Source organism: Mytilus californianus, unplaced genomic scaffold (assembly GCF_021869535.1).
Source record: "Mytilus californianus isolate M0D057914Y unplaced genomic scaffold, xbMytCali1.0.p SCAF_9, whole genome shotgun sequence".
In the NCBI taxonomy this organism is placed as follows: domain Eukaryota; kingdom Metazoa; phylum Mollusca; class Bivalvia; order Mytilida; family Mytilidae; genus Mytilus; species Mytilus californianus.
Genome location: NW_026262745.1, coordinates 16018982 through 16307339, shown reverse-complemented (window position 1 = coordinate 16307339; position 288358 = coordinate 16018982). Strand labels below are relative to the sequence as shown.

The window sequence follows — 288358 nt, the reverse complement described above, 5'->3', positions numbered from 1 at the left end:
CTTTTATCATTACTACTTAGCAACAAGGAAGCATAATTTACCAGTTAAAGATTGGTTGGATCAATTTACAAGGTGATCAGACATTACAACAGAAGAGCGCGTGTCCCGTAAAAATGTTAACTTGTATTTGTAGTATTTGTATTTTTATCCATCTGATGAGTTAAGCCTCTTTCAACTGATTTTTTATAGTTCGTTCTTATGTTGTACTGTTGCACCACTGTCCCAGGTTAGGGGAGGATTGGGATCCCGCTAACATGTTTAACCCCGCCACATTCTGTATGTATGTGTCTGTCCCAAGTCAGGAGCCTGTAATTCAGTGGTTGTCGTTTGTTTATATGTGTTACATAATTGTTTTTTTTTTTGTTCATTTTTTGTACATAAATTAGGCCGTTAGTTTTCTCGTTTGAATTGTTTTAAATTGTCATTTCGGGGCCTTTTATAGCTGACTGTGCGGTATGGACTTTGTTCATTGTTGAAGGCCGTACGGTGACCTATAGTTGTTAATTTCTGTGTCACTTGGTCTCTTGTGGAGAGTTGTCTCATTGGCAATCATACCACATCTTCTTTTTTATAATAACTTTTAAATCTCTTAATATTTTCGAATCAACTTTGAACATATTTTTTTACCTTATAATAATCAATCTTAATTTATGATCTTGATGCATATTTAACCTTTCCATTCATATCCTTAGTTCAGACGACACAGTACTATTGGCAGAAAGTGCTGATGATTAACAGAAACAGCTGGATTCTTTCAGTGAATACTGTAATATTTGGAAGCTTAAAGTTAACTAAAGTGATGATTTTTTTCTATAGGCAGAATGCCGTCAAATTTACATTTTTTTATAGTACATAGACGGCACTGACATTGAAAATATTAAAAGAATTTAACTATTTTGGCAAATTATTATCTAGAACTGGTAATACTAAAATAGCATAGAAACACTTAACAGAAAAAGCCACAAAAGCTATGTTTAATGTGTTGAAATCAGGCCGCATACATAATCTTTCCATTCAATGTCACTAAGATCTTTTCTATAAAGTTGTGAAACCCGTACTTTTGTATGAATGTGAAATTTGGGGGCATGGTAATGTTGAAGTTATAGAAAGAATCCATCAGAAATTCTGTAAACTTCTTTTGAAACTGAAAAATTCCACACCTAGCTATATGGTATACGGAGACCTGAATGTGCCATTTTCATCCAAGTTGGAAGACCACTTTTTTGGCAATTAATGAGCTATATTTTGAGATTAATCATACCAAAAATAAATTTATCTATAGATTAAGAAAGAGTTATATTTCAGCTTTAAAATGAGTTAAAGATTTTAAAAATCCATTGAGTAGTTTTGGAGAAATTAATCTTTAAAGACTGTTGGTATGAGTCAGAAAATTCTGACTGTAGTGCTACCTTAATGCAAGCTACATGTAAACAGACGTATTTAAAACATGAAGAGTTTGGACAGAGTTTATATATCTTTTGCGTTTGCTATAGTTCATTTTAAAAAATTTTATCATATGAAGAACACGTTTGAGCAATATATTTCTGGACAAAAACGAATTCAATATGATAATAAATTTTTACTACATGCAACCAATATAAGAAAGAAGATGTGGTATGATTGGCGATGAGACAACTCTTCACAAGAGACAAAATGACATAGAAATTAATAACTATAAGTCACCAATTGCAATTTTTAGATTAACTCAAAAGATCGGTACGAGACACACACAAAAAACTTACATTAAGACAATAGACACAAAGCACCGAAATAAGAGTATTTGCAATTACTGGAAGTTTGTTCAAAGCTATATACAACTATAGTACTGAAATAAATTTTGTTCTCCAAGACTGAAGTCTCGATCAGTACACAACCAACGGATTTATTAGAAAAAAAAGAAGAAAAAACAGTCTGAGAAATGTCTGGTATACATTGTATACTTGCATAAAAGTCTATATACAATGAAATTTTTCCGACGGTTTTGACCATCGAAATTATGCAATAGAAATAATAGTTAGGACCAGAAGATTTTCTTCAAGGACCACCAGAGAAAAATGATTTTGAGAACTTTCCGATATCTTTGCTTTATACAAAAATAATCCAGTTTGGTTACTTTAAAAAAAATTGGGTAGACAAGATGTCCTTTTTGATCATATTCGAGACAAACATTGACGATTTTTTGTGCAGTTTAAGATTATTCTTAAAAATCAAATAGTGGGGGTTTACGCCTGATTTCTCTAGCAAAATTGAGTTAGAGGAAAGAACAAAGAAAAATGTCACGAACCGAGCACACTTTTACAGTCATGTCTACCAGACGTATCTTAATTTTCTATAAAATCATCGTAAACTTCATTTAATATGACATCCAACATAACAAAAATCTGCTATATTCGACGGCAAATTGAATTTTTGTTTTATTGATCTTCCGTAGAATATCTCCAGAAGAGGTCCAGATTCCTTTTTTTTTGGACTCTTCACCAGAAGACATTCTGGAGATGTGCAGAAGAGACAAATAAAACACGCCCCAGGTGTCTACACAAAATGTCAAGGTCTAAACGTCATGAGTTTAATATTTAAAATTCGAGAATACAATAAACAAAAACAATTATATGAAAGAATCTAAATAATATAAATACTCATTATTTTACACGTATTCGAGGGATAAAAATAATCAGTTCTACAAATTGCTGTTAAATGAAATATTTAAGCCAATTTTACAAATATTTATACCTGCCTCTGTAAAATGTCATATTGAAGGACCACATTATTTTTATTATCGTTAGACATGTTAGAGACACTGTTGCAAAGCTCATTTTCCGTTCACTTTAAAAACCTACAAAAATTGCCTAAACTTTTTATCTCAGACTAGACAGCGTGAAAGATCAATGACACTTTGGTAAGTGTACAAACGGCGTTTTGACAAACCGGTAAATAATAATGTTTTCGTCCGGGGATATGAATTTGACATTAAACGTCCTTCAGTAACTTTACAATACCCAGCCGTGTCATTTCCGTATATTGTAGATGGAACGTGTGACATATATACACCAGCAATACCAATACAGGTGAATTTTACCTTTTTGAATGACTCCAAAGAGGGGGTGCATTGCATTTGCGCCAATTTTGAAAAAATCAATCTTTCATTTGCGCCAAAAAAATAAAAACTACATTGGCGCCATTTCGGAAAAGTTTTAAATATTCATTGTTACATCGTGAGTTTTTTAAGTATTCCCCATGGATAACTTATTTTAAAAAGTTCAAACTTATTGTTTAATAAAATTCGTAAGGGTTCCGCGGAACCCAGTGTCTCGTCTACTTTTGCTGTTATTCGCAGGCTCAACAAAAATGAGGAAAAAAATTAATAAAAATATTCCTCTCTATACTATCTTTTGATTGTAAGTAGCTTCTGTCCAAGTTTGGGAAAAATCTAGGATAATTTGCGAATCTAATAAATGTTTTAAAACTTAAACTGCAGAATGTATGTAATGTTGACTGAAAGAATAAAAACTAAGTCCATTTATAAGTAAAATACGGAAAAAATGGAACCAAATTTTATCAAAATTTCCTTCTAGATACTAGCTTTTGATCATAAACAAGCTTCTGTCCAAGTGTGGTACAAATTCAGGATAGTTTAAGAAAGTTGTTAAAATTTTAAAAACTTTAACCACAGAGTGAATGTAATGTTAACTGGCAGAAAAACTAAGTCCATTTATAAGTAAAATACGGAAAAAATGGATTTTTTTTTAAATTTACTTCTGGATACTATCTTATGACCATAAACAAGCTTCTTTCCAAGTTTGGTAGAAATCCAGGAAAGTTATTAAAATTTCAAAAACTTTAACAACAGAGTGAATATTTGTGGACGCCGCCGCCGCCGACGCCGACGACGGAATGTAGGATCGCTATGTCTCGCTTTTTCGACAAAAGTCGAAGGCTCGACAATAAAACTACTAGTCAGTTAGGTTTAAAATTATATAGTGTTCGCATGTTTGAGGTGTCAAGATAGATGGATCTGAGTAAAATTCGTTAGTTTTCTCAGAGTTTGATTATTTCATATTTTTCATGTTTGGACCGTTTTTAGCCAACTTAACGGAATGGTTTTTAGAAGGCCGTGCGGTTGCCTCTGGTGGCTTTCGTCCACCTCATTTGAACTTTACGGATAGTTGTTTCATAAGCAATTCTTAATATACTGTACCACATATCCTGTGTTTACATAGAGGAAATTAGTCTGTAATTTTTATGGCCACACATATAGGTTATCAAGTATAAATAAGTACATCCGAGCCGTTGCCTACAAGTCTAGTGTCGGAACAAACTTTTGGTTTTACTCCAGTATATAGTCCTTTATTTTTAATTTTTATGAACTCGTTAAATTATAACACAACTGTGTTCTAAAGTTATTATTCAAAGTCTCGTTTAAATAAAACAATTTTTAATACTATTCAAAATTGAGAATGAAATGGGGAATGTGTCAAAGTGACATCAACCCGACCACAGAGCAGAAAACAGCCGAAGGCCACCAATGGGTCTTCCACACAGCGAGAAAATCCCGCACCCGGAGGCGTGCTTCAGCTGGCCCCTAAACAGACACCAAGTGATGGATACAATTGTGGCTTATACTGTTTAATTATTTTTTTTGGTTGCTTAAACGTCCAGTGGCAAACATTTCATGCATATTCAGGACGAGAACACTTTTCAAAAAAAAATTATGTAGTACTAGGTATTACAAACGTTAAAATTTTCTTATCATTGACCTTTCAAAACAATTTTGTTTATGATATGATCTTTCGTTGTCTTTCTATGGTTATGAAGCCATGAAGTGTGTTCTATATATTATAAGTTAGCATATATGTACAGTTTGTCATTTTGACTTTTTTTTTATTTTGCCATGGCGTTGTCAGTTTGTCTTTGAATAATAAGTTTGAATATCACTTTGGAAATTTAATTCCGCAATTTTACAAAAATCATGAGATTCAAATTTGATAAGATGAAAGATTATATTTTAGACTAATACGTATGCACATCCGTACAATTTAATGAGATTCTTGATCGGGGGTAGAGAATTCCTCTAAACCAAGAAAACCATTATGTCTGCTGTATAATTCACCTACTTCTATTATATAAAATTGAAAACTTTCCTAACAGAACAAGTATCGATTTGCATATTTGTAAAATTTAATGTCAGAGGTACACACAGTGGCGGATTTGGGGGGGGGGGGGGGATTTTGGACCCCCTTTTGTTAATAAGGACATACGGTTGGATCCCCTCCCTTTATCCTTGGTTAGGAACCCCCATTTAAAATGACTGGATCAGCCACGTGCACTGTACACAGATTTAGTCCGCATTGTTTTCCAGGCAGAATAGACCACCACTGTTACTCATTTTTATAGTTGTAAATATTTACGCTAAATTTTGTTAATAAAGATAGGAGCAGTTACAATTGTGTGGTCATAAATTTCGTAAATTTGTTTTCTGAATCCATATAGCAAGTGGCATGACATCATAATGGTGAATCGGGGAAATCACAGAAAGCTTATGGAAATGTTAGATTTTTTTTGAATTTTCGATATATGACAATAGCGCAAAAAGTATCAAATATGTTTTAATAGAGAAAAAAAAAATGACTGTAGCTGTAATAACTATATGTTTATTTGTTTTTAATTGTTTCGCTCTTTGATGACCATTTATGAAACCCGCATTTTCGTCTTTCATTCTTACGTACGTCTAGCAATTTACAGAACTCAAATTATATATGTGAATAAAAGGAGTTGTCGGTTTTATTTACGTCAATAATACAGCAAACAAACCACAAAAAAAAACAAAAAAAAAACAACAAAAAGACATCTAGAGGGCAAAGTGAAATTTTCGGCTTGCAGTACAAACTATAAGTATAAGTATAAGTATAAAGAACAGTTATATTATAACTATACCACGTCAAAAGTTCTCTCGTTTATTTCATTCCATAGTAGAGTGAAATGACTTACTTTCATTTGACCTTTAAAGAGGCAGAATTAGTTGACACAAATTCTGAAACTTATGATAAACAAGAAATCACAGCTTATTAGTGTTAGTGTACCGGAAACGAAGGTAACAACCTATCTGGTAAGTTATACCATCCAAGGACGTATATTATAGTTATACGAAATACAATACTTACATTTCTTTACGGTCCTATGTTTTATATATAACGGTCTTTCTATATTTAAATGAGATAAGGTAATACCCATTGAATTCCTTTCTGCACGGGCGATTTCGGCAGTCAGTATATAAGGAAAATTTAAGGTGTGTTAGACAATGCGACGTTCGTTACAAGATAGTAAAGACTAGGTTAGTTTGATATACTATTCCCCTCCCACCCCATTTACCCATCTTATGTATGTAACATTATCGTTTCTTTTCGACTTGTGTATGGTAAAAAAATATGCCTTTTTGTATGGCTGATTGTATATATTTATGTTGAACATGTTAAATTCGGTAAACGGACAGAAAGTCACAGGACAAAAAGTCACAGGACATAAAGTCACAAATTTGATAGGACAAAAAGTCACAGGACAAAAAGTCACAAATAATTTTTTGACAATTGTTTGAATATATAAGAGAAAGATCTTGAAATATTTTCTTTTTATTACATATATTCATTTTTAAGTTTAGGAAATTGTTCATAAGCCTTGATAAATGAATTTTTTTTTAAATTTTAATCATGCAAAGGATATATTTCTTGGCAAAATGAAACCATTTAAGTACCAAGCCACATTGACATTTTGTTTTCATAACAATTACTTGATCATTATTGATATTTATTGAATAAATTTTAATTACAAAGTTACTTCACATATAATAGTTCAAGAAAAAATAAAAAAATTATTTTCTAAATTAGTGTTTTCTTGTTTAAAGAAAAATAATCTCAAAACTGAATTGTGACTTTTTGTCCTGTGACTTTTTGTCCGTGACTTTTTGTCTGTGGCTTTTTGTCCTGTGACTTTCTGTCCTACATTTCTAAATTCAAGGCGATCTTGTAGCGAACGCACAACACTATACTGTGTTTGTTTTTTTCTACGATATCTAGTTAAGAAAAAACTTTATTATCGGAGGGATGAAACGAGGGAGAAAATAATATGTATTGACCTATAATGGTTTACTCTTCTAAATTGTAACTTGGATGGAGAGTTGTCTCACTGGCACTCATACCACATCTTCCTATATCTATTAGATACACATTAAGGGCGTTAGCCCGAATTAGTGCGTATTACTTACACCAATTGAATATTGTCAATGCAGAATGACAAATTCAATAATTTAGGACAGGGACTTTCAATACTAACTGATTCCCTGTTAAGGAGGAGATCTTTTAACAATTTGACAATATGATATTGAAATGCATGATAAATGCAAGGTATCCAATTTATTTATCGACATCTTTGTGTAAAAAAAGATACAATATTGCTAGATAAATAGGAAACAAAAACACATTTCCTTGCATAATCTTATCTAAAGTTGTTGAAAATTATCATAATTTGTGGGTATTTTTTTAACATGATACACCAAAGCCGAATTTTGTATGTTTGCATTACACCCTTGCACTGTTTGGATTAACGTATAAATTAGAAGGTAGGTTAGAAAGTCACAAAAAAAGAATTAAAGAACAAAACGCCATTATATAGTTTTCCGGACAATGTTTTTTTGGCAAATATTAAAAAAAATAATCTAAAACTTTTACATATACCGTGATAACATTTTAGGTAAACACATAGAGTTACAAATATACCAGCATACATTTTTGATAGAAAAAAAAACATGCCATCAAAGATACGTCAGAAATGCCTAGATCCATGCCTAAGAAATATACATCTTTTTATTGTTCACATTTATTTAACCTCCATCCAACAATGGGAAGGAACATTTGCCATAGCTGTGAAATGAATTGATTTAAAACGACTTTAAACATATTTTTTTTTTTTCAATATCTTAGCATAGAATATAATCAGAATATGGTCTGTGTATAAAACAAGTATACCGCTGTAATAAAATTACTAGACAATTTATACATGTAAATATATGCTACTTCCTACAGAATTTTGTTTTGTTTTTAGTTTTTAATTATTTTTTTGTCATTATCGTATATCTTTTTTAACCACTAAATTTGCGGTTTTGTGATATGTTCGTGCAGTTTTAACAATGTCGTCAATAGTGTTTAGAAAGAAACTATTATAAAATGTGTCAGAACCTTAAATTACACATACATGAACGGAGCTATGATACCATGACAGGTGTACATATGATGTAATTTTGAAATAGCCATTGTAATTGCCAAGTTTTTAATAGTTTAAGGATCATTGATTGTGTTACCTTTTGATTATTGGCACGTGCCATCGCACTCAATCTTTATTGACAGAAAATATTAAATAACGAATACATTTATTACTATTAGAGGAAGAAGAAGAATTATTTGCTGTAGTGCAACTTGAATAAACAAATACATACATAATTATTTTATATTAAATACAATTGTTATTAAAATGAAAGAAAGGATTAACGCATTTACAAGCCTTAGGATATATACTCGATGCTGAACTTAAATTAGGTTGTATTGTTTTAACGGAAAGTTCTATGAGGATCTGGAGGGGGTCCTTTATTTCTGTTTTCTTTAAAAAATTTTGCCGATTTTCTCTATTCTTTAATTTTTTTTGCCGATTTTCTCTATTCTTTAAACTTTTTGTCTATTATTATCAATACTTTATATTCAAGCACCTTATTATTCTCTATTCTTTATTTTTTATCCACTTTCTCTATTCTTTATATTTATTGCCAATCATTCTCCATTCTGTAATCCCCCCATCAACATCTTCTTCTTTCCGATGGTATGTTATTTATAGTTTTATTATCTCGTCACGGTCTTAGTGCAGTTTTCAGAATATTAACTGCACTCGGAGACATGATTCCCTGATGCGGCCTTAGTGACTACGCATCACTACGAAATAAAAGCAAAAAAAAAAAAAAAAAAGACGGTTGTCCAAATATAAAAAGAATAACACGCACGGGGAATGATTACTAAATGTCACGAAGTAATTATTAAGTTTTAGAGGAAAGTATCGAAAGATAACGAAATTAACAATATAAAGTATCTGACATAAAACATATTTGTATTTACGCTGATCGTTCCCGATGAAGTTAAATCCAGAACCGTGCTTCAGACGCAAGAAATTTATAAGGTGTTTTCACTCTTTTGTTAATGTTATGTTTAAAATTTGCAATTACTTCTTTTCAAAGAATAAGTAGATAAATACATAAATTAACATCAGAAAATAAAAAATAAAATAAAATCATAAACAGTTATATGCGAATAATTTATTTCCTCAACAAAACAAAATCACTAATCTCTTAAAAAAAGACCAACAGAAATAAAAAGTCAACCAATGATTTTATGTTAAATTATTAAAAATATACGTTTTTCATTCTAGCATTTATATTGTAATTTTTTTGTAATTAAAATGTATCATCCACATGAAGGGGCGTAACTCCTAATATCATTCTGACACACTAAACGGATCTTAACCCGATCTGAAAATTTTGAACATTACTTTTTATGTTTGGTCTGAATTCGTCTAAAACTGTCTTAACATATCTTGTTTAACAGCTAGAGCCTTCTGTCTTGTTTATCTTGACATGAATGAACGGACTGAACACGACATATCTGAACAGCGTCTGAAAGTCTTAAAAAGTCTTAACGTTTTTCCCTAGCGGTAAATTCAGTCGATTAAGACTTGATCAGACCAAAATGACCGTTTCAGACTGAAATCTTGCTACTAGTGTTTTATATAGATTAGACCGTTGGTTTTCCCGTTTGAATGGTTTTACACTAGTAATTTTTGGGGCCCTTTATAGCTTGCTGTTCGGTGTAAGCCAATGCTCCGTGTTGAAGGCCGTACCTTGACCTATAATGGTTTACTTTTATAAATTGTTACTTGGATGGAGAGTTGTCTCATTGGCACTCATACCACATCTTCCTATATCTATTTTTAGAATAGCAACCATTCGTTCAAAAAAAAGATAAGGGTTATTTTTAACTATATATAAAAGCTGTCGCTTATAACTACTGATATCGTAATATTACTCTAATTAAATTTGTGTTGTTTCAGAAACCGACATAAGCAGTCGCTTACCGCGGAAGTTGTTTCCGTCGTTGTTTTGGGTAATATAACAAGTACGTTGTTAACCTTATTAGTGGTAACAACGTAACTGAAATACTACAACCGTAATATCCCGGAAAAGGTCCGTGTTTGTACTGAGTAATATGTATATATTGTACGTTGTTAGTTCTACCACTTCTAACATCTATACTGTGCAGTATAAAAGTATACTGTTATTAGTACTACTAGCAGACTAATTTTACTAATAGATCTCCACTATTACTGGCTAACATTGCAGGATCGGGTGATCAGTTTCTGATATTAAGACGCATATTTATTTTAAAAAAAAACATAAGCAGCAAAATATAGCATTTACACTAGTTTTATGAAATTTATGCATTAGCATAGTAAAAATTATTTGTTTATCTTTTTAGGAAGACAGTATAAACGCAACATCCAGTTTTGCAAATGTGGACCAGAAGCTGTAACACTGGTGAAGTACAGACTTTGGCCGTCAACCACAAAGTTTCCTAAACTGGCATTTGACATGGAACTACTGAAGTGGTTATATGGACTTCTCATAGAGTGCCATGTGCCTTGCAAAGGTTTTTGTGAGGCTTTGAAATTTAGAAGTTCTAAATATCAGAGAAATTATGTCAACTTTCAGGTATGTTTTTAAACACATTTCTGTTTTTACTCTATGATACTGTAAATGAGATGATCTTAAAGGGACACTAGCTGTCAAATTTATGTTCACCTATTTTAATCAAATTCTCATATTTGATTAATAACAATGTAAAACATTTATCCAAACTATTAAAAGTCTAAAATAAACAATTTAACAGGGCACGGGCATGAAAATACGTAGCTTCGTTTCGTGTGTATTTTAGTCTAGACGCCATCTAATAAATTATCGAGTTGACCTCCAAAGTCATCCGATAAGCAAATTACCAGGCTTCTCACAAAATAAATCAAAGTTACTCAATTTTATTACGGCGAAATATATAAACAAGACAAACAAATATATTTCACAGCACAGGATAAAGACTCGACTATACCACTGACAGTCACAAATATTGTTAATGTTAATAAGCAAATATAGCGCCAAGCCATTAGAAATAATTAAATATAATAAGCCAAACAGATCGAATAAACATATGAGCTAGCCGCCAAGCCAACGGCCGCCAAAAAACAAACAACTGTGCTGAACAAAGATTTTTAAACAAATTAGTTTAAAATAACATTTAAACAATATACAATATAAGCTTGTAAATCTAGCATGCAAGAAATAATATCAAGCAAAAACTAAAGCAAGCAAGGAAGAAACAATATCAACCCTGAACATAAACTTTTCTCCATACAAGAAACAATATCTCATATGAAAAGAAACAGCACCCAACAGTGTGAACAATACTCACTGAAAAGAGTCCCTTACCTGCAATATAAAATTAAAAATATTAGTACATAATATAATAAACATCACAAAATCATACAAAAAATAAAAATAATACCACTACATATTAAGGACAATATAAACAAAAGAAATTTCAAACAATACCAATTTTAGTATGGAAGAAATAGTATCAACCATAGACTAAAAAAATCCAATTGTACCGCGAATCCCGAAACAAAGAAATATATAAGAGCGTCCTGTATCCGGGTAACAAATTAGCCAATCAAAATAAAGAATACTCGGAACAATTTCTTCCGAGTAAAATGTAAACAGTGATTCACGTGGTAATTATCCATTTTTTTTATTTCAATGAATCGTTGTCACATCCTATCCCAGCACCCAACTCCATAGATCACAAGGTGTTTCGAACATCTATTTAGACCAATTAGAATTAGCTAACTGACCATGGCCATGTCCATCGTCAGGAGCCCAAGCCATTGCACAGCGACACTTATTATATAAATACTGTAATTTTTATTAGGGGCTCGACAGCTCATGATCTGTTTGACTAATTCTTTTCTATACTCTTTTTCTATTTAACAAACATAGTATAGAATCTATTTTCATAATCTGCAACATGTTAATTACACAGAGTTGCTGATGTTACTGTGTCTTTCAAGTTTTTATGCCTACGGAAAGCAAAAAGAGGTCTTTTATCAAATAAAAGTTATGCCTCTTCGTCATCCTTTAATTTATCCCAGTGTTTTAAGATATTGTTCTTTATTTGTGATTTCTGTCTTGAAAACACTGGAGAATACCAGGGGAGGCGACTGTAATACTGATTTGGGTTTTACCATTAATGTGTCATTTCTTCGTTTTGCAGTCATTTCCTGCATAACAGTTTTAATTTCATTTTTTGGATATCCCCTTTTAATAAGGCGTTCAGAAAATAACGCATATTGTGTTTGCAAATCTACTGGATCGTTCGTACATCTCGTAAAGCGAAGCATTTCTCCTTTAATTATGCCTCTGAAAGTAGAGGATGGGTGGCATGAGGACCTTTCTAAGTACTGATAATTTTCAGTCTTTTTTCGGAATATCGTGAGGTCTAAGATTCCTGTTTCTCTAAATCTTGGGCCTTTGAATACCAACACATCTAAAAATTGCATTTTAGTTTGTGAACCATTATTTCTTACAATAAATTAAAATACATTGTGATATATGTCAGAGAAATGGCTTTGAAGAGATGTAGAGAAGTTTTAATAACACGTGCACCCTTTAGTTATTTATTACAGGCATGTATTTTTCTGTAATAACATAGGTGTACTATAATTGATTGGCAAATGATAAACTGTTATATCTTTCTAAAGTTTAGTATACATAAAGACAATTATAATACCAATAGAACTTGTATTTTACAATTTAACAAAGTAAAGGATGTATATTGCCTCTTTGAAACATGTAACATACATATGTTATCACAGTTTTTTGATATTTTAGCCCACAATAACGACATGTATGTTATTTTTCTCTAATAACTTATTTAAGTTAGACCCTTGACTGTATGGTCCGTGTATATTTGCGTCCATTCGTTTTTCATTTTGAAATATCAAAAACAAAAAACAAAAAACGAGAGTGATTTCATTTTTCGTTTTTGATTTTTCAAAAGCCAAAACGAAAAACAAAAGTGTTTTCGTTTTTCGTTTTTGATTTCTCTAAAACCAAAACGGAAAACGAAAGTGTTTTCATTTTTTGTTTTTGATTTCTCTAAAACCAAAATGAAAATAAAAAGTGTTTCCGTTTTTCGTTTTTGATTTCACTAAAGATGAATTTTGAATGTAATTTTAATTATTCTCGTTTTATAATGTACAATGTTTTCCTTTCTTGTTTCACAGTCATTGATAGTAAATAATGCCAATGTAAACACCCCGGTGTTCTTTCAACATAATGTAGACAAAATAGACCGCCTGACTTATGAATTGAACTACGGTGATAAATGAATCAAAGCCTTTCAAATTACCTTGTTTATATCTTTACTAAAAAAAAATATTATATTTAAATATTCAACGAATCATAAATTTAAATTGTACAATATAATATTATATAAGTATGGTACAAATAGATAGATTGATTACAACATCACATTATCAAGGGAGGTTACTACTTTTAAAACTGATAAGAAAACTAGCCCAGTCCTTAAGGTATACATGCACAGCAGTTATCAGATCTATAGTATTTAAATCGAAGTTAATGTCGATGGATGCAAAAGTCTTTATCAATCTGAACAATAAGGGAGCGTGATCTTTACTTTTAAGTTTAGAAAGGTTGATCTAAAGTGATAAGACAGGGTCGTAACTAGCCTCTATTACAAGTGAAGCAAAATATATTTTGGGCGGGGGGTCTAGGGCTCAAGGCCCCCAAAAGATCTGGAAAAAATGAAGCAAAATCGTGCATTCTGAACGTTTTTTTCGGACCCTCTCTTAATCTAAAACGCAAGTTTTGTTTTATTTATTTTTTCGACAATATATCAAAATATATAGATTCAGTGTAAGACTTTTAGTATTTAGGGACAACATCAAAAGACATATGTAGGATAAAGCAAAACATTGTAATCCACATAGTCAGGTGTGTGGCTGTTGTTTTTAGGGTATGAATGGTTCGTTGCCTCGTTGAAGACCCTCTGGCTACTTTCAAGATGAAGAACTGGAATAAAAGCCCTAGGCCTGTTCATTGATAATTTTCATTTTTTCTATGTATTGTGTGCGATGTTGTCCCATGCACATCTACTCCACATCTCTTTATTTTCTATTTTAGGGCCTAAACAATGCTCAATGCAAGTTTAGCCCTTCAACGTTAAATTTTAATGTCATATAAATTAATACACTATTGTTTAGGGTAAGGATGAATTTGGTACCTATTAAAACGTTTAAACCCACTGCATTTGTTTGCAACTGTCCTAAGTCAGGAACCTGATGTTCAGTAGTTGTCGTTTGTTGATGTGGTTCATATGTGTTCTCGTTTCTCGTTTAGTATATAGATTAAACCGTTGGTTTTCCCGTTAGAATGGTTTTGCACTGGTCATTTTGGGGCCCTTTGTAGTTTGCTGTTCGGTGTGAGCCAAAACTCCATGTTGAAGACCGTACTTTGACTTTTAATGGTTTTTCTTTTACAAATTGTGACTTGGATGGAGAGTTGTCTCGTTGGCACTCATACCACATCTTCTTATATCTATATGTGGTCTTTTTAAATGAATTGATGTCGGGAGATTGGGATTTCTAGCTTTAGTTAAACCCATGTCAGCTTTTTATTTGTATTTACAGAAAATAGAGCCAGTTTTGTATTCTTTAATATACTGTAACAGTTTAATTTTCCATGAAAAAGGGACAGTTTTTTCTATGTCCGGTAGCATCGTATCATATCTAGACATCGGTAGGCGTATAAAATTGCAAAACCACACATGACCGTTCATTAGTTTTCGTAGATCTATTCAAAGTTTTAATAAGTCTACACAAAGCAGAAAAGGAACTTTTACAACAAGGAATATTACACAACTGAAGCCATAGTCATAAAGATCGATTGACTGATTGGTGTTCCTTTAACGTCGCCGCAGAACGAAAAATATTATCTGATATTCATTCTCAACATCTTCAATCTCTATTGTTCCCAAGAAAGCAACCATTTGATTCTCTGGGGTGGGGCAGGGATTTGTACCCGAAGTTAATACTTTTTTTAACCCAGACCATAAAACATGCCTTTATCCACGGCCACTCACAAACACAACTAGATATCATTGAGATGGGAGCCATCTCTGTGGGCCCCGCTGTGAATAATGTGCATTAAAAAATTGTATCATTACCATAGGACATGGGTTGTCAACTGAAACCAAAGTTTTTGACCTTGACCTTTGACCTAGGAAGTTGTACATAAATTATGACACACCTCTGGTGTTGGTTAATATACATGTCAAGTATAAACTTTGAAATCATAACGGTTCTCTAGATATAGAGCGGACACGATCTTTACCATAGGACATGGGGTTCTCAACTGAAACCAAAGTTTTTGACTTTGACCCTTGACCTAGGAATTTGTACATACATTATGACACACCCTCTGGTGTTGGTTAATATACATATCAAGTATAAACTTTGAAATTGTAACGGTTCTCTAGATATAGAGTGGACACAATTTGTTAGGGACGGACGAACAGACGGACGGACGGACGGACGGACAGCCTGATCACTATAGGGCGCTGCCATTCGGCGGGGCCCTAATAATATTTTCAACATTTATTAAAAACATTTTTTTTTACACTTTTATATTTTTTGTTGTCTTAAAATATTAATTTGACTAGAATATATTCGAGTTTACTAAATATACATGTTTAAACCAAGCCAAGTCAGTTTATATCTTGTTTCTCCCCTGACTATACAAAAGCCCAAGAGAGCTTTGGCCATCATTTGTCGTCTTTGATAGATAAGGTTGACTTATAAGCTGTCTATACAAAGTAATGAGACAATGGCATGAAGACATCACCAAATCACCATATGCAAAACACAAAAAGACACATAGAGCTCACAATACGGTCTTCAACTACCCATCAACAGGCAGTAAGCTCTGGTTGGCTCTAAACACAAATCCAAGGGTACAGCAAAATGTGAAAATATCCAATTAAAATTGGGTGACCTGGGATGAACTTTCCTAAGAAATACAAATTTCAACCCCCTCAACATTTTTAATAAGGAGATGTGGTATGATTGCCAATGTGACAACCATCCCCAAAGTTCAAATGAAGTAGCTGTAAGCAGTTATTTATACAATGTAGGCAACCGTACCACCTTCAACAATGAGAAAAAAAAACATACAGTATAGTCAGGTATACTAGGCCTTCACACGAAATATATGAAAGAGTTCAATTGAGAAAAATAACGGCCTAATTTACAACACAATAAAACAAAAAACAAATATGACAGACATCAACAAACGACAACGACTGAACTACAGGCTCCTAACTTGGGACAGTCACATACAGTATGTGGCGGGGTTAAACATGTTTGTGAGCGCTCAACCCTCCCCTTAACCTGGGACAGTTTTGTTACAGCACAACATAAGAACAAACTATGAAAATCAGTTGAGAAGGGCTTAACATATCAGATCGATAAAAACAGGAAAAAAACATCTAACAGAGGCACAGACCGGACGTGGCAGGGTATTTATACATCCTTAATAAACAAAAAAAGGACACAAAGTACAGATCTGAGAGTAATCGCAGTTACTGTCAGCTAGTATAAAGCCAATAACAACTAATAAAAAAAATCATGCATCTAAGACTAAAATAGCAATCAGTACACATCCAACATCCAATAGACTTAGTTTAAAGACGTTATTAACAGTCAGAGAAAGACATGACCTTGTGCAATGCCAAATCATAGGTATCAACAGATTGTAGTACCTTGGTGTGTATAACAATAATATGTAGTATGGTTTTAAGTTACTGATAACAAATTTAATATTTATACCAATTAAAACAATATTCAAAGATCTATTTACAGTGTTCAATTGGTAACCTTTTAAAATAAGTTTATTTAAAGGATTGATAAGTTTACCCTGATCGTTTTTAATTTACATACATACAATTTACATTTATATTATTATTGATAAATACAATATTGCAGAAGTAGTGGAAATAGATCTCAGGTGGGGGAAGTTGTTTTTGACTTCAGGGAACTTTATTTAGATATGCCTGTTATGGTCTCATTGAGATTTACCAGACCTTCATTCAATTTCAGTACTTTTTTTATGTCCCATTTATGGACATTATGTTTTTCGGTTTGTGCGTCCGTTCGTTCTTCCGTTCATCCGTCTGTTCCGTTTCAGGTTAATGTTTTTGGTCAAGGTAGTTTTTGATGAAGTTGAAGTCCAATCAACTTGAAACTTAGTACGCATGTTCTATATAATAATATTATGATCTTTCTAATTTTAATGACCAGGCTGAAGCTAGCGAGCAATAACTAGCGAACAATAAGCCAGCGAACAATAAGGCGATATATCTAAAAACCGAAAAAATGAATAAGACAGCAACGGCCGTTAAATGAAAAATATTTAAACAGGCAGAAATTCCGTCCAAATATTGCAATTTCAACTCTATCATGAAATGGTATTTATCCCATCCATTGATAAAACAAGTAACATCTCTTTTTAGTCTAATATTCAGTACCACAGTAAATCTGCATCTGTCAACGGATTATTTGTAGGTGTAAAACCACCAATGCACCCACTTCCATTTAGTACGTATGTAAAAGAAGTCCTTCCCTGTAAAATACAGCACCTTTGATGTCATTGTTTAATTGAACTAAGATACACATTTGCAGAAATGGGGGTTGGCCTATTCCATGGCTTCTTGAGAAAAATAATGAGGGGTGTCACGGGGTATGACTATATAGGTCTTGTAGAGGAGAAACAGGCGCATCTTTTGCGCAAGGTATCGAAGGGCGCTATGTTCAAAAATCTGAAACAAGAGCTCAAAATTTGAAAATTTTTTGTTAAAAACAGGGGAAATGGCCTATTCCATGGCTTCTAGAGAAAAATAATGAGGGGTGTCACGGGGTATGACTATATAGGTCTTGTAGAGGAGAAACAGGCGCATCTTTTGCGCAAGGTATTGAAGGGCGCTATGTTCAAAAATCTGAAACTAGAGCTCAAAATTTGAAAAAAAAAATTGTTAAAAACAGGGGGTTGGCCTATTCAATTGCTTCTAGGGAAAAATAATGAGGGGTGTCACGGGGTATGATTATATAGGTCTTGTAGAAGAGAAACAGGCGCATGTTTTGCGCAAGGTATCGAAGGGCGCTTTGTTCAAAAATCTGAAACTAGAGCTCAAAATTTGAAAAAAAATGTTAAAAACAGGGGGGTTGGCCTATTCAATGGCTTCTAAAGAAAAATAATGAGGGATGTCACGGGGTATGACAATATAGGTCTTGTAGAAGAGAAACAGGCGCATCTCTTGCGCAAGGTTTCGAAGGGCGCTATGTTCAAAAATCTGAAACTAGAGCTCAAAATTTGAAAAAATTGTTAAAAACAGGGGGGTTGGCCTATTCCTTTGTTTCTAGAGAAAAATAATGAGGAATGTCACGGGGTATGTCTTTATAGGTCTTTTAGAGGTGAAACAGGCGCATCTTTTGAGCAAGGTATCGAAGGGCGCTATGTTCAAAAATCTGAAACTAGAGCTCAAAATTTAAAAATTTTTTGTTAAAAACAGGGGGGTTGGCCTATTCCTTTGTTTCTAGAGAAAAATAATGAGGAATGTCACGGGGTATGTCTATATAGGTCTTTTAGAGGAGAAACAGGCGCATCTTTTGCGCAAGGTATCGAAGGGCGCTATGTTCAAAAATCTGAAACTAGAGCTCAAAATTTGAAAAAAAAGTGTTAAAAACAGGGGGGTTGGCCTTTTCCATGGCTTCTAGAGAAAAATAATGAGGAGTGTCACGAGGTATGACTATATAGGTCTTGTAGAGGAGAAACAGGCGCATCTTTTGCGCAAGGTATCGAAGGGCGCTATGTTCAAAAATCTGAAACTAGAGCTTAAAATGTGAAAAAATTTGTTAAAAACAGGGGGTATGGCCTATTCCATGGCTTCTAGAGAAAAATAATGAGGGGTGTCACGGGGTATGACTATATAGGTCTTGTAGAAGAGAAACAGGCGCATCTCTTGCGCAAGGTTTCGAAGGGCGCTATGTTCAAAAATCTGAAACTAGAGCTCAAAATTTGAAAAAAATTGTTAAAAACAGTGGGGTTGGCCTTTTCCTTTGTTTCTAGAGAAAAATAATGAGGAATGTCACGGGGTATGTCTTTAAAGGTCTTTTAGAGGAAAAACAGGCGCATCTTTTGCGCAAGGTATCGAAGGGCGCTATGTTCAAAAATCTGAAACTAGAGCTCAAAATTTAAAAAAAAATGTTAAAAACAGGGGGGTTGGCCTATTCCTTTGTTTCTAGAGAAAAATAATGAGGAATGTCACGGGGTATGTCTATATAGGTCTTTTAGAGGAGAAACAGGCGCATCTTTTGCGCAAGGTATCGAAGGGCGCTATGTTAAAAAATCTGAAACTAGAGCTCAAAATTTGAAAAAAAAGTGTTAAAAACAGGGGGGTTGGCCTATTCCATGGCTTCTAGAGAAAAATAATGAGGAGTGTCACGGGGTATGACTATATAGGTCTTGTAGAGGAGAAACAGGCGCATCTTTTGCGCAAGGTATCGAAGGGCGCTATGTTCAAAAAAAATCTGAAACTAGAGCTCAAAATGTGAAAAAAAAAATATTAAAAACAGGGGGTTGGCCTATTCCATGGCTTCTAGAGAAAAATAATGAAGGATATCACGGGGTATGACTATATAGGTCTTGTAGAGGAAAAACAGGCGCATCTCTTGCGCAAGGTATCGAAGGGCGCTATGTTCAAAAATCTGAAACTACAGCTCAAAATTTGAAAAAAATATGAAAAACAGGGGGGTTGGCCTATTCCATGGTTTCTAGAGAAAAATAATGAGGGGTCCATGGTTTCTAGAGAAAAATAATGAGGGGTGTCACGGGGTATGTCTATATAGGTCTTGTAGAGGAGAAACAGGTGCATCTTTTGCGCAAGGTATCGAAGGGCGCTATGTTCAAAAATCTGTAACTAGAGCTCAAAATTTGAAAAAAAATGTTAAAAACAGGGGGGTTGGCCTATTCAATGCTTCTAGGGAAAAATAATGAGGGGTGTCACGGGGTATGACTATATAGGTCTTGTAGGAGAGAAACAGGCGTATCTTTTGCGCAAGGTATCGAAGTGCGCTATGTTCAAAAATCTGAAACTAGAGCTCAAAATTTGAAAAAAATTGTTAAAAACAGGGGGGTTGGCCTATTCCTTTGTTTCTAGAGAAAAATAATGAGGAATGTCACGGGGTATGTCTATATAGGTCTTGTAGAGGAGAAACAGGCGCATCTTTTGCGCAAGGTATCGAAGGGCGCTATGTTCAAAAATCTGAAACTTGAGCTCAAAATTTGAAAAAAAAATGTTAAAAACAGGGGGGTTGGCCTATTCCATGGCTTCTAGAAAAAATAATGAGGAGTGTCACGGGGTATTACTATATAGGCCTTGTAGAGGAGAAACAGGCGCATCTTTTGCGCAAGGTATCGAAGGGCGCTATGTTCAAAAATCTGAAACTAGAGCTCAAAATTTGAAAAAAAAATTGTTAAAAACAGGGGGGTTGGCCTATTCCATGGCTTCCACAGAAAAATAATGAGGGGTGTCACGGGGTATGACTATATAGGTCTTGTAGAGGAGAAACAGGCGCATCTTTTGCGCAAGATATCGAAGGGCGCTATGTTCAAAAATCTGAAACTAGAGCTCAAAATTTGAAAAAAATGTTAAAAACAGGGGGGTTGGCCTATTCCATGGTTTCTAGAAAAAAATAATGAGGAGTGTCACGGGGTATGTCTATATAGGTCTTGTAGAGGAGAAACAGGCACATCTTTTGCGCAAGGTATCGAAGGGCGCTATGTTCAAAAATCTGAAACTTGAGCTCAAAATTTGAAAAAAAAATGTTAAAAACAGGGGGGTTGGCCTATTCCATGGCTTCTAGAGAAAAATAATGAAGGATGTCACGGGGTATGACTATATAGGTCTTGTAGAGGAGAAACAGGCGCATCTCTTGCGCAAGGTATCGAAGGGCGCTATGTTCAAAAATCTGAAACTAGAGCTCAAAATTTGAAAAAAATATGAAAAACAGGGGGGTTGGCCTATTCCATGGTTTCTAGAGAAAAATAATGAGGGGTCAATGGTTTATAGAGAAAAATAATGAGGGGTGTCACGGGGTATGTCTATATAGGTCTTGTAGAGGAGAAACAGGTGCATCTTTTGCGCAAGGTATCGAAGGGCGCTATGTTCAAAAATCTGTAACTAGAGCTCACAATTTGAAAAAAAAAATTGTTAAAAACAGGGGGTTGGCCTATTTAATGCTTCTAGGGAAAAATAATGAGGGGTGTCACGGGGTATGACTATATAGGTCTTGTAGGAGAGAAACAGGCGTATCTTTTGCGCAAGGTATCGAAGTGCGCTATGTTCAAAAATCTGAAACTAGAGCTCAAATTTGAAAAAAAATGTTAAAAACAGGGGGGTTGGCCTATTCCATGGCTTCTACAGAAAAATAATGAGGGGTGTCACGGGGTATGACAATATAGGTCTTGTAGAGGAGAAACAGGCGCATCTCTTGCGCAAGGTTTCGAAAGGCGCTATGTTCAAAAATCTGAAACTAGAGCTCAAAATTTGAAAAAAATTGTTAAAAACAGGGGGGTTGGCCTATTCCATGGCTTCTAGAGAAAAATAATGAGGGGTGTCACGGGGTATGACTATGTAGGTCTTGTAGAGGAGAAACAGGCGCATCTCTTGCGCAAGGTATCGAAGGGCGCTATGTTCAAAAATCTGAAACTAGAGCTCAAAATTTGAAAAAATTGTTAAAAACAGGGGGTTGGCCTATTCCATGGTTTCTAGAGAAAAATAATGAGGAGTGTCACGGGGTATGTCTATATAGGTCTTGTAGAGGAGAAACAGGCGCATCTTTTGCGCAAGGTATCGAAGAGGGCTCTGTTCAAAGATCTGAAACTAGAGCTCAAAATTTGAAAAAAAAGTTTTCAAAACAGGAGGGTTGGCCTATTCCATGGCTTCTAGAGAAAAATAATGAGGAGTGTCACGGGGTATGACTATATAGGTCTTGTAGAGGAGAAACAGGCGCATCTTTTGCGCAAGGTATCGAAGGGCGCTATGTTCAAAAATCTGAAACTAGAGCTCAAAATTTGAAAAAAAAATGTTAAAAACAGGGGGGTTGGCCTATTCCATGGCTTCTACAGAAAAATAATGAGGGGTGTCACGGGGTATGTCTATATAGGTCTTGTAGAGGAGAAACAGGCGCATCTTTTGCCCAAAGTATCGAAGGGCGCTATGTTCAAAAATCTGAAACTAGAGCTCAAAATTTGAAAAAAAAGTGTTAAAAACAGGGGGGTTGGCCTATTCCATGGCTTCTAGAGAAAAATAATGAGAGGTGTCACGGGGTATGACTATATAGGTCTTGTAGAGGAGAAACAAGCGCATCTCTTGTGCGAGGTATCGAAAGGCGCTATGTTCAAAAATCTGAAACTAGAGCTCAAAATTTGAAAAAAAATTGTTAAAAACAAGGGGGTTGGCCTATTCCATGGTTTCTAGAGAAAAAAAAAATGAGGGGTGTCACAGGGTATGACTATATAGGTCTTGTAGATGAGAAACAGGCGCATCTCTTGCGCAGGATATCGAAGGGCGATATGTTCAAAAATCTGAAACTAAAGCTCAAAATTTGAAAAAAAATTGTTAAAAACAGGGGGGTTGGCCTATTCCATGGTTTTTAGAGAAAAATAATGAGGGGTGTCACGGGGTATGTCTATATAGGTCTTTTAGAGGAGAAACAGGCGCATCTTTTGAGCAGGGTATCGAAGGGCGCTATGTTCAAAAATCTGAAACTAGAGCTCAAAATTTGAAAAAAAAGTGTTAAAAACAGGGGGATTGGCCTATTGCATAGCTTCTAGAGAAAAATAATAAGGGTTGTCACGGGGTATGACTATATAGGTCTTGTAGAGGAGAAACAGGCGCATCTTTTGCGCAAGGTATTGAAGGGCGCTATGTTAAAAAATCTGAAACTAGAGCTCAAAATTTGAAAAAAAAAATTGTTAAAAACAGGGGGGTTGGTCTATTCCATGGCTTCTAGGGAAAAATAATGAGGGGTGTCACGGGGTATGACTATATAGGTCTTGCAGAAGAGAAGCAGGCTCATCTTTTGCGCAAGGTATCGATGGGCACTATGTTCAGAAATCTGAAACTAGAGCTCAAATTTGAAAAAAAATGTTAAAAACAGGGGGGTTGGCCTATTCCATGGCTTCTACAGAAAAATAATGAGGAGTGTCACGGGGTATGACAATATAGGTCTTGTAGAAGAGAAACAGGCGCATCTCTTGCGCAAGGTTTCGAAAGGCGCTATGTTCAAAAATCTGAAACTAGAGCTCAAAATTTGAAAAAAAAATTGTTAAAAACAGGGAGGTTGGTCTATTCCATGGCTTCTACAGAAAAATAATGAGGGGTGTCACGGGGTAATACTATATAGGTCTTGTAGAGGAGAAACAAGCGCATCTTTTGCGCAAGATATTGAAGGGCGTTATGTTCAAAAATCTGAAACTAGAGCTCAAAATTTGAAAATAAAATTGTTAAAAACATGGGGTTGGCCTATTCAATGGCTTCTAGAGAAAAATTTTGAGGGGTGTCACGGGGTATGACTATATAGGTCTTGTAGAGGAGAAACAGGCGCTTCTCTTGCGCAAGGTATTGAAGGGCGCTATGTTCAAAAATCTGAAACTAGAGCTCAAAATTTGGAAAAAAATTGTTAAAAACAGGGGGGTTGGCCTATATATTCTATGGGTTCTAGAGAAAAATAATGAGGGGTGTCACGGGATAGGACTATATAGGTCTTGTAGAGAAGAAACATGCGCATCTTTTGCGCAAGGTATCGAATGGCGCTATGTTAAAAAATCTGAAACTAGGGCTCAAAAGTTAAAAAAAATAGGAAAAAACAGAGGGGGTTGGCCTATTGGTGTAATACCTCCATTGATTTTCTTTTCTTTTTTTTTTTTAAATTTGCAGTTTTCAAAAAAAATGTGGAGAATTTATCTTTGTTTCAAATTAAAAAATTAACATAACATTTCATTGCATATAAGAAAATAACTATCACTGTCAGTTAACCAATCAAATTTGCCCCTTATTTAACCTGTGTACAAGCTTTAGTAACCATGCAACCTCAAGTTTCCAAAATATTCTATAGAAACCCCAAATAAAACAATAATGATTCTTTGAAATACCCAATATACATGTATATGTTTATGACCCAGAAATATTTTACTGCAATAAAATGATGGATTAATTACCTACAACTGTCAAATTCAAGGGAATATTTTTTTCGACCTATTTTTGTATGCAACCGGATGTGACGTGCCATGATTTGGTGGTATTACACCTGAAGAAGACATTTTTATTCAATAAACTGAAAGGCATTTTTCCTTTGTAATACTGTTTTTTTCAAGCATTCCTGTCATGTTTTGTCATAATCATTTCAATATTTGAGAAAAATCTAGTATAATGTACGACGACATCTTCAGCGATTCGTGCAAAATTTCTTCGAAAAATCCAAACCAAGCCGCATCATGATAGAATATAGTGTGGACCAATAATGATTAAATATTTATCTCATCTGTCTACAAACAGTTGAATTTGATACAAAAGATGACTTTAGGATGATAAATACCACTAATGGATCCTTTGTCATCTTGATAAGGTCTCTTTTGGTCCATTTATAGATGTCATTTCCTCAAAATTTCAACTTTTCAGGCCAATAATTAAAAATAATGAAGTAACTTTCACTCATTTATGATAGAAATGTTATAATAAATTACATTGAGTAATTGAAGTATTCAAGCAGAATGAACAATCCATATAAAAGTTTACTGGAGGTTTTAATAAGTCCTTACGTAAAACTTAAATTTACGCTGCGTTCCAGAGAGGGACATAAAAAGCTTCTCTATTAGTGAATAATTTGTTGGTACTGCTTTAAAAAATAATCACATTTACTTATAATTATATATTTATTAAAATATTTCTGAGAGAAAACTTTCTAATATAGCAGAATATAAGACAAAAAGGAGAAAAAGCTCCCCAAAACACCGTGAAGTATGGCTTGTTCTGTTAACTAATATTCATGGTAGAGTTCAATTTCAAGGAAATGTTCTCATAAAATATGTTTTGGAGACTCAATCCACTCAGAATATTTCATTATTTGTACTATTTCACTTGAATAGCAAGAAATTTTAACACATGAGAGTACTCACAAGGTCAAAGGTGCATATACAGCACCCCATATTAGGTATAATACCACCATTGATTTTCCCCTTTTAGTCTTTTTAAAATTTGCACTTTTCAAAAATTGTGCAGAATTTATCTTTGTTTCAAATTAAAAAAATACTTGGGATGAGTAAAGTTTTATCCTGTCCAGTACTATAGAAGAAAATTCACATAAAATTTCATTGCATATAAGAAAATAACCATAACTGTCAGTTAACCAATCAAATTTCCCCCCTTATATAACCTGTGTACAAGCTTTAGTAACCATGCAACCTCAAGTTTCCAAAATATTCTACAGAAACCCAAAATAAAAAAAAATGATGCTTTGAAATACCCAAGATACATATATATGTTTATGACCCAGAAATGTTTTACTGCAATAAAATGATGAATTAATTACCTACAACTGTCAAATTCCAGGGAATATTTTTTCTACCTATTTTCGTATGCAACCGGATGTGACGTACCATGCATTAATTGGTGGTATTACACCTATTCAATGGCTTCTAGAGAAAAAAATAATGTGGAGTGTCACGGGGTATAGCTATATAGGTGTTGTAGAGGAGAAACAGGCGCATGGTTTGCGCAAGGTTTCGAGTTGCGCTTTGTCCAAAAACTGAAACTAGGGCTCGGAATTTCAAAAAAAATTTGGGAAAAACAACTGGAATTTGCCTATTCCATAGCCTCTGGAAAAAACAATGAGGGATGTCGCGGGGTAAGACTATAAAGGTCTTGTAGAGTGCACACAGGCGCATAGTTTGCGCAAAGCTTCAAGAGGTGCTATGTTTAATTATGTCGAAAGGAGCTAAAATTTAGTGAGGAACAAAGCCAACTCAAATGTCAGACAAGAACGTGAAAATCGTGAAAAAGATATATCAGAGTCAGCAAAGAAGAATTTCTTGTCATATGAAGTCGAAATGAAAATCCAAATTCCCCCATCCGAATTATATGATGAAAGAGATTGTAAAATGTGTTATGTAAGTACTGATAAAAAGAAGGCTGAACACTGGCTGAATTTTTTTCAAGGGTATTTCGAAAAAGAAAACGATGAAGATGAAAGAACTTTAGTGCGAAGGCCAGCTGGTATACAACCTAAAAATCTATATACTATTACAGACTTAATAGACAGTCTACTTTGTATTATTTTCAAAAGTCTATTTATATCAGAGGTTTTGTACCAGAATAAAACAAAATCGACAAAGAGTACTGAGTTGTTAAAAAGATATGATAGTAAAACTACATACAGACCAGTTAACTTTATCATTGACAATCCAAGCGCCACATTCTTAAAGCCGGTATAAGTACCATCGTCCACGTGCGTGCATTGTCTGATATAAATAAATGTTTACTAGGCAAAAATAGAAACGTTACCCTGGTTTTTAATTAAAAGAATTTACATATATTAATTTATAATATTTTCAAGATTAAAACTAGTGACCTGAATGATTTATCTATCATTTACTAATTTGTTAAAATTCGAAGACGAAGCATTTTTTCAAACATTTACCTGTATCAAGATGGAATGGAGTTGTCCTCTTGGTCATTAAATGTGTCGAGCACTATTGTTAACAAAAGGTCGCATTAAAAAATTGAAAAAGTTACACGTAAGTCAATGCCACGTCTACGTCATAATGAGAGAGAACGAGCTATTGTGTTTTTGGCAGCAAAAATGACTCTAATACAGGTTGCAAATCATCCCAATGTCTCTAGAATGAATATTGAAAGGCTTAAGACTCGTCTTAGAGAGACTGGCACGACAAATAATCGTCCCCGAGGTTGCAGGCAACGTGAAACGAAGTTACGGCAAATCAGTCACATCCGCATTATTCATCTCCGGAATCGATTTGTAAACTTGTCACAAACAGCACGACAAACTCATGGAAGAAACAAAAACATGCTTTATTCTCTAACAGTTTGTAACCGACTGCATCAAGTTTGCCTAAGAGCTCATCGTCCGTTGAAGGGACCTATCCTTACGCAACGTCAAAGGATGTCACGACTTGAATGGACTCGGGTACGGATTCGATGGAATAGGCTAACATGGAGACAAGTCCTTTTTACCGATGAATAGAAATTCAACTTGACATTTAGCGATGGCAAAGCCAGTGTCTACCGGAGGTACAATGCATGATTTTTCTGATGCGTGCGTACAGGAAACGGATCTGTTTGAGGGTGGCGGAATTATTGTATCGGACGGAATAACCTACCAGGAACGCACCGATCTGACAATTATTGAAGGTAACCTAAATGCAAAAAGGTATAGGAACGAAATTCTGGCTCCACTCGTTCTCCCGTTTCTCCGAAGGCATCATTTTGACCACGTTTTTCAGCAGGACAACGCCCGTTGTCACGTGGCACACATTTCAATGATTTTTTGAAGAATAATCACATTCGTGTGTTGCTGTGGCCAGCAATGTCTCCAGATTATCGCCAATGGAACATTTTTGGGACGAACTTGGACGACCCATCAGAAAGAGCCAAAATCCATTGGAAACGCTCGCCAATCTCCGAACTGCATTTTTCAGGGAATGGAACAACACAAACGGCCATTGATAAAGAGGGATGATCATGGGTAGATCCTTCAAATACTGGAACATGAACGACAACCATATCACCATTCTGAAAGCTCCGAGGGCCAGTTCGGATGCTGTAATGAAATGGTGGGTTATTAAAAAAGTAAAAGACAGCACGTATGAAACCTAGTGCGACCAGATTTAAACGGATATAAAATGAATGAAGATAGAATATGATGCAGCAATCAAAGAACATGAGAAAAAATAATGGACAAGCTGGAAAAGTGTGACCACAAACTCAAACATGCAGAACCATTTGATTAGTTAACTTCACGAAAATAAAATGGCAGAGGACAAGGTGATGAATTTTGGTATGCAAAGAAATAGTAAGAACAAGAAAGAGAAATTCAATAGATTGACGGAGTGAGATGTGTTAAAATAAACTAGAGTAGATATCGAGATCTTAAAAATTGAGGGTAATACGTTGCATCATAATCATACCTCTCGTAAATACCACACACATGACGTTTACTATGTGTCGCACTTAATGTAATGTCACGTCACTTTGACATGTTACTATGACTAGTACATCTATCACATAGTCAAGAAGTCTTTTATTTCTATCTTAAGAAGGGAAAATGGATACAAAGCTGAAAGCCATTCGTTTCGGACATAAACGAGCACTTACAAGACTTTGGAAGAATTTTGGAGACATAACTGCAGAGATAGTTTCGATATAGAAATTGAGGAAGTCACAGCTATTTTAGATTCCGTGTCACAGAAAAGTGATATTCAGAAAGGTCTTAATGATAGAAGCTTGCTCGGATGAAGACGTGGTGGAAGATATTCAGCAAACAGATCAGTACATGTTCGTTTACATTAAAAAAAACCGTCAAATTAAAAACTCATTCAATCCTCACAATCAACTAGTCATAATTTACCCGTCAATACTACCGTTTTTCAAGCTAGTCACTTTACTCCCTCTGATACACCCATACATATCATGATTTCACCTACAGGCAATAATGTAACCGCAAGCGACTCCTCTCAATAGAACCCGCACGCCAATTGATTCAGGTCGACACCTCTTGTACAATAAAATGCAGCATAGTTTTATACTAGTAACCCTGCTATATCAGAGAAAACCGTTAAACCCATTGGTTACTAGTAACCTTTACATTCTCATAACCTTTACAGTCTTGGAGAATCATCAAGAATATAGACCTTCTAGAGAAACTACCAACGCCAGATGAGGGTACCATTCATAATCTATGCGGATTTTGAGTGCTTTACGGAAAAAATGGACACCTGCCAGCCAGATCCATCACGAGCCTTCACCAAGGCATATCAACTGCATCAGCCATCTGGATTCTGTTACCGCATAAAATATGTCCACGGTGACTACAAAGATTCAGTCGTTTACTGTGGAGAAGATGCAGCCAAGACATTTGTGGAGTGTATGAAAAAGGAAATCGGAGAAATTGCCAAAACCTATGAAACCAAAATTGCGATGGTAATGACGGATGAAGATAATGAGAATTTCGCGGCGAGCACACTCTGTCACATTTGTGGTAACACTTTGGGTGGGGATAAGGTTCGGGATCACAATCATCTTACTGGCAAATATCGAGGTGCAGCACACAATGAGTGTAATTTAGAGTTTCAGCTACCCAAATTTGTACCCATCGTATTTCATAATTTGAGTGCGTATGATGCCCATTTATTTGTGAGGGAATTAGAATTCGGAGAAGGAAGGATTAACTGTATCTCCAATACCGATGAAAAATATATTAGCTTCTCCAAGAAGGTTGGAGATATCGAGATGAGGTTTATTGACTCCATGCGATTCCTACTCTCCTCCATTGAAAACTTGACAAAGAATCTGACCAAGGATAAATTCAAGGCAACGCAGAATTGTTTCGGTGATCACACCGAACTGATGATTAGGAAGGGAGTATATCCATACGATTATGTAGATAGTCCCACCAAGCTGGAGGAAACACAGCTACCACCTAAGGGGGCGTTTTTCAACAAACTTCGCGGTGAACATATTAACAAAGAAGATTACGCCCACGCCCAGCTGGTGTTCAAGGAATTAAGTTGCCGGACGATGCAAGAGTATCACAATCTTTACTTGGAAAGTGATGTCGCCTTACTAGAAGATGTTTTTGAGAATTTCAGGGATAACTGTATGAAAACTAACAAGCTCGATCCCGCACACTATTTCACATCCCCAGGGCTATCTTACGAAGCGATGCTAAAATACAGCAGGATCCGACTGGAACTTCTGGCCGATCCGGATATGTTGTTGATGTTCGAAAATGCGACTAGGGGAGGTGTGGCCATGATATCTCACCGACTCGGAAAGGCCAATAATCTATATATGAGTAATTACGATCCATCGCAGCCAACCAAGTTTATGACCTACCTAGATGCAAACAATTATGGTGGGGCTATGGCACAACCCCTTCCCACAGGAGGGTTTGAATGGGTAGATCCAGAGGAGATCGACGAGATGTTAAAATATTCAGAAGATCATAAATATGGGGCGTTAGTAGAAAGTGATCTAGAATATCCTCAACACCTTCACGATAGTCATAACGACTACCCTCTCGCGCCGGAAGCCATGGAAATCGACGAAGTTCGTAAATTGGTACCTCATCATCTAGGCAAAAGCGAAAAATATAGCCTTCATCTTCAGAACCTCCAATACTATATCTCCCAGGGAATGATCTTGAAAAAGGTTCATCGGATCATCAGATTTGAACAATCCCCATGGCTTAAACCGTATATCGACCTGAATACCGAACTCAGAGCTCAAGCTACAAGCGATGCTGAGAAGGGTTTTGACAAACTCATGAATAACTCAGTGTTTGGAAAAACGATGGAGAATATTCGAAAGAGGGTCGATGTTCGACTGGTGAAAAGTGAAAAACAAGCCCTAAAACTGGTGTCTAAGCCCAATTTTGATCGCCGGGTCGTATTCAATGAAAATCTGGCAGCCGTTCACATGAAAAGAACCAAGCTGAAATTCGACAAGCCAGTCTACTTAGGAGCATGTATCCTGGACATCTCAAAGCTCCTGATGTATAAATTCCATTACCGTTTCATACAGGAGACGTATGGTGATAACGCCCGGCTACTGTTTACCGATACAGATAGCTTGGCCTATGAAATTCAGACCGAGGATTTTTACAAAAATGTTACCCCCCATGTTCAGGAAAAAATCGATACCTCGAACTATCCAGCTGACCACCCTTCAGGAATTCCATCCGGCGTCAACAAGAAGATAATTGGAATGTTTAAGGACGAAATTGGTGGTAAAAGTATGACTGGCTTCGTGGGACTTCGACCAAAATTATATGCGTACAAAATGGATGATGGAGACACTACAAAGAAAGCAAGGAGTTACAAAGGCTGTCATCAAGCAGCATATTACCTTTGACAACTATAAGAGATGTTTTGACACCCAGCAGGAAATATACCGACCGATGAATATTTTCCGAAGTTACCGCCATCAGATCTACACTCAGGAGTAGTGTGGTAGGGTTGGGAATGGTGTTAAGCGAGGCTAGCATAGCTTTGTCACAGATGGAGTTGCGTGCGGCTGTATCCTTGTGCTGGGCATAACAGAGGTCGTGGTGATATGCAGCATGGTGAACTCGATTAATGGGTTTTGACTAAGCCTTCGGTGTACCATCGGGGAGTAGCCGCTTGCTAAGTTTAGTCCCTGGTCCGGTGAAGTTGTGTCCGGGCAGATGCATTTCCATGGGTAATCGGTTGATTAGTTTGTTCATGAACCCTGCACCGGTTGTAGCAACAAACTGAGACTTCTTGGCACCGCACACCATGCAGTTGCCAAACTTCCTCCATCGTCCGTTGCTGGTAATTGTCTCGCCAGGGTTAACTGTGTCCGTCTTCCTACGACATTTCACGCAGAAGATCATCGCTATTTTATTTAAATAAATGAACGTCGAAGACATTTCCTACAGTACTAAGCCCCCAAAGTGAGCAATCACTACCTCCTACCGCAGCGGTCGATCAGAGTGTTGATCATTGGGAAGTCGGACTGTGGTAAGAGAACGCTGTTGAACAACCTACTCCTGCGCGATGGATGGCTCGACTACGATCGATTGTACGTTTTCGGAAAATCGCTTCACCAGCCCATCTACCAGCTGTTGCAGCAAGCGCTGGGAACAGGCTTCCCTAAGGAAGATATCCGAGAGCTCCTACAGTGCAAGGGAAAGTCACTCTACTCGTTGATCGATGTGGTCAACGCCTTACCACAACCACGACACCCAAATGGTATCCGCACTTTTTTCTTCGAGCAAGGGAGCGATGTACCAGACCCCCGGGAACTTGACCCCAGCTGCAAGAACCTCATAGTGTTCGACGACTTGATGCTAGGCAAACAGAACACGTGTGAAGATTACTACGTGCGCGGTCGCCACAACAACGTTGATTGTTTCTACCTGTGCCAGAACTACTTCAAACTGCCCCGACAATCGATCCGAGAAAATGCAAACTTTATCTGTTTCTTTCAGTAAGATGCTAAGAATCTCGATCATATCCGGCGTGACCACTGCAACGATCTTACCAAGTAACAATTTGACGCTCTGTGTAAGCATTGCTGGTCCCAACCCTATGGATTTGTAACCATCGATCTCACGAGCCCCAAGTCAGCAGGGAAATACCGATACAAATTAGATGAGTTCTACGAGGTATAAGATAAAGAATGGATCAGTTTGAAGATTTCTTCCTGGAAATGGAGTATGAAGACACAGAGGAACCCCAGCCCTACAAGTTTTAGTGGCCCTGCAAATGTAAGTTCGATTGGGACTGAGTCGATATGAGGAGTATGTGTTGGAAGTGTGGTCGCGCGATCCCCCGCCCGATCGATAGCGGTGTAGGTGATTTCGACGCATGAAACTCTGGCCGCCAGTATGGTAAGGTGAGCGCTTTCCTCTACCCCAATGCCCTACCAAGACGATTCGAGGCCACCAGTGTACACACCCATGCCAACCGCGTAAAGACCTATGCCTAAGACACTTGAAGCTTTCGAAGAGAATACAACCATACTCGTTACCCCCATTGTTTCAACAACTTTTTAAACGCTAAATGAAAGATATTTTTTCAAACGCTATAAGGTGTTTGGAAAAACGTCTATAAACGCTATGGGGCGTTCACACCAAGGCTATGAGGCGGTTAACAGCGTTCGCTCCTATAAATAAATGACGTTTATCAAGATTACCGACCCTAAGCAGCGTGAGGCGCTTGCCAGGGAGTTGCAAGACACCAAGCGGAAAATTCAAGCCAGTAATATGCAGCATCGCCTCGACAAGATTGGACTTAGCCGAGACCTTTCCAAGGTGTTTAAGCCTGTGGTTGAGGCTCAGCGAGAGGGAGCTTCACAGATCACCAAAACGATCGCAGACCTTCCTGCAGCAGTGCCAGCCATTCCTCCTCCACCGCCCGAGTTTGCCGACCCACTACCCATCGCACCAGCTACATACACCGTCCTTGGACCCCGAGCACGGCAGTATTTGCAGCTCAGTATGACTCCTTCCGCCGACCACACCTTTGGATTGCGATCTGAAAACGATAGTATCTTTATCGGAAGCTCACCAGTTACTTTTGACGGTGATGATATTTTCGTGGATGGTGTGAGGTACAAAGGAACCCTTGGTCTCTGGTAACTCATGGTGAAAAAGAATTCTGAATCGTTCGAGCCCGACGACCTAGAGGACTATGCACAGATTCTAAAAAGTTCCGGTGCCATGTATCAAGGCAATTCCACCCTCTCGAGAACCCCGAAGGCGACTAAGGGTTACAAGTGGAAGGAAATCGTGTCACACATTTACCAAAAGAATAAGTTTGGCAGTGGGCTGCAAACCGTGTTTTTACCTTCAAACTTCAAACAGCTTCTCGATCGCTTGATACTGTGTGCCGCAGCATACCGAGCAGGAAATAATGGTGTGCGCAACGAAATTGTGTCGATTATCGATGCTATGAGAAAGGGTAGACATATCAGCATCGAGGAATATAAGGCGCTTTATCGTAGCATCCTATAAATAAATGTTGCAAATCAAAAAAGGTTACGCTCGAAAGTACGCCTACGGTGGAAGAGGACTATTTGACACAATCGCCAGTTTGGCTTGACGCATGTTTACTTCCTCTGCCGCCAAAACCCTAGGAAGTAAGGCCGTGAGTGCTGCCACCAATGCAGCCTTGAAAGGTGTTGAAAATTGGGCCTCCAAAGCCGTCGACCATGTGGTTGATAAAGTGACCCGCAAGAAGCCAGAGCAAGTTCGGTCTTATCTCCGGCCCTGGTATCAAAACCATCCACGACTTCGTCCAACGCTATAAATAAATACATTATGACTGACATCCTTACAATCACCGAAGGGTTGACCTTCCACGAAAGTCTTCAGGAGTATCAGGTTCGAGAATACGAACCACAAGCCGGTGCCCAGCTGAACAGTGCCGGTTTTGAAATCCGAATCAACATCGAAACCCAGGATTTGTTCCTACACCCCGACGAGAGTTATCTCTTGGTAGAAGGACGGCTCCTAAAGAACGACGGCACTGCATATGCCGACACTGATCTCGTGTCCCTCGTCCATAATGGTATCATGTATCTCTTCAGAACCATCAGCTATCGACTCTCCGGCCAGCAAATCGAGCACATCAACGACCCCGGCGTCGCCACCACCATGATGGGAATGTTGACCTTTCCCGACGACTTTTCCATATCACAAGGTCTCAACCAACTGTGATTCAAGGATTCCTCCATCGACGCCCATGCAAACAACACCGGCTTTGTAGCGCGCCGTGGCTACATCATTGCCAAACAAAGGGTCGTTTTCATTCGCCATCCCCCTGAAGCACATTTTTGGGTTCGCTGATGACTACGACAAGATCGTGTACGGGATCAGGCATGAAATCACACTCGTGCTCAATTCCACGCCGTCGACGTGGGAAAAGTTGTCCTGCGTAAGATCTCATGGTTCGTCCCCCACGTAACTCCTTTAGACGAAAACAAGATGCAGCTATACAAAACCATTCAGAGTAAAGCGAAGATCAACTGTGGATTTCGAATGAGACAGTGCGATTCCATAGCCGTCCCCCAAGCCTCACAGTTCAGCTGGCGCTTATCTGCCAAGAGCGGTCGTGAGAAGCCCAGGAACATCATCGTTGCCTTCCAAACCGAGAGAAGTGGGAACCAGGAGCGCAAAGTTGCCGTGTTCGATTTCTGTCGATTGCAAAACATCCATGTCACTCTCAACGCTGAACGCTACCCGGCCGTCGACTACAATGCCGTTTTCACCGAAAATAGGGTAGCCAGAGTGTTCAAAGAGGCTGCTGACTTCAGGAAGAAATTACACAACATGGACACCCTCCTCAACAACGTTGGCATCAACCCCTCTGACTTCATCAATCTGTACCCCTTGTTTGTCATTGACGAGAGTCACCAGTCCGAGTGGCAGAAAGAATCCACGGTGGACATTCAGATCCGGGCCCAGTTCGAGCGTAACGTGGAGGCAAACACCAGAGCATTTGCACTTATCATTTCCGACAGAATCATACAGTTTGAATCCGATGGTCAGAAGATGAACGTTGTGTTCTAAAAGTAAAAAATGGATAAAATTTACTCCTCTTTGCAGCAGCCCTGTCGAAGTCTATGCGATCGTGGTGAAGGCTGGTAGACAACTCAAGGAGCAGTATGACGGTATCGAAGAGTGGAAGCAAAAATATGTGACAATGGTGTACCATAAATAAATGGATAAAACATTTTTGCGACGAATTGCAAACAACACTGACCCCAAACAGGGGTTCTCGTTCATCGTCTCTGGGAACGATAGTCAAATCCTTACCTGGTTCAACCCCCCACTGGAACTCAAGGAATCCAAGACCTATGAGATGACATTAGTGAACCTGGAAACCTATAACTCCATCCCCAACATTCATACAGGTAACAATTCCTTCCGCTACTCCCCCGACGATGGTGCCAACTGGTTTCCCATCGCACTGAGCACAGGTTTCTATGACATCGAAGACATCAACAATGAGATCCAGCGGCGGCTACGGCTCAACAAACACAAAACAAAGATCATCATCGATGTCAACCGGGCGACCCTAAGAGCAACGCTAAGCCTCGCCAGACACTATCAAGTATACTTCAACGTTGTCAATAGCATCAACACCGTCTTGAGATTCAAGCGGCAGATTTACACATTCGATATGATCACAGATGGCTATACAGAAGGGGAACACATTGTAAATATCATCAGCATCAACAGCATTCTGGTGAATAGTGATATCATCCATGGAAGTTATGTGAATGGTACACAGCAGTCTACCATCTACAGCTTCTTTCCCGCAGACGGTCCTGGTATGAAGATAATTCAAACCCCCAAGAATCTAGTATACTTGCCGGTGACCTTGCGAACCATCAATCGCATGCAAACGTATCTCACCGATCAAGATGGTAGTCCCATCGTTTTCAAGGGTGAACATCTCACCATCCGCTTTCATCCTCGTGAGGTATAAATAAATGACTTATCACGAACATGGTTTGACCTTGACAAAAGGTCAAGCTGATAAACTATAACGGGCTGTCAAGCAAGGTTGTCCGGTCTCCATTCGTTTGTCCCACGCAAACCTGCAAGGTGAACACAAGATTTGGCTCACCTCTCGGCAGGTTCAAAAGATTATTAAGCTTCTCCAGAAAGGTACTGGTGGTATGAATCTGTAGCTGAGTGCCGCCCAAATGAAGGAAAACATGCAAAAAAAGTAGGTGGATTCCTACCCATGTTGGCAGGGCTGGTAATGAGGGCACTTCCCATGGTAGCTAAGACAATTCTATCTGCTTGGGTGTTGGAGCCTTGAGCGGTCTGGGTGGTGTAGCCATCAACAAGGCCTTAGGGTCTGGATTGTACCTGAAACGTGGTGGGTGTGTTTATACCGTGAAACCTAGTGGCAACGGTCTCTACCTCAAACCCTCAAACGCATGGATCACCTATGGTGATGGACTCTACATAAAGCGTGGTCAGCAATTCCACGACGGAGCCGGTCTGATCTTAGGTGCTAACAGCCCTTCAAAAACATTCCCCTCCTCGGTATGCTCCTATAAATAAATGGATGATTTAGATTCTGGATACCGGCAGACCAGAGTCGAATGTATGGAAGACCAACTCAACGCGGATATTCTTAAGTATCAACGTACCTTGAAGATCTACAAACGACTCGATAAAGTAGTGTCTATAGCACAGGGTGTGTGTTCCGTAGCCAGTTTGATGTTGACCAGCTGCACCATGGGTTCAGCTTTGACCGGTATAGGTATTATAGCCTCCCTTCCCCTAGGATCCCTTGCTTGCTTGAGTGCCACTGGCGTGATGGTACTCACACTGATCTCAGGGCGTATCATGAAAAAGAAGAAAAAACACCGCGACACCTAGCGATTGGCACAGTCCACAAAATCCTTGGATGAACAATGTATTAGTACTGCTTTGGCTGATGATGAACAAATTGATGATGCTGAGTTTGATAAGATCGCAAGCTGCCTCAAAAATTACTATGGTGAGAAAATTCAGCTGCGACAACCTTCAACCACTTTTAGTGAGGACCATAATGCGCATGCGCCGTAAAAACGTCACACATCATTCCATTACGCTTCACTACACACATCGTTTCACGATGTGCTCCGTTCTGCTTCATTTCACGATGTGCTCCGTTTAAAGCATAAAAAAAAAAACAAAAACAAAAAAACTTTCCGATCCGGCAGAAATGTCGGATTGCCAAATTTTGTTTGTACCTCACCCACCCCATTTTTTTTTTTTTTTTTTTTGAATTATTTCTCACAAGATCGCAAGAGAAGTACTCCTGTTTGGTCTTTTTACTAACTTTTAAGCCTGTACTTCTCACGAAGGCTCCTTCCAAGGGTTCCTTCTCTCTGTTCAGACTACTGCAGGCCCATACCTTGTCGTTTCTCCTTCTTTGTTTTTCAAGTGAGGATCTTACTCCTCCCAAACTTCCCATCTACTTCTACCACTTCTAGGATTTTATATTTTACCCAGGTTGGGAGTTCCTTCCATTTTAGGGTTTCCAGGCTCTGGTCCTTTGCCTTTTCTGTACGAAAGCCATATTTTTGTATCTACCCCTAGGATTACATCCCTTTAAGGTGTCTCTACTATTGTTTACAAAAAGCCATATTCTTGTTTCCACCCTTAGACTAGTTGAAACACAATGCATTTGCATTTTATGTTTGCGGTTGGGGTCCCTATGCAGGATTTGTGTTTAAAAATGGCAAGTGCGGCAGAATCCCCCTTTTTACACTACAACCCACCATTATTTTTCTGTAGAAGTCATGGAATAGGCCAACCCCCCTGTTTTTAACATTTTTTTTCAAATTTGAGCTCTAGTTTCAGATTTTTGAACATAGCGCACTTCGATACCTTGCGCAAAAGATGCGCCTGTTTCTCTCCTACAAGACCTATATAGTCATACCCCGTGACACCCCTCATTATTTTTCCCTAGAAGCATTGAATAGGCCAACCCCCTGTTTTTAACAATTTTTTTTTCAAATTTTGAGCTCTAGTTTCAGATTTTTGAACATAGCGCCCTTCGATACCTTGCGCAAAAGATGCGCCTGTTTCTCCTCTACAAGACCTATATAGTCATACCCCGTGACACCCCTCATTATTTTTCTCAAGAAGCCATGGAATAGGCCAACCCCCATTTCTGCAAATGTGTATCTTAGTTCAATTAAACAATGACATCAATGGTGCTGTATTTTACAGGGAAGGACTTCTTTTACATACGTACTAAATGGAAGTGGGTGCATTGGTGGTTTTACACCTACAAATAATCCGTTGACAGATGCAGATTTACTGTGGTACTGAATATTAGACTAAAAAGAGATGTGACCTGTTTTATCAATGGATGGGATAAATACCATTTCATGATAGAGTTGAAATTGCAATATTAGGACGGAATATCTGCCTGTTAAAATATTTTTCATTTAACGGCCGTTGCTGTCTTATTTATTTTTTCGGTTTTTAGATATATCGCCTTATTGTTCGCTGGCTTATTGTTCGCTAGTTATTGTTCGCTAGCTTCAGCCTGGTATTTTAATGCCAAGTTAAAGTTCTGACCGCAAATTCACGGTCCACTGGACATAGAAAATGATAGTGCGAGTGGGGCATCCATGTACTATGGACACATTCTTGTTCAAATCCTCTATTAAAGAAGTTAGTAAATTTACTTCAGATAAAAATACTTAATTAGACGAACCAATCTAATTACAAGATATATCTCGGATTTCGTTATACTTATATGTATGAGCACGTTAATATATGTATGAATTTTAATAATTTCAATCATCGAATTTAATTCTTAACAGTTTTGCCGAGCGGAGCTAGGCGAAAAACATTGACGTCTTTCAAGCCAAATTTTATATGTTTGCTATACACACAAATTTATTTTCTAAACTTGATAATTAATTAATCTAAAGTACAGTCCTAAATAATCAAATAATCATGAAATATTTGGTCTAGTAATCAAATAATCACACATAAAAAAACAACCAAGTAATCACATAATCAAAAACTACACGAGGAGGCTCATTAAAGATGACATATTTTGGTATTAATATTGATTCACTTATAGAGTTTTTGCATCGGTAATAACCACATTAATTCTAAAACCAGTTGTTGGCATTATACGAGTCATTTTCTTCTCATATATTTAATGACGGTATGATACCAAACCCCTCACAGGAGGGATTGTGCTTGATTTTCATGTGATGAAGACATAATCTTTCAATCGGTTTAATTGAGGTCTGGAGCTGGCATGTCAGTTACTGCTAGTAATCCTTTGTTAAGTTATGAATCATTGTCATTTTGCTTAGTTTCTTTTGTTACCTATTCTGACATCGGACTCGGACTTCTTTTAAACTGAGTTTTACTGTGCGTATTGCTGTGTGTTTGTTTACTCTACATTGGGTAGCTATAGTGGTATAGGGGAGGGTTGAGATCTCACAAAACATGTTTAACCCCACCGCATTTTTTGCGCCTGTCCCAAGTCAGGAGACTCTGGCCTTTGTTAGTCTTGTATGTTTTTTTTTATTTTTAGTTTAGTGTGACGTCCATTTTTACTGAACTAGTATACATTTTTATTTAGGGGCCAGCTGAAGCCCGCCTCTGGTTGCGGGATTTTCCCGTTGTGTTGAAGACCCATTCATTTGGTGGCCTTCGGCTGTTTTCTGCTCTTTGGTTGGGTTGTTGTCTCTTTGACACATTCTTCATTTCCATTCTCAGTCTTAATTAATTTATTATTTCACCAATGAAACTTTACATTATTTTTTGCCTTTGTATTAAATTAATTTGTAAACTTCTTGGAACTCTACAATGACCGTCTGATTTCAATTAGACACGCACGAATGTGAAATATGAAAACTTATTTGGCCTTCAATACCTCAACCCTTTTTAATGTGGGTATCTACTTTCTTCAGTAAGATTTCGATTTTGACAATTATTTTGCAAACTACCATAGATTTCCGGTAATTGTTCTGCATAAAATCCCATGGGAAAGCACATTGGCATAATTTGCTAAACGTTTATTGGAACCCAATAATTTGGCAAGGTGTTGCAACCTGTAATTAATATGAAGACGTGAATGAAAATGCGGAGTTTGTAAGACCAGGCTCAAGCAAGCAGCCACTCGCTAGCAGCCAGTTTTCAGATATTTATATAAACCCAAATGTTGCATAAGATTCAAACGTTCTTCAGATGTTTTTATTAATATATAACCACTATCTTATCAGTTTTTAATAAATAATTAAGCAGTCAAAGACATTATTCAATGAATTTTAAAATTTCATTCCTTGTTCATTAATTATATAAATGCAATAGAAATCGCTTTCAATATATCACACAGCGTGCTGCACGCTTTACATTTTAAATAGTCAACACTTTTGAGTGTATATAGAATCGTAAATAATTATGAAATTATTTTAAATGTTGGCAAAATTGCACTATTGTGTGAAATAGCTTTCCATATTCTCGGCATCCTGTCAAATAGTTCATGAAAAGTAACTATTGTTCTGCATTAGAAGAAAAGAAAGTTTCACTTGTGCTTTAACTTTTTTTTTGCCACACAAAACTGTTTTGACAAAACATTCTACTTCTGAACCAGTGGATTTCGCTTACTTATGATTGGACGAAAGGTTTATTTTTTGTACTCAAAGTATGGTGGACAAGGAAATTATTTATTAGCTTTAAAAAAATAATCCGTGCTATACCTAAACTAGGAATTTTGATCAAGTACTAGCTTAATTAGTGTTTTAGGCCATTTATCTCTATTCTTTATTTCTTTTTACTTTTTGCCAATTATTTGTTCTATTCATATGTAAACACCTCATTATTCTATTTTTTTATGTCTTGGTTCATTGTCTCTTTTATATATATTTTTTGCCCACTATTCTCTATTCCGTAAACCCCAATCCACACCCTCCAGTTAAGGTCACCATATAACTTTCACAAATAAGCAAAACTACTACCGAATAGGCTCCAAATGGCAAAATGATTGTATGCTTATCCCGGTTTGAATTGTGAAATTGCGCAAATTTGTTTTTCAATCAAGCAAAACACACTATCGTCCTGAATGTTCGTATAATACTGGCAGATGGACCTTGGTCATCAATTCTAATCATCTTAGATCAACCTTTCTAAACTTAAAAGTAAAGATCACGCTCCCTTTTTGTTCAGATTGATAAAGACTTTTGCATCCGTCGACATTAACTTCGATTTAAATACTATAGATCTGATAACCGCTGTGCATGTATACTTTAAGGACTGGGCTAGTTTTCTTATCAGTTTTAAAAGTAGTAACCTCCATTGTTAATGGGATGTTGTATCAATCTATCTATTTGTACCATACTTATATAAAATTATATTGTACAATTTAAATTTATGATTCGTTGAATATTTAAATATAATATTTTTTTTTAGTAGAGATATAAACAAGGTAATTTGAAAGGCTACCGTAGTTCAATTCATAAGTCAGGCGGTCTATTTTGTCTACATTATGTTGAAAGAACACCGGGGTGTTTACATTGGCATTATTTACTATCAATGACTGTGAAACATGAAAGGAAAACATTGTACATTATAAAACGAGAATAATTAAAATTACATTCAAAATTCATCTTTAGTGAAATCAAAAACGAAAAACGGACACACTTTTTATTTTCATTTTGGTTTTATAGAAATCAAAAACAAAAAATGAAAACACTTTCGTTTTCCGTTTTGGTTTTAGAGAAATCAAAATCGAAAAACGAAAACAATTTTGTTTTTCGTTTTGGTATTTGAGAAATCAAAAACGAAAAATGAAAACACTCTCGTTTTTTGTTTTTTGTTTTTGATATTTCAAAATGAAAAACGAATGGACGCAAATATACACGGACCCTGTATACAATGCGTTTTGACGTCCAGTACATCACAGCTCCATATCTGAAGTACTACTGGTCATGCTGATATATTATAATAATATAATAGGTACGGAAATCCAAATCATTAACACTACTAAACAATGTACTAAAAATCAACCTCTAGTAACTAGTCACCATCTGTTTCATTATACTTGTATGCATATCATAGCAAAACAGCTGTGTAAGGTTGTATGAACATGATGAAATGCATAAAGTCCATTACAATTTGTATCAGCACGTGTCAGTCAACCATGGTCTGATAGAGACCATCCTTCAAGTTTTTTAGGCAGAAATAACCTTATTTTCTGGAGGTGTCTTTCATGTGAATGTTTAGTACAAGGATCTATGAAGTATGAAAGATATTCTTCTTCACATTTACATAATGAGCATATTGGGGATATACTCATATTATTATGTCTTGTCTCTTAATCGAACTGGGTCTTTCTTATGTATGAATAATTGATTTAAGCATCTGCTCTTTATTTCTCCTGCTTTCACAGATTTAGTTGTTCCATACGTACTGCCATATCTATAATGTATGAGGCATAGTGTATGTGTGTTCCTGTATTTGAAGGTATTTCAAAGTTTTCTTTTTGAACTGATCTTAATATTTATCAAGTTTATTCTAGTGATCTTTCTACTCGTTTCCATTTCTTAATCGATTTTGGGTGTTGCTATCTACATGTATCTATCTATCCTGTATTTGCCAACTCTGTCAGATGAACCACTAGCTGGCACTGTTGTCTTTCGTCAGTGTAGATTAAACTTGATTTTGAATCATATGAATTGTCACTATATACATATCCACGGTCACAATAACAACGGTGCACTAATAAAACCAGTTGAATAAAAATATTGAACCAATACTCTGTACACTGTACATATCCCACCAACAATATATCTACACAATTACAGTTCTCATTTCTGATGAGACTGCAACTAAAATGTAATCACATATATTTCCTTATCATAGACATAGCTGTTTCGCTTCAGTATCATAACATTGAGGCAAGCTTTTGATGCTTGCAAGCTAAAGCATAGTCCAGCACTAATTTTCTCGATGTGTACATGTTGTTGAGTTGACAAGAAATGAAATTTTGAGCAGTCAATAATTAATTGTAGCAAGTTACTCTAGTGAAATAGTTCATCAAACAGAGTTCCACTTATATATGTAATTGTCCGTACATAAAAACGCATAAATGATTTAAACGTCAAATGAAGTCAATATATGCCAAACAATCAACAACGGACTAAAATTACGTGCATAAAAAAAAGAAGAATGTAAACAGGTTTTTACCATTATACTTTATAGTAAACAAAAAAGAATGCTCTAGGTTCTAATTATTAATAGCCTAAAATCATTAAAGTAGATTCATACTAGGAACTCATTTCTTAGCGGTTCTAAACAAATATTAGGATATACTTTCGCCAGGACGGTCTGGCAGCTACAGAACGTCGCGACAAGAAACATAAAAATAGCAAGGACTGTACGTTCCTGAAAATAGCCAACAAGACTTCATATTATTTGAACTGCACTACAAGTCGCATCATTTTTTTACTTTGCGTTAAATAATTTAAAGGATTTTAAATAATGAAAATTGCAAGGACGTTTACAGGATTTTAAATAATGAAAATGGCAAGGACATTTACAGAGTTTACAAAGTGCTGTTGTTAGGGTAAATTAAAAAATAATAAAGGCACACATTTTACTATGCGTATGTTTGAAATTAATAGCAATAATGGTTTAAACCACTCGATCTTTCGTCATCTCTGACTGTGATCATTTGTCAATGATATATTGTGTTATCTAGTAACTGGTGTAAGGTCATTACCATCATATTTATTGTAGATCTGAAACTGTAACAAATGTCGAAAAATAATTATTTGTCCTTTATAAACTTGCTGATAGACGGTATTATTTAGAATGTTTGAAAATGTTGTAAGGAATGTTTTCAGTGGATGGATATTGATGCTGAATATTCTTAAACAATTCCAGAAGATGAGCGGAACTAAACATCTTATGTTAGCCGTTATTAGTGGTAACATCTGTACTGTACAGTATGAAAGTCTGCCGTTGTTAGTGCTACTAGCAGACTAACATCACTAATAGAATCCTTATAGTATGAGCTAACATAATAGGATCGGATACAGATGAAGGATATCTGTTATCCGAAATATTTATAGATAATTACATTTAATGTTTCCTTTTTTTAATATTGGTGTTGTTTGTACACATTTTAGGTGTTTATATATATATACGCCTAAAAAGTGTACAAAACAACACCAATATTAAAACATTCTTGAAATTTATACAATTAAAACCGAACACAAAAACGCTTGTACAATTCTAAAATTTCAAAAATGATCTAGGTAAGGTATTTACAACAGAGACTGCATAGATATGCTACGAACAAAAATAGTAATGTGCGATATGAACTGGTACATTTCTAAAATTTCACAGCTGACAAAAGTTAAGATATTAAAACAAAGACTGCGTAGAAATACATTCCCAATGAACAGCACTGACCGATTTGAGCTGGTCTGATACACAAATTTCAAATTCCACGACGGTAAAGTGATTACAACATAGGCTGCGTATTTACACATCCCAAATAAATAGCAGTTAGAAAATTTACCATCCTATATACAAGATACAACACACTATCTTAAGAAAATGGAATCTTTGAACCCTCTCCCACCGGAAACAATCTTGATGTTACCTCTCTCTATACGAACATCCCCCATGACGATGGTATTGAAGCCTGCAGGGAAGTCTGGTACTCTCGCAACACCTTACACCCACCAACTGAATGTCTAGTCCAGCTTCTAACTTTGGTATTGAAATGCAATAACTTCAAATTCAATGATGAACATTTTCTCCAGGTTAATGAAACAGTAATGGGAACAAAGATGGCCCCGTCTTATGCCAATATTTTAATGGGCAAATTAGAACAGCAAATTCTCAATTCTTCTCTTTATCAACCACTCTCTTGATTCCGACTCATCGACGATATTGACATGAAGTGGGATAATACTGAATTGTAAGGGTTCAAAGTTGTTGTTATAAAAAAAAAACGTGTCCACCTTACACTCTTTCGGTAAGCCTCGCCAGCTTCGTACGGCAAAGTTCTTTACCGGACATGGCTCAGATGAAAGGTAATAGCTTAGGGAACGGCCAACTGAAATGCTTTTTTGAGAGTTCAGCCCATTCGGGAAATGTAGGGGTTCAAAACTGCTGATGTAAAACAAAAACGTATCCACCGTAAACTCTTTCGGTAAGCCTCGCCAGCTTCGTACGGCAAAGTTCTTTACAGGACATGGCTCAAATGAAAGGTAATAGCTTAGGGAAGAGGCCACTGAAATGTTTTTATTTGGAGTTAGGCCCATTCGGGAATTGTATGGGTTCAAAGTTGCTGTTATAAAAAAAAACGTGTCCACCTTACACTCTTTCGGTAAGACTCGCCAGCTTTGCACGGCAAAGTTCTTTACTGGACATGGCTCAAATGAAAGGTGATAGCTTAGGAAAGGGCCCACTGAAATGTTTTTGGGAGTAAGGCCCATTCGGGAATTGTAGGGGTTCAAAGTTGCTGTTATAAAAAAAACGTGTCCACCTTACACTCTTTCGGTAAGCCTCGCCAGTTTCGTATGGCAAAGTTCTTTTTTCGGACATGGCTCAAATTAAAGCCAATTATAGCTTAGGGAAGGGCCCACTGAAATGTTTTTTGGGAGTTAGGCCCATTCGGGAATTTTAGGGATTTAAAGTAGCGGTTATTAAAAAAAACGTGTCCACATTGCAAGACTCGTCAGCTTCATACGGCAAAATTCTTTTCCGGACATGGCTCAAATGAAAGGTTATAGCTTACGGAAGGGCCCACTGAAATGTTTTTGTAGGAGATAGGCCCATTTCGGAATTGTAGGGGTTCAAAGTTGCTGTTATAAAAAAAAACGTGTCCACCTTACACTCTATCGGTAAGCCTCGCCAGCTTCGTACGGCAAAATTCTTCACTGGACATGGCTCAAATGAAAGGTAATAGCTTAGGGAAGGGCCCACTTAGATGGTTTTTTTTGGGAGTTAGGCCCATTCTAAAAATTGTAGGGGTTCGAAGTTGCTGTTATTAAAAAAAAACGTGTCCACTTTGCACTCTTTCGGTAAGACTCGCCAGCTTCGTACGATAAAATTCTTTATCGGACATGGCTCAAAGGAAAAGTAATAGCTTACGGAAGGACCCACTGAAATGTTTTTTTGGAGGTTAGGCCCATTCGGGAATTGTAGGGGTTCAAAGTTGCTGTTATAAAAAAAAACGTGTCCACCTTACACTCTTTCGGTGAGTCTCGCCAGCTTCGTACGGCAAAGTTCTTCACCGGACATGGCTCAAATGAAATGTGATAGCTTAGGGAAGGGTCCACTGAAATGTTTTTTTAGGAGTTAGGCCCATTCGGGAATTGTAGGGGTTCAAAGTTGCTGTTATAAAAAAAAACTTGTCCACCTTACACTCTTTCGCTAAGCCTCGCTAGCTTCAGACGGCAAAGTTCTTTACCCGACACGGCTCAGATGAAAAATAATAACTTAGGAAAGGGCCTAATGAAATGTTTTTGGGAGTAAGGCCCATTCAGGAATTGTACGGGTTCAAAGTTGCTGTTATAAAAAAAAAACGAAACCACCTTACACTCTTTTGATAAGCCTCCCCAGCTTCGTACGGCAAATTTCTTTACCGGACATGGCTCAGATGAAAAGTTATAGCTTAGGGAAGGGCCAACTGAAATGTTTTTTGGGAGTTAGGCCCATTCGGGAATTGTAGGGGTTCAAAATTGCTGATATAGAAAAAAACGTGTCAACCTTACACTCTTTCGTAAGCCTCGTCAGCTTCGTACGGCAAACTTCTTCACCGGACATGACTTAAATGAAAGGTAATAGCTTCGGAAACGGCCCACTGAAATGTGTATTTAAGAGTTAGCCCCATTCGGGAATTGTATGGGTTCAAAGTTGCTGTAATAAAAAAAAACGTGTCCACCTTACACTCTTTCGGTAAGACTCGCCAGCTTTGCACGGCAAAGTTCTTTACTGGACATGGCTCAAATGAAAGGTGATAGCTTAGGAAAGGGCCCACTGAAATGTTTTTTTGGGAGTAAGGCCCATTCGGGAATTGTAGGGGTTCAAAGTTGCTGTTATAAAAAAAAACGTGTCCACCTTACACTCTTTCGGTAAGCCTCGCCAGCTTCGTATGGCAAAGTTCTTTTTTCGGACATGGCTCAAATTAAAGGTAATTATAGCTTAGGGAAGGGCCCACTGAAATGTTTTTTGGGAGTTAGGCCCATTCGGGAATTGTAGGGGTTTAAAGTAGCGGTTATTAAAAAAAAACGTGTCCACATTGCACTCTTTCGTCAAGACTCGTCAGCTTCGTACGGCAAAATTCTTTTCCGGATATGCCTCAAATGAAAGGTTATAGCTTACGGAAGGGCCCACTGAAATGTTTGTTTAGGAGATAGGCCCATTTCGGAATTGTAGGGGTTCAAAGTTGCTGTAATAAAAAAAAACGTGTCCACCTTACACTCTTTCGGTAAGCCTCGCCAGCTTTGTACGGCAAAATTCTTTACTGGACATGGCTCAAATGAAAGGTAATAGCTTAGGGAAGGGCCCACTTAAATAGTTTTTTTTTTGGGAATTCGGCCCATTCTAAAAATTGTAGAGGTTCAAAGTTGCTGTTATTAAAAAAAAACGTGTCCACTTTGCACTCTTTCGGTAAGACTCGCCAGCTTCGTACGACAAAATTCTTTACCGGACATGACTCAAATGAAAGGTAATAGCTTAGAGAAGGGCCAACTAAAATGTTTTTTGGGAGTTAGGCCCATTCGGGAATTGTAGGGGTTCAAAGTTGCTGTTATAAAAAAAAAACGTGTCCACCTTACACTCTTTCGGTGAGCCTCGCCAGCTTCGTACGGCAAAGTTCTTTACTGGACATGGCACAAATGAAAGGTAATAGCTAAGGAAAGAGCCCACTGAAATGTTTTTTTTTGGAGTTAGGCTCATTCGGGAATTGTAGGGGTTCAAAATTGCTGTTATAAAAAAAAACGTGTCCACCTTACTTTATCGGTAAGCCTCGCCAGCTTCGTACGGCAAAGTTCTTCACCGGACATGGCTCAAATGAAATGTAATAGCTTAGAAAAGGGTCCACTGAAATGTTTGTTGCGAGTTAGGCCCATTAGGGAGTTGTAGGGGTTCAAAGTTGCTGTTAAAAAAAGACGTGTCCACCTTACACTCTTTCGGTAAGCCTCGCCAGCTTTGCACGGCAAAGTTCTTTACTGGACATGGCTCAAATGAAAGGTTATAGCTTAGAGAAGGGCCCACTGAAATGTTTTTTGGGATTAAGGCCCATTCGGGAATTGTAGGGGTTCAAAATTGCTGTTATTAAAAAACAAACGTGTCCACCTTACACTCTTTCGACTAGACTCGTCAGCTTCATACGGCAAAATATTTACCGGACATGGCTCAAATGAAAGGTATTAGCTTAAGGAAGAGCCCGCTGAAATGTTTTTTCAGGAGTTAGGCCCATTTTGGAATTGTAGGGGTTTAAAGTTACTGTTATAAAATAAAACGTGTCCACCTTACACTCTTTTGGTAAGCCTCGCCAGCTTCGAATAGCAAAGTTCCTTATCGGACATTGCTCAAATTAAAGGTAATAGCATAGGGAAAGGCCCACTTAAATGTTGTTTTTTTTTGGGAGTTAGGCCCATTCGGGAATTGTAGGGGTTTAAAGTATCTAATTGAAAAAAAAAAAAATTGTCCACCTCACAGTCTTTCGGTAAGCCTCAACAGCTTCGTACGGCATAATTCTTTACCAGGCATGGCTAAGATGAAAGGTAAAGGCTTAGGGAAGGGTCCACTGAAATGTTTTTTGGGAGTTAGGCCCATTCAGGAATTGTAGGGGTTTAAAGTTGCTGTTATATAAAACAGCGTGTCCACCTTACACTCTTTCGGTAAGCCTCACCAGCTTCGTATAGCAAAGTTCTTTTCCGGACATGGCTCAGATGAAAGGTAATAGCTTAGTGAAGGGTCCACTAAAACGTTATCTTGGGAGTTAGGCCCATTCGGGAATTGTACGGGTTCAAAATTGCTTTGATAAAAATAAAACGTGTCCACCTTACACTCTTTCGGTAAGCCTCGCCAGCTTCGTATGGTAAAGTTCTTTACCTAACATGGCTCAAATAAAAGGTAATAGCTTTGGGAAGGGCCCACTGAAATCTCTTTTGGGAGTTAGGCCCATTCGGAAATTGTAGGAGTTCAAAGGTTCTGTTATAAAAAGAAAAATTGCCCACCTTACATTTTTTCGGTAAGCCTCGCCAGCTTTGTACAGTAAAGTTCTTTACCGGACATGGCACAAATGAAAGGTAATAGCTAAAGAAAGAGCCCACTGAAATGTTTTTTTGGGAGTTAGGCCTATTTCGGAATTGTAGGGGTTCAAAGTTGGTGTTATAAAAAATAAACGTGTCCATCTTTCACTCTTTTGGTAAACCTCGCCAACTTCGTATGGTAAAGTTCTTTATCGAACATGGCTCAAATTAAAGGTAATAGCTAAGGGAAGGGCCCACTGAAATGTTTTTTGGGAGTTAGGCCCATTTGAAATTGTAGGGGTTCAAAGTTCCTGTTATTTAAAAAAAAACATGTCCACTTTGCAACTGTTCAGTAAGACTCGCCAGATTCGTACAGCAAAGTTCTTTACCGGACATGGCTCAAATGAAAGGTAATAGCTAACGGAAGAAACCACTGAAATGTTTTTTGGAAGTTAGGCCCATTCGGGAATTGTAGGTGTTCAAAGTTGCTGTTATTAAAAAAAAAAACGTGTCAACCTTCTACTCTTTCGTCAAGACTCGCCAGCTTCGTACGGCAAAGTTCTTTACCGGCAATGGCTCAAATGAAAGGGAATAGCTTACGGAAGGGCTCACTGAAATGTTTTTTTAGAAGTTAGGCCCATTAGGATTTGTAGGGGTTCAAAATTGCTGTGATAAAAAAACGTGTCCACCTTACACTCTTTCGGTGAGCCTCGCCATCTTCGTACGGCAAAGTTCTTTACCGGACATGGCACGAATGAAAGGTAATAGCTTAGGAAAGAGCCCACTGAAATTGTTTTTTTGGAGTTGGGCTCATTCGGGAATTGTAAGGGTTCAAAGTTGCTGTTATAAAAAAAAACGTGTCCACCTTACACTCTTTCGGTGAGCCTCACCAGCTTCGTATTGTAAAGTCTTTTCCCGGACATGGCTCAAATGTCAGGTAATAGCTTAGGAAAAGGCCCACTGAAATATTTTTTGGGAGTTAGGCCCAATTGGAAATTGTAGGGGTTCATAGTTGCGGTTATTAAAAAAAAACATGTCCACCTTGCATACTTTCGTCAAGACTCAACAGCTTCGTACGGCAAAATTCTTTACCGGACATGGCTCAAATTAAAGGTAATAGCTTACGGAATGGCCCACTGAAATGTTTTTTTAGGAGATAGGCCCATTCGGGAATTGTAGGGTATCAAAGTTGCTGTTATAAAAAAAAAACGTGTCCACCTTACACTCTTTCGATAAGCCTCCATAGCTTCGTACGGCAAAGTTCTTTATTGAACATGGCTCAAATTAAAGGTAATAGCTTAGGGAAGGGCCCACTGAAATGTTTTTTTTGGGGGGGATTTAGGCCCATTCGGGAATTGTAGGGGTTCAAAGTTGCTGTTATTTAAAAAAAAAACGTGTCTACCTTGCACTCTTTTGGTAAGACTCGCCTTCTTCGTACGGCAAAGTTCTTACCTGACAAGGCTCAAATGAAAGGTTATAGCTTAGGAAAGGGCCCACGTGAATATTTTTTTCGGGGAGTTAGGCCCATTCGGTAATTGTAGGGGTTCAAAGTTGCTGTTATAAAAAAAACGTGTCCACTTTACACTCTTTCGGTAAGCCTCGCCAGCTTCGTATGGTAAAATTTTTACCGGAAATGGCTCAAATGTAAGGTAATAGAACAAGGCTCAAATTAAAGGTAATAGCTAAGGGAAGGGCCCACTTAAATGTTCTTTTGGGAGTTAGGCCCATTCGGGAAAAAAAAACTTGTCCACCTTACACTCTTTCGGTAAGCTTCGCCAGCTTCGAACGGTAAAGTTCTTTACCAGACATGGCTCAGATCAAAGGTAGAAGCTGAGGAAAGGGCCACCTGAAATGATTTTTTTGGAGTTAGGCCCATTTGTAGGGGTTCAAAGTTGCTGTTATAAAAAAAAACGTGTCCACCTTACACTCTTTCGGTGAGCCTCGCCAGCTTGGTACAGCAAAGTTCTTTACTGGACATGGCTCAAATGAAATGTAATAGCTTAGAAAAGGGTCCACTGAAATGTTTGTTGCGAGTTAGGCCCATTAGGGAGTTGTAGGGGTTCAAAGTTGCTGTTAAAAAAAAGACGTGTCCACCTTACACTCTTTCGGTAAGCCTCGCCAGCTTGGTACCGCAAAGTTCTTTACTGGACATGGCACAAATGAAAGGTAATAGCTAAGGAAAGAGCCCACTGAAATTTTTTTTTTGGAGTTAGGCTCATTCGGGAATTGTAGGGGTTCAAAATTGCTGTTATAAAAAAAACGTGTCCACCTTACACTATCGGTAAGCCTCGCCAGCTTCGTACGGCAAAGTTCTTCACCGGACATGGCTCAAATGAAATGTAATAGCTTAGAAAAGGGTCCACTGAAATGTTTGTTGCGAGTTAGGCCCATTAGGGAGTTGTAGGGGTTCAAAGTTGCTGTTAAAAAAAAGACGTGTCCACCTTACACTCTTTCGGTAAGCCTCGCCAGCTTTGCACGGCAAAGTTCTTTACTGGACATGGCTCAAATGAAAGGTTATAGCTTGGAGAAGGGCCCACTGAAATGTTTTTTTGGGATTAAGGCCCATTCGGGAATTGTAGGGGTTCAAAATTGCTGTTATTAAAAAAAAAACGTGTACACATTACACTCTTTCGGTAAGCATCACCAGCTTCGTACGGCAAAGGTCTTTACCGGAAATGGCGCAAATGAAAGGTAATAGCTTAGGAAAAGACCCATTGAAATGTTTTTTGGGAGTTAGGCCCATTCGGGAATTGTAGGGTTCAAAGTTACTGTTATAAAAAAAAAACGTGTCCACCTTGCACTCTTTCGGTAAGCCCCGCCAGCTTCGAACGGCAAAGTTCTTTACCGGAAATGACGCAAATGAAAGGTAATAACTTAGGAAAGGACCCATTGAAATGTTTTTTGGGAGTTAGGCCCATTCGGGAATTTTAGGGTTCAAAGTTACTGTTATAAAAAAAAAACGTGTCCACCTTGCACTCTTTCGGTAAGCCTCGCCAGCTTCAAACGGGAAAGTTCTTTACCGCACCAGGCTCAAATTAAAGGTAATAGCTAAGGGAAGGGCCCACTTAAATGTTTTTTGGGAGTTAGGACCATTCGGGAACTGTAGGGGTTCAAAGTTGCTGTTATAAAAAAAAACGTGTCCACCTTACACTCTTTCGGTAAGCCTCGCCAGCTTCGTATGGTAAAGTTTTTACCGGACATGGCTCAAATGTAAGGTAATAGAACAAGGCTCAAATTAAAGGTAATAGCTAAGGGAAGGGCCCACTTAAAAGTTCTTTTGGGAGTTAGGCCCATTCGGGAATTGTAGGGGTTCAAAGTTGCTATTATAAAAAAAAATTTGTCCACCTTACACTCTTTTGGTAAGACTCGCCTGCTTCGTACGGCAAAGTTCTTTACCTGACAAGGCTCAAATGAAAAGTTATAGCTTAGGAAAGGGCCCACGTGAATGGTTTTTTTTTTCGAGGAGTTAGGCCCATTCGATAATTGTAGGGGTTGAAATTTGCTGTTATAAAAAAAAACGTGTCCACCTTACACTCTTTCGGTAAGCCTCGCCAGCTTCGTATGGTAAAGTTTTTACTGGACATGGCTCAAATGTAAGGTAATAGAACAAGGCTCAAATTAAAGGTAATAGCTAAGGGAAGGGCCCACTTAAAAGTTCTTTTGGGAGTTAGGCCCATTCGGGAATTGTAGGGATTCAAAGTTGCTATTATAAAAAAAAATTTGTCCACCTTACACTCTTTCGGTAAGCCTCGCCAGCTTCGAACGGTAAAGTTCTTTACCAGACATGGCTCAGATCAAAGATAGAAGCTGAGAAAAGGGCCACTTGAAATGATTTTTTGGAAGTTAGGCCCATTTGGGAATTGTAGGTGTTCAAAGTTACTGTTATAAAAAAAAAACGTGTCCACCTTGCACTCTTTCGGTAAGCCTCGCCAGCTTCGTACGGCAAAGTTCTTTCTTGGACATAGTTCAAATTAAAAGTATTAGCTTAGGAAAGGGTCCACTTAAATGTTTTTTTGGGAGTTAGGCTCATTCGGGAATTGTAGGGGTTCAAAGTTGCTGTTATAAAAAAAACATGTCCACCTTACACTCTTTCGGTAAGCCTCCCCAGCTTCGTATGGCAAAGTTCCTTATTGGACATGGATCAAATTAAAGGTAATAGCTTAGGGAATGGCCCACTGAAATGTTTTTTTGGGGAGTTAGTCCCATTCGGGAATTGTAGAGGTTCAAAGTTGCTGTTATTAAAAACAAAACGTGTCGACCTTGCACTCTTTTGTAAAACTCGCCAGCTTCGTACGGCAAAGTTCTTTACTGGACATGGCTCAAATCAAAGGTTATAGCTTAGAGAAGGGCCCACTTATATGTTTTTTAGGGAGTTAGGCCCATTCGGGAATTGTAGGGGTTTTAAGTTGCTGTTATAAAAAAAAACATGTCCACCTTACACTCTTTCGGCAAGGCTCGACAGCTTCGTACGGCAAAGGTTTTTACTGGACATGGCTCAAATGAAAAGTAATAGCTTAGGAAACGGCCCACTGAAATGTTTTTTTTTATAGTTAGGCCCATTTCGGAATTGTAGGGGTTCAAAGTTGCTATTATAAAAAAAAAACTTGTCCACCTTACACTCTTTCGGTAAGCCTCGCCAGCTTCGTATGACAAAGTTCTTTATTGAACATGGCATAAATTAAAGGTAATAGCTTAGGGAATGGCCAACTGAAATGTTTTTTTTGAGAGTTAGGCCCATTCGGGAATTGTAGGGGTTTAAATATGCTGTTATAAAAAGAAACGTGTCCACCTTACACTCTTTCGGTATGCCTCGCCAGCTTCGTACGGTAAAGTTCTTTACTGGACATAGCTCAGATGAAAGGTAATGGCTTAGGGAAGGTCCACTAAAATTTTATTTTTGGAGTTAGGCCCATTCGTGAATTGTAGGGGTTTAAAGTTGCTGTTATGAAAAAAACGTATCCACCTTACACCCTTTCGGTAAGCCTCGCCAGCTTCGTACGGCAAAGTTCTTCCTTGGACATAGCTCAAATGAAAAGTTATAGCTTAGGAAAAGGCCCACTTAAATGTTTTTTTGGGAGTTAGGCCCATTCGGGAATTGTAGGGGTTCACAGTTGCTGTTATAAAAAAAAACATGTCCACCTTATACTCTTTCGGCAAGGCTCGCCAGCTTCGTACGGCAAAGTTCTTTACTCTACATAGCTCAAATGAAAGGCAATGGCATAGGGAAGAGCCCACTGAAATGTTTTTTTGGGAGTTAAACCCATTCGGGAGTTGTAAGGGTTCAAAGTTGCTGTTAACAATAAAAAAAAAAGTGTCTACATTACTCTCTTTCGGTTAGCCTCGCCAGCTTAGTACGGCAAAATTCTTTACCGGACATGGCTCAAATTAAAGGTAATAGCTTAGGAAAGGGGCCACTTAAATGTTTTTTTGGGAGTTAGGCCAATTCGGGAATTGTAGGGGTTCAAAGTAACTGTTATAAAAAAAAGTATCCACCTTACACTCTTTCAGTAAGCCTCGCCAGCTTCGTACGGAAAAGTTCTTTACCGGACATGGCTCAGATCAAAGGTAATAGCTAAGTTATGGGCCCACTGAAATGTTATTTTGGGAGTTAGGCCCATTCGGGAATTGTACGGGTTGAAAGTTGCCGTTATAAAAAAAAATTTGTCCACCTGACACTCTTTCGGTAAGCATCGCAAGCTTCGTATGGTAAAGTTCTTTACCGGACATGGCTCAGATGAAAGGTCATAGCTTAGGGAAAGGCGCACTGAAATGTTATTTTAAGAATTAGGCCCATTCGGGAATTGTAGGGTTTCAAAGTTGCTGTTATAAAAAAAAACGTGTCCACCTTACACTCTTTCCGTAAGCCTCGCCAGCTTTGTACGGCAAAGTTCTTTACCGTACATGGCTCAAATGAAAAGTAATAGCTAAGGGAAGGTCCAACTGAAATGTTTTTTTAGGAGTTAGGTCCATTTCGAATTCGGAATTGTAGAGGTTCAAAATTGCTGTTTTAAAAAAAAAAACGTGTCAACCTTACACTCTTTCGGTAAGCCTCGCCAGCTTCGTACGGTAAAGTTCTTTACCGGACATGGCTCAGATGAAAGGTAATAGCTTAGGAAAGAGCCTACTGAAATGATTTTTTGGAGTTATGCCCGTTCGGGAATTGTACGGGTTCAAAGTTGCTGTTATAAAAAAAAAGTATCCACCTTACACTCTTTCGGCCAGCCTCGCTAGCTTCGTACGGCAAAATTCTTTACTCTACATAGCTCAAATGAAAGGCAATGGCTTAGGGAAGAGCCCACTGAAATGTTTTTTTTGGGAGTTAAACCCATTCGGGAGTTGTAAGGGTTCAAAGTTGCTGTTAACAATAAAAAAAGTGTCTACATTACTCTCTTTCGGTAAGCCTCGCCAGCTTCGTACGGCAAAGTTCTTTACCGGACATGGCTCAAATTAAAGGTAATAGCTTAGGAAAGGGCCCATTTAAATGTTTTTTTGGGAGTTAGGCCAAATCGGGAATTGTAGGGGTTTAAAGTTGCTGTTATAAAAAAAAAACTGTGTCCACCTTGCACTCTTTCGGTAAGCCTCACCAGCTTCGTGCGGCAAAGTTCTTTACCGGACATAGCTCAGTCGAAAGGTAATAGCTTAGGAAAGGGCTCACTGAAATGTTTTTTTGTGAGTTAGGCCCATTCGGGAATTGTAGGGGTTCAAAGTTGCTGTTATGAAAAAAAAAACGTGTCCACCTAACACTCTTTCGGTAAGCCTCGCCAGCTTCGTACGGTAAAATTCTTTGCCGGACATGGTTCAAATTAAAGGTAATAGCTTAGGAAAGGGCCCTCTGAAATGTTTTTTGTGAGTTAGGCCCATTCGGGAATTGTATGGGTTCAAAGTTGCTGTTATAAAAAAAACCCGTGTCTACCTTACACTCTTTCGGTAAGCCTCGCCAGCTTCGTACGGCGAAGTTCTTTACTGGATATGGCTCAGATAAAAGATAAAAGTTTAGGAAAGGGCCCACTGAAATTGTTTTTGGGAGTAAGGCCCATTCGGGAATTGTAGGGGTTCAAAGTTGCTGTTATAAAAAAAATATGTGTCCACCTTACACTCTTTCGGTCAGCCTCGCCAGCTTCGAACGGCAAAGTTCTTTACTGCAAGTCTCAAATTAAAGGTAATAGCTTACGAAAGGGCATACTGAAATATTATTTTGGGAGTTAGGCCCATTCGGGAATTGTAGGGTTTCAAAGTTGCTGTTATAAAAAAAACGTATCCACCTTACACCCTTTCCGTAAGCCTCGCCAGCTTCGTACGGCAAAGTTCTGTATTGGACATAGCTCAAATTAAAGGTAATAGCTTAGAGAAGGGCCCACTTAAATGATTTTTTTTTTGGGAGTTAGGCCCATTCGGGAATTGTAGGGGTTCAAAGTTGCTGTTATAAAAAAAAAAGTGTCCACCTTACACTCTTTCCGTAAGCTTTGCAAGATTCGTACGGTAAAGTTCTTTACCGGACATGACTCAGATGAAAGGTAATAGCTTAGAGAAGGGCCCACTGAAATGTTTTTTGGGAGTAAGGCCCATTGGGAAATTGTACGGGTTCAAAGTTACTGTTATAAAAAAAACGTGTCCACCTTACACATTTTCGGTAAGCCTCGCCAGCTTCGTACGGTAAAACTTTTTACCGAATATGCCTCAAATGAAAGTTCATAGCTTAAGGAAGGGCCCACTGGAATGTTATTTTGGGAATTAGGCCCATTCGGGAATTGTACGGGTTCAAAGATGCTGTTATAAAAAAAAAACGTGTCCACCTTACACATTTTCGGTAAGCCTCGCCTGCTTCGTACGGCAAAGTTCTTTACCGTACATGGCTCAAATGAAAGGTAATAGCTAAGGGAAGTTCCAACCGAAATGTTTTTTTGGGAGTTAGGCCCGTTCGGGAATTGTACGGGTTCAAAGTTGCTGTTATAAAAAAAAAGTATCCACCTTACACTCTTTCGGTAAGCCTCACCAGCTTCGTACGGTAAAGTTCTTTACCGGACATGGCTCAGATGAAAGATAATAGCTTAGGGAAGAGCCCACTGAAATGTGTTTTGGGAGTTAGGCCCGTTCGGGAATTGTACGGATTCAAAGTTACTGTTATAAAAAAAAAGTATCCACCTTACACTCTTTCGGTAAACCTCGCCAGCTTCGTACGGTAAAGTTCTTTACCGGACATGGCTCAGATGAAAGATAATAGCTTAGGGAAGGGCCCTCTGAAATGTGTTTTGGGAGTTAGGCCTATTCGGTAATTGTATGGGTTCAAAGTTGCTGTTATAAAAAAAAAACCGTGTCCACCTTACTCTCTTTCGGTAAGCCTCCCCAGCTTCGAACGGGAAGATTCTTTACCGTACAAGGTTCAAATTAAAGGTAATAGCTTACGAAAGGTCACACTGAAATATGATTTTGTGAGTTAGGCCCATTCGGGAATTGTACGGGTTCAAAGTTGCTGTTATAAAAAAAACGTATCCACTTTACACCCTTTCGGGAAACCTCGCCAGCTTCGTACGGCAAAGGTCTTTATTGGACATAGCTCAAATTAAAGGTAATAGCTTACGAAAGGGCACAGTGAAATATTATTTTGGGAGTTAGGCCCATTCGGGAATTGTAGGGTTTCAAAGTTGCTGTTATAAAAAAAAACGTATCCACCTTACACCCTTTCCGTAAGCCTCGCCAGCTTCGTACGGCAAAGTTCTGTATTGGTCATAGCTCAAATTAAAGGTAATAGCTTAGGGAAGGGCCCACTTAAATGTGTTTTTTTTGGGAGTTAAGCCCATTCGGGAATTGTAGGGGTTCAAAGTTGCTGTTATAAAAAAAAAGTGTCCACCTTACACTCTTTCCGTAAGCTTTGCAGGATTCGTACGGTAAAGTTCTTTACCGGACATGACTCAGATGAAAGGTAATAGCTTAGAGAAGGGCCCACTGAAATGTTTTTTGGGAGTAAGGCCCATTGGGGAATTGTACGGGTTCAAAGTTACTGTTATAAAAAAAAACGTGTCCACCTTACACATTTTCGGTAAGCCTCGCCAGCTTCGTGCGGCAAAGTTCTTTACCGGACATGGCTCAAATGAAAGGTAATAGCGTAGGGAAGGTCCTAATGAAATGTTTTTTGGGAGTTATGCCCATTCGGGAATTGTAGGGGTTCAAAGTTACTGTTATGCAAAAAAAAACAACGTGTCCCCCTTACACTCTTTCGGTAAGCCTCGCCAGCTTCGTACGGTTAAACTTTTTACCGGATATGGCTCAAATGAAAGGTCATAGCTTAGGGAAGGGCCCACTGGAATGTTATTATGGGAATTAGGCCCATTCGGGAATTGTACGGGATCAAAGATGCTGTTATAAAAAAAAAAACGTGTCCACCTTACACATTTTCGGTAAGCCTCGCCAGCTTCGTACGGCAAAGTTCTTTACCGTACATGGCTCAGATGAAAGATAATAGCTTAGGGAAGAGCCCACTGAAATGTTTTTTGGGAGTTAGGCCTATTCGGTAATTGTATGGGTTCAAAGTTGCTGTTATAAAAAAAAACCGTGTCCACCTTACTCTCTTTCGGTAAGCCTCGCCAGCTTCGAACGGCAAAATTCTTTACCGTACAAGGTTCAAATTAAAGGTAATAGCTTACGAAAGGTCACACTGAAATATGATTTTGGGAGTTAGGCCCATTCGGGAATTGTACGGGTTCAAAGTTGCTGTTATAAAAAAAAAGGTATCCACTTTACACCCTTTCGGTAAGCCTTGCCAGCTTCGTACGGCAAAGGTCTTTATTGGACATAGCTCAAATTAAAGGTAATAACTTAGGGAAGGGCCCACCTAAATGTTTTTTTTTTGGGAGTTAGCCCCATTCGGGAGTTGTAGGGGGTCAAGGTTGCTGTCATAAAAAAAAACGTATCCACCTTACACTCTTTCGGTAAGCCTCATAAGATTTGTACGGTACAGTTCTTTACCGGACATGGCTCAAATGAAAGGTAATAGCTTAGGGAAGGGCGCACTGAAATGTTATTTTGGGAGTTAGGCCCATTCGGGAATTGTAGGGGTTCAAAGTTGCTGTTATAAAAAAAACGTGTCCACCTAACAGTCTTTCGGTCAGCCTCGCCAGCTTCGTACGGTAAAGTTCTTTTCCGGACATGGCTCAAATTAAAGGTAATAGCTTAGGGAAGGGCCCATTTAAATGTTTTTTTGGGAGTTAGGCCAATTCGGGAATTGTAGGGGTTTAAAGTTGCTGTTATAAAAAAAAACGTGTCCACCTTGGACTCTTTCGGTAAGCCTCACCAGCTTTGTACGGTAAAGTTCTTTACCGGACATGGCTCAGATGAAAGGTAATAGCTTAGGAAAGAGCCCACTGACATGTTTTTTTCGGGAGTTAGGCCCATTCGGGAATTGTAAGGGTTCAAATTTGCTGTTATAAAAAAAAAAACGTGTCCACCTTACACTTTTTCGGTAAGCCTCGCCAGCTTCGTACGGCAAAATTCTTTACCGTACATAGATCAAAGGAAAGGTAATAGCTTAGGGAAGAGTCCACTGAAATGTTTTTTGGGAGTTAAACCCATTCGGGAGTTGTAAGGGTTCAGAGTTGCTGTTATCAATAAAAAAAAGTGTCCATTTTACTCTCTTTCGGTAAACCTCGCCAGCTTCGTACGGCAAAGTTCTTTTCCGGACATGGCTCAAATTAAAGATAATAGCTTACGGAAGGACCCACTGAAATGTTTTTTTGGAGTTATGCTAATTTGGAAATTGTAGGGGTTCAAAGTTGCTGTTATTAATAAAAAAAAACGTGTCCACCTTGCACTCTTTCGTCAAGACTCGTCAGCTTCGTACGGCAAAGTTATTTACAGTACATAGCTCAAATGAAAGGTAATAGCTTACGGAAGGGCCCATTTAAATGTTTTTTTTTTGGGAGTTAGGCAAATTCAGGAATTGTAGGGGTTTAAAGTTGCTGTTATAAAATAAAAAACGTGTCCACCTTGCACTCTTTCGGTAAGCCTCGCCAGCTTCGTACGGCAAAACTATTTACCGGACATAGCTCAGATGAAAGGTTATAGCTTAGGAAAGGGCTCACTGAAATGTTTTCATGGGAGTGAGGTCCATTCGGGAATTGTAGGGGTTCAAAGTTGCTGTTATAAAAAAACGTGTCCACCTAACACTCTTTCGGTAAGCCTCGCCAGCTTCGTACGGTAAAATTCTTTACCGAACATGGATCAGATGAAAGGTAATAGCTTAGGAAAGGGCCCTCTGAAATGTTTTTTGGGAGTTAGGCCCATTCGGGAATTGTATGGGTTCAAAGTTGCTGTTATAAAAAAAACAGTGTCCACCTAACACTCTTTCGGTAAGCCTCGCCAGCTTCGTACGGCAAAGTTCTTTTGTGGACATGGCTCAAATGAAAGGTAATATCTTAGGGAAGGGCCCACTGAAATGTGTTTTGGGAGTTAGGCCCATTCGGGAATTGTAGGGGTTCAAAGTAGCTGTTTAAAAAAAAATCAAAGCACCAAGGGTGCTATAGGCAGTTAATTAAAAAACCAAAGGCACACTTGGCAGAAGTTCAGATGAATATTGTGGAAGAATTAGTGGAAATATTTATCTCAAGCATTATTCTCAGCTATTTCTGAAGTATCAAATAATGTTTGTACAGAAATGTGTACGCTATCTAATCACTTTTACCACTTTCAAAAGTTATTTCCAATTTATATTTTTAAAGATTCAATGTCTGAGATTATGCACATACACTGTCTCATGTTAGGGGAGAGTTTTGTGCCAGCTAACATGTTTAAGCCGCCACATTCTGCATGTACCTGTCCATAATGAGGACCCACTAATTTGGTGATTGTTGCTGTATATCATATTTATTTTTCATAATTGTTTTGTACATAAATCAGGATGCTTCAGTTTTATTGTTTTACATTTGTCAATTCATGGTCGTTTATAGCTTACTATGCAGTATATGTTTTGCTAATTGTTGCAGGCTGCATGGAGGAATATTCTTATCAGAATAATAATTTCAATAATGGTGTCCAACAGTGGTGTATATATGGTTTAATTCCACTATGTACTTGAGTTTGAATATGCCATATTAGCGGTTTTAGTTGGATCAGCTGGTGCCACTAGTACTATGCACAATTATCAAATCATACCTGAAACTATCTGAAGTGGTGTAATTTTCTTGTATATTATATTACAATACATGCTTATGTTGTTAAAATGGCCTAGCAATGATGCAACATATGTTTTGGAAGGCTGTATGGTTGCCTATAATTGCTTACATCCACTTCATTTGAATTTTTGTGGATAGTTGTCTCATTGGCAATCATTCCACATCTTCTTATTTTTATAATAATTGTACATGTCTAATCTATAATAAGCTGTTCACACATGTTTTGCCTATTTTTTATTTTGATAATGCAAATGTTACAATTAAAAAAGGAATACTTTAACATGTAAAATATATTCAAAGACAATGAACCATGACTGATGGTACAGGGCTGAACAATCTCCATGGAAATGAGATGTGCCAATATTTATACAACTGCTTTCCAAATACCATTGTCTTTTCATAAGTCGTTCCCTTTAAACAAACCTTAACACAAATATAATTTCTAAGTCAATGAACCATAATGAGGAGGTGGGGTTAAATAATATCCATGGAAATGAACCTTTTAAATACCAATACGTTTACATACCAAATAGCTTTGACTTAAGATTACTGGTAATATTAAACTGACATCATCATAATAATCACAAACTAATTCATGTAAACTAAGTAAAAGTTTCAAAGTCAACAGATCATGCATATGACTGAGGGATAAGGACCAAATATCCGCTATGGAAATGAGACATACTAATGCTTCTACACTTGCACGCCAATTATCATTGACCTACCACTATTGGTTTCCCTAATACTAACCTAATCAAAAGCTAATAAATGAATTTTCAAAGTAACATAAGGTTCCAAGTAAAAAGAGCGTGATTGAGGGGGCGGGCCAAATAATCTAAATGGAAATTAGAAATGACAAAGTTTATACAACTGCACACCAAATAGCATTGACCTAATACTATTGGTTCCCCCTAAAATGACCTAATCACAAACTTATACATATGTAAACTATGCAACGTTTCAAAGTCAATAGACCATGACTAAGGGGGTGGGGCCAAATAGTCTCCATGGTAATGAAATGTGCCTATGCTTACCAAATATCATTGACCTACCATAACCTAGACCTTATCACAAAATCACAAGCTAATACATTGTTGATGCCGCCAAAACAGCATGCCTATATATATATAGATGTCTCTCTTTTCGACTCTGTCAAGGCAAGACAAAAATTGCAACAAAATCAATACAAATATTTGGCCATCTTTTTTTAAATAATTTTATATTCCTCATTTCTTAGATGTATTAATGCTGTGTTCACACATACTTCGAATTCGACTCGCATTAACTGATTTGAATTTATAGTTTAATACCCATTCGAAAGGTTTAACATGTTTGATGTCCAAATGTAAATTCTACTTCAAATTGCAATACGCGTCAAAATCGCTTTACTGTCCAAATGACGTTAACTTTTAATTCAATTAATCTATTATAGTTTAATTTGAATTACAATTTAGAAAATGTTCACACCAAAGTTTAATCGAATTAACTCAAAAAGGTATTTCTAATGAGATTTGGATAATGCAAATTAGCCAATTTGAATTAGATTCGAATTAAAAAAAGAAGAGTGTATGAACGCGATTAGCGAATTCGATTCGCATTAGATTTGAATTCAATTCAAAATGAAAAAAAGAATATTGTGTGAACTTGGTTCGCATTCAATTCAAATTAAACTTATGTTTGAACAAGGCATTAAACAAGTGACAAATATGCATTCAGTATATAATAAAATTGAAAAGAATCCACAATCAAAATACTGCTGCGCAATTATTGTAATAAGTAATTCTCCTTGGTACAATTTAACCTTACTCTTGAATTGTTAAGAATACAAACTAAAATATTTCATGTTTCTGCACAATGCATCAATATCATGAATTCCAACTATCTTTATATAACTTCATGCAAAAGTTTTGGATTACTAGGCATACTTCTTAGTGCACAATAATAAAAATTGCTAGACCGATAGGCGCACTTAATAATAACTAATATTCATGTGTTGTTACTGCTGGCAAGTTTATAATTATTCCTGTCAGAAAGCTGAACCAAAACTTGTCGGACTAGTCGACATGATGAGACCTGGCATAAACAATCTTGAACATTGATCATATATGTAGATATACATGTACATAACATCATAGTAGTCTAGAGCTTCATTGCTGTTATGAAATTATTGTGGATAATCCAGGTGCTACAGAGAATCATGCATTGTACATGCACATGTATGCCTTGCCTCTTCTAGTATTAGCTATTGCCAAAGGTTGGAATCAAGCTGAAACAGAAACAGAAACAAATACAAATAGGTATAATATTGCTTATTTTGACAAATACAATGTAGCAAAAAAACTTGTTGTCTAAAATCTTTATGTATTAGCTCTGTCCATTTTCATTGATGCTGTGATAATTAATGTTCATATTCTCTGGTGCTCTGGGGTCCCAAGTCAGGAGCCCCTGGCCTTTGTTAGTGTTGTATGATTTTTAATTTTAATTTCTTGTGTATATTTCTGATTTTGGTATGAAGTCCATTATCACTGAACTAGTATACATGTTTGTTAAGGGGCCAGCTGAAGCAAGCCTCCGGGTGTGGGAGTTTCTCGCTGCATTGAAGATCCATTGGTAACCTTCGGCTGTTTTCTGCTCTTTGATCGGATTGTTGTCTCTTTGACACATTCCCTATTTCCATTCTAAATTGTATTTGAAATTATAAGTGAATTAAAATATCTTGATTACGGTTTCACTGTCCTTCATTACTAATATCATAAAAATAAACATTTATTTGAACTTTAAATAACTGTAATAGGAATTAAGAAAAAAAACTGCTTGTTGACAACGTTTACGTTACCTTCTTTTCGTATCATGCGATTTCTTTTTGCAGTATTTTCATGGAAAAGTCGTTTACCAGCATCAAGTTGCTGAAGGAAACGCATAGAAATGATTCTAGAACACTTCACGAGTGTTTAAATATGAAAAATTCATAAAATGAAACATCGAAAAAGTTGTATTTTTCTATACCGGAAATTGAAAAATCCTTGTAAATCAAAAACAATTATGGTGTGAGACGCGTCACAAATTCGGACTTATATTTTACAAAAATATACGACTTTGGAAGTTAAATAATGCCGTCCTTTAGAAAATAATTGTTAAAGTGTTAATCTCAATATTATTTGAAGCACATTGAGCTAATCAAAGCACATGTAGCAGTCTGTAACACCAAAGCCTGAACTAAAAACACAAAGGAAACCATCTTGAAATGACCTTGACATCGACTAATCAGATCTCTAGTTTTATTTCATTCAATAACAATAACAACAACTTGATTTGACAAGCATGAAGCTCATTTACGAGATAAACGGAATAGTGTTAACAAGAAAACAAATGAGCATACATTTAATTAAGATGATTTAAATAATCACAATCATCTCAGACAAAAACGAATAAAATGTTTAATATTAATTACCTTCGTATTATCTGAATCCACCAAATTTAGCCAGCCAGATAATAACAATGGTACATATTTCAGCATTTATTGGGTACAACACAAATCTAGGGTGCTCGCATAAAGCAGCTTAACTGCTTAAAAAACGTGTCCACCTTACACTCTTTCGGTAAGCCTCCCCAGCTTCGTACGGTAAAGTTCATTACCGGTTATAGCTCAGATGAAAGGTTATAGCTTAGGGAAGGGCTCACTAAAATGTTTGATATATTGCTGCTAATGTGAGGAAAATTTATAATTTCAAAATTAATTGAAATCGTTTCGCTTGGGATAACTTTTGGTACTGAGATGACGGTTGTAGTCAAATTCGATGTACATGTCTAGAAATGAGGCGGAGGAAGCTATATCTATGGTTTTCTTTGTCTCTAGTTCAAGATGATATATTAATGGGACCTTATCAGAAAAGTTTGAATTGTTAAGGGAAAAACATTATCAATATATCGGTATGTGAATTTAGATGCTGTAACTTCTTTAATCATCTTGTTTTTAACAAGTGTTTGGATGAACGCAGACTGGTATGAAAATAAGAAAATGTCGCCAAGGAGAGGTGCACAGTTGGTTTCCATAGGAATGCCGAAAACCTGCTGGAAAATTCTACCTCCAAATTCAACAAATATGTTGTAAATGTGAAACTCCAGCTTACAGATTGCTTGTTCTTCTGTGTAGCATGTTTTATTTTCGGCCTCATTTTTAACAAAATATGTTGAATTATATTCCAAAACAATACATTTGTAGCGTAAAGGGTAAAAAAATCGAAGGTTTTAATAGACTTTTTTTCAGAGAATGACATAGATTTGAAATACTTCAGAAGTTCCTTCGAGGTCTTAAAAATCCACACATTTTTAATGTCACTACGTGAGTAAACAGAATCACATTATTTCTATAATATCCCTCTTTCACTGCGTACAACATTTTTTCAATCTTTCATTTTGATGCATTGACTAATATCTTCTCGTACTGAATATGCAGGAATTGCTTGCCACCAGACGCAAAGGAAACAACAACAACAACAAAAAACAAACCTTTAATTTATTGCCAATTGAATCACATCTTTGTTGATTTTGTTGTATTGGGCTTTGAATATTTTGGTTGATTTTTATAATTTTTTCTTGTATTATTTTTTTTTCAACAGGTTCTTCTTGGGCAAACTAGTACAAATTGTCTTGGTATATATTGTTAGATAAATGAATTTCAAAGCAATTTGTTTTCCTTCTGTATGATAAAGCGGCCCTGGGAAATTCTAAACAACATTATTTTTTTATAAATAATCTACTCTTAAGGTTAAATGCGTAATGAGTATTACCATAGTGCTTATTGCGCGTCTGTGCTACACGCAGATCTATACATACGAATGGTAAAAATACATGCAAAGAGAAGTTAATGTGTGTTAAGCAGAAGTCAGAATACCTCCTTTTTATATCATGTTTTTAGCACACAATTTTCGCTTATCTTTAAAACAGTTTATCTTTCTTTTCATGATGCATTACGATATTCCAGTAACACATGCAACATGCTTAGAACAGATTAATTATAAATTGTCGTATTGCTGGGTGTTATACTGGTTTTAAATCTGAAATTCCTGATCAGTACGTTTCAAACGTTCCTACCATGCCAAGAAAGTAGTTCAATCACTTGAATTGGATGGTAAGAATATTTAAATGATGCTGCAATTATTTATACTTAAACGTATTAAATTGACTAGCAATATATTCCAATTATTATAAGTTTGAAACGACCATTTCAAACTGAAACTTGAAATCTATTTTGACCTTTCGGTATTGTGAAAGAACCAAGTCATTCGACTAAGCACTGTACAACAAAGATATGTGTAATTATTGCCAATGAGACAACCATCTACCAGAGACAAAATGACTTGGAATTATGGGTTAACGTACGACATTTTATACTGAGTATGACCCATACCGTAAAGTCAGCTCTAAAAGGCCCCGACATAACAAAATGAGAAAATATACGAAACAAGGAAACCAACGGCACGGAAAAAATGAATAAAAGAAAAACAAATATGTAAGACAGCATCAAACGACAAGCACTGTGTAACAGGATCTTTTGAACGGACACATACAGAATATGGCGGGGTTAAACATACTGGTGTGCGTCCAACCGTCCTCTCACCAGTTCTATCACAACACAACTCAAGGAATAAACGGTAACAATTATTTCGAAATATCTTTACTAAAAAATGTACAAGAAGCAAAAAAAAAAAAAAAAAAAACCAAAAGAATTCACATAAAACAAAAGACACAAAGTTATCGAAAGCTAGTTCTCTAATCTTCTCAGGGGCAATAAGTACGTTTTATAATTTATGGGTGAAAGTAAAAAGTATACAGTTACAGCGACCAGACTTGAGTTAGTGTATAAAGGTGGTATCTTTGGTTACCTTGCTTGTTTTCTGAACTAGCTAAGGTACAAACTTCCTTTGTGCGGAGTCAATAATTAGTTGTAGAACATATTAACAAGAAGCCATAGAATATTATATTAATAAACATTTTGCAACCATTGGTTCAATAAAATTGAGAATTAAAATGGGGAATGTGTCAAGGAGACAACAACCCGACCAAAGAGCAGAAAACAGCCCAAGGCAACCAATGGGTCATCAACACAGCGAGACGGGCTTCAGCTGGTCCCTAAATTCGTTTAAAAATATTAAAACCTAAGTGTAAAGTATATGCCCAATCACAATATCAAAATAAGGAGATGTGGTATGATTGCTAATGAGACAACTATCCAAACTACAAATAAAACACACCTTGACCATGCTTGTTGAAGTCCGTACGATAGCCTATAATTGTTTACATCCACTTCATTTGAACTTTGGTGGATAGTTGTATCATTGGCAATATACCACATCTCCTTTTTTATATTATAGAAAAACAAAGGATATTGGGTATCCATCCATGACACCTTAAAGTAATTAATAAGAAAAAAATGATATGTTACAAAAAGGTTAATTTACTGTACATTCCTTTATAGAAATGAATTTTCTCAATGATATCTCATGAGACAAACAAGTTTCTTTTTATGTATAAAAATCAGTGCATGCACAGCAAAAAACAAACAAAAAGCAAAGGATCAGCGTTTTTATTGCTGTTCTTCATCTCAAAGTCACAGTGAGGCCTTTAACACGGAGCAAAAAAAAAACTCTCACCTCACTGTAAGTTTAAGACGGTCCCTAGTGCCGGTTTGAGCCGAATTCTTTGCAAAATGTATTGTTTTGGTTGATATGAACAATGTCGGGTTGTTTTATAGCTGACTATATGGTATGGAATTTTATCATTGTTGAAAACAGTACGTTGACCTGTAATTGCTTATATCTATGTCATTTCAACTCTTGTTGTAGATAGTTGTCTCGTTGGCATTCATACCACATCTCCTTATTTAAAAAAAAGGTAATTTAAACAATGTCTATTATCAGTAGACAATACCAAATAAAATTCAGATAGTCATTTAACTATCGTCTGCAGTGAAGAAAAATATACACATCTTAATCCGGGAAAGTATTTTCTTAAACAAAGTGAACGTAACTTTCTTTATCCAACCAGACCTTGAAATGGTTTCCTTTGCACAGGTTTGTTTGGAATCAAAATTAATTTATTTGTATGAACACATAAATTTTTACTAATGAGTTTTAACATCCCTTTCAATTTTGGTATATTTCACCTCTCTTGTGCTCTATATCATTTTTACATGTACAAGTCAAAAAAGATAATAATTGCATAGTTTTATCATTTAACTGAAAAAACTGTTATTTCATCGCTGTCTTAATCATATAAAAGGTATATTTTAAACCAAATAGCATTGTTTTATAGAATTCACAATTTCAATATTGCAATACCTTTGTCTTCATAAAAAGTGTTATTTTCATTTTCAAGTACAGGGTCGATACAGCTACCAGTTGAGTGCTATTCATAAAGGGTTTCTATAGCTCAGTAGTCAGTTCTTCGGTACTGATATGATTTGTTAACACACGTATTTGAATTTTCCGTTGATAAATGTAGTAGTTATTGAGAAACAATGGTTCCAAGTTCTTTAGCCACAATTGAATTGTGGTCTATTTGCCTACTTTTATATCCTCTTTAGTTGTATAGCTCTTTTAATATTTACACACAACAATGATAAAGTGGATCGTGTAGGAGATATTCCTAGTTTATTTTTTTCTTTTCGTATGATTTTTCTTGTATTCCTGATGTAGTCGTATAAATGTAGTCTTAAAAAGCACAATATTATTGAGGGTAATTGTTAATTATCGATAATTTTAAATATTCTATAGGTGTATGTTCAATCTACGTGTTTTTAAAAACCATTAAATTGGTACGAATCAATGAAATACGTTTGTTGGATATTTAATAGTTACACAATTTGTAATTTGCCACAAATACGCTGTAGACTATAATCATAGCTAAAATCTTTTAAAACGTTTTACATGTAACACATTACAAATACAAGTTTCAAAATGGCGACAGAAAGTTAATCATCCAAGCGGATAACGTAAGTAGAAATAAAACTAGATCATGGGTATTTCAACGACGACACTAAATTACAAGAACACCAAATCCTTCAGGAATGGACCAATGTCGATACAATTTGTCAATGTCTAAATCGTTACGAGTTTGAAATCGTATAATACATTTAACAGAGACTTTAAAGATCTGCCATTTACACCATGTTCCCCTTTGAAAAAAAAACATTATGATATAACTAAAGACAACAATAGACGTATAAAATCTTAACAAAAACAAGGATCCATTTCAATGTTGGATTTAGTAAAAGTTTTACAAAAGTTCCGAAATAGTCTGTGTCTGCGTGTCCCTTTTTACGCACAGAAATCACGTGATAACGTTACAAATATATGTTGAGATCATCACAACTTAAACGTCGTACAAATGTAGTCTTAAAAAGCACAATATTAGAAAATTGAATAAGTATGGTATTGTGGTACTGTATACAGTCGTTTTCACGTTTATCTTATTGAATTTCATTTACTCTTAGTTATTGATCATATGATATATCATAAAATAAAATAAAATAATTAATGTAATTTTATATTCATTTTGATTTATATATTTATAATATGATTTTTGGAGAAAAGTTTCTTCCGTTATATCAATGAAATATACACAACGAAACAGCCTAGATATAATTTTGTTATTAAGTGCATGTATTTTAGATGTATATCCAACGACAGAAATAATTTCTGTAATATCCTGTTTAGAAAACGAGGAAAATACAAACAAAGCACTCAAAAACCATAAGTATAAGAACAGCACGCAAAACAATGGTCAACAGTTATTTTTTTTTTATTGCAGCACCCACATGGCAGAATTAGATGAGAGGATGAGACGTTTGATTTTACTTTTACTTTTACTGGTACATTATTATTTAAAAAAAAACTATCTAATTTCAGTGAAATTAATTCACGATACTTTTTTTTTTATTAAAATCCAAACTGTCATTAACTGTATCTCATGGTAATACACTCAAATATCTTAATAAGCTGTTCATTTTATATCAAAAGACTTGCATACGGAGTAAATTAAAACAATAAACAGGACAATATCTGTTTTGTAAAGATGACAGAAATCGTCAGTTGACTCCTCATATATTTATTGCCCTTTAATGATAATTGTTACCTAGTTTTGCATACTTGGCCAAAACTATGGAAGAAAAAAACATGTATAAACAGAAAAATGACCAGAAAGACTACTCTGCAAATATATCAACAAGGTCAAAATTGTCGGTCGACTCCTTATTACCCTTAAAGATGATTTTTCCATAGTTTATGCAGAAATTAAAGTAGATTTAAAAAAAACATACACAGCAAGACGATATCTACCAGACAAAACGATATCTATCAAACAAGACAACAATTGTAAGTCGTCCACTTCTTATAAAAGTTATTGACCTTGAAGAGACGATTTTTATCCATTTTATTTGTATTTTGAGGAAAAACTTAAGTGGAAAAGGAAGAACTGACAACAGAAAAAATGTAAAGCAATACAAAACCAACAAAAAAGAGATCTTAGTCATGAATAATAATTTAGTCTTTAATCTTGGAGAGTGGCCATTATTGAAAACGCACAGGACTAAGTTGAGAGAAAATCTTTTTTTACGGAAGAATAAATGTAATATGTTTCACGTACTAATATCTACTTCAAGTCTGGACTTCAGATATGTGTATCAAGACAACCCCGTTATTCCGACACACCTATATTACGCCATACTTTTATTCAATAGTCTAATATATAAAGACAAGGGTAAATAGTTGTGTCATAAGAATTCCAACTTGTAGAGTTTAATCAATGTTTCAGAAAAGAAGAACCAACATTTCAAATTCCAAAACTAGAAAACTGAGCAGCTCATGAGTCGTCCTGAATATGCATTGCACATTTGCCACTTGATTTACCATTGTTTAAACAAGGCAAAGTCAGTGACTTGCTTTTGGGAAACCAAACAGGCCTTTAAAACCAACCATAAAACATGAGATGCATAATGTCTAACGAACATATGACAGTGTCGTGGAAACTGAAACATGGAATATGGGATAACAACAATTTTTTTTCTGTCAACATGCATGTTCTTTCCGAATGAAACTCTTCAATTTTAAATGCTCATCCATATCATAATTTAAGAACACAACTAATTTCTGAGTATAAATTGCTAAAATGTGTGGATGACGCTTTAGTAATTTGCGTCCATGTCTCCTCCTTCTAAAATTGTAATAACTGTGTTTAAATACTAATATCAAAGTTTAAATACTTGTCTTAGAAAATTTTGAGATTTTAAAAATCGAAATTTCGAGATTAAAAAAGTCGAAATTTTGAGTTTAAAGTAGAAATTTTTGGTTAAAATCAAAAGTTCTAGATTTTAAAAGTTGAAATTTTGAGTTTAAATCGAAATTTCGAGTTTAAAAAAGTCAAAATTTTGAGTTTAAAGTAGAAATTTTTACTTTTATAAAGTCGAAATTTCGAGTTAAACTCAAATTTCGAGATTTGAAAAGTTAAAATTTCGAGTTAAAGTCGAAATTTTAAGATTTGAAATGTCAAAATTTCGACTTTGAAAAAAGAGTTCAATGCCAATTTTATTTTTACTATGTCCCTAATACGCTTCCGTAGAAATGTTTTAAAAATCTAACAAACAGAAATCAAGAATTAGATGAACTGTACATCGTATTGGTCAAGATTTGATATAAAGATATCATACTCATTTATTAAACATGTCAAATATAAAACCCTCTTCCAATTTTAACTCACATCGATATAGCCTTTTTGTGTTGATGCGGCGTAAAGCAATCAACAATCAATCAATCAATCTCATTTAAAATTATCTGTTTGAGAATACCATGATACAACATCGGATGGGGCTGTAAGGCTAGTGCATATGAATTAAGATTAGATAGTATCGATTATCGATGAATTAATATGAATATTTACAGATACAAACTGTGATTCATGGACTTGACAATGTATTTACATTGCATTGTCCTTTTCCTTCGCAATGGTATTTCCGATCAAAAACATTATGTCATATATCCGACGGATACCATTGTTTATACGATGCAAACAAAAAGCAGAACACAGAAGCTTGCAGGGACGGACCACAGTTTGAAGCTCCTGGTAAGTTTTTCTATTCTATATTGATTTTGTTTTTAATTGTCATCCGTCTGAAAAAATAGACTAGTATTTTTCTACTCTAACTTAGAGAATAAATATGGGAAACACGTTGATGTATCACGTTGATATATGTTCATGAACCAATTAAGGTATTGTATAAGCTTTAATTTGTATCAGACAGTTGAACTGGGGAGACCGGGTCCGATTGCCAAATATTTTAGACAGAAGTGCATTGGAACAAAGAAAAGGACAATCTGTCCTGGTAAATTTAAATTTTGGAGAACTTAAGTATAAATAACAAGGCTGATTATTCATTATTATTTTCTGATTCCTTAAGAACCAATGAATTACTCTATGGATATTTTTTTACATTTCACATAATGTTTTATTGCTGGTTGACTTAGACTATTGTATTTCAAGACGTGGTCTATTTATTTTTTATCGAAAAAAAGCTTTCAGACTTGAAATTTGATTTGATATATAAATCTTAACAAGCCGAAAAAACAGAGCAATATGAATGAGACCTATAAAACATATAACACTCCATTATAATTCAAGTTTGCTGAAGAAAACACAATGATTTAGTTTCTCAGTCTCAGATACCGTAAAGATGTTTTGATTTAGGTCTTGCCAATAATATAAAATGTGAGCTAAGATCATACACAAACAGATGTTTTGCTATAAGATGTCTTAAACAAAAATGTTAATATGGATAATAAACCAGGACCAAAGAAAGGGTATATTGCTTTTTCTCAATCCATCAGTTCGTGTGGCAGTTTGTCCGTCAGTCTCATGACATTTTGTCCCATTTGTCAACCTGAAGTTTTATATCAATCGTCAGCTGAGCATGCTATACAATTTTTTTCACGTCCACCACTGATCAATACCGTGTTAACATTCGTTCTGAATATGCATGAAATAATTGTCATCGGACTGAAAACAACAGTCAATCAATTATGTTTAAACGTATAGCGGCGATATCATTCATAAGCACAGTACATCTTGTTATTAAGCCTCGACTCCTGTCTAAAATCATTATTGTTGGTAAAACATGTTTGTGTTGTCATAATGACATCAACGCTAACATACCAGATTATATTATCCAATTTGGTATTAATGAAACTAAAACTATTTCGAATTGATATATTTATTTGTTGGAATTTCCAGGACCATTTAATGGCTCTTACTCCTTTTTAAGCATCATTCCATGCTGTAATTTGACTGAGATTTTTTGTTAATGTTTAGCTTTTAACATAGTACTTAAGAAAGGTATGTGCGATATTATAATTTTTTGTAGGAAGCAATATATTTGATACACCTTATAACTGTGCATGGCTGACAAATAAGATGTAACTTTTTTTTATAAAGGCATGTCGTACATTTACCAAAATAGCATACCAAATTAAATTGTACATCTCATTGATTCGGTATATCAAAGTCTCCAGAATAATTAAACACTTTTTAGGGCATAAGCTACAAATAGTTGGAAGTTTGGAAGTTGCAAAATGTGCAAGTGAACGTTATCAACCCTATATTTTCTGGACAAATGGCAGTCACCTTTGCAAATTTGAAAAATCAAATTGCACTGACGAAGGACAGGTACTATTTTCACTGGGTTCAACTAAAGAAGACAGTACGTGTAGATGTGACTACACAAACGGTTATGCCTTTGTAACTAGACCAAGAAATACGTGTTTCTGTATGCCAACTGAAGAAGACTGCTCTTGTTTCATCAGAGAGTGTCCTAGTGGATTGGTCCTTTCTCCAGGTATTGCAAATATCTTAATATTTAATTAAAAAATAATTCTGTCATGCCATGCTCTATGCTCATTTTAACATGGGTAGGCATTATATTTGTCAATATATTTATACCGAGCGTTAGCGAGGTGTGGAATGTTGACAAATGTAATGCCTATCCATGTTAAAATAATCAAAGAGCATGGCATGATAGAATTATTTCGATTCTAATAGGAAAAATTAAAACTTTTGTCCTTTGAAGCGCACCTATAATACGCGTTCAAAAGGCATCCATTTTGATTTGAATACGCCAAAACGTTTTAGAAAATCAACCGTTTTACGATAAACAAATGAACAGATACATGTAAACTTACTTTTAGAATGATTTTATTTAATTTCCTAGTAAGCAACACCAAAACAAATGTCCATTTTGATTTCTTGCGTTGTTCAAAACACAGCTGACGTTGCAATTTCAATTGTGACGTCAATCACGTGCAGCCCATGTTTTATTGGAATTAGAACATGGCTTTGTTTCCAAAGCGAAAGAAGAACGTCATATTAGAATTTGCATTAAACATTAAGCCTAATGGTTTTTATTTTTTTTAAGTCAACATATGTCATTTAAAAGATAAAAGATTTTTTTTTAAATTTCAATAAATACGATGTGCTAATAGTTATTTGAAATGAAAATTAACTTTTTTTTGTATACGTTAATTTTATGATTTTCAATTCATTCCGATATAAACAGAAGGAAGACGTAAAAAAAAACCTCTAAGTGTTTCGGTAAATTACAAACAGAATACTAACTAGATTTGCCATTGCAAGCAATAGCGGATGACACCCTTCCCCCATTGCCAGGTGAGCGGCAGCCATTTAGCAAATTCCAAAGTCAAAGAGTGCATCTACACATGCAAATTATCATTTTTGTAAAGTTTCATAAAGTTTGGAGCATTTTGAAATTTTGAACTTTTTTGCTGTTTCCATGGTTACGGCAGTCATTTTGAAAATTCCAACTTCAAAATGCAACTCTGCCTCTGGCAGTTACCATTTCTGCAAAGTTTCATCCAGTTTGCAGCATTTTGATTTTTTTATAAATTTTGAACATTTTTGCTGTTTCCATGGTTACAGTGGATAATTCCAAAATTCTAAAAGCAGACATCTCATTGCCACATCTCATGTTATATATCAATACAGTTTCATTGACTTTGGTCAAATACTCTTTAAGAAAATGCTGATTTTATGCATTTTCCTATAAGGTCAATGTAAAACTTGCCCCCAGTTTCCATGACATCGGCGCCCATTTTGTACTATCCAAATATTGTCTTGGTATCTTAGCATACTGGGTAACATTTTCATAAAGTTTCATCCAGTTCGGTCTTATAACGAAAAAGTTAGAATTTTTGATATTTTAGCTGTTTCCATGGTAACGGCAGCCATTTTAAAAATTCCGAAGTCAAACTGCAAATCAGCACGTGCCAGTTACCATTCCTGTGGAGTTTCTTCCAGTTTGGAACACTTCGATTGTTTTCGCATTTCTGCTGTTTCCATGGAAACGGCGGCCATTTTTTTACCATTCCATTGCAAGGTGCAAAACCTTACATAGGTATCCTCATTATAGTGGAGTTCCATCAACATTGGTCCATCGGATTCCAAGAACTCGCGCGGACAAAATGTGTGGATGAAAAATAAGAAAAAAAACTAGATTTGTAATTGCGAGCAATAACGGATGGCACCCTTCCCCCATTGCCAGGGCAACGGCAGCCATTTTCAAATTCCAAAGTTAAAGAGTACATCTACACATGCTGAGTAACATTTTTGTAAAGTTTCAATAAGTTTTGAGCATTTTGAAATTTTTGACATTTTTGCAGTTTCCATGGTAACGGCGGCCATTTTGAAAATTTCTAAGTCAAACTGCAAATCAGCACATGCCAGTTACCATTTATGTGAAGTTTCTTTCTATTTGGGACACTTTGATTTTTTTCGCATTTTTGCTGTTTTCATGGAAACGGCGGCCATCTTGAACCATTCCATACCAAGGTGCACAACTTACATGGGGGTCCTCATTATAGTAAAGTTCCATCAACATTGGTCCATTAAAATCCGAGAAACACGACGGACAAAATGTATGGAAGAAGAATAAGAAAAATAAGAAAAAAAAAAAAAAGAAACGTAGAATAACAATACGTCACCCCAACTCCGTTGAGGGTGCCATAATTATTCATTTTCCTTTTTTCGAATCTATTATTCCTTGTGAAATTAAATTATTCGTGTTAGTGATTTGTTTTGGTATACCGCCGACATTCAGGCCACAAAAGTATCTTTATGTTCACATGTGTCTTATAATGAAGCTATTTAAGTACTTTAAATGTGTATTTAACTGTGTTTGTTGTAACATCACTTTGTTTATTTATATAATTATATAATTTATGATTGATTGGTGTTATCTTCTCAACTTCATTTTAGTTAATTTGAATACCTGAGTAAATACATCGAGGTTTTTTTTTCAGATTATAAATGTGTACCAGTGGAAAAGTTGCTAGCAATCTCACAGTGTCCAATAACAACCAGTAGCGTGTAAGATTACTCAAGAAAAAATGAAATAATTAGAAGTCTAGTTAAAATATTATACATGGAGATTGTCAAAAATCTACTAAAACTAAAATACTAGGCAATCACCAACTGTCAATGAAAGTAGTATGCTATACGGTTTACATGAATTACACGAACACTTTGGTTAATTTCGATATACACAAATGCTACCTTAACTTTTGCAATCCAGCTTGAAAACAAATGCTGGCACAATCGTTTAGAGTGTGAATGCATAAAAACGCAGTCACATCAAACCAAGACGTTGATGCTAAATCATTCTATGAGAGCATCTCGCTATCTGCACAATGAAAACACTCCAAAAATTATTTGGATGGATTGGTAAGTTGCCAGTTGCAATTCAAATATTGTGTCGCTGTAAAACACCAATTTTACCGTAGGCAGTTAAAACTTTTTGTATTCAATATTGATTCCTTCTTCCTGAAAATGCATTTAATATTTGCCACTGGGCATTCAGAAAAAAAAATCAATCAATCAAATTCACTTGAAAAAGAATGATAATGAAAACGAATTATGTAAATGTTTAATCTGAAAATTCACAAATCATGTTGGAAATCAATACATTTTATTTTGTAAAATATACAAAAGGGACGATTTTCGATTTTTGGGGGTAATGTTCCTTTGGCACCATCTTACGGTGTTTATATATCACAACTCAATCGCTATGCCCGTGTTTGTTGTGGCGTTTTGGATTTCAATGAACGTAATCGATGTATTACTGGTAAATTATTAAGTCAGGGATTTCATTATCACAAATTACTTAAAACCTTTACTAAATTCTTCCATAGATATAAAGATTTGATTTTGAAGTTTGGCTGTACCTGTAGAAAACGTAATGACGTTGCGCACGATGTTGGTACTACTCAGCGTTTCACGACGTTCCTCAATGCAAAATAAGGCGATTTCGACGATTTCAAAGAAAGTTCCAGGCGTTCAAGCATATTATTGATGATGTCAATTTACTGTTGTGAATTTGGTAACCGATTTCGGTTTGTCTGACAAAATGCATAAATTTACAAATAAAACACAAAGTGGTCGTATAGATATTTTTTTAATGAAATTCATTTACAGGAGTTGTCAGTCTTTCCAGGCCATAATTGATAATTTTCCTTTCGGCAGCAGTTCGCATTAATGAATCCGATACAATAATGTCCAAATTTACACAGATTTATTTTTAATATAAATTAGATTTTGAATTCATATTCTCCTATTTTTTGCATATTTATTCCTTTTTTTGCATTTCTTCCCGTTTCCGTTTCCTTTCTATATTTTATCATTTCCCGATGCTTTCTTTGTCGCAAAATATTTAGGAAGTTAAACATTCGGGACTCATGTTTTAAATTTTCTCATTTCCATATTTTTGTGGCATATCCTTTGTTTGTTATAATTGCCAGCAATGGGTTTTCTCTATTTTATTTTATTAACAAAAAAATATACATATTACTTTTGACGATTTAAAACTTGCAGATAGACAATGTTCCTTATATAAAACAAATATGCTATAAAAAAAAACCCTAAGATCCCGATATTTTTTTTTATATCGATCTCATTTGGTCAACATTTGAATTTAAACTTAAACTATTCCTTTCTCATACATTGGTTGTATTGTAATTTATACATGTATTTTTATTTTCATTCGAATTAAACTAGAAACAAATAATTACGATATAAAATTAAAAACCAGAGCATGACATCAATTACGTTTTGCGAACGTTGGGACAAAACGGCTATACTTTTTGAAACGATATAAAAACCTTGTTGCCTAACGAAAAGATATTAAACACTATATTGTTTAAGAAGAAAAACAGAAAAACCTTTACCGCCAAGTTTTATTTTTTATGATCTAACTATGCTTATTTGATAGACAGCTGGTTAAAACCTCAATTTTAAAGAAAATACAGCGTTTTTTTCGTTGGGACAAGATGGCTATACTTTTTGAAGTCATTGTAATAGAAACTATACGCATGGTTTCCGGCAAAAAAATATCATGAACCAGGAGAAAAGTAAAAAAACTTTTAAAATATAATAAATATTTTTTCTCTCAGCTTTTTCAATTTCACGGTATAAATGCGCAAACCCGAAATATACTTACTTTGCATACGGTTGGACATTTTTCAGACCGTTTACAAAAATAACATTTTCCGGATTACGGTTTCAGTGATATTAATTTTGCTTTAACACGCGAATAATTATAACAATAGCAATATTATTGTGAAGTTTTACGATGATCAGAGAAAAAATACCGTAGGAGAGAAACGGAGTTCTGATCTTTTGCACACAAAATGAAACGTTGGACATTACGTTTTTGCATAAAAATGGGATAATTAAGTGTTATAATTCCTGGTATTTTAAATTTCGGTTCCTTTTTTTCTTTACTTTCAAGTCTAATGGAATGAATTCAATCAGAAATCACTATATTTTTATCGAACTGACCAGTCTACGTATTTATTTTTATGCTAATCTATAGTAAAATGGAATTGATACCAACATCGTGCGCAACGTCAATGCAAACGGAATAGCACATACTCATTTTTACGGAGATGTTGTTTACCGAGCCCGGAAATTTAGAAACGATCCGGGTAATCTTATCGATCCTTTGAATAAACTAATTTTAAAAGGTTACCAATTCAACACTGTAATTAGATCTTTGAATATTGTTTTTGTTGGTATTAATATTGATTTTGTTATCAGTAGATTAAAATCAAATACATTTTATTTTTATATACATATGCACATTCATGGCTCTCCAATCTGTCGATATCCGTATCTTGGCATAGCACAAGGTCCTGTTTTTTCTCTGACTGTTTATGACGTCTTAACACTAAATCCAATGGATGTTTGATAATTAATATTTTAGTCTAAGATGCATGATTTTTTTATTAGTTGTTATTGGCTTTGAACTAGCTGTCAGTAACTGCGAGTACTCTCAGATCTGTACTTAGTGTCTTTTTTTGTGGGGATGTATAAGTCCCCGTCGACGTCCACTTTGTGTTTTTGTTAGATGTATTTCTATTTGTATCCATCGGATGAGTTAAGCGTTATCCAACTTATTTTTATAGTTTGTTTTTATGTTGTACTGGTACAACACTGTCCCAGGTTAGGGGAGGGATGGCACCTTCAAACGAGTTTAACCCCGCCACATTCTGTATGTGCCTGTCCCAAGTCAAGAACCTGTAATTCAGTGGTTGTCGTTTGTTGCTGTATATAATATTTGTTTTTTTTTCATTATTTTGTACATAAATTATGCCGTTAGTTTTCTCGTTTGAATTGTTTTACATTTGTCATTTTATGGCTGACTATACGATATGGGCTATGCTCATTGTTGAAGGCCGTACGATAGCCAATAGTTGTTAATTTCTGTGTCATTTGGTCTCTTGAGGAGATTTTTCTCATGTGCCTGTCCAAGTCATGAGCCTGTAGTTCAGTGGTTGTCGTTGGTTCATGTCTGCCATATTTTTTTTTCGTAAATTGTTTTGTTATAAATTAGGCCGTTAAATTTCTCAATTGAATAGTTTCATATTTTTCATGTCGGGGCATTTTATAGCCGACCATACGATATGGGTTTTTCTCATTGTTGAAAGCCGTACGGTTGCCCATAATTGCTTACATCCACTTCATTTGAACTTTAGTGGATAGTTGTCTAATTAGCAATCATATCACATCTCCTTATCGTTATATTGAAAATGTTGATACGGTATTCTAGGAATTTAGTTCCCTTACAAAATTTGATTGATAAAGTTACTGCTTACTAAGAAACTATTAAGCTTTGGGTTCGTCATTGTAAAATTGAAGACGATTTCTTTTCCTCGTTTTATCAAGTACGTATAAAATGGATTTCTTCATCTATTGTCATTCTTGAAAATGTACAATCGAAACGAATATGTATCGTTTCAACGAGGCTAACAGAACACTTAGTCTATATTTTAGATGAATGGTATCATCGGGACAAATAGTCTGTTAGTAGCAGTATCGACCTAACTATTAACGTACAATGTATGATGCAAATTATAACAGTGAGCGTGGCATTTTTTCCTGAATAAATGTTTGTATAAAAATTGTACAACAATTCACCATGCTATATCGAAAGATCAAATACATCGTATCCTTTATAGTGAGAGCTTTTGTATACAAATATCGTAATCGTAGATACAAGTAATTTGTTTTACGTCACGAACAATTTTGAGTTGTGATGATCCGCAATGATTAAAAAAAACGCTTGAAATCTTATTGAAAACATATTTGTTGAGTTTTGAGAATGATTTTTAAACAGATACCAATGCGTATTCATTGTGCACCCTTACTGGTCGACTTGTGTTTTTACTGTTTTGAAGCAGAATTCATGCGAAATGTTTTAGTGACAATAGAAAAAAAATCTAACAAAGTTCTTTAATTTCACTTTCGAGTATAGTGTGGATGTCCTGTCACTCAATAACCCACATTGTAGTGGGTGCTTGCATTTCAAATATCCAATAGAACTTTAGATTATGGATACCGAATCTAGAAGACCTTCTTCATAGGTGTTTCCCTCGATATTGCATTTGACACAGATGGACAACGTCAAATTAGAATTTAAGATTATTTCTACTTTTCAATTAAAAAGATATGTCATCAGTACTATACCTCTGTCTTACATATCTCAATTGACACGTTAAGCTCGTACCTGTTAACTCTCTCTACAACTGCATTAGCAGTAGTGCAATCCTTGCAGTAAAATTGCTCAGAGTAATAAGATAGAACGGCTGAAATCGACAATGCATTAGTTTTTCTGTCACCATCACAAATTGGTTGACGATACAATATGCCTATGTCTCAACTCACAAGCGAGAGGTTTTAGCAGTCTTAGAGCTTCAGATGGCAGATTATTCTCCTAACCAGTAATTATACCAAATGGGTTGTGACATTGTGAATGATTGTTATTTCGCATGGTGCATGATGCATGCATAGCAGGTGACACTAACCCTGTCGACGCACCTGTTCTCTCTTACTTGAGATTTTTTTGTTTGTTATCTTGATTAAACTTGTTTTTTACTCGATTCATGATATTTTAACATCGGTACAATACTTGTATCTATATCTATATGAAGTGTCTATTTTGTGTGTGTTGAATGCTTGTATCTTACTTTTAATATACGTTTGATATTATTAGAGTAACTACAAAAAGACCTATCCTATCCTTAGATAAGAAAGACGACAAACATAATTACTACAATGGTAGGTAATGCAAAATATTTGTTCTATATCGTTTTAAAAATCAATAGCATCACTCTACATGTGCATGAATAAATAACTTTAAAAATTTAATTGATGATATATACAAAACTATTTTTTTAAACAAAAATTAACTTATCAGGTTGCTCTCATGAAGTTAAGCAACCAACAATCAATCAATCATGACGTTGCATCCGTTTAATGAATCATAATATAACTGTTATTTATGTGACTTTAAATCATATGAAAGTAAAATTCAAGAAAAAATTATGAAAACAAGGAGATGTGGTGTGATTGCAAATGAGACAACTATCAACCAAAGTTCAAATGAAGTGGATGTAAGCAATTATAAGCAACCAATTCGCGACCCTTTTTGCAATCATAATTTGTTCGTAGGTTTAATGGTTAGTCGTTTCCTAAAGTGACAGCCTGTAAACATTGTTCATGATATTCACGATTAAAAAGACAAAACAATAATTAATGAACATTTTTGGAATCTATCATTTTATTTAGTCAAGCACGACAATAGGTAAAAATTCTAAATGTTGTACATTTGTATTACGTTTTTTTTTTCATTTCAGAACAAGTCTTTAGACTAATATATATCCCTAGAGTTTGTGTTTTGGCGCTGTTTGTACTGGTTATAGGTAATCCTGTTCATTCTTTTGCATATACACATACACACTTTGTTGATTTAATTGCCTAGCTTTGATAGTAGATGATTTTTGATGATCAGGCAATTTAAAAAACAAAGATAACCCTTATACATGAAGATGTGAAAAATTTGAAAAACCAAGACAAAAAAGTGTCAACAGTCTATAAACAAACTTAGACACGACCAATATGACAAAATGAAAGTTTATGATTTCGGTTCAAAACGAGGGGATTAAACATTTAATATGTGAAATTTGAAATCTGCTGTGCTCCAACACTGGACGTCTTTGTTGTATTAACCAACACAAAAAACAAACAAAAAAAGAGCCAATAGCAATTTGTGACATTAGAAGCAGACATACTAAAAATGAAAAAAAAAAGAGAAAAAGAGAAAAGGCAAATGAAAAGATTAGATTGAATTTTTATGTTAAGTTTATGTTAAGAAGATTCGTTAATTTAAAATGAAGATTCACAAGTATATAGACGCAAAGGATTGAAATTTGAACACAATAACTTCTCGTCTGTAAGTGAAAATCCATGCACTGAGAGCGAACCAAATGTATAAATACGCATCTATTTTTGTGATGTTAAATACAGTGTACCATTTAAGAAAAGTGTCATCCTCAATGCACGGTAACATAACCCTAGCTAGAACTTTTTGAGTGGTCTGTAACTAGCCTGTTCTAAGGCAAAATGTCTGCTACATTGTTTTTTGTACTTTACAACATTTGTTTTTTTGTTATAGACAATCCATATTTCCAGCACTCCATCGCGTTCATTCAGTTCGTTCCAGAAACGTTATTTTTTGTTTAAAAGAGGGACGAAAGATACCAGAGAGACAGTCAAACTCATAGATCGAAAACAAACTGACAACGCCATGGCCAAAAATAAAAAGACAAATAGACAAATAATAGTACAGATGACACAACATATAAAACTAAAAACTAAGCAACACGAACCTCACTAATAACTGGGGGTGATCTCATCGTTGACATGCTCTCATCCGGAATGTGCATTAATTATTTACAAATGGGCGTTGGGTAAACATTAATCAGATAATTATGCATTTCGTACTATGATCTTATAAATCTATTGAAATGATCATTAAAAAAGCAAGATTAAACCCGTTTCAAAATATTATTTTATCTTATTTCTGTTATCTAGGATCGAAATTCACAAAATTCAACGTCATCACACTTCATCGTAATTTGCTTAACATTTTTCGGGATTATTTATCAAAGACTTTTTCCCTTTTTATCCGATTTCGTGGAGATTTATTCTTCTTAATTGACTAATTTAGTAAAGCAATCGAACAAGAAAAGATGAAATATGACATATTGGCAACACATATACAATCTAGAATTAAGATGTGATATGATTGCCAATGAGACAACTCTCCACTAGAATCCGAATGACGTAGATGTATAGCAACTATCACTATAAACCAGTAAAAGTTTGAAATGGCCTATATCTGTACTCGACTACTGATTTTCACTCGACTAGTCTGAATTGGTCTGAAATTTATACTTTATATTACTCGACTGTAGTCTGAACCATACTTAACAGTCTGGACTTGTACTCGACCTTTACTCGAACAGTGCTTAACCATTTTATACAAGTATCGACCAAGTCTGAACCATGCTCGACCTAGTCTGAACCATACTCGACCAAGTCTTAACCAACCTAGACCTATTTCTGTATCGATCTATTGTATTTCATCAATTTAGGAACTATTTTAAATGACAGCTATATTTCCTTTAGCTAGAAACTTGAACAACAATTTGAAATCCAAAATGTATTTAATATAGCATTGAAACCAAAATTTCACAATAAACATAATATAATCATCAACACCATATTCATCAAAACTTATGAATATACATATATATATAAACAGAAAAGGCGAAGCGAAATAGTTCCGTTTGTTTTAACATACAATCCCGCTTTTATTTACCTTTCCCATCTCATCCGTGCCAATTGGCAGATTATTGCCAAACACCCAAAGTTATCAAAGTTCTTTCCCAAACCTCCTGTCTAAGCTTTTCGGAGACCCAAAAGTCTGAAAGACTTATTTGTGAGAGCTGATGTCTCCTCTCATAAAAGCTTTTCAACTGCAGGATGGTGCAAGTCGTGTGGTAACAGACGATGTCTGACTTGCCAACAAATACTGAATACTCAAACATTTACTTGCCACTCCACTGGGTCCGTATACACGATATATTGCAATGTAACTTGCAAAACCAAGAATGTTGTATACCTTTTTCTGTGTCGATGTGACATGCAGTATGTTGGCGAGACAGAAAAGCCATTCAACAAACACATGAATGGTCATCGAAGTGACTTCACCTGCAAGCCCTACCTCCCCGTAAGTCGTCATTTGAGAAATACTTGGCACGCCCAAGCTGATCTTAAAACCTTACCATCAATATTAAAGACCACAACGAGGGTTGGTCAAGGGCCGACAGACTTGCTCGGGAAAGATTTTGGATAAGAAAGTTAAGGACAGTTTCCCCAGAAGGCTTTAATGAAAAAACATAAAATGAGTCCCTACCATCACTTGTTTCCTGTAACTCAGGCTTCAGTACAGGACTCTCACTGTTCTAAGGAATTTATTCCTCCTCACAAACATCAATACTGAAAAAAATACCAGCGTATTGCTTCGTGATAATTTGTATATCGTTCAAGATTATTATTTCAGTTCGACCACCACATGTCAAGATAAGAATCATCTGACATCTTTCTGATGAAGGATATCAGTTATCCGAAATATTTAATATTTGTTCATGATTTTACTATTTTTTTGGTGATGTTGTACCCTTTAAGACTTGCTTTATATATATATATATATATACATCACTGAAGAGACATTATTTGTCGAAATTCGGATATGGTGTACCAATTTTTGCACCTCATGTTTGCGGTAAACCATCTTTTCCGCAAGTTTATTGTTTTCTGTTTGGTATTAAATTAATAATTAAGATCCATTTTGTTACATCTGGTGATCCGTTTATTTGGCAATCGCCATGGCAGTCAGCAGAGTTTAAAAACTTCCGTTGTTCGACCTGCTAGTCAAATGCGTTTTGTTAAAATATACTTTTTTTTCACTTTTTTGGTCTTTTGGAAAATGTTGTTTGTGCTGTATTTAGACACCTCTACCAAGAAATTTGTTTTGCATGCACACGTATAAAAATTGCGGTTTTATCCAACGCAATCATAGGTTTGAACATTGTTTTCAATTTAGACTTGTTTATATATATATATATATTATATATATATATATATATATATAATGTAGATCACCTTTAAAATAAAAATAAAATAAAATGATCAAAGGAAGTAATTTCTGGTCGGATAAAAAAAATATCATGTAATAAATTAAGTGTTCGGTTACATGAATTTTTATATACATGAGATAATTTTCACATTGCAATATTTACATCAGAAATACTACAACTTTCGACCATTATTCAAATATCTTAAATGGTATTCAAATGTATTTGAATGTTTCAGATATATTTTATGGTTTTACTGGAAAATTTTCAACACTAACTTAAGCCTGGTATAAATTTATGATGTCAGTAAAGTTTAGTTAATACGCAGTGAACTTTTTTTTTTATTGTATATAAAGTACCTTAATAAATTTAAAAAATGACACCTTTGTTTTGTAAAACCCAGACTTTAATATTATTATAGAACTTCCATAGCAATCTTTGATAACCTTTTAAATCAAAGTGCTGGATAGCACCTGTGGAAAGTTTGCAACAGTAGATGTGAATTATTTCAAATAGGCTGTAGATGTTTATTATTGCAAATATGTATTTAATCACAGCTTTGATGTTTTTTACTAAATCATTGTCTCATCAGCAAAATTATCAAAAATCACTTTTTTCTCATATGTTTATCATTTAAATTTTTGATATTTTCTAATGCAACCTTAAACTGTAGATTTAAAATAATTCAGTACTCAGAACGCTCTGTTACATTCTTTATGTGCCCTTCCCGTTTCAAGGGCCTGTGATTTTAGTAATTTTTATTAATTCAGGTCCTTTTGTTTTTAGCAAACTGTATTGTTATTAATTAAGCCGTTCGTTTTATTATTTTCTTGTTTCACATTTTTCATATCAGGGCCTTTTATAGCCGACTATACGGTATACGTTTTTCTCATTGTTGAAGACCGTATGGTGACCTAAAATTGCTTATATATCTTCCTCATTTGAACTCTGGTGGATAGCTGTTTCATTGGCAATAAATGCCACATCTCCTATTTTAAATAAGACAGCAAACTTAAACCAATACAACCGTAGTGAAAGTGAATTTATATGGAAGGATTTAATTAACAATGGCAATATGTACACAGGAATAAAAAGTTAATATACACTAGATCCGTAGAGGTACTTATAACCCTGTAATACGTTTTAGTTGCTGCTGTGAAATTCAGCATTGAGGCAATGACATTTTGAGATTTTTGGTTATCAGCCATTCATTTTATATAATAATTGCCTCTGTGTTGAATTGACACATTGTTAATGATAGTTCAATCTGAAAGAATCATACTGACCAAGGAACAAAGTGTGAGGTTTGCATACTGTAATTTCTGAAATTGAATGTCAAGGTCAGTATGATGCTTCTGCGTACAAAGTTTTGTCAATTAAAGTGATACAGTACAAAAGTTATGCACCAAACACAAACCAGACACTGTTTAACTATCAAAGGGGTCAAATGAGAAAGGTCAGAATGATCTGACTTTGGTATATGAGACACACCAAGCCCATAATGCCACAGGTGAACTGCATACCATGTTAGGTTAACCAAAATTTTAAGGTACAAAAGATATGACTCAGACACAAATTGGAGAAGGTTTTATCATCGTAAGTATCAAAGGACAAAGTCAAGGTCAGAGTGATCCGACTTTGGGATATGACACGTCCAAAGACCATGATTCAACTGGCTTCTGAGTTTGATAACCCAAAGTTTAAATCACAAACTTTATGAAACGGGCAGTATTAAGCAATCTGAGAAGTATGACAGAATATCAACAATCTACATATTTTCATAATTACATATATTTCATTATAAGGAAAAACAATTCTGAGTAAAACTGTTTTTGAGTCATTTATTTTAAGTACTTTTAATTGTAAACACATTATGTTCACAGCTATCATGGTGTTTCTAAGATCAAATTCTGAGACTCCCAAGTTCTTAGTTTGGTAGCAAAGCAAATAACTATCCAGCGATCACATTTTTTGTATTCTTTGTTAAACTGTTTCTAAGTCATGTGTTCTTAGTTTACCTTTCTAAGCCACAAGTTCATTCACAGCCTAGTAATTTCATGCACTCTCTTAATTTTGTTTTTAAGCTTTTAATTCTGCATTTTTCAATTTTTTAAGCAACCTTTCTCTATTCTTTATAAATTTTGCACATTATTCTCTATTCTTTAAATTTAAGAACCCCATTATTCTCTTCTTTTTTTTTTGGCTTTTTTTGTTTCTCTATTCTTTATATTTTTATTCCTTTATTCTGCACAATTTGTACATTATTCTTTATTCTGTAAACCCCATTCAGACCCTCAGGGGGTAGTCAAGGTTGTTTAAAATCACCTGATCATCAACCCTCATATATTAAACAAGCACCAACAAGTGAAAAGTATAACAGCTAATTGAACATAACTTGGGGGAAAATACTGCCAATTGAATTGCATTTATGTTGATGTTGATATTCAATGCACTTTATTTATAGAACTTAATGCCATGGTGATAGACATATTTTCTAGCCCCAATTTCTGGAAACGCCATGTTTATCGGTATTACGTCGGACTCTGTAGATGAATGTCGATTCCTCAGGTAATAATGATGACACCAGACAATCTTAAGGGTTCATTGAATACACATTAATCTGTTCACCATGCAAACTGAAAAATAAAAGAAAGAAGCAAAAATTTAATTATGAGAGGGAGTTAGGAGGGTGGGTTGTAAATTTGAAGTGGAAAAAAACTACCAGGGACACGTTTGTATATGACGTAATTCCATGAGGCGCTTATAATCATAAAATCAATTAAATATTTCTTTACAGTGCTCCAGCTAGAAATAAAAAAGGAGCAGCTAGGGCACTTTTTTGGAGGGGATCATGTTTCTTTCCTTATTCCCTAATTTTTTGTGTGTAACTATTTGGACCTAGTACTTTTATCTAATGGTGCCAGATTCAATTGCTATAAAAAAGATATTTGTAATAAAACTAAAAAATAGAATGGAATTCTGACAGACGTCCGTAGTTCGGCATTTTTCTTTCGAGTATATAGGTGTTACAAACTCTTCTTTGATAGACGTCTTGTTACTTAAGAATGTCATGCGATGGGTTGTCACCTGCGGATAAATGTCAGCCCAGGACTTTTCACAGACGGAAGGTGGCTGCCGGCATCCCTGTGCCCAAGGGGACAACATAATTGGGAAGATCGCGGCGATCTATAAAATTCCGTTCGACGAAAATTCGAAAAGAAAAAACTGCAACTGCATTTCCAAGTCGCCATTAAACTTGAAGCAGGCTAGTTGCTATCGTAGTTGACCGTGGCCTTAACTTTACGTTTTTAAATTCCGAAAAAAAAGTTTCATTCATATCTAATCTCGGGTATTTTGTAGTAAAGTTTACTATATGTACGAGAGTATCGTGTTTTCATTGGTAGTTTTAAATGGAATCATTTATCGACAAATGAGAAATTTAAATGACACACCGTAAATAATGGACTGTACATTTAAAACACATAGACAATGACGGGACAAACAGTTATTCTCGAGTGCGTTGTGCGTAAATAATGAATATGCACAGAGTATGATACAGCACAACAATAATTTGTCTAAAAAGTAAAATCACAAAAATACTGAACTCCAAGGAAAATTCAGAAAGGAAAGTCCCTAATCAAATTGGAAAATCAAAAGCTCAAATACATCAAACGAATAGATAACAACTGTCATATTCCTGACTTGGTACAGGCATTTTCTTATATAGAAAATGGTGGATTGAACCTGGTTTTATAGCTAGCTAAACCTCTCACTTGTATGACAGTCGCATTAAATTCCATTATATTGACAATTGTTTGTCTCAAATCTAACTCAAAAGAATCGGTTTGCATGTCTATTTTATCTAGTCGGATTGCACAAACATGGAGATTGGATCTCAGTGCGCATGTCTGGGGAATCCCGTTGGAAAGCATACAGGTAACATAAACATACAAAATGGCTGACAGTTCAAAGTATGCATAATTTATAAGGGTCAAACCTAATAGCATTTACAAACGTAAAAATTTAAAAGATAACAATATCATAAACTAAAAGAAATACTTTAATGTCATGCATAAATGTAAAAAAAAAAAACCAATCGCCTTGCAATAAATATCAGGCCATCTAAATTTTATATGGATTAACAGTGGCGGATCCAGAAAATTTCATATGGGGGAGCCCACTGACTGCCTAAGAGGGGGCCGACTCAGTGATTCCCTAAATAACCAACCAAATTTTACCAACATCAAGGGGGGGGAGGTCGTCCCCCCCCCTAAATCCGCCTCTGATTAAACGTGGAAACTGCCGTCTCGTGTAGAATTGTTTTGATTTTTTCTTCCGCGCACGGCAGATCTTCGAAGTAGTGTTTGTGATACCCATTTTCAGATGAATTCCTTTGAATTGTCGGTGAACATTCAGTCCATTTTTTTTTAAGTTGTAAGCTTATCAAAAAATTAGTAACTCAAAATTTCAAAAGCATCTTGCTAGAATTAATATTCAAACACTAGTACTACATTATCTAGGAGTAGAACACACATCCTATAGTAAGTTAGTCTTGCTACTTCCGGGTTGAGGCCGATGCCTTTGGAAAGTATATTGCTATAGCAAGCTATAGCAAACTTTCCAAAAAGGAAATGTGTTCCAAAGTTGCAGTAACAATTAAGGTTGATTAATTAAGTTTTGTTAAAATTAAAGACATGGCATACATGAAGCACCTTAATAATGTTTAATTCACTCAGTACAGGTATGTTTTAAAGGTACCCTTTTTTTCTTAAAATCGTGTATTAGTTATCTTGTTATTTCAAAAAGTTTTACATGATGTTGTTTAATTTTCAATGGATGATATTTAAAATGTATTACTCTCTGACCAGGTGTGATCTTTTCAAGAGTGTGCCCAAAGCAGGAGGTATTACTTTATAGTTTACCCCTAATCAGAAGAACAATGTTAATTATTTCTTTAATTTTTTATCCCTTTTAGATATATATATATATATATATATATATCGCCAATGGCAGTCAGCAGAGTTTAAGAACATCCGTTGTTCGACCTGTTAGTCAAATGCGTTTTGTTAAAATATACTTTTTCACTCTTTTGGTCTTTTGGAAAATGTCGTTTGTGCTGTATTTAGACCCCTCTACGAAGAAATTTGTTTTACATGCACACGTATAAAAATTGCGGTTTTTATCCAACGCAATTATAGGTTTGAACGTTGTTTTCAATTTAGACTTGTATATATATATATATATATATATCCCAAATCATAATAAGAATAGATACATTTCTGATATAACTTCAAGGGTAAAGAAATGTTGCAGTAATTGTGTTCACTGTTGTTACCTCATTTAAAAAGAATTATATAACTATTGTATGTAACCATGAAACCATGTAGTTTTTATTTAAGAATTTAGGTGAATAAGTTTTGTTAAAAAAAACACATGCCAAACAAGAAGCATCTTAATAAGGTTGTATTACCCTCAGTATAGGTGTGTTTTTCAGGTAAAAGAAAATTTTCTTTTATTTTTTACAAGACTCAGATAATTTGACTCGATTTGATAAATCTGATGATCATGTAAGGATGTAAACATCTATTTTTATATATCTTTACTTTATTGTGGCTGTTGTCATTTCAGTTAAAAAGAAAGTTATTTAAACAGTTAAAATTTAAAAAAAATTCAAGTATGGTTCAGACTGGTCGAGTATTGTTCAGACCTTTGGTCGAGAACTGGTCAAATATTGGTTGAGTAATAGTTCAGACTATTTTCAATGGCAAAGATAAGAGTCAAGTACAAATCAGTACAATCGTGTATGGTTTAGAATGGGGTCGAGTAGTATCGAGTAAAATTCAGACCAATTCAGAGTGGTGGAGTGAAAATCAGTACAGTCGAGTACAGATATGGGCAATTTCAGACTTTTACTGGTTTGTAGGGCATAGGTCACCATATGGCCTTCAACAATGAGAAAAACCCATACCGCATAGCAAGCTAAAAAAGGCCCCGAAATGTCAAATGTAAAACAATTCAAACAAGAAAACTAACTGCCTGATTTATGTACAAAACAACAAACGGAAAACAAAAATGATATATACAACAACAAACGACAACAACTGAATTGCAGTATCCTCCTCAATTGGGAGCGCTACATACAGAACGTGTCGGGGTTAAACATGATTGCGAACGCGCCAATCCTCCAAAGTCTAATAAATACCCGTTTACGCAAGGATCCATTTGACCAAAAGTGACATTAAAAGAATAACAATTTCGTTTAAGAGCAACTTTGTCTGATGGGGTTGGAACATTAGTTTCTTAATAGTATTTAAGTTTATCATCATAGAAATTAAGAAAAGTTTGGTAAATATCATAATAGTACGAAGGCACAGACTATTGATTGTTGACACCTTTAGGACTTACATCTAACAGCAACTGAATAAAGACTATAAAGGACAAGGTTCATTTTTGGAAAAATATGGCCTTGAATTTAAATTTTACCATGAAATATAAAAAAGGCCACAAACTGGTTCTTAAACAGCAGATGCTTACATGCTATGTAAAACAAATATCTTCATAATATCATAACAGTACATAGTTGTCTCCAACGTCGATGATTTGGTGAATTTTTCAAACCTTTAAGCTTTAAGAAATCCCTGGCCGCAATTTAGTATCCAAACTGTTCTGTAACCACAATGTGATATAGTTAATATTGAAACCCTAGAAACAAAGTATTTCTGGATCAGGGATGTCGGCCAAGGTAAATTATGTTAAAAACTGTTAAAAATAAAGGAAAAATGGACCAAACCTAACGTTACAACATTAAAATATATACTAGTAATTAAGGGGTCAAAACTTCGTAATTAATAATGTGAGGTGCCGGAATAAATGTTCTATGATATATACCAAAAAGATGAAATAATATCGTACTGGAAAATAAATATTTCGTCTCAAGAAATACCGGCGTTGATCTATTTCAAACATATATATAAAGTGTCTTCACTCAGAAGGAAACACTTTAAAATATTCACAATGACAAAATGTAGATATATAAAATTGAGAATAGAAATGGGGAATATGTCAAAGAGACAACAACCCGACCAAAGAGCAGATAACAGCCGAAGGCCACCAATGGGTCTTCAACGCAGCAAGAAAGTCCCGCACCCGGAGGTGGTCCTCAGCTGGCCCCTAAATAAAATTGTGTACTGGTTCAGTGAAAATGGACGTCACACTAAACTCCAAAACATATAAAGGAACTAAAATTAAAAAACATACAAGACTAACAAAGGCCAGAGGCTCCTGACTTGGGACAGGCGCAAACATGCGGCGGGGTAAAACATGTTTTGTGAGATCTCAACCCTCCCCCTATACCTCTAGCCATTGTAGAATAAAGAAATACATAGCAATACGCACAGTAAACTCATTTCAAAAGAAGTCCGAGTCCGATGTCAGAATAGGTAACAAAAGAAACTAAGCAAAATGACAATGATACATAAATTAACAAAGGACTACTAGCAGTTACTGACATGCCAGCTCCAGACCTCAATTAAACTGATTGAAAGATTATCATGTCTTCATCATATGAAAATCAGGTACAATCCCTCCCGTTAAGGGTTTAGTATCATACCATCATAAAATATATGAGAAGAACATAACCCGTATCATGCCAACAACTGGTTTTAGAATAAATGTGTTTATTTCCGATGCAAAGACCATATGAGTGAATCAATATTAATACCAAAATATGCAATCCTTAATGATCTGACAACAGTACCGTAACTATGTCCCTTCCGAATAAGTCTGTTTAAAGGTTTGGTTAGCTTTTGAGGTGAATGCCGACATTTTTGTGCTTTGTAAAGAATATTACCATAAAATATTGGATGTGAAATACCTGAACGTATAAGATGTCTGCATGTTGATTTATATTTACGAATGATGTCCTTGTACCGATGATAAAATTTAGCAAATGTTTTGACTACACTGAACTGCAATCAAGTGTAACGTTTGATAATGCATTGTTAACATTTTGGCATATCACAAACAAACAACTTGTAACGTCTCATTTTATTGGCCGAAAGATTTAAATACAACATTTGTAGTGTGCACGTGAATTGACACAGGTGACCAACAATGGAATGAACTATGTTACTACGAACGTAAAAAATAGATAAATGTTTTTGTAATGCTGTGTCATCGCCGGATTTTCAAATACAAGGGTCGAAATATTATACTATCAAATAGATATTATGATGGGTTGCACTTTTTTAAACTGATTGTTTTTCATTACCAAACAGCGAGTTAATTGACAAAATATTTGGTCTATACTGAGACTACTATAATACAAATGAAAGGCAAAGAAAGAGATGCAGTATGATTGTTAAGAGACAACTATCCATAGACCAAAAAACTAGATTTCGCACGGATTTCAACAATTAGCAAAGTCCTTAACGTAGTTTGTTTGGCAGTATATTAGTTTTCATCCTATCTTGGGCAAGGTTATTTTTTCAGTTCTTGGCGGGAAAAACAAAATCGTTTATAATGCCCCTTAGGCCTATTGAATTTTGAATGGTCGGCCCCGTAGTATACAAATAAGGAGACGAAATATGATTGTCAATGTGCCATCTATCCATCGACTAAAAACAAATATGTGAACAAATCAATGTGACACAATTCTTCAACAATTAGCAAAACCCTGGAATTGGTGTACAGTTTGTTGAGCGAAAATTACTATAACCATCAGGGCCTATCTTGGACAATATTGTGTATTTTATTCAATTCTTAACCTGGGCATGATATTCATTTTCAATGTCCTTCATCCTCCTCTCCCTCCCACACTCTTGGAATTTGCAATGGTCATGATTGTCAATGAGAAAACTATCCATAGACAAAACAAGATGTAAACAAATGCAGATAGCACGGTTTTCAACAGTTCTTAGCATAATATGCCACGGTGTGATAAAGTGCGAAAAAAGAACAGCAATGACCAGATATAGTGTTCTGTCCATACGGAACAAAGCAATACACACAAATAATACATTTATGCATCAAACAAGGACCAAACAATTACTTCGCAAGTGACACTATCTATAATTGCCATGATAATTAGCATTCGCCACATATTTACAGCAATAAACAATTGATAAATGCGCATGGTATTTGGTAAAATATACGTTCATAGTTTTATATGTCCTGAGTATTTTACACAATATTTTTTTTTTTTGTTTGGTTTTGTATTTTTTCTCCAAGGTTTCATATCTGTTTTGGGTATGACATTAAAGTTTAGCATTTAGCATACCTGATGAAATTCAACACAAAAACCCGAATTGTAATGTACTAGACCGACATACATAGCGCACAACTTGGTTCAAAGTCACCTTAGCTGAACACATTTTTCCAACAGTCTAAAGACAACCATCTTAGTTCTATAAATTCTGAAACGTAGATGTAACATCGAGGACTAGGTCTATTACCGTTTCAAACTGAATTTATACTGTATACATAATTTGTTGTTTATTTGTGTATTTTTGTTATCTATTCTTCTCGTTGTTTTGAAGTTGAGTGTGTTTCTGTTTGTTTTGCTAATATGCAGGTTGAGATTAAATACAAGGATTGAAATTTTGAAAAAGTCCATATATCCCGGTCTCATTTCATTTCCGTTTTCCTGTGCCAAGTCAGATACCTTGTCATTTGTCCATTCCTTCCGTTGATTGATGTAGTGGAGCGTATGGTTTTTGTCAGTTTTTAAGTACTTCCCCCTTTTTTAATGTACCTTGGATTTTTTTCGTTTATACTTTTTTTTTATATTTTTGTCGTTGATTATGGTATCATTGACATTTACCCATCATCTCCTTTTTTAAACAATTGAACAGAAATAACACGGGTCCAGTTTTGGGGGTGGGGGGGTCCGGAAATTGGAACCCCCCTTTTTTAGACGATCAACCCCCTTTATCCTTTACCCCCCCTCCCCCGACTTTTAAAAACGGCAGGATCCGCTCCTGCATTTGCACGGGATCTAATTCACTTTATTTCGCCCTGACGCAGTAAAAAGAAAATTAAAAACCTTTACATATCAAACGTAAACTTATACAATTTACACATCACTAGAACTGTCAGAGAAAAACAACCACATGTGTGAAACAAGTACACAATCTACCCATTGATGATTGATTCACAACTAGTGCTAAGTTTATCGTGTGAGTTGTTAGCATGTGTGTCTGGGCGGGGCTTGAAAGCATATTGAAGATCGAATCAGGTTTGAATTGACCAATGACAGCGATCGTTTCTTTATGTGTTGATCCAATAAAGTTTTGTTGACTGATTGTGTCGTTGGACCTTTCGCTAAACTTGACTGCAGTTGAGCGTAATTTGTGATATCGAAAACCCTGGTGTAATAATTTTTCAGTAATACAGAGATTTCTTTCGTTGAAATCAAATACGTTGTTGCATGCACGATCGAATCGAACAAGTTGAGATATATAAACACCATAAGATGGTGACAAGGGAACGTCACCATCTAAAAATGGATAATTAACAATAGGAAATGAAAAATCATCTCTTTTATCATAAATTTTGGTATTAAGCTTCCCGTTAAATATATAGTAATCAAGATCCAGGAAAGGGCAGTGTTCATTGTTATTATTAGCTTTATTTAAAGTCAGTTCGGCAGGATAAATCTCTTTAGTGTACTTACTGAAGTCGTCATTGTTTGTTTTCTCCTCTGTTAGCACTTTCAGAAAAACATTTGAAAACAACACTAATAAACTTAATGCGTTCGAAGCGCTTTTCTGTATTTACCTTCATAAGGAACGCACAAAGCCGAATATTTGAAAGACAAGGATGTATAAGAACCGAAATAGTTGAAGAGATATATAATCAAAAAGATCTAACATTTAGTGCAATATTTCGGACGATGAATGTCGTAAATAAGCAGACAAACAATACAAAACCCCAGTCTAAAAACATTTCAACTATAGACATCTAACTTTACCGTGTGTCAAGCTCCAAAATTATTTTATGTAATACCTGACTGTGAAAATACCATAACTCGTATTGCTCTATTGACATTTCTATCTCTTCTTCATGTTCGTTTTACTTCTCCTGTCTATCAAATTACTGAGAGATAATTCATTAGCACATACTTACAACTTCTCGTTCAATCAAATCGCTTGAATTGCCTTCTAAGTTTCATAGTACATACCTTTCCCGTGTACTAAGTAACTATGCATGAATGACCACAAGGGTAAGATTAGATTGTATCGTAATCAAGAGAATATTAAAACCAAAAATTCCACCGGCTATTTTTGGAATAAAATTGTGTGTCCCAAATTCAAAAAAGTGTTTGTAATTAGCTTTCACATTGATCTTAATAAATCCTGCTATTATTGTTTTTTTGGAAAAGACAAGTTTCTATCATTTAAATAAAGAATAAACAATATGGTTCTTAAAATCTTGATTAAAGTACAACGCAATCTCATAATTGTGGTAATTCATCATCCATACAAAAACAACGTACACAAAAATGTATGTACTATGAAACCTTTTGAAGTGATGATGATGATGATGATGATGATGATGATGATGATGACGATGACGATGACGATGACGATGATGACGACGACGACGACGACGACGATTAACGTACTTATGGAATTTGAACCCTTTCAAATTAACGTTCTTATTGAATCTGACCCCTTTCAACGTGAATTTAAATATTATGTCTGAAGGAAATGTGCCTCTAATATTTTTATTCTGATAAAAGTTCTAGTTTTTATTTTGCAATATAAAAAAAAAACTAAACCTGCAATTTTATAACTTTTCTGTGAATTGGAAAATGTTTTCAAAACATGTAAAACGCGCACACCAATTTAACTATAACTGCCTGCTTTTTATTTTGCCATTTTACCATGTAAAGAATTAGACTTTCTTAATATACATACTTAAACCAGCAGTTACTATCTTTTTAATTCTGGAGTCGAGGGCCTTTTAATCTCACTTGTTTTAATGTGAACTTGACTTATAAACCGTTAAGTTCCCTATTCATGGTTGCTGCATTTATAAACTCGTGATTCTGCTAAATCACTTTCAAAAACTGAACAAATATGATTACTATGATATAAGTCAGTAGATTTACAAAATATATAACGTAGTCAATGATCTTCGTTTTAAAAACACCTTTGCAACAAGTATTCGGCCAAAATAAACTATTAATAGACTAATTAAAAGATTACCCGAGTTGTAAATATGTGCTTAATTGGATAGTCAATTGAAAGGTATATACTATGAAATTAATTGCTCGGGGCAAGCCCCTCGCTCTAAATTTTCATTGTATATACCTTTCCTTAGAATATAACAAAGTGCTCTCAGCCAATAAAATTATAGGATTTGGATTGTGAAGAATGAAAGTAAATCATGTTCTTTATAAGGGATTATCCTATTGTTTAGGCCTATTTACAGTTCAAAACAAAGAGTTTCTATAAATGAGTTACAAATGCCCCGAAGCGCATTTATCAGCTTAAAGGATTTGTGATTGAAACTGACTAAATGTTTAATTTTAAAACAAATAACAAAATCAAAATAAGTTGAAGTTCACTAGTGCAGTGAAATTGGTACCATTATTGTTATTATAAGAATTTTTATGACTTCAAATGTACTAAAAAATTAAACAATATCAAAGCGATGCAAGAAAAAATGAAAAAAGTTTTACAATTAAACATAACTTAAATCTTTAGCTTATACGCCTACCAAAACTCAGATTACTGGATCTTCTGTTGGTAAGAACAGTAATTTCCAATATTACGATAAGATTAAGAAAAATGCAGGAGTTTAATTTAATTTTTGAATATATATAAAGCATTTTATTTGAACATTTAGTTTGAGTTAATTACTTCACACAATGAAGTAGTATTTTATGTAAAGAGCTGGACTCCACAATTGGCTGTGAAACAAAATTTAGCTGTAACTCAAATCTTGAATTTATTGATTTGAACTGTAAATAAACAAAAAGATAATTCCTCACTAAAATTTTACATGATTAACATTCACTGCTCTTTGTTCGAGTTGTTGTCTCTTTGACATATTCCCCATTTTCATTCTCCATTTTATACTCGCATTAGGAAATTTATACAACTCCTACCATTTCATCGTACCGTTGTGTCATCTAAGGTCTAAAATACGATTTATTAACAATTTCCAAAATTATAAGAAAGTCCTTATATCACTAAAACGAATCCATTAATGAAATACAATGCCTAAAAGGAAGTCATGCATTAGTTATAACCTTGCACTGACAAAGAAACGAATTCTCGAATACAACCAAACAAGAGATCATTTGAGCCTTGAGCACTTTACAATATTCTAAGTTTGTAAGAGCATGATAATCCCTTTCTTCATGATAAGTACTCGCTAACGCTCGTGCTTAATCATAAAGAAAGGGATTATGTAAATGTTAGACAATACTTGGTTATGTTTTGTGAAGATTTAAAGCCCAAGGCGTAGCCGAGGGTTTTAAATGTTCATAAAACATGACCAAGTATTGTCTGACCAATTAAGAACATATTCACACCTGAGAGTGACCTTACAAATTATCCTCTCCCATTGTAATATTCAAACCTTAATAAGAATTCACTTTTTATAAAGAAGTGTTAACTTGGTTAATACAAGGAATGTATAACATAGGTAATGGTCATTTCAGTGGATTGAATGAAATAGCACTGACATAGTTCTTTTAGGACAAAAAGGATAAATTGTTAAAACATTGAGTCTTTCTTCTACTTCGGGTAAAATTTAATACCTATATACCTTAATTTCTTGATTAAAAAAAAACCATGTTATATAAATCAGCTTTTTGAAATTTGTATCATTTTTGGTAATTATAAATCTCACTCTATAAATATTTGAATTACGACCATTCAACATCAGACGCTTACCTTTTATTGCTGAATGTACATGTATTGTGGGTTTTTTTCGAAAACAATCCTTTGCTTTATTTATTAGCAGTCTGAAATTGTTTTCTTGAAAGAAAAAAATAATAATTGACTCGAATGTCTGGTATAAAGATTGAATAAAAGATTATTTTACCTACACCTTTACTCCCATTTCATTTTTTTGTTTGTTCTATATATGTATCATGATAAACATTTGCAATATTCAAAATGTTTTTTTATAATTCTATTCTCTTTCATCTTTAATCAGTAGGCTGTTTTCCTAAGGAAAAATGCCTCAGGGGATATTGTACACTTCATTAGTGTCGTTATTACGAGTTCACTTTCATAATTAATCTACAATGAAAAGTCGTTCATGTATAGCATTTTATAGTGCCTGGAAAGTCATGTACTATGAAAACTAGAAAGGAAAAAACTGACTTTTCATTGGACGAGAAGGGGTGAGAATGTTCTAACATTCTCTTGCCTATACATAGACTAACTATAATCAATATTGAAATTAAATCAAATCTGTGACCAATACCATAACTACATATATAAATAAGTTAGCTTGGATCATTCTAGTACAAGGAAAACCTTCGGTTCAAATGCAATTAACTTAAACTTGAATGAACTTTAATCAAATCGCAAATGAGAATACACAAAAAGGTATAGTGAATAGTTGTCTCATTGGCAATCTCAATGGCAATCATACCACATATCCAAATTTTTATATGGCCATTATTTTGCTTCAGAATTTGTAATAATATTTAAATATTAAATGTTATTTTTTTAATATCGTGTTTATATTAATGGTAAATGACCAGAATGATATAATGTGGACACTTCAATATGGATATTTGTTAAGATGATCTATGTCGTCATTGACATGTCGAATCTGACATATTTGGCTCAAATTAGAGAAAAAGTAAAATAAAAACAAACAACATATTTGAAAATTAATGTCTTGTCAACATCTGGAGGATGCTATTTGATAGTTTTATTTAAATTTGTTGATTGAAGGGACAAAACAAATTGCCCCATCATTCATTCGTAATTGATTTTCCTTCGTTTGGTGTAAATTTAGGGAACAAAAATTTACAACTGTTAGATGTAATTCCTTAACATGTCATATATAGAGGAAGACAATTAGCATAGCCAGTAGAATTTCACAATTTTCAACATTCAGTAAGATTTCGAAATCTAACTTAACTGCTGAATATGCAGAATATTTGGGCAGCACAAGATTTTCATGGAAGAATAATGCAAATATTATGTATGCAGTGTTTCAGTAGTGTTTCTGCTGTTCAATAGATATTCCTAACCATACTAACAGTAAACGTTGAACAAGGGTACATTGTTGGTCCTCGGAATTCAAAATATAAAAAAAATATTGTAAATTTAAAATGATCAAATAACAACCGTAAGATGTTTATAAAATATTTGTCTGTCAGATATCAAAATTTTTGTATATAAATTGTCTCTGATGTATTTGTGGAAGGGCTTCAAACTTTTGGCATTACTTCCTGCAAAATTGCCAAAATATCCACATTTTTAATCAGTTTTAACTCATCCTTTTTCATGGGAAAATGCCTGTACCAAGTCAGGAATATGGCAGTTGATTTTCACATGTTCCGTTGATTGATAATGTTTGGTTTTGTCTGTTTTTATGGACATACCCTTTTTCAATTTGCATTGGAGTTTTGTATATTTGTCATTCTTTTTTGTTATATTATTTAGTCATTAATTTATAAATATATATTAACAAAGGCATTGCTGAAAAAAAGATATTCTTGTTCTTTTTCAGGTATAGGCATCAGTTTGTTTTATGTCAGTCGTAAGTATATGTAATAAAACAAAATATATTTTTGAACAGCATGGTTGTTTTTCAGAAGAATTATTTCTTAAGATATTTTAAAACAATGACACTAAAACATTTTCTGACATTTGTAATTTTGGTGGAGACTTTATTATGTTCAATCTTTCAATTTGCCAAATATCTTATAAATATATATATTATTTTAAAATTACACCTTTTTCATCATTGTACGAATAATAATTTAGGAGTTTCTAAAAAGAAAAGATGACGAATTAATTATAAAAAAATCACAAAGGACTACAAATTACGCTAACAACATACCACTAACAATTTTTGACAATTTGTTTTATGCCTTCAAAAATTATAGATATATTTTACATTTGCCCAAACTTTTTGTTTAATCTTAAGGTATTGTATCACTTACTCTACACACCATGGTTCATTTAATAAAAATTTTCTCACAAGAAATGTTTAGGATACACATTTAGAGTTGATCAATTGTTTTCAAGTGATTGTGTCACATATAATGTGGCTTATTATATTTCTCTAACACTTAACAGTCTTATAACTTATATCTCGAATTAAACCCTTTCTAAACTTGAAATCTTACAGTCAGTCCATAGTTTTCTATGTACTGTTTTGTGAACTCATATGCATTTTCGTCGTCTTTATTTAAATTTTTTTTTTTGCATTGCGTTGTCGGTTTTACTTAAGTTATGAGTTTCAAATGTTCCCTTGGTAAATTCCGGCTCAATTTTGCCTGAACGACTATACAGCGGGTCTTGCATGAGAAACAAGACTTGGAAGATTAGACAGAAATCCAGATTTTTGACATACTAAGGCTTTTCTACCTCAAGAATAGATTACCTTAGCTGTATATGGCAAAACTTTTAGGAATTGTTGGTCCTCAATGCTCTTCAACTTTGTTCTTTATTTGGCCTTTTTAACTTTTTTTGATTCGAGCGTCACTGATGAGTGTCTTTTGTAGACGAAACGCGCGTCTGGCGCAAATACAAAATTTCAATCCTGGTATCTATGATGAGTTTAGTTAGATGAAAGTTTAAATAACGAGTATTTACAAAAAAAGATTCGTCTTATAACAGTCTTTGTTGGAACTCGCGTCTTTTTTTTAACACTCGTATTGCAAATATTGCTGTTTAACAATAAAACTTGGTGTACTGTATTCCATCGAGTATCCTTCTTACATTTACCGAAGTATATTCAGTGAAATTTCAGATTTTATGAGGGCGCAAAGCGCCCGAAATGAAATATTGATTATATGATAAGATTAAGGTGAGATATAATAATGCATTGACCTTCAATTCTAATCAAACAGCTCTTTAAAGTACACCCCTGGAAAAAAAATGTTATAATCCAGGTAATACCTTATTGCGCAAGCCCATAGGTAACATCGTATACCTCGGGCTACAATAGAATGACTTTCAATGAAGCCAAACAATTATGTTTGATCTAAAACAACAAGACCAACATCTGAACAAATAACATATCATGTACTGTTAAATTGGTGTAGATCTGTTACGAAAGTAACATCTTGAGGATTATTTGATTCAACTGAGAACAATGAATATACCGTTGCTATATTTCTACAAATCTGGATAATGAATAAACAAGTTGACACAAAAAAACCAAGTATCAGTACACTAAGCAAGATGCAAAATCCAACATCTAAAGTCTTTTTTTTTTCTGTTACCTAACACCAAGTATTCAAAACTGTGAAGCCTAACCAGACATCTGAAGACTGAAACTGTTTGGACTGAATAAATAAAGGCAGTTACGTAAATATAATCATTTGTATTAATCAAATGTACATCTAAATATTTCACACAGTACACATGATAAAGTCAGTAATTTCTTTATAGTCCAAGAAAAAAACCTTCACATAAATGTTCTCTATTATATTCCGCCACATTGCCACAGAACTGCAATTATTGTCATGGAATACCAGTCATAAAAATGTCCATCCAACTTTATCCGTTCTGAAAAATATAATGATATAGATGTATATTTCAAGTTTGTATTCAAGAATAAACATTCAGTATAATATTTCATATTTTATTAAATACTGTTCAGGAATACTTAGATCAAGAGTTGTCTTATTGTAATCATACCACATTTTTTGGCAAAGTATTTAATTTCTCTATAATAATGCATTTCGTGGGATTGGTGGGAAATGCATTATTATATATCACTCTAATCTTATCATATAAAAATATTTCATTTCGGGCGCTGTGCGCCCTCATAAAATCTGAAATTATATTTCTAAGATTTTTCGTGAGATATTATTATGCACGTTTAAAGCAAACTTACCATTTCTAAAACTTTATCTGCAAAAAACAGCTTTTTCTTTAGTCCTAAAATAAAATTTATGAAAAGTTCTAGTGTTGGACAAATCTGCCATGGACACTATATCATCCATACTGATGCCACTCATAGCTGACCTGCTAGTTGAGACCATGCGACAAGAATGTGCTTAAAACAATGAGATTTCGATTCCTGCATCCTTCATAACCCTTTTAATTCAATTTCCAACCGTCTGTGGAGACAGACCTTTATAAGGTTTCTTAGTTAACCTATTAAAGGATCAGGGTCATTTTTAGTTACAGGTCTTAAATGTTCGGTTCTCAATTCATATTCATGTATACAAGAAATAACACTCAATTTTTTCTTTGAAAATTTGTAGTATCTCGCTGATCTGTTATTGCAATCTTTTTGTGTTTTAGACAGACCTGGTAAATGAAAAAAAATAATATTTGAGAACAATATCCAAGTCCCATGAAAATTGGTATTTTGGTAATGGTGGATTCTTTTGTAGAACACCTTTCATTAATTGTTTTACTATAGGTAATTGACTAATTGGTACGCCATCAATATATGGCAAAACTGAGGATATGGCCGAACGGTGAACATTTAAAGTTCTGTATTGATACCCCTCTTTATACATTCAAGCCAAAAACTCTAGGATAGCGGCCAAAGGCGCTGTAAAGGGATCTATTTCCCTTTAGCAACACCAGCTAGACCACTTATTCCAGGTACTGTCGTAAGAAGATCTGGTTCCCGATTTCCAAGACCCGAGGAGTAATTCTTTAGTTTCCTCTGAAATTCAAATTGAATTAATTGATCTCCGGAGACCGTCCACCCTGCCAATTTTAATATTTTGTTCTGAATCAGAGGGTGTGGCTCTTTCAGGTGAGACAATAAAGTGTTGTGACTCGTGGGAAGTAACACTGGATAATCTACTGACATTTGAATTAACAAAGGGTACCAAGCCTGGGATAGCCAAACTGCAGTTATCAAAATTATCTGACTTTTCTCCTCCCGAACTTTCGCTGGACACGTACTGGACAGAACGGGGGAAAAGCATAACCCCTTATCTCTCTCTAGGACTGTAGAAGGGCGTCTACTGCTTTTGCTTAGGGGTCTGGCTTCCAGCTAAAATATTGATTCAGATGAGTATTTGACCTGTCCGCAAACAGGACTACATTGCATCATGTGCATGGGCTTATCAGTTTCATTAGACTTTTGAAAAGCATCGGACTTAGCCGCCAATTGCTGAAATCCACATAATGCCTGCTTTCCCAGTCTGCTATAACATTGCTTTTTCCTGGGATATAGTCCGCAGTAATTTTTAATTGCTTTTGAAGACACCAATCCCAAAACTGATTTGAAAGGGAATTTAGCTTTTTTGACACCGTTCCCCCCATTTTGTTTACATAAACAATTGCTGACTTGTTGTCCATTTGTAAAAGAATATTCTTGTTTTGCAGATTTTTCGCATAATTAGATATAAGAAGATGTGGTATGAGTGCCAATGAGACAACTCTCCATCCAAGTCAAAATTTATAAAAGTAAACCAATATAGGTCAAAGTACGGTCTTCAACACGGAGCCTTGGCTCACACCGAACAGTAAGCTATAAAGTGCCCCAAAAATTACTAGTGTAAAACCATTCAAACGGGAAAACCAACGGTCTAGTCTATATAAAAACGAGAAACGAGAAACACTTATGAACCACATCAACAAACGACAACTACTGAACATCAGATTCCTGACTTAGGACAGGTGCAAACATAAGACTGTACTGCGAACATAGCTGCTTTTAGCGCGGGCTGATTTATATGGAGGGATTTTTCCTCGTCTAACCAAAGCCCACGTATACTTATCTGCTGACATATTGCTCCTCATCTTGCATCCGACTGAATGGTTAAATTGGTTTCTGGCCGTAGTAACGCTTTCCCGTTCCAAGACCCTAGTTTGGTTACCCACCAATGCAACTCGTTCTGAACTTCTTGGTTTAACTGGATTTGGTGATCGTCATGGCCCCCAAATGCAGGGCTTTTGTTTTCAATATTTGTAAACTGCGATAATGCAGTGGACCTTGAAGGACAGCTTGATTGGTTGCTGTCAACTGACCTATCAACTGAGCTAAATTTCTTGTGACACTTTCTTGTGTTCTAGCATTAATTTGGAACTGTTCTTTATTTTCTCTACCTTCTCCTTCGGGAGAGACAAAGTCAACAACTTTGAGTTCACTGTATAACCTAGAAACTCTATTGTTTGTGAAGGTTCCATTACGGACTGTTTTGTATTGATCAGAAAACCTAAACCCCTTGATATTGACAAAACTGTTGAGAGATCTGACAAAATTTTCTGATTTGACTAATTCATTATTAGAATATCGTCTAAGTAAACTATCAGACGTACACATCAACGTCTTAGTAAAGCCATGGGAACTTTCATCAGTTTTGTGAAAATTCTTGGGGATACTGCAATCCCAAATTGGAGGGACCTGAATGCAAAACGTTTTTCTGGGGTATTTTCTGTGTTCTTTTGCTATTTGCAAAGACAAGTAAGCATCCATCCGTTAGGTCTATTTTTACCATCAATCGTTCTTCAAAAGAAGATTTTTCCACAAATGAATTCCCTCCATTTTAAAATGTTCGTAACGTAAAAAACATTTAGGCCTTTTAGATTTATAACAGGTCTTTGACCCCTCCTTTCTTTGGTACCAGAAAAATGTTGCTAACGAATCCTTTGTCAGGAAAGACCGTGTTATGGCTTTCTTGTTCAAAAGGCTTGTAATTTCTTTGTTTATCAATTCCTGATTCTCTTGATTGAAAAAGACTTGATTTGGTATTTGATTTTGATACGGTGTTGATAAGAAATCTAATTCTATTCCTTTTACACACTGGAGAACCAAAGGATCTTTTGTTATTGGGTTCCAATTCTGTAGGAAAAGATTTACCCCCCCCCCCCCCCGCTACAGGGATAGAATTTTGATTGGTAATGTAATTCATTGGTAATTGAAAAAGGTTTTGTAAATGACTTAAAGTTTTCTCTTGACCTACCCGAGCTATGGCTTTGCAGGTTTCTTGAACCCTTGGTTGTTCTGAGGTTGGTTCTGGATTTGGTTCTGGGTCTGGTTCTGGCGCTGACCATTACTGTTCCCCTGTCTGTTCTGTGACTGGTTTCCCTGCCAAGGTCTCTTCCCTGAAACTTGTGGTTGGAGAGCTTGTCTGCCGCCCACAGACTGCAGGTTGTTTGTGGGCCCCTGCTGAAAAAACTGATATTTTTTCCTATTAAAATGAGGTTTACCAGTTAGAAAAAAAAAACATTTCTCTTAGTTCTTTGTTGTCTTTGTTTTCTTTAGCCAAAGATTTAAGAAATTTATTACCAAAAAGTTGTCCCTTAGATTTTGCCAAAGCTTTTTAACTAACATTGCTTTTCGTCAGTATTATAGACATAGTGAGCATTACCTGCTAGCACAATAGCCCTCTGTGTTAGTTGAATAACATCAGCAGGATCCATACCTTGATTTTCTTTCTTAATTCGATGTGCTGCAGACCATAAAAGGGACAGAGGAACCATAACATCAAGAATGCGTATCTGAGTATTAAATTTACTCCTCTATAGTTTAGCATATCTTGTCTTATCTTTTTACTTATATCTCTAAGAGCATACTTCTCTATATACTTAGTAACATGAGTTGGAACTTTTTCTTTTTTATTTTTAGACAAAGAAGGTTCTGGGTCAAACACTTCATTGTCTTCTGAACTCTCTGATTCAGAGCTACTCGAACATTCACTACTACTTGTATTATCATTAGAACTGCTAGAAGTATACTGATTAAAAACTTTCTTGCGTTTAATTTTACCTTTCTTGTGAGCTACGGAATCTTCCAGTTTCCGTTTTCGTGTACTAGTATCCTCTTTGTCAGACCAGCTCTGTCTAACATCTTCTTCCGTACTGTCGACTAACGGAATAACATCATCTGCACGAGAGAAAATATTTCTCCTCGCTTTATGAGAAGAGTCCAATGACTCAACTACCTTTTTTGTTTTTACCGCCACTTCGGTATAACTTTCATTCTCTTCAACGATCCTATGGTTCTCTGAATCAAGTGCATCGCTCTCTCGAGTCGGTGTAGCAAGACCTACTGGAATGTCCTTGAGTTGGGCGTTAGCCATGCTAACTAAATTAGAAAACACTAACCTTTTAAAGAAATAAATTTGTAATTCATGGTTCAACACAAGGGTTGAAATCGCAACCGCAAGTGTCCTACGGACAACAGTCTTATCAAAGCCTAGCTATATTGTTATTTCCATAATTTTTTTTCTGTATAATAATAAGTTACACAAGGTTTCTCGCTCCCCTGGAAAGCCTTTTGGACCCGTTACGGTTTTGTTTATCGATAACGCTTCAACAGTACTTTTTTTTGTGAATTTGCATGATATATAGTGTGTATATTTTTCAATGACATGTGACTTTCGTCATAGATGGTAGACTATGGAAATTGTCAACTCTTGTTTATTTCACCTCGGATTTCGAGAAAGGAATGTTTTGAAGGTTTGGCTAGCCATAAAACCAGGTTCAACCCACCATTTTTTCTTAAAATGTTCTGTACCAAGTCAGGAATATGGCAGTTGTTTTCTACAGTCCGTTTCTATGTATGTTGACGTTTGTTTTTGTTGAAGTTCAGTGTTTCTGAGGTTCCGTTGTTTTCCTCGGTTTAAGTTTGTTACCCGGATTTGTTTTTGCTTAATCGAATTATGACTATTGAACAGCAGTAAACTACTGTTGCCTTTATTGAATACATTTTGTTAAATTTTCAATTAAAAAGAAATCTCTATCAAATCATTGAGAGCGAAGACAGGTTTTTGTCATTTAACCTAATAACCTTATTATCCTTTCGTAAGTTGAAATACATTCAAATGTTCCAGTTTCTTTAACATTCGGAAACTACAAACAATTTATCTACCCTGGAGTGCCTCTGTTGTTTTCTACTTTAAAATAACATTTATATAAGGAAATATAAGAGGGACTGTTGAATCTCCGATTCAATTTTTTATACAAATTTCATGTATATATTAGTATTGAATTTGGACACAAGTCACGTGTTGTAATTCGAGTAACCAAGACGTAGATATTTATACAACTTTTTGAAATGTATCAATGTTGTTGCGTAATTGGTGTACTATAAGATCTAATGAAACACTTTTCCATGTTACGGATGTTCACATCTTAATATCTGATAGATCTTAACACCTTCATTTGTCTATTGTATTTATGAATTTTAAACATGTTCTTAATTCATTTTGCACAGGGCATTTGTCAGATAAACATACACGGAAATAGACCATAGTAGCGATATATTATTAAATTATGTTTGCTCAATTTGCATTTATATGTTTATGTATTTTTGAAATGTCATACCGAAATGGATTGGGCTAATTCATTGACTTTCATCATGCTAAGATAATAAAATGAGGATAGCGATGAAAATGGTGACAATAATATTTATTAAAAAGAAACTAAATTTATAACTCAAGTTAAAAGGTAAAACTAACCAATTGTCGTTATATGTTCTTATACTAATTCATACTATTCATTAGAAGCAATCATGCGCTAAAGTTTTTTCCTACAAGGTTATGCTTTTTATGGAAAAATTATTTCTTTATGTCTTCGACTTAAAGATAATAATTTTGAATTGAGATTCCACCATCCGATTTTTTTCTCTCACTCCTATAAGTCCTTCGTAAAATCATCTATAAAGGTTTTCTATGTAGCAATATGTTGACTATTTTTTATGATCGGAACTTATACACTTTTTTCAGTTATTTTCTGCCTTTACTTAAGGTTATACAATTCAACATTTTAAAAAAGTGTCTTATTTAAAGTGCACAGAATGCACTTGTTTCAGCGCCTTAGTCAACATTACAACTTTTAATTACATTGTTTAATTGTTATTGAAATGTTTTATCTGTCATACCAACTTCCAATGTAGTCCTTTAATGGGTAATTATGAGTATAGTGTCTAGTGACAAGAATCTGAAAACTATTACTTATATGTGCATTCAAACGTTATGAATATCATGTAACAAATAAATCAATTATAGTTCAATATAAATATTTACTTAAAAGTGGATATGACGGTTTCAAATGAAATATTCATATATACCATAAAGAGTACTAAATCATGTCTTTTAAACATATTTTAAAAACAAAAGGTAATGAAATGCCTTTACCTTTTTCGTTTTAGATCAATCTCCCATGGAAATGAAAAGTTAGAAAGATCATTTAATCAAATTTGTACCGACTCGTGCATCACAGGAAATTTTGATCGCGATCACAAAAAACCATTGCGTTTTAATAACAGTACCTTTTGGATCTTGAAAGATTACGATTGCATGTTACATTATTTCAACGCTTGCAAAAAAGGCTATGAAACAGTTTTTGTTTCAGATCCGAAGGAAATTGTGAGACGTACTTATCGCAATCAACTTTTTATAATTGATGATGTATTTGGAAAATACTCGTCAAATATATCTGACATAACTGAAAGATCGGAAAAGTACGTTTTATTTTGAGCTGTCATTACATTGTTATCATTTAATAAAGAGAATGTATACATTTTATCATTGAATAATTATTTAACTGATTAAAACCCTGATGTCCGAAAATTGGAATACTTGATTTGAATGTATGATAGTTTATCTTAATTCTATAATTGTACTTTCATGACAGTTATGATATGCGAGTCATTTGAAAAAATCGACACCAACATCGCATAAGATCCGAGAAATGGAAAAGATACCAAGAGGACAATAAAAAAAATATATGTTGCTCAGTCTTTAGTCTTCTATGTTGTGTTTTGTGTACTATTGTTTGTCTGTTGGTCTTTTTCTTTTTTAGCCATGGCATTGTCAGTTTATTTTCGACTTATGAGTTTGAATGTCCCTCTGGTATCCTTTGCCTCTCTTCTACTGTTCTAAAAAGTACAAAAAAGCTTGAAATAAAAAAATCTATACAAAATATCTGCGTTCAGAGTATATTTTTAATAAAAAAGAAATACTACACTCAAATGAACTATAGCAAACTATTTTCTTAGTCAAACTTAATAGCTTTGGTATGAATGTGTAAAACTTTGCGAGTTATTTTCAATGCAAAAAAAAAATGGACACACACTACGAATGTGTAAGCTTATATCTTAATTTACACCAACTTGTCATTACATGAAATTGATAGATCCTACATTAAAAATGTTTTTTCCTCAATATAAGATCAAATTGCAATAAAAGATTCCTTTATAGTTGACATTTATCTTTATGCATTAAACATAATATCGTGGTGTAAACTAAATACCCCAAATCGTTATAACGCTCTCATAGGTGTAACTTCTTTGAACAGATAACATATTGAAACAAAAAATCATTTGTACATGTATGAATGGCGCTAAAACTTTGTCTAATTAAAATTTAAAAAAATCTAAGTAAATCAACTTTAAATCCGAATATTTTTTTCTCATGTACAATAGGACCGACTGTTTAACATTTATTTTAATGGAGTTAAATAGTATCATGTATCTATATGGAGTTATTTCCTTTCAAAACGATAAGTCTTCCTTTTGAAGAACCAATCAGGACAACACCAAGTTTCAATAAAATGTGCTTCAAGGCTACAATAATGTCCTGTGTAAGGTCATCATTTACCCCGATTAAAATGTCAACTACATATATTAAAAATAAGGAGATGTGGTATGATTGACAAGTTTCCATCAGCGTTCAAATGACGTGCATATTAGCAATTATACGGTCACCGTCCGGCATTCAACAATGAGAACTTGAAAACGCATACCGTATTATATGGTAAGCTATCAAAGACCCCGACATGAAAATGTGAAACAATTTAAACGAGAAAACTAACGGCCTAATTGACAATAATACAATTAAGATAAACACATATGGCAGACATTAACCAGCGACAACAACTGAATTAAAGGCTCCTCACATTGGACAGGCCCATAAAGAATGTGTACGGTTTGTTGAAACATTTTGTTTAATTTGATAGTAATCATGTGTTGTGCCAATTGGACTTAAAGGTTAAAAGGTAAAGACAGAAACAATGCCTTCCTTTATTTATTAGACTGCTGTAGCCCAAAAAAAGTGTCGTTAACGCAAACTTCAATTTTCGAAACAAATAATCATACGATATGGGTTTTGCTCATTGTTGAAGGACGTACGGTGATTTACGGTTTCTTACATCTATGTCATTTGGTCTCTGGTGGATAATTGTCTCTTTGGTAATCATACAATATCTTCATACTTTTATACTGTTGATAATTTCAATAAAGCAAATCAAGTTGTTCGTATATAGGTTTGCCTTTTATCTTTTAACTTTTAGTCATATAGGTCTTCACATGTTTTGCTTCTTATACATCCTTGGCATTTAAATATTTGGTTTTGGGCATATATGATAATCCAGAAAAGCGCTGCTGAAGCACAACATATATCAAGTGTTAATTAAAATAGGCATATTTATGAATTATAATTGACCAGTTAGGCGGAGCATCCAGTCTGGTTAAAAAAAGGTAATGTCCTGAAATCGTTTCGATTTGTTGATGATGATGGGTGCGTTTAACTACCTTGAATGGCTATAAAGCATTCGCACGGTCGGTTCGATTGGTGTATGTCTCTGACTATTCAAAAAACGTCCCGAGACAGGGACGGAACATTATGTAAAATATATTAAACGAAATAATAGAACAAAGTCGTAGATGCATTGATAAAAAGGTGTGCTAATCTGTTAACTTTTAAAGTTGTCCATAGAGGCCAAGAATACATGTATACTAATATCATGCCGATAAGCCAACAACTATATATACGATGCTCATCGGTTTTTTTTATCCGTCCGGAGTCTGTTCATTGAACTTTAAGGCACACGAAACTACCGGACTTGAGCTATATGTCCAGCCTACATTTGAACAACTTCAAAACCAAATCAAATATAATATTTTTAACAGCGTACAAGTAACTTGGCATACAATATTCTTAATGTGATGAGATCAACGCATTCTCTATCAAATGTCTCCCTTTTGTTATACCAATATCTAGAACATACCCCTGAATTGGTGTCTAAAATGTCTTCTTCATTTCCTCCATGAATATAAGTCTTTTATCACTTGCACAGACTAAACGTTTTTGTTTTTTTTTAAATCTGCAGTGTTAATAGTTTACCCGAAGAAATTTTTAAAAAGTCAAGTTCCCGATAAAGGTATAAGGTATTTTTCAAAGTTTTCCACTTTTGTATGAGTTATAATACTAGTATACAAATACATATGTAGCGTAATCCACAATCAAAAATAGTTTTTTTATTAATAACATCCCGATTCAAGATTAAGACAACTATGAACGCAAACTGTTTTGCCGTTTCATTGATCCTAAAAGAGAGGTTTGTGAGACGAAAGACTGCGATTTATGCAGGATATTGTAGAGAATTTTTCCGGCATATAAAGAGAGAAACCACGACGACGAATACGACAATACGGTGCGTTCTATCTGTATTGAGCGAAGTGAGGGACTGTTGTGTATACCCTAAATGCGTACATGGTGGTAGATGTCAATGAGTAGAACAGTATGTAATCTTTGTGACAAAGGCCTTCCTTCAGAAGGGCTGCATTCGTTTGCAGGAAAACTGTAGAGGATTTTTATTTTTTATTTCCAACGTGTCCCCATTAAAAAAAAATCATGAATAAATTTGACCAGATAATGTATATTTCTTTCAGGCAAAGAATGCGTAATTGGACGATATTTCGTTGATTTATTTTTGGTATTAAACGCAACATTCAGCACTCTTGTCTATTTCGTGGTGGTCAGATTTTATTAGTACAGGAAGCCACAGTACCCACAGAAAAACCACATACTTCGGCCCAAAAACTGAATATCCAAGTCAATTAAGTTCGGAGTCGAAAGCATATTTCGGATTTTAAAGAATTTTGTACGCATTTATATAATTTTTTGGAATCATCTGAATATTAAACAAAATATAAATATGAAGAGTTTATACTTCCAAAGATACTGTCGATTACGTGAAAATGGTCTTTAAATGTAAAGGAGGAATGTATAACGCGGCAGAGAATATGAATTTTACCACTTTAAATTGCGATTTTCCGAAAATCAGTCCACAGAATTCTATGTAAAAATGATATTCAATTCCAATTTAACGATAGGAAAATATTAGGGGGTTACCGGATTTGTGTTTGCTGTATAAATCATTTATGTATGAGTGATATGTGATAATATGAAAAAATACTATTTCACGCTACAAAAGTGAAACTAATTTTAAAATATCTACGGAAAACAACAAAAAAAACAACAAAAAACAAATCCGTTGACCCCTAGTATTTTCACACCATTTAAACGTAAATGTTTATAGCCATTACACAAAATTTAATCCAAAATCTGTGGACGGATTTTGTAGAAGACATAAAAAATTATTGCACATTTCTTTTCAAAACAAATATTCGTAAGCGAAACATTTCACACAAATTCATGATATTGTATATTTTAAAATCTTATTTTTACTTTTGAATCAGAATTTAATACTTTGTACATTAGTATCTACCAAACAAAATTTGCATAAATTCAGTTTTTTTTTAACTTAATTAATTGAACATAACGGCTACGTGTGGATTAACGTTCACGATGGTATAAGGTTTTCAATGGCATTCGTTGATGTTGTAGTAAAATTTAGCAACGTCATAGGTGTAACCTTATTTTGGAATTTGAAAAATTTGGCAGAAATATCATATGCAGTTGTCACAACAATATATGCAGTGGTCACCACAATATATACAGTTGTCACAACATTATATGCAGTGGTCACAACATTATATCATTCAGTTGTCACACTCTTATATGCAGTTGTCACAACATTATATACAGTTGTCACAACGTTATATACAGTTGTCACAACATTATATACAGTTGTCCCAACTCACAACATTATATGCAGTTATAACAACTCACAACATTATATGCAGTTGTAAAAACATTATATACAGTTCTCTCAACATTATATACAGTTGTCCCAACTCAAAACATTATATGCAGTTGTCATAACATTATATACAGTTGTCACAACATTATATACAGTTGTCACAACATTATATACAATTGTCTCAACATTATATACAGTTGTCTCAACTCATAACATTATATACAGTTGTCACAACATTATATACAGTTGTCCCAACTCACAACATCATATACAGTTGTCCCAACTCACAACATTATATGCAGTTGTCACAACATCATATACAGTTGTCACAACATTATATACAGTTGTCCCAACATTATATACAGTTGTAACAACATCATATACAGTTGTCCCAACTCACAACATTATATACAGTTGTCCCAACTCACAACATTATATGCAGTTGTCACAACATTATATACAGTTGTCACAACATTATATACAGTTGTCCCAACTCACAACATTATATACAGTTGTCCCAACTCACAACATGATATGCAGTTGTCACAACATTATATACAGTTGTTCCAACATTATGTACAGTTGTCACAACATTATATACAGTTGTCCCAACATTATATACAGTTGTCACAACATTATATAGAGTTGTCCCAATTCACAACATTATATACAGTTGTCCCAACTCACAACATTATATACAGTTGTCCCAACTCACAACATTATATGCAGTTATCACAACTCACAACATTAAATGCAGTGGTCATACCATTATATGTGTTCAGTTGATGACGGTGATGATCAGTGATAGTGATGATGATGATTGATGTAAAGGAATGTGGTGGTTCAAATTCGGTAAACATCGTATATTTTATCGGATATTGCCGAATCCCGTCATATATATATATATATAAAATTATGTAAGACTGAAATTGATAATGCACTGCAAAAAAAAAAAAAAAAAATAGAACATGCAGTTATTGAAATCCTGTAATTTAACCAAATGGATTGAAAACTTTATGAGAGAAAATATAATACTGGTACTGTCTTAGAATTGGACAGACATGATTTTATCAATTTAGAGGTAGTTCATTCCGAGGAAATGATGAAACTATGAGTTGCATGCATTAATTATAATTCTGTTCGTCTTAAGAAATACACATTGCATAATGTTAGTAAAAATGATGAATGATAATAATGAAAAATCAAATAGCAGTTTGTATACTAAATTACTCGAGTACATTTCTTACTGAACAATCTATAGCTAGGTACCACTTTAGTCGATATTCAGTTTAAGTTGCATAAAAAAACAATCAGAATATAGAGTTATGCATTGTTACATGATTTAGTATCGCACAGACAGGACAAAATGCAGTTTAAAGTATTTCATTGCAGGTGTTTATCATAACCTTACATCTATTGTCTATCCAACATTTGTAAGCTTTTTTTAGCATGCACGTAGAGCAGTTTGCTTTCTAAATATGAGCAACAGCCTTAACCAAAAAAGATAAAATTATACATAAAAGCATAATTTTGTACAACTCTAGCTTAACATCTTTTTGGTTATACATTTGTAGTTGATGCTCATATCAAATTATAAACTTTTATGAGGAAAGTTTACCCCTTTCTAGACCCATTTTAGCGATCTAGGTCAGTAAGGTCCATGAAAAAAAATGAATTTCCTCGACCTACATTTTACACAGTTATAATTAATTCTGTTTTTTTTTCCATTATGATACATGGTCTAATTTAAGCAATTACAAGTCTTAGAGGAATTATATCTTTTCAGTGAGCACATCTTTGATAGTAACGAAGGACATTGAAAAGATGTAAGTCATCTCGACATACATTTTACACATGAATGATTCTGGTTTAATTTAATGTTAAGTTACAGATCAAAGTAACTACAAGTCATACAGAAATAATATTTTGCGCGCTTCCTTGATATTAGTGAAGGTTTATACAAAAATTTAGTCAACTCAACCGACAGACGCTAGGCTATCTTCATATATACTCAACAACTAAATTAACTCGTTACTCTCGTTATTATGTCTCGTCTTCATCGAAGGAAGAACTTTTGTTTTATTGTGAATTCTTCTCATTGTTGTTATTGGTGTTCTTGTTTTTTTTCTCACGAAGAAGCTTATCCGGGCCAGAACGTTTTTATCATTTGATCTAGCAAAATGAGGTCTATGTGGAGTGTTGCGTACCAACATGACCTGCATATGACCTTTGTGGTGAAATGATTGATGTTTTATACCTTTTGTAGCTTGTCCGGGGCAGAACTTGTTTGTGTTGTCCGTTGCAGTTGCATAATAATTTTGGTATTATATATTGAACTTAGATCGATGTTCGTTCCTCAAATCGACGGCCGATTATAGCTCTATAATTGAAATATTTTTTCTGTACTCAAATCGACACCCAATTCTTAGTAGAGACCTCCCGACTTTCAGAAAAATCTTTTGTAACAATGAAATAAAATTGCATTTAATAAAGGTTTTAAAAATTTGTTTACATAATTTTATCAAGGATGTAAACAGGTAATGGTATCAATTTCAAATTGATGTATTTCGTTCGATTCTTTAGGATTTAGGACTGGGCATTACATGCCACTGGTGTTTTGCCTTTTGCCTGCTGAATCAAGAGACTTTTACTTGGAAAATGTTTTCTTTGCTTCAAGAATGTTGTGAAAGTTATAATCTACGAATGAATTTCACTACAATGCATGTTGATTTTGAGGAACGATGCATGCCGTTGTGAAAGAATTTTCCCCAAGACATTATCACCAAGGCATGTCGTTTTCACCTTGGTCAGTCATGGTGGTGGCGTAAAATACAAAATCTAGGACTAGAAAAAGAGTACAAGAAAAATGGCAGTGATGGTCTAGTGGTTACACCATTTTTTGGATTAGCTTATTTCAACCTTGAAGAATAAGGTGATTGTTTTGCTGAGGCTTTAATATAAGATATGCCAATTGACAAAAAATAGAAGCTTTTGCTGCATGATTATGATATATATATATACATATGTTGATGATAATGCTTGGTTCCCACCATTTGTATTGGCTGAAACTCCATCTTCCGCCAGACGCACCAATAATGGAAAAGATACATTCCACAAGAATTACAATGAACTGTTTTATTCGTTGCATCCTTCCATGTTTGTGTTTTTGGACAATATTGTTAAATTACAAGCTACTACATACATTAAATTGTGCAATACCAATGCAACAGAATTTACAAGCAGGCGCATATCAGAAAAAGAAATATTTGCGATTGAAAACTATTAAAGAGGAAAACTCAGCCGCAGAGATTATGTATGTGTCATGAGTGCCAGCCTTGATATACTTACATGTATGTTGTCCGACTATTAAATGACTTTAAAAGACTTTTACTTCGCCAGTGTAAACTGTCGGTCCCAAGCCCGGATGAAGGAGTAGGGAAGTAATTTCTTTTCAATTTGCGAAATCGTATAATTTATTTTTGGTGTAAATGATAGTACTCGCAGGATCGTTCCTAAATTTCCGGGCACGATCAACAACATTTCCGTAAAAACGAGGATGTGCTACCTGTTTGAAATGAAATAAGTTTTCTACAGGTATAACCAAACTTCAAAACCAAATCCTTATATCTATAGAAGAATTTAGTAAAGGTTTTAAGTTATTTGTGGTAACGAAATCCCTGGCTTAATAATTTACCAGTATTACATAGATTACGTTCGTTAAAATCTAAAACGTCAAAACAGACACGGGCATAGCGTGCTTTTAAGACTGCAGTTAAAGAACAATAAAAAATAACAGCAAGAAATATAGAAACTGGAGATTTCTTTATATGTTTTTTTAAAGAAACATTTCATCTTTCTTTTTTTTTTTTGGTGAAAGTCAAATTTTAACAATAAATTGAAATATTGTTTTTATATATATTTTCAAACAAATGACTCCCTTGGAAATAAGCTATACTATGTAAGCTTTTATGGGATATCTCAGGATTTTTTCTAAGCACTGTTTTTAAAATATGTTATGGTTCTATTTTTAAAGTACGTATATACATGATATATATATATATATTATTTGTCTGAATAAAACTATAATATGCTAGATGTATACTAAGCCGGTATTTTTCGAGGGTCAAATGTCTCCCGACTTCTTACAAGACCTTGTCTGTACTTGTAAAAGAAAAACTGTGTGCTCAAAAGAATGTGTTTAATTTGTGCAGAATCTTAGCTTTCATGTGCAGACCTTTGTCCATGCCAGACAAGTGAAATGTGTAGAAATATTAATACAAGTCTTGTGATGGTTTTTAGAATTGAAGATGATGGAGATCAGGCTTGATTCTTAAATTGTGTTCTTATATTGTACTATTATACCACTGTCCTAGGTTAAGGCCTTCAAACTAGTTTAACCACGCCACATATTGTATGTGCCTGTCCTAAGCCAGGAGCCTGTAATTCAGTGGTTGTCGTTTGTTACTGTATATCATTTTTTTTAATTCATTATTTTATACATAAATCAGGCCGTTAAATTTTTCGTTTGAATTGTTTTAAATTTGTCATGTCGGGGACTTTTAGAGCCGACTACTAAGTATATGTTTTGGGTTTTACTCATGGTTGAAGGTAGTAAGGTAACCTATAGATGTTGATTTATGTGTCAGTTAGTACTCTTGGGGAGATTTGTCTCATTGGCAATCATAACACATTTTCTTATTTTTATATTGAATACCTCCTGAAGTGTTTGGTACGTTGCAAGGTGGAAAAGGGGGGGGGGGGGGGGGGGATTTAAAACTGATCATGTAATAGATATTAACCAGAGTAAAATACACAGTAGTTTATGCTATGGAAGCAGCAATTATTGTAAAAAAACAGAAGCAACGAGAAGTCTATAAAAACAAAACTATCCGCAAATTCAATTTGAGGTCATATTAGACTGCAGTGTACTTTTGCCTCTGGCTTAATGTCACACTCAATATGCTAGTTGAAAACATAATTTTAAGTATTGTCCTTCATTACACTTGATTTTTATCTGAAACGAAAATAATTTATTAGATGAAGTTGCTCTAAACATTTTATGGGTTGAAAACTTGATTTTTGAAGTTTTGTTTATAAAACGTGGTTTTTGGAATTTTTTTACACAAACAAAATTTTTATGATTAAAGTTTACATTTATATATACAAACAAACATTACCTAACCCAAAACAGTATCGTTTGTATTTAGGTAGAGATTAGAAATAGAAAAATATGTCAAAATTGAAACTCGGCAAAATTTTTACAGATTTGTAAAGATGACCTTTGACCTCAAATAAAAAAAAATATGACCATGTCAGGTCCTTACGACACATTGTTATAGTACACGGTTTCTTCTTTCGAATGATATATTATAACTGTAGCTGTGTCATGTGTGTGTGTTCGGTGGGTAGATTAAATTTTAAAAAATCTGCTCTCAGTCACCGCACTATAGGGATATGTATATATCCTATGCATGTGGAGTTGGTTTATTGCTGCTGAGGTGCACGTGGAGAAAATTTAAAGTTTCAAAATTAAAATCGTCTCGTTTGTGATAGATTCTGGTACGGATATGACTGCGTATGTCAAATTCGAAGTATAAGTCTAAAAATGATGCCGAAGAAGCCGGGTCTGTTGTTTCTTCAAGTTTTAGTTTTGGAGGATATATTAATGGAACCCAGTCAGAAATGCTTGAATCGTTCATGGAAAGAACATCCTAAATATATCTGAAAGTGAAAATAAATTATCTGGCTTCTTTTATCTTCTTTTTTTAACAAGTGTCTGAAGGAACTACGACTAATACGAAAGTAAGAAGATGTAGACAAGGAAATGCGAACAGTTCGTTCCCATAGGAACGTTGACAATTTGTTAAAAAAGGCTACTTCCAAATTCAACAAATATACTGTCAATTAGAAACTCGAGCATACTGATCACTTGATCATCGGTATAGCATGCTTTACCTTCCTGTTCACTATTATCAAAATATGCCGTCTGGTATTCCGAATCAATTAATTTTTAACATATGGTATCATTTTTATAACAAAAAGAATTGTGGATAATTTCTTATAGACGATTTTTCAATTTCTCATGGGGAATTGTGGTATAAAGGTTTGAAAAGTCAAAAGTTTTGATAAAATTGATTTGGAAGAAAGATCTAGATTTAAAACTATCCACAATGTCCTTTGATATTTTTAGAATCCGCATAATGGTTAATACCACTACGCGAGTAAATAGTTTCACAGTATTTCCGACGACCTCACTGCAGACAGAATATTTTTCGTATATGTGGGACTGACTTCTCCCATTAACCCTAATTCTTAAAACATTTTAACTTCAAATATATAAGTAAGAAAAAAATAAAATTAACATATTGAAGATTAGAACAAATAGTGTATTATACAATTTTATTACTTTTATTAAAGGTGATCAAACCTCAGAAAATATGTCCACATTTATCTTCAGGACATTTGCTCATTAGATGTTTGCTTGTCAACATGCAGACACTTCTCACTGATGTTTCGTTCAAGGGCTGACAAAGGAACATTTTGAGACGACTTTTTTATTTCATTAAAACCAGACGCACCTTTATATTCATTTTCATTCATTTTGAATGTGTTCGACACCTTTGTGTTTTGTATGAGGACTTTCTCTGCTGTTCCGTGGATAATACTATGTTGTGACGAAAGTGGATGCGTGTAAGGTGGACAATTATCTTTCCAGTCATGACTCAACTGTTCATACAAATGAGAATACTTGTGATCTTTTGCTTCTTCGTCAGATTCAGAAGAGGCTTGGTTCCTTGTGTGAATATCCGCAGTAATAGTATCTCTTTGCAGACTACTTATAACAGAAGTGTATGGGTGTAAATAGTCATCACCTTCACTATTTGAATCGTTTATGTAACTATCTTGATACACATTCACTGGAATCAAGTAATCGGACACTGCTGAGTGCAGTTTTCCAAAACATTCTGGAGTTTCCACTGCGAGGATTATTGAAGTATCTTGGATGTCACTATGGTCATCGTTTTTATCAGTTCCAGATATGGGTGTTAGATATTCGGAACTCACTGAATTTTGTTCTATGATGTTACTATGTGTCAATAGCACTGATTCATCTAATGTATTAGTGTTAATAGACGGTTTTGTTATTTGTACAGTTGTTAACGAGTTTACAATACACGATTCGTCTATTTCATCGTAAGCGCTTTCAAACCTGGTAACATTGTTATGGTTTACTAGATTTAAATCAATGTCTCTATTGTCGTTTGTATTGTGATCTGTCATTGATAAAAGTACTCTTCTTGATTGTGACTTCTTTGTATACCTCCAGCCAAGGAAAAATACTCCAAAAAGTAAAACAACACAGGCAGTTGACACGATATACAATAGTAGCTGGTGTTTCGTAATGACTGAAATTAACCAAAGAAAATTCAACTTATCAATACAGGTTTTGAAATTACAAATCAATCCTTTCTGAAGAAAATGCTAAAAAATGCATCAATGCAAATACTTTAAAATTTCATTTTTAAATTATTGTTTCATTTACTATACAACCAGTGGAACCATTGCTCGGCTTATGAGTATTGACAAACATCTATTTATTCAAATACGCAAGATTAGTTTCATGTTAAGTTCTGGTAATTATTTTTTTCTGTCTCACTTTAAAGGAAATTGATAATATCGATAATACTGCAGCATCACCAGAAAAAAAAATGAACATATTTCACAACTTTTTCTGCGACTTTGATGATGATGTTCGATTTTCGTGTGTCCATCCTAAGTCAGAAATTAATGAGGTAATATCTTATGAAATGTTAGAAATTTGCTTTTAGTATTCATATTTATGACGTAGTACTAGTTGTAGTGAATATCCCAGAACAAAATTAGTCATTCAGTATTTCATGGATATGAATGCAAGGATGTGTCACTTTGTGTCACTATATAATTCAAATAAAACAAAACGTCACATACCTTTATCTCTGTTTAATTGATCCTCTTCTGTTATTGTGTAGATCGATGACGGTATTCTGGTTACCCCTTGGTAATAGATAAAAAGTAATAGGAAACGTAACCTGAAATATTACTCGTTATAACTAAAATTTGAATGTGTCGTCGTTACATTTTAGAGGAAATTGAAATATACTCTTTAACTTTCTACCGAATTGAAACAGTATTTGATATACATACTTATATCAAGTAATATTTTGAGCATTCTAGTTCTTAATATAACTAATGACTTCGTTTCGATCACCTGTTGTCATAAACACAATAATAATATACATGTAAGTGATAAAACCTGTCCAAGATACCCGACTTATAATTTTGTACACCATACGCGCGTTTCGTCTACAAAAGACTCATCAGTGATGAAAAGTTAATATTTCCTGTCAAGAAAGCTGTTTGAGGTTTCCTCCATTGGGGCATCATCAGTCAAGTAGGCAGCAATTCTGTGCATACATGACATATTAATCGGTATAGTCGTATTTGTAAATTAACCGTTTGCAAAACAATGAAGTGTTTGAAAGTTTTTGGATTATCTACCACAGGAATATTTTACACGAAAGAAACCTTTCAACAGGACAGTTCAACGAAATAAAGAGGCAAATATCGCCTGAATGAAATTTTTTTAAATTAACAAAATGAACTGAAAGATATAGAATAACTTCTTATGCATTGAAGTATTATTCTTAAGTTTATGCAGTGTATATAAAGTGCGAATCCAGATAGTTCATTTTAATTGTCATATGCAAGTATTACTATTGTAAAATAAAACATGATGGGAAAAATATGTTTTGTTTACGTTTTGAAAATACAAGATCATTGATTTTAATGTATTTTGTAACACAATTTCTTTATATTATGACTTCACAATGTACAAAAACACGATTAAAGTCCAAAATATATGTTATTAAAGTAACATAATCTAGAATACAGTTTCTGAAAGCTATTCATTTTGACATTTGGTGCGATGCATCTCATTGTAAGTGCGATCATTTCTGATGTGGATTTGTTTTTAGGTGCGGTAGATTTTCATTGTCGTTTTATGTGATAATTGGACATACTAAAACTGACAATATTCATATCTGATGCGCACTGGTATGAAAGACCGTGCACACGAAATTTAAAAACTGACTTCAAAATAGAGCACGCCAGTTCTAGAAATTCTTGCGCACCTTTTTGAAAGTCATGTGCCCTTTTTTGAAAGTCGTAAGCAAAAGCCGAAAAGCCGTGCACACGATTTGACAAACTAGTGCGCATCAGATTAAATCTCCAGCAAATGAAATTATTTATATTTACATGACACTTAAGTGCTAATCTGCCTAAAAATCATGACCAGGCAGAAGTGAAAACATGACAAACAAAAACCAACTCAACTTTTCATTAACTTAAGTTCAGAATGTATAATGGGGCATAAATATAACATAATAACATTTTTTTTTACAAATTTAACCATTTTTACAAAGTGTTTTTTATTAAATTAAATCAAAATAACTTGTAGAACTATTTGAAAAATAAAATATTAAAAATACCAAACTCCAAGGAAAATTCTAAACGGAAAGTCTCAAAGCAAATGGTAAAAACAACAGCTCAAACACATCAAACGAATGGGTTACAACTGTCATATTCCTAACTAGGTATACGCATTTTCTTATGTAGATTGGTGGATTGAACCTGGTTTTTAGCTAGCTTAACCTCTCACTTGTATGATAGTCGCATACAATTCCTTTATATTGACAACGATGGGTGAACAAAACAAACTGATATAATCGGTAAAAATGTCAAAAATAGGAGTACAGCATTCAACATTATGTTATAATCCTAATCACTTTAAAAACAAACAAATATGTCATTAAAAAAAAACTGCATATAAACAAAGCACATTAGTAAAAACGAAAGACAAAAAGACAAAAATTTACCATAGCACAATAACACAATGACGAGATGTACAAGTACCGAGTCCGTTCAAATAGACACAACCAAAAATATACTCAACAGTAAGAGTAATAATTTTTATAGAAAAATAAAAGGATACTATAACACGTTATTAAGATGATAAGCAACGACAGTACCTAGAATCTATACTTCAAGACCATCGTGTATGATTTTTGAAGTTGATACGGAATATTTGTCAACAAGTTCTTGGTATCTTAAAACAGTAATAGTAAACGATATTTTAAGAAAAAAGTAGGTTATGCATTAAAAATTTGAAAACAAATTCTGCTTGTTTACATTTGAATTTCTCTAAATTTTTAATGAACAATCTGCCTTTTGTTGACGTCAATTTTCACTGAACTAGTACAGATTTTTATTTAGGAGCCAGCAGAAGCCCGACTCAGGGCTCGGATTATTTGACAAAAGACAATGAAAGCTCTTATTTTTACGGAATACTTTCAATCACAAAGTAAACATTATCAAATCATTCAGACTGTGTATAGTTTGTCAGCGAATTGGCTGAATTTACACTCTTTTTGATGAAAATGAATTAGATTTCTACTGTGAAAATGCACTACACATACCATAAAAATGAATCGCCCCGACAGTGAAAATGATAGTGTTTTATCATTATTTGACAGTAATCAAGAATCGTATAACGAAAGAAGCATAGTGGAATACAACTTCAATATCATTAATCTGAATAACAAAACCTGTTTAAAGTTTTTTCAACATAAATGATTCTGTTTAGAAGTATATATTATGACAACAACAGTTTACTGCTGCTTTTAAATCTCATGCACGCTGTGGTCGTGAACTATTCTTAATATTTATCAATTTTAGTAACGATTTCGCACCTTAGTCGCTGTAAGTGCAATTATATATACCCTTTTGCATGTCTTACCTGTATCATATCATGAGTTTATTAAAATGAAACATTTAATATATAATAATTTATTATTTTATTCCAATATCATCAATTTTATGTCTGTTTATTTATCATTATACATTAGAAAATTATGGCATATACAGTATAAATAGTATGTTAGGATCCGCACTTTATTGCACTGATATGTATATTAAAGGTATTTCTTTGTCCAGACCTAAATTGCATTAGGATTCTGTTTGAACATGTTTTATTGTCTTGAAACTATTAGATTACATTGAAATCAGAAAATGCGTTATTCGTCTCAATTTGTTACACTTTAAATCATTTTGATATGGTTATGAGATGAGGGTTTAGTTGCCAAATTCTCGCGGGTTAATGGAAAATGTGTTGTAAACTTGCTTTGATATATATATTTGTTATACGACAATGTTAATTGCACTTCAAACATCCCTTTAAGTCAGTGTTATACATCTTTACTTACCGACCGGAGAAATGCATCCTCGTACATGGTGGCACCTGCAAATATAAAAAAAAATGTTCCTGCACGTTTAAACTGTTTCTTTGTATTTGTTTATGGAAAAACAAATTGATTTGTTTCTTCATTGGAAATGTCTTAAACAAAATGATTATTATCATTAATTCATATAATAATATGGTCGTTTTATTAATTTGTTTTTTTTTATAAATGAAAGGGTTAATGGTTAGTTTTATTTATACACCTAGTATTATTTTCATATCACAGCCATGCAAATTAGTTGTAACTATAAGTTTAGTAATGTGACCAGCAGCGTTCATTTCCTATTATTATAGATACCGATCATGTCCGAGTCATGCCGGGTCAGAACGGGACAAGAGCACAACTAGAACTGTCATGGAATTTATTTAGAAAAATGCATGAATAAAATAACATTGTACCATGAATTCTTTGTAACCACCAATTCATATTCATTTTGTATACCATGTTTGCAAGAAATCATAATAAACTGAATGTTTTATATCTTTTTGTTAAAAAACAATGTATCACTGAGTTTTAACAATCATTCGGTCGATACTGCTTCAAAGTGTGTGTCCCTGTAGCTTCCAACAGCATGAACAGCTAACATGAAATTGCATTGATGCATACATTCCTGAAACTTCATTTCATAATTATTTGAAGTTTTTTTTACTCATATGAATGGATAAAGACGTTGCTTTTATAAATTTCCTTTCAATACTCTTATGCATCGTTATTTGTTTGTGTTGTCTTCCTGTTTTGATTCGAGCGTTACTGATCAGTTTCTATGTCTGTTGGCGTATGTTTTTGTAGCAGTTCAGTGTTTCTGTTGTTCAATTTTGTTTCCTCTAATAGTTGATGTGTTTCACTCAGTTTTGGTTTGTGACCCGGATTTGTTTCAGTGCAATCAATTTATGACTATTGAACAGCGGTATCACTACAAACCAGTAAAAGTCTGAAATGGCCTATATCTGTACTCGACTGTACTGATTTTTCTCGATCAGTCTGCATTGTTCTGAAATCTACTAGATATTACTCGACTGCAGTCTGACCCATACTGAACCATTCTCGACCAAGTCTGAACCATGCTCGACCTAGTCTGAACCATACTCGACCTAGTTTGAACCATACTCGACCAAGTCTTAACCAACCTAGACCTATTGTTGTATGTATCAATTATATGTCATCATTTAGGAACTGTTTTTAACCACAGATATTTCCCTTTGCTAGAAATTTAAACAATAATTTGAAATTAAAAATGTATCTGATATACATGATATAGCAATGAAACCAAAATTTAACAATAAGCATAATATAATTATCAACACCTTAACATAATTCATTAACAATTAAAATTTATTGGTTACTGGAAAATTATAGAAACTAACTTAAGCCTGGTATAGATTTGTGGTATCAGTCATGTTACGTTAGAAACGCAGTGAACTTTTTTTTATGTTATATAAAGCAACTTAATAAATTTTGAAAATGATACCTTAACTTGTTTTGAAATACCAAGTCTTTATATAGTAGAACTTCCATAACAATCATTGATAAAGTCTTTTTACTAAAAGAATTTTGTTTCAAAGTTACAGAAAAAATTCAGGTTGATTAGTTAAGTTTTGTCAAAATTAAAGAGATTGCATACAAGAAGCACTTCAATAAGGTTTAATTGCCTCAGTACAGGTGTGTTTACATGTAAAAAGAAACCCCTGTTTTTCTTAAACCCGTTTATTACTTATCTAGTGAATCCAATAAGACCTTGTAATTCAAGTTTTACAGGATGCTGTATAATTTTCTATGGATATTATTTAAAATTTATTACTTGCTGACCAGGTCGTGTACAGGTCGATAATGGGTAAATACTGTTTCAGACTGGTCGAGTAATAGTTCCGACTATTTTCAATGGCAAAGATTCGGGTGAAGTGCAAATCAGTACAGTCGAGTATGGTTAAGATTGGGGTAGATTAATATTAAGAAAAATTCAGACCAATTCAGACTGATTGAGTAAAAATCAGTACAGTCGAGTAGTTATATGGGCCATTTCAGACTGGCGTGTAGTGTATACTACTATTGCCTTTATTTATGCAGACGACATGCACATCTGTCGTACTAAAAAAAATCTGTTATCATTGCCGAATGTTTACAACAAACTACTTCGTCAATGTCACTTATTGTGAACTTTTAGTTCTTGAGGGTATCACTAGTTGAATAGTCAGCATATAATCATTGATGTGGTCACTTCCTGTACTCTTAAATGCTAACTGGTTTTAAAATGTTAAAATTATTCGAAATACTGAGTTGTTCTTGATCTGCCTCAGGTAAACAATTTTCAGCCAGTTTAGATTTAACACAAGTTTGTTAATTTTTTGGTTTGCAATGTTTTTATGCCACCGCAACTAAAAGCTTGGGGGCATATTGTTTTACCTCTGTCCGTCCATCCGTCTGTCCGTCCTTCCTTCCGTCCTTCCGTCCTTCCGTCCGTTTTCACTTTGCTGTCTGTTTGTACATATATTGAAGATGTGCATGTGGTCAGGGTTTCGATTTTTATTATGGCACCCTCAACGGAGTTGGGGTGACGTATTGTTATTCTACGTTTCTTTTTTTTATGGCACCCTCAACGGAGTTGGGGTGACATATTGTTATTCTACGTGTCTTTTTTTTTTCTTCTTATTATTATTATGTCACCCTGACGGAGGTCGGGTGACATATTGTATTGTACGATTCTTTTTTATATTTTTATTATTTTTATTATTATTCCACAGATTTTGTCCATACTATTTCTCGGAATCGTATGGACAAATTGTAATGGAACTATACAATAATGATAACCACCATTGCCAGAAGTGCAGTGAGAATTGACACTTCCAAGATGGCCACTGTTACCATGGTACATGTAACAGTAAAAGAGTGAAAAAATGAGATTTTAGTTTTTAGTGGATAATTTGAGTATGCCTGAACATTGGATCATCAAATTTTTACACATTGTAGCTGTCCTCTATATACATGTTTTGGATGATTTTGGGAATCCTCAGATCTACAATGTTGCCATGGAAACTGATCAAAAATATCAAAATTTTTAAAATTCTTTAAAAATGTATGAAACTTTACAGAACGGTTGACTTGCAAATCTAGATGTGGCATTTCACTTTGGAATTTCCAAAATGGCTGCCGTTACCATGGAAACAAGGCAAAAATATCAAAATGCTCAAAACTTCATAAAACTTTACAAAAATGTTAAACACCATACATAAATGTAGCTTTTGACTTTTGAATTTTCAAAATGGCCGTCGTTGACATGGAAACAGCACAATTGTTGAAAATTGAAAAACGTACATAACGCTATGAAAACCGACAGAAAGATCTGTTGTAATGCATATATCTGAATTCACTGATGGGAAATTTCGAAATGGCTGCCGTTTAGTGGCAATTGGGGAACCAGGGTGACATCCGCTATTGCTTGCAATGGCAATTCTAATTATGGCACCCTCAACGGAGGTGGGGTGACATACTGTTATTGTTCCGTTCTTTTTTGTCTTTTTATTCTTCCACACATTTTGTCCACGCTATTTCTCGGAATTGGTCAGGCCAGTGTTGATGGAACTATACCATAATATGAACCGCCATGTGAAGTTGTGCAAGGGATATTGGAATGGAACAAAATGGCCGCCGTTACCATGGAAACTGCAAAAATGTGAAAAAAAATCAAAATTCTAAATCTTTTGTTATAAGAGCCAACTTAATGAAAATTTATACAAATGTTGGCAGTGGTGCCCTGAGGTACCAACAGTACTTTGCTTCTGCAAAATGGCTGCCATTGCCATGGAAACTGGAGAAAAGTTTAACATTGACCCAATGGGAAAAAACATCAAAGCAGCATTTTCTTAAGGAATATAAGATCAAATTGAAACAAGTTTCATGTATATATAATATGGTATAAGTCAAAGTTAAAACTGTTGTTGGAATTTTCGAAATGGACATCGTTACCATGGAAACAGCAAAATTGTCCAAAAATGTCAAAATGCTCCAAACTTAATGAAACTCATTATATATGGTAAATGGCAAGTAAAGATAAGACTTTGGACTTTGGAATTTTCAAAATGGCTGCCATTGCCATGGAAACTGCAAAAATGTGAAAAATTGAAAAATGCTCAAAACTTTCAGAAAATTTACAAACAAATATGTTGTGATGTATTTATGTGTAAATACTGTTTTATATTTTCAAAATGGCTGCAGTTTAATGGCAATGTGGGAAGGGTGCCATCCGCTATTGCTTGCAATCGCAAATCTAGTTATGGCACCCTCAACGGAGTTGGGGTGACATATTGTTATTCTACGTTTCTTTTTTTCTTATTTTTTTTTTCTTCTTCTATTTTTGTTCAGCTTATATCTTGGAACTGTTTGAAGCAATTGTTATGGAACTATACCATAATGTTAACCAGCATGTGCAGGTTTGCAATCGGGGTATGTCATCATCAAGATGGCTGCCGTTGCCATGGAAACTGATAAAATGTGAAAAAAATTTCAAATTCTAAATCTTTCATTATAAGACCCAACTGGATGAAAGTTTATGGAAATGTTGCCTAGTATCCCTAGATGTGCATGCAATATTAGGAAGTTCTAAAATGGCCGCCATTGTCATGGAAACAGGGCGAAAGTTTAACATTGACCCTATGGGAAAACACATTAAAGCTGCATTTTCTGCAAGAATATAAGATCAAACCTTATAAAACTGAATGGATATGTAACATGGCATGTCTCAAAGTGGCACCTGTTTTGGAATTTAGAAAAATGTACTCGTTACCATGGAAATAGCAAAAATTTAAAAAATTTCAAAATGCTCCAAAATTGATGAAACTTTACAACAATGTTAATAGACATCTGTAGATGCGCTCTTTGACTTTTGATTTTTCAAAATGGCTGCCTCTCACCTGGCAATGGGGGAAGGGTGCCATCCGTTATTGCTAGCAATTACAAATCTAGTTATGTCACCCGATCGACAATGTCGGGTGACATATTGCTTTTCCTCCGTTTTTTTTTTTTATTATGTCACCCGATCGACAATGTCGGGTGACATATTGCTTTTCCTCTGTTTCTTTTTCCCTATTATTAAGTCGCCAAAACGGAGTTTTGGGGACTTTATGTTTTTGTCCCGTTTCTTATCATTATCATTATTATTATTATTATTATTATTATTATTATTATTATTATTCTTAACCCTAATTTGTCCGACCATTTTCTTCCAAGCCTTAAATGATTGAAACTTTATATTTGGTATGATGTTGAGGTAGTATCCCTAGAGGTGCATTCACTATTTTTTATTTCAAATGGGGGTCAACTTGGCACTATTTAGGGGCCGGAACATGGGTGGGGTCATTTTTCGACTATTGATTCGCTACTGGTAGAACCTTTAAGTTTTGTGTAATACAAGATACCGATACCCAGGTGTCCATTCCACATTTTTTATTTCAGCCCGGGGTCATCTTGGCATTATTTTAGGGGGTCAATTTTCATGGAACGTTCTAGAACAATAGTCATGTGATAGTGTTGAATTATTCCTATGTACTTTTTATGTTATATAATGATAGATTATTACATGTAGCACCATATGTAGCTGTATTTCGACTTTGGAATTTTTAAAATGGCCGCAGTTACCATGGAAATAGCAAAAATGTGAATTATTTTTAAAATGCTTCAAATTTAATGAAATTTAACAGAGATGGTAACGAGTATATGTAGATTTGGAATTTGACTTTGGAATTTCCAAAATGGCCGCCGTTGCCATGGAAACTGCAAAAATTTCAAAAAATTCAAAATGCTTCAAACTTAATGAAACTTTACACAAATGTTGACTGTCTTATGTAGATGTGACATTTGACTTTGGAATTTCCAAAAATGGCTGCCGTAAACATGGAAACACGAATGCCTAAATTTGAAAATTGGTTCAATTTTTATGAAACTTGTAAGTAATGTGACCTTTCATGTGTAGTTGTGCTATCCGACTTTGAAATTTCAAAATGGCTGCCGTTACAATGGAAACAGCAGAACAATGGTTGGGGGCCGTTTTGGCGACTTTTGTGTTAGCATCCTAATACAGGATTACTTGTTATGTCACCCGATCGACAATGTCGGGTGACATATTGCTTTTCCTCTGTTTCTTTTTCCCTATTATTATTATTATTATTATTTTTCTTCCACCTAATTTTGTCCGCCCGCTTTCTTAGAGCCAAAGGAACAAATCTGAATGATGGTTCACTATAACAAGAAACCCTGACTTTCCAGTTGCAGTGCAACTTAGGAACTAAAAAATGGCTGCCATCACCATGGAAACTGAAAAATGGTGAAAAAATATAATTTTGGAGTTTGGTGATTTTTTTTAGAATGCTTAAACTTAAAATCAGTAGATTTTAATACAATGTAGGTGCCCACTATATAGTCGTTTTGGATGATTTTGGCAATCATTGGAACTACTATGTTGTCATGGAAACAACACCAAAAATTTCAAAAATATCAAAATGCTCCAAATTTCATGAAACTTCACAGTAACGATGAGCAACATTGATAGATGTGGAATTTGGCGTTGGAATTTCGAAAATGTCTGCCGTTACCATGGAAACAATGCAAAAATGGTCCAAATGCTTCAAAAACCTTAAAGTGGCATTTACTTTCTTAAAATGGTAGGTCAAATCCATTGAAACTTTGATGGTATGTTGCCTCCCATGTACCAATGTGGCATCTATCATTAAAATTTGGGAATGGTCTCTGTTACCATAGGAACCATCACAAATGTAAAATTTTTCAAAAAATTCAAAATGCTCCAAAATTGATGAAACTTGATAGGATTGTTGACGGCCAAGTCTGGATGAGACTTTTGACTTCGGAATTTCAAAATAGCCACCGTTGCCATGGAAACTTCAAAAATGTCAAAAATTTTCAAAATACTTTGAACGTCATGAAACTTGATATTTTTGTTAGCTGCCAAGTATAGATGAGACTTTTGACTTTAAAATTTTCAAAATGGCTGCCGTTGCCATGGAAACGGTAAGAATGCGAAATTTTTTAAAATGCTCTGAATGTACTGAAAATTTACAGAAAGATGTATAGCCATGCATATATATGCATTCACTGTTAACATTTCTTGAAATGGATGCCGCTTATTGGCAATGGGGGAAGGGTGACATCCGCTATTGCTTGCAATGGCAATTCTAGTTATTATTATTTTTCTTCCACCTAATTTTGTCCGCCCGTTTTCTCAGAGCAAGAGGAACCAATCTAAATGATGGGGCACTATAACACGGAACCCTGACTTTCGAGTTGCAGTGCAACTTTGGAACTAAAAAATGGCTGCCGTTACCATGGAAACAGCAAAAATGTGAAAAAAAATCAAAATTCTAAATCTTTTATTAGAAGAGCCAACTGGATGAAACTTTATGGGAATGTTGCTTGGAATGCCTAGATGTGTTCACCATATTTAGAAATTCCAAAATGGCCGCCATACCATGGAAACTTGGGGAAAGTTTACCATTAAACCCTATGGGAAATTTCTTAAAGTAGCATTTACTCACTTAAAATGGTAGGTCAAATACCGTGATTCTTTCATGGTTTGTTCCTTGTCACATGCCAATGTGGCAGCTGTCTTTGGAATTTTGGAATCGATCACTGTTACCATGGAAACAGCATAAATACAAAAATGTCCAAAAATTTCAAAATGCTCCAAACTTTATGAAACTTTACAGAAATGTTAACTGGCATGTGCAGAGTTGCTATTTGACTTTGGAATTTTGGAAATAGCTGCCGTTACCATGGAAACATCAAAAATGTCAAAAAAGTCAAAATGATCAAAACTTAATGAAACTTAATATCAATGTTATCTCGCATGTGTAGATGAGACTTTTGACTTTGGAATTTCCAAAATGGCCGCCGTTGCCATGGAAACGGCAGAAATGTGAAAAATTCCAAATTGCTCTAAATGTACTGAAAATTTACAGACAGATGTATAGCAATGCATATATGTGCATTCACTCTTCAAAATTTTCGAAATGGCTTCCGCTTAGTGTCCATGGGGGAAGGGTGACATCCGCTATTGCTTGCAAAGGCAAATCTAGTTATTATTATTATTATTATTCTTCCACCTAATTTTGTCCTGCAGTTTTCTCAGAGCCAAAGGAACTAATCTTAATGGTTGTTCACTATAACAAGGAACCCTGACTTACGAGTTGCAGTGCAACTTTGGAACTAAAAGATGGCTGCCATCACCATGGAAACCGAAAAAAGGTGAAAAAATAAAATTTTAAGGTTTGGTGAATTATTTGGGTATGCTTAAACTTAAAATCATTTAATTTTGATACACTGTAGTTGTCCACTATATACAGGTTTGGATGATTTTGATAATGATTGGTACTACTATGTTGCCATGGAAACTGCAGCAAAAATTTCAAAAATTTCAAAATGCTTTAAACTTTATGAAACTTCACAGTAATGATGAGCAACATTTGTAGACGTGGCGTTTGGCGTTGGAATTTCCAAAATGGCCGCCGTTACCATGGAAACAATGCAAAAAAGGTCAAAATGTGAAATGTTTTAAAAATGCTTTAAATTTTTTGAAAATTTACAGAAAGATGTATTGCCATGCATATGTGTGCATTCACTGTTTAAAATTTTTGAAATGGGTGCCATTTAGTGGCAATGGGGAGAAGGGTTACATCAGCTATTGCTTGCAATGGCAAATCTCGTTACTGTGGATTCATTTATTTTCGTGGGTACCAATTTTCGTGGATTGATGAAAACCTGCATTTTCGTGGATATTTGATTTCGTGGTTTTGCCAAAGTCTGCATACAGCCCTATAGAAAATTTGCAGTTCGTTGAACATTTAAATTCGTGGTTCACCTGTACCCACGAAATCCACGAAAATTGGTATCCAACGAATAATAATGAATCCACAGTATTATTATATATATTTTTCTTCCACACATTTTGTCCGCGCGATTTCGTGAAATCCAATCGACCAATGTTGATGGAACTCTACTATATTGAGGACCCCCATGTGAAGTTGTGTACGAAGCATGGAATGGTTCAAGATGGCGACCGTTTCCATGGAAACAGCAAAAATGTCCAAAATTTCAAAATGCTCCAAACTTAATGAAACTTTACAATAATGTTAATTGGCATTTGTAGATGCCCTCTTTGACTTTGGAATTTTCAAAATGGCTGCCGTTACCCTGGCAATGGGGGAACGAGGGTGCCATCCGTTATTGCTCGCAATTACAAATCTAGTCTTATTATTTTTCTTCCACACATTTTGTCCACGCGATTTCTCGAAATCCAATGGACCAATGTTGATGGAACTCTATAATATTGAGGACCCCCATGTGAAGTTGTACACGAAGCATGGAATGGTTCAAGATGGCGACCGTCTCCATGGAAACTGCAAAAATGTGAAAAAATTTCAAAATTCTAAATCCTTCATTATAAGACCCAACTGGATGAAACTTTGTGGAAGTGCTACCTGATATGCCTAGATGTACATGCAATATTAAGAAGTTTTAAAATGGCCACCATTGTCATGGAAACAGGGCGAAAGTTTAACATTGAGACTATGGAAAAAAACATAAAAGCTGCATTTTCTTAAAGAATATTACATAGAGATCAATGAAACTGTATTGATATGTAACATAGCATGTGCTAATGTGGCGTCTGCTTTTGGAATTTTGGAAACATCTATCGTTACCATGGAAACAAAAAATATCAAAAAATTTGAAATGCTCCAAACTTTCTGAATATTTACAATAATGATAACTGGCATATGTAGATAAGATGTTCCACTTTGGAATTTCCAAAATGGCAGCCGTTACTATGGAAACAGCAAAAATTTCAAAAATTTCAAAATCCTCAAAACTTAATGAAAATTTACAAAATGATAATTTGCATGTGTAGATGCGCTCTTTGACTTTGAAATTTTCGAAATGGCTGCAGATCGCCTGGCAATGGGGGAAGGGTGTCATCCGTTATTGCTAGCAATTACAAATCTAGTTAATATTTGCTCTTTTAAGAGATAGTTGAACTTTGTAATTTTTTGGAGTATTTACTTGCATAACAGGAGCGTTTCCGGATAACTCCTCCTACAGTTTGAATGCTAGGAAGTTTTCACTTTGCTGGCTGTTTGTACATATATTGAAGGTGTTCGTGAGGTCAGGGTTTTGTTTTTTTTATTAATATTTGCTCTTTTGGGAGATAGTTGAACTTTGTCATTTTAAGATAACACTTTGCATTAATTGTGTCTCCCAGACACAATAATATCTCAAGTCCTACATTGACTTTGTTATAATACAGTTACTTCAGAGTGGAGTGCGGGGGCATCACTTTGTCTAGTTTAAAAGTTGTAATTTATTGTGCTGTCAAATTGTTTTAATTGGATAACTACTAATGAATTAAATATGAATAGACCAAATGGATCATGTGTATGCATGCAGTACTAAATAACAAGACATGAGTTGTCAAATTGACAGTCGAATGGTTTTCTGTATTTTGAGTAGCTAATAGCAATGAACTTGACGTAACCTGTCAAATGAAGCTTTCATGCGTGACCTTCTACGTTCTGTGTTAATTTTCAAATTTGACGAAGGTTAAGTAATAACAATTACAATTAATTTTAGATTTTAAAAATATACCAGTTCAAATCAAACAATGCTTTTCATTGGGAATGGTTTTTTTCTATGTAGTAATAACTCAACTGCCGTTATTTTTGTAATTTTTAAATTATACAAGCGCTGTTCGGTTCTTTATTGTAATAAAACAATGTTTTACTCAAATGATCAGAATTGATTGATGTGAATCATATTTCATCATAATAATCATGCTGATAAAGAATATCTGTTATTCGAAATATTTATAGATACTTTCATTTATTATTTCATTTGTTTAATAATTGGTGTTGTTCTGTTCAGACTTAAATATATATATACATACGACGGACAAAACATAGCTGATCTGAAAGTTATATACCACCCCACTTGCCATTGTACAGCATGTACTGTGTTACAGCCTTAGATAAAACCGACGAGGAAAGGAATGACTCGACTTACGAAAGTTATATTTGTATATAGTCCAGTTGGTCCTGCGGTCTAGGGAGATGTAGTTGCCACGATTTCAAAGTTTGAATCCGGCTGAGGGAAGAACACAAATTTTGAGATCGCAAAAGCAAAGATCTAACATTTTTGGCTAAATTTGAGACTATTTTATATATATTATGGTGTTAACCCTGTTCAACCACGGATGCCGAATGTCTTCATAAAATTGTCACATGTTAAGACGTTCAGAAAGTCCTAAGTTCCTTTAGAATTTTATATATTGATTTAAAAATATGTACATGTTTTTAGTGAACTGAATTTGAACAACATAAACACTTATAATTCAAAAACAATTGTTATGAGAACAGAATGTCTTTCCACCTCAATTTATTAATGAATCAGTATGAAATTTTAAAAAGGTCATAATCTAGAACGTCAAATTGATCTTTGACCTTTCGCTCAACTTCAAGGTCATAAGTCAGTGATTTCATATATCAGAAGATCCCATGTCATTCACTTGTATGGTTGAGGAATTCAACTGATTTCCGATATATAAGGAGAGAACACTCATATAAAGGATCACCGTATCACTTCGACTCAACTGCATTGAAGTTTTTTATTGTCATAAACAATAATTTGGCAAACGCATATAATCAGTAAGATAACAAGCAAAGTTTAAAATGAACCAATGACTTCATATCAAAAAACGTTAGGTCCAAATTGAATTTATTCATCATAACACCCATGTTAAATTTCAAAAGGGAAATAACTCTCGTAAGATGTCATTTGATCACTTTGATTAAACTTAACTGAACCATCCTTAAGAGTAGACGAACAAATTGGATAAATGTCTTGTCGATATCATTTACTGTTACAGAGAAATGAAGATAACAAGAAAAAGGGTCCCTTAAGAAAAAGGTTTCGGTCGCGGAGGGGGAATGGGAAAATCGTAATCACTGTAAAAAGTAAAATCACAAAAAATACTGAACTCCGAGGAAAATTCAAAAAAGAAAGTCACTAATCAAATGGCAACATCAAAAGCTCAAACACATCAAACGAATGGATAACAACTGTCATATTCCTGACTTGGTACAGGCATTTTCTTATGTAGAAAATGGTGTCTTAAACCTGGTTTTAAAGCTAGCTAAACCTCTCACATGTATGAAAGTCGCATCAAATTCCATTAAAATATCATGGGCCAAAAATCCTTCCAATATGTCAAGTTGAATGAAAAAAAAAACTTCAAATGACGGCAGAAGAAAAAGGAAAATAAAAAATTATCAGAACAAAAGCAAAAGCTCTTTACACCGATAACTTGAAAGACATAAAAATAACCAGAAAAAAAGCAAAAGGTCGTTCCACAAAAAGTGAAACGACATGATAATCAAAACAAAGATAAATGGTCTTTCCAGCGAATAGTGGAAACACCTAATAAAGGGTTGAGGTAATGGTTATAGAAACACAGTATGTCACTGGAAGGTAGTGTATTCAGTCAATTTACTCACATAATTTGAAGTGTTAGATTATTTAATATAACTGTTTGCGAAATATCATGTATATGTGTTAACCAAGTAAAGTAATGCTTAGATAATTGCAAACTGTTCTAACAAATAGAAAGCAAAATACCTTTGACTACCTTCACATTTGCAAATGAATGCACATTTTTTGCCATACATGCCAGCTTCACATTGATGACATGGTTTTCCTTTTCTAGATGTGTATCCTACCTTACATTCTGAAAAACATTGTGAACAATTAAAGAAGTGGTATGTAAAAATATTTTAAAATCTTTTGAGCAATAAGTTGCTCATGCGTTATAATTTGAAGAATATATAGAAGTAGCAGTGTCCGTAAATCTTCTTCAAGCATATCAAGGAGAAACATAAAAAAATATATAAAAAAGTCAACAAACGGTCCCCACTTTTAACATGAATGCAAAGGTAGCTGAAATTTGAAATAGGAAAATTGTCTGAAGTATACGAATACAAGCTATGCAATATTTAATCTGTTCTATGACTATTAAGTCTGCCTCTATCTTGACTTACATCTAGAAATTGACAAGGAGGGTCGGTTGAAAACAAAACTTTACGACAAAAGAGATGATTTCAGCTTCCCAATTGTGAACTTTCCATTTCTATGTAGCAACATTCCAGCAGCGCCTGCATACGGAGTATATATCTCCCAATTGATACGATATTTCTGGGCTTGTATTTCCTATCATGATTTCCTTGATATAGGATTGCTGCTCACAAGGAAGCTATTAAACCAAGAGTTCCAAATGGTGAAGTTGAAATCATCCCTTCGTAAATTTTACGGACGCCATCACGAGTTGGTTGACCTTTATGGAATAACCGTTTCACAGATGATATCGGATATGTTCCTTATGTCGTAACTACAATACCCTTCCCTTTTCACGAATGTGACCTACCGAATTAGACTATTTACCGGATTTGTAATAACATAAGCAACACTATGGGTGCCACATGTGGAGCAGGATCTGCTTCCCTTCCGGAGCACCTGAGATCACCCCCAGTTTTTGGTGGGGTTCGTGTTGCTTAAACTTTGGTTTTCTATGTTGTGTCATCTGTACTGTTGTTTTTCTGTTTGTCTTTTTATTTTGGCCATGGCGTTGTCAGTTTGTTTTCGATCTATGAGTTTGAATGTTCCTCTGGTATCTTTCGTCCCTCTTTTGCAATCATATCATATATCTTAAAACTGATATAATATATAATTATGTCATGCAATATTTGACCATTTTTTTCTTTATTTATTTATCTGAAAACATAGGTTCATAAAGTCTTGTAAACATCAAAGTAAAAATATTGACAATAGAGATACCATTTCATCCGAACAATCTTTAAATCTGATTTTTATTAAAATTTGTCCAAATGAAAGAAAATTCTAAAATCCCACAACTTGTCCATACCTAAAATGCCTAAATAAAATAAAATTATTATTTACATTCGGACTGACCACGAAAACTATTCTTGAATAAATGTATTTAGGTAATTTTAGCTTTGAGCAATTTATTATATTCGCTAAAGCTCGTAATAAATCACAAAGAAATTGATAATTATTTGTTTACATCTACAAAGATTTGGCATATTTACATGAAATTAGAAAAATTAGCGTGGTTTAAAAATGATTCAAAACGACAGAGATCAGACCAAACAACATTGCAACAGTGTTAAGTTTATCCTTTATCAATACATATGTAAAATCATCAGGCTTGGGAAATAATCATTTGGTATTGATTATGTTTAACATTTATCTAATTAGCTTTAACATTTCATATCAAAATGATTAAGAAGAAAAATCGTTCTTTCAAATTTTCAATTTGGTAAATGTCATGGAAGCTCAAATTTGAAATTTCAAAGCAAAACAAGTTTTGTAACAATATACTTTTAATCAAACAAATGCATAAATTATAACGAAAAATAGAGTTCTATATTTCAATCAACTCGAATGTATGCATATCTTTTTTTAATTAAAATAATTGTGCAAAAATCACATTAAAATTATAGTTAATTTTATTCAGATCAAAACACAATAAAGTTTAGAAAATAAAATATTCTTTACATGTTTGAAAGTCTTTTTTTTTTTTTATTCCTGACGAAAATGTGAATCGTTTACTGATAAAAAAAATAGATAAAAACAAACCTTTTGGAGATTTATACAAAATGGTGTTAATATTTATACAAAATGATAATTGTTTGATGGACAGTACATTGTATTCATCATTAAACTTCACTGATGAAGGATTTATAAAACTCATCAAAATCACCAAGCATATGATTGACCAGAAACCCAGATGAATGCACACATGACTAATTGTTTACCTACACTCTTAAAAAATTATGAAGTGGTAGTTTATCTAAACCAAAAATTCATTAAGAATTAATGTGCATTTCTCTGAGAATGACACCATTATCCTAAAGATAAAGATTCCAAAATTGAAATTTACTACGAAAGACTCATCAGCGGTGCTCAAGGTATTTGGAACGGCAAAATCAATCACGGAGTTGGTCGTTAAAAAACGAAAAACAATTTGATTCTATCTTTTTAAAGTCACATGGTTAGGGGAAGAAAAAAAAAATATCAAAAAAGTAAAATAAAAAAAAAAAAAAAAAATACCGAACTCCATGGATAATTGTAAACGGAAAGTCTCTTTATCAAATTGCAAAATCAAACGCTCCAACACACCAAACGAATGACAATCAACTTTCATATGTCTGGTTTGGAACAGACATTTCCTTATGTAAAAATAATTGATTAAACCTTGTTTTATAACTAACTAAACTTCTGACTTGTATGACAGTCGCATAAATTTCAATTATTTTGACACCAATGTGTGTGAAAAACAAACAGACATTATAGGTAAAAATGTCAAAATATGTGTAACAGCAGTCCGCATATTATTATAAGCGTAATTACTTTAAAAACAAACAACTATGTTTACAAAGAAAAAACAAATAAAAACAAAATAGACAAAGCACATAAGCAAAAAAGCAAATTGAATGAAAGTCAATCTCAAATATTTTTTTTAGGTCAGAAATAATAATCTGTTGTTTTTTTAAATAAGGAAGAAATTCCACACAAATAGTGGAAATGAAAGTGTTTGTCATATCTCTGACCGGGAACATATATCAACTGACAAAAGTGTGATTGAGGTCTTGTTTTTGGAAAGTGTCATTTGAATTTTTTTTCCAAACGGTTTGATTTGATTTTGCTTTAAATTATTAATTCTTGCATTTAGTAAAAGTATACTTTTCAATGATTGTGTTGGCCTTTTTCTTGGTTACTATGCTTTCTGTTTTTGTGAATTGTTTTATTTTCTATAGACAATTCTGATTTTCACCCACTAAACTATCCTTAAAAATATTATCATCTCCTTGTTGCTGTGACATAGTCCGAGACTGAATCCATTAGTATTTAAGAAGTATTTTTCAAGTTAAGGTTCACGATATTTCAGCCTTTTTGGGAAGACATCTTTTTGAAACAGTTATTGAGAAAGTAAGGAACCATAAATTATAAATGCTTCATGGACGAAAGATGTTACACAAGGTTCTAATTTACATTGTTGTTTAAAGTTTATATGTATTGATGTATTAGAATAGCATTGTTTTATTGTCTAGACATAAACGAATATGAGAATTTTTTAGACCTGAGATAATAAAATAATATAGATGATTGCACATTAACACATATTATTTACTACTTCTAAAATAATAACAATATGCCAAAATACAAAAGTTTTGATATCCCCTGGCTTATATAACCCTATCCAAATTTAGTACAACTTTTCGGCTTTATTGATTTGTATTGCTTTTCAACACGTGTTTGACATTTACTTCAAAATGTTTCGATCCGTGCGCTTATTACAAACTTTGTATAGACATTTCATGCATACTTTATCTTTAAGCCGAGTATATATTTTAAGTTTTTACCACCACTGGTTGATCAACACCTGTGATAGTAGACATCAATTTATATTAATTATTCAATAAATGTTTAAAATCCTTTGATACATTTAAAGTTCTTCTACAGATACCATTAGCCAGCCATTTGGAATTTTGGAAGTTGACGTACTTATTTAAAAATCTGGTATCATCAATCAATTTAAACAGGACTTGCACGACGGATACCATTGGTAATAGGAAAATTTAAAACAAAAACAAAAAAATACAAAAACTCCTCTGGAAATTCAAATTGGAAAGTTCTGTTTTAAATGGCAAATTAAAACAAAAAGCTCAAACTGCTGGCCCTCTCAAATAACTTAAGTTCATCTTTCATCGTTAGTTTTGGTGAGGTTTTGTTGCTTAACTTCTTTTTGTAAAAGTTGTAAGTTGTTTGTCTCTTTTGGCCTAAGGTATTTTAAACATTTCTTCGACTGTTGCTTTCATTGGCCCTTGATTTGATAGTCTGTGTTCTGCTCACTTTTTTATTTCAACTTAAAGTCATATACAATATATACTGAAATGCTAATATAATATACTCGAGTCACGATTCAGCGGCATTTCGTAGTATAAGGTTTTTCAAATTTGTCAAAAAAATAGACACAATAATTCATATTAAAATACAACTTAGATAACACAGTTACTGTAATAAAGTAATACTTTGCTGACACAGCGATTGACATCTATCAAACAAGCAATGAATATATGGTGAAGTGTCAATCCATCATGAAATTACATCACGTGAATCTTTCCAAGAACCTATTCCATCGTTACCCAATGATTTTACATCAGTGAAAGCTGTGGTTTGAAGTACAACTACCGACTAGACTTTAACCAGAAAGAATCGACAGAACACTCTAATAGTAAGATGGCCGCCATAAGAAAGGTTACAACCATAAAAGAGAACGACAAAGAAACAGAAATCATTGAAAGCACGAACAAAGAAAAAATACTCCCCGCCTTAAAGCTTTCATTCATAAGAAGTCTGATACGGAAGAAACTTCATCAAACCAAGATGAGATAGTTGCACCTTTGTAATCAGCATGGGAGACATGGAAGTACATGAATTACCGGAAACCCCATCAACTGAATGCAAAGATCTACCCACATCATTTAAAGCTGTACAAGAACTAGAAGAATATTCCGTCTGTCCTAAAGGTGCGAGGGTCGACCACCTCCCAACACGATAGAAAAGGTAATGGTACAGATAGAAATTCATTAGGTAGAAAAGATAGTTTCTTTCGACCATCCACGGAGTACTAACAAACTGAAGTTTAAGGGAAAAGACACATTTGTACTGTATCATTCAGATACATTTCAGACAACGACATAGGCATAAATGAAAACTCTTAAAAAAACCGCTCAAATCCAGTAAAAGCGTTTAATACCTGGCCAAACATAAGAAACAAAATGAACGTTAGCGATTATAGTAAAGATAACTTGCTAGCACTGTACAAGAAATACAACTGAGTGATATAAAATAAAGGGCAAGATAAGCTCCATCCACACATTACCTTTTGTGAATTAATTTGTTTTCTGTTGCGGGGTGAGATACCCCCTTTTTCCACAAAAAAAAAAAAGGGAAAGAAAAAAAGAAAGAAAAGACACACAAAAAAGTAGCAGTCCTTTAGAGTATCGTTTGCTTAGTAGCTCTTGCTTCGGTACATCAAGGAGATGCCGGAAAATTTGATTGTAATTCATAAATACATATTTATATTAACATCTTTGTGGCTAATACAGTATAAGAAATCGTGGTCTTGTCTGTTAAAACCCGTTTAGGTTTTACGTATATGGTTTTCAATACGAAAAAGGTCACTGTGTATTGATACGATTTGAAGTGCACATTACTATAAACTAAAGATGTAGGACTAAGATGTTATTAAATATATGTAAATAGTTTAATTTCCAGTTTACTTTTTGTGTGAATATAGGGATGTTGTACCTCGACACCGCACATCACAAATAGGTTTTCGGGGATACAAAAAATACGAAATTAATCTCACTTCAGTTTTCGTAAATTTAGGCACATATTAGGAAAGTTTATGCTTCTATCCATATTTTCGATATGTACAGAGTAATCGAAAAAAAAAGCAACCATTACCATCAACCTGAATAAGATTGTTCCTGCCGAGCCTATTTTCAAAACCATGCGTAGTCACATCCGATAATATTGTTCGTGCGTTTATATGATATGGTATCTTCAAATTTAGTGAATATGTATGTTTTTGGTTTTTATTTCAATTTCGTTAATCCGATCTTTTTACGATACATTAATAAAACATTTAAAACCTAAAGGTCAAACTCCTTGAAGTTTCTTACGCAAAGTTGACGTAAGATGATAGCGATTTTTTGATAAAGGTAAATCCAGAAAAAACGCTTCGGACGCACGCAATTCTAAAAAGTGTTGTCTTCATTATACTTTTCTATAAATATATATCACATGTGTCGTGTCCTAGTAAATTGACAAATGTTCAAAAAATTATTTTATGGTGTGCTGTGTATGGAAGGTGTCCGTTGTAATTCTGTGGTTTACATGTTGTAATGTACTATTACAATATATATTATTTATTTATGTATTTCTTTTTCCTGAGTGTTCTTCTTCAAACAGTTTTCTTAGAATGTTGTTTGCCATTTCGTCTTTTACATTTTGAATAAAATCTATGTTTTTTCTTTGCGTTTTAGATCTTGATTGTTTCTTTGATAATGCACAGGAGTAAATTATGCAATACTAGTGTATACAAGTTATCATTTTGTACAAATTATGATTTGTCCTAAAACAATTGTACAAATAAAAAATTTATATTTTGACTTTGAACAAGTTGTAATTTGTACAAAAAATGCTTGTATAAAATTTGAAAAAAATCAATTATAACTTGTACAATGAGTTATAGTATGGATTTCGTTATAAAAACATTGATACACACTAAAACAAAAAAAAAAAAAACAAAAAAATAGTTTTGATCATTTGTTTGAGGATGTGAGTAATTTAAGGCATCGGGAACTACATTGACATGAAAGACATTCCTGACCACCAGTTTTGAAAGCTTTTTAACTGCTTCACGTTATGAAAGTTGAAGCGCAGGAACTGTTGCTTCGTATACAAATGTGTCTATAGCGGCTTTAATTTGATTTCCCGACACACATCCTGTTATAATTCTTATTGCTGATCCAATGCAGTTCCCAAATTCTCCAGATTCAATAATTACAACGAAGATATTTCGAGGATCAGTTGGAGCACGATCATAATGAGAAATTAGTATAATGACATTATCCCTCGCAGCAAGTTCTGATAATGTCTGTTGTACTATCAAAATTAACTGGCATGCATGTATCAATAACATTTCATGTCTCCATCTGTGTATTTTTTGTATTTTGTAAATAAGGTTTATTGTGAGGTCATTGAATAAAAATTTTATAGTGTGTATCAATGCTTTTTTTATTAGAAAATCCATTTTATAAATTGTTGTACAAGTTATAAGTGAATTCTAGTCAAATTTATTTGTACAAGCACTATTTGTACAAAGTATACTTTGTACAATGTCAAACTACAAATTATAATTTAAACAATTTTTTGTACGAATTATAAGTTGTACAAAATGATAACTTGTTCACAACATTTACATATTTCAATACATGTACATTTAGTTATTAGTTCAAACTCTACGTTTTACCTATAATTAGCAACTAGACAGGTGCTACAATTTTAGCAGAAAGTGTGTCTTCGATGTCACATTGGGTTCTACCCAATTAAGCTCAATATTGTGTGTTCTTTGTATTGCTTTGTTGACTACATTTTGTTATCTCGTCGTTTTCAATTGGCCTTTTTTTCTTTGACAATCGTTTTTGAATGCCCTCATTATGAGTCCAGCACTTGTGTAAACCCTGCATTTGAATCGATGCATATGAAATACAAATTTGTATCGCTGCTGGTGAACTATAATTCGCTAATGATTTGATCCTCCTAGCTGCTTTCGCATCAATACTGACATGATTTAAATCAAATACTGATTTTTTTTTAGTTGAAACATTATGTAATTCAGCTTAAACTTAAGATCAAATGCACTAAGGCAAAATTGACCAATAACGATTGCGGCCGTGCTGTATTGTTAAAAGCCCTACAGTTTACGCTCCTTTTTTGGGTCTGACCAAATCGGATAAAAGTCAGTCAAAATAGACGTGCATTTTGTTGTCCTTTCTTTAAATCTAGGGGACCAATCTCAAATTTCTAGAAAAATAAATAAAGATTTTTTCAAAACAACTGATCTAAATGTCAGTGTTTTTCATCAATAGAGATATCTCATTTACAGACTTGTCCTTACAGATCTACTCTTTACACCCATATTCCGCATGTTCAATTGGAATATAAACTACATCGTCTCATTAAACATGTTTGTTTCTTTTTTCAAAAAAATTGAAACGTAGATAAACATTTGTTGTTTAAGGTCATGCAACATCTTACTTTGGGAAGGCCCACACTGATTCCTACAACATGTACACAGAAGGTGATATCTTCAAAATATTTAACATCTTCATCAACAAGATATTTGTCGACTTTGATATAAGATGCGAAACTTTTCTAGAGTTTGTTACAAAAATGAAATACCTTTACACTTGTCGTTTTGTTCTTCGTAATGTGTACAACAATACTTTTTCTGTGAAGTGTCAGTTCCATTAGTGGTCTTGAAACTACAACATGAAAATAGTTTTCATTTTGAAATTACTCAGAAACTAAGGTTTCAACTTCCTCAGGAGAAGTTGACCTTAGATGAATATCGCTATTATATTTGATTCCTTTTTTGTTTATAGCTCTTCAACGTTTTCGGTCCTTATACATACTTGGCTTCAAAAAATTGACTTTGAGTGTTCTTGATGAAGGTAAATCCAAAAAAGCGCCTTTTTTAATGAATAATACAAGCTTCATGATATACAGGCACAAAATGTATTATCACAGATTAAACATTACAATTTTACAAAGCTCGCGCGTTTCTATCAGTATTGCCGAAATGGAAGATTGCTGATTTCAAGGATAATATTGTTTGAAGTATACAAATTAGCATACCAATGGTCATTTAAAAAAAATGATTGTCATTGCTTTTTGTTTTATAAAAATCGCCAGATGTAAATAATCTTTTGATTTATAAATGACATAAGTAGCTCGACAAGTGTCTCTAATGTCGCAGAAAATGTTTTCCGTCTGATTATATGTTTTTCCCCGGGATTGCAGTTGGGTTTAGTTTCCTGCGTAATTTTTCCTGTATTTTTATCTTGTTTCTTTCGGTATTAGGTTTTCTGTGATTTTCTCTTCCTTTGTTTTTTTGTATGTCGTTTATAAAAAATGCTTGTATATAACCTAATATATAAGTCTAGAACAATTGCAAAGGATATTATTTAATAACTTTGGATTCTTGCAATATGCAAGCTCTTATGTAAATATTTCCTCCCCATAAAGGCCACTTCGCTTACCTTACATTTTCAAATGCACAATATCCGTCTTTGTCTATTCCTTTAACAGTATAAAAATAATGTATTCCAAATATTAAAAAAATTGGTTTTGGAATATACATGTCATAAACTATATTGGTAATTGGCTAAATGAACTCAAAACAAACATGAATGCATTGTTTAGCAAAGCAAGGACAAACTACGGATAATGATACAAGGAAATAACTATTACATAAATAACATCGCACTGGAATATATCTATATTTATAATTATTGTTTAAGATTTCACTAAAGGATAGTGAAAAATTATTATTATTGTATAAAACCATACAAGTGATAACACACGTGAAAATGGAAACAGCATGCATCAAAATCATTTTTTACCGTTGTTGTGTGATTAAAATAAAAACTTAGTGGTTTCGATTTGAAAGGAAATGTCATTATTATTGTCATGGCAATCATTATGAAAAGATAACTCGGCATGCCAAATATCAGCCAGCGTCTGTTTGCAAGATTTAGAGCTACCTTAAATTCTGAGCGTTTAACCCTTAAGACGATACTGGTCTGGTGTTGATGGTTTATGTTGTCTGTTGTATGTTACTAAGAAAATATTTCCCCCCATCGAATAATTGATCTAAGATGTATCACAGATTTCTCATATTTGTTTAATTAAATAAAGGGGTTGTGATAGTGGCTGGATGATCGATATTGTTTTTTACGTTTATTTTCTTGTTTATTTGTGTTATTGTCTTTTTAACGTTAAATAAATATAATGTGTATATGTATATTTTAATAACTTTGAATAATATTTTAACACGCTAACGAGTGTAATGCACAAAAGTGTTAAATTTTATAGATTTAAGCAATATTTCGCTTAACAGTATCGCGGGAATCTTTAAAATATTACAACTATTATTATAACATTCACTGGGTTGTCAAATTAACATTTTAAAGACATTGATATATCTTTATAACTGCATCAGTTTTTCTCGCCATTTCTTTCATTTTCAGACTTTTTATTTTGCATTATAAAACTAGATGCTCTTTATCAACGAACACTCTCCAACATTTTACACTGGAATATTATTCATGACTAAAATTGTTTATTTGTTTAAACTGTATTAGTGATTTTATTTTCTATATGCAATCTGACTTAAAGGCAAAAACCTACTAGTTACGTTGTCCGCAATTCGAGCTTATTGTAAAGCTTGTCTTACTGATCGAGTTCTACTTTTAAAAGATTCTTTCTATCTACTACAGTTTTCGAGAGAAAAGGCAATAGGCTAAAAAAGGGTAAAGCATCATAATTAGGTCAATGAATCCAATTTAGAACTGACTGAAGATTTCAGTCGAAAGAATTATTTGTCTTATATTTCCTATAATACGTTGTCTGGCAGTTTGATGTTTTTTTATCGAAGGTAAATCTCATTAGATTTTGTCTATCTACAGTGTATAGTGGTTTTCAGGAGAAGACTAAACTTGAAGTTAATTCCTATGTTATATTTTAAGCTATGTCGGTCATGGTGGTTGGCAGACGAGATCACATTTTTAAAACTAAATAATCTTTTACCTAATTGTTGATTGTGGTCAGTTGGTTTAATTTCTTTCAGAGGAAATGCGGAATCTAATAGTTTTGTGGATAAATGTTTTAGCTTTATCTGAGAAATCTGGATTTTATTTACGGCGCTTTTGTATCGACAATTGATATTTCGTTTAATTTTATGAATTTAGTATGCATAGTCGGACATTAATAATTAAATGGGTTTAACAAGAAGTGGTTTATTTATATTGATATAGTATATAGATAATTTTATAAGCACAGTTAGTAGTTAGCAGCAGTACATGGAAAATACAGTTCCTTCTTGCTTAATAAATGACTTTTATCTAACTCCAGATATAGAAATACTTTTTTCGGGCTAAAGGAAAGACAAGAAAGTATACCTGAGGGTGCCACAAATGCACATGTTTAACAGCTCTTTCGAATAGTTTATTCAAGATCCAGACAAAAGTTTCCATTATGAGTTTACATTGAAGATGTATCTTAAATTACAATATGGTTTCACATATCTTATTTTTATTCCATGCTGAATCACAGATACATCGGTTTGAACCGGCATCCAAAAGATCGAATCTGTAATGAAGAGTTCCTCAATTGCGTCAATGTTTAAACTTACATCAATAAAAACTAGGGATGTCAACGAGTACTCGAGTACTCGAGTATCGCTCGGTAGTACCGAGTATCGAATACATAAATGATACTCGACTAATCGGTTTCCTGTTAAAATGTTGTTGCTTTCTTAAAGAAATAATATTTTTATTAAGAGCACCTCCCGGGAAATTAAATATTAATCAAAATTAATCAAAATTAAAATACGTTTGAACTTTCGAATGTTTGCGTTTAATTGTCATTTAAAATTCCTCCGAACATTGGTAGACTATGAAAAAGAGCTCCTTTCCAAGGCTTACACTTTTAGCTAACCGTGTCTTAGTCATTCTACCCCCTCTGTACCGTCAGAGCAAATATTTTCATCAGCAGGACGGTTAGTTACGTAACAAAGTTGAGAAATCGACTCGTCACAGAAAAAGTTGACACGATAACATTCATAAACAAGAACAAATTCATTGCACCCTGTGTCGACCCTCAGAAAATGGTTAAAGGCATCAGTAAGTTCTAATCATCACCCCTTTGTTGAACATTAAATGTGTTTTTTTTACGATTCCCAAATACCATTGTTTGAGTAATCATTTTTCTATAGATATTTATTAATTAATTGATTAGATCATTGCCAGTTTACATAATTAGTACATGTGGTAAATGAGCTATTAATTAAGGTATAAAATTCCTTGGACTATTATCTAGTCTTGGGTAATAATGTTGAGGGTTTTACGTCCATAAGACAACGTCCCACAATACGTAAAATGGGTATAATTTTGTGTTTCCATTTTGTAGATGTTTTTCCGAGCGAGTACTCGAGTATCGCTCGGTAAATCAAACGAGTACTCGATTAGTAAATCTTCACCGAGTTGACATTCCTAACAAAAACCGAATAATTGATGGTCTGATTTATTTCTACACATTTGAAGAACAATTTGACATTTGTCATAATTACTTTTGTACGATAGCTTCCTTCTATTAAGGAAATCATGATAGGAAATTCAGGCCACCGAATATTGAAGTCAGTTTACAGTATGATGGATCATATGCATATGAATGTCTGAAAGTGGACGAGTCATAGCCAGGCTGATGTATTTGTTACTTGTGCAGTTATTAGTATTCACCACTATTCATAGATACCCCAGTTAATATGGTGTTTACTAAAATGGCTCATTTTTGTATTTGTATCCAGTCCTATATAGTCCTGAAATAAGACAACACTCATTCCCCCTATCATTAAACACTTTCCCCTAAAAGTGTATTACCTTATCATTAAAAGAACATTTTATTAGCGCTGATATTAGCAAGAATTACATGAAATCTTGATATCAACGAAACCTGACATCATCATAGGAACTGAAACCTGACTAAATGAAGACATACTATCATCGGAATTTTTCCTAATGATAAGACTATACTGTATATAGGAAAGAACGACCTCCAAGCGATAAAAACTTAGATATGGAAGTATACTTGTTACAGTATCGACAAACCTACTATCTGAAGAAATCATAGATCTACAAAACGACTCAGAGTCTATCTGGATAGAAATAAATATGACGAATTACTAGGAATCTAATTGTTGGAAGTAATTATCGACCTCCATCTGATAATGGCATATCCATTGAACAACTTAAAATTTCTCTAGATTGCATAAACTAAAATGCAAAATCTAAAATCATTCTTGGTGACGACTTTTATCTTGACCACATATGCCATGCGCCATCCCTGGCAAACCAGACATTATTATCAATGAACAATCACTTTGAACAGATTGTAAAATACTTGAATTTCATCGGAAACATGATATTTGACCCATCATTAAAAGAACCAGATGATAACATTAGACAAATACAACTTAAGAACTTGGTTACATACGTTAAACGTATGAAAAATTACAATACAGGCATTGCTGCGGTTTGAAAGATTATAAACTAATAGACAATGCCAACATCTTAAAAGTCAGTTTCAAAATGTATTTTCCGAAGAAACATCAAGTGAACCCATACAGGATAAATGTAAATCATACTATCCAAAAATGAAAAACATCATCATTTTAAAGAAGGGTGTCATTAAATTACTGGACAAGATCAATCCTTATAAGTAACTAGTCCATATCAACTTTGCGTATTATTACTCAAAGAACTTAGTAGTGACATCTCAACTACAATTACGAACATCTCTCAAAAGTCGCTAGACATAAGAAAAATTCAAGAAGATTGGAAACATGCAAATTGTTTTCTTGTTTTATAAAACAAAAGGCGACAAATAAAGGCAACAGTAGTATACTGCTGTTCAAAAGTCATAAATTGATTTAAAGAAAATAAATTTGGTTTACAAAATACTAAAACCGAGGGCAACACATCAACTATAAGAGGAAAACAAAGAAACAATAGAAACACTTAAGTGAAACAAATATACATAGAAACGAACTTTTTTAAAACAACTGCCATATTTCTGACTTGGTACAGGACATGTTAAGAAAAAAAAGGTGAGTTGAACCTGGTTTTATGGCTAGCCAAACCTCCCGCTTATATGGCAATGTTAGAAAAATATCGCTCATATGACTAACTGCGTGCCAGAAACACAGCACTAACACACGCTAGAAACGCATCTCCCAGAAACGCACAAATAAATAATATAACATCATGTAAACCGCAGAATAACAACGAATATCTTTAATTAACGACAGACATCACAGGACACATGACTACATTGCAATAACTCATATACCAATATCACTCATATGCATACTTTGTAAAATCATGGAACACATTAAAGCCAGTAGGATGATGGACCACATAGAAAATAACAAAATTGTACGACCTTCAACATGGATTCTGAGCATCAAGATCACGTGAAACCCAACCAGAATCTGTCATCCAAGAACTAGCAAAAAAAAGCAATAACATGCAAACTGATATTTTGTGATTGACTTTGCCAAAGCATTTGTCTATACGACTATTTGCAGATAATTAAGTAATTTAAAAAACAAAACGAAACACAGTAGACACGCATAAATAAGACCTTACATCAGCAGCAAAATGGGAGAATGACTGACTGATGTCATTCAATCGAGATAAATGCTCATTCCTTCAGATAACAACCAAGAAAAACCCATTAAAATTCGACTTTACTCTTCAACAACATATATCGCAAAAACATCGACAAAATATTTTGGCATACAATGTAACAATACAACATAACAAGCATGTAAATAACGTCACATCTGCGGCCACACAAAGCTGAACTGCATTAAGAGAATTTTAAGGCTGAATTCAAATTCAGTAAAGGAAAAAAATCATATATAGCACTTGTAAGACCAAAGATAGAATAGAGCAGCTGCGTCTGAGACCAACATAAACACACCAACTTGAGATGGTCGAGCACAGAGCAGCTAGGTGCATATGCAAAAAGTTAAATCACAAAAATACTGAACTCCGAGGAAAATTCAAAAAGGAAAGTCCCCAATCAAATGGCAAAATCAAAATAACAAACACATCAAACGAATGGATAACAACTGTACCAGGTACCACAACGCCACTAAAATGCTGCAAAAACTTAATTGTACAACTCTTGAACAACGGCGAATAATCATCCACCCTATTGTAGCCATATACCAGACAGATCTTGCAATCCGACACAAGAACACTCACACATTTATTTTTCAGACCCAGTCAGACCACTAAAGATTCATATAAATACTCTATTTAACCAAGAACAATATTACAATGGGACAGCATTCTTTTTATAAAAACAAGCATAAATCTCAAATAGTACTTTCGTGTTAGATAAACCCGTTGACACAATTTGTAATGCATCTCTGGAATTCAATGTTATCTTACTTTGTGTTATGGTGTAACACCTCTAATTCGGGTCCGGCCAGAAAGCACATACCAGAAAGTAGTACATATTTAACACAAAATAGTTTCTACGCATGAGTTTAACTTTCAAAATATGTAGAATATTTAGGTATTTTTTTTTAAATGAAAGCTGAATGACTGGTGATCATTGTAGAACACTTTTTGACTTATAATTTTGAATATTAAAAAAACTGCACCAAATTTTAGAAAGAGGGTACATTTTGTCTGTTTGTCAGATCTGAAGTACCTGTTTTGATACATCCGTAGTTCCGGGAACAAGTTCTTTTTTATATGCCATTTAAGGTATGTTGTTTTTTTCAGTACAAGACACCATAAAGTGTTGATTTGACATGCAATGATTGTCACTTTATTTGAACTTAAAACAAAAGAGCTGTGCCTGCTTGAAATTGAGGAATTTAACATAGAAAGCAATGGGGCCATGAATTAGTGGTGTACTACCTATTACAGAGAATCATCAAAAATTCAATTTTTAGAAGTTGTACCTATTCAAATGAAAATTAGTCTGATTTGATGTCAGTTATCATGTTTAATCATCTTTTTTGGATGAACAATTCTGTTTATGGGACATTTCAGCTCTTAAATTGACAAAATAAGGTATCTTAGCCTTTATTGTAATACAACATACATGCAGTTAAGACTTGACTCCAAGTTCTTATTTGTACATAAATTGGGATTGAAATCAATAAAACATGTATATTATGACTTGTTTATGATAAAAACAAATAGCTCTTGGTCAAATTATTCTATGATTTCTCTGACTTGTTTATGATACAAAAAATAGCTCTTGGTAAAATATTTCTATGATTTCTCAAGTTTTATTGGTTTTCTTATGGTAGCCTTTTACAATCTAGGCAATTGGTATATACTCATATATGAATTGCAAAATCTCACTGTACATGCGATGTTGAACCAGTTTAGCAAGTTATCCAGCTGAGGGATATATAAATTGCTCTCAATAATCTATGTTGTACCACAGAAGTATGGTTTATATCAAAAATTTCCCTTTTCCAATTTGAAAACAAGGGGGGACAATATTCTCAATTATGTCTTAGGTTTGGACTAATATATTTTTATTAAATGAACAACCTCTGGTAAAAATATGACTATTGGTAAGCACATTGCTTTCCTAATAGAAATTAATAAATAGACCAATTATATTGAGAATAAAAAAAGTATATTGGCCATTGGTAATATCCATATACAGTTTTCTTTGAACAACCCATATGTTACTACTAGTCCAATTTGAGCTTAAAATTAGTAAAAATAGTATTTGGACTAAAGCTTTAAATGTTTTTATTGCTTGAAATAGATCATAGAATGAAATAAAGTAATGCTGAAGTCAATATAGCAAGTTTGGTTCTGTTATAGGTGTAACACATCTAATTCGGGCCCGGCCAGAAAGCACATACCAGAAAGTAGAACATATTTAACATAAAATAGTTTCTACGCATGAGTTTAACTTTCAAAATATGTAGAATATTTAGATATCTTTTATATCAAATGAAAGCTGAATGACTGGTGATCATTGTAGAACACTAAAAAAACTGCACCAAATTTTAAAAAGAGGGTACATTTTGCCTGTTTGTCAGATCTGAAGTACCTGTTTTGGTACATCCGAAGTTCCAGGAACCAGTTCTTTCTTATAGGCCATAAAAGGTATGTTGATTTTGTCAGTACAAGACACCATAAAGTGTTGCTTTGACATGCAATGGTTGTCACTTTATTTGAACTTAAAACAAAAGAGCTGTGTCTGCTTAAAATTGAGGAATTTAACATAGAAAGCAATGGGGCCAGGAATTAGTAGTGTACGTCCTTATATCTCGTTTCACTATTTAGTATATCGATAAATTTTCACTTCTGCACTCGTATGGTGGACAACAATTTTATCAATTTTGTAATAAATGTTAAATTCCGTACTCCTAACAACAAATTATTATATTTAAATTTACCTGTGTACTTTGTTCTAAAGAACGCCATTTTGTCCCAGGTTAGAGTTGTCTTTTTGACACTGTTCCTACGTCTGTTGTTATTACTACCGGCAACATCTATGTTATATAGGTACCCCCGTTTTAATATTGAATTTATATTGCGTCATGGATCATGTTTATTCGTTCAGTGTATGTTTACATGTTTTTGTTTAAATGTCTTTTTGATGATTTAAGCCATTTCAATTGATATTTATGTCCTGGTGAAAGGGTTTATCTAAACTTGACATCATGTGCATTGTACATTGAATGCTGATTTAACATAATGCTAATTTAAAGTAATGTTTGGGGTAAAAACTTCCTTCTTTTTCACTTTTAACATCAATTCAATTATGAACACAAGAACAGGCGAGACGTTTCAATCTGTCCACTCTTGTTTTTTCTTCAATATTTCGTAGCAGACTTATTATGTACTCATAACAACACAATTATTATATTTAAATTTACTAGTGTACGTTATTTTATTTAAGCCATGTTGTCCCAGGTTAGAGTTGTCTTTATGACATTGATTTATATCCCCCCCTTTTTTTTTATTAATATTGTATTAATATTATGTCTTATATCACTTTTATTCGTTCAATGTTTTTGTTAATATGTCTTTTTTTATCGAGTTAAGCCATTTCAGTTGACATTTTTAGTGTGTCTTTTTATGTTGTAATGTTACACTACTGTTTTAGGTTAGGGTGATGGTTTGCGCCTGTTAAAATGTTTAAACGCGCTGCATGTGTATGCACCTGTCCTAAGTCATGAGCCTGGTGTTCAGTTGTTATCATTTGTTGGTGTTGTTCATTCGTTTTTCCTTTTTTCTCGTTATTTTATAATCGATTATACCGTAGGTTTTCCTGTTTGAATTGTTTTACACTATCATTTATGGGTTATTGATAGCTTGCTGTTCGGTGTGAGTGAAGGCTTCGTATTCAATGGTGTACTTTGACCTATAGTTGTTAACTTTTTTACATTGTGACTCTGATGGAGAGTTGTCTCCCTTTGGCACTCAAACCACATCTTCTTATTTATATTATTATTTTTAAAATGATATCTGAAGCTTCTATACTTCCGCAGGATGTCCAATACGTTCATATGTGTTGGTCAGTGTCATTCATACAACAGATATAGCTGCACTCAAATTTAATGACAATTATATTTACCAGCTAATTCTTCAAAGAAAAATATCTAAGCCAGCGTAGATAAACTTACAAAAAAAATCAATCAATTGCGCCCCTTTAATAGCATACTTGTTCTTGTACTGTCATGAATCACAGTGCATGTTCAAACTCAGTAAAGACCCGTCTAGATCACATTTAATTGATGAATTTAACAACACTTATACATTATACATCATATCCGTTTTCTTTACAATTGTTTTTCATTAAATAATCAAGAATTTTTTAAATATATTGCCGAAATTTACCAAAAGGAACTTTAAATAAAACGAATATAACTGTCCCTTCCTATATTTAGATATTGCAGTTTTACATGGCAAACTCTACACTAAAATTTACCAAAAAATGAACGATTTATTGTTCCCTATTTTTAAGTTTCCTTTTTTGGACAGTGATGTTCCTTTTACATCATATAACGGTGTTTATATATCACAACCCGTATCTATTGCGACGTTTTGGATGAACGTAATCTATGTTTGCATTACTGGTTAATTTAAAAGTCAGTGATTTCGGTACCACACATTACTGTAAAACCTTTACTAAATTCGTCAATGGATATAAAGATTTGGGTTGAAAGTTGTAATGTTCATGTAGAAAACTTATTTCAAACGCGATAGCACATCCTATATTTTACGGTGATGTTGTTTACCGCGCCCGGATACTAAGAAACGATCCGGGAAAACTTATCGATCCTTCAGATAAACTTAATCTAAATTTTACCAATTCAACACTGTTATTCGATTTTTTAATACGGTTTTATTGATATTGATACTGATTTAATTATCAGTAATTAAAATCAAACTAAATATTTTGTTAATATACATATGCACATTCATGGGTCTACCATATGTCGATACCTATATCTTGGCATTGCACAAGGCCATTTCTTTTTTTCTAAATGATTATGAAGCCTTTACAATAAATTCATTCGATGTTTGATGTGTACTGATTTATATTTTGGTCTGAGATGCATGATTTTTTGCATTAGTTATAATTGACTTTGAACTAGCTGTCAAATTAGTTCAACTTCGCCACATGTATGTGAATATACCATGTCAGGAGCCTGTAATTCAGTGGTTATTGTTTGTTGCTGTGTAACATATTTTTTTTTCGTCCATTATTTTACATAGTTTTTATGCCGTACGGTTTCTTGTTTGAATTGTTTTATATTTGTCATTTCGGGGCCTTTTATAGCTGATATGCAATATGGGCTCTGCTCATTGTTTAAGGTTGCATCGGGACATATAGTTGTTAATTTCGGTGTCATTTGGTCTCTTGGTGAGAGTTGTCTCATTGTCAATCATACGACATTTTGTAATTTTTTTATTTTTACAAAATGATCATTAAATGCATTAAAAAAAATTTAGTTGCAATAGTTGATAACGAGATAATATACGGTTACGACAAAAGAGATGATTTCAGCATTTTTTTTACCATCGTCTTAGATCTTAAAAATATTTGGAGTAATGTCTAATTTTCGAATTAAATGTATATTTTACGAAATTGTAGTTTTATACTCAATGACGAAAAAAGCATGTGCATGATTCATGATTTTCACTACTGTTAAAACATAGAGATTTGAAGGAGATGATGAAATTTAAAAAAGGTACTTGTTTATTGACTAAATATCACTCATATGACCGCAATGCATCTAATTTTATTTCAATTAAAAGTAGTAGAAAATTTCATATTGTCTAATTGAGGGAAAAAAAAAGTCTTCTATGTTAACATCGGCGTAGAAAATATATATATATGACTCTATAACAATGTTCGTTTCTTGGTTCTCTGAATTTTTTTTTTATTCTATTTCGCAAATTTGAAGCATTTCCTTTTCATTAATGACAGAATATATGTTTTCAAGTCCAGATTTGGATGACCGATCATTTTCATCTGGTTTGAAATTGAACTGTTTTCCCGTGCGAAGTTCACCAAATGAAGGTTGTCTGTTTTTCCAAGTAGATATTACCCGTAAAAGGGTTTGCCTATATTTCCAAACTGAAAAAGCAGCTGCAAGAAGAAGTCCAAAGACAGCAACACAAGACATGTATATTACAACATCTTTAGGTTTTTGATCTGTAGAAATATGAAAAATAAGTATCTACAATTTATATCTTTAGTGATACATTCAAATAATGATTAAAACCGATAAGTATGCTTGAATAAATAAAAGAGTAGTGATAATGAGGTTTAGAATACTACAGGAAAAATTAGTCTGCATTACATTTTAATCTTGTTCCTGAGATTAACTCTGACTACATGTAACTCAAAAACTTAGAATCAATAACAATATAATTGAGCTTACCTTTATTTTTTTAGTGTGTGTATCTAGGGAGGAATAAATCCTATTTCGTAAAAAATCACTCTGATTCAAACAAAAAATTCTCTGAAACTGACATTATCAAGATGCTTGATTTCTTGATTGACAACATATTTGTTACGTTTGGAAGACGTGTTTTTCAACAAACTATGGGCATTCCCATGCGAACCAATTGTGCCCCTCTTCTTGCCGACTTGTTCCTTTATTCTTATGAGGCTGACTTCATGCAAGAATTTCTTGGGAAAAAAAGAAAAGAAGTTAGCAATATCCTTAAATTTTAATTTTCGCTTTAAAGATGATGTTCTCTCACAAAATAATTGAAAATTTGGTGACTATGTTGTACGCATCTATCCCATCAAACAAGAGATAAAAAATACACCAGATACAGTTAAGTCTGCCTCATATCTTGACTTAGATCTATAAATTGATAATGAAGGTCGGTTGAAAACAAAGCTTTTAGACAAAAGAGATGATTTCAGCTTCCCAATTGTGAACTTTCCATTTCTATGTAGCAACATACCAGCAGAGCCTGCATATGGAGTATATATCTCCCAATTAATACGATATTCACGGGCTTGTATTCTTATCATGATTTCCTTGATAGAAGGTTGCTGCTCACAAGGAAGCTATTAAACCAAGAGTTCCAAATGGTGAAGTTGAAATCATCCCTTCGTAAATTTTACGGACGCCATCACGTGTTTGTTGACCGTTATGGAATATCCGTTTCACAGATGATATCGGATATGTTCCTTATGTCGTAACTACAATCCCGTTCCCTTTTCACGAATGTGACCTACCGAATGAGACTATTTACCGGGTTGGTAATAACATGAGCAACATGACGGGTGCCACATGTGGAGCAGGATCTGCTTACCCTTCCGGAGCACCTGAGATAACCTCCAGTTTTTGATGGGGTTCGTGTTGCTAAGTCTTTAGTTTTCTTTGTTGTGTCATGTGTACTATTATTTGTCTTTTTGTCTTTTTCTTTTTTAGCCAGGGCATTGTCAGTTTATTTTCGATCTATGATTTTGAATTTTCTCTGGTATCTTTCGTCCCTCTTTTACACATTGTAAATACAGCTGTTTCACAAACCACGCCTCTTTTGGGGAGATATATAATATTTATAGATATTTTTGTTTTGTTTATCTACTGGTTTACAGATATTATCTCTATGTTTCATCTTATAGAGACACATCTTGGGAACTGTATCGGTATAAATACACATGAATAGCGGCCAAATTGAATTATGAGAAGACTTAAAGTAAAGAGAGGAGAAGTACAGAACTTGAGTATAAATTAAAACTCTTGGAAGTTCGAGGCACATTGATATTGAAAATATGACCACAGCCCTATGTATTGACCTTTGAAAAAACTAGTAGTGCATATGCACTTTTCATTATAGGATATATGTTTTTTTTTTACAAAAGTTCAAAATAAAAGTGGCACAGTTTTAGCCATAAAAAATGGAAATGGCATGGTCTATATTAACAGAGGTTTAAAGACATTATATTTGGCACCGCGTATGTTTGTATGCATGTTGTTATTTTCGTTGTTTGATTGCATATATTCGTTTATGTTACGTTTATTTTTAAGTTTTATACACTCTTTGCCAATATTGAGTTTGTATAGATGATATCTCAGCAGAAAGTCAATAGTACAATGGGCACGTATTCTGCATCACTACTTGTCGACTTGTTTTTTTTTACTCATATTACTTCAGATATTTTGACGATTTTCTGTAACTTAATAAATCACAATTCAATGAGTGCTTACATCTCATATCCTAATGAAATGAAGATTATGGTACTACCAAAAACAGAAGGTCTGCTTCATATTTTGGTATTTTATTCGATATTGACAAGGACGCACGATTTCGAACTAGAATCTACGACAAACTTAAAAGAGTTTAGCTTCGAAATTGTCAATTTCCCTTTTCTCAGCAGTAACAAAACCTTTGTTTAATCTCAGTAACTTGATTTTTCCCTTCCTTGTGAATTTACGAGATTTTTCAATCGATAAACTAATGTTACCTGAATTAAACCGCACGGAACTGGAAATAAAGACGTACCTTCTTTCTGCCTTCCCGCTTTGGATGTCTTATCTTTAGCTAATGAAAAAAATATGATAAAAACGTGTACTTCATGAATGATTATGGTGGATAAATGTCATTGCAGACCAGATCGTAATACAATTGAAAATGTTGAAACTGAAGGTTAATCTGTTACTTGTACGATTCAAACTAGGATTATATATTATAACGGTATTTTTTGTTAATTACAGCATTTTGAAATGGCGACTAGTCCTTGAGACAATAAGTAAATTGTTGATTTTTACAGTAAGTATTTGCCAATACATGAAAAAAATTCATTTACATTGTCGGGTACAGTAAATAAAAATTTATGTTAAGTATCTGAAGAAAATGATTATGATAAAATACTGTATCTTCTCTTTGAAATGTTGCTTATCGTGAGAATAATATTATCTTACAACAGTTTCGGACATGTCACAAAGGTAATTGTTTTTCATTTCCTCATGAATATAAATAATAATTTACGAGCAATACGATAAAAACGAAGAATAGCATACGATTTCATTCGTAATCCACTTTATGTTTTAAGGTTTTTTTTAACATTTACCAAGGGTATCATCTAAACAAATTTAATATCTTTTATCCCACTAGCCGCCGGTATAAGTTCTTGTTATAACAGAACATAAAACAACTGTAGGTTCTTTTAACAAAGAAGAACTTTAGCTTTGATTGGCACAAGGATGTTTATATTTAAAAAATGATCAGGTGGTGACGACGGCATTGGCAATGATATCCAAAGGTTACGATGATGCATAAGGATTATATATCTCCCAGTTGATACGATATTTCAGGGTTTTTTTCACCTGCTCACAGCTCGCAAAGAATTGATAACCCAATAGTTCCAAAAGGTGAAATTAAAATCATCCCTTCGTAAATTTTATAGACGCCATCACGAGTTGGTTGACCGTTTTAAAATATCCGTTCCACAGATGATAGAGGATATGTTACTAATGTCATAACTACAATTCAGTCCCCTTTCCACGAATGTGACCTACCGAATAAGACTTATTACCGGTTTGTACTAACATGAGTAACACGATGGGTGCCACATGTGAAACAGGATCCGCGTACACTTATGGAGTACCAGAGATCAACACCAGTTTTGATGGGGTTCGTGTTGCTCAGTCTTTATTTTTTTATTTGTGTTTTATATAATATTGTTCAATATTGTTTGTCTGTTAATTTTTTTTTCAGCCATTGCGTTGTCAGTTTATTTTCGCCTTATGAGTTTGAAGGTCACTCTGATATCATTTGCCTCTCTTTTAAAGAAATAGAGTGCATTTATTTATAAATGGAATATACATGTATTTAACAAGAGGTATATTACAGAACCACAATGTAAATCAGAACAGGAAAAGTACTTAACTATAAGATAATAATATACAAGATAATTGGCAAAAACGTAGATTTAATTGTTCAAATGCATGAACTCCTATATGATTAAAAATGAAATAAGACATTTACCTTTTGATTTTCCACAAAGTCACATAGTTATGTACCAAATGGAAAATCAAGAAAAGGGCTTTGAACGCATGAAATAATATAATTTTTGTTTTGATTTTATACAAATTCAAATACTCAAATGATATACATATTGTTTCACATAACACTATTAATATAAGATAATTATATATTTGCAATCTGTTTTACTAGTCTTTTAAATTTTGATTGTTCCTGTTGTATCTTTCGCATTTTCTTTATATCAAGCCATACGAACTATTTTCTTAAGATTGTATTAAAAAAGTATGAAGTTACTTACCAATACAGCCTGTTACATGATGACATCTGAAATTATAAATAATAAAGACAAATGTTCGGATTATTAGAAATATGGCTGCACCCTTTAGTGAAAAAAAATATTTCGCTCATATGAACACTGAAAACAAGACTAATTTAATGTTTAAGCGTAGTCATTAAGGACGCGGCACATACATATTGATTATAAATTCACAAAGATTGTTTTCGTTAATAGTAGTACAATACATCATAAAATTGAAATAAACACAAAATCACAATATAATGTTAACATGTACATATCTTAATATACAAAACGATGAGAATGCAGGCTATGATGTTGTGGTGTAAATTTTATATTAATTGTTGCCATGCGAACAAATTCGTCGCGTACAATCTAAATTTATTTTTCAACAGTTTGTATACCTCCCTCAAGTTAATTATCCGTTTATGTATACAACTAGGTCAGAGAAGTTCCGGAATAAATACTAAAAAAAATTATAGATATCCAGCAAAGATTTACATTTTTGAACATAAGTAACGTAAACAGACCTTACCGAATTTTTAACAATAAATACACCAAGAAAACATGATACATGTAAAAAAAAACTTTCTTAAAATTGTAAACTAAATAAGCAAAAATCTTAAAACATTTTAAACATATCTATCTTTAATTTCTAACTTGCACAGGCACAACTTTTAACTCGTTATAATCTCATAGACTTTATTTATATTGAAAGTCCACGTGGCAATGAACAGGCAAAAACATTAAGTTGAGGAAAAAGTGTATATTTTTGGAGAATTGCAACATGCTAAGAAATATGTTGACCACTCTCTTCGAATATTGGTGATTTGAAAGAGCTTTAGATTTTTTTATGTCCATACATGTACTTTTTTCAATGTTTTGTATCAATATGTAGCAAAGATTAATATTTTTCAAATTTTATTTTAACATGTCTCATATAACATTAATAATTGAAATAAAACATCATATATGTTATGATGGTATGATACTAAACCCCTAACGGGAAGGATTGTGCCTGATATTCATATGATGAAGACATAATCTTTCAATCAGTTTAATTGAAGTCTGGAGCTGGCATGTCAGTTAACTGCTAGTAGTCTGTTGTTATTTATGTATTATTGTCATTTTGTTTATTTTCTTTGGTTACATCTTCTGACATCAGACTCGGACTTCTCTTGAACTGTATTTTAATGTGCGTATTGTTATGCGTTTACTTTTCTACATTGGCTAGAGGTATAGGGGGAGGGTTGAGATCTCATAAACATGTTTAACCCCGCCGCATTTTTGCGCCTGTCCCAAGTCAGGAGCCTCTAGCCTTTGTTAGTCTTGTATTATTTTTAATTTTAGTTTCTTGTGTACAATTTGGAGTTTAGTATGGCGTTCATTATCACTGAACTAGTATATATATTTGTTTAGGGGCCAGCTGAAGGACGCCTCCGGTTGCGGGAATTTCTCGCTGCATTGAAGACCTGTTGGTGGCCTTCTGCTGTTGTCTGTTCTGTGGTCGGGTTGTTGTCTCTTTGACACATTCCCCATTTCCATTCTCAATTTTATCATATATTTGCATGTATGTTTCAAATACCTCAGTCAAGCAAATACTTTCTTTGAAGTCCTTTTAATATTGTACTTTTGATTTTGTCGACTTTTTTATAAAATGAGCTACTTTTGTTCTCGTGTCATTGGTTTAACTTGCATAGGTTAAAATGTACAGGATGGAAAGGTATGACCATCTTAACGAAGTCAATGTATATGTTTATATTATGCTGGGGACACTTATTTTAAATGTATAATGTGCTCTTCATGAGCATTCAATACAATTGGCCTTTTATGATGACTTTTCGACAGTCTTCAATATACCTCATCATAAATCAAATCTTATGGACTAAATCCTAACCATAAAAAATTGTATTACATTTGAAAACAAATTATTGACATTCAATCCTAGATGCATGATTTTATTTTATTACTTTTTATTGCCTTTGAACTAGCTGTCAGTAACTTCACGTACTCTCAGATTTGTACTTCGTGTCTTTTTGATGTTTGGATGTATAAGTACCCGGCCACGTCTACTCTATGTTTTTGTTAAATGTATTTCTTTTTGTATCCATCTGATGAGTTAAGCCTTTTTTAACTAATTTTTATGGTTTGTTCTTATGTTGTACTGTTACACCACTATCCCATGTCAACAGGAGGGTTGGGATCTTGGTAATAATAATCTTGCCGGCGAAATGACGATTTAAGTCGCCAAAGAATTTAGAAAATTGCTAAATCTCGCCAGCCGACTGACTTCATGGCGAAGTCAAATCGCTATGAAAATCGGTAAAAGGGAGACAACTTGTTAATTACAAGTCTCCCAGGTAAACAAAAATGGCGACTGACAAAGAAAATCGAGATTTTCGAAACGACTTAGGACTGATACTGTCGACGATCAAATTTAATAAATACAACGGCGACTTTGAACATCCTTGGATATAACATTCAAAACTATTCAAAAGTAAAACTGACCGTCTGTTAAAGTTATCATTTTACGATGATTTATCTGAGGATGTTGCGTAATCACTCAGCTGATTTGTTTTATTTTTATTTATTACGAGTCGATCAAATTGTACTATTCGGATGGTTAAGGGTGGGAATTACCGGTAGATTTATTATATTCATTGAATAAAAATTGAAATATAAAAGGTAGAAAGACAGCTGATGGATAATATGATTGCAAACGTACGACACTTGACCAGCGGTGATCAGCACTGCAGCAGTCAGTGGATTTTTTTCACGACAATATTTCGTTGATAGGGAAGATATCTTTATAAATGATAAAAATTAGCTCTGTATCGGTTAATTAATATGTGATTGAAAGATATTTTCATTTATAGGCTTACAATCTTTGACGAAAATCTCAATTTACAACTACATGTAACATGATGTCCTGGACATTCAATAATGTTTTACAAAATAATGACAAGTGGTGATACAAATTAAATTCCCAGTCATGTGAAATTCATCAGGTAAACTGGGAGTCATATTTTTCTGGACATTAAAAAATAAATTGAGACAGATGCACATGAATTTAATGCATCATAATATTACTAGCTATATATATAGGCTACTCCCTCATGTCCCAAACAACACATTTTATTTAAATTTAAATTCAAGTTGACAATACAAATGGTATCATGAATAAATAACAACTATATTGTCTAAACCTTTTTATTAAGAACTTTCTATTTATACATTTTGTACAATAACATGAAAATATTGCAAGTATATTTTTTATTGCATATAAAACAATTTCCTAAGTGATAAGCACGAGAACACTATGCAACCGAAACGGTAATAGAATATTATATGTTCTATATTAATGTGCCTGTCCCAAGTCAGGAGCCTGTAACTTAGTGGTCATTGGTTGCTGTTTTATATATTTGTTTTTCGTTCATTTTTTGTACATTTATTATGCCGTTAGTTTGAATTGTTTTATATTTGTCATGTCGGCGCCATTTATAGCTGACTATGCGGTACGGGCTTTCTTCATTGTTGAAGGCTGTACGGTTACCTATAGTTGTTAATTTCTGTGTCATTTGGTCTCTTGTGAAGAGTTGTCTCATTGGCAATCATACCACATCTTCTTATTTATAATGAATAACGAAGGTTATTGAATAAGCCAACGTATTGATAAACACTATTTTATACCATTCTCTGCGTAAAAACCATCTTATATTCGTATTGTTGCGTATATCTTGAGACTTTTAATAATTTGTTTCCTTATCTGCGGACAATCACATATTTTTATTGACCCAGTACATATTGAATTAGCTGGTTGGTCTTTTAATAGAGTCCCTTTTACATTTATGTATATACATACTGAACGAGTTCAGATCTTTTAAATCTTTATTTGTTAATATATAAATATATATTCAGTGAACCCAATTCAAACAACGAAAACACTCAAAATAAATAGATGAGATAAAGGACATAAAACATTTGAAGTCAATTTTCGCACATAATTTGAAATCTATCTGCTTGCAAAATATAATGTATATGTGTTTACCAACTAAAGTAATGCTTAGATAACTATTTCAACAATTAGAAAGCAAGATACCTTTGACTACCTTCACATTTGCAAGTGTGTACACATTTTTTGCCATACATGCCAGCTTCACATGGATGACATGGTTTCCCTTTTCTAGATGTGTATCCTACCTTACATTCTGAAAATAGAATATGAACAATAAAGGTACGGTATGCAAAAATATGTTTATATATCTTTTTGTTCCAATAAATTGTTAGCGTTATAATTTGAAGAATGTACAACATTTTCCAGAAGACCAAAAAAGTGAAAAAGCATATTTTAACAAAACGCATTTGACTAACAGGTCGAACAACGGATGTTAGGTCTCGAAACGGTATTTGGAAGGCCATATAATTTACCTCAATCTAGGATAGACTCTTGAATTTTAAAGAGTCGAAATAGGATGATTGGATCATATAAACTCGAAGGAAAATATGATACAAGCATAAACGAAAAAATATAAACAAGTCTAATTTGAAAACAACGTTCAAACCTATGATTGCGTTGGACAAAATCCTCAATTATTATACGTGTGTATGCAAAACAAATTTCTTGGAAGATGGGTCTGAATACAGCACAAACAACATTTTAACGTTTAACAAAACGCATTTGACTAACAGGTCGAACAACAGATGTTCTCAAACTCTACTGACTGCCATTGGCGATTGCCAAATAAATTAATCACCAGATGTAACAAAATGGACCTTAATAATAATTTAATACCAAACAGAAAACAATAAACTTGCGGAAAGGATGGTATACCACAAACATGAGCTGCAATAATTTGTACACCATATCCGGATTTCGACAATTATTGTCTCGTCAGTGTATGTTAGGGATCCAAACGGTATTTGGAAGGCCATATAATTTACCTCAATTAAGGATAGACTCTTGAATTGTAAAGAGTCGAAATAGGATGAACGGATCATATTAACCCGAAGGAAATATAATACAATTCCAAACGAAAAAAATATAGACAAGTCTAAATTGGAAACAACGTTCAAACCAATGATTGATTGCGTTGGGTGAAAACCGCAATTGTTATAGATGTGTGCATGCAAAACAAATTTCTTGGTAGAGGGGTCTAAGATACAGCACAAACAACATTTTCTCAAAGACCAAAACAGTGAAAAAGTATATTTTAACAAAACGCATTTGATTAACTGGTCAACCAACGGATGTTCTTAAACCCTGCTGACTGCCATTAGCAATAACCAAATAAATTGATCGCCAAATGTAACAAAATGGATCTTAATATCAATTTAATACCAAACAGAAAACAATACACTTGCGGAAAGGATGGTATACCACAAATTTGAGGTGCAAAAATCTGCACACCATATTCGGATTTCGACAATTAATGTCTCTTCTGTAATTTTAGGGATCAAAACGGTATTTGGAAGGCCATATAATTTACCTCAATTTAGGATAGACTATTGAATTTTAAAGAGTCGAAATAGGATCAACGGATCATATAAACTCAAAGGAAAATATAATACAAGTCCAAACGAAAAAATATAAACATGTTTAAATTGAAAACAACGTTCAAACCTATGACTGCGTTGGATAAAAACCGCAATTTTTATACGTGTGCATGCAAAATAAATTTCTTGGTTTAGGGTGTAAATACTGCACAAACAACATTTTACAAAAGACCAAAAAAGTGAAAAAGTATATTTTAACAAAACGCATTTAATAACAGGTCGAACAACGGATGTTCTTAAATCCTGCTACCTACCATTGGCGATTGCCAAATGCATTAATCACCAGATGTAACAAAATGGATCTTAATATTAATTTAATACCAAACAGACAACAATAAACTTGCGGAAAGGATGGTATACCACAAATATGAGGTGCAAATATTTGTACACCATATCCGGATTTCGACAATTAATGTCTCTTCAGTAATGTTAAGGATCGAAACGGTATTTGGAAGGCCATATGATTTACCTCAATTTAGGGTAGACTCTTGAATTTTAAAGAGTCGAAATAGGATGAACGGATCATATAAACCCGAAGGAAAATATATTAGAAGCCCAAACGAAAAAATATAAACATGTCTGAATTGAAAACAACGTTCAAACCTATGACTGCGTTGGACAAAAACCTCAATTATTATACGTGTATATGCAAAACAAATTTCTTAATAGAAAGGTTTAAATACAGCACAAACAACATTTCCCAAAATACCAAAAAGTGAAAAAGTATATTTTAACAAAACACATTTGACTAACAGGTCGAACAACAGATGTTCTTAAACCCTGCTACCTGCCATTGGCGATTGCCAAATGCATTAATCACCAGATGTAACAAAATGGATCTTAATATTATTTAATACCAAACAGAAAACAATAAACTTGCGGAAAGGATGGTATACCACAAACATGAGCTGCAATAATTTGTACACCATATCCGGATTTCGACAACTAATGTCCTTTCAGTGATGTTATGCCTATATATATATATCATGTATATTACGGAATAGAAATGTGTCGAGTTTTGTGATTGGATAACAACACGGAGATGTCTGTATATATTCAGGAAACTGCTAGGGTATATACGACGTTTTTATCCCCAAATTGGAACCTCAAAAACGTCATAATAACACCTGTTACTATGTCACGTAGTCAAAAGCTATACAAACCAGTAAAGATTGTCAGAGGCTCACAGGGGGTAAATTATAACGTGCATCCGTCCATAATTCATTTCTAATACAAAATCACGCAATTTACACTTCAATTACTTAAAATGTTTTAAAGTGTTACTATAAATTATAACATATATACACGACAAAATTAGTTTCACAGCAATTTACAAAATCCTTCACGTATGCGGAAAATATCAAGTTTGGTATTTTAATATTACTGGAATAAACCCGCAAAACCCGGGCATTTAGAGCGTGGTTCAAAGTATGTAAACAGTTGTAGGAGGAAATTTTGTAAAAGATGCCCAGTTATTACTGGAGAATTTCATGAAAGTAATAATAGGTACTAGGTGACAGGAAAATGTGTTTTTTGCTCTTCCCCTTTTTTCCAAAGTCGTTTTTTTTTCTTTCTGTTTTTCTATATACTATGAAAATACATAAACTATAAATGAAGTGTATTTGCTACTTACTATCAATTCCAAGTTACTTATCCTAGGCGATATAGTATTAGTGTTTATAGAGACTCTCCATATAATATATCAGTGACAGCCGTGGATAGTAAACTTGAAATTGATAGTAAATAGCAAATTCACTTTATGAATAGTACATGTATAAATATGTATGATCATAGTATAAAGAAAAACGCGAAAATAATTGTCCTGTTTTTAAGAACAGTCCTAAACGGAAGTCTTGTCCATGACTTAAAAGTCAGACCGATGACGGAAACAATATTCGGACGCCATTATTTTCGTTTTTCTCCCAAAATAATCCAAACTGAATAATTATAAGCGAGGATGACAAATAAGACACAGAGGCATGATGATTTATTTATTGTGTAAGGAAGAGAAGCGACACACAAAAATGAGGTCTTCTCATTTAATAGTATAGATGTGTTGTAAAAACGAAGCCACATACACATACAAACACAAAACATGAAATCTAAAAACTTGATTGAAAACATTATTTTAACGGAAAAAATTATTGTCAAGATAAAAAGGTGCATTTAAATGGATTTCTAAAATTATTAAGAAACAGTAAACATGTAATTAATATATATGATGCACTGTGCGGAATGTTTAACAAATACCTGCACTGAACAAAAAAACATTGAGACAGGGGTAATCCGTAATATATGTGTAATTCAGGTCTCAGTAAGGGTATACACTGTCTGAGACCTGAATAACATATTATATATATGTGTGTGTGTCTACAAACGATCTTTGCTTTTAACATGAATGCACGTCACTAAAACTTATTAACATCGGAATTGCCTTAAAAAAATCATTATTTACACTACGAAACATATTTTTTTTTTAAATAACCAATTTATTTGAAATTGAAAATTAACATGAATAAAATCATTTCAGACAGAAAAGAAGATAATTATGTTGATTGATCAGACTTGAATTAAGAGTTAGCTATTTATATAGTAAATTTATTATGTCCCTGTACTGTTCTATTGGTCAGATTTGTCATGATTAATTAAACGATAAATTATTGAAATTATATAACATGTTTTTCACGTGTACAGAAATTTCACTTATGACCAGTTCATGATTGGTCAATGATCTTGCGGGGTCAGCACCGAGTTCACGTGTATATGCAGTTGTTTTATCATCAGCTTTTAACTTGTTAACTTGTAATTCTTATCAAACAGTTTGTAAAAAATTACGTTTTTTGGATACTTTTGGACTGGAGTGATTTCTTTTTGAAATTTGAGGATAAATGAACGATACTTTTATGTTTTAGCTATTTTATGCTTACACTCTGGACAAACGTACAGTTGTTTTTGAACATTTTTTTATTCGTATAGACTACACGATTTTGTATATGTTATGCAATATACGTACATGTAGCGGATTGTCAAATTTATCTCTTTGTGAAAGAGATATTGGGGTAAAATTAATTTTGGTTTTGGTAGTGACACTTTGCGTTTGCGATCAAAATGTACTTATTGACCATACTTATGGAAAAAGATAGTTGATGATAAATCCGATGTTGTAATTTCACAAGTTACTGAAATCTTAATGGCACATAACGTTGTGCAAAAGGCATCATAATGTTTAATTGGTGCTTTTATTTATGACATCAGTGTATTTGTTTTTGCAAATATTGTTTTATGTAGTGTTTATTGATTTATGCAATGTCAAGAAAATCAAGCTTCATCTCGTGACGGTGATTGGTTTGGAGCAAATACTTTTGTAAGTCAGCATATTTGCTGTAATTGTCAGTATTTTGATGTATGCACGTGTACCTTATTTGCTCTATGTTAACGGTATAAAAAGTATATCCGTCTTACATGTATCGCAACTCGATGCTTATTTATTACAAACCCATTTGCCAGTCTTTGCCTGTTGGAGTTATATTTTAATTGTTTAAAAGAGGGCGAGCACGTGATTGCCTGTACTTATATCCTCTCTGGATTTAATTTTGCATAGGTCGTGGTAGCTTGGATTTATGACCTCTGTGTATTTGCATTTGCATATGCGGTGTTTTCTTGTTTCAGAGGTCATAAAACATGTAGCTAATTTAACATGTTTGCCAAAAACATATTTAAAAATTAAAGTATTCATGCCATTTGAGCTTTGAGCACTTTGCTATATTCGTTAAAGCTCGTACTTAGTCATGAGAAAATGGATAATTATCGTCTTTCCTTTTCAAATATTTTACACATTTAGACAATTTACATGAAATTTTATACTGGTTTAAAAACGTTTAGAGTTTTATGACACAATGTATATACTATTCAAATTAAGTTTTGCAAGGATTCTTCTATATTATTTTCCCTTTAACTAAAAAGAAATGTAATACAATGAGCGTCAATAAATTTGATCTCTTTATCAATAATATATTCTGGTAAATTGACACGACAATAAAGCACAACAAATCAACAAATCACTTCTTTCAGAGGTATATAATGTTATACACCTCATTTTAAATATAATCAAATTGCCATTCACCAAAGTAATCATAAACAAGACAACTCTAGCAACGATGATTTTTGAATGATTTATGTTTCCTGCTATTTTAATGCTTTCGCCTAGATCAGGACTTCTCCTCATCGAACGAATCGACAGAGAACAGACCACACAACACTTCAACAGTCAAAAGTTTATCCATTATTAATACATATTATTATATCGAAAATGCATATTCATAATCGATATATGTTATGGAAGTCCAAGTTTTAAAATGTATAGCAGTATAAATTTTGTCACAATTTACTTTTCTTCGGACAAAGTAATAATATATGACAGAAAATATATTTCTCTATTTCTAATCAACTGAAATTTAGATTTATCTGAATTAAATCTATAATCATAATTTGTGCAAACATCACTTTTAAATTATCGTTATTTTTGTTCAGATCAAAACACAATAAGTTAAAAATATAAAAGAATCTATATTAGAGTATTTTATTTTATTCTAGACAAAAATGTTCAATATATAATTAACAGTCTAAGATGGATAAAAACAAATCTAATGCGGCGAACAATCTTAGAAAATGGTGTTTATATCTGTACAAAATGCTTGGTAAACGGTATTCATCACTAAACTTCACTAAAGGCTTTGTAAAACTCATTAAAGTCACCAAGTTTATGATTGACCAGCATACCTGAAGGACACTTTTGTCTACACATAAAAAAAGAAGATGTGGTACATGTATGATTGCCAATGAGACAACTCTCCACAAGAGACCAAATGACACAGAAATTAACAACTATAGGTCACCGTACGGCCTTCATGACTAGATTGTTACATGAATAATTTGTTACACTTAAATCAAAACTGCTAAAGGCTTATCAGTTAACGAATCGGAAGTAGATCAAAACAAAAAGAAATCATTTAAAAAGATTGAACGGATTTCTGAGTACGACCAACTTAGTCTTTAGATAAAAAGAAAGTCGTCAAAGAGACCAATTTTATGAGTCAAAATCTTGGAAGCAAGTCATTTTGTACCTTGACCATTTCGTACCTCTGCTATTCGTACCCAAATTTGCCATTTCGTACCCAACATTTACCATTGTGTACCCACGATAAAATCCATTTCGTACCCTATGGATCAAATGCATCTACAATTTCGAACCATTTCGTACCTATTGGACTAAATACATGTTAACAATTTCGTATCATATATTTGTAAAAGTTATCATGTTTTAATGTTTTTTTAAAATAAAACATAAATTAAATTATGCATACAGCAGTAGAAATGTTATAAAGACCAAAGATTGGTTCGATTAAGCAGCACTTGGAGACTTTATTAGTTATGATTACAGTTTGTTTTTTTTTTTTGTTTTTTTTTTGGCAGGATTTGTCCTTAATTAATTTTTCAACTATAAAATTGTGAGGTTAATTAACCAACAAAAACATAATTATCTTCAACTGTTTATTAACAGTTGTTTTTGTAAGGAAATGCAGTGAAAAGAGACACAAGCTGAATTTTACTCAAAAACATTACAGGATTGTTATTATTAGTGCTTTTTGTTTATATTGTTTTGTGTATGCATATATATGTATACCAACAATAAAATAAAATAAAAATTTAATCTGTTTGTTTTTCTTAATTTATGGATGATTGAGTAATTGTATAATAAAAAATATAATATAAATCTTCCATAAGGTACGAAATGGCGCACATCAATGAGACATTTTTTACCAAGAAATGAAACGCATATAAATCTTCAATGAGGTACGAAAAGGTACTCATACAAACCATCCATGAGGTACGAAATGGTATATATACACACCTTCCATGAGGTACAACTTGGTATACATATAAATCTTCCATGAGGTACGAAGTGGTATACACACAAACCTTTCATGAGGTACGAATCGGTATACATATACATCTTCCATGAGGTACGAAATGGTTTATGACAAATCTTCCATAAGGTACGAAATGGCATACATATAAATCTTCCATAAGGTACGAAATGGCGAACACCAATGAGACATTTTTATGAAGACATGAAACACATAAGAATCTTCCATGAGGTACGAAATGGTAAACATACAAACCTTCCATAATGTACAAAATAGTATATATAAAAATCTTCTATAAGGTACGAAATAGTTTACATACAAATCTTCCTTGAGGTACGAAATGGTATACATGTTAACATTCCATGATGTACGAAATGGTCAAGGTATGCAATGGTCAGAAACGAAATTGTTTTGGCCAGGGTATAATATAGTGCGTACGAAATGGTTGGGGTACGAAATGACAATAATTCAAAATCTTGAAAGTGTTCTTTTCTAGGAAGCTAGGTAATGTAACCACAGCTATTTGTCGAATGCTCAAGGAACAAATAAAATAAGAGCTTACGTTGTACCAGGTTTTTTAATGTCTAGCAGGTTATATTATGTAATTTTAAAAGTACAAACGATAATGTTTACGGATTTTTCTGCAGATACACATTCATTCTTGTAATGGAGGTAGCAGATGTACTTATTAGTATTTTGGTCATTGAAGATAATTGTAGCATGATTAATAATAAATTCATTACGTTTTGGTTTAATTCTAATTAATGTCAACGACCTCACAACTTAGACCCGCTCAGATAGAGTACATAAGTCTCCTTTTTTAACGTTCTGCCAATTGCTTTCCAAAATCCTTGACTGATTGTGTTAGAGTGCTAAATAGGTGTTTATATTTTTCTCTTTTTTTGGTGAATAGGATCACAAGTTTTCCGTTCAATGGCGAACACATATCTAAAAGAAGTGTTATCAATAATGTAATAATAGTCAAATGCTTTACTGAAATAGGTTTTTTAGCAGTCTCAAATTTACATTGTTGTTAGGAATAAAGACTACCGTAAAACAGTTTAATACTGTTTGTTTTTTTATATCAATTACTATAGTTATTCTCTGCTGAAACTATCGCTTCACATTTTTCACAATCTTTTGATGAAACCTGTAAAGCAACGATAAGTAACACAATGATAAGTCATAACCAGAAAAGAAATAGTATGCAAATTTGTTAAAATAAAGGTGAAAACAAATATATGAGTTAATGCAAATCTGAAATGTTGTTTAATGTCAAAAATCATAATATGTTGTACTTGTGAAATGAGGACGAAATTCAAAATAAATGGAGGAAGTGCAAGTTATTGTCATAACCCAGACCTGGTACATATGTAAACGGACATAATTGTGTCTCTTCAAAAAAGTGTTTGTGCTATTTTTGATGAAAGTGTATTTTGAAAGTTTTTAATAAGCGGTTGATTTGTTTTGGTTTAATTGTATCATTCCTGTAATTTGTAAGAGTATACTTTTGAAAATTGATTTTGCCTATTTTTGGTAATGGCGTGTCTGTCTTTTTTTGTTGTTTTAAATTGTCTCTTTACCATTATAAGTAGTAGTCATCCCTGTTAGACTAGTCGATTTCCCCCCCATAGGCATAACGTTAAAGCCGCCATCTTGGATGGAGGAGGGAATTTTCGATATGGATCAAGGGGTCATCTTTCTTTTAATTAGTAACATAATTAAGAAATGTTTGTGTGTTTTTAATAGATAATTAATGTTGACAATTAACGATATAATTAAGTAGATTAATTTATTTCCTAATAAATATTTAGTTTTGACAATGATCCGAGTCTATATAAAATTAATGATTAATTACTCCTCTTGAAGAGCTGTTAGAATTTTAATAGGGGTTTGACCAAATCAATTAAGCCAGACAAAACGTTAATTGTTGACGACCAGCCTTGTTAAGAGTAGAAAGGGTTTTAAAATTTGACCTAAAACAAAGCAAACTACAAAATTAATATTATATTGGTGTGTGATGTAATTTGAAAATAAATCAAATATCAGACGGTCATTTGGAATTAATCAAAATAGACCATTTCACATTTCATTTGTTTGTTTTGCGTACAGACGTGGCATTTGTTTTTAATATCAACTGGAGCGGTTTTTTTTTAATGTATATATGTGTGATTACGTTACAAACAACTGTTTATGGTAAATATCAGTAAAGAAAATTTGCTTTTACAAAACAGAAAAGTCTATACGATACATTACAAATTTTATTGATAATAAATTACAAAATATAAAATATACACAAGACTTGTCAATTATACACACAAGTTCTAATATCCGTACGGTATTATTTTGTAATCATCAACTATAACTCGTTTGTCAAACACTATTCTATAGTCTTTACTTTCTGTTTTTGTTATAATTGAGCATTCTTCTGATCTCTGGAAATCTTGTTCTTATCTACAACTGTAATAACATTATTATCACTAACATTTGTCACCATGTCACGTAATGTATCAAAATAAATGTTAAGTGCATTTTTATAGTTGAAGGTTATAAACCGGACTTTACAGTTGGTTTGATTTCCTTTATCATCCGGCTTTTCTAATTTGTAAGCATAGTTTTTTTGACCACCGGTTAAAAAATGTGTAATGTTATTAGACGGTACTCCATCTGTAAGGGCACCTGGAAAGTCTCCCAGTGGTGGTCCCCATTCATCTTCCTTCATAGTGAATACAATAGAGTCAGTATCGGCATAAAAACAGCGTTGTCCTAACTTGTCTAAATAACTGTACAGCTCAAGTCAAGCTTGAGCTGTAGTATATGCAGCTAATACTATATTGGTTATTCCAGAAATTTCCAAGAATCCTTCCTTGTTTTTCCACCTCATTTCTACCTTTTCATCGGTAACAAAGTTCACCCCTGTCACTTCTTGCTGATCGCTGGTCAGCATATCAATATATATAGAAGGATCGGAAACATACTCGACCTGTGGTAAATTTGTCCGCTGTCCAAATTTACCCCAAAAACTATAAAGCATAAGTTTAGCCAGTGCGCGTAATCCAGGATTTTTTACTTTATCATATTGTAGTCGAGTAAAATGCCTTCTTTCTCATAGTAATCTTGAATGTAATGCTGCCTATGTTCCTTGGTCATACACCAACTAAGCCGCCCACTTGCCTCTTGTTTCGTTTTAAGAAATGTGTTTATGTACTCTGTGAAAATGCCCCCTGTTTTTGAAATGGGATCATATTGCTTAACTTGATCGAAATGCCTGACTTCATATATTGTACTTAGTATATATCCCTTATGTACTGCCATCTTCAGCTCATCTGTCACCCATGTCCCCGTAAAAGATCTTTCTTCATTGTCATAATGGCAGGTTGTTTGCTGTTTTAAGTCAGTACATGTTCTGCACAAGGAGAACATCAGTTTGATGTTAATTTTAGCGGGTAACACCGGAATATGAAGTCCTCTAGGTGGATAAACTTTGCATTTAAGTAGTCCTTCATACGTCGTTGGATCATCGAAATTTTCTGTTACAATTTTAGGATGCCCTATTACAGCTTTTCCCGTTTTGTTTATGTACGGGTAAAGCGAGGTTACATCGTAGTATTTGATAGAATCGTCAATGGATGATTCGTGATATAGATTAAAGGCCTCTGTCCTTCCCCCTGCAAAGGCATCTCTTGGCTCTAATGGAGTAACAATATCCAAGGAGTCAATGAACTTTTTAATGTTTTCGTCTTCCCTGATATGTTTGTCAAACTCACATCCCAAATGCATGCATATGTGTAGCCTTGCTTTTCAATGTGGGTTTTCTTTTCCATTGTTTAATGATACAAATCCTCCATCGATAATTTATTCACAGTGTTAATGGTATGTTGTGTGTAACAGGAGGGACACCCATGCCAAACACACCCACGATATTCCATTACAATTTTTTCACCTTCGCTTGTTTCATAGTACCCATCTACTTTGTATTGGTCAATGGTTTTCTCACCACCATTCCTTGCATGTTGAATGTGCACCCCTTAGATTGTGATATATATTTAATCCATTGTAAGGCTTTTACAGAGTGCTTCTCTTCAGGACGATATCCTTGTGCTGGAATGATACCTATTGTATCAGCACGTAGGAATTTAGTGCGAAACACCAAATTGCACGCCGATGATATACACTACAAAAGTCAAAAAGTCTGAAAAGACCAGTTTTTGTCTGAATTTGCATGAATTTTTACTCGACATTCTTAATTTGTCTGAATAATTTAAAAAAATTCTTGACATAGTATGAATTTGTCTAATAAGGTTCTTGATTTTTCTTGACAAGTGTCTTAACAGTATGAACATTGTCTTAAAATTTCTCGACACTTCCTGTATCATCTGATAAGAGTCTGGATTAGTCTCGACCAATTCTTGACTGACTTAAATTTGTCTCGATCTGTCTTGACATATTCTTGACATTCTTAATAATGTCTGAATATGTCTCGACATATTCTTGACATACTAAATAATGTCTGAATATGTCTCGACACATTCTTGACAGTCTTAAATATGTCTTGACACTATCTCAACAGTATAAATTTCGCCTGAAATGTGAACAGACTTATTCTGCACTGTTTATGACATTCTATTGCTGTTATATACTCCTTTTTATTATGGCTTAACTAAACTTTGAAGAATAAAGGATTAATTTGGTATAGTAAGATACCCTTTTGGTGCAACTAAGTTGGAATACCCTGAATAATCCCCCATGTAGTTTAATTTTGATTTATTTTTATTAAACATTTAAGTTATTGTTTTCACTTGGAATATAAGTCGAAGGTATTGACAAACAGCATTTAGATTTTTGCCGTTCGCAAAACTGCCAGTCAAATTTGCTTTACTAAAATAGGTGTCTTGTATCTCTTTTGGACCCCACAATTCATCTTTTGGGTTTGTGTGGCTAAAAAAAGAGGGGGGGGGGGCTTTCGTTTAGGTCAAAGAATTTGTTCCCATCTTAATTCAAAAACCTTATTCATTTTTTAGAACAACCCAAAAACATTTTTTATTCAAATTTGAGTGTTGAATTTTATAATTTTTTATCAAAAATAAATATTTGTGATAACTCCTTCCTGAAAAGAAAAAAATGTTTAGATCTATATCATGCATGTCTGTTTGAGAACCATTTCATAAGACCGATGATTTCTATAGAAATCATTGATGGGACCCATTATAAATACATTTATTTTATTATTCCTGGAGTAGATAATAATTTTCTTTTAATCTTTGGCAATTATTCAATTTGTTTTTATGTTAAAATAATTAACTTCATAATTTTGATGAAGAAAATCCATTTCAATTCATTTTTTTTTTCATCAAAAAGATGATTTTCATTTTCATCTATCAACAAACTTTTTAAATTGTAGTGGCATGGTCGGTCAACTGATAAGTTGTATGGCTGATTACAGGTAAAGCAATAACTTCTATTTGACAGTTGCGTGTACTCTGGGGTGTGGAATACCTTATTTTTATGAGGAACATCCTGTCCATGTGTAATACTTAATAATAGTATTCCAACAGATGACATTACACAAATTTTTCTTCTGTTAAATGAATGATTTGTATATCATCATAATTTGCTATTTATATAAAAACCACATTTTGGTATAATAATTATTTACCATATCAACATTGAATATTATGAATGTAGAATGAAATATGTCTACAGTATGATTGGTTTGAATCATTTAATTTATAAGATTTAGGAATCAAAATTTGTAATTATTTAAAAAACCCACATTGAAATTGTTTTATATCAACACACCCACATTTGAATTATTTTATACTTTAGATTTCATAGCCATATTTGCATTTGTAAAAATATTTATATACCCAAATTTTCAATTATTTTACATGCCCAACTTTTATTTTTGTTGTAAAGAAGTGTAACTTGAAACAACAGTATATCATATAAAGAGAAATAAAGATTAAAGTTATATCATGAATATTGGTCATGATTTGTAAAACTCAGAACTGTCAAGTAAATTTAAGACACGATTCAAAATGTTCAGAATATGTCAAGCCATACTGAGAAAAAATAAGAATGTCGAGAATATGTCGAGAAATTTCAAGACAGTATTTAAATGTCAAGAATTTGTCAAGAATTTTAAGACCATATGTCTAGTAAATTTCATACAAATTTAATATAAATGAGAATTTGTCAAGAAAAATTAAGACACAAGTCATACTTTTGGAAAATGTCGAGTAAAAGTTCATGCAAATTAAGACAAAAACTGGTCTTTTCAGACTTTAAGACTTTTGTAGTGATAGTAATACAAGTTTTGAACGGATCAATACCTTGTCTCCAGTTTCTCTAACCTCTGATTTCATGGCGTCAGGGTTATATAACTTGACATCTGGCAGATGATTCAACACAGTTGTTTGGTTTTCTTTTCTATTATAGAGATGTGGAAAATATCCTCTCTGTATTTCTTTAATACCGAACATTTTAGGTAGTTTTGAAAGCGCCATAGGTAAAAAATTGATTGAGTCAATCATTCGTATGTTGCATGATGGTACTTCAACGGACATGTTTTTGGCTCCGCTAGGGACGATCTTTGGAAGATCACCAATCTGATACAGGTATTGTAGGACAGGAAAAGAATCATATCCTTTGAAATTATGACAGAGCACTGTGGCTCCGTTGTTTTCTCCAGAAAAAAAGCCATAGACAACAATCATTTCTTATATTTATTCCACTAAATACAAGCTCATTCTTTCCACATATTTTGCATTCACTATGTTGTGTCACTTCCTGTTTCAAACATTCTAGACATACTTTATGAACAACGCATATATTTGGTTTGTGTTCATAAGCTCCGCATTTAGTTGTGCCGCAGTTCTTACATCCAGAGTCGTCTACTCCTGGTTGATAGCCATCATGACATATTTACAAATCATCTTGGGTGCACTCAAAATCAAAGAAGATGTAAACTTGGCGTTTAGAGTCACTTTTGTTTACAGGAAATGACATATCTTCGTTGTCCTGATTTGTATTTCCAATATGTGTTTGCTGTCTCGCCTACAACTGGAAGCATAAAGCAGAGGTGTCCAACCTCAAAGAAATCTTTGCAAGTCTTACAGTAAATTTCTCCACATTTATGTGTTTTCTTGTGCATTTTCTTGTTTAAAGTTTGACTACAATCTTTGCACCGATAGTATGAATTGCAAGTAGAGTGACCTTTGCTGATTGTCTGTATGTGAAGGTTATAACAATGTTCTCCCTTGAAGTGAAGATTACAATCGTTGCAGTGTATTCAATATTCTTCTGATTTCTCGTTTATTTTATGGCATGATGTACAAATGCTATTGCAACGATGTTCTTCTTTATGTTGATATCCCATTTGGCATGTATGACAGTAATAACTTCGACTTAAGAAGGCAGGCATACTAGTAATAACGTCATAATGACCATCATGAAAATATGAATAAATCTGTTTTTCTGCCTCCGGTCCATGGTAGTTGATTCCGTTAAAATGTTCCTTTGATACAATTTGAATTTGATAGTCTGTCATAACTGCCTGGAACTTCTTGATTTCTTCAATTCCACATTTATGAAGGGGAACTTTGGCAAGTGCGTACAGCTCGATGGCAAGTGTTTTTTGCAATGCATAACCTCTCCGTATACTGTCCCGTTTTTCATTTTTTTTTCTGAGATGCTTTTGCAGATAATGCAATGTTTGGTCTTCAAAAAACGCACTACGTCTACGAATATACACGACTTTCACCCTCTACCTTTAGGCATATCTACATGGGTAATTTCTATTTCAATTGAACTATCGGGAACAAATTGTTCATATGACTGTAACACTCTTTCAATTTCTCTTAGCATTGTTTCTGTTGACAAATGTGCCAATTTCATAAATGGTATTGTTATAGGAAAGTCCAACTCTGGGCACTTTATTGACATTCGTATGAGATCATCGGTCTTCATGAATTCGGTCATATCCTTGATAAGGGATTGAATCAATAGTTGAAGCGTCTTCAAACTTTGCAGTAGACCACGTACCTCTAGTTCCTTGAATGTAACTTTATATGCTGTTGATTTTGTCCTAAATTTGGGTAAATTACGTTCTGACACAACACGTTGATCGTAAAAACGATCCTGTTTATCCTTTTTGGTCATACGACGTTTCTTAGTAGCACCATTTTTGCTGGTAGCTTTTCTCTTTATGCCATCTCCTACTTGATTATGAACTTATTCTTGATGACGTTGTATATTATCCTTTCTTGAAAAAAGAATACCACATTTATTCAACTGAAACAGGGCATCGTCTTTATGTCGCAATAGGTGACGTACAAGATTGTCTTTTCCAAGGTTTTATCCACAAATGTCACATTCATATTTCTCATGCTGTTTGGAATGACGATGATGTTTTGAAACATGTACTTTACTTTCCATCTTTCCTCTTTGGTAGTTCACAAGTGAATGAGTATCTACAAAAAAGAAAACAATTTATATGATAAGGTATTACCCATAATGCAATTTAAAAATGATACCAGAATACACCAGAATAATCTAGAACATACATCATTATTTCATACTTTAATCTATTTCATAGAATGCATTTCGAAGACTATATAAAAGTTCGGAAATATCGGTTCATTTCATATTTGCAACAATATTACATGTGTGAAGATGGATAAAAGTTATTGTCCTATTTGTGAAATGAAGTTTTCAAGAAAAGATGTGTTGATGAGGCACTTCAGAAACAAACATAGCATGGGGAAGATCAGTGATGAATATCCGCAGACCACTGAAGCATAGCCACCACCACCGCCGTCGCAGAAGGAAGTTATTCCGCCGCCGTCGCAGAATGAAGTAATTTCGCGGCCGCCGCCGCACATACCACAAGAACGATCGTCAAAATCAAGGCCATACAGTGAACAAAAAGAAGTTCCGGACCGGTTTACTTTTTAACATCCATTTACAATGACTATGACTGGACCAACTTCTTGTGGGAAGACATATTTTAAAAAAATTACTTCAAAATTTAGACCATATTTCACCTAAATCACAGACAATTATATGATTGTATAGAAGATGGCAGCCTTAGTATGAGGAAATAAAAAACACAGTTCAACCAGGAGTATAATCATTCAAGGTATACCTAGAGATTTGGAAAATGATAGCTTTCTTGACCCAACAGAGCGAAACTTGATTATTTTGGACAACTTGATGTCTACTGCAGCCGAGAATAACCGATCTGTTTACTGAAGGAAGCCACCACAGAAATTTATCCGTACTAGTTCTTAACCAAAATTTGTATTACAGTAAGGATCCTACTCAGAGGAGAAACTGTCATTATTTAGTTATGTTTAATAGTCCTATAGATAAGCAACAAGTGATGACATTATCTAAACAAATGTATCCAGGAAAAGTCAGCTATTTTATGAATAAGTTTCAGGAAGCTACGAGGCAACCGTTTGGATATTTATTTAATAATAATAATTATATTATTTATTTATTAGATTTGAAACCGACAACTCTCGAAACTTTACGATTGAGAGCCAATATTTTAGAAGAAAATATAAGTGACGTCACACATACGCAAATGAATACAAATACAGCAGTCAGAAAAGACTTACAACATTATACAGAAGAGATTCAAAGTGAACAGACGTTTAATAGAGATCTCTGAAAAAAATTAATTCATGTGACGATTGTTGCGTTTTGTATGAAACTATTCATGATCTACAGAGACACATTAAAACATGGTGTCCGGAAAATAAAGAATCAAAAAGAAAACTGCCTGAAGATATAGAAGAAAATAATTCAACAAAAAGGGCAAGACTCGACAACCAATCAGATAACGAGTACGTTTTAAATGACAAGCAAGAAAATAAAGTTTTTCTGAAGTTAGGCAAATTATCCAGAGGCTTTAATGTAGAAGCAAGAGTGTCAAAGATAAAGAAATACTTGAAAAAGGTGCTTTCAAAAGCAAAAGCCAAACAGAGAGCAGATGAAAAGTTAAAAACTGAGGACTGGAATATATTTATGAACAGATATTTGCAGGTAATTGAATACATCATGAGATTAAAATATGGAAAAATGCATGAAAATGTTATGAACAAAGTTGGAGCGTATTTACGCGATGGATTTGATGAAAATAGAGCTATCCAGATGGCGATTAAAACATATAGACACCAGCTTGAGAACTTCATAAAAACAGCAAAATTCACGTAAAGATGACGACACTGAATCAGATGACAATAAAAGTGATAACGGAAATGACAACCAAAGCGAAAATAATGACGAAAGCAACACTGATGACGAAACTGATAATGAAAGCGAGGCTGGTGACTAGAAATATAAGTAACTGAAACTATTTCAAAAACAATATTTTAGGTTATAACTCAGAACAACGAGCATGTCTTGGATAGACCAGCTCAGGAACATTTATTTCAATCCATCTAGCCCTGCCAGCTCTGTCAAAAAGAATGGAAAATATACGTTAAGCAAATACAAAATACTGAAATTGTTACACAGTCAGGAATCATACAGTATTCAAAGACAGACAAAGAGGCCCCACAAAAGAACTCATATAATAGTTGCCGGAATTGATGACCAATGGTCTGCTGACCTTATGGATATGGTGAAGTTTTCAAAGTACAACGATGGATTTTCATAAATTTTAGTAGTTATAGACACATTCTCCAAATATTTATGGTTACGAAAGTTAAAGATAAGAAAGGCTCTTCCGTAGCTAAGGCATTTGAAAATATATTGACAAAACGCTCTCCAAGACGCATTCGAACAGACAAAGGACAGGAGTTTAGATCGAGACTCGTTCAAGATGTATTTCAAAAAAGGGAGATACATCATTTATAGCTTTGAATGAAGTAAAAGCATCGGTATCAGAAAGAGCAATCAAAACGATTAAAATTTACAGATATTTTATTTACAAACAAACAAATAGATATATAGAAAAGTTGCAAAGATTTGCAGATGCATACAATCACATTGTTCATCGTACAATAGATATGACACCAGCTGAAGTGACCAATGCAAATGTGGAGATCGCCCGTCTATCAACATATTTTTCAACACATTCATCAACGAATCAAGTGAAACGTCTTCAATTCCGACTCATAAAAGGAGATAAAGTAAGAATAACCCAACTGAGAAATGTGTTTTTAAGGGAATATGACCAAAAATGGACAGGTGAAATTTTCACAATATTCAAAAGATACTGGAGGGATCAAACTCCGATATATCGAAGCGAAGATTATAATAGAGAGGAAATAACAGGCTAATTTTATCAGTCCGAATTAGAGAAGGTGGATTTAAGTGACAATGAACAATGGAAGATTGAGAAAATTATAGAAAGAAAAGGAATTGGTCGAAATAAACAATATTTGTGTAAAATGGTTGAATTGGCCCGTAAAATTCAATTTTTTGGTGAAAGCTAGTGACGTCAAAGATTTATGATTGTGCAATGTTTATACATTATGTTGTTAATATTTATTAAAATGTATCTTGAATTAATAAATTCTGTTTGAAACTGATACTATAAAAAAGAAGATGTGGTATGATTGCCAGTGAGACAACTCTCCACAAGAGACAGTTTGTTTTAATAATCTTAACTGGTGTTTCAAGACTTTCCACGCCCCATTCAAATTTCTGTCACCAGAAACAGAGCTGGCACCCCAAAGGGTCCACATGAACTGTTTGTCGGAAAGGATTTCCCAGTCATAGCGGGGACATATCATATTGCTTTCCTTTCCGTTATAGCTATGACATCGCCCTAAACCGGTACACATAGTTCATGCATAGGAAGGCCTCAGACTTCAAAGTTTACTATTATTACAAAAAAATTATGTTTATCTTTTTATAGATTCAATGATTTTTTTTTGTCCAAATATATAATAATGATAACCATAAATACTTACCTTGATAAAACTGTCGTGGATCCCGTTCGTTCACTTTGTAAGAAGATGTCTGAAATGTGATCTGCTATTGGGTTTATATACGGCATGACCAAACCATTTGAGTGTAGGTGTATATAACAATGTACATCAGAATAAAAACAAATAGTATGAGATATACTTTCAGTATCTGTTCATAAATAATAATTGTTTCGATTTTTGATAAATGATATTTCATTTCAATGTTAGCCAATAATATAATAAAAATGATAAAATTGCAACACCGTACACCCCTTAAAATAGACTCCATTTTCTACGCACAGTATACGTTGAACCACCATACTAAACAGACGTGTTTTAGGCTCCGAAATGTTATATGATTAATTGTTTATATCTAGTTACCCCCGCCCCCCCCCCCCCCCCATAAACTATTTTTATAAATTATGTTTACAAAAGCACAGTAATAATATAATCCGTAAATCAATACTGTTATTCACACATTTACATGTATGTCCCATAGGAATTAACCAGATAAGCCGAAAATCAATAATGACTCATGTTCCCAAAGGGATTGACCAGATAAGCCGAAAATATAATGATTCACGTTTGTGATATATGTGTTATTGTTTACTAATGTTTATGAAGTGATTTATAATTCGAAAATCAATATGATTATTTAATTATTTACACAATTTATAATATTTAGAATATTTAAAGATTGAGGACTTTTAAGAATAAAATAAGCCGAAAATCAATAGGGTAACATGCTTATAATGTAAAATATAATACGCAATAGTTTGATTTAATTGATAAAGCATTTAGTGGTTAATTATTTATAATTGAATGGTGAAATAATAAAACAAATTTTAAAATATCTGATTTAAACAATTGGATTAATTGGTTAGTTATATAAGTAATTGTCAAAATTAATTATTTATTAAGAACACACAAAATATTTCTTTATTATGTTACTAATTAAAAACAAAATGACAACCTGACCCATATCAAAAAATCCCTCCTCCATCAAAGATGGCGGCTTTAACGATATGCCTATAGGGGAAAATCGACTAGTCTAACAGGGATGACTACTATTCTAATTTGCACACGCAACCTTACTCATTAAACTTTTCATAAAGAGTCTTATCGTCTTTTTGTTTTCCGTTCTATTATAGTTTGACTTTATTTCGGACTGTTTTTGGGTAAAAAAATCTCGTAAAGAGAGTTATTGATAAAGTAAAAAAATACTTAAAATGCCTGATATTCGAAGGATAATATGCAAGGTTCTTATTAAGATTGTTGTAAGTTTAGGAACAGAAGAGTTAATTTCTTTAAAAACAGTACAATATTGATGTAGTATGGTAGTATTTTGTTATTTTCGTACCCAGACAACAAAGAATACTTTGTTAGACTAAAGGAAATAAAAAATATAGATAATGGCAAGCCACATTTTTTTAAATGCCAAGGGTCATAATCCATTGGACCTTTAAGGTAGGGAAGAAGTGCCAAATACATTCCAAATGGAGGAAATCATATCCCTGATATGGTATAAAGTACAAGGGTCATGAGGGTATCACTTCGCAATAAAATATTCTGTGTATATTGAGCAACACAATTGAGAATTGAAATGCGGAATATGTCAAAGAGACAACAACCCGACAAAAGAGCAGAAAACAGCCGAAGGCCACCAACGGGTTTCAACACAGCGAGAAAAGCTTAATCTTGACCCTAAACAAAAATAAGTACTTTTGAAATATTTTAATAACGGGATTTTTGTTGCCTTTCTGTATTTTTCAGTCTCGTATTTTGTGATCTCTGTTAGTGATTTCTCTTTGTTATTGTGGTGTCCATTCCAAGTTGTCATACACTGCATGTGTTTTCATTTCGAACTTTTATATTTGGTCCTGTATAAGGGTAAATAATTCACTTGTAGAGATTGTATATAAATTTGATAATGTTTTATGTCTGATAGTACGATAGTTGACTCATCAACCAGTGTTATATTCTAGTTGTTAAATATAAAAAATATTAAATCCTTCAAAATAACACAATTTTAATATCCACAGGCTGATAGAACTTAAGCCAGATTTTGCACAACTTTACGAATTTGTTGATTTGTATTGCTCTTTATTCCAAATGTTTTGATACGAACGCCAATAATGAACTGTGCATAGACGAAACAAATGTCTTGCATTCTCAATTATAAGCCGAATTTCTATTTCAAATTTCAACTATCACGGGTTCAATATCCGTGATAGTAGACATTTCTATGTTGTGATGTTACACTATTGTTTCAGAAAAAGGGTGAAGGTTTGATACCATTAAAACGTTTAAACCCGCTGCATTTGTTTGCACCTGTCCTAAGTCAGGAATCTGATGATCAGTAGTTGTCGTTTGTTGATGTGGTTCATAAGTGTTTCTCGTTTCTCGTTTTTTATATAGATTAGACCGTTGGTTTTCCCGTTTGAATGGTTTTACACTAGTAATTTTTTAGGGCCCTTTATAGCTTACTGTTCGGTGTGAGCCAAAGTTCCGTGTTGAAGACCGTACTGTGACCTATAATGGTTTACTTTTATAAATTTTGACTTGGATGGAGAGTTGTCTCATTAGCACTCATACCACATCTTCTTATATCTATTTCGTCTGCAAGGAAGAATTTCGGAATTTTAGAATGTTGAATTGTAAATTGTCTCTATTTTCCTGATGAAAAGCGCTTCAGACACATGAAATTAATAACGTCTTGTTTTCAGTTTTTCAGCACTGGGTTGATACATATACTGGGGGACTATCAGTCCCCGAGGTTATCATCAGCTCAGTAGACAGTACATCGGTTCTAAAATGATTTATAACAAACCTTTCTAAAATTGTCTGTTTATAATTTTGTAATTATGAATTAAACTCAGGTAACAACTCCCTCAGGCAAAGTTGACATTAGGCGGATTTGGATACTATTATGGTACTTTTCGGTCGTCATATAGATCATCAACTGTTTTGGTTCTAATACAGTCTCGGCTTTGAACGTTCCTGATGAAGGTAAAGCCAGAAAAGTGAGTTGGACGCATGATATTAATAACGTGTTGTTTTCATTTGTTTTTAATTTGGCCTTCCATATGTTTTGTTCTGAAGTCACTTGTGAATCTAGTCCAGAAGAAACACACGACTGACATACAAATTTACAAATCTGGTTGCATAAATCAATTGTTACAGCACGTCCACGACTGGTAAAAAAAGGAACGAATTGCTGACCCTTTCGGTGCACTTAAATTCAGCATCTGTATTCTTGGTGGATTTTGTTGCTCTACTTTTACTTTTCATTGGTCTTTGGTTTAATATTTAGTTTTTTCTCACTTTTATTTGTTTAACTAAAAGTCATATATAAGCGCAAACGACGTATGACAGATTTTAAATATATGATTTGATGTTGTTTTCTGGCAATCTCATTATAATGGATATGAGACAATATCTGAAAAAGTCTAATTTTTGGCAATAGGAAAAACCAAAAAAAATATGTCTTTAGAACCGGTATTTTAACAGCACAAATCGAAGAACACACATTGAGGATCTATGAAATGTTGTCTGTAATTCAAACAATTGTTAAATGTAGTAACAATGGCAATTTTAAAAATGGTACAAAAAAGTCCAGTACTCTCCTGTTACCAAAGTGAATCAATTTTTTGAAAAGTTTCTAATGGGAATAAGGAATAAATTTGAGATACTATTTGTGGTTTACTAGTATGTCCTGCAATAGTTTATCAAATGCAAAGTATTTATTTTAGCATTTGCAATACAAAAGGTTAAGAAATATACTAAAATATAGTCTGATATGTCGGTAACATGAAAGAATCTTGAGTTACAGGACAAGAAACAGAACAGAGTTGGTAACAGGAAGGAATTTTTTTTCAAAACAATTGCTTTATTTCATAGTTTAAAAAAAATACATCATTTCAGATTGGTGACAATTGGAAGATAATAGCAAACAATGTCATTTATCTTTGAAACTGTATTTGAAAGATGAAAAATCTGCCTAGGTAAAAAATAAATTCCTTTCTGTTACAATCTACTATACTAGAATTGCACAATATTCTCTGCTGTTATCAAAAGTAAAAAATCTGTCTTTTCATTCAATATACTGTATATTATGTTGAGATTTATTCAATATGATGATCATAACTTATATTAAATGAAATGTTTGACATATAATAGATTAACTTTGTGATTCATCAGTGAAATTGTCTTTAACATCCTTCCTGTTACTGATTATGGTTATGCTGTTACTTTTTATCAGGTAACATGACAGAATGTAACAGAAAGGAATTACACAGTACTTGTTGTCCTTTTATTCGAATTGTGTAGAAGTGTACTTCCATCTACATATCAATTAAATAAGATACTATAAAAACACAATTACTGTTATAGTGCTGACAATAAAATATTCTCAGAAGGTACACAAAAAGGCTGTAACAGGAGAGAACAACAAAATTATTTTGCTCTAAATTCTGATATTTGGGGAGTAAGGATTTTTCAAACTGGCTGCCATTCACCTACACATATGGAGTCATACATTCAGGAAATGATGCTCTTCTCATTGCATTACAAGAAATAAAATCTTGGTCTTTCCACAGGTGAAAAAACCCAGTGGTAACAGGAGGGAAATTTACCCCTGGGACAAAATTTAAAAGACCCTAAAAAATGCAAAATTTTATCACATGCTTTAGTTATAACAAAACCAGACCATTAAGGGACAAGTTTTCTATATAATCTATCATATTTGTGAAAATCGGTAGCCTGTCTACTTAATTTAGATATTCTTTGAATGATTTAGTTGTCAGAAAACAACACCGGACAACATGATTTTTTTGGGGGGTTGAACATTTAAATATAATATTTTATTAGAAGAAATATAAGAAAGCGTGTGTAATTGGCAATAGTTGGTGCATAATATACTCTAGTTAATACTGAAACTTAAAATTTTCCAAAAAGATGCCTGAATAAAAATATAATTGCTGGTGAAAGATGGAACATGGAAATTAGACTTTTTCAGATATTGTCTCATATATTGTATGTTAAGCTCCGACGGCATCAATTGGTGATTCGATGGTCGCAAAATTAAATACCAATTTACTGGCTCCGCTAACGCGCCGTCAGTCAACTTAATTTGCCACCATCAAATTACCAATTGATGTTGTCGGAGCTTATAAAAATACCATACACTTATATCCTAATTGTCAGACATAAAGAGTAAGTTTGGCTTAGTAGCCAATGTGTCGGTACATCATACATAATTAAACTGAAATTCATGTGGTAAATTCAGTATTCGAAATTGCCGATTTGTCTTTTAAAACCCGTTTAGGTTTTACGTATATGGTTTTCAATACTGATGAAGTCAATATCTATTTATGATATGATTTAAAGAGCAGATGACCATAGACTCTAGGTGTAAAACTAAGAAGTAATTAAATTTATGTAAATAACTTAATTGCCAGATAATTTTGTGTGTGAATATAGGGTTGTTGTACATCGAATTGCGCATATCAAAGGGGTTTTCGGGGATACAAAAAATTACAAAATTAATTTCACTTCATTTTCCGAAAATTTATCAACATCTGTAAAAAGTCTATGCTTCTTTGGAACCATCATACATATCTATCTTTTCGAAATGGACTGAGGAATCGATAAAAGGATACCATTACCCACCACCTGAATTGAATTGTTCATATTGATCCAATTATTCAGAAACATAAGTAATCACATGACACCTTTTGTTCATGTGTTTATATGATATGATACCTTCAATATTTTGGTAAATATCCATGCTTGGGTTTTGTCATAGCTACGTTAGTCCCATCTTTTTATGACAAATCAACAAATATTTAACAGACTAAGGTTCCAAATCCATGGAGTTCCTTAGGCAAAGTTGACCTCAGACGATAGCAATTTTTTGAGTAAGGTAAATCCAGAAAAACGCTTCGGACGCAGGAAATTATATAAAGTTTTGTTTTCATTATCCAATTTTATATTGATGACATATGCCGTGTCCTGGTACATAGTTGAAGTGAATTATATTTGCTGTTTAGGTGAACGATGTCATCATTTTCAGTTTGAGATCAACTCAATATTTTACAATAATTATCTTAAATTATTGTCTATAATTTTATTTATATTAACGTTTGACACATGTTATGGTGTACTGCCATGTTTTCTTAAACAACATTATATCTTACTTTTGTTTTTATTTATTTATAACCGATTGACGAATTGTATTTTTGTATCTTGATTTTAAGGGATATAATGATTGAGTTTACAAACATACTTAACATTTTCTCCATTACTTATATTCATGACAATGATTCAGTAAAAGAAAAACATTGGTGTTAAAAAGAGTTAACATATTTTTTTAAATTAAGAAGGGGTCCGACAAAACACAAAAGCGCCATCAAAACTACACGGATAATTTTATATTTGTTTAAAATGTTCTCCCGTATTACATAACCCATGTTCGGTCATTTGAATAATTGAAGACGATTAAGTCCGGGTTCAATGAAATTTGATCGGAAAAGGGAATGCGTACATCAATTTTTAAAGTTTGCCACCAATCATACACTTCCGTCATAAATTTGACCAAATGTTTTGAACAAAACCTATTAAAAAATGAAAACAACACGTTATATAAATTTTATGCGTCCGAAGCGCTTTTCTTGATTTACCTTCATCAGGAACGCTCAAAGCCAAATATTTGAAAGCCAATAGTAATGTTCGATTGACATATTGTGACTTAGCGTTATTTTATTAAGTTATCATAAGAAAGCAACGATTAATCTGATGATTTAACACAAGGGAACTTATCGCAAAGGTTTTGAAAAATATTATGATGACTCATAAAAGATGAAAAAGTAATCCATATTTTCATTATTTCTCGACTTAAGTTGCTCGTACGTATGAAGTGAGGTATTCTAGATTTTTAAATAGATTTACGTTGCTCACTTTTTCTTTAGTGGACCGTTGTTTGCTCTTTCATATTATTACATTTTGGACATAGTGTCATCTGTTTTTCTTTGCCTTATAGCTGTTCATTGTCTCTCTGATATATTTTAAGGTGCACTGGAGTAAGTTTTGCAATATATTTATATTTCAATACATATACATTGTAGTTATTAGTTAGTTCAAACTCTACGTTTTACTAATCATCAGCATCTAGACAGGTGCTACTAGTTTAGCAGGAAATGTGTATCTGGGGTCACATGAGGTTGTCCTCGAATTCGGTTGTGTAGCTCAATATATTAAGAAATAACTTATCTACTCTGTAAAATTTTGTGAAACTATAAGAAGTGACAATTCTTACCATTCATACCTTTAGTATAATTGAAACAAAAATAATATGGACTCGTCCAGTGTCCAGTTTGAAGGTGATTAAAGTTACTGTACACATTATTGCATGTTCTGATATATAATCAATACACGTGTATGAAAAAACTAAACAGTTTGAAGGTAAACCAATAATAACTTAATCCAATCAAATTGCGTAAGATTCAAAGCAATGACCGGTCCAAATCATAATAAGTAATATGGGGTAAACTGGGTAGGGAGAAAGTGACAGATATTATAATGTTTTGCAATAATGAATAATAATTTGTCAACCAAAAGTTTTGCTTTAATTTCAAAAACATGTCGTTCTGTATTGATATAGTTTTCGGAACTTTCATTTGCGTATTTAAGGCAATAGAAAGTTTTGGCGTCAAAAGTCTACATAATTATTGACTTTATACAGATAATACGCCCTTTTAAACATTTTGTGTTTCACAATTAATACATGGATACAAAGTAAAATAATTTCTTAAAACACTGCAAACAAAATCATTCTGGTTGGTATTGTGGTAATGTTATAAAGTGCGTTGAAATGATCCGTGGTATAGCAAACATCGAATTCCCTCACAAAATAGTCTAATTCGGTAGGTCACATTCGTGAAAAGGAAAGGGTATTGTAGTTACGACATAAGGAACATATCCGATATCATCTGGGAAACGGTTATTCCATAACTGTCAACCAACTCGTGATGGCGTCCGTAAAATTTACGAAGGGATGATTTCAACTTCACCATTTGGAACTCTTGGTTTAATAGCTTCCTTGTGAGCAGCAATCCTCTATCAAGGAAATCGTGATAGGAAATACAAGCCCGTGAATATCGTATCAATTGGGAGATATATACTCTGTATGCAGGCGCTGCTGGAATGTTGCTACATAGAAATAGAAAGTTTACAATTGGGAAGCTGAAATCATCTCTTTTGTCGTAAAGTTTTGTTTTCAACCGACCCTCATTGTCAATCTCCAGATGTAAGTCAAGATATGAGACAGACTTAACTGTATCTGTAGTATCCTTTATCTCTAGATAATTAAGAGCAATTTGTATATCCTTCAGCTGGATAAGTTGCTAAACTGGTTCAAAATTGCATATAAAGTGAGATTTTGGAATTCTTATATGAGAATATACCAATTGCCTTCATTGTAAAAGGCTACCATAAGAAAACCAATAAAACTTCAAAAATCATAGGATTGTTTGACCAAGAACTTGTTTCCAATAAACAAGTCATAATATACATGTTATATTGATTTCAATCCAAAATCATGCAAAAATTAGAACTTTAGGTCACGTCTTAACTGTATGCATGTTGTATGACCAAAATATGCTAAAATACCTTTTTATGACAATTTAAGAGTTCCCATAAACAGAACTGTTCTTCCAAAAAAATTGATTAAACATGATAACTGACATCAAATATGACTAATTTTCAGTGGAATGGGTACAACTTCTAAAAGTTGAATTTCTGATAATTCTCTGTAATAGGAAGTACACAACTAATTCATGGCCCCATTGATTTCTATGTTAAATTCCTCAATTTGTCTTATGTTCAAATAAAGAGACAATCATTGCATATCAAAGCAACACCTTATGTTGTATTGTATTGAAAAAAATCAACATTCCTTTAATGGAATATAAGAGAGAACTGGTTCCCGGAACTTTGAATGTACCAAAACAAGTACTTCAGATCTGACACACAGGCAAAATGTACCCTCCTTTTTATATTTCATGCATTTTTTTTATTATTCAAAAGTTTTTTTTACAATGATTACCAGTCATTCATCTTTCATAAGATACAAACATTACCCAAATATTCTACATATTTTGAAAGTTACACCCATGCGTAGGAACTGTTTTGTTGTAAATATGTTATACCTTTTTGTATGTGCTTTCTGACCGGGGCCGAATTATTGGTGTTACACCTCCAATGATACAATCCTCCCAGATGATTTTGGTTCAATACTGACATGATTTAAATCAAAGATTAAACTTGGTCTTTCTTAGTGGAAAACTTAGACAGCTTAGACGTAAGATTAAATTTCTCAGGTAAAATTGATCATTATGACCGTTTTTGTCTAGTAACAGTCCTACAGTTTACGCTCTCAAACGTTCGGTTCCGAATGAATCTGCTTATTGTTATTCTAAAAAACACGTGTATTTTGTCACATTTTCTCCAATTTAGGAAAAAATTCTTAAATTTCTAGAAAATAAATCTAGAACTATTCAAAACTGCTGATCATAACGTCAATGTTTATCATCAATAGAGGTATCTCATGTACAGAGTTGTCCTTACAGATCAAGAAGATTCTACTCTTAACAATAATATTCCCCGTGTTCATTTGAAAGATCGGCTAAATTGTCTCGTATTAAACAGGACTATTTTCACAAAAATTTTAAACGTAGTTACAAATTCCTTGTTTATGATCGTGAACAATTTTACTTTATGAAGGCCCACACTGAATCATACAACAAATACACAGAAGATAATATCTGCAAAATGCTTGACTTTTTGATAGACGACATATTTGTTTAGTTTGATGTAAGATACGCAACTTTTCTTGAGTTTGTTACAAATATAAAATACCTTTACACTTGTTGTTTTGTTTTTCATAATGTGTACAACAAAACTTTTTCTGTGAAGTGTCAGTTCCATTAGTGGTCTTGAAACTACAACATGAAAACAGACATCTTTATTTCTAGCTTAATGATATACAGGCGCAAAATGTTTTTTTTTATCACAGATGAAAAATTATAAGTTTACATAGATCGCGTGTTCTATCAGTAATGCCTTCATGGAGGATTGCTGATTTCAAGGATGATATTGGTTCAAGTTTACAAACAAACCTCTGTAACAAGGATTTTCCATTTATGTTAACAAAATTATAATTGTCATTTCCTTTTGTATGACTATCATCAAATGCAAATAATCTACGGATTTTACACGACATAAGTAATTGACGGGTATCTCTAGTGCCGCGGAAACTGTTTTTCTGTCGGATCATACGGTGTCTTCTTTGGGTTTCAGAGGGGTTTAGTTTTGCGTAGTTTTTCTTGGATTTTCGTCTTTTTTTGTTATTTGTTTTCTGTCAATTTTACTTTATTGTGTTTAATTGTTTCGTTTACTTTTTAAAAATGCTTCTTGTAAATAACTTAACATATAAAACTTGAACAACTGCAAAAAAAGTTATAAAAATATGGATTCTTGTAAGAGACAAGCTATTATGTAAATATTCTTCTACCATAAAATCAATTTGACTTACGTTACATTTTCTTTTTTACAATATCCGTCTTTGCCTATATTTGCAATAGTATGAATATAATGTATTCCAAATATTAAAAAGAAATATTTTGACATATGCATGTCATATTCTGTATTGGTAATTCGCTAATTGAACTCAAAACGAACCTGCAAGCATTGTTTTGCAGAAACAAGGAAATACTTCAATTTCCTGTTCCAGATAACGGTACTAGGAAATAATTATTACATTAATTTAATAAACTATCAAATATATTTTATAAATAGTTATAGTTCAAAGTGTCACTTAGGATAGTGAACATTTATCATGTACAACCATATTGTGATAACGCACATGAAATGGAAACAACATGCATGGAATCGTTTTTGACGTTGTTATTTGATTAAAAAGGCAGTGGTACTATTTGAACAAAGATCATTATTATTGTCATAGCAATCATTTTCAAACGATCAATCGACATGCTAAATTCCAGACAACGTGTATTTAGTGCTGGTTTAAAATTTAAGCCTTTAACCTTAAGCTTAGAGACAAAACTAGTCGAGTGTTGGTGGTTTCTGCTAAATATTACTATGTGATATTTTTGGCGATTCCTGTTATCAATTTTTATTCATTATCTAATTTCTTATGTTTACGTATGAAGTACTTGCTTTTAGATAACAACATTCAATTATTAAGCATTTGATTTTTTACCCTTAGTATAAGTGATCATAAGTCTAAATTGTATCACAGCTTTCTCTACACATTTTTTTGTATTAAACAAAGGGGTGTTGTGGTAGTGGTTTGATATGATACAATGAATTGTTTTACGTTTATTTTCTAATTTATATTTGTTTATTTTTTTTGTTTTAAAGTTACATTTATATATTATATGTATATATATTATATGTAAATATTAATGCCTTCGAATTAAATTAAACACACTAGTGAGGGTAATATTTATAGATTAACGCAAAATTTTGATAGACAGTGTTGCGGAAATCTATACAATATAACAACTGTTGCCATTACACTCATTAACTTGTTGAATTAACATTTTTAGACATATACATATTTTTATAACCTCATCAGTTTGTTTACAAAATGTACTTCGCCAACACAAAATACATGTATTAACATCCATTATCCTCAAATACAATGGTTAATTTTCAGTTACCAGGTATGGCTCGTAGCCGTGGTATCATTCACTGAAGATCAAAAAGCATCTTCACGCAAAGAAAATCCGTCTTTACCCTACGTTTTGCCATTTCATTCTTTCTCGTTTTTTTTGGCATTATAAACTAGTGGCGCTTAAGCCCCTGTTTGACTCACCTAGGTATATGTGCATCTTTATCAATGAACACTCTCCATTATTTTAGACTGGAATATTATCCATTACTTAATTCTCTTTTTATATAAACTGTATTGCTGATACTTTTTCTGTTTGCAGTTTTTCTCTATCTTCTATAGTTTTTGTTTCCAAAACACGAGTGTTAAATTCGTCATTTAAGGGCAATAACTTCTGTAAGAAAACAACTGACAAATTCATCTGCATGCTAGGTGACATATTTGCAGATCTTATCATGCTGATAATTTTTGCCTCTTTAAACTTCTATCTATGTATTTTAGTTTTCAAGATAAAAGGCAAAATAATCGAAAATAAATGATAATCAAAAATCGTTTCTTAGGGATTATAACTCATAAGGTGTCAAATTACGATTTCCACAATTTGACTTATTTGTACTTATAATATAATTATTTCTGTGACTGCATCTTACATTAATTTTCAGGATCCTTTACAATAGATAATTCAGCTGATCTCTAACAATTCCATCTTCATGCCTTATATATCATGTGCCGTGTTACAACGCTAGATAAAAACTGACGAGGAAAGGTAACACCCGGCCACCGAAAGCTTTATTATTATAGAGCCTAGGTGTTCGAGTGGTCTAGCGCGTTGGGCACAATGCAAGGCGATTTGGTGTCACAATATCTCAATAGCATGAGTTCGAATCCCGGCTAGGGAAGAACAAATAAATTTGCTTCCGCAAATTTACAGATCTAACATTGTTGGGCTGTTGTTTAGACGAATCATATATATATATATATATATATATAAATAGTCTAGATATTAGTCAACGATCTTTCTTACGAGGGCGCTGGATCGTTACTAATAACGATGCATTTACACAATAAATATTTATATAAACGCCTTAAAAGTGTACAAAACAACACTTATATTAAAAAAGGAAACGTTAAATATAATTATCTATAAATATTTTGGATAAAAGATATCCTTCTTCAGTATGATTATGATGTAAAATGAATCAGATCAATCTTTTCTGACTTAACTATAACAATCTTGAAATTTATACAATTAGAACTGAACACAACAACGCTTGTACAATTCTAAACTTTCAAAAATTACGTAGGTTAGGTATTTACAAAAGAGACTGCATAGATATGCTACCAACAAAAATAGTAATGTGCGATATGAAATATTTATAGATAATTACATTTAATGTTTCCTTTGTTTTAATATTGGTGTTATTTTGTACATTTTTTAGGCGTTTCTCTCTATATATAAACATATATTATATATATGTTTATAAATATATATAATTCGTCTCAAATTAAGCCCAACAATGTTAGAACTTCAAATTTTCTTACGAACATCTTTTGTTCTTCCCTTAGCGGGATTCGAACCCTTGCTATGTGACATCGTGGCACCACCGCCCGCATTCTGTCCAGCGCCTATATGCATATTGTACCGTTATCGTTTTTGTTTGTTTAAGGTCGTAATATGCATTAAATGGTACACATCATGTCAAATAAGATGGAATTTAGTAACCAATTTTTCCATTCTCCATCATTGATATAGAAATAGAAATTACCATAAAACATTCTAAAATTAATGTTTAGATGAGAAAAAGAGTGCGATCGCTTTTAATGCAGAATTTAATACATTTAGGTGAACAAATTTTATTGTTTTATTTGGGGATATCTGTTTTTTTTTTCCAAGTCAAGATGTCGCTTTCATTGTTTTCCATTCGTTTGATTTTGTCATTTGACAAGGGAATTTCCGTTTTGAATTTTCCTTGGAGTTCGGAATTTTTATTCTTTTACTTTTTTCATATCGACAGATATTTTTGTATATATTTTATAATTGATGTTTCTTTCAATCTTATGACGTAAGTGTGTAAAGTCGTACGTTTATCATCAAATGGGTTTAACAAAAATGCATTATATATATATTGATGTAATATTTTAGAGACGAATTCTCTTGACGACCATGACAAATTTAAAATGAGTGCATAAAACTAAATGCTAAAATAGAAACGCTTTCGAACAACATTTTCTCTTTACTGCTTTCATCTACTAATGTGCTTATATAATTATCTATATACTATATATGGTCGTCAAGAGAATTCGTTTCTTAAATATTAAGAACGTTGTTATTTTGTTCGTTACCAATTTATTCTAATTCGACGTAATGTCTAAATGACGTTCTGGTGAAACAATTAATTTACAAGATTTGAACACATCGATCAATGTACGCTTTCTTCTTTAATAAGATATCCAATATTGCAATCACGAAAATACGTAAATAGATCCACCAATCATATGTTTAGTTTGATTTATATTATGCTATTATGATTAGTTCATATCTATACTACTAAAGGAAGAGACCGATTTCATTGAGCCGCAACTCCTCTGAAACCATACAAAGTCGGAATTATTTGTGATATGACGTATAAATGTATTGTTTTGTACTTCCTAAATTTGTCTTTGAAACAACCTTTTTTCCACATAAAACGGCAATAAATTTTAAAGAAAATAACCAAATTCGGAGACCGTCTTATACGTTTTCGCGCATGCTCAGTCGACGTATATACCAAAATGACAATATGATTTCTAAAAGTCAAGGCTAAATATAATGCGTAGGTTCTTTAATTCAGTCACGGACCCGCGATGTCGCGGGTATGGTCTAGGAATTCTAACGTTGATCAAATAATTAAGTTATATTTAGATTAATTGTCCATAAAACTTTTAAACTAATCGGAACACTGAGTGTTTTCTACTCCCAGGAAATTGGGATGTTTTAGTCTTCATTGCTCTTCTTTGTAAATTTGACCTTTTAACTGTTTTAATTCGAGCACCATAAATGGGACTTATTTAATAAGTTTTTCTTTTATATTCACACGGTATATGATATATACATTGATTTGTGATATTGCATTGCTATTAAAATAATCCAATACAGTACTAAGTGAAAAGAACATAACGAATCGATGATGAATAATACAATTAAACGTAACATGATGCATTTCGACATTCATTATTTAATATCGACGACTGCAAAATTGGTCATAGGTACTGCATGTGATGCGTATTTAAAATTACGAACTCAACCTCATATTTTGAAATTGCTTGAAACATATTTAACACCACAGATCTTATGGAAGTATAAATGGGAAGAATTGTGATAAATGCGTCAGCAAATCAACGATGAACACATTGTGAATCAATTTAACAAATGTCTATCAAAGATGTGCATTCAACACCAAGTGGCATTTAAAAGTAAAAATGACCCCATCAGTAGATAGATAGATAGAAAACAACTTAAAAAAAACAGTTTAAAACAAAAATATAGAATACCGTTCACAATTAATTATAGTAAAGCTATGTGCTATTCAACTATTGTTATTGAAGCATGCCGTCCTTCGCAGATTCAATGCAGAATAAAGAAAAAAAAACCGGTTGATTTAAGTTAAAAAGCAAGTTAATATAAGTTCCCTGAAAATATAGTCTATTAATTCAAATAGATTGAATGTGCTATCACTATCTTTTGAGTTAGATACATAATATTATCGTTTAATAGTAGTTGTAAAATTAACTATTATCAATTGTGTGGCCTGATATATGATCACCGTAAATCCGTTCATTTTTAATAAAATTGATAGAAGCTTTTGCCACTTTATTGTATATTTATCCTTTTTGTTAGTTTTTCTTAACAAATGCATTACATTTTTTATTTATGAAACACTTGTCTGAAATTGAAATCGGTATGATAAATTTCTATGAAAATGGAATAAGAAAATGTTCTCAATTCCCCGGAATTTTCTGAAAAATATATCTCCTTATGCATTGGTTGCTTTTTAAAAATTCTGCAAACGATCTTCATGGGAACAATTTCTATTGGCTTTCACATACTTGACTTGATACAGCCCAACGTTCAGTAAAGAGTAAAGAATACAAATGGCTACTTACTAATATAGACAGACTAATTGGGAATTTGGACAACTTGCACCTATACAATTGACTCGCTACATGTGACTATACTGACTACAATATGAGATACATTAGCCTTTCAACTGATAAATATTGATTAAAGATATGGACCGATACTCTACACAACGTTGTAAGTCGTATCAAATCATATCCTGCTTGCAAGATCACAATTTTTTAAATTCCACCATACTCAATCATAGACATTATTAAGAACAGATGGCAAAGTGACCCTTAGAGCTTTAAACAACAGGCAGATTTGGTATCAGATCAGAAAAATTATTGGTTAATTTCAAACACTTTCTCCTCAAATTTTGCTGTTGATTTAAGTCATCAACACAACGACAAAGCCGATATTCTGATTAATTTATATTTTGAATTTTAGTAACAAAGCTTTTCAACGGTGGGATAATTCACGACGTGTCAGCTGTGTTGCTCGTCTTCAAAGCTGATATTATGGCTTAAATTGTATAATATCAACAAGTATCTGTGGCGACATCAACCATTTAGTAGACACAGCTACAAAATCTTACACTCTGAATATCGAGAAATCTCTGTTTCAAACACCGAATTCCGCCAAACAAAATCATGTCTCATACAAATGCACAGATGATTTTTTTACAGTAGAGCTAGACGCTGTCATATTTGAACTTTTCTCATTGCATGAGAGATATATTACTCTTCATTTCCACATACCATTCGTGATGTTAAACAAGATGTGTCTGTTGATAAGTATGGAAACATAGTACAAACAAACATACAATATCAGAGAAAATGAGTGACTTCATGTTAAATACTTGTTAATGGAAAACATGCCAAAATTTCTTTAATAGAGACCGTACCAACAATACGAAATCATACGTCAGACCACTGTTAATGTAGAGACTATTGATATTAAAGAAACAAACAAAAATGTAACTAGTTAATTAGACGAAGTTCCTCAAAATGCAAAAGAGATTTCAATTAGGCATCATAATGTATACAACAACAGCACAAATTATATTTGAAAAAGCTGCAGGTGCAAAAGAAGCTGTATTAGTAGAGCTGTGGATATCAGTTAATACTCTTCAAGTGTGAAAGACTCTCTTATTTTCTGAATCTTAACAAAATGCATGAAAAACAAGATGAATATTTGTTATCTTACAAAAGCTTGTATGATGGAAAAGCTACAATATCGCCAAAACGTAACCGCTTTGCTATTTTAAATGGTGTCCATGTCATACTTTAATTACCAGATTTGAAGACTCTATATCTTTGCGTTCTTAAAATTGAGAATGGAAAGGGGAAATGTGTCAAAGAAACAAAAACCCGACCAAAGAGCAGAAAACAGCCCAATGTTATCTTGTTGCTAACAGTTCAATATAGGCTGTCTAAATGCTGATTGTTTAAATATTATTATTGGCAAAGGTTATGCCCTTTATTATTTCTATATATATATATATATATGAGTTAAACAGCTCAGTCTTTAGTTTTATATGTTGTGTTTGGTGTACTGTTGGTTGTCTTTTTGTCGTTTTTCGTTTGCCACGACATTGTCAGTTTGTTATTTAAATATGAATTTGAAAGTACCTTTGGTATTTTTCGCCTCTCTTTTACATAGTCAATAATTGTATATTTTTTTTGTACATTTCTGTCCTCGTATGATAGATTGCACATTAGTTTTCAAGTATATTTACACCATTAGCTTTCAAATCTTCAGAATTAAGCTTTCGTAATGCATGTAGAAAATAAACACAAACAAACATCAAACACACAATTAAGCTTCAGACTCGCCAAAGAACAAGCTGTGTTTTATGGCTAATTTGGCTTTGTCATTTCACCAACAACAACCATTGCCTGATGTCAGAGCTAATCACATTTTGTAAGCATCAGAAGAAAATTTTAATAGAAGCCGACATTTGATTACACAATTTAACAATGACTTTTTAAAGTTACATGGAAAGCGATATTTGTCAGAATTTCACATAAATATTCTTATTGTAAAACTATTTTGATTTTATGATTATAGAGCACAAGCGTTTCCTTAAACATTTTTTTGCTGGTAAATAAAAAAAAACGAAATATTTCGACGGTTTAAATATCTTCTGATGAAGTTGTCATCTCCGATTTTTTGTGGGGTTCGTGTAATTCAGCCTTTAGTTTGTTATGTTGTGTTTCGTAGACTGCTTTTTTCCCTTTTGGTCATTATTTGTTTTTTTTTTCCATTGCACTATCAGTTTCTTTTCGACTTATGAGTTTGAACATCCCTTGGGTTACTTCCAACTCTCTTGTGCTCTATATCATTTTACAAATACATGTCAAATAGTAAAAAATTGCATATTTTTTTTCATTTATCTGAGTTAACTGTTATTTCAACGCTGTCTTAATTCTGAAAAGGGTTTATTCTAAACCACAATAGCATTGTTTCATCAAAGTCACGCTTTCAATATTTCTCTTCTCCGCCTTCATCAAAAGTGTTATTTTCGTGTTTTAGCACTAGGTCGATACCGGTAGTAGTAGGCTGTTACTTTGTTAGATACCGTGGGTTTCATTAGCTCAATTGTCAGCTCTTTGGTACTGATATGATTTATTTCACACCTCTATCTAATCTATTGATTGAACAGTAAATGATTATTCAGAAACAAACGCCTGTGTCAGATTAAGCTAAAGTATGTGACTTTTATTTGTATAAAGAAGATCCTTCAGTTTTTACATCAAATTGATAAAGTGGATAGTGTGTAAGCTATTCCATTGATCATTGCATTGCTCATAGTTAGTGTATGTTAAACTGAGCTTTACTTTTCTTATGATTTTAGTCATTATGGCCTGGTAAAACACCAGAATGAAACGAAAGTCCATTATAATTGACAGAAAATGTATAACTTCAAATATCCTATAAGTGTTTGTTCAAATACAATGTACATTTATTGTCATTGAAAAAACATTACAGTAGTTCGAATCGATAACACACGGTAGTTCGATATTTAATATTAACAACAAACCTAGTGTGTTATTTGTCAAGGTGCGCTGTAGACCATAACAAAAGGAAAAAATAATTTTTAAATATTTAACACACTATGTATTCATGTTTTAAAATGACAACAGGAAGGTGAACATTACAGCGGATAACGTAAGTATGAATAAAAAGAGATAAAGGGTGGGGAAGGGTATTTCAAACGACACAAAATAACAAGAACATTACGACCTTCAGGAAATACAATTTGTCAATATTTAAATCGTTACGAGTTTGAAAACGTGTAATAAATTTAACAGAGACTTTCATAGATCTGCCATTCACACCGAATTCCCAATTGAAAATTCCGATGGAACTTTCAAACTAGTTGTTTTATTCCGAGTGCAGTCGAAAAGTTCCGGAAAAAGGAACTTATCAACTAGCCACAAAGTTCCTCTTAAGCAAATAAGTTAAAACCGGAACTAACAAACTAGCCCAAAAGTTCCAACGGAACTTATCAACCAGTCACAAAGTTCCATTTGGAGAATTGATGCAAAGAATTACATGAAGAGGGGGGTATTCTTCCCTCTCTTGAGGGTACTATGAATACTAAATTTGCATGAAATGCAACTTATTCCGTTTTATGAAATACAACTTAAATTTTGCATATTTGTCCCTAAAGAAACCCCTTTGAGTGCGTTGGGTATTCTTGTAAATTAATGTTTTGCTCTTATACTGATACTCATTCTTCCCCCCTCTTTCTACAAAAAGGACGAAATATGGTATATTCAGTATCTTGGTTTCCCTTTGAAAGGTTCAAATATAATATGTTGCGCTTTTACATTGCATCAATTCTCCAAATGGAACTTTCTGCCTGGTTGATAAGTTCCGTTGGAACTTTTGGGCTAGTTTGTTAGTTCCGGTTTTGACTAATTTGGCAAAAAGGACGAAATATGGTATATTCAGTATCTTGGTTTCCCTTTGAAAGGTTCAAATATAATATGTTGCGCTTTTACATTGCATCAATTCTCCAAATGGAACTTTCTGCCTGGTTGATAAGTTCCGTTAGAACTTTTGGGCTAGTTTGTTAGTTCCGGTTTTGACTAATTTGGCAAAAAGGAACTTTCTAACTAGTTGATATGTTCCGTTGGATCTTTTCAACTAATCACTTTGTTCCGGTGGAACTTTTAAACCAGAACAAGGACAAAGTAACTAGTTTATAAGTTCCTCCGGAACTTTTCGGCTAGTTAGTTCTTTCCGCCCGGAACTTTCCAACGTCGGAACAAAAGAGCATTTACAACTGCACCATGTGTGTCCTTGTCAGCATTCGTACTTTCTTTGTAGCTTTTCGGATTCCTACTGAGTCCCAAACAGGGTGTTTAATTTCTGTAGAACCAAAATCAATTTTAAGGATGACATTTATTGAACTTCATTTTTAAGTCTAAATGTCAAAAAGATTGATGTTTCAGTTTTTATTTTTTTTTATAATCCAGAGTATATTAGATGGAATAGCATGTTTCTTGCATATAATGTCCTGTATTTTGATAAAACAAAGTAGTTTGGTGGAAATCTTATTACAAACGGGAAATCACATCATTTATTATACAGTGATGTTGTATATAGAGTTGTCAATTAAGATTCGATCCATTTAAATTTTTTGGTCATTTGGCTAGCCTATTGTTAAAATAATCAGTTTAACACTATAGTAAAATCTTTCAACATTTGTTCATAACATTGACCCGAAACAATACTTAATAAATCTTTTAAACTATTTCTGCAGATTATCAAACGACATCATCGGGTTACTCTTAGTAGCATTGAATGAAATCTAAGTGAAAGGAAATCCTTGTCCTTTTTAAGTCTGTTACTAAGCTTGGTGTGAATGTCCGTTTCTCGAATATAGTGAAGTGAGCGTTTTTCGATTGATTGTACGCGTATATTGGCAATGAGGGCATTAGTTTCATAGAGGTTCATCGCAGTGTATAGTTCTACTTGCACAAATCTCAGGAATACATATATATTAATGTTATTACATATAATACTTATATCTTTATGAACTTACTTTTGTGTGTCAGTACTAGATTTTCAATTAATAAAGCTTAAATTTATACCTTAAATGTTCAATACTTAAGTCTTCTGTTCTATAATGAATAGCAATGCACTAATACATCGCGCTAATTCAAACAAAAAAAAAAACTAACAAAAAGTATAAAATAAGGATGTATATTATTAATAGCTAATGGGACAACTATCCCCCACATACAAAATGCCGTAGATATAAGCAGCTATATTTCATCCTACGGCATTCAACAAATAGCAAAACCCATAGCACATAAAAAACTGTAAAAGGCCCCGACATGACAAAATGTACAAAAATTAAAACAAGAAAATCTCTATTACATTTTGTAAACACTAAACGAAAACAAATAGGATATTTAGCAACAAAAGACAGACACTGAATTACAGGCTCATTATAGAAAATGGGTACATAAAGAATATAACAGAGTTAAACATGTTAACGGGCACCCAACCGACCAAAATCCTCGGAAAGTGGTGTAACAACAAAACCTGAAAACAAACTTTTAATGAAATAGTTGAAAAAATGCTTTACTGATCAGATCGATGCAAGACCATGTACAATGCCAGTATTAACAGAAGTTAGAACCGTAAAGTGTTAATAACTGTAAAGCTATACATATTTAGGTATATAATAATTCATTGATAACACAATTAATGATCGAACCGATAGAAACAATATTCTTATTACAGTGTTAAATTGATAACCTTTTGGGATAAGTTTATTCAAAGTATCGATACTTACATTGGTCATATCTAAACTTACATTAGTAATAAGATTTTTACAGGAATAGCCACACTTTCTAATCAAAGCTTTGTATCTTGAAAAAAAAAATAATTAATGTTTTCAGAAATTTGTGGTAACGAAATTCTTGACTTAACATATTAAAAGTGATACACAGTTTACGCTTATTGAAATCTAAAACGTCACTACTGACAAGTTACAATGTAAGGCATAACAATCGAGTTGGGATATTAATACACCCTAAGATGATACCGAAACCACACCGCCGTTCTAAAGAGGAAAATACAATTTTATTTGAAAGTAATTTTAGCCGGGTACATTTTGGCAGGTAGAAGTTGTTGAATTTATCATTTAAATGGAACTTAGACAGATCTTAACTTCTGCATCCAATTTATGTACAAATATATATACTGTAGAAATTACACTTGATCCTATTCCTTTATGACGCTGTTTTAACCAACTTCGACTTCATCAGCCCCATTTTCGACAGTAGGAAGACAAAGTTTCATGTGTTTGAGCTTTTGATTTTGCCATTTGCTTATGGACTATACGTTTAGAATTTTCCTTGGAGTTCGGTATTTTTTGTTATTTTTTTTTTTTTTTATAATAGAGAGTTACGCATTAAAAATAGATGCTTTCAGTGACAACGAGCATTCTTTGAATGGATAAATCTAGGTTTTGGTATAATTCAACATGTAGGAAGAAACTATGGTGGTACCTAGATGTAAACTATTTAGTACTGATGTCATTTGTTTTCTATGAAAAGTTGAATTCAGTGACTTAAACAGTTGAAGAAAAGAATATAGCGTAATTGTTCAACAATTTGGACAAATCCCGTTTATTTGTGTTCAACCAAATCATTATGGTGTCGTTTAAACATATTCAAAGGAATGACTTCAATTTTAAATTAATAAACATGTATTTCGGTAGGTTCCTTGTTAGCAGTCACCCGCTATCACGAATATCATATCAGGAAACATCAGCTCTGGAATATTGTATCAACTCTGTGATATATTCTTCATATCAAACCTGCCTGAATATTCATACATAAAAATCGAAAGTTAGATATAAGAATAAACTTATATCATATAATTTGGTTGCTGTAGATGTTAGGTCGGAATAAAGTTCGTTTGAATGTGTCTAGTAACTTAAATTCGAAAGTGTCAATCTTTGATACATGTGTATATCAATCGAGTTTGTTGATGTTTTGTTCCTAGAATTCTCTTGACTACCTGGTAATTCAAACAGATAATCGATACGTTTCAATAAATCATAGAAACAATGAGAAAATAGATTAATGTACATTGCCTGATCTGAGGAATTATAACATATGATGGTCTACCTGATTTTATTCTAATTCACTGTTATTATTTACCAGAACTTTTTCCTGAGAACTGATAATCAGTAGTGTCCTATCGGAGAACGTGTGAAACATTGAAGAGTCAAATTTACCTGTGTTTGCAGTATAGGCAATAGTTTGGTGACAGATTGCTTACTTTATAGGTTAAACACATCATTTTTCAACGTCATCATAGTCTAAATTTGAATAGAGATTAAGAAGTAAATAAAGGTAAGTTTAGGCTTGGTAATGTCTTTGTTATATAACTACTTTACACCAGAAAAAATATATTATACATGATGATACTAAGAAGTTGCTTCAATATTGAATACAAAGAAAGAAAACATTTCACTTCTCAGTAAAAGTATGGAACAGCTAACAAAAAATGAAATATTTTTACTTTCCACAGACTATTTTAGAAGTCTTTGCAATGAGGCAATTGGGATACTAATAAAATTGAGAATGGAAATGGGGAATATGTCAAAGAGACAACAACCCGACCAAAGAGCAGACAACAGCCGAAGGCCACCAATGGGTATTCAACGTAGCGAGAAAATAACGTTTGTAAATGTAGTTTTGGAATAGTATCTGTTGTAATTGGCTTTGAACTAACGTTCAGTAATTGCAAGTACTCTTCAATCGCTAAATCTTAAGTTGTCCGTCAATTTGTTTATTATTTAATTTATGTGCTTGGTGTCGATATAAGTCAAACCCTTTTAAAAGTATTTTATCAGTACATTCTTATGTTGTGATGTTAATTATATAAACCACTGTCCAAGGTAAGGGAAGAGTTGGGATCAAGTTTAATTCCGCCTCTTTTTGTTTGTGACTGTATTGCAGGGGTTTCCGTAGATTAATGTCTGTCAAATTTTCTTGTTTAATCTTATTTTTTGGTACATAAATTAAACCGTTGTTTTTTTCGTTAGAATTGTGTCTTTATATTTTGTTTTGTCGCTTGTTATGTCGGGCCCTCTTATAGTTTATTATTCAGTTCGGGTTTGCTCGTTGTTGCAGGTCATATGGTCCCTCGTAGTTACGAATATCCCTGTAATTTGGCCTCTGTTGGATATTTGTCCTATTTTCAGTCTTCCTACTTCTCCTTATATTTATAAGGAATAATAATGTGTCAAATGGATCTATAGGTATGATTGGGTATACAACAAAGACATGAATTAATCTATAAATAAAAGAAGAGGCAAAAAGACAACAACCTTATTACAATAGTTGGACGTATTTTTTTTTTACCTAACATAATGAAATGTTAAGTTTATCTAAATCGTATGTATTTCTGGAAACAAATATACTAGTGAAGTATAATATGCAAACGTTTAAATTGTTTATCTGTTGATAATAAAATTTTCTCTTTAATCACGTAAAATACTTCTATTGAACTTTGTCCTACTGAATTTTATTTCAAGAGTAAGGTGTAAACTGCTGTTGATATTATGCAATAGTCATATAGTTAATATTGTCTATTTCTTGATTAACAATATATTAACTACGTTTGGAGGATGGATTTTCAACAACTACTAGTAATTGACTTGCTATTTGGTTCCATCTCTGATTTTCTTACCGATTTGTTCCTTCATTCAAATTAGACAGATTTCATACAATAGGAAGAATAAAAAGAAGCTAGCATTATTCTTCATCTTAACATTCCCCTACTTAGATGATGTCCTCTCACTAAATAATTCAAAGTTAAGTTATTATGTAGAACGCATATATTCCATCGAGCCTGCAATGAAAAATACAACAGTTACAATTAAGTCCAGGAATATGATATCATCATGGAGACACATGCTCTTCAACTTCGTACTTAATTTAGCCTTTTTAACTTTTTTTAAATCCAGCGTCACTGATGAGTCTTTTATAGACGAAAAACGCGTCTTATAGAAATACAAAAATTCAATCCTGGTATTTTTGATAAATTTATATCCATATACAGGTGCTGATGTAATGTTACTACATAGAAATGGAAGGTTAATGATTGGGATGTGGACTTTTAGAAAACGTAAAAACGTTGAAATTTTATTCTCAACTGACCTGCATTGTCAATTTTAAATGTAAGGCAATTTATGAGATGGACTTTAGCTTTCATTTCCGGTACCAAATCAAGAATTTGACAGTTGTTCTCCATTCGGTTTATGTATTTGAGCTGTTGATTTTGGCATTTGATAAGAAACTTTCCGGTTTGAATTTTCCTTGGAGTTCGGTATTTTTGTTATTTTAATTTTCTTATCATGATTTCGATTTAAGAGGATTGTGGCTAACAGTGAATATATTAAGGGTTCCAAGTGGTTTAGATGACGTCATCCTTTATAAATGATTACTGAGACCATAACTAGTTCGTTGACCATTATGACAAAAAGTGTCAGAGTGGAAAAATGTACATTTATCGATGATTTAAGATTTTTGTGATATATATATACATCACTGATGAGTCACTTTTTGACAAAACGCGCGTCTGGCGTAAAAACAAAATTTTAATCCTGGAATCTATGATGAGTTTATTTACAACCACTGGGTCGATGCCACTGCTGGTGGAGTTTTTATTCCCCGAGAGTATCACCAGCCCAGTATTAAGCACGTCTGTGTTGACAGGAATTATCATTGATATGGTCATAATTATAAATTAACTAATTACAAAACTTTTTAAAATACTAAGGGTTTTCAACCACAGGAATATATTACCTTAGTTGTATTTGGCAAAACTTTTAGGAATGTTTCGTCTTCAATGCTCTTCAACTTTGTGCTTTATTTGGCCTTTTAAACTTTTTTTTATTCGAGCAACACTAATGAGTCTTTTCTAGACGAAACGCGCTTCTGACGTTAATACAAAATTTCAATCCTGGTATCTATTATGAGTTTATTTACAACCACTTGGTCGATGCCACTGCTGATGGAGTTTTTATTCCCCGAGGGTATCACCAGCCCAGTAGTCAGCACTTCTGTGTTGATATGAATTATCATTGATAGGTCATAATTATAAATTAACTGTTAACAAAACTTTGCAGTTTCGAAATATTAAGGCTTTTTCACCTCAGGAATAGATTACCTTAGCTGTATCTGGCAAAACTTTTAGGAATTTTTGGTTCTCAATGCTCTACAATTTCGTGCTTTATTTGGCCTTTTACACTTTTTTGATTCGAGCATCACTGATGAATCTTTTGTAGACGAAACGCGCGTCTGGCGTAAATACAAAATGTCAATCCTGGTATCTATGATGTGTTTATTTACATTCACTAGGTCGATGCCACTGCTGGTGGAGTTTTGATTCCCCGAGGGTATCACCAGCCCAGTAATCAGCACTTCTGTGTTGACATGAATTATCATTGATCTGGTCATAATTATAAATTTAAATTAACTTTTTACAAAACTTTGATTTTTTGAAATACTAAGGCTTTTCTACCTCAGGAATAGATTACCGTAGCTTATAATTGGCAAAACATTTAGGAATTTTTGGTCCTCAATGCTCTTCAACTTTGTGCTTTATCTGGTCTTTAAAAATTTTATGGATTCGAGCGTCACTGATGAGTTTTTTTGTAGACGAAACGCGCGTCTGGCGTAAATACAAAATTTCAATCCTGGTATCTATGACGAGTTTATTTACAACCACTGGGTCGATGCCACTACTGATGAAGTTTTTATTCCCCGAGGGCATCACAAGCTCAGTAGTCAGCACTATATCGTTTTGTTGACATGAATTATCTTTGATATGGTCATAATTATAAATTAACTGTTTACAAAACCTTGCATTTTAGAAATACTAAGGCATCAGGAATATATTACCTTAGCTGTATTTGGCAAAACATTTAGAAATTTTTGGTCCTCAATGCTCTTCAACTTCGTGCTTGATTTGGCCTTTTACACTTTTTGATTCGAGCATCACTGATGAGTCTTTTGTAGACGAAACGCGCATCTGGCGTAAATACAAAGTATCACCAGCTTAGTAGTCAGCACTTCTGTGTTGACATGAATTATCATTGATATGGTCATAATTATAAATTTAGATTAACTGTTTACAAAACTTTGAATTGTTGAAATACTAAGGCTTTTCTACCTTAGGAATAGATTACCTTAGCTATATTTGGCAAAACTCTTTGGAATTGTTGGTTCTAATTGCTCTTCAACTTCGTGCTTTATTTGACCTTTTAATATTTTTTTTAATCGAGCGTCACTAAATAGTCTTTTGTAGACGAATTGCGCGTCTGGCGTAAATATAAAATTTCATTCCTGATATCTTTTTGTGTTTATTTACGGTTTGACAAGAATTAATTACAATCCGATATTGTGTAATGCCTTATCACTTAAAATAACTCGACATATTTTATGGTAAAACACAACGGTTGTCACATGTGGTGCAGGTTATTTTTAACCATTTCGAACCAAATAAGATCATTCTCGTTTTTTGATTGTGTTTGTTTTGTTCACTCTAACAATACATTATTATCTAAGCAATATTTGTCAGATTTTACTTAAATTTGCTAACTGGAAGAAGAGTTAGAACGTATTACTATGGCCATCAATTATCGTAATTGACAGTAAGTTTAGATACGACCAAAGTAAACTAATTGATCATTAGTTTATCATTTCAACAGTTTGATTATTGCATTTACCGATACAAACGTTGATTTTGTAAGATTTATAAATTATGTTAGTACCGAAGTACTGACGACTGACCAAGTCCTTTATCAAACATGATTAAAGTATTTTGGAAATTTCGTTTGTTTTTGACCGAATTATTAGTATCCATACATTAGAAGGTACAGATTTACACAACATATTTATGTTAATGTTGAGTCAACGTCCATATGTATGGCTAAATAAATGTAGTCTTAAAATGTACTGTTTCAATGAAATGACAAAAGGAGAGAAGATGCAACGAAAAACCATAAGTCGAAGAAAGACAGTGTTATATATTGAAAACAGAAGAAACCTTTATAACATCGAACGGTTTAAAAGTATCAAATGTACAGATGGAATCTCGGAAGGACAGCAATGGGTAATGACCCTGTGTTTGTCCCTAAATTGGTAATTATTTTCATTCGAAATTCGTTTAATCAGAACGATGGATAGCAGTGGATCAACTCGGTGAGCAATATTTTCAGTCTTAAAAACAAAATATATCATGCCAATCAAATCAACATTTAAAAATAAATAGGGTTGCAAAAACGTTGACCGTGCGCACAATTTTAGAATGAAGCGCTTCTGCGCTTTATACAAAATATACTTCGGTCAACGCTTTTACACCTCAACAAATCTATAAAAAGAAGCATTCAATACTTATAATTACATTATTTTACGATATCTATCAAGTTTTTCATTTATTTACCTGTACACTTTATTATGGAATCTCGGGTCGTCATGAATGAAGTTTCATTTCAGAATGACGCTAGATTGCTGATTACCAATGAAAATAACGTATTATGATGAAACATACATGTAATGAATTTATTGTATATTGAAGTATTCCATATTGTTTCTAAATACTATTGTGTTTGGCCAGCTTTGGATAGACAAGTTAACATGCCATCAATAAGAGCAATATTTGACGTAAAGAATAGTTCATAAGCAATATTTGAATATTTTGAACATAAACCTACAACTGGCATAACATGTCCTTACAAAATTATTGTAGCTTATTGCATCAAAAATTTCCAATCGAAAGATTATCTTATAGACTTTTACCCTCATGGATGTAAAAGCTCAACCTTCCAATTGCTCTTTTGTATCGTACGCACACAAATAAAGTCACACTGGTTTTGTCATAACTGGAGATCTTGGAATCGTGAAAATGAACGAATAACTTTCAGAGATGTTAGGCAAAGACCCGAATAACAGAATACAAATCTTTAAACAAAACAAGGACATTTAGGTTAATAACGGATGGAGTTGAGCATAGCGGAAGGAAAATGAACCTAATTGACACTTTATCTGAATGGATCAAAACTGTTCGGTCATGCATTGAGACATGCAATAAAACAATTCGATGTACAATGCTCAAATGGGTTATTGACCCTTTCAAGAAGCCCGAGGTTGTGGATACTTTATCTTCGATTGACGACACATATGCTGCAACTAGAATCAATGACAAACGTTATGATTTCAACTTTCAAGTTTACAGCAGTAAATTACCCTCTGCTCGGGATCCGTCGTAAGGCATTTACAAATATCATTTATACGAAATGGACATTTGGTGCACACAAATTGATCGTTTGTGCTAATAAACAATACGCTCGTGCATATTCATACTATGCGGAATATGAGGAAGAGCAACTGAAATTGAAAGTTTTGAAGTCACCTTCAGAAAATGTTAAGCCTGTACGTTCATGTTGGTGTCTCAACTCACTAGGTAATGTTGTTTTGCGGTTTTATATCTTTAGAAACCGTATCGACGTCTGATCTGTAATTAAACTGATTACGTCCTCTTTTTTTTTTACGAAAGTTACATTTAGATTATGAGTTGATTCGCTTACGCGGTCTCGCTAAAGGTGGGAATTCTTACAATTACTTTGGGTTTTGCTTTGTTACTTTGCCAAATTATACATTAACAAGATTTGAAACTCGATAAATTACTGTCACCTTAAGTTATTAACACGTGAAATAAATGTACTTCCGTATTTGGAATGTTATGACAACATTTATATCCGCTTGCTTTTTATCAGATCTACATTGTACTATTTATGATACTCATTTTTGCAACAAAAACACAAACATATAAAATTATCAAACGATGTATTTAACTTAATGAGAGATACACCGACAAAACCATGGTAAAAAATAAATATACAAACGGCGGTAAACATACAACAGTCTGCATAGCAGTAGTATCAGAAAATTAAAGAGTTAAGGTGGCTCGGCCCTTTAACAGTGCGCATATTTTAACGCATGTTACTAACGACGAGGGCCTTGGAAACGGTCGCTTTGAGGGGTTTTCTCAAAAATAGTTTTGACGACATTGGAACGCGGGCGTGTATGAAAGCACCCTAGCTTTCCCGATGTCAACAAACCATGCAAAACGTTCTACAAAAGCCACAAAACAGGAAATACGTACGGTCAGGACTACAGAGTGGTTTGTTCATTTTTCACATAAAAAGGACAGAATTATACATGATATATTAAAGCATAACATGAAAAAAAAGAAAATATAAATATTGACTTGTATGACGGTATCTGGTGCGTTCGCTCTCAAAACACATTCTCACCCTACACGTTCGCCCCTTGGATCCGTTCGCACCCTATTTTCATTTAAATACTGGTTGAATATATCAAAAGATGTCTTTTAGATGTATTAGTATATATATGAAAATATTTTGCCAATGACGCAATGTTTAACCGTAAACAAAGGATATCGGTGTAAACAACTGCATGTCACCTTTCGGCTTTCAAAAACAAGTGAAACCCATATAGTATATGCTATAGTATAAAGGCATAGGGGTTCATCTGCACGCTATAAATAATAAATAAATAAATAATAATGAATAAGCTTTACTTAGAGTCGGCAAAGTATACAAACAGAGTCAACATAAGCGCTAATGAGCTTTTAACCGTTTTATCCGTTTGGCGTATTATAACATTTTGTTACTGTCATAAATCTCTTTTTTACTTGAAATATCTTCATTTCCAAGTATTGGTAGGATCTTATTCCGGAGTATGTGAATATTTTCCCACTGCAAAATTTTGATAATATATATAGTTACGTATTTTTTATTTGCCAAAAATTTTTGAACATAACAATTCCGGAGTATGTGAAATATTTTAACACTGCAAAATTTGGAATTTTGATAATAGTTAAGTATTTTTTATTTTCCAAAATCATTTTTGGACATAACAATTTTCAAACAAAGACTAAATACTTGACAGTCACACATAACATTTTTATTTAAAGATTTATATACTTTATCAAATGATGGGCACGAAAATATCTAACAAATTTTCTCGTATCATGATTCTATGAAATTTGGAACTCTAGTCCTATAACATGAGACCTCGGGGCCAATGTTTTCTATTTATAATATTTTCCTTTTACTTATTTTGCTATTTGTTAATTTTCTATTTTCTGTTGTATCTATCAATATACCAACAGAGTTCGCGTTAAAAAAAAAGAGGAAATATCAGCGTAAAACTAAAATAATTAAGAATGAGTTATTATAATAGACTAACGGAACTCGAGCAACACATTTTTTGTTTTACGCAGAAAAAAAACCGGACATTTCAATAATGTAGATGAAAATTGGTCAATAGCAACCGGGACCTTACTAGTATTCCGGCCTTATATATCGGTATATGCTATTATCCCTCAATACCACATGCTTTGCGGCGCAAAAATATTTGGCTTGACCAAGTCGGGATTTTGCCTAGGACACACATCCGCAGTCTACCGGGCAGTTCCAAACACTGCCAGTTAAAGACATTATATATACACAAAATCTATACTACTTACTAGGTTCAGGAAAAGTTGGGATTGTAATTTTAAAACTCCGCCCAGTACACAGGGACGCTATAATAGTCGGTGATATTGGCAAACTTTAACTTCTGTAAAAGGGAAGCTAATAAGGAAAGTTCTTGATTTAAAAAAATTAAAGTGGAGTGTGTCATTGTGGCAAGAAATATGCATTACAACTTTTTTAATGATGTGTGAACACTGGTTTGACCTACCTGCTAGCTGCAAAGAAACGTAATTATCGGCCTATGATGATAATATGGAGATGCACAATATTGACTTTTAAATTTGAACTTTGGTGGATAGTTGTCTCATTGGCAATCATACCACATCTCCTTATTGTCATATCGTAGGGTATAGAAATAAGACTTCCCTAATCAGACAGATAATCCCTTGCTATGACAGGGTGTTCATACAGCTGGATGTATAAATACCTCGGGGGGGGGGGGGGGGGGGGGGGGGTAGGAGGGGGCACTTCAATACTTAATTGATAGGGCGTGCCGCTGGGGCCCACCTTTTTCAAAAATGTATACCTTTTCATATATTGCGTAGGTAAAAATGTAACCTTTTTCCTATAATGCTTGGGTTTCATGTAGTGTAATGTAAGACTAGAATACCAAAGTGTTAAAAGAGAAAATTTGGTTGATAAAATCACACTCGGGAACACCAAGAAAGATGACAGACGAAGAAGTTATGGAAACTTTATTGACCTTATCATATATTTTTGATAGTTTTCCCCGACTTATTCACATATTTTCAAGCTTGAAAAGGTGACCTATTCCAGCGGCACGTCCCATCACCTTGAATATATAAGCTTAAAATATAAGCTCCTTCATGCAAGTCAGTCTGGATTTAGAAGCCACACTCTTGTCACACTGCTTTACTAAAACTTATTGATCAGTGGTTAAAAGCCATTGATGATGGAGAAATTATAGGTATTATCTTCCTAGATTTTAAAAAAGCATTTGATCTGGTATATCACATTATCCTTCTTCAAAAAACTGCAGTGCTACAAAGTTTCAAATTTATCATGTAACTGGTTTAAATCATATCTATCTCATAGATTCCAACAAGTTGAAAATGAGACAATCAAGTCAAGGGCACTAGAAATAAAATCTGGAGTACCTCGGGGCTCCATATTAGGCCCCTTTTATTTTTATTGTTCATTAATGATTTGCCCCTTCATATAACCTCATCTCAAGCAGACCTCTATGCAGATGATACTACCATTCATTGCACAGGTCGTAGTCTCAATACCATCCAGGACAGCATTACAAATGATTTAGACAGAATTGAAGAATGGTGCAAGGGAAATAAGATGTATATAAATCCCACAAAAACTACATCTATGGTTATTGGTTCTAGACAGAAACTAGCAAAAACAGACCATGTTCTTAATTTGACTGTTGGTAACTCCCACATTAAAGATGTAAATGGCGAAAAGCTCCTAGGGGTATTGATGAAAATCTTGAGTGGACATACCCAACTATGCAGTATAGGTTTTACTCATTGTCGAAGGTCGTATGGTGACATTTAGTTGTTTATTTCTGTGTCATTTGGTCTCTTGTGGAGTGTCTCATTTACAATCATATAACATCTTTTTACTTAATATTTCAATATACAAGTTTAATAATCATACCATACACCAAATATAATAACCCATTGATTACACAATGTAGCATGTTAAAAGAGGACTTACCATTGACCAATGGACCATGCAAATGTGGTCAATGACAACTGCCAGACAGACATTTACTCCTGTACATTTGTGAATCATTGCATACATATAGTTTATCTACTACATGTACTTTTAGTATTAGAAAACAGACAAAAACACAAAAACATGACATTGACCTATTGCTAACAGTATCTGATAAACAACCCTAATCAGGTAACTTTAACCTTGATCACTGATCCATGAAATGTGCTTGAGATCTTTGTAGCAATCTGTATTAATTTGAGTGCATATCTATAAATTTACAAAACAATATTAATCTGGATCATTGTGATACTGTAAATTTAGAAATTATTGTGAGGTTATTATTAATGCAAATAATGCGACAGGGTGAATATTGCAATAATAAGAACTTGCATTCTGATAACTGAATTATAGATCTTTATGCAGATTTTTTTTGTAATCGCAATAATTAAACTCGCAATTTAGTCCATTCGTCAAAAATCGCAATAATAAATACACGCAATAATTTCTGAATTTACAGTAGGTAAATTGTTGTCAGTTAATAGTGAGACACAAGTTTTCCCAGACAATATATAATTCTTTTGGTTGTTTTGTTTGGTTGCTGTCTCATTGAACAAAACTGTATTTTATTTCTCCTTTTATCCAGAAAATATAACTTTTGAAATAGAAACTGAATAGCATATGGATGGAAAACAAATGCCAAATGATGTAAAATAATTCAAGTGGCCATTCAGGTCAGGGGTTGGTGAGGTAAAAGATGAGGCAAAGGCATGTGCATTTACCACAACTGCCACTTGGTATTATGATTTCCAAAATTTACAAATCTCATAGCTACCTTCTGTATTAAAGACAACTGCATATATTGCGGTTTGCATATCATGAATTGTGTTTGCAGCAAAATTCACTACAGACAGCTCTATTAAAATTCATTTTTTGAAACATTTTTGATTTTTATTCCTAAAATGTCTATGAGATCAAATTTATAAAACATTTATTAGCCTTGTAAATTTCAATATACCATGTACTAGTAATTGTTGACATGTATACATCATGTACATGTACATGTACAATCATTAGCTGATCAGCTCTATATTTTCATTATTTTTATATCAATATTCTTCATCAGTGTTTTTTATAAGACTCAATAATCTGTATTCATCATTGGGACAGGTAGGTAAAGTAGGTCCTTTTGATCTTGGATTTTTTTTTATGGATTTTGACATCACTAAAGCATATAGTTCCAAATTATAGTTGATCTTGGCTTCTTAAGTGGATTCTGACAACACTTTGCATATAGACACCAAGTGTAGATGATCTTGGGTTCTGTCATATGGAATCTGACAGTACTTTGATTATACATGTAGTTCCAAGTATTGTTGATCTTGGCTTCTAATGCTGTTCTTAAGTTTCTGCACTTTACATATAGTTCCCAATTGCAAGACAAGATGATACTGGCTTCTCATGTAAGTTCTGTCAGTTCTTTGCCAATAGTTTCCAAGTAAAGTTGAACATTCCAGGATCTTTCACAACAAATCACTCCTTCCTCTTACATGTACTTGAAGCCTGAAATTAAATGTCAGAGTAATTCTGTCAGAAAATCAACATGATTGACATTTAAAAGCATAATGTAGTTCATATTTTAAATAAATAGGGAATGTGTCCATGGGACACAGATGATGCCCCCACTTGCATATAAAGTTATCAAGGAGCATAACTAAAGAACGGTAAGAGTGACACTACCCAAAGTTTTACTTGATCTGAATTTTGTTGTAATAAGTAATGTGTATAAGTTTCATAACATTTGGATGAGGCAAACTAAAGTTAGAGAACGGAAACAAAAAATTCAGCAATTTTTCCATTTGTAAAGAGGCATAACTCTAAAACTCTAACAGTAAAAGTGACACCACCAAAAAAAATTCAAACTTGATCTGTTTGTTTGTAATAAGCATCGTGTATAAGTTTCATAACATTTGGTTGAGGCAAACTGAAGTTAGAGAACGGACACCAATTTTGGGACGTACATGTACGTACAGAAAGACAAGAGTAAAACTTAATGCCCACTCCACTACGGCGTAAAAAAATGAAGAATTTGTGGCAACAATAATGAGCAAATAAAATAAAATTACATGCACAGCAAGTGTAAATAGTGATTTTGTTTTAATATATATGTTGAATACAGACTTCTCGGGGCATGCTGTTTCGATGCCAGGGACAAGTTACTTATATGCCTAAAAATTCTAAAATGCAGCTGAGCTACATTTGTACTCCTCGTCAACCAAATTATGCTGAGGTGTCTTGTAACCTGTTTGGAATATGGGATATACAAATTTTGTGTTTAAAAATACTAAGCACAAAACAATAATGAATTTTTCAACTCAAATGTACATGTACAATGTATATGTGTTATTTGGTAAACAAGATAAGCCCTACGTGTATGTTTAAACCTGATACTTGACGTTATGAAATTTTTTATACAAAAGAGAGACAGGGGGGGGGGGGGGGTGTTTAATTGTAAACAAATTGTGATCAAGACGAATCCATCAATAAAATGTATTGGCTTGTACTGTAGTGGTTATAATTTACAAATCAGGCCATTTATATTATCAAGAAAACAAACAAAACAATCGAACCCCTTGAGCGGGTGGACAGGGGTAAGGGAACATCGGAATAAGGGATCAGGAAGCGAGAAAAGGGGGTATCATGTGCAGGTCCGTTACCGTTAGTAAGCCTGGTCTGAAGTGAAAATAAAAGTAACCAATTTGGTAGAAGTAAATCTTATGAAGATTATAAATAGAAAAAAACCCTTTGATCTCGTGTGAGTCACTTTATTTTTAAACAATAAAAATAAACTTAATATAGCTTTATTTTATTGTTATAGAACTATACTAACAAAAGCATGATTTAGATAAAAGGAAGGGTACAAACAGACTAAGGGTGGGAATGTAAAAGGGATGAACGTGAATTGGAGCGAACATGATTTTGGGTGAAAGGACAAGAATTCGAAAAGAGGGGGGGGGGGGGGGATGAATAATCTGGGAAATATATTTTGCAATTTTTTTGTCTGGGAGCAAGGGGGATGGAAGTAGAAGTTAGGGGAGAAAATTTTAGAGTAAAAGGGAAGAGAAATGGGAGTTGGGGATAGGGAGTGGTAATCGTGAACCCCTGTCCGAGGGAAGTTATATGGGGTATCCCATTTTACAGGTTGGGAACAAACCCTCTATATGGTGTTCAGGGGCGGATCCAGCCATTTATAAAAGGGGGGGTCCTAACCCAGGATAAAGGGGGGGTTCCAACTATATGTCCCCATTCAAATGCATTGATCGTCAAAAAAAGGGGGGGTTTTCCTACCCCTGGAACCCCTCCCCCCCCCCCTGGATCCACCACTGGTGTTTAAACCTGTATAGAGGAATAAAATTATCTCTCTATAGAGGGGTATTTTTGTTTAGACTGGATTTAAAGCAAAATAGGGCAGAATGGCAGTAACCTGCTACATTTGATGCACCAATTGATGTACTTAATTTCATTTCACATGCCCACTTTACTGCTAAACTGACTGAATATACAATCTATTGTACACCATAATTGAAAGCTGTGATGATCAGGTAAATTCCACTCAGTTATGCTCACTGAACAGAATTTCTATTGTTAGATTTGACATAAAATTTAAAGGTCAACTGCATGTCCCTTTTTGTTGTTGATCAGGTGTTCAGATAGGTATACAATAGATTGCAAGTTCTGTCACTTTAGCAGAAAACTAGGCATCCCATGCCATTTTTTAGTAAAGAAATACAGAATACAGTAAAGTGCAATAATTGATGCATATATAGTGCTATAGATTATAGCAAATATAACTAGAAAATGTCATTCTGCCCTATTTTGCTTTAAATCCAGTCTAAACAAAAATACCCCTCTTTTATCCCTCTATAGAAGGATTATTCCTCTATACAGGTATAAACACCATAGAGAGGGTTTGTTCCTAACCTGTTTTACTAGTCATAGACGCTAACGATAAATATTTAACTTCATTGACCCCAACGTGGCTACGAAATTAGATTTTACGAATGACGATATAAAATCAAGACTCATTTGACGCTAACGGTAGCGCAGATCATGAGATGCTGAAAATGCATCCCTCCTCTTTGACTGTTTGACACGGATATCTGGTCAAGTAAACACATAAATAAGATACCAGCCATAACGATTATACATAGAACAGAAATTTAGCCCATGCAAGGTTTCAGCCGCAGTGATTTTCTACAGTAGCGAGTATTTTGAGATAACCCCCCACTTTGTATTTTTCGTGATACTGATAACATTTGGCTGTCTAATATATTAAAATTTATGTTTTCTTATGTAATGACTCTACCTTAATCGTTGTCTATTCGCAACTATGTCTGTTATTCATGCACATGGTCGTATTTATCAGTGCAGTATGCTGCTCAGCAATGGCGTCCCTGAAATTTCTGTTGTCCGATTATGGCGCTAGATTAGAGGGAAGCAACTCGCGCCAGACAAAATTACCGTATTTCACCAAAATAATCAAAATTTCGCTTTTTTATAACAAACAGTAAAATGTTCATCACATTTATATTCAGCTTTCGTCCATTGATATAATTACAAACATTATTTATTTAAAGACATCAATAAAAAAATCACAATAAAGTAATTAATGGAGTGCATTGAAATCAGACCTCATGGGGTAGAGGGATTAAACAAAAGCTCGTAATTTTTTTAAAAGCCTGGTGACCCCCATTTTATTTTACCTTAAAATGCTGGAAAAGTTCATAGCTTTGACATATCCGTTTATAAAAAAATCTACCGGGGAAATTTTACGAAAAATCGATTTAACCAATATTTTTAAGTCTAAAACAACCAAGGGGAACGTCTACATTATAAAATGTAATTGTTTTTTCACATAATAATCATACTGACATGGTTCTAAAAGTCTTTAAATTGATGTAGTCGTTATTGTTGAAAGGGTGTAAAAGTTTGGAAATAGGGTCAAAATCGCACATTTCGCTTCCATTTGAGGGGAAAACGAGCCTGGTGAACCCCTTTTTTCTTTGCATTTTTGGATTCAGCATAAAAACATCTACAAAATATGTGAAAATAAAAAAATTCTACCGGAGGTCCTCATTGGGGTGAGCCACCTTAAACGAACCCCAACAAATCTGGAAATGCATGATCTCAAGTCCTACTAGTAGTGGTAGAAGATTTGTTTAACAAGCTATCCACGACAAATAATTCAAAAAATTGATTTAGTCATATTTTGACAAGAATCGTTTTGATTTTACTTTTTTTTTGTAATTTATTTTTATTTTATCTGAAAAAACACAAAGCATTGTGATACATAAATACATAGATAATTTATAAGACATGTATTAATATTAAATTTTTCAATAACAGTCTAAAGTTAAAAAGTTAAATATGCTGTTTTGATTTTACTTGTAAAAAAGAAAATAGAGAAAAACATATAGTCTTTTATCTCGAGAAGAACATTCTGATCAATGCTATTATGTGTTATAAGTATTTACTCCAAAATATTTGCTTTAGTTAAATTTACAAGAACAGTTTATATTAGGATTCATGTTTGAATGTATGTGCTTGCAGCTAAAGTCTTATATCATACTTTATACATGTCATGCACGCTTTAGATACTAATTGTACAATGTTGTTTCAGTGAGCAATTGATCATTGTTAAATTGTCATTGACTGGTATTTTCAGTTATTACAACATATAAAGCGTTATTGATTAAACAGCGTTATCTTTCCCATGCTTCATCTATCAATCTAGCTATACAAAGCGAGTTCAGCTTCAGCCATAGGTAACAAAATGTACATTCGTGTATAAGCAAAAGTAGGGGTTGATTATGTATACATGCAGTCTTAAAAAGCACAATATTGAATAGTTGAATAAGTATGGTATTGTGGTACTGTAAACAGTCATTTTCACGTTTATCTGATTGTATTTCATTCATTCTTAGTAATTGAGCAAATGATTTTGTTTTATAAAAAGAAAAAAAAAAACAATAATTGTAATTTCACAATTCACTTTGATTTATATAATGAAATAATGTTTTGAGAAAGTTTTCTTCTTTTTTATCAATGAAATATAGACAACGAAACAGCCTAGAAATAATTTTGTTATTAAGTGTCGTAAGTTAGATGTGTATTCAATGATATAGATAATGTCTATATTATCCTGAATAGAAAACAAAAATACAAACAAAGCAATCAAAAAACAATAAGTGTAAAAAAAGCACACAAAACAATGGTCAACACAGTTCCTTTTTATTGCAGCATCCACGTGTCAGAAATACTGTGAGATGAGATGATGAGACATCTGAGTTTACTTTTACTTCTACTGGTACGTTTTTCTTTGATTTAAAACTGTATCATTTTAGTGAAATTAATGCATGATACTTTTTATTTGATTAAAATCCAAACTGCCAATAACTGTATCTCATGGTAATAAATCATTATGTAATTCTCAAATATCTTTTTTTTAATTTTTTGTTTATTCAACAACAGTATTGCACACGCTGTTAACAATTACTCCACTGACACAGCTATCTCAGTGAAGGCGAAGTACCAGAAGTTCAGGGATTCTTCAAGTAGATAAACTGCATATTGTTAGTCGTTTACAAATATTGATATAACATCAATAGATAAATAATGCTATTATATTATAATAAAGTATTTATACCATCTGGCGTTATTTTCGGAATTTCATAGTTTATCCGAGATTGGGATGATTTATAACCTATTACCAGTTTCCATATGTTTCCGGATAACGGTTTTTTTAAATCAATATAATGAAATAGATTGTATATTAGCTTTTTCTACATCATTATTCAGGTAAGACAGTTATAATTTGAAAGATTATTAGTCATACGGTAATCGAAAAACAATTGTGCTGTGTATTTGTAATGTATATACATCTTCCAAGATTATATAAATATTGCAATGTCCATCATGCATCATAAATAAATACAGGATTAGATAATAAATTAATTAATACACAAAGATAACATTACTAACCATTTTAACAGTTCATACAATTCAAATACACCTAAATATTTTTTCTTATATACCTTTTCTTTCATGGTTAAAATATTTGTTTTGTAGAATGAGCCTATTTTTAAGCTCAGTTTTAAAACAGAAAATACATTAATATTCTTTGTTCTAAACTCTGACAGATAGTGTATTTTGTGAATTGAATTTCAATAAGCTGTCCATTTTTTATGAAAAGAATTGCGTGCGGAGTAATTTAAAGCAATACACAGAATAATATCTGTTTTGTACAGATGATAGAAATCGTCAGTTGACTCAGCAAATGATTTTTGCTCTTTATTGATGATTGTTACCTGGTTTTGCATACTTGGCCAAAACAATAAAAAAAGGTCCAAGGAGAAATGATCAGAAAGACTATATTTGCAAATATATCAGTCGATTCCTTATAGGAGTTATTACGGTCAGAGATAATTTTAGCATAGTTTATGCAAAAACAAAATTAGATTTTAAAACCATAAACAGCAAGACGATTTCTATTTAATAAAATAAACATTGTAACTACACTTCTTATAAAAGTTATTGACCTTAAAGAAATTAAAATGGAAAAGGTTGAACTAACAACTGAAAAATTTAAAGCAAAACAAAATCAACAAATAAAAAGAGATATAAGTTATGAATCATAACTTAGTATTCAATTTTGAAGAGTGGACAATATTGAAAATGCACAGAACTAAGTTCAGAGACACAGAACTTTAGGGTTTCTTGTTAATATAGAACCCTCTTCTCATTTCAAATTATCAGTTTGACAATACCATGATACAATATCGGATGGGGCTGTAAGGCTATTGCATATGAATTTGGATAGCTAGTATCGATTACCGATGAACTGATATGAATATTTACAGATACAAATTAATCTTCATGGACTTGACAATGGATTTACATTTCATTGTCCTTTTCCTTCACAATGGAATTTCCGAGCAAAAGGATTATGTCATCTATCCGACGGATACCATTGTTTATACGACGCGAACAAAGTGCAGAATATTGAAGCTTGCAGGGACGGACCACAGTTTGAAGCTCCTGGTAATTTGTTCATTTCTATATTAGATTGTATTTGAAATGTCATCTGTCTGAACAGATGGACTAGTATTTTTTCCATCACAACCTAACTGCAAAATTTTGGATACACGTTGATGAATATCCGGTTGATATATGTTCATGAACTAATAAAGGTGTAATCATTAATTTAATTTGTGTCAGACAGTTGAACTCGGGAGACCGGGGCTGATTGCCAAATACTTAAGACAGAAGTGCAGGGGAAGTGTCTGTGTAATAATATTATCAAGGTCTTCTAGCAGTTTAGATAAGGGATCTGGTATAATTACTAGTAAAAAAAATATTTCGACTAAAAAAAGGATCATTTATCCTATAAAAATTTAATTCGGAGAATATATGTATGAATAACAATACTGATTCTTCCTTCATTATTTGTCTAGAGTCATTCATGTATTTTCTGATTCCTTTAGAACCAATGAATATTTGGAAACTCAAAACGGAAAGTCCTTTAACAAATGGCAAAATACATTATTGTATTTTGTTTTATTACATGGACTCCTGAATTTCAAGACGTGGTCTATTTAAAATATATCGAAACAACTTTCACCGATTTAAATCAAATTCTCGTATTTGATTAATGACATACTAAAACGTATATCCAAATTGCAAAAAGTCTAAAATAAATTATTTAATAGCAGAGAATTGATAATATATATTTAACTCTAGATACCATCTAATCAATCATCGACATGACCCGCAAAGTTTGCCAATGGTCATATAACCATATATAAACATGAATGTATTATAGATAAATAGCGTGTAGGTCTGTTTAATTTCATGTTTTAGGTTGATGAAAAAATATGAATAATCGTTTTTAGGTATAATACCTAATTTTATTTTTCTCTATTAGTCTTTGCTAAATTTGCACTTTTCGAAAAATTGTGCTGAAATTATCTTTGTTTCAAAAAAAGAAATACTTGGCATGAGTAAAGTTTTATCCTGTCCAGTACTATAGACAAAATGTCACATCACATTTCATTGCATATAAGAAAATAACCATCACTGGAAGTTAACCAATCAAATTTTCACCTCTTTTTTACTTGTGTACAAGCTTTAGTAACCATTTAAAGTTTTAAAAATATTCTATAGAAACCCAAATTAAAAAAAAATGGTGCTTTGAAATACCCAAGATGTATGTCTGTGACCCAGAAATGTTTTACTGCAATGAAATGTAAGATTTACTACCTACAACTGTCAAATTCAAGTGAATATTTTTTCTACCTATTTTCGTATGCAACCGGATGTGACGTACTATGATTTGGTGGTTTTAAACCTTTACCTATATAAAATGAATTTTTGTTGATAGATTCAGTCAATCAAATGTTTCACCCATTTTTACTTTAAATGTTGACAGTCTGTTCCTATTACATGTATCGATATCTTAACACGCCTTGTACATGCGTAACCCATCTCCAGCTGATATTGAAGTTCACATAAATATGGATTCACATGAAGTCGTGTTAATCACTTCAAAGTTAATAATACATCACAAACGTTAATGAGCTTATTTTGAAAAAATTTGACAAAACTTACTGCTTAAAACGAAAAATTATTTCATAATTCCACTTTTATTAATATTTCAAACCCCAAAAATTCATATATTGATTTTTTTTGGTCTAAATCGTAGCCATTGCTTTTTTTAAAAAGGAAAACAGAATGATTTAGTATCTCAGTCCCTAAAGATGTTTTTATTCAGGTTTTGCCAGTAGTATAAGATACAAGCTGAGGTCTTTGCTATAAGATACCCTAAATAAATTCGTTAATAAGGGTAATAATACCGGACTAAAGGAAGGACATATTGTATTTTGAGTGGCCGTACGTCCGTCAGTATCATGATATTTTGTCCCATTTGTCAACTTGAAATCTTATATTAAGCTTCAGCTGAGCATGCTATATAATTTTTTACGTCCAAATTCGATCACTATCGTGTTAACAGTCGTCTACAAATACATGAAATACTTGTCACCGGACTGAAAGGAAGAGTAAATCATTTATTTTTAAACATATTGCGGCAAAATCATTCATAAGCACAGTGCATCTCATTCTATAAAGCCTTGACTCATGTCTAAATCATTATTTTGATGTAACATGTTTATGTTGTCATAATGACATAAACACAAACATATCTATTCTTTACTTTTCAGTTTATATTTATAATTTTGTATCAATCAAACTCAAACTATTTCGAATTGATGTAGTTATTTTTTGGAATTTCGAGGGTTATTTAATGGCACTTATTCCTTCTTTAGCATCATTCCATCGTATTATTTGACTGATATTTTTCTTTTAGCTTTTTTCATAATTATCAAGAAAGGTATGTTGCGATATGAATAATTTGAGTAGAAAATAATATGTTTTAGTTTTCTTTATAACTGCGCATTGTTGAAGAAATATAAAATGCTTTCGAACTTTTAGTATAAACGATGTCGTACATTTACAAAAATAGTAAACCAAATACAACTGTACATCTCATTCAGTCAGTTAATCAAAGTCTCCAGAATAATTATTTTATCTTTTTAGGAAATAAACTGCAAATAGTTGGAAGTTTAGAAGTTGTAAAATGTACAAATGAACGATATCAACCTTTTATTTTCTGGACAAATGGCAGTCACCTTTGCAAATTTGAAAAATCATTTTGCACTGACGAAGGACAAGTGCTTTTTTCACAAGGTACAACTAAAAAAGATAGTACGTGTAGATGTGACTACACAAAAGGTTATGACTTTGTAACTAAACCAAGAAATACATGCTTCTGTATTCCAACTGAAGAAGACTGTTCTTGTTTCATTAGGCATTGTTCCAGTGGATTGGTCCTTTCTCCAGGTATGGTACATTTCTAAAATAATAATTTGAATTAAAAAAAGGCCTATTGTGCTTAACAAGACTTTGTGAGGTAGACGAAACTGGCATTAAAACGATCGTTTTGAATTTTGATGGTCACAAATAGGCATATCAGACATATTTCGACTTTGTTGACTGACTACTTTTGTTTGGGATTAATTGTGATTGTAACATTATAATAAGACCAAAATGTAAAGATAAACACTAATTTTACCTGGCGTAAAACGTCATTTGAGTTTTATCTTCGAAAATGACTTGTTTAATGGAATAAAACCGTAAATTTGAAATTTTCTCTTTTTCCCTCTCTCGCGAATAGGCGATTAAAAAATAATAGAAAATTATGTGAAATATTTAAGTTTGTCATTTTTACTTTTCATACCTTTAATCTCATTGATAAAAAAAATCCTATGGACTCGTCCAGTGTGCAGTTTGAAGGTCGTTAAGGTTACTGTTCATATTCATGCACGTTCAGATTTAATCAATATACGTGTATGAAAAAAATAAACAGTTTGAAGAACTTAAGGTGGCTGGGGCGTCTTAATTGATTAGAATTCATAGAATTTTTTAATACTTTGTCAAAATGAAGTTTTTATCATGCTTTTTTCAAAAATATAATAAAAAGTATGGGTCACCGGACTTTTTTTCACACTACAGTTTGTGCAAAATTGTAAGATTTTGTATAGATTATGCATGGAAAATCCAGTTTTGTGTGATAAAAAGAAAACTATCTGATAGAATTTTTAAGATAAATGTGAGAAGATAGCTCTTACAACATGCTTTAAGATAAGTAAAAGAAAAAATGGGGTCACCGAACTTGTTTTTTGCTACATATTAAAATAGTTAAATTCACAACACTTTCTATTACAAAGTTACTTGATCTGAATTATCTCCCCTTATTTGTCAAAGTTGAAAAAAATGAATAACACACAAGTATGGTGTTATTTTGAAATTACAGCCGTATTTATGATAAAACACATAATTTTTTTATATTTGTGTCAAAAGTTTTACACATGAATTACATACTACTCTAAAAATTTGCACATTTCATTAAAGATCTAGACCAACTACTTCAAAATCCAAGATGGAGGAAGACACCCGAGCCACCTTAATCCAATCAAATTGCGTAAGAGTAAAAAACAATGAGCGGTCCACATCATAATAAGTATTAGGGGTAAACTGGGTAGGGAGAAAATGACAAATATTTTCAGTTTATTTTTTATAATAATTCATGAAAACTTGTTAATAAAAAGTTTGCTATAATTTCAAAAACATTTCATTTGTATTGGTATAGTTTTCGGTCCTTTCATTTGCGTATTTAAGGCAATATGAAGTTTGGGCTTTAAAAGTCATAATTATTGACATTATACAGAAAAATCGTTCTTTCAAAACATTTCATGTTTCACAAATAATAAGGTGATATAAAGTAAAATCATTTCTTAAAACAATGCAAAAAAATATTCTGATTGGCATAAAGTGATTTGTCATAAAGTGCTTTAAAATGAAACGTTGTATAGCCAACATCGAATTCCCTCACAAAATATTATCACACACTATAATGTTTTTTTAATTATTTATGTCAACATATGTCATCTTTAAAGCTAAATATTTCAAAAGATTTCAATAAATACGTTCTGCTAATAGTTATTTGAAATGAAAATTCACTATTGTTGTATACTTTTAGGCTAATTTTATGATTTTCAATTCGCTTCGATATAATAAGAAGACGTGTAAAAAGGTAAATTGCAAATTGAATAATAATCATTCATTCTTCTATTTTCGATTCTGTTATTTCTTATGAAATTAAATTATTCATGTAGGTGATTAGTTTTGGTATCTTCTGACATTCAGGCAATACAAGTATCATTATGTCCATATTTGTCTTATCATGAAACAAATAAGTACTCTAAATGTGTATTTAACAGTGTGTGTCGTAACATAATTTTATTATTTATATAATTGATGATTGATTGGTGGTGTTTTCTCAACTTCATTTTTGTAAACTTGAATACCTTAGTAAATTAAAACGAGTTTTTTTTCAGATTATAAATGCGTACCAGTGATTAAGTTGCTTGAAATCTCACAGTGTCCAATAACAACTAGTAGCGCGTAAGATTACTCACGATACATTAATAAATAAGAATTATGATTGCCATTAATTTAAAACTGTACATGAAAAATCTACTAAAACTGAAATAGTAGGCAATCACCAACTGATCGATAAAATTAGTGTGCAATACGTTTTACGTGAATTACATGAAGACTTTGGTTTATATTTATAATAATATTGTCATCTTAGAATTTTCAATCCAGTTTTTAAACCTATTCTGCCACGTTTGCTTAGAGTGTGAATTAAAAAAAAAAAAAAAAACGCGTTACCTCAAACCAAGACAATGACGCTAAATTATTGCATTATTTTACGGATCATATCGCTATTTGCAGATTTAAACACCACAAAAAAAATGTTTGAATGAATTGGTAAGTTGCCAGTTGCAAGTCAAATGTTGTGTCGCGGTAAAACACCATTTTCCGTAAGCAGTTAAAACCTTGTTGTATTCAGTATTGATTCCTTCTTCCTGAATGTGCATTAAATATTTGCCACTTGAGCTTAGACAATGATTAATCAAACTTACACGAAAAGTATGATAATTGAAAAAGCAATAATATAAGTGTTTAATCTTTGAATTCACAATGCATTTATGAAATCAATAAAATTGAGAATAGAAATGGGGAATGTGTCAAAGAGACAATAACTCAACTTAAGAGCAGAAAACAGCCGAGGACCACAAATGGGTCTTCTACACAGCGAGTAAATGCATTTTAATCTCGTAAAAAGTACATATTGGTGGCCTTCGGCTGTTTTCTGCTCTTTGGTTGGGTTGTTACCTTTTTGACCCATTCCCCGTTTCCATTCTCAATTTTATGTAGCTGCAAACCAGTAAATACTTGATGGAAGTATAGGGCAGATGCCTTATTGCCAAGTAAAATTACTAGATTATTGACATAGCAACTAACGTTTTATAAAAGGAAAGTCACTTACTAAATGTCAAAATAAAAAAAATAAAAAACAAACACATCCAACGAATTGAAAACATCAGTGATATTCCTGACATGGTATAGACATTTCCTCATGTAGAAAATTGTAGATTAAACCTGGTTTTAAAGGTTTATATGTTACTGTATGTTTCTCTTAGTTTATTGTACAATATATAACTTATTGAATTTAACTGTCATCCAAAAGTACTTTAGCCATCGGTCGAAATATATCGTGTACTTGTAGTTATGGAAATTAAACAAAATTAAAAGATGCAAGCACAACTTTAAATCTCGTTGATTTTTGCATCAGTAGTGCTGGAACATAAATATTGGAAATATTTGATTTGATTTCTATGTTATAAGGCCACTTTTAAGCACCGCATGTAGGCTATTTCTTGGCTGGCAGTTTTTATTGGTGGAGGAAGCCGGAGTGCCCGGAGAAAATCACCGACCTTCGATAGGAAAACTGACAATTCTAGTCAATCAAGATTGGAGTCGAATGCACCCGCACGAGCAAGGTTCGAACTCACAACCTCAGTGTTGCCTGGCTAGAGATAACAGTAGTAACAACTTAGACCACTCGGCTAACGAGGCCCCAATATTGGAAATATGAGATTATCAGACATTAAAGAACCATGACATCTTATACATGCAATTCGTTAGATGTGTTTTAACTTTTGATTTTACTATTTGAAAATGGACTTTCTGTTTTGAATTTTTCTTGGAATGCGGTACTTTTGTTCTTTTACTTTTTTCATATCGATAGATATTTTTGTATATATATAATAATTGATTATTCGTTCAATCGTATGACCTACTTGCGTAAAGTCGTATGTTTATCGTCAAATGGGTGTAACAAAAAAGCATTATATACATTTTTATTCATATATGACGTAATTTCTAAATGCCGTTCTGGTGAAACAATTAAATTTACAAGATTTGACCAAATCGATCTATGCACGCTTTCTTTTCTTAAGATAAGATATCCAATATAGTAATAACAAAACTACGTTAATAGATCCCACCAACCGTATATAATGGGAAAATTGGTTATATACTTTACTTCCGCATACATTTTGCTAACAATACTTGTTATACTCATCATTTTTATAGCTACATGTTATGTCCATCTGAAATTTTATCAACGGTAACATATTTGTATTTATATTCATATGTAGTGTTTATTTTGTGTTTGTTGAATGATTGTATCTTACTTTTAAATATTTGTTTGATGTTATTAGAGAAACTACTAAAAGACCTACCCTATCCATAGATAAAAAAGACGACACACATACTTACTACAATGGTAGGTAATGTAAAATATTTGTTACATATCGTTTTGTGTTTCTAAAAGGGTTCAAATTCACAAAATCATTCTACGTGTGCATTAAATGATTTTTTTTAAAAACTTATTGATGATATATACAGTTTATTTTAAATAGTGGTAAAACCAATTGGTCATGATTCATTGGATCTATATTTTCCAGTTTTGGTAAAAGTGTATAACGTTTACATTATAAAAATGTACTTCTTTAAAGTAATGGCGATCGGAGCAAAACTATATATAATATAACAGCATTTTAACGTATACCATTTGTGATAAGCGCATACTTGTTTAATATATATATATATCTTTTTTTCAAAATTTTACAATTCATCGGGTTGCCCTCATGACATTAACACGATTAAACAACCACCAAATAATCAATCATGAAGTTGCATCCTTTATATGAATGAAAATTGAACAGATAATTATGTGGATTTAAATTATTTAAAACTAAAATTCAAAAATACAATATCAAATAAGGAGATTTGTTGTGATAACCAATGAGACAATTACCGACAAAAGTTGAAATGAAGAGGATGTAAATGGCAACCGATTCGCGTCTCTTTTTGCTTTTCTAATTTATTCGTAGGTATCAGAGTAAGTAATTTTCTAAAGTGACAGCATGTTAATGTTATTCATAACGATAAAAAGTCAAGTCAAAAAGTAAAGTAAAGTAAATTTTTTAAATCTATCATAGACAATAGGTAGGTACATGTACACCATGTATTTCAAATGTTGTACAACATCCTTTTTTTCATTTTAGATCATGTCTTTAGAATCCATAAAGTTGTTCTTTTGGTGTTGCTTTTGCTGGTAACAGGTAAATCTGTTCATTTGTTGTTGTTCTTATATTATAATAATTTAAATTTTTTGGGGTTCAATTGACTTAAATAAAAGCAAACGAACAATCAGTTTTATGGTAATAAAAACATTTTTGGCAATAAATTTTTATACACTAATTTTTAGCTATATAGACTACTGTTTCAACTTGTATAGGGTTTATTTGTTATCAATGTTGTAATAAGAAACCGAACATTTCCATGCATGGTCTTTGTCTAGGAATTATGCAAGTTTTTGATTACAAGCAGTCATGGCCAGCATGGTCATGGCATGATCAGGGTCAATACTAATTATTATTGGCCACAAATATTTTAATTGACCAATAAGGATAAAGTGCATGCTAACTTTTAACAAGCGTCTGGTTGCGCCCGCATTATCGCAATTGCACTGAATGCTACTAGACGCTATTTTTGTTTTGCAAGAAAAGTAAAGATTTTCAATTTGTAGACTTGTGGGTTGTAAGCCACTCTTTACATGAGACTGTGGCATGTTTTTTTATCACATTGCACACATTGGTGCTTATGTTTGCAGTTTTCGCTGGAGCAGCCACCTGTTCAACAGAAGGTCCAGCAGTAACCAGGTGGAAATTGACTGCTTTGTTGCTGAACCCGCCGTTGAAAGGGAGGACCTCCATTTTGTTTAACAGATTTATTATTTGATGCATAATTAGTAGTATTTGCACGATTGAAATGATCATAAAAGGCAGTGCGCCAAAGATCATCATTTACAACTGCCCAATCAAATTTCATCACTCTGCGTACCTTTCTAAATGTTTCATCGTATGCTTTTGCCATGTTAAACCCAAATTGCTTTGAAATTGCTCTAACATTATATGCATATTTGATAAGACTTAAAATATGTTCTGGATGGTTAACATAATAAATAGACATATAAATATCAAAGGCTGCAGTCAACTGATGGATTGAAAAGAACTGTTTTGGCTTTGCGTAGGTGGAAATTTTTACTGCTTTCGATCTAAAAAGTACATCATCATCTTCATCTTCATTACAATTTGGAGAAAGGGTGACAAAATCCACATAACTATCAGACATAATGTCTTTCCTGATTTTTTCGCTGACACTAAAACCCAAGGGTAAAGTATTTTTCAGTAAGTAACTTGCAGTCTGCCCTATAACAGAATTGTTAATACCTAATGATTGGTCTTCTTGTGTTGTTGGACAACTGGCTGTGAAGTATCCTGCAACTGATAGGTCTGACGTCACAGGTGGTACCAATGAGCAGTGGACGGTGTTTGAGGATGAAGACGGCAATGTATATTGACTCTCTGTTGGGTAATCAGTGCCGGAGACCGCTTCCTGTGTTGCACTAGAGCGTATACCACACACACTTGACAATCTGTCATCTGATATTCGGACTCCACTGCTGTCCGTTAAGTGTAAACCAGCTCCCCTCAACTGAGTGATCATTGCTGCAGCTATTTCATCTGCTATTGGCTGTGCTGTTGTACTTGCACTGTTCATCACAGGAGCTGTTGATGTAGTTGGACCATTGCTTCGGACTCGTTTTCGCCCTCTTGATGGATTAGTAGTTTCGGTCAGTGCCACGGGATCTATGACAAGGTCCCTTACTGTGAGGTCGGAAGGAGCAGCTCTTCTTTTCGATCTAGCTCTTTGTTTAGGCATCTTTAAAGGAAACAAAAATAATTCTTGACTACCTGATAATGCGTGTTTACTTACAATATAACATCATAAAAATATGCATACATGTATATCACTTATTTAATACTATTCATTGTTTATTGTTCATACAACAATTTCACACAACGAACAATGTGGCACACAATAATGCAATATTATATGGCAACTACATTGTAACCATACATGATAATAACCATGTAAGTGTATGTTACATGTAAAACAGTATGTAAATAAAACAAGTGTAATCTGATACATAAATACAAAAGTGCACTATGAATATCAGAACCATAATGATGGTTAACCATATGTATGTATAATGATACAAAATATAACCATACAACCAGTGCAAATTGATACCATTTTACAAAATTGCACTGACATATATGATAACCATAGCCATAATGATGGCAATAAAACCATGTGTATAATGATACATTTGTGTGTCACAATAAATTGGATAAATTAAACAAGAGCAGTGGATTGTGTATACTAATTAAAGTATTAAATAACTGATGCATCAGTTTTCATGAATAATAAAACAATGATGTACATGTACAAATAATAGCATACTATAACTAAAGCTTTTTATTTATTATAAGCAAACTATGTAAACGTATCGTTAGATATCCCAATTTCATATTATTAATTTTTAATTATTTTACATACGATTTGCACTACCAACAGCTGCACGAATATTTTTAGCGTAGATGTGCATACCTTCATCATTTAAATGAACTTTATCTGACAACAAAACTTTCGTGTTTTTCCACAGGCCCCGGTGTTTCCAAAAAGTAATATTTGTACGTGATTTCAAAGTTGAAGACAGTACCTTATTCACTTTGTTTACTTTGTTGTTATAATCGGGACCCGACCTTTCGGAATACCTCGGCAGTAATTGCACAACGATCACGTGACTAACACCATACGCTGTAATTATGTAATCACAGAATGACGCGATATCTCGAGCCAATTTCTCAGGTTTCCTCTCGCTTGTCAAGTCATTACCGCCAATTTGAATAAATACAGAATCTGGTTTAAAAGTGTAAAAAACGTGCATAAATTCTGCTTTCTGAATGCTTTTACGACCCGGACGCAATGTACTTCCACCGAAAACTGCAAATTCAACCTGAATTTCTGTACCATCGAATCCTAAATTGTATCGCCCTTCTGCACGATTCTCGTACAAAAAATGATTCTAATCTATGTACAAATGAATGACCAAATATCAAAAATCGATGAACCATAATATACAAATTTAAGAATTTACAATATAAATATAATACGAATAATTTAAATATAAAACGAATATTTTGAATTAAATAATATTTTAGATGGCTTTTACCTTCTAAACAAGTTCTGTGTAATCGTAACTACGTCTTTTCTGTACTAAATCGTCAGTTATCTTCTGTCCAAAGCCTCTTTCAGGAACAAACTACATTTGCGACATTAGAAGCTGACATACTAAAAATGAGAAAATATCAAAGTAGAATAAATACAAATGAATAGAAGAAACGTTGATTTTAAATGAAGATTACTAAGAATCTTTTCATCAGTCAATGTTTAATGCATTTATCAGACCTTAAAATTTTCGAAAAGACTTTGCAATCATGCTCAGGAATGGCGGCCTAAGTAAATTATGCTAAAAACAGTTAATAGTAATGAATAAATGGACCTAAAACAAACGTTGCAACATTAAAGGGCCTTAAGTCGATGTGCCACAAAGATTTAATTTGTATTAATTGTAATTACACTACTATTTCTATGCTACACACAATAAAATAGTAAAATCATTCTTCGTGAACCTACTCCTTTAGTTCGTCGGAATCAATTTTCTAAGATATATACTAGAAAGATGAATTAATATCGTACTGACGTATATTTCGACAAAAGGATCAAAGGTACCTTCGCCTTAAGTTATTCATTTTCCTTCACTTGATGTTAATGTAGGGCACATACATTTACCTCTGTTCGGATGTAACTCCATAATATGTCATTTATAGAAAATGATAATTAGATCATCCAGTAGAAGTTCACAATTTTCAACATTGGGTATATTTTGGAATTTAAATTAACTACAACATATGCAGAAAATTTAGGCACCACAAAATTCTCAGAGAAGTATCAAGCAAATAATGTGCATGACATTCTGATGTTCAATAGATATTCCTAATCATACTAACAGTAAACATTGAACAAGGGTATATTGTTGTTCCCTGGACAAAATATTAGAAATCTCAATTTATAAATTCAAAAAACAACTTTAAGAAGGTTATTAAATATTTGTTTGAAGAGCTCCAAACTTTTGGCAATTCTTCCTTCAAAAACTGCCTCATTTTAAACTAGGTTGAAACCACCATTTTCTTAGGAAAATGTCTGTACCAAGTCAGGAATATTGAAGTTGGTTTATACTTGTTCCGTTGATTGATAACGTTTGTTTTGTCGTGTCTAATTTTTATGTTTTTTACTTTTTTTTTTTTTAACTTGCCTTGGATTTCAGTTTTATTGTTATACTTTTTCATATATATCTGAAGTCAGTTTCACAAAAAAAAACCTACGACTAAGATTGATCGTAAGTCAGTATTCTTAAGATCAATCTGAGTCATAAGTGAAACCGACTCCTGGTCATTAGTTTATATATACCAAACAAGGCATTACTGAAAAAATAGTGTTGATTTCAGGTATGGGCATCATTTACTTTTTATACATCTGTCATGTCGGTAAGTACAAATTATTAATGTGTTTTACTATTTATTTCTGTTCTAAATATTTATTATAAAAATAATTTTTTGAACAGCATGGTTGTGTTTCATTATAAAATATTTCTAGAGGTATTTTAAACAATGACACTTACAAAACGTTTTCTGATATTTGTTATTTTGTGCATACGTTATGATGTTCGATGTCTTAACTACTGCACAATAAGTATATAAATAAATATATGTTTATAATAATATCTGTACTGTTACAATATCTAATATTACACAAGTTTGTCAGTACGTTTAATGGAATTATTCATTACTCCGAAATGATTTTTTTATACTATCTCTTATGTATCCGAAACTAAATGCGGTCAGTGACCTCGCACGTGTTTTGATATATATTGTTTTGTAATGTTTTGAAACATTTTTAGAACTCACGTCTTGTTGAATTAAAATTCCCTTGTTAGTATACTGTCTGATACACTTAAAACTTTGTTTTGGTAAGCAGTTGTTTTTGGATTCCAAATTTTAATTATATAATGATATTTACGAACTGGTTAGAAAGTAAGGGGAACTTTGTATGCAAATCAATATTACTATTTATTCAAATGATGCACAAACCTTACACGTGTTACAGATCTATAGAAGGATATGTTGAGTTTGTAATTGAATGCATTTTTGTTCAAAATTTTGAATCATTATTTGTTATTACCAGGCGTCTTTAAGGGAACTTTTAATTTAGCTACATTTGTCTCTGAACTAGTCTTAAAAATATAAAACATCATACGTGGACGGCCGTTCTAGTACATGTTAAGTCTTTATTCGATTGTTTAATCATTAGCCCTTTTACTTGTTGCCAGTTTTTTCGACAGAGATGATATTTTGACTTCTAAACACTTTGGTCTTTTTTAAACAAAGGAGGAAATATACAAAAATAAATTCAGTTATTTCATATATTTTTACTAGCTGACAACTAAATGATATTAAAGCGACCCTTAACAATAATAATATTAGTAATAACAAAAATATAGGATAAATATCAACGAATTTCGATATATATTAAATAAATGTGGAAGTCACCATACACTCTCAATGAAGTTGCAGATATAGCCAAAAAGATATAAAAAAACGTATATACAATTAGTGATATGTTTAAACATTTACTTGAGTAGGGAAGAAAATGATTATGGTCCTTATAACCTCTAAGAAATTAGTAATGAAGCTGGTTTTTCAATGAAAGTCTAGTGTTGATTTACAAAACTTTACCTCTTCAGAATATCGCTTTGCTTTTAAAAAAATAAATTTGTAATGTGTGCTTCAACACATGGGTCCAAATTGCAGATATCGAGATCTCAGCCACAAACAACATTCTTATGAAACCCTAGCTATATTGTAGTGTCCTTAACTTGTCTGTATAATAATTAGTAACACAAGGTTTCTTGATCCCCTGGAAAGCCTATTGCAATCGTTACAGTGTTGTTTATCGGTACCGTTTCAACAGTGGTTTCTTTTTGTGACTTTGCATAATACGTAGTGTGTATTTTTCATGACATGTGACAATGTATTGACTTTAGATTAATTATTCTCGTCTTTCGCGAAATTTCTGATTTTTAAATTTATTAATGAGTTGCGTATTTAGTGTACTATAAGATATAAGAAAACACTTGTCTTTTCATTTTACGGATGTGAACATCTAAATGTCTGATAAATCTTTCATGTTGCTTATATGTGTATTCAAACGTTGTGAATATCATGTAACAAATAAATCAATAGTTCAATTAACAAAAATACTTAAAAGTGGATGAAATATTCATAAATACTTCAAAGTGTACTAAATCGTGTGTCAAAACATATATTAAAATAAATGATAATAAAATGATTTTACTTTTTCCGTTTTAGGTAAATCTACCATCGAAAAGAATAGTTGGAAAGATCATTTAATGAAGTTTGTAACGACTCGTGCATCACAGGAAATTTTGATTACGATCACAAAAAATCCTTGCGTTTTGATAACAGGTCCTTTTGGATCTGGAAAGACTACGATTGCATGTTACATTTCTTCAATGCTTGCAAAAGAAGGCTATGAAACAAATTTTGTTTCAAATCCAGAGGAAATTATGAGACTTACTTACCGCAATCGAAGACAACTTTTCATAATTGATGATGTATTTGGAAAGTACTCGACAAATATATCTGACATAACTGAACGATCGGAAAAGTACGGTTCAAGTATAAATGCAATTTTAACTAAATCTGGTACTGTGAAAGTTCTCATAACTTCCAGAACATACATATATCAACTAAACTTCATGAGTTTTGAAAATTTGAAAACAGCTATATCCTTTATTCATAAAGATCTTATACCGGAAACTTCAGAATTGGATCTAGAAGAACGTAGAAAAATGTATAAGTCATACTTTGAATCGGACCCACCAAAATCAATTTCTGACGATATTTTGTCATTGTACCATTTTTACCCTGTTATGTGTGCTTCCTATAACAAAGACAATGTTTTACAATACTTCACACATCCTGTAGACATCATATCTGCTGAAATTGATAGCATGCAACAAAAATCAGATATTGGTTATCTCGCTTTAGCCATTCTTGTCGTCATGGGTAATAAAGTCGAAATCAGCCACATTTCTGGTTTGAGCTATTCTGAGAGAACAGACTTCATTCTTCGAGACATTTTCAATGAATCTTGTTTCAATCATTACCCATCAATACATATGTTGTATGTAACATTTAAGTCATTAAATGGAGATTTTATCAAGAATGGTGACACATTCTTTTCCTTCGATTGTCCTGAATTGTTTGAAATTGTCGCAAAATGTATTGGGGGATCATTCATGCAAAGCATTCTAAAAAACAGCAGCAGTGTATTTATCAAGGAGAGACTTCGGTTATCTACAACAGAAGAAAATAATTGTTCCCATACAATAAGAGTACCACATACCATGATAGATGCATTTTATCAACGTCTTACGTCTGATATAAATAATAATTTAATTTTTGATGTATTAAGTAACAAAATTTTCGAATCGCAGTACTACAGGAAAACATTTATCGGGTACCTTAATAAACACGTGAAGTCAAACACACTTGTTGACTCATCAACTAGGTCAAACGTTCTTCATATTGTTTCATCATTTGGATATTCAGATTTTTTAAATCATTTTTTGACACGAGATAAAGGTCAAGGTGTCAATAAAAAAAATATCAATGGAAAAACACCCCTCCACTTAGCATGTCAAAACGGACATATGAATTGTGTTCAATGTCTACTAAATAATACAGCTGTCGTGAATGATACGGATTCAAAAAAAAGAACTGCACTTCATTATGCATGTGAAGCCGGAAATGAAAGCATTGTTAAATATTTAATTACAAATAATGCTTCCGTAAACAACAAGGACTTGGAAGGTATGACACCCCTCCATGTAGCTTGTGAAAAGGGACACCAGTATGTAGTAAAGTTTCTTGTTGAAAAGAAAGTGAACATAAACGAAGCAGACACAAAAGACAAAACACCGCTGCATTATGCATGTGAACATCGTTTTTGGAATATTGCTGAAGTTTTAATTTTGAATAAAGCGTATGTGAACAAATCTGATGAACAAGGTTCTACTCCACTTCATATAGCCTGTGAATATGGGAATGCGGGAGTAGTCAAACTATTAGTGGAATATAAAGCAGTTACCAATAGTAAAAATAAAAATGGACTAACACCACTCGATATCTCTTTAAAAAACGGAATTGAAGCTGTATCAATATGTTTAAGCCAGTTCGAGAAAAATAAATAAATGGCACAATCATGTTATTTTATAAAGATGTATACTTGTAATATTTTATTTTCAGCTGTCATTGCATTGCATAATTTAATAAAGAGTTAGCATATATTTCAACATATCATATTTTATATATAATATCCATGAATGGATTTTTTTTTATTAACGATACGGATTTGCATTGAAAATTGAAAATGGAAATTAACGTTTAAAGATTTTACTCAATAATTATTCAATAAATATTTTCAAAAAAGGAAATCAAATTGAATATCACAATATTAATCGAAAATTGGAAAACTTAATTGAATAGAATAGTGATTGAAATAAGAAAATGTGTCAACAACCCGAAAAAAGAAGACAACAACCAAAGGCCACAAATGGGTCTTAAATGTAGTGAGACAATTAGTTCAGCGAAATGTACGCTTCATACACTTAATTCCGAAACATACAAATGAACCAAAATTATAGAAACATAAAATACTAACTAAGGCTACATGTTCCTGACTTGGGACAGGTACAAAATGTGAGTTAAACATGGTTTGTTAAATCTAAACCCTCCCTTTTTACGGGTGTCATTCGGTTTATCGAGAGAAAAGATCGTGAAAGAATACCTAACGGTGGTCAAGCATTGCGATTGGATCGTAAAATATCTCGTATCGGATCGTGAATGTAATTAAATGTAAATTCTAATTCAAAATCAGTGAAAAAATCGCTGAATTTTCAAAACGCGGAACAAATCCGAAAAAACAAATATGTCTGTCAAAATGATTCAACTTTCTCAACAATACTGTGCAATAAGATAGAGAAAAATATGCAGTACTTTATGAGAAAACACAAAAGGCGCAATACATGTCTATGGGGATTCATAAAAAAAACACGCTTTTTGTACCTATAATGGTCACATTCCAATATATCATGATACATTTAAAACTTAATCTTTGGTGTGTCCGATAGTACAGTAAAATAAAAGTATGCTCTTCCCTTGAAACCGTTCATTTGTTAATGAAAATCTTGAATTTTGTTGATTTGTCATCAAACTTGATCGTGAAAGATCAGGTACCGCATTATTTTGATCGTGAAAGACAAGGCGTGACCAGACTTAATAATAAGAAAACAATATTGTTTTACCAATTGATATACTTGCAACTGGTTGAAGCGTGAAACGAACATTAAAGTGTTCACTTTCTTATTTTTCTAAATTCAACACTTTACCTCGAAAGTTAAAAAATAACTAAAAACGTGTCTAGATAAGTTGATTTCCAAAAAAAAGGACCTCCACGGGCGTTAATTGTCGAACATAAAGGTGTGTGTATTTTTAAATGCATCCGCTTTGGAAACATGTGCATGTGATCGCAATCATTTTTTAAGGGTTATTACATTCAGTTATTTTCAGTTATGTGGAGTGTCGTTCGGGCGCACTTTATAGCTTGCTGTTCGGTGTGAGCCAAGGCTCCGTGTTGAAGACCGTACCTTGACCTATAATAGTTTACTTTTATAAATTGTTACTTGGATGGAGAACTGTCTCATTGGCACTCATACCACATCTTTTTATATCTATATAGTAGGTCAATATTGTTATATCGTGGCTGCGCCGACACAAACTAAAAGGGTACAAAGACTATTCTAATTAATTGTTTGTTCAGTCTTTTCACAATAGCTATAGGTCATTGTACCCAACTTAGTGGGGGGATTTTCATTCAACGTACTTCGACTGGGATGCCCAGCCTGAACTGTAATTTATCCGATTAAGTTCTATTTTCAATCGTTACAACTTTTACTATATGCAATAACCTTTTCAGTTCGCGTGTGAAAAATTCAGCTCTGAGAATCGTTCTAGTACAATTCAGCAGAACTATTTACTTACCGCCACTATTTAGCCAAGAATATGGGTATGCAACGTTTAAACACAAAAAGTTAACCATCTACCATATCTAATATCGAAAACAGCATCTTTCATTAACGATTTGAGATTGAACGATAACCATGCAACCTTTTGTTTTACAGTTCTTTCTTTAGTTCAATGTCGTCTCTGAGCAAATGCTGAAATGTCTCCTTTGCTTTACTTATGATAGTATATATGATGAACGTCATTAATAGTTAGAGTTTCACTAGACGTGGCACATCAATAAAAAAGAGGTCAAGGTAAGATGAACCATGCCATACAGACCGGTACAAACATTCCGTAGACCAAATATAGTGGTGCTGATGCTTACAGTACCTTAGAAACTGACAAATCTAAAAGTTACATTGGCCAATTAATTCGGAACATATGGTCGAAAGTATGTGCACCCTGACAGACAGCCAGACATAGACATCTTACTAGCATTCAATGTATCAACTTATTTTTTATATTTAACTAATGCTTTTAGTATCTGATAAACTGACAAAACTAGGAAAACTGAACAAAGACCAATGAACCATGAAAATGAGGTCAACGTCATATATGAAACATGCAGACAGGCAGATGATTTTTAATTTTAGTTCACTTTTATATATTTCAGAGTTTAGTATGACGTCCATAATCACTGAACTAGTACACATTTTTGTTTAGGGACCAGCTGAAGCACGCCTCCGGTGCGGGATTTTCTCGTTGTATTGAAGATACATTGACGGTCTTCGAATGTTTTCTGCTCTTTGGTCGGGTTGTTGCTTCTTTGACATATTCCCCATTTCCATTCTCAATTTTATGTACATCATACATCAAATACAGTGGTCCTATAGCATACAGGTATATAAGCAAAATACCAAACCTCATAAAATAAACATTGCCCAGTAATGTATTATATTGAGGTCAAGGTTAGTTGAAACCTTTATAGTCGAAAATGTACACCTTACAATCATAACTTACATCAAATGCAGTTACCTTTACGGACTTGACCACAAAACTAAACCCTGATCCATTAAATAAGGCACATTCGAGGTATGAAAATATTAATACTTTGAAACGCTTAAATTTATTGAGGATCTTCGCTTTATAAATATAATGGGCATACAAATAAGGAATGAAAATGATTAATACAATATAAAACAATCTTAAATTTGTATAAGAAAATAAAACTTATGAATGTCGGACAAATATACTGATATTGCTATGGTATTATAAGATAATTAGATCCAATGACATTGCACGATTATAGCCCTATTCACCAATAAAAGAGACACGGGTTAGTTATCCAATCTGTTATCTTTTATTAACAAAAACAAATATAAATTATCATATAATTGAAGAATGATTTTAACGTCTTTGTAGCAGCAGATCTTTTACAATCGTTTTCACGATTTTCAAAAAGCTGTACGTGATCTTTCACGATCCGAAATATCAATTTTGTGTAAATATTTCTTTTTTTACAAAGTTTCTGATTATGCTTACACAAAATAACTTTGAGAACCATTTGATTCATTCAAGTGGAATGACCTTTTTTTTTTAAAAGTAGTTAAGTCATTCGAAGTATGGAAAAAATCATGTTTGTTTACCATTTTAATGCCATTGAAATGCCGAGGAGCAATCTGCCTTTTTAGTCCAGTCAATCTTGGATAAACCTTAAACTAATTGCAACAGAAGGTTTTTCTGCTCAGACCCGTCAATGATGTCATTATATTTAACATACTAAAAGTCCTAAGAAATCAGAATGGTCTATCATCTTTTTTTCGGGGTTTCATATCATGGTCATAAAACGTCTAAAATATGTTCAACAAAGGCCGCCATACATACAAAGGGGAATAATCGCAACAGACGAACATTTTGTTTTGGTTGATTCTTCGCGCTGTTCTGACGAATTTCGTGAATACAAAATGACAAAGAATATTTATGAAAGGTAAGTTACTATATAAATACGAAAATTGGTACAAAAAACCCGTATGAGTAGTGAATTTTGTGCATATTTACAAAAACAAGAAAAGATAAATGACGTCATCAAATTCGCGTTTAAAAACGCTTACCTACAATTTACAGTATTGTTTACAGTTAAAAAGTTGATTAATTGTATTGATACATCGTAAATAATATTAGGCTGAACAAATTCTCCGTCAATGACTGTCCATCGTTAAAATGAAACACATTTCTGTAAAAAGTAAAATCACAAAAATACTGAACTCCGAGGAAAATTCAATCGGAAAGTCCCTAATCACATGGCAAAATCAAATGACAAAACACATCAAACGAATGGACAACAACTGTCATATTCCTGACTTGGTACAGGCATTTCCAAATGTAGAAAATGGTGGATTGAACCTGGTTTTATAGCGCTAAACCTCTCACTTGTACGACAGTCTTATCAAATTCCGTTATATTTACAACGATGCGTGAACAAAACAGACATTATAAATAAAATAGTCAAAATATGGGTACAGCAGTCATCACTGTGTTACAATATCAAAACAAACAATTATTTACAAAAAAGAACAAAAGCATCTATCAAATTAAAAACCACATTCATTGCTTCGCGTGTCTGACGTCTGGTAACAAAAAATAAATCTATGGAAAGCCAATCTGGACATTAATCCAAGCATCTAACGTTTATCGATAAAAAACAGAACGGCAACATTATAAAGGTGTATTATTCTTAACGAAAAGAAAAGAAGCAAAAAATGAGAATTTTTATATTGTGTTTTTACTATTTAAAAGAAATGTAAGTATAAACTGAATGAATTTGAAGAAAAAAAGATAAATTTCTAATAAAACAATTAATAAAAGTAACATATTTATTATTTTTTTTCAGCATGTTCAACTTGAAGACTGCATTTGTCAAAGTGTACTCCAGAGAATTATATTGATTTAAATCACCATAAAATGCTGTTGATGATTGTCTAGGTAATTTTAAAATTTCATAAAATAATCAATTTATCGGAATAACTTATAGTGTGGTGTTTTCAAAATGACCGTTGAAATAATAGAAAATTACAACCCATTAAAAAATAACCCGACGTACGATACATTTCAACTGATGGGATGTTAAGAAACAAAAGAAAACGAAACAAACAGATCTGAATCAAAATAAAATACTGTCACAACACGTACACTTAGTCCTAGGAAGTAGGGTACATTAAAAACCACTGAAAATGCAATTTAATAAAACATTTTCCTTAATAAAAAAAAACACGACATTGTGTGACGTCTGCCTGAATATCTGGTGTTGGCGCTTAGAAGAATTTAGTTTTCATTAACCTATTAAACTAGCCAATTTTAACTTTGATTTTATACTAAGCACTAGGAACGTTCCGTTATTCAGAACAGCTATTTTCCTTTTCAGGTGATAACTGCTATGAGTATGGAAAAATGCAGAATTTGTCTTAAAGATGACGATAGAGAATCCCTGGTCAAGTTGCGAGAAAAGGGGTGTCATGGTATTGCTAAAGAAAGCAGAGAGAGGGGATGATTTGAATGTAGAGTCAAGTCAGTTTGTTCACCAATCCTGCAGAAGAACATATACAAATCCAACAGAAATTCTTAAATATAATAGACAAAAAAAACATTCTGAATGAAATTAGTCAATACTTCTTGTTTGCGTTCCAAGTCGTAATTCAATGTCCATGATCACTGTTTTCTCTGTGGCAGAGAAGCAACGAAAAGTAAAAAGAAAGGTAGTGAAGTTTTTCCTGTACGAACAGATGACTTTCAGACTAGAATCATTCAAGTATGCAATGAACGTGACGATGAATGGGCATCAGAAATCCAAGGAAGACTTCAATCAATAAGTGATCTGCATGCTGCAGATGCGCTGTACCATCAAGCATGCAGCGTGAATTTCAGGACAAACAAAAAGATTCCTTTAGCGTTTTCACCTGAACCCAAGAAAAAAGAAAACAGCAGTAGGGGTAGACCAGCAGATTATGAGGATTACTTCTTAAACATTGTTGAATACCTAAAAAATCATGATGATGAACAAATCACAATTAAGGAACTCGTTGATAAGATGAACGATTCATGTGGAGAACAAGCCTACAGTTCTGTTTATTTGAAAAGAAAACTTAAGAACCATTTTAAAGATGAAATTCTTATTACAGATATATCCGGAAAAAGTAGTATTGTTACACTAAGAGATAATGCGACAACCATTCTACAAAACTTTTACCATCGACCAAAGCATCAAAATTTTGAAGATGAGAAACAAGTTATTATTTTAGCAGCTGCAAAGCTGATCAAAAGTGACATTCGATCAGTAGAAACTTCAAAGGAGTACTACCGATTTCCCTCAAACGAAGCATCGACGGATCGGAATTTGCAATATGTCCCAGATAGTTTAAGACTCCTTATGAAAACAATTTTTGTTGAAAAAGACTCAAAACTGAAGATTGCATCAATTGGACAGGCAGTTATGCAAGCGTGTAGACCTCGCATACTTCTTACACCTTTACAGCTCGGGCTTGGCATACAGCTTCACCATAATTTTGCCTCCCTCTTTCTTGTGTCGACTTTACACAGTCTTGGGTTTTGTACATCATACTCCGAGATTCAAAGGTTTGAATCATCTGCCGCTAAATCTCAGGGGGTTGACCTGCCAAGAGATGTCAGCAATAGTTTTATTCAATTTGTTGCAGACAATGTTGATCATAATATTAGAACACTGGATGGTAATGATACTTTTCATGGGATGGGGCTTATTGCAGAAATTACACCTGGAACAATTTATACATAATTCTCCAGATTAGAAAATACCCCACTTAAACAGAACTCTGTTAGAGTTTGTATGTTTGGTACTATGATGGACTTAGTCTTGTATGAAGATTTGTCTCATTGGCACTCATACCAAATCTTTTTATATCTATTAGCTTAATCATTGAATAAAAAACAACCAAAATATATCATCAATAAGATTAATTCCGTTTACGACTAAGGGCACCAGTATGTATGAGAGTGTGTGTACTGTCGCTTGTGGTCCTAAATAATCTTGGCAAACCAAACATATACCAAAACTACAATTACTAACTGTATATAACAAAGATAAGATATAAAACTAAACTATTTATTAAAACAAAAAACTAAAACTCACTAAGGACTAAAACATTTTCATATAATATAAAAAACATAGTTAATAGTAAAACATTTACATATTAATACCTTGATGTAACATTTGGCTTTCTAGGGGGCTACTCATTACAGTTTCTGACGAATAACATACACAAAATATATATTACTTATGTCTGTGGTAGATCCGAGCAGACAAAACATACAAAAAATATATATTACTTATGCCTGTGGTAGATCCGAGCAGACAAAACTAATTTCGAGAACCTGTGGTAGATCCGAGCAGGTGAATGTGAATAAAAATAGATTCTGTGGTAGATCCCAGCAGGTTAATGTGAATAAAAATAGATCCTGCGGTAGATGCCAGCAGGTGTACAAATGTACTTAATAATTTTAAATATGTATAAATGAATTGGGGGAAAATAATTTCCCTGAAATTATGTTGGCCAAAATGAGCGAAATTAATGAGTGAAAGCCCCAAGAAAAGATACATCAGATATGATAAAAAACAATGAATAATAGTACCTTTAAAAAAAATACAAATTATATATATATTTAACCTCACATTTATGTACAAACAATATGAAATGATGTATAAAATCTACTAAGAGACATGTTCACTTAAAAACACATTTTATCTTGAGCTGCATGTATAGTTTTAGGGTTGGTTCTAATATAACGCATGTAACAATCAGATGACCATCTACCTAAAGTTTGAATAATGTGGTCTTCAATTCCTGCAGCAGCTGCAGATGTAGCTGCTCCTATTCTAAATGAATGCCCACAAAATTTATCATCTTTATACCCAAGTCTAAAAAGTAAATCTCGCAGCAAAGAAATAAAGCGATCCCTTGATAAGGGAGTATGGTCATAATCATCGTTAACAAACAAAGGCGACTGAGACTTAGCTCCTGAATCAGTTATGAATTTGATATATTTTCTCAAGGAAGCTACAGGGTGAAAAACATTGTTTTCAAAGATAGTAATATTTACACCTTGCCTGAATGGATCACACTTAGAAGAATGTAAATGGAAAACTAAATTTTTTAGTGACACATCTAAAGAAATATCTTGAATTGAAACAATGGTATCCTTAGAAAAGTCTTTACTACGACAAGTAAATTCTCCACATCGGAGGAATCCAAAAAAGCTAAATTAAATGCGCTTTGTAGCATTAAATCAACCAATGGAGAAAATACCCCAGATCTTAACAAATTACATAGTTCTTTTAAAATCGAAGAAGTAATAGGACGTATATTACACTGAGACTTTTTTAAACCTCTTAGAATGCACTGCAAACGAACAGTATTTGCTAGCGGGTCTGAATGACCCTGTTTTAAAAAATAGTGTCTTATACCTGCTAAATACAATTTAACAGTTGAATGTGCTAGTTTTAACGAATTTTTACAAAAGGCAACAAAAAAAAATCAAACAATTTTCATCTATATATGGCAATGCATTTAAAAAACAGTCTTTTCCACTCATAACCATAAAGTTTTGAAAACATTTAACACCAGTCATATATGCCTGCTTTGTACTCTGACAAAGGCAGGCTTCCCATAATCCCTCAACTTGTTGAATCAACTCATCATTAACTGGGATGGCTTCAGGCAAGGTTTTGGTTCTTGATCTGCCAGTGGTTGTAGTAAGCGAAACTTCCTCATCTGATAACGAGAAATAGAGTCTGCTACAGTGTTTTCGACACCAGCAATATGTTGTGCATGAATGACGAAGTTATATAGAGCAGAAAGATAAGTTAGCTTCCTCATAAGTTTCATTATACTCTGGGTTTTTTATCTTCCTTTGGAGATAATCTCTACGGTACTTAAATTGTCACAGTAAAATAATATACGTTTTCTACTCCAGTTGTGACCCCATAGAGCACAGGCCATCACTATAGGGTACAGTTCAAAGAAAGCCATAGACGTTTGTTCATTTAAAAGTTCTGGTGTAAATTCGCCTTGAAACCAACTTCCCTGATAGAATCCCCCGAGCGATTTAGGTGTAGTATCTGTGTAAAGTTGGATATCTGCAGCTTTAATAATGTTGTCATTAATGAAAAAGGATATTCCATTCCAGTTTTTAAGAAATTGAGACCACATAGCCAAATCAGATCTGCAATTCTTAATATGTACATGGTGTGACAATTTTTTAACAGTAGTTGAAAGCTTAATCAAGTGAGACACAAATGATCTGCCTGGTAAAATAACTCTACTTGCAAAATTTAAGTGGCCTAGCAGACTTAAAAGTTCCCTTTTAGTACATGTATTGCGTTTAGAAAAAAGATTCAATTGTTTCTTGAATTCTTGCAATTTTCTCTTTAGGCAAACGTGCCTCCATCTTTATAGTATCAAGAAAAATGCCCAAATATTCTAAAATGACACAAGGACCTTCAGTTTTTTTGTTGACAAAGGAATACCCAAAGATGAAAACATTTTTAACACATTGCTCATAGTTAAATGAGCATTATCTGCTCTTGGTACAATAATTAAAAAATCATCTAACAAATGTAAAATATTTACAATACCATAGTTATTTCTAGCTATCCAGCAAACTGCCCTGGATAGTGTATCAAAAATTTTGGGACTTGATCTACACCCAAACACTAATCTCTTAAAAAAATAAAACTTTTTGTTCCACTGTATACCATGATAAGGCCATAATTCTGATTTAAGTGGGATAATTTTGAACGCATCGCAAATATCTGTTTTTAGAAGCCAATTTTTTCTACCTAACTGCTTAATAATATGAGTAGCATCATCAATAGAAACATACTGCAAAGAAAATTCTTCCTTATCTATCAGTTCATTTAGACTTGGATTGTCCTCATCCTCATGTGGTGCTGAAAGATCAACAATTAAGCGCTTTTTCTTACTATATTTATGTTCTGCTAAACCAATGGGGTTTATGCGATAGTTGCTAAAAGGAATATCATTAAAAGGTCCAATGAGGTATCTTTTGACACTTCAGTTTCAAGTTATTCTGACACGCATATAGGATTTGTAGATGCTGACTTCAAATTTTTAAAAATAATAGACTTTGATGGGAGAGTCTTTAACCCAGTGTGAAAACCATATCTTAACCCATTTATCAAATAATTTTTAAAAGCTGAGTCAGGATGTCTATATAACTCTTTTTCCAAAACATCTATATTTACAGGTGTAGAGACAGACATGTCATAATTTTGAGGTGTATCTAGTTTCTCCTCTGTGTGTGGGGCCCGTTCTTTTGAGGCCCCTGAAACTCGTTTTTTGTCTGCTGGCAGTTGATTTTTGAATGATCTCCTTTACAAGCCAAACACACATGGGCATTTCTACAGCGTGGCAGTATACATCCCCTGTATCCATTGAAATTGTTACAAATTTCTCTTCCAGAATGAAAAACCCTTTCCCTACCATATGTATCCTGGGAATCATCAATTTTATTTCTGGATGACCTTTGCGTGAGAGAACAAAATCCAGATGTGTGAAAGTTACTGCCGCAAACATTACAGGTGTTAGGCCTTATATTTGTGAATATACTACAGAATAATGTATTGTTCCTTATGGACCAATCAACTGCCATGTTATTGTAGCGTAAATGTGCAGCTGAATCGAGGGAAAAACGCTTATGGTATTCATAAAACCCATTGCCAGGGTATCGAGTAGCCATGTCTACAATGTCTCTCTCATACGTGTCGAGCTCATTCCTACGGTGGGGGAACGCGGAACACATAATGTTCTTGTAGATACCAAACGCTTAGATAAACTCCCCAATAGACAAAGATCTGTTTAGTCGTGGGTCAGGTTTTGTGTGGTAACTGGAAGTTTCATTCTTTTCTTCCCCGTCTGTTGTATCCATTCCCACATAATACGGGATAAGAAGAGAGGATAGGTTGATGTCCATACCTGTTATAATGCTTCTCCTTACTTGTGGTGTCACTGTTTCCACAAACGACAAAGACTCGGCTGAATAGCCTCTTGGTGTTTGAACATAGCGATTGTTCCTAAGAGCTTGTTCTTCGCTACCCGCTGCAGCCGTTGGCAATGCGTTAGTTCGCAGAGCGGAGTAGGCTGTCTCCAGGTTGAAATTAAGACCATTGGCATTGTTTACTTCTTCACTTCTTTGACTTCCGGTTGAAGCGAAAGTAGGAATCCACGTGTTTCCGGTTCTCGTTGTTGTTGTCTCATCACGTGCTTCCACTGTTCTCTGGGTACAAAAATAACTTATCAAAGGTCTTGCTTATATTAAACAAATGATGGGACAGGGTAAAAGATGATGAGGACAGAACAAAAATGTATAAACTCCAATTTAATACATTAAATTCCCATGAAAACTGATTCTATTCTTAGAAGGGATGTTTCTGCAGAAGATATCAAGTCAGTCGCGAAAATCAACATCCAATATTACAAACCCCAAAATGACTTTATGGCAAAAATGACATATTCTGAGCTAGAAGAAATCAAAACTATAGATAATACAGTCCGTCTAGATTTACTATCACTTGTAGTTTGGCCTTTGAAAAATCCTACTCCAGAATGATCAGGAACGATGCAGATGGTACATAAAGGAGAATATCCAGGGAAATCAACAGTATCCTTTCTCCCAATGATAGACATGAGCGCAACAGATATGTCCTGTATCTACTCAACATTGACATTCGTTTCCAATCCAGAAAATCGGTATGATATATCACCTGTATTAACATTCAACCAACCATTGTATTGGAAAGCTCTGACCATTGTGCAGAATCAGCAACCAAACAGTCAATTGAAGTCATTAGTTTTGAGGTTAGAAGGTTTTCATACAGAAATGAGTTTTCTGGGTAGTATTGGTCATATTATGAATAACTCTGGGATTCAAGAAATTCTTGAACTGATCTTCGCTCCAAATGTTGTCTCACATATACTCAACGGCAAAGCTGTAGCACGTGCATTAAGAGGACACATGCTTATTGACACAGCTTTACACTGTATTCTGGCATCCGATATTTTTTGCATTCAGATCCCTGGCCAAGAGGAAGATGATTTAGATCAAGTGAAAGACAACAGAAGTGAAATATTACATAAAGCAGCTGATTTACATATAGAGTTATTAGAAGGAGACATTTCCACATCCGAGGCGTGTAACAGTACAATTTTGGAAACAATAGAGAACACTATGGTAACAGAACTTGAAACAAAGAAGAAAAATAGAACATCAAAGCTTTGGATTCAGTACATAACAATGGTACAAATTCTGAGAAAATTCATCAAAGCTGAAAAGACAGGTGATTGGAACTTGCATTTGGAAGCTATAAGTGCAATATTACCTTATCTAGCAGCTTCAGGTCACAACTTGTACACAAAATATGCTTATGTATATTTGATGAAAATGCAACAACTACCAAAAGATCATCCAGAAGTATTTGCAGCATTCCAAAAGGGCATCACGTTATTCGTAGAAGCGAAAGGTACTGGGCTGGACTGTCCTTCGATCTAATGATCGAGCAAGTGCTTATGCGAAGTGTAAAGACTGCAGGAGGTCTAACAAGAGGTCGTGGTATGGCCGATGTTCAGAGGTCACAATGGCTGTTGTCGATACCATGTGGAGAAATGAACCAAGCTGTGCAAGATCTAACAGGTATAGGATATCACACGAGTGAGCAACACAAAGAGGAATCTCAGGCTAGACAAAAACGAGATAAGGATGACATAATGACTGTTCTTTCCTTCATAAAGGATCGGGTCCCATTTAAAAGGGATGATTGCCTACGGAACATTGAAAGTGGTATTAGAGCAGAAAGTTCTGTAAATGCAGATAGCGCAGAGAGGAAGTAGGGAAAGGAATTATACAGTCTTTAGTAGGGAAAAACATTATGGACTATACCTTCCGTAAGAAACAACAGCTTATTACACTGAGCAACTAAACAACCGTCAAAATAGATGGTGAACTTGCAGAGGTGGACCCACAATTATTGTTTCAAAGATGCACGGCAGTTGCAAATACGCTTTTCGACGATATATCTGTCATTTTCCAATATGAGCTTTGCAGCGTTCTCTCTTCCCTTTGCGATAGTAACGGACTCCTAAGAGAAGCGCATAAATCTGCACTTTCTGACTCAATTTGGAATTGGTAAAAAGTGAAACTACAGAAATAAACACAGAACATGTTAAGTATGTTTTAGATGGTGGATCGCTAATACACCGCATACCATGGGTAAAGGGACAGACTTTCAGTAGTATTTGTGTGTCCTATGTTCAATATGTCATCAATCATTATTCAGATGCAACCATCGTTTTTTGATGGTTATCCTGATACACCAACCTTGAAAGATGTAACACATGAACGCCGTACAAAGGGAATCTTGACTCCAAAGGTGGAATTTACTGCTGATATGCCATGTAGGTCGAAAAAGGAGGTTTTCTTGTCAAATTCATACAACAAACAGAGATTTATAGAAATGCTAAGCTTGAAATTACAAGATTGTAATTATAAGGTAGTAAATGCGCCTGATGATGCCGATGTAACCATCGTCCAGACAGCTGTCCAACATGCGCAAAATAGTCAAGTAATAGTTATCGGAGAAGACACCGATTTGCTAGTGATACTCTGTTTCAGGTAACAATCCGAGCATCATAACATTTACTTCAAATCTGAGCCTAAACATAACACCCTAAGAATTAGGATATGGGACATAAATAAAACAAAGGAAAATTTAGGAAGACCATATGCCACATTTTGTCTGTAATTCATGCATTCACTTGCTGTGACACCGTGTCACATATATTTGGACACGGAAAGGGTGCTGTTTTGAAAAATTCATGTCATCACATTACCTGCAAAAGAAAGGCATGACATTTTTGAACGACTCTAATCATGACGAAATAGCAAAAGCAGGTGAGGAAATATTTCTTCATCTGTATGGAGGATTAGAGTTAGAAAGTTTGGATCTGCTCAGATATAGGAAATTTGTCTCCAATGTTCTAGTTGGGAACATTTACGTACAGATACACTCTCTGCCGCCTACATCCAAAGCAGCCAAATTCCATTCTCTTAGAACGTTCTACTAAAGTAAAATCTGGATAAAAGATGATGTAGAAATAAACCCAATCGATTGGGGTTGGTATACATCAGGAAATAAACTGCTTCCAATTAGGTCAACATTACCACCTGCACCAGACAAACTATTGAAAATTATTTGTTGTAATTGTAAGCAGAATTGTGATAACAAGCGATGCACTTGCAGGAAACATGGAATTGACTGTTCGATAGGCTTTGGTGAATGTCGAGGTATAAACTGTAAAAATTCACCAAATCTTACACAGTGTGACTAAGATTCAACGTAAATATTGAAATAGCAACGAGTCGACCATAGAATGATATTTCTTTATTTGAACAACATTATTTATATAAAGACCATTGAACAGTCTTTTGACTTTGATAAACTATTTGAAATCATATCATTTGAAGATTTATTCATAATTTCATTATGTACAACAAATCAAGTTTTCAGCAATTTTTTAACAAAATCACCAATTTTTACCCAAAATAATGGCTTGACTTGGTCTAATGCCTTTTAATTCGCTGATATGGCATGATATAAGAAGTTAAAACTATTTGAAATCATGTCATTTGAAGATTTTATTCATAATTTCATTATATACAACAAATCCAGTTTTCAGCGATTTTTCATTAAAATTGCGGTTTCTTGCCCCCCTCCCAAAATGTGTTTTGGGCAACTCCAATTTCTTAGGACTTTTGATATATGATAAAGGACATGTATAGCTTTCAAATGAGACCAAATTTGTTTCTGCTGCAATTTGTTTAAGGTTGGGCCAAATTTCACTTAGATTGACTGGACTATTTGTAGTTTTGTAAAAACCATGTACTTTTAAACATGGATTTTCTCACATACTGATCATAATGTTGAACCATTTTGACAGACAGTTTTATTTTGTTGTAAATTTGTCCGTGTAATTAATTAAATTAGAATAGTAATTGACCTTGCATATGTCTTCTCGATAAGATTGAATTCACGTTCCTATACGAGAGCTTTCACGATCCAATCATAATACTTGACCACCGTTAGGTATTCTTTCACGATCATTTCTCTCGGTAAGCCATCTCGAATGACACCCGTGCTTTTACCTCTAGCGAAAGTGGAATAAACAAAACCACAGCAATACGAAAAATTAAATTCTTTTCTATATCTGGTCTTCTTCCTATCGTTAGCCTTTACACTTGAATACCAGTCTCCTCAACAAATCTGGTGGTCTTCTGTAGGGCATCCACTGGTCCACATAGCTTCTCTTTGAGTGGTGTTTCTGGGTGCCATATCTTATCTCTCAATGTCTGATGGATCTTGCATGACTGTAAGAGGTGTGCCGTATCCTGCTCTGCTTCTCCACAAGGACACATTGGAGATGGAACAACTTTCATGATTTTGTGTAGATGTTGGTTGAGTCTGTTGTATCCTGTCCTCAGTCTAAAGATGGTGGTTTGTTAAGATCTTGTTAGCTGATGGTAACTGTCTTGTTGCTGAGGAGTGTTGAACAGAGATTTGATGATAGTCTTCATCTCTGTGAAGCAGACTGGATTTTCTTCCTGTTGTTGATCAGCACCATACTTTGCTAATTTATCGGCTTGTTCATTACCCCAAACTCCACAGTGTGAAGGGATCCACTGTAGTATTGTTGTCAGACTTTTGGTGTTGTATAAAGCTTGTTGGAGTTGAGGTAGCTTGTCGTTCTCCAAAGCTTGTAGCAAAGAGAGGGCATCAGTCAGGAATACTACTAGAGTTGTGTTATCGATTTTGTTTTTGATAGAGTGTGCAGCATGAGTAAGGGCTTCTTCTTCAGCTTTGTAGTTTGAACAATGTAGGCCTGTTGGTATTGCCTCTGATTATTGGTCTCCGTTGGGGTACTTAATGTATATGTCAGCTCCTCCTTTTGTTGTGGCATTTGTGGCTGACCAATCTGTATATACTCTTACCCAGGTATCTGAAGGGTACTCTTCTTCAAGCATACTCATTGTCAGTGTTTTCTTAACATTGCTAGTCTGTTCATCTTTGGTGGTAATGAGCGGAACTGAGGTCTGGATGGTGACATTTCCAAGTTTATCTTCACACGGGTTGTTATTCATTGTGAAAGTTATGGGTTCGATATATTTAGGTAGAGCTTCCTTGTGTTTTCTTTGTAAGGCTCTTGTCTCTTTTGTAAAGCTAGATCTTTTGAGTCTGCCTGAGGAGAGTTGTTTCAGTCTGGTATTCATTGGGTGGTCTTTTGAACACTGATATTTGGTGGCCTGTATCATGGCTTTGCACTCCCTTCTCTTACTTAATGGTGGTATGTTTGTTATATCCTCCATATTATTTATTGGTGTTGATTTCATAACACCTGTGATGATACGTAGTGCCTGATTCTGAACTTTATCTAAAGTCTGGTGGTGAGACTTGGCTGCAGTCATCCATGAGCTAGATCCGTATTCAAGATGTGGTCGTACATTTCCTTGGTAGACAGATTTCAAGATTTTTTCAATTGCACCCCATTTTGTTTCTGCAAGTTTCCTCATGATGTTCAATTTTCTCCTAGCCTTAGCTTCAGCTGATGTTATGTGTGGCTTCCACGTCATTTTTTTTCAAAAGTTACCCCAAGGTATGTTTGGTGGTCTTCCATTTTAAGTGGAGTATATCTGGTAATTTTAAAGTTTTTATAAGCGTAATGAGGACGTAGTAGCAACGTGATTGAAACGAAAATTTACATTTTCATGACGCTCATACTGCGAGCTCACCACGATCTGAATTTATTTTAGAGCGTGGTGCGATCGTGGTCATGTGTGACTGGGGCTTTAGTTTTTCTGCCAGTTAACATTACGTTCACTCTGGTTAAAGTTTTTAAAATTTTAATAACTTTCTTAAACTATCCTGGACAGAAGCTTGTTTATGATAAAAAGCTAGTATCTAGAAGGAAATTTTGTAAAAATATATTTCCTGTTTTTCATTATGTTACTTATATATGGACTTAGTTTTTCTTCCAGTTAACATTACATACAGTCTGCAGTTAGTTGTTCTTAAAACATTTATTAGATTCATAAAGTAGGCGAGACACTGGGTTCTGCGGAACCCTTATTTTATTTTTTTATTCACAATGGCCACATAAACAAAATATTGATTTAATACATTTATTGCACAGCATTATATGTCTTCAGTTACGTTTGTGATAGGTTTTTTTTCAATGAACAAACACTCAACTATCCATCTCCGTCCCATCGCTCTTATACTGGTTGATAATATCTGACTCTAGTTTTACACTATTGTGCCATTGACCAGCCCATTAGATTTGTTCTTTTCTCACTAAAGTTCGTATTTTTAAATTTTGATTGAAAGATGTATTTATTTCCATTTTTTGCATAGAATATAAAGTTAAAATTTCCATATAAAATAATCATATAATAAATTTATATAAAATAAAATATAGTATGATTGCCAATGAGATACTTCTCAACCAGAGACCAAATGACGTAGAAGTTCATTTTCATAGGTCACCGTATAGCCTTCAACAATAAGCAAAACCCATCCGCATAGTGAGCTCGTCCATTTTTCATATACCAAAATTCCAAAAACGCAAGTATTTTACATAAACATAAAGGATCATTAAGAAATCAGTCTAATATAAGTAACCAATCTTATTAATTCCATTAATCATACTTCATCCAAGTTTCGTGTCTGTATCCATAAAAACGGATCTTCAATTGATATAGCAAAATAATTGATGCATATAGCTGTCGACAAACAGAAAATTAACCACTTGATAATTTTGGGAAAAGGGGAATCTGACTTGCAAAATGTCGCCCGACAGAATAAGGATTAAGTGAACTTGTATGTGGTATTCTTAGAAAAGTGGAAATTCTGATATAGCAGCAACTTGCAAAAAAAAATATAATCTGTACCAAAAGGCAGTTTGAAAATAAATATCCTAGCCCCAAGAAATGTTGTCCATGGAAAATGAGAATACTTATATCTCTTCACGATACCATATTTCATCAAATTAAAATGACCGGAAAATTTTCGTTTCGAAGCATGTGCTTTCAAATGATTCTATATTAAAACATTTTTTTCAATAAAAACTTTACTATGAACGTTCACCTTCTGCTTACATTTTATTTTCTAGTATCTACGCAACTGCACTGGTTATGAAGTGTAATCCCCAATACCACTGTACTTACGTATAAAGAATGGCAAAATTGGTTTGTTTAATTATTCAAAATCTTTGTGTATTCAAATCCTACTAGAAATTGAATATCAAAGAATATATATCACATACTTAAGTAATTTTACATTTGAACAAAAAATGCAAATTCTACATTTTGTTTTTGCTAAATTGTGCATTAACCCTTTTAGCTCCGCTTTGTCGTAGGGTGTTAATTACTAGACACCAAAAGGAAAATACATTTTATAGTCTGCATGTGATCCGATTATGGTAAAGTCGTTCAATCTGACAGAAGTCGCTTCCTAATAATCGAAAAGCAATTGTTTCCCAGACATGTCGTGTCAAACGTTGCAATTTTCACAAAAAAAAAATAAGATAGATGTAACACTCTCAAACGTGTCCATCCCCCAAACCTGTCTATTTCTCCCAAACGTGTCTTTTAAAGTTGATATCGCCCAATCGTGTCCGATTTCATAACCCCCAAACGTGTCCGATAATTGTTATTCGCCAAAACGTGCCCACTTTAAGGGCATACGATACAGTAGAGATCCCTCGTTGATTTTGTCTTGAAATTTTGAAAGAAGGTCAATTTGAATGTGTACTTTTGAAATATGCAAAGAAAAATATACCTTCTTGACTTACTTTTTGAGATATTTTGGTTCGAAATTTGCATATTTGAAGGAAAATCCTGAAATTTCATAATTAAGGACTTTTAAGGAAAGTAGCAATTCTTTTGAACGAACAGTCATAATTTAACCGGTTTTTTTGTAAAATGTTCCCTTGATCCTGAATTTGTATTAATACTAGTGAAATAAAGAAGTTGCCAATATTTTTGAGTCTACACAGAAGTGCAGAAAAATTCTATCGTTGATTTTTTCTTACAATTTTGGCGGAGTGTTCTCGAAACAGTACTTGATTGATTGCAAAAGAAAAAAGTAGGAGTCCATGTGCTTGTTTTTTTAATAAAAGCCATAAACCTTGAATTTTTAATGGCAAACGTCCCATTTGCCTATATGGCGCTAAATTACGTTGAAATAAGTTTTTATCGCAATAACGTCGTGAAATTATTCCCGCCGTACACGACTACGCAGTAAAGTTCAGTGGTATAACCAAGGGATTTTTCCAAAGCAACGATATTAATCATCAAAATTTATAAAGCTTGTAACTCGTAAAATAGCATAAGGTATTTGCCTTTATGAAATGTTACGAAACTTGGACAGAATCTCCTTCATAATCAAGAAATAGCATCTTAAAAAGTATTCTAGTATTACTAAGTGCGAAATGTTCGGAAACAAAAAAGATTAGTCTGATAAAAGAATTAATTTGCATCTCTGTCCGACATTAGTCCTATAATTCATGTAGACAACACAACTTGGACATAGTTTTAATTATTCAAAAGGCCTTGACATGACCAAATGTGAAACAATTATAAAGTAAGTGGGGTAATATAAAAAATAGGACATTTGGTATGATTGCCAATGAGACAACTATCCACCATAGTTCAAATGACGAAGATAAAAGCAATAAAAAGTCACCGTACTACTTTCAACAATAAGAAAAAACCCACACCGTATATAGTCAGCTATAAAAGGCCTCGACATGAAAAATGTGAAACAATTCAAACGAGAAAACTAACAGCCTACTCTATCTAGGCATTATATGTATGCGCAACCATACCCACATTAACTCGGATTAGCTTAGAAACTACTCTGAACATGTTTAAAAAGTGAATATTTAGAGCTGTTTCTTGCAAATTCATGTCATAATTCCCTCAATAGTCTATTACGGTGTAGTATACCAATTCATAGGAAGTACAGCAGTCGATATTAGAGCATGAAATTGCATGATTATATCAAAAAATAAGTTACATAAGCTTCTCTTCATGGTATTCTTTATTACGGTACATATGATTATTGACTTACTTGTCTGTATTATACCTCCACTCTAAGAGTTGGGCAATTTTGCAACCACCTTGTTAGTCCGTCCGTCCGGTGGTCCAAAAAATATTTCGTTACTTTTCTGAGAAATTACCTTACAGAATGATTTCATATTTGGTCAGCGGCTTGACACCAATGAGTTGTAACGTGTGCACACTTTTCTGGTATGTCAGATACCTAATTCCCGTGTGCCGATACTTCTATTTTTATGTACAAGAGGGGATATGCTTAGCACGTCAACGGATGCATACTTGTTTTGGTCTATCATATTGGGTTTATTATAACTTTGTCTTTTTAATTGACAGTTCTTCTTCATACACATATATATTCCACGGGGTTGAATTCTAAAAATGCCGTTAAACAGTCTCCGCAACTTTTTAATGTACCTATATAAAGTCAGGAACAGTATTAGGCAATGTTCTCATTATTATGTTATTTTGTTATTTTGTTAATAGTCTCTGTTAAATTTATCCGTACAATGACAATTCTCCATACAATTTAGAGCTTGCCAAATGGTGTACATAATATATATTGATCAAGACAGTACGCTGATATCTGATTTTCTTATTGGACTTTTCGTGTAGTTGGGTCTCTGTCTCATTGACGTATTATTATCTACATATCTTTTTATTCATTTTCTATATGAAATAAAAAAAACACATACACAATTATAAATGTGGATTTGATTTTTTTTACATTTCTAGATAATACTGTTGACTTCATTATTAATGAATAAATATAACAATTCTCGTGATATGGCCGCTTCAACTTCCAAGCAAGGACTGAAGCTCATAAACTCGGCAATCAATAATAAGGGTATATGTATAGGGACAAAAATGTTGCCTTGCAGCATACCACCGACGGCACCCTCAAAGAGTTACAGAGAGTGAGCAATCTCTCTACCGGAGGTATCTAATTTAATATCCACATTATAACATGACATTGCTGCGTACTTTTACATCCCGCACAGCCGAACGGAGGCCCCAATTTGGCACGGGTTATACTGTTAGTTTGATTAAGACCTGAAGGACTATATTTCAATTTGCAATGAAATAGTAAGAGGAGTATACGTCAATGAAAGAGCAATAACCTAATAACGGGACACAATTGAGCTTTCAGTGAAAGGAAAAATTTAAGCTACATATGAACATGCACGTTTGGGCGATTTTATTAAAATGGACACGATTGGGCGTTAATAAAAATAACACGGTTTAGCGCCCTTTTACAACTAGACATGTTTTGGAGTTCAGTGACGTTATATGGACACGGTTTTGGGAATCGGACACGTTTGGGGAAGGGGGGAGGAGGGGTGGACACGTTTCTGAGTGTTACATATATGTTCATGAAATTAAATAATTGTTCGTAAAAAAGAATATATGTTCATAAAAACAAAATATATATTAAAAAAATAAAAAATATGTGTTCATAAAATAAAAAATATATGCATAAAACCAAATAATTGTTCATAAAAAAAAATAAGTGTTCATAAAATTAAATAATTGTTCATAAAAGTTAAATATATATTCATAAAAAGTTAAATATATATTCATGAAAAGTTCAATTATAATATATATTCATACACACACAATTTTCATTCAAAAAAATAAAAATATGTCTTCATAAAATAAATAAATGTTCTTAAACTTATTTATAAATGTGTACAATAAATTGCATCATGGAATACCTCGTTGCTTTTGTAACAGTGTATTTGATTCGGTTCGCACTGAAACCGGATCGGATGGGAGTTCAGACCCGGACTTTGGTCTGAAACCCGTACCCTGACTGGATGCCGAACGAGGACTGAGAAAATTATGGAGAAAAATTGCTTAAATTTACTAGCATAAGGTTCTTCTTTTGTGTACCCAACTGAGGGGGAAGATGTTATGTTTTCGAGCACTGATATTGGATGTACATGTATGATAGTATATATATGAAAAGTAAAAAGTACAGGTTCCAGCCCCACTGGGGGAGGAAGTAAAGAATCAGATCTACCTAAAATTGTTAGGCTGGTTTTCTAGGTTTTATATATATCTATTTATTTTATTTATGGTACATTGATTATATTAGGCATGAATATGGAATTTATTGCAGATTAGCTAAATTATTTATCGTAAAGGATCGTAAGATGCAGTCACAGAAATAATTATTTGATAAGTACTTCTAACCAAGTGACAACTCTACGACAGATACATGCATACACGGCTGAAAACACATATCATAATCATGATTACTCTAAATAGCAGCACAACAATGTTAACTCTGCAAATTTTAGGAAGCAAACTTTTGTTCTTCCCTCGCCGGGATTCGAACTCATGCTATTGGGATATCGAGACAACACCGCATGCACTGTGTCCAGCGCTCTAGACCACTCGGCCACCTAGACTCAACTAAAAAAAATCAGCCTTTATGTCTACTGCATGAAAGTATGAAGTGTTCTCGATTTTCATCTACTGAATTACACAATGTATATATTGGGGATATATTCTTATTGTGTCTAGACATAACTGTCTGTAACATATATGTTTGTGTCACTATTCTGCTCTGTATTTCTCCTGTTTTCACATTAGTTTGGTTTTTTCCTTACACTGCCAGATATAATGCGGCACAACGGATGTGTTGCCCTGTATTTGAAGGTATTCCAACGTCTTTTTTTTGAGTGGTCTTCTAAGTCCGGGCTCACATAAAATTAATGGCGTAAACAAAAATAGGTTAGTCCGAGCTGTGAACTGAAGTGGCCCGGACTGAAGAGAATATAAATCTTTTATGCAAAAAGCTTGAAGTCTGGGGTCATTGTTGGTCACAACCCGGACTCACTTATTCAATATTAGATAATTTCGTTTATACTGAAAGAAATGGTTTAATCAATTTATGGAAACTCGGTGGTGTCTTCGGAGAATTCTCCTAACATTTGTGTATGTGCTTTTAAAATTTATATTGCAACTATGTATACAATCTTTCAATTATATATACATTTACCATAAATAAAATTAAATATTTATACATGTATTATAAAAATATAAAAAAACTATTGACACTAACAAAGGCTATTTGTTCTGACCAAGTATTTGTCAACGCGGTTTTATAACATCCTTTTCGTATATTACCATCTTATATTAGTATTGTTGCGCAAATCTTTAGACTTTTATGATGTTTTCCTTATCTGCGCAGTATCGTCTATTCTAGACGATCCGGTACATATCAAATATGCTGGTTGGTCCTTTTTATAAACTTCTACATATATGTATATATTGTCATAATCCAATTCCAGTGCTCCAAAAATTAACTTCCATCCCTCAGTACGGTACGGAGAACCTAATGCTAGTGAATTTTAACACTTTCCCACCAGAATTTGCTCAGTCCTGGTCCAGCATCTAGTCAGGGTCCGGGTTTCAGAACAAAGTCTGGGTCCGGAGTCCCGTCCGAACCGGACCCATTGCGTACCAAATCAAATAGACTGTTACAAATGCAACGAGGTATCCCATGATGCAAATTATTAAACGTATTTATAAATTTTGAAGAACATATATTTCATTTTATGAACACATATTTTTATTTTTTTAAATGAACATTTTTTTACATATGAAAATAACTTTTAATGAATATATCTTTAACGTTTTATGAATATATATTTGACTTTTATGAATATTTTTTTAATTGTACGAACAAATATTTCGTTTTTTTTAACAATATTATTTATTTTTATGAACACTTAACACTGGACACTTTTAATTTGCAAAACACTCATTTGCAAATCCGCCGCCGCCTCTCCTTAGACCTACAGTGTCGTGTATATAACCAAAATGTGCGGAATAACATGGGATTCAATAATTTCATTGCTTTTCTGCTGTTATTATTATATATATTTTGTAATTTGATTCAGAAAAACATGGGATTTTCAATATCCCATGGGATACGGCAAATCCCATGGGATTGACCATTATCCCATGGGATTTTGGTTAAATCCCATAGGATTTTTTTGGGTCCCATGGGATAATTGTAGTCCCATGGGATATTTGTTGTCCCATGGGACCAAAAAAATCCCATGGGACTATAATTATCCCATGGGATTTTTAATATCCCATGGGACAAAATAAAATCCTATGGAATTCAAATTATAAATATACAGTAATGTGTATGTTACAATGAATTCTGTTTGGTAGTAAAAAGTTTATAAGATAAATATGAGTGTATTTTGGGTTTTTTCATTTTGTCACAAACATGTTTTTAATTTGTTTATATGACAATAAAGATTATTATTTTGGAAAGAATAATAATATTTAAAGTCAAAAAATAAAATCCTTTAACTGAAATAAAATGATGACATGTCTTAATAAAAGAAAAAAAATATTGATTTGAAATCTTTGTCTTGTTTGTTTTATTATGAAAAATAGAACTGAAAAAAATATTTCATATTCTGACTGAATAAATTGACAAAGCACAGTTAATAGTTTACTCTTTTAATGAGGTAAAGTTTTCTTTGTTATAGTTCCATTGCAATACATGAATATGCAAACGATTTGAATCTTATACCTTTGTGGTGTTCATAATATTACGTTTATATTTGCAAATTTATAAAATAAACACTTTTCCTGTTAAGTTTTAGTTTTCTTGTTTCAGCTTATTCAGTCCACTATATAAGAGTCAAGTAAATAAATTATTTCATCCACTAGAATATTCCTAAAATTCTTAGACAAAAAATTTTTGCAATCTGTTCTTCAAAAATCTTCCTCCGTACATCTTTATTGGATGGAGCGATTTAAATGAGTGGACAAAGCAAGTTCATTTGGACAACAAAATACTAATATATTTTTTCATTCCTCCCTTCTTTCAATTGATAATTACGTTGTTGCATTTACATGATTTAGTTCTTGTGCATCTATGATCATGATAATATGACTCCTTTTTGTTTATAGTCATTATGTTGAAATTTCCTCTTTCTTATGTAGGAAAAAAACACATTCCATATCAAATTAATAAAAAAGTCACACTATGTAGAAAAATATCAACTTTAAGTTTTCTGTTCAGTATTGACCTGTTGAATGATGATCATGAAAACCAAGATGTCTGACCTACAAATACACAAAACTCAAAAATTATAAATGAAGAGAAATACAGCAATAAAATGGCTACTTTATCATGTTTATGTACATTTTGATAAAACTTTCATTTGAATATTTAAAATTGTAAGAACTCTTATTTCAGTGCTTTGTGTCTATGGTTTTCATATTAGTTGTTTTTGCGCCTTGTTGCAGTCTTTTGAGTTAAGCCAATTGCAACAAATGTTTATAGTTTGTCCAAAGGTTGTGCTGTTATTAAAACCACTGTCCTAGGTTAGGGGTGGGTTGGGTGCTCACAAAATGTTTATTTTATTAGTTGATATTTGCTATGAATTAGCTGTCAGTAACTGTGAGTACTAATAGATCTGTATGTTGAGTCTTTTTTGTTATGTACAGGGAAAGAATAAATTTCCAGCCACATCCGGTCTGTGTTTTTGGTAGCTGTTTTTCTGCTTTGTTGCATTCTAATAAGTTAATAAAATTGAGAATGAAAACGGTAATGTATAAAAATAACCTGACCCAAGAGCAGAAAAAAGCCCTTTTCAACTGATTTTATAGTTTTTATATTGAACTGACACTTACACCACTGTCCTTAATTAGAGGAGGATTTGGTGCCAGCAAACATGTTAAACCATGCTACATTTTGTAAGTGTCTGTCCCAAGTCAGGGACCTGTTATTCAGTGGTTGTCAATTGTTGCTATATATCATATTTGTTTTTTGTTTATTGTTTTGTGCAAAAATCAGGCACTTAGCTTTCGCCTTTGTGGTGTTTCCCCCAAGCATGTTTAGCATGGATAGACATTATGCCCTTTTTAAATGACGCCATGCCCTTTTTGAATTGTTTTACATTTGTTTTTTGAATTTCATGGCCTTTTATAGATTACTATGCAGTATAGGGTTTGCTCATTGTCGAAGGCTGTACAGTGAACTAATTTTGTTAAATTTCATGTCATTTGATCCTTATTGGAGAAAAGTCTCATTGGCAATCATACCGCTTCTTATTTTTATATCAACCCTGCCATATTTTGCCTGTCCGAAATCAGGAGCCTGTACATAGTTCAGTGGTTGATGTTGGTTCATGTCCGTCATATTTGTTTTTTCATAACTTGTTCTTTTTTATGAATTAGTCTGGTATATTTGAAGTTTGAATTGATGTTTTGTTCCAAATTTTGTTTGTGGTGTCTTTTATAGATGACTATATCATGTATAGGTTATGGGTTTTCTCATTATTTACAGGTCATCATTGGCCTCTAATAAGTAATTGCATTGCTTTCATCCACTTAATTGAACTCTGGTGGATAGTTAATCAAACAAGGAATTTAATGGTTTTGGGCAACTGTTTTGAATTTAAAAAAAAGCTTTAACAATGTTAATTTTTGTGTGCATTTATTGTTGCTAATTTTGAATAATGGACAAACATGTGAGATTGATTATTGTGATTTAAGAAAAACCTGCATACATAAAATTGAAAATGGAAATGGGGAATATGTCAAAGAGACAACAACCCAACCAAAGAGAAGACAACAGCCGAAGGCCACCAATGGGTCTTCAACATGGCAAGAAAATCCCACACCCGGAGGTGGTCTTCAGCTCATAAATGTGTATCAGATATAAGAATTCAATACAGCTCTCAGTCGCATTAAATAATAAAAACATCACAATAAGTTCTGAAAATCAGAATGAACAGTATTGTAAGATTCTCAAAGTGTACACATGGAATTATGAAACTTAAATTAATCATGCTAATTTAACATGTTAAAGATTAAAGATAGTGTAATGAATTCAGGGGATAATGGCACTACCTCTTTGATTTTAAAGTCCTCAGAATCAATCTTTAATATTAATATGCATACTCTTGTACAAAAGAATATAAGTATGCAATAGACATATGGTCTTCAAAAATAAGAGGTATCCATGCTATACATTTATGACAAGATCTTAATCAAGTATTAATTTTGGTTTGTTTAAATATTTCAGAGGTTAGTATGACTATGACGTCCTTTTTAGTGATGATGTTTTAGTTTAAATTTGGAAAAATTGTTTGTACCAACAAAAATAAATACACGAAGTTATTTCAGAATTATGTGTTTATCATTTTTTTTATGTTTAGGTTGCCAGCAAGATGAAAAGAACAATGCAGTTCAAAAGTTAAAATGTGGATAAGCTGATGTACAAGGTCCTACTTTTGCAGATTTTCATATTTTGCATGAATGAATTTGAAGTTTATATCATGCAGGGCAGAGAAAGAAAAGAAACACTTCAATTTTCCTGCTTCTGAAGGATAAATGTAAAACATCTTGTTCGGTAAGTTTTATGCTCTGTTTTGATACTATTTGTGCATCCATCTGTCTTTCTCTAAATTATATTCACTTAAAGTTTTTGGTTACAGTTCACCATGAACTTCAGTTAGTAACTTGTGGTTTTACATGTATATACTCAAAATTTAGTACTTTAAAATGTTCATGTATTTTTGTCGAGCCTGCGACTTTTGTCGCAGAAAGCTCAACATAGGGATAGTGATCCGGCGGCGGCTACGGCGGTGGCGTTAGCTAACTTCCTAAAAGCTTTATATTTTAGAAGGTGGAAAACCTGGATGCTTCATACTTTGTATATAGATGCCTCATGATACCAATTCTGTCTGTCACATGTCCATTATCCTTGACCTCATTTTCATGGTTTAGTGACTACTTGAAAAAAAAAAGTTCAGATTTTTTGTAATGTTAATTTCTCTCTTATTATGAGTAATAGGATAACTATATCTGGTGTGTGCGTACCTTGCAAGGTCCTCATGCTCGTCAGAGAGTTTTCACTTGACCTAGACCTCATTTCATGGATCAGTGAACAAGAACTTAGTCTTAGATGCATGATTTTTTTTATTAGGTGTTAGTGGCTTTGAACTAGCTGTCAGTAACTGCGAGTACTCTTGAGATCTGTACTTGGTGTCTTTTTGTTGATTGGATGTACAAGTACTACTTGTATTTGTAGTATTTGTATTTTTATCCATCTGATGTGTTAAGCCTCTTTCAACTGATTTTTAGCTCACCTGGCCCGAAGGGCCAAGTGAGCTTTTCTCATCACTTGGCGTCCGTCGTCCGTCGTCGTTGTCGGCATCATCGTCAGCTTTTTACAAAAATCTTCTCCGACGAAACCACTAGGCCAAATTTAACTAAACCTGGCCACAATCACCATTAGGGTATCTAGTTTAAAAAATGTGTCCGATGACCCCGCCAACCAACCAAGATGGCCACCATGGCTAAAAATAGAACATAGGGGTAAAATGTAGATTTTGGCTTATATCTCTGAAACCAAAGCATTTAGAGTAAATCTGACACAGGGTAAAACTGATTATCAGGTCAAGATCTATCTGCCCTGAAATTTTCAGACAAATCTAACAACCTGTTGTTGGGTTGCTGCCCCTGAATTGGTAATTTTAAGGAAATTTTGCAGTTTTTGGTTATTATCTTGAATATTATTATAGATAGAGATAAACTGTAAACAGCAATAATGTTCAGCAAAGTAAGATCTACAAATAAGTTTCATGACCAAAATTGTCAGTCGACCCCTTTAGGAATTATTGCCCTTAATAGTCAATTTTTAAGAATTTTTCGTAAATTTTTGTTATCTTTTACAAAAATCTTCTTCTCTGAAACTACTGAGACAAATTTAACCATACTTGGCCATAATCATTATTAGGGTATCTAGTTTAAAAAATGTGTCCGATGACCCTGCCTTCGAACCATCATGGCCAACTTGGTTAAAAATAGAACATAGGGGTAAAATGCAGTTTTTGGTTATATCTCTGAAACTAAAGCATTTAGAGCAAATCTGACAGGCGGCAAAAATGTTCATCAGATTTAGATTTATCTGCCCTGAAATTTTCAGACGAATCCGACAACCCATTGTTGGGTTGCTGCCCCTGGGTTAGTAATTTTACAAAAATTTTGCAGTTTTTTATTATTATCTTAGATATCATTATAATATCTAATATCTAATACTATTAATTATGATTTTAACCTTATTTTACATGATTTCCAAAGCCTCAGTAAATACAGGTGTGCGACACAGGCTCTTGAGAACCTCTAGTTATAGTTCGTTCTTATGTTGTACTGTTACACCACTGTCCCAGTTCAGGGGGAGGGTTGGGATCCCGCTAACATGTTTTACCCCGCCACATTCTGTATGTATGTGCCTGTCCCAAGTCAGGAGCCTGTAATTCAGTGGTTGTCGTTTGTTTATGTGTAACATATTTGTTTTTCGTTCATTTTTATACACCCGTTTACGGGACGTATTATGGTATACCGTTGTCCGTCCGTCGTCAACATGTCAGACATTAATTCAAAAGCGCTTTAACCAATATGCATGAAACTTTGGTGAATTGTTCATATATGACGTGAGCTCCCTTTCGTTTTTTTATAAATTTTGGATTTACTATTTCCGAGTTTTGAGGTTTTATTCATTAAAAAAGGGGGGATTTTCCAGTTTTCAGACAATAACTCAAAAACAATTTCACCAATTTGCATGAAACTTGTGTGAATTGTTTATATCTATTGATATGAGCTCCCTTTCGTTTCTTATAAATTTCAGGTTTTCTGTTTCCGATTTTTGGGGTTTTATTCATTAAAAAAGGGGGGATTTTCCAGTTTTCGGACAATAACTCAAAAACAATTTCACCAATTTGCAAGAAACCTTGGTGAATTGTTTTTTCTATTGACATGAGCTCCCTTTTGATTTTTATAAATTTTAGACTATACATTTCCAATTTATGGGGTTTTATTCATTACAAAAAGGGGGATTTTCCAGTTTTCAGACAATAACTCAAAAATGCTTTCAGCTTTTTTTATAAAACTTTGGTAAATTGTTTATATCTATTTTTGTAAGCTCCCTTTTGATTTTTATAAATTTTCGATTTTACGTTTCCAAGTTATAAGATTTTATTCATGTTATTTGTTTATAGTCTGACAACAGATTTACAAAGTATTGCGCAACAGCACAGTGTATTGCACAATAGCAAGAAATCTTTAATTGAATATAAATTCAATTCATATAACCAATTTCAAGTTCTTTGACTTCATTTATTCAGAAACCTATAATATGTCAAATATTTAATTACATTCCAAATTCAGACCTGTATCAAGCTTGAATATTGTGTCCATTTTTGCCCCAACTGTTCAGGGTTGGACCTGTGCGGGCGTATCCAGCTGCGCTGAGCAAAGCAATTTATTTGTACATAAATTAGGCCGTTAGTTTTCTCGTTTGAATTGTTTTACATTGTTATTTCGGGGCCATTTATAGCTGACTGTGCGGTATGGGCTTTGCTCATTGTTGAAGGCCTTACGGCGACCTATAGTTGTTAATTTCTGTTTCATTTGGTCTCTTGTGGAGAGTTGTCTCATTGGCAATCATACCACATCTTCTTTTTTATATTTAAGGTTAAGTTTTGGTGGTCAAGTCCATATCTCAGATACTATAAGTAATAGGTCTATTATATTCAGTGTATGGAAGGACTGTAAGGTGAACATGACCAACTGGCGAGTGTCATCTGACCTTGACCTCATTTTCATGGTTCAGTGGTTATAGTAAAGTTTTTGTGTTTTGGTCTGTTTTTCTTATACTGTATGCAATAGGTCTACTATATTTGGTGTATGGAATGATTGTAAGGGGTACATGTCTAGCTGGCAGGTGTCATCTGACCTTGACCTCATTTTCATGGTTCAGCAGTCAAAGTTAAATTTTTGAGTTTGGTCTTTTTTTCTAATACTAAATGCAATAGGTCAACTTTATTTGGTGTATGGAAATATTTTATGATGTACATGTCAGTCTCGCAGGTTTTATTTAACCTTGACCTCATTTTCACGGTTCATTGCTCAGTGTTAAGTTTTTGTGTTTTGGTCTGTTTTTCTTAATCTATAAGCAATAGGTCAACTATATGTGTTGTATGGAAGGATTGTAAGCTGTACATGTCTGCCTGGCATGGTTCATCTGACCTTCACCTCATTTCCATGGTTCATTGGTCAATGTTTAGTTTTCTTGGTTAAGTCTGCTTCTTAGAAACTATAAGCAATAGGTCAACTGTATTTAGTATATTGAATGGTTGTAAGGTGTACATGTATTTCTTGTCAGGTTTATATGACCTTGAATTCATTTTCTTGGATAATGTTGAGTTTATGTGATAGTTGTAGTAAGGCTTTATATTTAGGACTATCAACATGATATCAATGATTAGTAAAGAAGGCGCAACATTTCAGCGTGTGCACTCTTGTTTAGACATTATACACCACATTTACTGTTTTTACCCTGATTTTATGGATCACTGAACATAGAAATGTTCTTAATGTGAAATTATAGTACATTCTTAGGTTAAATTTTTAGGTTAAGTTACATAGCTTACCATGAAGTTGAATTCCATACACATGTTCATTATGTGGTGAACTTTTAAATTCAGTGCCAAACTAAGATTTTGAGCCTGATTACATGATTGACTAGACATTGACACATGCTAGTGTTTGCCAGGCATGGTGTCCTGTACTAGGAATTTGTCCTGTACTAAGAACTTTAATAGTACTCGCTGAGTAATGGAGTTTTTGTGAAAGTTTAATATTAGTGAGATTTTTGCATGACATCCTGTCAACTGCTTGTTGATCATGTTTATACATGTCTTAAAATTAATATCTGACACATTGGTGTTTTGTGAACTTGGAAATAAGTTATTTGATAGAATAATAATGTTTTGAGATTATCAAAATAAAAAATATCCCATTTTTACTATTAATAATTAAGTATTAAAAAAAGAAGATTTAGGATATATGTATAACCATATATAAAAATGAGACAGCAACCGAACAACACAAAAATAAGAAAAAAAACTAATATAATTTTTTGCATCAATGTTATAATTTCCAACATGTCCAAAGAATTCAAGGTATTTTCTCATTGAAATAAAACACAATTTAGTGGAACTCTTTCAGAACTTCAGAAGCTTAAATATGTTTCGTTTGTTGGCGTTTTGTATAATATATTGCAAATTCTTGTGAAAAATGGAATGTTATTGTAATTGCCTAAAGTTTTAACATTGATCTATATATATATATATATAACTGGGGAAAATACCCAAATGTTATAAAGAAGAATACATAAATTGATTGTTATATAATATTAAAATAGGAAGATGTGGTATATTGCTAATTTGACAACTCTCCATCAGAGACCAAAGGATGTAGGAGGTTAGAAACTGATGACACTGGACAACCTTCAACAATCAGTAGCATAGCTATTTTTATTGAAAATCATATGTTATTGCAACATGTATGCAAACAATTTTTTATTATCCATAACTTCGGATTTTATTGGTTCTTTTTCAGAAGGATTGAAATTCATCAATTAGAATAAAAGGAGAAAACACAGAAACAAGACCAGAATAAATTCAAAGACAAAAGTCAGATCAGTTATTATTTTCATCACTCAGTCAATGAATTGAAGTTCTATTAAATATCTAAAGTCAAAAGATATTAAAACCACAATAATGACAATGTTCTGTGCTGAATGGCCAAAAAGTGGACTATACATTACGATCACACAATGCTGGATGATAAGAAACTATTAATTTTTTGGGTGGAGGGATATCCTGAAAAAAAATAGATTTATGTAAAAAGCTACTAGTATGTTAAGCCTAATAAAAGAGTTTTCATTGATTTCAAATGGGAAAAAATTGTGTTTCAAAAAAGTATTCTAGAATTCATAAATAAACATATATTGATACTTACATTATCTGCTTTGTTGTTTAAAAGTTTAGTTTTGAACAGTTATAGAACAATATAATTGCATTAACATTTCCAAGGAAAAAAAGATATACAACTAAAAAGATTCATCTTAAAACAATTTACTACCAAACAGAATTCATTGTAACATACACATTACTGTATATTTATAATTTGAATCTCATAGGATTTTATTTTGTCCCATGGGATATTAAAAATCCCATGGGATAATTATAGCCCCATGGGATTTTTTTTGTCCCATGGGACAACAAATATCCCATGGGACTACAATTATCCCATGGGACCCCAAAAAATCCTATGGGATTTAACCAAAATCCCATGGGATAATGGTCAATCCCATGGGATTTGCCTTATCCCATGGGATATTGAAAATCCCATGTTTTTCTAAATCAAATTACAAAATATATATAATAATAACAGCAGAAAAGCAATGAATTTATTGAATCCCATGTAATTCTGCACATTTTGGTTACATACACGACACTGTAGCTGTAAGGAGAGGCGGCGGCGGATTTGCAAATGAGTGTTTTGCAAATTAAAAGTGTCCAGTGTTACTTATTTGTTTTTATGAACATTTATAATTTTTTTAATAACAAATATTTTTAACGAACAATTATTTATGTTTTATGCATATATGTCTCATTTAATGAACACATATTTTAATTTTTTGAATATACATTTTGCATTGGTTTGCACCTGTCCTAAATCGGGAGCCTGTTGTTCAGTGGTTGTCGTTTGTTGATGTGGTTCATAAGTGTTTCTCGTTTCACGTTTTTTATATAGATTAGACCGTTGGTTTTCCCGTTTGAATTGTTTTACACTAGTCATTTTGGGGTCCTTTATAGCTTTCTGTTCGGTGTGAGCGAAGGCTCCGTGTTGACCTATAATTGTTTACTTTTTACATATTGTGACTTTGATGGAGAGTTGTCTCATTGTCACTCATACCTCATCTTCTTATTTCGTTGTTACGAACAATTATTTAATTTTATGAACATACTTTTTTAAATTTATTTTTTTGTGAATATTGCAACGTTTGACACGCCATACGTAAAACGACGCTGAAAATAAACAATATGAAAGACAGCGTTTCCTGTGATTTTTTTCAAGAGGCATTTATGTTATAGATAATACATATTTTAAGGTTTTTCTTGTCGTAGAATACACCGAGGGGTGTCAGGATTGATCAAATGAAAGACCGACCGTAGGAAGGTCTTTCTTTGGGCAATCCTGACACCCCGAGGTGTGTTCTACGACAAGAAAAACCTTAAAATATGCATTATCTGACTTATATACCGTCAAAAAAATATTGTTTTTTATAAAGATTTGCCAAATTTAGCATCCTATTTTACCGACCACACTAAAGTGGTTTATTCCTTTCTAATGCGTTCAGGTTTTAATACGCCCTACGGCTCATTTAGAATGTGAAATAAAACTCACTTATTAATCTAGATATAAACCTTAGAAATTATTATCCATACACAATAAAAATAATACTGTAACTGCATGAAGTAAGACACAAATGAATTGCTACCATCTGATAACGGTGTATGAAAAATACAAGACACTTTGTAAGTAATTTATTGTACCAACTTAGTTTATGGAAAGGTGGAGGTGCTATGTTTTATTTTGTCTATTTGTAATGACATTTTATCGCGGAAAAGTGATTATTTTTCAACAATTTTAATTGAATCGAATGAAATATTCAGAATGATTTTCTTTTGAATAGCAATACATTTTTTAACAGATAATCAGGATATAATTATATACCCTCCCCCACCCGACCTCATTGTGAGGTACGTGAATGTTATTCAATAGAGTAAAAGAACATTTTATTAGTTAATCATTTGATAGAGTAAAATGTATACATAAATGTAAAACAGTTAAGAACTGACACGAAGGGGGCACGAAATCGTGATACATGTACATGTTACACGAAAACGAATATCAATACATGTAGGTCACAGTATGATTTCCTATTCAGTATGTATCGTCCTGAACATGCATGAAATATATGCCACTGGACGTTAAGTAACCATCAATCAATCAACCTATTCAGTGTGAATCAATAAGATTTTAAAAATCTTACACACGAATATGTTAAATCTGGCTTTATTTTAAAGTGTTATGAAAGTTTTACATTAAAATTCATCTCGCATATATGATAATGTCTCTGTATTGTAGAGATAAATTAACAAAACTTCACATTATTTGTTTCTAAAATTAAAATTCGGGCAATGACGATTTATTTTATATCTATCATAGATTGAACTTTAAAAAAAAATTTCCCAAATTGGCAACAGAAACTATCAGACGAATATAATTTTGAAGTAAATTATAGTTTGCATTTTTATCAAGGAAAATAATGACCTCACACTGGTCATTATTTTATGCCTTGGAGTATATTTCATTGAAACATGGTATCGTCCGGGTTGATTCTTCGAAAGAATGACCTATCGTTCTGAAAGAAAATAACTCCATATAGGTATATAATATGAACTAACCCGATCACTTTTAGTGTTTTTCTTGGTTCCTTAGCTGATGAAGATTTCTGGTATCTGTTACGAAAACGAATTCGAACTAGACTGTGAGCAGAAAAAAAAAACGTTTTCAATTTTTATGCGTCTCGTAAGTTTACAAATTTTGCAAAACATTTTCTTTTTCGTTATTGACAATGTCATGAAACTGAAATACGTTTTAAAAAATAATAAATCATCTGTTCAAAGTTTACATGTATATATGTATATTGTGTTCTTTATTAATATTCTATGTGTATAACTATCTCTCCTAACGGAGGCTAAATAAAGATATATAGCTAAACAGATGCCCGTAAGCAGAGAAATTTCTAGGGCTTTGTTCGTCCAACCTGTCATACTTCTACCCTTTTTTAATTTAATGTCTCCAATTAGTCAGATGTGAATGCGGTTTGACAATAATAGCTGTTTGGGTAAACTACATCAAACAGTCAAACATAATTAGCTATAAAATTGTAAAAAAGAAGAAAAATAAAAACGATCATTATTTTAAAACCAATGAAAAAGGCCTTTACTAAAAAAAAATGAAACTAAGATATGGAAGGACGTAATCATTACATGATATATCAATGAAAAATCAACCTGAAAAATCACACATGTCCGTTAGCCAATTTTTCATGAATATTCAGGAGGAGAACAAATTAGGCAATCAATTAAATAGTTGTTTCTGAAAAAATAGATTAATCGGGATAACAAACCGAAAATAATATATTAGGTTTGATTTAGACAGAAAAATGGTTTGGCGAAATACAACTCTGGACCTTTGGAGAATTTTTGCCAAGGTTCATTAGTGTGTATGAGAGAGTAGAACTCTCTCAACCTAAAGCGTGCAATTTAATACACCCATTCTGAACAAACATGGCTCTTCATTCATTAATTCCAAATAGCCAAGCGGATGCCTCAATATGGATCTGAATAAGGGTCATGTAAACTTATCCGATGGACAAGGTTATACACCTCGTCGTATTTTATATGAATTAAGTGAAACAATATTGTGAAAAATAAAGCAGTTACAGATAGTAAAAAATCATCAATGACTAGCACCACTGGCTATCGCTAAATACACAAAACTGTGAATTGTGTGAGAACTACCAATATATTCGCTTCAGTGCAAGACGCATACATAAAACGCACAATCATTTTTGTTTGTTTTATGGATGCATTCTTTCACTTTCCATCTCATTTTATCTTGCATAACTTAATCACGTGCACTGGTTTACACAACTAACTATAATTAAAACTCATTAAGAGTGCAAGATATGGAAACATATTTTCTCCTGTAGTTTTGGAATATTAAAAAGAAATAAACACAGCTAAAAAGAAAAGTTTTGATATTTGTTTGTTAATTTTTTTATTGTGCTACCCTAAATAATGATGCCGATGTCAGAAAAAAGATTCAATCGGCTTAAGGGCATACGATACCGTTTTGATCCCATAATGAATTTTTGATGAAAATTTGCATATACATGTACGCTATTTTTTTACCTGATTAAATCAAATATGTAATAAAAAATATACCTTCATGTGCTACTTTTTGAGTAAAATGAGGTCGAAATTTCAGATATTTGCTAAAAATTCGGATTTGTGGACGTATTTTTCCGTTCGACAGAAATACATAACTTTTTTGTTTTAAAAGATAAACACAAGCTGTTTTTTGTTAAATTATGTGTAATTTCTGTTCTATATAAATGTCCTATAAATTTATGCATTTTATTCTCACAAATAACTCATATTTATCAAATGTTTATGAATGAATTTTTTGCTGTATATTTATCAAATTTAAAAAAAAATGCATTGTTGACTTTTTCATGAAAATTGGTACAAATAATCTTCATACGTAATCAAACCAAATGTCATTTTAAAAAAGAGGGGTCCATCAACTCGTTTTCAAGTTAAATCAGTTTGAATGATAAAAATCAGTCGAAAAATGCATCTTTTCCCGATATGTCACAGTTTGACGTCGCGAAAACAACATTTTACGTTAGCAACGTCATTACCTCCCTTGTAACTGTATTGTATGCCCTTAATTAAGGATGTATTCTTCTGACGTTACAGTCTCATTGAAATCTCGGTCTGGAATTATTTCCAAAACATGTGATACAAGTGGAAAATATCAATGAATTTAAAAAATGTTATAATCAAACTTAACTCTGTGAAAAAATTGCGTATTTACAATGAGTAGTTTTTGAGTAATCAATTTTTCAAATTTTATTACCAATCAAGTCAGTCTTTTTAGTCAAAATTTTGAGAAAATGGGTGAGTGGTACAAGAAATGATTTTACCAGAAACATATACATCCCATATCACTTTTTTTCTTTTCAAATTTCTTAGATATGTATTTTTCAATCATTTATAACAAAGAAGTTGAAATAATATGCAATTTGTTCTTAAAACAGAGAAAAATCACAAATTTACAAAATTGACATAATGGTTAATTTGACACAAAAAAGCATCAAAATATGATAAAACTTTCTTATATTAACACCTACCTATAGTTTTTTTAAGTTAAATTTATTCATATTGGTTCACTTCAACTTTATTGAAAGTATGAAATAAAGTTTAATTGTGGAACTGTGATTTTTTTTTACGATAATAGCCCCAAAATAAGTAAAAATTGATGAAAAATGGGAAAATCATCAAAATTGGGTACTTTCAATGGGCCGTAGCAAAAACAGAAGTGCACGACCATATGATTTTTTCTTCACCAATTATTTTTTTACAGTCATACAAACCTAAAAATCAGGTTAAGGAAAAAAGTATAATTCTAGAAATATTTGGCTCCTCAGAGGTGTACATCCTTAAGGTAGATGGGGTGTCTAAATTATAATCCATATAATTTTTTAATAATTTGCCAAAATGTAGTTTATATCATGCTTTTTAAAAAAAATAATAAAAAGAATGGGTCACGGGGCTTATTTTCACGTTACAGGTTGTGCAAAATTGACAGATTTTGTATAGATTATGCATGGAAAACCCAATTTTCTGCCATAAAACGAAAACTACACCATAGAATTTTGAGATAAAATATGAGAAGATAGCTCTAAGAGTATGCTTTCAGATGAGAAAAAGAAAAAAATGGGGTCACCGGACCCGTTTTCTTGCTACATAATAAAAAAGGTGAATTCCTAACTTATTCTATTGTAAAAGTAACTTTATCTGAATTATCTGTCCTTACATTTGAGTTGCATCCCCTTATGTGGCACATATGGAAAAAATAGAATCAAACAAAAGTATTCTGTTTTTTTGTAAAATACAACCATAAATATGATTAAAAATGTCATTTTCTATATTGAAATGAAAATTCTTACACATGAATTACCTACTACTCTCAAAATTGGCACCTTTTATTAAAGATCTAGACCGATTGTTTTCTGGTATTTCAAAATCCAAGATGGAGGAAGACTCCATATCTACCTTAAGCTACAGGAAATTGAAATATATTAATTACGATTAGACGAATCAAAAGTTTAAAGTTCTCTCCAGATGACAATGCACTATAAAATTCTTACATTTCTCGTTATTGAGTAGTGATATCAATTTATAAACTCTAAAATATTCTGTTTCATTTTTAGTATTGCAAACTTTCTTGTGTTCAAAATCAAATTTAAAACACTCTAGACATACCTTGACCAAATTATTCGCAAATTATGACATAATGATGGTTATAACAATTCACATATATATCTCAAAAATGGAAATTGTAATTGAAAATTACAATAAACATCGTGTAAACAGTAAAATTATAAAAATCCAAACTCCAAGAAAAATACAGAACGAAAAGTCCCTTATATAATGGCAAAAAAAGCTCAAACACATCAAATGCAAACGAATGGATAACAACTGTCATATTCCTGACTTGGTACAGGCATTTTCTTATGTAGAAAATGGTGGCTTAAATCTGGTTAATAGCAAGTTTAACCTCTCACTTGTACGACAGTTGCATGGAATTCCATTATATTAACAACAATGTGTGAGGAAGATAAACAGACATGATAGGTACAAATTTCAAAAAATTGAGTACACAGTAAACATTGTGTTTTTATCTAAATCACTATAAAAACAAACTCTGTCAACAAAGAAAAATATTATAGCATAAAGACACTCTTATAGACAAAGCACATAAGCAAAACTGAAACACAAGAATACAAAAAATGACCATAGCACAATAACACAATGGTGGAATGTATAAAAACCGAGCAACGTCAAAAGGTTATAACCAAAAAATGGACAGTAAACGTTTAAAATAAACAAAGACAAATCAGGAGATCACAATAATGACAAACATCGTCAGTACCTAGAATCTATACTTCAAGACCATCATGTATTATTTGTGAAGTTGATATTATGATTTTTTTTATAAAAAAGGACGAGATGTACTTTGACATAAACCCTGGTTCATCAACTTTCTGCCAGAACACGTGTGAAGTTTTATAAATTCTCAGTAGCAACCCCCTGAATACCGAATGAGTTGTTGGTATATGTTGGTATATTGCTACTAAAGTGGAAAAAAATGATAATTTCTGAATTAAAATCGTCTCGTTTGTCATAAAACCTGGTACTGAGCTGACCGCTTATGTCAAACTCAAATATACGTCTAAAATTAGGTGGAGGATGCCGTGACTGTTTTTATTTCATTTTCTAGTTATGGAGGATATATTACTGAAACCCAATTAAAAAGGATCAGATTGTTAAAAAAAAAGAACATGATCAATATATCTGAATGTGAAATTAAATGAACCTGCTTCTTTGATCTTCTTGTTTTTAACAAGAGTCTCGTTTTCCATCAAAAAAGAGAATATGGCACATAAATCCTACTTAATATCAAGCATTACAGGCTGCACCATGTTTGAGTATGTTATAAATCAAGAGAATTTTAGTCAAATCGGTGATCATGAATTTGACAGCTAATGCCCTTTTAAAAATCCACTTTGTACATGTATACATTATTCTAACTCTTTAATATTTACATAAGAGAAAAATACATATTAATATAAGTTAATATTGTTATATACCCACATTAACAATAATCTACTCAAAAAGGGTGGGTGGGTGCTTAAACATAATAATGAAATGCTGCTACATAAACTATAGGCAAACTTCGAATAACTTTAATTTCTCAAACGAACCCCTTAAGTAATACTTAATCATACTTTTCACTAATATCATGAGCTGCATATACCCGTAAAAGCCGCATTGGGCTATATGCCATTCAATAACTAACAAAAACACAAAGCATGTGCTTATTATAAACACAAACACTTGTTTATAGTAAACAATCACTTGACCGTTACTACATCATGTGACTAATAACTTTAATAAATATATATAAACTAATTACACCGTTACGGAGACAATAAGTATTTTCAATAAAACAATGAAAGTTCAAACTTCAGTGCATGTTGTAACACTAGAAAACATTTCTTGTCTACTCCAAGGGCTTGTCTTTGTAAATTATTCATTTAAGTGTTTAGTCCATTTTTTGTAATACCCTCTTGGTGTGCCTCGGTACTCATACATCCCGCCATTGTGTTTTTGTATTCTTGTCTTTCATTTTTGCTTATGTGCTTTGTCTATATGCCATTTTGTTTTTCTTTGTTGACATATTTGTTTGTTTTTATAGTGATTAAGATTATAACATAATGTTGACTGCTGTTTGACATTTTTACCTATTATGTCTGTTTGTTATGTTCACACATTGTTGTCAATATAATGGATTCTTATGCGACTGTCATACAAGTGAGAGGGTTAGCTAGCTATAAAACCAGGTTTAATCCACCATTTTCTACATAAGGAAATGCCTGTACCAAGTCAGGAAAATGACATTTGTTATCCATTCGTTTGATGTGTTTGAGCTTTTGACTTTGCCATTTGATAAGGGACTTTCCGTTTTGAATTTTCCATGGAGTTCGGTATTTTTGTTAATTTACTTTTGCATCATTCGTTTTTGGACAATGGCGCTTTTATTGACCTTTGCAAGCCAGCAGAAAAAAACAAAATGTATGTAAAGTATCATTAAATCTATATAAATTCTGTGCAAAAAAGAAAAGATTTGTGAGTGCGTGACACGGATGTTTGACACTCGCTTTCCCAATTTTATGAGATATCTGAAAAGTTCAGGAGCCTTTCGTTTTTGAATGCAAGTGCAACTAATTACCTTGAGTTTTTGACTAGTTTGGTTGCTGTCCCGTGAACGAATGTCTGAATTCGTTGTTTATCGATCCATAATATTAGTGGCTATTGTTCGAGTATTTCAAACACAATTTTCTTAGAACAGAACTTTTATTCGTTAATCTGAGCATACAACTAATATTTTATATCATGGTCTGTAAATGTAATCACATAAGAAGAAAAAATAACATGAGATATTTTTTCCTGCAATCTGTGTACAAATGCGTTGCATGTTAGTAAAAACACATTTTCTCCGTAAATTGTAAGCGCGTAGTAGTCCATCATGCATTGCAACTCATTAATTGGATTGGTCAATGACCCAGGTAAAAACAAATTAAGTATTATTAATTTATGTAAACCAACAATTATATTGGCGGGAACATTAGTCTGCTAAATTATTGCAGCTTGCAAGTTCCACAAGTAAGAATATAAATACTATTTTCTGTTTTACAATTAGATGTTACATATATATTGCAGCTTGCAAGTTCCACAAGTAAGAATATAAATACTATTTTCTGTTTTACAATTAGATGTTACATAGATGTTTATCGCTGCTTTGTTAAAATGCTGGTGAAAGAGTTTTCAGTGTTGGTGACTTTACAGCACTTACAATTGCTTCTTGAAGAAGAAGAAGCAAATGTAAGTGCTGTAAAGTCGCCAACGGAAAATAGTATTTATATTCTTACTTGTGCAACTTGCAAGATGCAATATGTTGGCGAAAAAGAAACTTAATTCAACGTCAGACTTAATAATCACCAAAGGAAGAAACTGCCCAATCACGAGACACCTCTTAAGAACAGGACATACTTTTGAAAATATCACCTTTCAAATAATAGAGGTAAACCAAATTGGGACACTCAAAGTAGAAAACAGAGAGAGTTTTCGGATGCATCAGCTACGCACAGGGGTTTGTTACAATTTGCCGGGTTAACTATCCATTCGAACCACAGGGGTTTGTTACAATTTGCCGGGTTTACTATCCATACAAATCCCGAAAAATTGACTTTCAAAACCTAAACTGATTGAATTTACACCCCTGCAGATATCTATTTAATCACTTTTTTCAAGATTATTGTCATGCAAAATGCTGTCAAAACACAATGGGTATCCGTAAAAATGTTTAAAGGGCATTTGCTAGGCTTGCAAGTCAATAATTCAACTCATTTGAATCCGTAGTCATGCAACCTTTAATTTAACCCTGGGTTACGGATGCACTTACCGTGTTCAGGTATTAAAAAGAAAAGAATGTCAACATTGAAAAGTAAAACAATGTAGCCATCATGAAAAACTATTTCGTTGTTTGATTCGTTCCACAAACAATCATTCATATACAGGTAAAACGATGATATTTTTTTTAAGCTGTAACATGAAATCAAGCAGACCTAGAAAAATCGTCATTACACAATCGCACGTGTTTGTCTGTCTATTTATTTTTATGTTTATAAGATCAGGTCGTAAGATCGTCGGCAGTATTCGGGGGTCATCTCTTTGGTCAATTAGATGGCATCTACACTAAAAAATGCTAATATATTATAACGAGTTCATGGATTGTTAAATTACTTTGGGGGGAGGGGGGATTTTTGTAATTTGGATTTACGTTTGAGTATGTTATAAATCAAGAGAATTTTAATCCAATCAGTGATCATGAATTCGACAGCTTATGCCCTTTTAAAAATCCACTCTGTACATGTATACATTATTCTAATATTTCAATATTTATTTCAGTTTACTAAGAATCCCCTAGCATTGCAGGCTTTATTAATAC

At 33.5% G+C, this 288358-nt stretch overlaps 2 protein-coding genes and 2 long non-coding RNA genes across 20 annotated transcripts; 3 read left to right on the top strand and 1 right to left on the bottom strand.

The window, feature by feature from the left end:
• Nucleotides 1-17827: 17827 nt before the first annotated feature.
• Nucleotides 17828-23724, top strand: LOC127715397 (uncharacterized). 15 transcript variants are annotated; one of them, XR_007988392.1, is made up of 7 exons: nucleotides 17828-18138; nucleotides 18493-18530; nucleotides 18706-19304; nucleotides 20014-20132; nucleotides 21573-22013; nucleotides 22190-22407; nucleotides 22585-22625. It is a non-coding gene; the product is annotated as an uncharacterized LOC127715397 (long non-coding RNA). The 15 variants fall into 15 exon arrangements; XR_007988380.1 differs by having other exon boundaries at nucleotides 17828-18176; nucleotides 18355-18530; XR_007988389.1 differs by lacking the exon at nucleotides 22585-22625 and adding an exon at nucleotides 23712-23724 and having other exon boundaries at nucleotides 17828-18530; nucleotides 22190-22292.
• Nucleotides 23725-69843: 46119 nt separating this feature from the next.
• Nucleotides 69844-245109, top strand: LOC127715390 (uncharacterized). Of its 3 annotated transcripts, none has more exons than XM_052221426.1 (9): nucleotides 69844-69944; nucleotides 70763-70823; nucleotides 72889-73069; nucleotides 231324-231626; nucleotides 233684-233750; nucleotides 235919-235983; nucleotides 236768-236824; nucleotides 241181-241219; nucleotides 243101-245109. In XM_052221426.1, exons 2-9 carry the CDS (start codon nucleotides 70770-70772, stop codon nucleotides 245005-245007), a joined length of 2673 nt encoding a protein of 890 aa, XP_052077386.1. In that variant the 5' UTR covers nucleotides 69844-69944; nucleotides 70763-70769; the 3' UTR covers nucleotides 245008-245109. The 3 variants fall into 3 exon arrangements, with proteins under 3 accessions (XP_052077386.1, XP_052077388.1, XP_052077387.1); XM_052221428.1 differs by lacking the exons at nucleotides 231324-231626; nucleotides 233684-233750; nucleotides 235919-235983; ... (1 more) ...; nucleotides 241181-241219; nucleotides 243101-245109 and adding exons at nucleotides 74532-74834; nucleotides 77311-77377; nucleotides 82557-82621; ... (1 more) ...; nucleotides 102253-102282; nucleotides 110821-111215; XM_052221427.1 differs by lacking the exons at nucleotides 69844-69944; nucleotides 70763-70823; nucleotides 72889-73069 and adding exons at nucleotides 226971-227037; nucleotides 228590-228770.
• LOC127715396 (uncharacterized) lies at nucleotides 159655-198311 on the bottom strand. The gene is made up of 6 exons (XM_052221436.1): nucleotides 198175-198311; nucleotides 197499-197581; nucleotides 168279-168387; nucleotides 164183-164208; nucleotides 162403-162441; nucleotides 159655-160090 (listed from the first exon to the last, which is right to left on the bottom strand). The coding sequence occupies exons 1-6, from the start codon at nucleotides 198273-198275 to the stop codon at nucleotides 159816-159818; spliced, it is 633 nt and encodes a 210-aa protein (XP_052077396.1). The 5' UTR covers nucleotides 198276-198311; the 3' UTR covers nucleotides 159655-159815.
• Nucleotides 206431-212520, top strand: LOC127715400 (uncharacterized). Its single transcript, XR_007988395.1, has 3 exons — nucleotides 206431-206545; nucleotides 210568-210759; nucleotides 212474-212520. It is a non-coding gene; the product is annotated as an uncharacterized LOC127715400 (long non-coding RNA).
• Nucleotides 245110-288358: the final 43249 nt, after the last annotated feature.

Coding starts and splice junctions, on each gene's coding strand:
- LOC127715390 (XM_052221426.1), top strand. CDS start 70,770: ATGGCAGAATTAGATGAGAGGATGAGACGTTTGATTTTACTTTTACTT. Junction 235,984..236,767: donor CACACATACTTACTACAATG/GTAGGTAATGTA, acceptor TTTTCATTTTAG/ATCATGTCTTTAGAATCCAT. Junction 236,825..241,180: donor GTTGCTTTTGCTGGTAACAG/GTAAATCTGTTC, acceptor TGTTGATTTCAG/GTATGGGCATCATTTACTTT.
- LOC127715396 (XM_052221436.1), bottom strand. CDS start 198,275: ATGCATATGTCAAAATATTTCTTTTTAATATTTGGAATACATTATATT. Junction 162,442..164,182: donor TCATGTAACAGGCTGTATTG/GTAAGTAACTTC, acceptor TTTTTTCATTAG/CTAAAGATAAGACATCCAAA. Junction 160,091..162,402: donor AGCGGGAAGGCAGAAAGAAG/GTACGTCTTTAT, acceptor ATATTTCTACAG/ATCAAAAACCTAAAGATGTT.